The 286,287-nt window shown below is 49.4% G+C and overlaps 2 protein-coding genes and 2 long non-coding RNA genes across 23 annotated transcripts in view; 1 reads left to right on the forward strand and 3 right to left on the reverse strand.

Moving 5' to 3' along the window:
- Window positions 1-16,459: 16,459 nt before the first annotated feature.
- TTC7A (tetratricopeptide repeat domain 7A) lies at window positions 16,460-176,108 on the reverse strand. 11 transcript variants are annotated; one of them, XM_054547586.2, is made up of 20 exons: window positions 175,921-176,108; window positions 142,071-142,234; window positions 135,605-135,773; window positions 117,309-117,439; window positions 113,496-113,611; window positions 98,928-99,006; window positions 97,942-98,099; window positions 97,265-97,328; window positions 86,388-86,525; window positions 85,725-85,808; window positions 81,019-81,123; window positions 70,468-70,585; window positions 68,979-69,036; window positions 68,107-68,179; window positions 63,071-63,231; window positions 46,014-46,130; window positions 42,416-42,513; window positions 40,589-40,723; window positions 31,610-31,812; window positions 16,460-18,897 (listed from the first exon to the last, which is right to left on the reverse strand). In XM_054547586.2, exons 2-20 carry the CDS (start codon window positions 142,122-142,124, stop codon window positions 18,676-18,678), a joined length of 2,283 nt encoding a protein of 760 aa, XP_054403561.1. In that variant the 5' UTR covers window positions 142,125-142,234; window positions 175,921-176,108; the 3' UTR covers window positions 16,460-18,675. The 11 variants fall into 11 exon arrangements, with proteins under 11 accessions (XP_054403561.1, XP_063569753.1, XP_024098465.1 ...); XM_063713683.1 differs by lacking the exon at window positions 175,921-176,108 and adding an exon at window positions 175,220-175,301; XM_024242697.3 differs by lacking the exon at window positions 175,921-176,108 and adding an exon at window positions 150,816-151,311.
- A 498-nt stretch (window positions 176,109-176,606) lies between these two features.
- MCFD2 (multiple coagulation factor deficiency 2, ER cargo receptor complex subunit) lies at window positions 176,607-190,653 on the forward strand. Of its 7 annotated transcripts, none has more exons than XR_008519838.2 (5): window positions 176,607-176,755; window positions 183,361-183,515; window positions 184,572-184,731; window positions 186,926-189,818; window positions 189,851-190,653. XR_008519838.2 is itself a non-coding variant. In NM_001133812.1 (5 exon segments), coding segments are annotated over 3 exon segments (441 nt in total). In that variant the 5' UTR covers window positions 176,698-176,755; window positions 179,808-179,923; window positions 183,361-183,366; the 3' UTR covers window positions 187,058-190,653.
- A 43,149-nt stretch (window positions 190,654-233,802) lies between these two features.
- On the reverse strand, window positions 233,803-266,734 carry LOC100940129 (uncharacterized). Of its 4 annotated transcripts, none has more exons than XR_654216.3 (4): window positions 266,554-266,734; window positions 247,593-247,959; window positions 238,682-238,749; window positions 233,803-234,645 (listed from the first exon to the last, which is right to left on the reverse strand). It is a non-coding gene; the product is annotated as an uncharacterized LOC100940129 (long non-coding RNA). The 4 variants fall into 4 exon arrangements; XR_010136299.1 differs by having other exon boundaries at window positions 233,803-234,735; XR_010136301.1 differs by lacking the exons at window positions 247,593-247,959; window positions 266,554-266,734 and adding an exon at window positions 240,415-240,508.
- A 5,263-nt stretch (window positions 266,735-271,997) lies between these two features.
- LOC100436713 (uncharacterized) overlaps window positions 271,998-286,287 on the reverse strand; it is a 20,776-nt gene continuing 6,486 nt past the window's right edge. Inside the window, exons 2-6 of the long non-coding RNA XR_008522147.1 lie at window positions 282,818-282,918; window positions 277,503-277,893; window positions 276,982-277,167; window positions 276,182-276,233; window positions 271,998-272,554 (exon numbers count right to left, since the gene is read on the reverse strand). This is a non-coding gene — a long non-coding RNA (uncharacterized LOC100436713). The remainder of the gene's footprint in view (window positions 272,555-276,181; window positions 276,234-276,981; window positions 277,168-277,502; window positions 277,894-282,817; window positions 282,919-286,287) is intronic.

Genomic DNA, 286,287 nt, shown 5'->3' on the forward strand with positions numbered 1-286,287 from the left:
GCATCACAGCATCCCAAAAACTGGTTCTTTCTCTCTTTGAACCCCCTGAAAAGAACAATATTGATTCAATCTGATGAATATTTGTGTTTTCCAGTCAACAACATTTTGAGTATCTGCTATGTGCAAGGTGCCGAGCTGGGGTTGGAGAGTGGAGTCTTGAAACAAAGATGAATGAGGCATGTGACTGAGTTTGGGGAGGGTTGTGCCGGAAATGGAGTGTGGGGTAGTGCCGGTTGGGGGAAGCCATACAAGCTGTGCCAAGACTCTCCCGCCAGTTGCCCTGTGTTTGAAGCTCAGGGGCTGCCCTCACGTGGATGGCAGTTCCAACAGGAAGACGAGCTGTAGTTTCAGGAAGCTGCCAATTCATTGCACCAGGTGCACAGAGGAGCCATTGTGACAAGGAAGGCCGCAGGCATTCAGAGGAAGGAGAAGGCAGTGTGGCCTGAGCCTGGGAGGTAAGGGGTGGCCCGCACGGAGGAGGGTAGATTGGCCGGCACCCCAGGGATCAGGAGGCTGTGATCAGTAGAGGAAAGAGTCAGGGGTGAGGAAGCCTATCTGGGCAAAGGCCCAGGGCAGGAATAAACATTTGCTGGAGGGGAACAGAGGCAGTCTGGACCAATGACAGTGGAGGGTGCAGGTGAGGGTGTGGGAGGGGATGAGGGTCCTCAGAAGGCTGGGACCACATGCTTTCTGCCCAAGGGGCTCTAGCTAGGCGGATCCTATGCATGACAGTGGTGTCTCAGCAAAGGCTAGGGAGATTCCAGAGTGGTTCATAAATCATTGCAAAGGGTCTTTTTAAAAAGCTAATAAAATGAAGAGCTAATAAAATGCTTACATTTTGTTATATTTTAGTAAATAGCCCAGCCCCTCCCCATTAACTGCTATGATGCTGGCTCCTCTAGGTCCCTGCTTTGGTTCCCCCGAGAATCCCTCTGTTCCTCCCACACACACATTACCCTCCTTCCGCAACTGCCCTCTGAATTGGGCTCCAACCAAACGGAATGTCTCTTCTTGGCTGCAACAAAGCTGTAGACTTACAGGCCCTTGTAAAATGGTTGTTGAGGGGCGAAAGGGAAGGCTATCATCTCCTGGAATGTATTCACATTTGTGGAATAAACGCCCTACATTACATTCCTTTGGAGCAGAAAACAGACACTTGGAAGATCAGACTGATGTCTCAGGATAGTGTCTCCTGTCCCACTTTGATGAGAAGATGGCTGCAGGGAAGATAGTTTCCATTTTTATTCTCCAAGTGGGCTAAAGTCCCCTGCATGATCGAAAGTAATGGCTGGAGGTTCTGATGGAGGGTGTTTTCTCTAGGAAGCAGCATCTCAGGCAGCACCTGGCACTCAGATGTTGTTCTAGAATGAGATAGAGGCGGGAGATGGCCATGTGTGTCTTAGCCAAAGCTCACTGATGGAAAGGTTAGAGAAATCCCTCAAACTAGCAAGGGGAAGAAGGGGGTCAGATTGTAAGGATTTAGAGGCATCTCATCGACAAAAGTGTAAACCAGGGGCTGGCAAGAACCATCTCTCTCTCTCTCTCTCTCTCTCTCTCTCACTGTGTGTGTGTGTCTTGCTCTCACTCTCAGGCTTCATGGTCTCTCCTCCGCCTCTCTCAGGTCTCTCTCTGTGTGTGTGTGTGTGTGTGTGTGTGCGCGCGCGTGTGTGTGTGCACGCGTGTGTGTGTGTGTGTGCTTGCTCTCACTCTCACCCTCTCAGGCCTCATTGTCTACCCTCCTCTCTCTCAGGCCTCGTGGTCTCCCCTCCACGCCTCTCTCAGGCCTCGTGGTCTCCCCTCCACGCCTCTCTCAGGCCTCGTGGTCTCCCCTCTGCCACTCTCAGGCCTGCTTTTTTCTCCCTCTGGAGGCTGGCTTTCACTGCCTCTTTATGTAGGATCTTTCACTGCCTCTTTATAGAGGATCAAATGTGGCAACCTCAGCCTCTCCTCATCACTTTCTGAGTAAACATTCTAAAAGAATAGAACCGGCACCTCCTTGGTTCAAGTCTCCAATTCCTAGAAGAGAGAATCCAGTTGGCCAGCTTGGGTCAGGGGTCTGCGCCTGGGCCACAAGCTGTGGTCAGAAGGGCCCAGACCTTTGCTGCGGGAGCCCGTGTGAGGTGCGTGTAATTGGGGTGGAGGGCAGCTCTCTGACGTCCCGGGAGAGAATGAGGACCCTGTCGGAATCATAAGGGGAGAGCGTTTACACCAGCTTGCAGGAAGAGGGTGGGGGCCTGCAGAGACTTCCCCTGGAGGTGGAACCCATGGAGAAGATTCTGCAGGGCCATCCGGGCTGCCTCCGTTTCCCCCAGCAGATGTTTCTTCCTGCTCTGGGCTTTTGCCCAGATAGGGTTCCTTGCCCCTGGCCCTCCTCCTTCTCCTCTGCTGATCTCAGCTTCCTGATCCCTGGCGTGCCGGCCAACTGCACTCCTACATGATTTTCTGGGGAAAGCTAGTGCCTGACCATGACCAGGCAACAGTTGTTCTGGGGAGAAGCACAAGCAAGGGCCTGAACCCATGCGCTTTTGCTGGCCTGATTCTTGGCTGGGGTCCCTACAGACCCCTTGGTTTTGGCCAAGGGCAGGGCTGCAGGCGCGTAGAACCTGCCAGGCTCTAGGGAAGGGGTTGGGCTCTGGATTCAGGGCCTCATGGCCTGCCCGTCCCACCCTCTTCTTAGCAGGGCTGGGTGGGCTTGCCAGTGTCCAAGCCCCAGACCCTGGCTGGGCTTATTTGCAGCCTCCTCAGAGAAAAGGCAACTCTGGAGAGCAGGAGGGGCCAAGGCTGGAACAATGGGAGGCTGGGAGGTGGTGCGGGCATGAGTAAGGAAGGAGCAGGAGATGGGTGATGGGAAGAGGGAGGACGGAGTGGCAAGAGAAGGGGCTCCTGGGGATGCACTTGTAGGGGAAGGCCTCCCAGTACATACCCCTCATTGTCTTGTTAACGACAGCCTTGCCCATATTTGAGCCCAGAAAAAGGTGCCATCCTTCTAGACAGTTGTAGGGGCTACAAGGGGTCTAACTAGCATGGGAGCAAGGTAGCAGCGTGACTGCTTTGGTGGAAGTGTACTTTAGTTCCTGAAAACTGTAGGCAGACAGGGTGACTGCAGGAAGGTAGCTCAGGCTATGACACTGTATCTTTGGTCACCTGAGTGGGCTGGGTGGGGGCAGAGGCAGGTGCTGACAAGCATTCTATTCACCTCACCCCATTGCAGCCTAGCAGCCTGGGAGGAGGCCGTGGGGGACAGCAAGGCAATGTGCTGGGAGCTGTGCTGGTCATAGGTGGAGTGCAGGGCTTGATGAAGGCTGGCCGCTGCCCCCTCATCCCTGCTCTGAAGTTCCAGGGCTCCAAGGCCCTCCAAGGTCACTGAGGCCAGCAAGGAGGAGGGAAGTTGCTGGAGCTTTCCCGATTGAACAGCATCAGAGTGGACACTTGGAAATATACCAGGCAGGATCACACCTATTCAGGCTTCTAATCCTCAGCCCCTCCTGGGCTGGGCACGGGAGCTGGACTGCAGAATACCCCAAAGTGCAGGTTCACAAAGGCCTCCCTGAGCCCTTGTGCCCATCTGTGCTGGGGTAGCTCATTCACTCAACCCTCTGTATGAATTTCTTGTGGCTGCTGTAACAAATGACCACAGACTTTGTTGCTCAAAACAACACAATTTTATTACCTTACAGGTCTAGAGGTCAGAAATCCAAAATCATTCTTATTTGGCCAAAGCGAGGATTTTGACAGGGCTGGTTCCTTCTGGAAGCTCTGAGAGTTGGCTTCCTTGTCTTCTGCTCCTAGAGACCACTTGCATTTCTTTCCTCGCAGCCCTTCCTCCGATCACTCCACTCTCGTTTCCATCATCACATCTCCCCCTGTTGACTCTGACCCTCCTGCCTGCCTTATATAAGGACTGTTGTAGTTATATTGGGCCCACTGGATAATCCAGGATAACGTCCTCATCTCAAGATTCTTTATTTATTTATTTATTTATTTTTGAGATGGAGTCTCGCTCTTGTCACCCAGGCTGGAGTGCAGTGGCGCGATTTCAGCTCACTGCAACCTCTCCCTCCCAGGTTCAAGTGATTCTCCTGCCTCAGCCTCCCAGGTAGCTGGGATTACAGGTGGGCACCACCTCGCCCGGCTGATTTTTTGTATTTTTACTAGAGATAGGTTTTCACCATGTTGGCCAGGCTGGTCTCAATTCCTGACCTCAAGTGATCCGCCCGCCTCAGCCTTCCAAAGTGCTGGGATTACAGGCATGAGCCACCTCGCCTGGCCTCATCTCAAGATTCTTAATCACATTTTCTTTTTTTTTTTTCTTTCTTTCCTTTTTTTTTATTATTATTATACTTTAAGTTTTAGGGTACATGTGCACAATGTGCAGGTTAGTTACATATGTATACATGTGCCATGCTGGTGTGCTGCACCCATTAACTTGCCATTTAGCATTAGGTATATCTCCTAATGCTATCCCTCCCCCCTCCCCCCACCCCACAACAGTCCCCGGAGTGTGATGTTCCCCCTCCTGTGTCCATGTGTTCTCACTGTTCAATTCCCACCTATGAGTGAGAACATGCGGTGTTTGGTTTTTTGTCCTTGTGATAATTTGCTGAGAATGATGATTTCCAATTTCATCCATGTCCCTACAAAGGACGTGAACTCATCATTTTTTATGGCTGCATAGTATTCCATGGTGCATATATGCCACATTTTCTTAATCCAGTCTATCATTGTTGGACATTTGGGTTGGTTCCAAATCTTTGCTATTGTGAATAGTGCCGCAATAAACATATGTGTGCATGTGTCTTTATAGCAACCTGATTTACAGTCCTTTGGGTATATACCTGGTAATGGGATGGCTGGGTCAAATGGTATTTCTAGTTCTAGATCCCTGAGGAATCGCCACACTGACTTCCACAATGGTTGAACTAGTTTACAGTCCCACCAACAGTGTAAAAGTGTTCCTATTTCTCCACATCTCTCCAGCACCTGTTGTTTCCTGACTTTTTACTGATTGCCATTCTAACTGGTGTGAGATGGTATCTCATTGTGGTTTTGATTTGCATTTCTCTGATGGCCAGTGATGATGAGCATTTTTTCATGTGTCTTTTGGCTGCATAAATGTCTTCTTTTGAGAAGTGTCTGTTCATATCCTTTGCCCACTTTTTGATGGAGTTGTTTGTTTTTTTCTTGTAAATTTGTTTGAGTTCATTGTAGATTCTGGATGTTAGCCCTTTGTCAGATGAGCAGGTTGCGAAAATGTTCTCCCATTTTGTAGGTTGCCTGTTCACTCTGATGGTAGTTTCTTTTGCTGTGCAGAAGCTCTTTAGTTTAATTAGATCCCATTTGTCAATTTTGGCTTTTGTTGCCATTGCTTTTGGTGTTTTAGACATGAAGTCCTTGCCCATGCCTATGTCCTGAATGGTAATGCCTAGGTTTTCTTCTAGGGTTTTTATGGTTTTAGGTCTAACGTTTAAGTCTTTAATCCATCTTGAATTAATTTTTGTATAAGGTGTAAGGAAGGGATCCAGTTTCAGCTTTCCACATATGGCTAGCCAGTTTTCCCAGCACCATTTATTAAATAGGGAATCCTTTCCCCATTTCTTGTTTTTCTCAGGTTTGTCAAAGATCAGATGGTTGTAGATGTGTGGTATTATTTCTGAGGGCTCTGTTCTGTTCCATTGATCTATATCTCTGTTTTGGTACCAGTACCATGCTGTTTTGGTTACTGTAGCCTTGTAGTATGGTTTGAAGTCAGGTAGCGTGATGCCTCCAGCTTTGTTCTTTTGACTTAGGATTGACTTGGCGATGCAGGCTCTTTTTTGGTTCCATATGAACTTTAAAGTAGTTTTTTCCAATTCTGTGAAGAAAGTCATTGGTAGCTTGATGGGGATGGCATTGAATCTATAAATTACCTTGGGCAGTATGGCCATTTTCATGATATTGATTCTTCCTACCCATGAGCATGGGATGTTCTTCCATTTGTTTGTATCCTCTTTTATTTCATTGAGCAGTGGTTTATAGTTCTCCTTGAAGAGGTCCTTCACATCCCTTGTAAGTTGGATTCCTAAGTATTTTATTCTCTTTGAAGCAATTGTGAATGGGAGTTCACTCATGATTTGGCTCTCTGTTTGTCTGTTATTGGTGTATAAGAATGCTTGTGATTTTTGTACATTGATTTTGTATCCTGAGACTTTGCTGAAGTTGCTTATCAGCTTAAGGAGATTTTGGGCTAAGACAATGGGGTTTTCTAGATATACAATCATGTCATCTGCAAACAGGGACAATTTGACTTCCTCTTTTCCTAATTGAATACCCTTTATTTCCTTCTCCTGCCTAATTGCCCTGGCCAGAACTTCCAACACTATGTTGAATAGGAGTGTTGAGAGAGGGCATCCCTGTCTTGTGCCAGTTTTCAAAGGGAATGCTTCCAGTTTTTGCCCATTCAGTATGATATTGGCTGTGGGTTTGTCATAGATAGCTCTTATTATTTTGAGATACATCCCATCAATACCTAATTTATTGAGAGTTTTTAGCATGAAGGGTTGTTGAATTTTGTCAAAGGCCTTTTCTGCATCTATTGAGATAATCATGTGGTTTTTGTCTTTGGTTCTGTTTATATGCTGGATTACATTTATTGATTTGTGTATATTGAACCAGCCTTGCATCCCAGGGATGAAGCCCACTTGATCATGGTGGATAAGCTTTTTGATGTGCTGCTGGATTCGGTTTGCCAGTATTTTATTGAGGATTTTTGCATCAATGTTCATCAAGGATATTGGTCTAAAATTCTCTTTTTTGGTTGTGTCTCTGCCCAGCTTTGGTATCAGGATGATGCTGGCCTCATAAAATGAGTTAGGGAGGATTCCCTCTTTTTCTATTGATTGGGATAGTTTCAGAAGGAATGGTACCAGTTCCTCCTTGTACCTCTGGTAGAATTCGGCTGTGAACCCATCTGGTCCTGGACTTTTTTGGTTGGTAAGCTATTGATTATTGCCACAATTTCAGCTCCTGTTATTGGTCTATTCAGAGATTCAACTTCTTCCTGGTTTAGTCTTGGGAGGGTGTATGTGTTAAGGAATTTATCCATTTCTTCTAGATTTTCTAGTTTATTTGCGTAGAGGTGTTTGTAATATTCTCTGATGGTAGTTTGTATTTCTGTGGGATCAGTGGTGATATCCCCTTTATCATTTTTTATTGCATCTATTTGATTCTTCTCTCTTTTTTTCTTTATTAATCTTGCTAGCGGTCTATCAATTTTGTTGATCCTTTCAAAAAACCAGCTCCTGGATTCATTGATTTTTTGAAGGGTTTTTTGTGTCTCTATTTCCTTCAGTTCTGCTCTGATTTTAGTTATTTCTTGCCTTCTGCTAGCTTTTGAATGTGTTTGCTCTTGCTTTTCTAGTTCTTTTAATTGTGATGTTAGGGTGTCAATTTTGGATCTTTCCTGCTTTCTCTTGTGGGCATTTAGTGCTATAAATTTCCCTCTACACACTGCTTTGAACGTGTCCCAGAGATTCTGGTACGTTGTGTCTTTGTTCTTGTTGGTTTCAAAGAACATCTTTACTTCTGCCTTCATTTCGTTATGTACCCAGTAGTCATTCAGGAGCAGGTTGTTCAGTTTCCATGTAGTTGAGCGGTTTTGAGTGAGTTTCTTAATCCTGAGTTCTAGTTTGATTGCACTGTGGTCTGAGAGACAGTTTGTTATAATTTCTGTTCTTTTACATTTGCTGAGGAGAGCTTTCCTTCCAACTATGTGGTCAATTTTGGAATAGGTGTGGTGTGGTGCTGAAAAAAATGTATATTCTGTTGATTTGGGGTGGAGAGTTCTGTAGATGTCTATTAGGTCCGCTTGGTGCAGAGCTGAGTTCAATTCCTGGGTATCCTTGTTAACTTTCTGTCTCGTTGATCTGTCTAATGTTGACAGTGGGGTGTTAAAGTCTCCCATTATTATTGTGTGGGAGTCTAAGTCTCTTTGTAGGTCACTCAGGACTTGCTTTATGAATCTGGGTGCTCCTGTATTGGGTGCATATATATTTAGGATAGTTAGCTCTTCTTGTTGAATTGATCCCTTTACCATTATGTAATGGCCTTCTTTGTCTCTTTTGATCTTTGTTGGTTTAAAGCCTGTTTTATCAGAGACTAGGATTGCAACCCCTGCCTTTTTTTGTTTTCCATTTGCTTGGTAGGTCTTCCTCCATCCTTTTATTTTGAGCCTATGTGTGTCTCTGCACGTGAGATGGGTTTCCTGAATACAGCATACTGATGGGTCTTGACTCTTTATCCAGTTTGCCAGTCTGTGTCTTTTAATTGGAGCATTTAGTCAATTTACATTTAAAGTTAATATTGTTATGTGTGAATGTGATCCTGTCATTATGATGTTAGCTGGTTATTTTGCTCATTAGTTGATGCAGTTTCTTCCCAGTCTCGATCGTCTTTACATTTTGGCATGATTTTGCAGCGGCTGGTACCAGTTGTGCCTTTCCATGTTTAGTGCTTCCTTCAGGAGCTCTTTTAGGGCAGGCCTGGTGGTGACAAAATCTCTCAGCATTTGCTTGTCTGTAAAGTATTTTATTTCTCCTTCACTTATGAAGCTTAGTTTGGCTGGATATGAAATTCTGGGTTGAAAATTCTTTTCTTTAAGAATGTTGAATATCAGCCCCCACTCTCTTCTGGCTTGTAGAGTTTCTGCTGAGAGATCCGCTGTTAGTCTGATGGGCTTCCCTTTGTGGCTAACCCGACCTTTCTCTCTGGCCGCCCTTAACATTTTTTCCTTCATTTCAACTTTGGTGAATCTGACAATTATGTGTCTTGGGGTTGCTCTTCTCTAGGAGTATCTTTGTGGTGTTCTCTGTATTTCCTGAATCTGAATGTTGGCCTGCCTTGCTAGATTGGGGAAGTTCTCCTGGATAATATCCTGCAGAGTGTTTTCCAACTTGGTTCCATTCTCCCCGTCACTTTCAGGTACACCAATCAGACGCAGATTTGGTCTTTTCACATAGTCACATATTTCTTGGAGGCTTTGTTCGTTTCTTTTTATTCTTTTTTCTCTAAACTTCCCTTCTCGCTTCATTTCATTCATTTCATCTTCCATCACTGATACCCTTTCTTCCAGTTGGTCACATTGGCTCCTGAGGCTTCTGCATTCTTCACATAGTTCTCGAGCCTTGGTTTTCAGCTCCATCAGCTCCTTTAAGCACTTCTCTGTATTGGTTATTCTAGTTATACATTCGTCCAAAGTTTTTTCAAAGTTTTCAACTTCTTTACCTTTGGTTTGAATTTCCTCCTGTAGCTCGGAGTAGTTTGATCATCTGAAGCCTTCTTCTCTCAACTCGTCAAAGTCATTCTCTGTCAAGCTTTGTTCCGTTGCTGGTGAGGAACTGCATTCCTTTGGAGGAGGAGAGGTGCTCTGTTTTTTAGAGTTTCCAGTTTTTCTGCTCTGTTTTTTCCCCCATCTTTGTGATTTTATCTACTTTTGGTCTTTGATGATGGTGTTGTACAGATGGGTTTTTGGTGTGGATGTCCTTTCTGTTTGTTAGTTTTCCTTCTAACAGACAGGACCCTCAGCTGCAGGTCTGCTGGAGTTTGCTAGAGGTCCACTCCAGACCCTGTTTGCCTGGGTATCAGCAGTGGTGTCTGCACAACCATGGATTTTCGTGATCTGCGAATGCTGCTGTCTGATCGTTCCTCTGGAAGTTTTGTCTCAGAGGAGTACCCGGCCGTGTGAGTTGTCAGTCTGCCCCTACTGGGGGGTGCCTCCCAGTTAGGCTGCTCGGGAGTCAGGAGTCAGGGACCCACTTGAGGAGGCAGTCTGCCCATTCTCAGATCTCCAGCTGCGTGCTGGGAGAACCACTGCTCTCCTTAAAGCTGTCAGACAGGGACATTTAAGTCTGCAGAGGTTACTGCTATCTTTTTGTTTGTCTGTGCCCTGCCCCCAGATGTGGAGCCTACAGAGGCAGGCAGGCCTCCTTGAGCTGTGGTGGGCTCCACCCAGTTCGAGCTTCCCGGCTGCTTTGTTTACCTAAGCAAGCCTGGGCAATGGCGGGCGCCCCTCCCCCAGCCTCGCTGTCGCCTTGCAGTTTGATCTCAGACTGCTGTGCTAGCAATCAGCGAGACTCTGTGGGCGTAGGACCCTCCGAGCCACGTGCGGGCTATAATCTCCTGGTGCGCCGTTTCCTAAGCCTGTCGGAAAAGCACAGTATTCGGGTGGGAGTGGCCCGATTTTCCAGGTGCCGTCTGTCACCCCTTTCCTTGACCAGGAAAGGGAACTCCCTGACCCCTTGTGCTTCCCGAGTGAGGCAATGCCTCGCCCCTGCTTCGGCTGGCACACAGTGCGCTGCACCCACTGTCCTGTGCCCACTGTCTGGCACTCCCTAGTGAGATGAACCCGGTACCTCAGCTGGAAATGCAGAAATCACCCGTCTTCTGTGTCGCTCAAGCTGGGAGCTGTAGACCGGAGCTGTTCCTATTCGGCCATCTTGGCTCCTCCCCCAATCACATTTTCAAATCCCTTTTACCCCATAAGGTAACATATTCACAGGTTCTGGGGGTTAGAACATGGACACTTTTGGGGGGACATTTCAGCCTACCACACTACCTTTCTAACCTTTCTCTTTCTAACCTTTCTCTGGATCCCTCACAATGATCTGTCAGGAAATAGAAGCCTTGTAGAAAGTCACCTTGAAGTGTGGGGAGGCTCCTTGGATTATTTTGAGTCACAAAATACTATTTAGGGAAGATCTCTTGGCCTGAATAACCTCAGTCATTGCTGGTGTTGGATGCTGATGGAAATCATCTGATGAAATAATTAAAAAAAAAAAAAAAGTAGTAAAGAAATTTAGAACTGATTTAGAAATCATCCCCGGAGGTTTGATTTTATGGTTGCTCGTGTTAGATGTTATCAACAAGCTCTTTGTAGATCACTTAAAAAGCAATCTAGTTAAAAGTTGCATTATGGAGAATGGGGTCAGGGATGGGAAGAACTCTCCTAATGTTTTACAAATGGTACTTATGGCTCTAGATAAAATCTCTGGTGGCCACATTATTCAAGCCTTTTTAAAGTGCTTTATCTGAAATATCTTCATAGACATGAATATGAAGGTTCTGAAAATTGTGTTCAATGGCCCGTGTGTCCCAGAAGATCCTAATGTAAACATGCATATTTCTAAAGTAATTTATAGAATAGGATTAAACATATGTATAACTTTATTAAGAAAATATAATGGCTTTGGGACGAATTACAGGCCCTTGAGCAGCCACAATAGGCTCAGGAGGGCTGTGCCTCTGTGTAAAGTCCCCTCCCAGACACCACCAGGGTACAGAGCTGGGATAGTGCATGGCTTGGGCAAGTCCATCTGGGCAGAGAGAGAAGGCCAAGGTCAGCCTGTGGGTGGGGACATGGCGGCCTCACTCCACATTTGTACCACAAGCCTCCCAGCCACAGGGGTGCCTCCCGGGACCCAGCTTGGTGTTCCATTCATGGGGGCACCCACAGGTGCGGCTGAGCCCGGGTATGTGGAATGTGGGGGTCCAACCCAAGAAGCAGAACCCACAGGGCTGTGCTTGCCTCTGGGTGTTCTGCCAAAGCATAAGGGCCCTGTAAGGTGGGAGGCAGTTGGCAGAGGACTTCTAGAAGGCATGGGAAGGATCTTAAAGGACAAGGCACAAGCAAAGAGCGGGCATTCTGGAAAGGCGTCTTGCAGGGTGTGGGGTGGGCATGGGAGGCATGGCTCTTTGAGGCCACAGGAGGCCTGATGGACTGGAAAAGAAAAGAGGAAGGGCCGGGTGCGGTGGCTCACGCCTGTAATCCCAGGACTTTGGGAGGCCGAGGCGGGCGGATCACTTGAGGTCGGGAGTTCGAGACTAACCTGGCCAACATAGTGAAATCCTGTCTCTATTAAAAATACAAAAAATTAGCCAGGCATGGTGGAGGGTGGCTCCCAGCTACTCGGGAGGCAGAGGCAGGAGAATCACTTGAACCTGGGAGGCAGAGGTTGCAATGAGCCGAGATCACGCCATTGCACTCCAGTCTGGGAGACAGGGCGAGACTCTGTCTCCAAAAAAAAAAGAAGAAAGAAAGAAAGAGAGGGAGAGAGAAGAAAGGAAAGGAAAGGAAAAAGGAAAGGAAAGAGAGAGAAAGAAGTGAAGGAAGGAGAAAGAAAGAGAGAAGAAAGAAGACAAGCACCTAGAAGGGTGGGGCTCCCAGCTCAGAAAGTTCTCTGCATTGGGGAGAGCACCCAGCCCTTCTCCTACCTCCCCCAGGACAGGGGCCTCTGTGGGCTCAGCCCAGCTTGCACCAGGCCCTGTACCCTTGGCGTGGGTGTTCTCAGGGGTGAAGTGTGTGTGCTGGGCAGGATGCCACCACTACAGCCACTGAGCCCTGGGCCTTGCGTGGGGGCTGGGGAGTGAGCTGTGTGCTCCTGAGATGGCTCAGGCCTGGCACAGACAGGAGAGAGGAAGTTTGCAATGGCCTCTTCCTTCTGGGTCCAGGCTGAAACGACAGATCACAGTCAGGGTGGCAGGAGACTGCCCAGCTGTGTGCACCCTTGGGGAGACCGTCTGTGCTCCTGACCTTCATGTGGGGATGGGCCCCACCTCAGGGGTCAGAGCTGCTGCTCTTCAGGAAGTCTCCCTTGCCTGCCCCATTCCCAGCTTGGCACATGTGCTCTCTGAGTGGGCGTGGGTGCCACAGACAAAAGCAATTGGTGAAGTTCTGGAACATGTCCCGCTTCTGCTTGTCTGATGGTGCAGGGAAGCAGACTGAGCCTCTCTCTGGGGATGTGCAGGGCTGCCAGGAACAGACACACTCACACTCAGGGTCCCTCAAGTCTTCATGGGGGCCACCGTATAAGGAGAGGAGGCAGATGAGACTCTTGCCCACAGTTAGGCCGCAGGAGTTGGAAAGCTCATTTAGGACAGAATGGAGCTCCATTGCTTCCATCATCTCTATGCACCTTGCAAGTAGGTGGCCATTTCTTTTGTTTCCAGAGCTCTGCCTGCAGAGATTCACCTGCCCTTCAGTTTTGCTTTTATCTTCCAGCTCCTACCAATCAATGGTTCTCCATTCTCAGTCCCTTGGCTTCGGCTGCTGTCTAGCCTCTGCTCCCCCTGGCCCCCCCTGCCGCCCCCCCTCCCCGCCCCCGCCGCCCCCCCTCCCCGCCCCCACCGCCCCTGCTTCCCTCTGCCTACCTCACTGTCACACTGCAGAGGCCAGGCCGCTGCAGCCTTCGGGAATGTCAGAATCACAAAAGACAAAGGGAGAGGAGGAGCTCTTCCAGATGAGAGGAGCAGAAGGAGCTAGCTGTAAAGTGGAGGGTGTGATCCTGGGCTGGAGAAGAATACTCTAAGGAAAACTAGTGCCTAACCTGAAATAGGGGTGGTGGAGTAGATAAGAGCACAGCAGCAGTGTTGAATGTCCTATTTGTTAACTCTGCTGTGGTTAGATACAGGGATGACCTTTGTTCTTGGTAAACACATACTGAGATATTAAGGGGAACAGGGCACCATTTATGCAACCTGTTCTCAAACGGTTCAAGAAACAATGATACGTGTTTTTAAAGAAGTCCACAAGGACTTCTTGCCAAATTCCAGAGACAGTTAAGAGAGTGAGAGACTGAGGGTGAGCAGGAACAAGAACAAGAGAACAATGACAGCCCCCACCTGTGTTGGGGGCCCCTATGTGGGGGTGTCAGCATCTCTGAGGCTGTGGGCCAGCCCATGGGGGACACACTGGTTCTGGAACCCAGCCACGATGCTGTCAGCGAGTGGTTAGGATCATGGGGTCCCACGACCCAACACAGTTCCCATGGCTGCCCATGCTTTCGGGCGTCTTCTGAACACCCTATTTGGGGCAATGTCCAGTCTCTTGTGTGACCACTGCTTAAGGGGCCTCTCCTCCCGCTGCAGAGGACCTGGGGTGGTAGGCACCGCAGAGCACTGTCATTCCTCTGCAGCCAGTGGGGCAAAGCTGGTGGTGGGGCGGGGCTGGCAAGTGGGGGTTCCGGGCACCCAAGAGGCCCCTGGACCCACGTTATCTTCCTCCCCTGGGCACTCCTGTAGAGGACTCCTGGTGATGCGAATTTCCATGGATCCCAGAGGGGTCCTTCTGCTGCGGCGATTCGGGGGAGGCTCCTGCCTCTGCCCAGAATGGGTGAGGTGGCACTACGCAGTGTCTTCCAAGGGCAAGGCCCTGCGCTCCCAGGCCCTGCCCTGTACCAAGTCACTGAGAGTGGAGGCCCCGTGATCTCTTCACCTTTCTTAGGGACAAAACCCACCTCCCAAGGTTGTTGATTGGAGAGGTTCCCAATCAAAGGAGTGGCTGGAAGAGAGTTCACTGATGAGTGCAAGCATCACATTAGCAGTACAGTGCAGGAGGCATGTTAGTCTTCCCATTGTCATCTTCATTCCAAGACCAGAGCCAGGACAGGAGCCCCTCCGTGGATGGACGCTAAGGTGATGATGATGCGAAGGAGAAAGGAGGGTGTTTAAGGGGCTGTGTTCTGTTGTCTGCCCTCTCTAGAGGGACCTGCATTGTACCCATTGCCCAGAAAGGACATGGCATGGCGTGATGGGCTGACACAGGCAGGGGACCAGAAGGGCCTAGGGCATTGCCCACTTCGTACTCCAGCTGCAAAAGCAGCTGTATGTGTCCTGAGGCCCATGGCTCCTGGTCACAGCTGATTGGATCAAGAGAAGGCACCTATCCAAGGAAAATCAGTCTACGGGCTGCCTAGTGACCCATGGAAAAATGAGTGGGACCAATGAGATCCTCTCGTTCAAGATTTAGCCATTAGGAGGGGAGTGGCCAAAGCGCTATAGGTGGTAGGACAGTCAGGGGTGGGGCTGGAGGGCAGTGTTGAATATGGTTCTAGGGGAGCAGCACCTCTCCGTGAACAGTCAGTAGCAGGGAGAGGAGGGTGGAGCCGGCAAAGGCAGAGAAGATAATTGCTCACATGGATCGAGCGATAATTGCTGACGTGTATTGAGCAATTACTATGGGCCAGGCACCGTTCTAGGATCACTTAATCGTAATCCACAGAGCAGGCACTATTCCACCATTCTTATTGTACAGATGAAGAAACGGCTAAAGAGAGATTAAGAAACTTGCTCAAGGCCACACAGCTTGTAGCGGTAGAGCTGTACCTTCAAGCTCAGACTGGTGACTGCAGTGTCACCCTGCTGTCTCCTTCACGGTGTGTGACTGCTTTGGCCCCAGGCCTGAGCACTGCATTTCCTGCCCTAGGGCTCCAGCGAGCCTCCCTCTTATCTCTTGAGTTACCTTCAGGGTGTCTCTGTTCTTTGCAACTGAAAGAGCTTGATGAAAATTCTAACAAGTTTCTGGCAGGGGACGGGTGGTGGGGGTATCGAGTCAGGACCTCCCTGACCTCTCAGGATCCTTTGGATCAATACCTCATGGGTCGGTTTCACAGGCCACTTAGGCATGAGGCTCCCTGCCCATGGGTCGTCATCAAAGTCTAGGCGGATGGGGAGGTTTGGTTAGTCAGAGGCTTCCCAAGCCCAAGAAATATTTGCACAGTGATGACATCCGAGTGCTGGGTGGGGGATAGGAGTGCAACAATGAGCACTTTGGTACCAGAAAGGAGTCTGGGTGGTGGCGGCTGAAATGCCATTCATATTTGTGCCTGCAGGAAACACTATTAATACATAAGTGCACAAGTGGGAGCTGTGTCCTGGAAAGTGGCACGTGGGTGGAAGTCTGAGGGGGTGACAGGCAGTCTAAGGTCTGTCCCCAGCCTCTAACCCTGGTCCCAGCATGGTGGGTTTAGACACAGGAGCCAGGTGCCTCACTCTCCAGTGAGGGTTTCTGTGTGAGCACAGGGCCTGCAGATGGGCAACTGGGGTAAGGCAGTGCCTGGGGCCCTCAGCAGGTCTTCACCGCTGTGTGACTCTCCAACATTCGACCACCTTAAGGTCAGCTTGGGAAACCCTGTTCCTGTCAGAAGAGGAAGGCAGAGCCTTCCCTCCTTTCACGTTCCCTCCATTCCCCTCCCTGCAGGATGAGTTTCTAAGCCTCTCCCCGAGGCTGGCAGACACCCCCTGCCACCTAAGGTGGCCTGTACTTCTCGCCCAAGGAGGCCATGAGCTGGGAGTTAGGGTACGTGACAAGAAATTTGATACCAAGTGTTCAATCACTCAAGCTTGTAAATGTGTTACCTTAAAATAAGGCCACAGCAAGAGAAGCTGGGCACCCAAAGGCTGCAAGCAAAGCTCCTCCTTACGGGGACAGCAATGTCTGGCTGAGTGTGGCGCAGAGGGTGGGCACTGCGGGAGGCCAGGCTGCCGGGAGGCGTGGCAAGAGGGAAGAGTCCAGATGGCCAAGAACAGCCCTGGGTTTGAGGGGAAGCCTCAGGACAACTGTCTTCAAAATGAGGTGGCTGCAGCCTTGGGGGTGCCATGGTGATCCCCTGGGGTACGTGAAGAAACAGAGCTTCTGTGTAAATGAGCAGCGTTCTTTAGAGTTGTTTTAATGCAGGTTATAATATCCACAGTACGTTGGTATGTGGCATAACTTATTAGGAGTGTACTGGTGTGGACTTCTCAGCAGAGGTGGCCAATCTGAACAAGGCCCAGGTCCCTCCCATGCCTCTTCTCCTAGGCTTCTTCCCTGCAGCTGAAGGTGGCCCATCAGCAATGCCCGAGGGGATCTGTTCAGACGTGAGTCCTGCCTTGGCCTCTCCCAGCAATGCCCAGAGGCAGCAGGGGCTTCAGGGGTCCCCCTGGACAGGTCAGAGGCCAGGATCAGCCCTGCCTGGACCCCTCTTGCCTCCTCCTACCCCCTCCAGGCTTTAGCCTAGCCTTAGCAACACTCTCACCAGCTCAAATCCACATTTTCCCAGAGGGTCCTCCCTCCCATCTTTCCTTCCCCACATCCCTCCCCAGCTGGGCCCAGGTCTTGGCTTCGATGACTTCTCTGGCCTCCCTCCTCCTGCAATAGCCCCTCCTGTCCAGGGCCTGGCTGAAGGCTGGTGTGGGAGCTACATGCCCAATGAATATACATGCTGCTTCAGACAAGCCTGCTTCCCCTCCGAGGGTCTCTTTATTCAACCTGCAAAGTCACTGTCAGCAACTTGGCCTGGCCCTCTGCTGCTTCCAACAAGGAAATGCTTAAAAGTCAGGAAATGCATTGGGTGCCTTTCCTAGTACCAAAAATTGACTATAACCTCTTTGGGCACCCTGAGATAAACCAACAGCATTTGCGTTTTCTTTACTTTTCTAACAGAATTCCAGAAAAAAAATAGATTTTTTTTTATATATATAGATAAAAAACTATATTTATATACACACATACATAGAGATCCTTCAACCTAGAAGAGGCAAAGGATCCAGTGTCCTCTGGGGTGCCCCTTGGCCTGGAGCAGGAAAGCCAGGAGGCACCAGCTGTCTTGGGAATCACCTCGGGACATGCAGTGCTGAGCTAGTGTGCCATGGATGGGGGAGGGTCTCCAACAGCCCACTCCTTCCGAGGAAGGTGGAGCTATGACGAACCAGGGCAGCCCTCACCCGAGCTTTCCACACATCCTGAAATGCAAGCTGTACCTGATGGAACTTTGAAACTAAAACCCAAAGTACAGATACAAAAGGATTCCCTGATAGGCCTGGGGGACTGACTCCTTGGGGAAGAGTTCCAAGAGCATCATGCAGCAGGGGCCGGGGGAGCCAGTAGGGAGGACAGACACCCACAGCCCCCAGGCCTGGAAAACAGGTGTCATGGACACAGAGGTCTGCTCAGCCACAGGAGAGGGGCTGGGCTCTGTCCCCTCCTCAGGTCTCTCTCAGGCAGGGGAACCCAAAAGGCCAGGGTGAGGCTCGAATCGAGGCAAAAAAAGGGCTGTGGGTGGTGAGATGTACTGGGGACAGTCCTAGAAACTGCCTACCTCCATGTTGTTGGTGGCCCTCAAGGGACCTGCATTGTAGCCTAGGACCTGAAGGAGTAATGTGTTGACTCAGGGTATTAGAAAGGACTGGATCTAGCAACCACAGGATCTAAAGCCTACGGAGGCTGCTTGGGCTGGAGCACATTTCCAGGGAGATGGGGTGGGTGGAAATGGAAGCGTTAGGGCTAGTGCTCAGTACCCCTGGTCAGACCCCAGAGGCCCCAAAGGCACTTGGTAGCAGGGGGAAAGAGCAAGGTGGGGCCCAGCTGGTCTCAGGGGGCAAGGAGGGGCAAGGAGGGGCAATGCAGCATCATCTACTAACTCCAAGTCTGAGAAGGGAACCCAGAAATCTTACAGTCTTCCCACTTGCCCACAGTTTCTTCACATTGTGACTGCCCTGGGCAAGACCTGAGAGAGATCCAGAAGTCTGTGCTGTGCTGAGAGTGGGGAGTGAGACCCCTCCAGACCCCAAGCCAGAGGCATGGGTGAGGGTGAAGGACAGCTGTGAGGCTCCCCGCTGCCCAGCTCTTGGGGAGCAAGTCTGGTCACCACAAAACTCTGCAAAGGCACTTAGGGTTCAAGTCAGACTGTTTCCCAAGGCACCAACAAAGAAATCCAGAAGACCCTCTTGGCCCAGCCAGGAGAACGAGGGCTGCAGCTGCGGAGGCGTTCACTAAAGATGTATTTCCCTGAGGCCCCGCACCTGATGCCACTGTTGCCCCACCCTGACCCACGCTCCCTGCTGCCTCTCCCTCTGGCCGGCCCCTCCCTCCCTGCGGCTGCAGCATCGTCAGAGCTCTCTGGGGATGATGGAGAAGGGCAGCACAGGGCTGCTGGCCTCCAGCTCAAGGGCGGTGAGGAAGCAGTCAACGGCAGCCTCGTTCTGGCCCTGGGCCTGCAGCACCTCTCCCAGGCCCTGCCATGCCTCGTGGCACGTACTCTGCCTCTCCACGGCATCACGAAGCACCTTCTGGGCCAAGCTCTTGTGGCCCAGCCGACTCAGCATCAGACCCTGTGGACCAAGCACAGGGCAAGGTGAGTAGGGGTGTCCCATGGCACAGGCATCTTGGCAACTGGGCCAAGTACAGGTGCACGGGTGGCAGCAGCCATCAGCTCAAGAGGATCCCCGCGTCTCTGGCTTGGGCACTGTCAAGTGACTCTGCCTTTCCCCATGCAAAGCCTACCTGGCCCTGCCCAAGCCCTGCTTTAACCCCAGCCTCCTGGGAAACCCACTGCAGGAGCTCTGTTCCTGCCGGTCCCGAGGAATTGGCTTTCAAGTCAACAGACCTGGCTGTGTCACACCGTTTGGGGGATCCTGGGCAAATCCCAGCTCTCTGGCCCTCAGTTTCCTCATCTGTAAATGGGAAAATCACAGCACCTCTCTCGAGAGCGCGGTGAGGTTGAAAGGAGTCAGGAGGTGTAAAGCTCTGAGAAGTGTCTGGCAGGAGTGTGTTCTCACTCAGTGGGGCCATGCTTCTCAGTCCTTCCTGCTGCCCAGAACTGCCCTTCACCCCAGGGACGCAGAGAGACTGAGGCGGACGCATCACGGGGCTTCGCCACTGCCGCCAGGGAGGAAAAGCTCAAGCATGTGTGCGTGTGCAGTGGCTCCTCAGGGGAGAGTCAGATGGCAGGGGATGGAGTGCTGGGTGAATGGGGCGCTGGGTGAACGGGGGGTCTGGGTCAGGCGCAGGGAAGCTTGGCCCTGCTGTTTGGCTCAAACAACCCTGTTACCAAAGAGATAGAGGAACTAACAGGAATTGTCATAAGAGGAGGCTGGGAAGTGAAACTGGCACCTTGTCCCCTCTACATCCTCTTCTACCCACGCTGGGAAGTGGGTAGGGTGGACAGGGTAGTGAGCGGAGGGAGAGGGGCAGGGCCCCCTTTCAGCCTCAGGTCCCACAAAGGTTGCTTCATGCCGTCCCACTGATCCCTGTTTCAGCCCTGAGGGTGGCATGAGATGACAGCACGGGGGGCCCTTCTCTTGTTCCAAGACGGGAGGTAAAGCCCGCCACCGACTTCCTGGACAGGCGGGGGCCGCAGTGGGGGTGGGGAGCTGCCTTCTATGTGCCTGGAGCCCCCTCTCCAGTGCCCGCCCACTGACGGCCATGTACATTTTTAGCTGGAACATTTTCCTCCTCAGCGAGCTCCCCAGAGTTAGGCCCTCTGTTGCTATGGGGACGCACTGGGGAAGATGCGCATGCCTGGTTTCATCAAGTCCTCGGAGAGCTTGGAACACTACCAATTCGGCGGGAGGGAAAGATGGCGCTCAGGAAGCCCTAGGAAAAGCCTCTCCGTCGTCTCCAGAGGCGCTGGCTGGAGATCTTGCGGCCAGGGGGCGGGGGAGGAAGAGGCTGTCCTCACAGCGCCTCTGTCAGCCCCGGGCAAAGCCGTAGCGAGGAACCACACACACGGATGAGGCGTGCAGAGGCCAGGGGACGACAGGGTGGCTGCGGGCGGGGTGGAGCCTCAGGCAGGGTCTACTGCTCTCGCCAGATGGGAGCGGTGCTGACTCAGGGCTGCCTAGCACCAAGGGTAGTGGCCAGGCTGGCCAGCACGGCACCAGGCCTAGCTGTTCCGCCCACATCAGACCCAAGGGCCAGACCCCAGCAGCTCACAATGGAACACGGCCCACAGGGAGGAGGGAAGGCAGGCCAGCCGACGGGCCGCCAGACACAAAATTAAGCACCAAAAATGGAGGGTTTGAGCCCTGTGAGTTCTGCCCAGGAGGGAGCAACACAGGACAGAAGGGAAAGGCCGGCCAGGCCTCCCAGAGAAGGGCAGGGCCGGAGTGGCTTCCACACGTTAAGTTTTCTATATTGAGCTTCCACATGGGATTTTGTTTGAAAAAAGGGCTCAACTGTTAAAAACAAGTTTGAAAACCCCTGATATCAAGAAGTATGTGGGTGTTTGGGAAGGGGCCAGATGTGTCTGCAGGCTGGTTTGTGTGTGTGTGTGTATTTTATTCTCAGTTTGGGAGGTTTGCAGTAACTTCCTCTGTGTGTCTGTAGAGGAGAAAAAGCCCAGGGCTTGGTGGCCGGAAGCCCTGGCCAGGTTGGAATCCCAGCTCTGCCACTGACAAGTGCTGTGACTATGGACAAATGGCCAGCTTTCTCTGAGCTGTGGTTTCCTCATCTGTAAACCAAAGCAATGAAACGGTCCTTCCTCGCGGGGCTCTTGTGAGGATTCCGCAATGCTCAACTTGAAAAATCACCGCGGGGGCAGAAAGCAAACAGCAGCGCCTTCAAGATGAGCAGAGGGTCCTTCCAGGTGGGGAGCGGGTGGAGTGGCTGATCTCTCTAGAAGCCGGGAGAGGGCATGGCTCTCTGTGGGGGAGGACTGTAGGCTAGGGTGGGTTGGCTCATGTCCCCCCACCCTGGGGTGTTGACCTTAGCACCTGAAAGGAGACACCGGGCTGGGGTCAGGCTGGGGCCCAGAGGCCCAGGGCCTGTAACAGGATCTTCTGCCACCTGCCCCTGACACCAGCCGAGTTCATGTTTGGTAGCAACTCAGCGCTGTTTGCTGCCTGACAACTGGGCAAGACACAGCCCCAGGAAGATGCGAGGTCTCACCTACTCTGGCCTGAGCCCAGCGCTGCACCTAGGACCTGCAGACAATCCTCCTGGCACCCTGACCCTCCCAGAGAACAGGCCTCCTGGGAGATGGTGGGAACAAGAACTGACATCTCAATTTCATCCAAATGTCCCAAGTGAATCCCCCATCCCTCATCCTGGTGAGGGCGTGCCCCACGCTCAGAGAGGAGACCAGATCTGAGAGGCTCCCAGTTTTTGACCATCCCTTGGGAGATGCTACGGCTGTGCTGCCAGCCCACAGGGATTCAAAAGTGATGTCCAAGTTGTTTATGGTGATCAGACATCGTACCTCCAAGGGGGCGCTTTGGGCTGGTTATAGCCACAGACATGGTTCCAGGGAGGTGCAGGGCTCTGGGGGAAGTCCCCAGAAATTCCCACCTCAGGACCCGCCTCCTTCTCTCCCTTCCTGGATGTCAGGGAGTGGGGATGTGTGGCCACATCTCAAGTGCGCGAGATTCTGCTCTCCCAAGAAGTCTTCCCTGAGGACGGAGCTCCTCCTGACCACACAACCGCCTCAAGGTCACGCTTAGTTACTGTGGGGCTCATGGATGTGATCCCTGTCCTGCCCCTCCCCAGGCTGAGAGGGACAGAGCCCCAGCCTCCTGCCTGCTTTGTTATTCCCCAAAGGACAGCAGCTCAACAGGGCTCAGAGCTCAGGATGTAGCCCAAACGCAGAGCCAGGGAACCCAGAGGCACCCACACACTTACAGATGTGGACCTCTGACCAGGGATGCTGCCCACGTGGAGCTTGGCAAGCCCTGCCTCTTACGGCCACGCAGGCGCAGAACCTAATGGGACTAGGGTCTTGCTGGGGTCTGGGCTCACACTCAGTGGGGAGCCTCCCTGTGGGACCCAGGTCATCTGCAGAGGCACAGTGTGTGGCCAGGGGCTGTGGCCTGGGAGGGGATGAGGGGAAAAGAGCCTTACCTTTTCAGAATTCCACTGCACACCATCCCAGCCCATAAGTTCAGTGCCTGATGATGCCCTCCAAGGGCAGAGCGGCACAAAGGTCTAGGGGTGCGCATGCCTCTTCTTCCTTTGAGGGGGGGGCCTGCCCTGGGAAGCAGCCTTGGCACTACGCCAGCTGTGGGCCAGGCTGAGCCCTCCCTCCCCACCCCTGCCCTCAAGTATTTATAGAAGTTATTTTGGGAATTTTCTTTCTGAGCTCAAGGCACATTCCTGGGATTCTGTAACAGCCTTTCCAGCTGGGAAGCCAGGAATCAGCTGGAAGCTGCAGGAGCCTTCTGGTCCCTGGAGCCTGCGTTTGGGGACACCAGGGCTGCTGGGAGGAGCCTGCTCTACAGAAGGGGCCCTCCCTAACGCCACCCTGGAACATGGACACACCCTTCCAGGGAGGCCGGCATTCCAGGCCAGCTCCAGGCTCTCTGGCATTCCGGATTCTCTCAGGTGTGTCAGCCTCAACCTGTCCAACCAGACCTGGAATGGGAGGGAGGGAGGCGCCTCTCCAGGCTGAGAACCTCCCACTCCCATCACCACAGCCCTCCTGGAGCCAGGGCGGCTCCAAAGCCACAGGGTCCCACTTCCCTGATGTGGGGAGGGAAGCAAACCCTTCCAGCCCCACCCAGTGCTGGGGTGGGATGTGTTCACCCCAGAGCCCCCTGGGCCTCAAAAGAGGAGGCTCCTGCTGAGAAGAGCCCAGACTCTCATAGAGCCCAACCTAGGTGGGGGTCTCCTGGGGTAGTGGGTACCTGTCCCTTTCTCTTCTGGGGTCCTTTACAAGTGAGATGTTGAAGAACACCAGTAGGCCTCTTCAGCTGGGGCTAAGGGTTGTCTGTTTTCAGAGGGGCAGGGACCAGCGGCCAGGGGCCAGATGGGTCACATCCTGGGGGACTCTGCAGCCTGACGAGCCACCAAGAAATGGACTTCCTTGCCAGCCGTCTCCTGTGGCCAGCGGCTGGGCCTTTTCTCCTCCACTTCCTGGGCTGGTATCGGGTTCTAGGTCTGTAGGGGCCTCTACCCATCCTGGAGCACTGCCTGGCCCAGCCCTCCAGGTCAGTCAAGAGGCTGTGGCTAGGCCTCTGGATCCCAGGTTCTAGAAGTGAGTCCCCGTGATGGGGAGTGAGAAGGGGGCCCAGTCACAGAAGCTCCCCTCTCTGGGTAGGAGGTACAGCCAAAGGCACAGTGAAGGCCAGCTTGGGGAGGGGGCTGCTGGACAGGGAGAAAGGGCCGCATTACCTTCTGTCTCCATGTAGGGTGAGTCTAACTCTTTTTTTTTTTTTTTTGAGAAAATTGATTCTGGAGCTTAATTAAGCCAGCAGTGCTCAAGTATCATTCTGATCTGAATCTATGACAGGCTTCCTCATCAGGGTTGGTGATGGACTTCAGGAGCCTACATCAACTTAAGGTTTTCCCAGAGTCCTGAGCCAGGGCTCAGCATGTGTGCGTGTGTGGGGTTGTGCCAGCCCAGGGATAAGGTGGGTATGGAGGGGCCTCTGATCCCCATTGAGCAGGTGCTGGGGGACACACCTTCATACCCCCCACACCATGGGCCTGCAGAACCCTCTACTTTCGTCTCCTCTACTTTCCCATCAGGGAGTGTGACCTCAGGCAGCACTGGCGAGGGTGAAGAGAAAGCTCGCAATAAAATCATCTCATCAGAGGCCACACAGCCAAGACGCTCCTATTGAACTTTCCTGCCAAGCAGAAGCAAGATTCCATGTCCTCTCATGGCCTAGACCGCTCTAAGCCACCTGCCACAGCTCCGGAAATGAACATAGAGAAAGAAGCCCAGAGCTGGTGGTGCGTCCTGGACCCTGAGACGTGGGGCATAAGCAGCAGAGGCGACTGGCCCCAGGAACCCGGGACTCTGCTGTTTGTGCAATGAGCCCCGCCCAGTGTCAGGGCACCTCCAAAATGCCAGGCACTGAGTGTCATTCCTCAGCTGCTTGGGACATCCTTCCTCCTTCAAGTCAGAAAACAGATGCTGAACCAGATGCTAAACTGGCATGACGGTAGGCCAGGGCCTCCCCGGAGCCTGCCACCACAGAGCCTCTGCCCCAACGGGCGCATATTACCCAAGGTATCTCCCTCATCTCATTCTCCCCCGCAAAGCAGGCTGCCCTCCCTGTAGCTAAGGTCAGGCTGGGCCTTGCACTGTGTGCACTCTTGTCCTGTCCACAAGGCAGCTAGGGTCTGTGGCCTTGGCCAGATTCCCCTGTGGACTCAGTGAGGACGGAGTGGCTTTACTGCAATGAGTCTCCAGGGCTTGGCACCAGGTTTCCACTCCCCCCCGAGAACCAAGAGCATCTGAACATGGCCCGGCAGCTATGCTTCAAAGTGAAAAACATAAAAATAATCCCAATGACTGGGCCATTAACTTATGGAATTATTTAACCTAATTCTAACAACAGCCCTAGGTGCTTGGTATAGCAAGCCTCATTTTACAGATGAGAACACTGAAGTTCTGAGAGGTTACAGAACTTGGTCAGTGAGTGAAGGCAAAGTGGGACTCAGGTCCAGGTCAGATGAACTTGAAGGTCCTGCTCCAACCTGCAGATGCCTCCTCCAGAGCCAGCTCTGATACTCATTTTGAAAACCATCCCAGCCAACCAACCATAGGAGAACCTCGAAGGCAGCCTGGAGGTCCCTGTCTCTGCCAGGCCCTCCCCCTCCCTGTCTTCTCAGCACCCTGCTGGCATCACAAGGAAATCTGGGCCAAAGACCCTCAATCTCACACTAAGAATGGTCCAACAGAAACCAGCCTGGTCCCAGGTGGGGCTCAGGCTCGGGCCACATGCCACCAAGTCATCTATGTGAATATAGTGATAAAAATGCCCAATGTTGACTTATCTTTTCACAGCTTTCAGTTCACCTGAGCCCTAAAACTGCTCCTTGAAGTCACAAGAGAGTCTAAATTATCATCCCAATTTGATAGGAGAAAACACTGAGCCAGTGCTATGGTTTGAATGTGTCCCCCAAAATTCATGTGTTAGAAACTTAAGCCTCAATCAGCAGAACTGAAGTGTGAGACCTTTAAGAGGTGATGAGGTCAGGCGGGCTTTGCCCTCCTGAATGGATTGATGCTGTTATCTTGGGAGTGGGTTCCTGATAAAAGGATGAGTTCGGCTTCCCCTTCTCTCACACTCTCTTGCCCCTCCACCTTCCCGCCATGGGATAAGGCAGCAAGAAGGCCCTCGCCAGATGTGGCCCCTCGATCTTTGACTTAGCCTCCAGAACTGTGAGCCAAATAAGTTTCTGCTTATTGTAAATGACTATAAAAAATATATTTTTTAAAAAGGCCACGCATGGTGGCTCATGCCTGTAATCCCAGCACTTTTGGAGGCTGAGGCGGAAGGATTCCTTGAGCCCAGGAGTTCAAGACTAACCTGGGCAACATAGTGAGAACTTGTCTCTATAAAAAATAAAAACAAAATAAAATAATAATAAATTACCCAGTCTCAGATATTCTGTTACAGCAACACAAAATGGACTGAGACACCCAGTGAGGAAAGTAACCCTCAAGTGCCCCCTTATATAACGCAGGGCTGGTAGTCTTAGGTTTGTCACCTCTCATATCTGGTCCAACCCTCCATGATGGGGGAGAGGGCCAGCCAGCAGGGGGAGGGGGTGACAGGTGAAGCTCTGTGTGGCCAGAGTTCACCCTTTTGGCCTTAGAGACCAGAGCCTTCTTGTTGGAGTCCCAGAGCACCTAAAAAGGCCCAGCCCAGAGCCTCAGGGCTTGGATGGGCAGAGCTCTGGCCCTCAGTGACTCAGGTCCCGCCTTGGGAGGTACCAGGGGTGGTGGTAGGGAGGTTCTGGGGTCTTAAGATGTGCCCCCTCATGCCGCAGCCTGGGGTGAGGGATGAGAGGCTCTGAGGCCATACCCACGCTCTTGATCCTGCAAACCCACTTAAAGAATGAGGCGGCCTGCTCCACACTGGAAGCAAGAGGGAACCAATAAAGGGAAATCAATCATCGTCACTCTGTCATCAAGAGGAATGCAGATAACAATGCTGTCTTCCTGTCTTTCCAGGGGCATTTGCAGAGAGAAGAAGCTGGATCACATGCCAGGAATGCTTCAGTAACTGCATCCCAGATATTACCAAATTAGCCAAAGCTCATGCAGAGCCATCTCCCCACTACTGCTGGGGTGCCTAACAGGGAGAGGTTCTGGAGAGCCTGGAGCTCCCTCACCAAGAAGAAAGCATGAGGAGGGGAGGGGCTGGGGCAGGGGAGGGACCAGGAAACCCCTCCTCTCCAGAGTCTGCCCCTGGGAGAAGAGGGCAGAGTGCCACCCAGACACCTCGCTTACCCACTCATGCTTGAGGGTGTCGAGTTGTCTCTTGTAGTGCAGACAAGCTGCTCCAAAGTGTCCACACTCTCAGCCAAGCTGAGGGCAGGGAGAGTGGGTGGCTCTGTGGCCAGGGCTAGGACCTTCTTCAGGGGCTGCTGAAGGATAGCAGAACATGCCACCCCAAAATATGTCACTTGGGCATAAGGATTGTTTTGAGCTGAAGGCAACTGAGAAGAAGCAGAGACAAGAAAAGCTCTCTGCCCTCCCCCTATTTGCCTAAAAGCAGGATATAAATTTATAAGGGTGTCCCTCCTCCCCTCTCAATCAGGAAGGACAAAGGTTGATCACAGAAGACAACGTTGGAACCTTATCAGCCTGGAGATGGCACAAAGGAATCTACATAACAAGCGTTGCTAACTGGCCTTTGTCTACCATTAGTTTCCCATTGATTTGTCTTCCCACAATTTGCCATCCCCAGAGACTCCAAGTCCTTTTTCTTTGTCTCATTGCTTCTTTTAAATTGTATGCTCTTGGTTGAAAATGCTATGTAAGCCAGAGTTCTAAGCTACCTCTTTTTTTTTTTTTTTGAGACAGAGTCTCGCTCTGTCACCCAGGCTGGAGTGCAGTGGCGCGATCTTGGCTCACTGCAAGCTCCGCCTCCCAGGTTCACGCCATTCTCCTGCCTCAGCTTCCCGAGTAGCTGGGACTACAGGCGCCCACCACCACGCCCGGCTAATTTTTTGTATTTTTAGTAGAGACCGGGTTTCACCATGTTAGCCAGGATGGTCGTGATCCGCCCCCCTTGGCCTCCCAAAGTGCTGGGATTACAGGCGTGAGCCACTGGGCTGGGCCTCTAAGCTACTTCTTTAAGCTTTTCTCATTTTCCCTGAGTATCTCCCATGAATACATTTTATACATGTTAATAAAGTTCTGTTTGTTTTTCCTTGTTAATCTGTCTCCTGTTACCAAGATCCCAGCTAAGAACTCAGACAGGTAGAGGGGAAATTGTTTTTCCCTTCCTTACACTGGGAAACCAAGTCAAGCCAGTCATTCCCTGAGGTGCTCTAATCTCAGCTTCATGACCAACCAATGACCCTCCCACCATGAAGGTCAGGTGACCTCAAAGGAACCCCCCTCCTGGGAGGGCTCTCAATGACCCAACCATTGCACCAGTCACTGTTGGGGCTCCCTGGTTTCCTCAGGTGCCCTTGGAAGTGCCTGGTGCAGAGGGGATCCAGGGAGGTGGCAGGGCAGAGATAAGCTCCAAGAGGAGTGCAAGCTGCCGGGGGTCCCTTCCTGGCCAAGCCTTGAAGCCCTCTCTGAAGAGCAGTGTCAACCAGCGACTCCTGCGCGTTCTGGGAGGGCCTCTGCCTTCCTTCTCACGTTTCCCCATTGGCAGGCAGGCAAAATTCAGCCTTCTCCTTCTTGGCTAGAATTTTCTGCCAGTGAATTCGGTTCTGAATACCCCAGCCGAGTGGGATTTCCAGCTACTGGAGAGAAGTCTGGGACCACACTAGCAGACTGTCAGGACCTGCTCCTATGATTTCATTTCCACTGCAGAGAGCACACTTCTTTTTCTTTCTACACTTGCCAGTTTCCCGGAGGCCCCTGGCCATCCTTGAGCCTGGCACAGACGGCAGCCAGCAGGACCAGAGCCTGATGGACAAACTTGGGACAAATTCCGCTGGTTCTCTTGCCCAGCAGGGAACTGCCAAGGTGACATCTCCTTCCTGCCTAGTCTGGGTAGAAAACCCTAAGCTGAACCCAGAGCAGGGCTAGAACCACAGAAACATCCCTTATTGCATCTAGGGCACCGACAGGGGGACAGGGAAAGTAGAGAATCCGCTCTTGGCCAAAGCTTATATCCTTAGAAACATGGGGTCCCCAGCCCCTAAGAGCAAAGTCTTCAACTCCCAGTGGGCTTTCTTCAGCCTCTTGGCACTTGCCAATCCCACTCCAAGGACTAGAGGGCCAAACCCAGCACCCACACAGCACACTAAGAATATCTCCACCGACCACTTTCCAGACCTCAGGGAGTGGGACTCACCCACGACCTCAGAGGGCTTGCTCCAGCCCAGGCTTGTGGGTGGCTGTGCCCTCAGGGGAGGGGAGGCTCTCCTTCCCCTTGTACTGATCAGAGGCCAACGTCCTCATAAAGTCACAGTGCCACGGTAAGGCCAGAGTGTCCTCCCTGGGAGCCTGCCCTGACTCCACAGCAAGGATACCTTCCACATTCCTCTCTTGGTAATTATCTAAGGCTGTACCAACCTCCAGAGTTCACAAAGGCTCAGATGACTGATGGACATCTTTCCTCTACTATTTTTACAATGAATCCCTTACATAAATGTGAAACTGACCTAGAATGACAGCTAGTAGTTCCTATCATGTTGTTTCATGTTGAAGAAGATTCCAAGATCACATCTTTGCTCAGTGGGAAAAAGGTGCTGTGATTGCTTAGCAATGTCTGACACTGGTGAGGGACTGAAGGGGGGTGGGATCCTCCGCGCTGTGCTTTGCCGTCTCTGGGATTGCACTGAAGATATTTACACTTTCACATGCACCACCTCATTTGATTAGAACAACACTATGGCCCAGGAACAACGAGGATTATTATGTACAAAAGGGGACACCAGGAGCATGCAAGTTAAGTGTGTCTTTTCCTAAGTCCCCCAGGTGGATCAGGGCCAGAGCCAGGATTAGATCCCAGATGTCCTGAGTCTCAGGCCAGCACAGGGAAGACACTTAGATCTGGGAACACTTGAGATCGACTCACTAAAGTGTTCAAATGTCTTTAGAAAACGAGTGCTTAGCAAATCTTCCCCAGGCTGAACATTTGCTATTCTTTATGCATATGTGTGGGATGCTGGCAGGAACAGAGCCTGTAGATGGGATGGGCTGCCCACGCAGAAGCCGACTGCCCCTCTGGTTGCTTGTAACTTTAAAAGAGGGCAGGCCTGGCTCTGACTTGCTCTAATTTCATCAAATCAGCAAGGCACCCCAGGAAGGAAAAAGGGACCATTTCAGAAACATCTGCAGGGAGCCACTCTGGACGGCTATTCAGTTACCATGGAAACCTACCCTTGGAAACTGCTTCAATTTCAGGAAAATAGCTACAAACAATAATAAGCATAAATGAAAAATGGTACACTGTTACTTCAAAATTGTACTTGTTATTGGATTCTGTTGGGTTTTCAGGGCTGAGCCTGCAGGCTCATATCCGTGAACACAGTGGAAGGCAGACACCTCTGCCTGGCTGCAGGCCCAATGATATAGCCCACACCCTCTCTCCCACTGCCCTAATCAAGTTTCTGGATGTGACCTCTGGCGAGGCATTTATCAGAGAAGCTAATGTCTAAATTAAGGGAGGAAGGAGGAAGCCTCTTGTAGAAAGCAAACATTTGCTGAGCTGACTGGAAGGCAATGCAGCCACGTGGGAAGGGACATGGATAAGGGTGTATGGTGGCTGCACGGGCTTTCTTCATCTGAGGCTGAACATTCACACAGACCTAAGTTAGAAATCTATAGAAATCAGGCAGAGGGAATAATAGCTGAGCTGGGAATTTCTGTTGTATTTCCTTTTCAAGGACTGTCAGGTTGGAAAGGACCTTATGAAGATGACCTGGTCTGGCTCCTCCCCCAAGACGTTGCATTCTCTTGGCAACACTCTCACCAGATGATTACTGAGTATGTGCCTAGACTATGCTAAGAGTTATAACGTTTTCCCTGACATGGCTGAAATCTAACTCCCTGTAGCTTCTCCTCACAGACAAATCAGCCCCCTTTTGGCAATGCCAACTCTTCAGCCATCTGGAGCCATTCTCCTGATGCCTCTGTGCTCTCAACGTGCTAGAAGATGTCAGGGATACCCTAATGGCTGTTCTCCTTAACACGCTCTCACAGGGGGACATCCAAGGTGGAACCCAGACCCTAAGAGGGAAAGATTGTTGCCAACTGTGGGCTCCTAGATTATCCTTCAAAAATCAGTTGTGCAGATGCAGGCTTGCAAGCTTCCAGATCACTATATGTATCCGGATACCTGTTCTCTGGAAGCAGCAAAGGAAAGCAGGAAAAAATGATAATCTATAGGGTCTAGTATATCACCTGTCAGAGCTGGTGCTCAATAAATGTTGCCTGGACTAGAGGATACCCACCAGACAGATAATTAAAACTAAGGTTCAGAGAAGGTGGCTGATTTACCCATGATCACCAGGTAGAGGTAAGGCCAGGACAAGAGTATCAGCATCCTGCTCCCCAGCCTCTGAGCTTCCCACAGGGAGGCCACTATGCCCTGGACACCCAAGTCCTGAGCCCATGAATGAGGACCAGGGGCTACTGGATCCTCTTAGCACCCCAGGGACCATTCTCAGTGTGTGCTTGAGTCAGGTCTGACATGACAGCCCACCCCAGAAAACCCCCTGAATCCCACCAAAGAGATATGGAACTCCTCGGAAATGGAGGAGGCAGGGAGGGTCTGGGGACTCCCAGAAAGAAAAGCATTTTGGTAACCGCCTAGAGTCTGGATTAGCCTTCAGGGCAAGGGTCTGATGGGTAACAGTGAGAGCCTTTTGGGGATAGATCCCTTTGCAGAAACTTACAACAAATGTAAGTCACAAAGAGTATCAACCAAACCTTCTAGATTTTGTCATCAACACAGACCCTGATTGAAGGGAAATGCCCTGTGTCTACAAGAGAAGGCTAAGTATCCCAAGAACTGTCTCTTCCAACAGAGCAGGAGGGAAGCCCCCTCCCCCAGACACCAGGGAACAGCAGTAGCAAGGCACAGGCAGGCAGTGGAGTATGGGGACAAGGAGGGACAAAGGGGGATAAGGGCCCTGAGGCTGTGGGAGGAGGTGGTGGGAGTGCGGGGGGCTCTGACTCACCAGGCTATGCATGATGCGCACGCCATCTGGGTTCACCGTCAGCGCCTCCTTGTACAGCTGCTTGGCCTCCTCCAGGCTGCCCTTCACCTCAGCCAGCCGGCCCCGCATATAGAGTACTGAGTGAGAAGTGGGGAAGAGTCCCGCTGCCTCCTGGATGCAGAAACCTGCTTCCTTGAGGTGCTGCTGCTCCATGAACAGCTCAGCTGCAAAACCAGAAGGGCAGTGGGAGGTGTGAGTGGTGGGGAGTCAGAGGCATCCTGACCCCCTCCCTGCATCCTCAGAGCCGGGGAACCAGTCTTAGGTGACAAACTCTATCCCACCGAATCACAGCATGGGACACACTGACTATGGGATGTAGTGGGAACACTAGGTAACGGTTTCTGAGTGCTTCCTCTGTGTCAGGCACCTTGCTAAGTGCCAGTCAATGGCACCAAGATCGTCCCAGTTAATGCTCACAAAAACCCTGTAGAACAAGCGTTTTTTTTTTTTTTTTTTTTGAGACAGGGTCTCCTTTGTCACCCAGGCTGGAGTGCACTGGTATGACCACAGCTTACTGTAGCCTTTTTTTTTTTTTTTTTTAATTAATTTATTTAGAAACAGAGTTTCCCTCTGTTGTCCAGGCTGCAGTGCAGTGGCACGATCTCAGCTCACTGTAACCTCTGCCCCCTGGGTTCAAGTGATTTTCCTGTCTCAGCCTCCTGAGTAACTGGGGTTACAGGCATGCACCACCATGCCTGGCTAGTTTTCGTATTTTTGGTAGAGGGGCTCAGGCTGGTCTCGAACTCCTGGCCTCAAGTGATCTGCCCACCTTAGCCTCCCAAAGTGCTAGGATTACAAGCGTGAGCCACCGTGCCTGGCCTCACTGCAGCCTTGACCTCTTGGGCTCAAGCAATCCTCCTACCTCAGTCTCCCGAGTAGCTGGGACTACAGACATGTGCCAACATGCCCAGCTAATTTTTGTATTTTTTTTGTAGAGATGGGGTTTTGCCATGTTGCCCAGGCTGGTCTTGAACTCCTGGGCTCAAGAGATCCTCCCACCTCAGTCTCCCAAAGTGCTGGGATTATAGGCATGAGCCACCGCACCCCGCACAAGTACTTTTATTACCCCACTTTAGAGGAGCAAAAACTGGGCACAGAGGGGTCAAGGCATGGGACTAAGGCCACAGTGGGAGTAAGTCGTGAAGCCAGGGTTTGCACTGGGCTGTCTGACTTCAAAACCTCACGTGGGGACATGGCGTCCCCTGAGCTAAGAGCTTGCTCGGGTGACTCCAGACTCTTTTTCAGTATTCCTTCACTTTGTTCATTGCATGTCCAGGGAGAAGGGGATGGAAGCAGACCAGGGAGCTCTCTTTGGGCCCCTTGGTCTCCCAGGCAGGGGCTGACTGAAGATGGGCGTGTGCTCAGAGCCAGGGAGAACCAAATGACCCCGCCAAGGATGGGGTGGAAGGATGAGGGAGAAGAAGGTCAGGGGCAAAAGAGGGCACAAACCAGGCAGTGTCGGTAACAGCTACAGAAACCACCCCTGCGCTGATGGATAGCTGATGGGCCAAGCCCCGGGTTTGGGAAACATTTTCTCATTAATCCTGACAGCAAGTCTTGGAAGCAGGCAGGTGCTATCATAATCCATACTTAAAAAATGCAGGTAGCTGGGCACCGTGGCTCACGCCTGTAGTCCCAACACTTTGGGAGGCCAAGGCGGGTAGATCACGAGGTGAGGAGTTCAAGACCAGCCTGGCCAGGATGGTGAAACTCCGTCTCTAGTAAAAATACAAAAAAATTAGCTGGGCATGGTGGCGGGTGCCTGTGGTCCCAGGTACTCGGGAGGCTGAGGCAGAGAGTTGATTGAATCTGGGAGGCGGAGGTTGTGGTGAGCTGAGATCGCGCCACTGTGCACCAGCCTGGGCGACAGAGCGAGACTCCATCTCAATAAAAAAAAAAAAGCAGGCTTAGGAGGTGAGGACCCCACCCCATTCCCTCACTGAGAAAGGGCAAAGCCAGGGCTAGACTCCCCAGCAGTTCTGTGGCCTCCCTCCAAAGCAGACACACACCCCTTTGGGCCAGCAGGCAGGGGAGGATCTGTCCCACAACCAGAGGAGTAGGAAATGGGGCAGTTTCTCCAACCCAGGCAGCCCACACAAACACACATTTCAGACCCACATGGCACAGGCACACCCCACAGCAGGCACTTTAGAAGACGCGGCTCTTCGGCCTCACTGGGCACTCAGGCTTTGTCCAAAGCAGCCCCCGGGCTTGGCTGCCCACTCCTGGGGCTGAGCCTATGCTGACGGCACAGAAGGATCAAGACACAGATGGGGAATGCAGAAGGGCCAGCAGAGTCTGACTTGTGGTTTTGCCAAGAACTCTGCCTAGCAAAAGCTGACAGCTGAGGTTACCCTAGTTCAGATTATGTCTGGGGTGGGATAGAGAACAGATATGCCCAAGGGAAGCTCCCAGAAAGAGCTGGAGAAACCAAGCCCAGACATTCCCTCTTCCTGTCCCAATAGGCAGCAGGAGAGTCCTAACTAAAACCTTGACTGCAACACAGGCACTGGGGTACTTGGCACAAGCATTACCTAAGGTTCATTGTGCAACCCGAGTAGGTTGCCACATCCTAAAATACAATACTTTCTGAGTGAGAGGACTCTTTTTCTCTAGTGGAGATGAGAACTTGGGAGGATCACAGAATTAAACACAGAGAAGCCAGGCTTCCTGGATATGGGAGAGAAATGTGGGCTCTAGTCCCTGGGGACAGCCTGAAATGGAGATTCCCAAGGCAGAGAGCAGAGGAAATGGGGGCTTTGAACCCAGGGGCAGATGGCTGGTGGGGGGAAGGGGTCAAAGATTTGGTTCTCTCAGCCTCAGCTCTCCCTCTCTGCTTTGCTGTTGAGCTGCTGCTGGGGCATCTGAACAGGCTGCCCTCATAACTGAGTGCTTAACATACAACTATTGAGTACTGACTACGTGCCTGGTCTCCCCACAAGGAGGAGAAAGAGTGGGGACAGGGGTGGGAGCAGCTGAGCCACTAAACCACTTCAGAGACCGGGACAGTAGAATGACAAGTGCCACATCTGAGTGTTATGGGCACTCAAGAGGGGCCAGGTCGGTGCTGTTGGCGTGGTCAGGGAAGTCTTCCTGAGGGAGGTGGCATTGGAGCTGGAGCCTGAAGGCTGCAGCGGCCTTTGGACTAAGAGGACAAGGAAGGTGGGCTGGGCTCCACTGTGGCAGAATCCCCCAGGGTCACGAGAGAGGAGAAGCGGAAGGAAGTGTGTGGGTGTGACTTTTGCAGGGTGGCCGCTTCCTCCATCGCCAGAAGCTCAGTTTAGCTGAGGGCCCAGGAGTCAAGCTCCCCACTCCCCTGGTCTACTTGGCCCTGGCACAGCTCATTAAGCTGTTTACAACTTGCTGCCCTGTCTCCAGAGGCTGCCCCTGGTCCTTCCCTTGGGGACCCCTCATAGTGTATTCACGTCAACAGATTTTAATTAGAGGGTACCCCACATAATCCCAATCCCTCTTGCCTTGGGGCCCTGGGTCTTCCAGAGGCCAGGCCTTGCTGGGCTGGCCATACACCAGAGAGCATGTCCTGAAGAACCGTTAGGGCTGCTCCACTGATGGGCTCCATCCCCAGTTAGACAGGAAACCAGAAGACACAGACCAGAGCCCGAGCAGGGAGGCCTCCTGAGGGCTTCTGGCAGCCTGGCAGACAGTGCCCAGCAGGGCCAGCCTCCAGGGTAGGCCTCTGACCTGCACACAGGCCCAAAGGTCTGGGGTGACAATGCACCGCGCCTTGCTAGTCTGTGTCCCTGAGCAGATGCCTTCGGCTCCTGCTCGACGCTTTGCCAGCCGTGGTCAGATAGCTGCAGTAGCCCTGGGGCGCCGCATCCACCCACGGCCCTGATCCTTCCCAGCCTGGCCCTGGCTGCCAGGACCCAGTGGTGCCCACACCCATCCCAGCATCCCCTGGCCAGGGCACCACATTTTCCTTGAATTTTCATTGTCGAGGTCATCATCCAGCACGCGGGGCCTTGCTGCACCCTCAGCGTCAAGGGGTCCCTCCATTCCTTCACGCTGTCTTCCCCTTTCTGATTTTCCCTCTGCTCTCATCGTCGTCCTGCCTACCCCCTGACCTCTTATCTTGCTTGTCTGTCTCCGATTTTCCTCCTCTTCCCTCCATCTCTCTCCACCCCCCTCTCCTCTGTGCTTTCTCTCGGCAGGCTACAAATGGAAAACATCTGTTCCCTGGAGCTTTGCAAGAGGCCCTTTCATTATTTTTTTGAGGCATCCTAGTCTAACCCTGCACCCAGAGCTGGTTCCAGTCTTCCTGCCAAAGCCGAGGCTCTCCTACCCCGGGCAGGGGGATGGGCCCACTTTCCACGGGCTATTTCCACACCCCCCTTGCAGGGAGGGCCTTGCCCGCAGGCTGGCCCTGTGCTGATGAGCAGGGTACAGAGAGCCTGGGCCCACCCCTAAGGCCTCTTAGGGCCTCTCCAGGTGAGTGTGCTTCCTACAGAGACCCTCCCCCAGACTTCAGATAGGTGAGCCCCAGGGCGGGAGAGAAATAGGTTAGGCCCCCCAAAAGAATTCACCATGGCTAGCCTTGACCCTCAGTGGGGGCCGTTTGGGTGACCCAAAGGAAATAAGCATCAGACGCTCAGAGCATATGAATGCCCAGAAAAAGAAGGAAGGTGGAGAGAGGGCAACGGAGGAAGGACAGTGAAGGCCAAGGGGGCTCGAATGGAGATCGCCCAGGCCAACACAGGGAATCCAAAGGTCTCCAGGGAGTTCTCAGGTTGGTCTGAGACCCTCCATCCCTGGGACCCAGAGGGCACAAGGCAGTCAGGGGCTGCATGGGCCTGTCCTGAGAGTGGCCTCGCTGACTCAGGAAGCTGGGAGGAGGGAAGAAAAAGCTGGAGCCAGGGAAGAGGAGGACGTGGGAAGAAGGCACTGAATGAAGACAGGAAGGGGCAGGAAGGATGACAAAGAGTAGAGGAGCATGTAGGACCAAGGGTGAGCGCCAGCTTCTCCCTGGACTATGGCTTCATCATAAACACCTGCTTCAGCCACAGCGCTGGCAACCCCACCCCAGCTCCCCAAGTCTGCCCAGGAGACACCTGGGGTGGCCTCCAACTGCGGGCCAGGGCACCGGCACCAGACCACAGGAGTCTGGCATCAGGGAGCTGAGACTCAGGCCAGCTTCCCCTAAACCTAGAGAAAGCCCAGAGCTGCCCATGAGCCCTTGGACCTCCAGGGCAGGGGCACTCTCCCTACATGCGTCTCCTGCTCTGGCCCACTGTCAGCCCCCAGAGCCGTGACCTGGGATCATGGGGGTCATGGGGGATGAAGGGGTGGTTCTTGCTTTTAGGGAAAGCACCTCTCTCAACACTCAGATCCTGGAGCATCTATGGGACTCTGTGCCTCTCACACTCTCACACAGACCCACTGCCCAAGAGGCATTGCCCTGCAGCCCGTCTCTCAAGTGGGTACCATTCATCAGCTTCTCACACTGGACTCGAATTGGAAGGAGGCTTGAAGAAGGGAGGAGAGGAGGGCAAGAGTTGAGAGAGGAAGGCTATGACAGTCCCTTTGAATTCAACCAAAGAGTGAATTCACGATGGAACTTACTGCCAAACAGATTGGGATGCAATTTATCTTGAGCCAAACCAGGGGGATTAGCTCCTTCCAAAATGATCAAGGCATCTTTTTCCCTTCCTGCAAGTTTGCTGCAGCTGGTGGAGTCATTAGGCGGGGTTTGGCGGGGGGATGCTGATCGTATTCTTAGCCTGGGTCAGGTGGGGGAGGCGGTTTAGGGAGATCATTGCCCTGGTGATCTCGTCCTGGCAGCCCTCCATTCAACAGGTGCTTGGTAGATGCTTGCTAGTGATGATGGCAGCCAGGGGAGGGGAGAGGGCTCAGGGGGTGCAAATTACCCTGGAATTCTCTCATGCTCAGAATGAAAGAGCTAGGACACCTTCTCATGTTCCTTTCCTGGCTGTGGCAGTTGTGCACCAGTCACCAGTGTATTCTCCCCTTCTTCTAGCAGGATAGATCCCCTGACTTTTTTTTTTTTTTAGACAGGGTCTCACTCCCATTGCCCAGGCTGGCATGCAGTGGCACAGTCTCAGTTCACTGCAGCCTCGACTTCCTAGGCTCAAGTGATCCTCCCACCTCAGCCTCCAGAGTAGCTGGGACTACAGGCATGCACCACCATGCCCAGATAATTTTTTTGTATTTTTAGTAGAGATGGGGTTTTACCATGTTGCCTGGGTTGGTCTTAAACTCCTGGGCTCAAGTCATCTGCCTGCCTTGGCCTCCCAAAGTGCTCGGATTACGGGCATGAGCCACCGCGCCCGGCCTGATCCCCTGACTTTTAATGGGACACCCGGAATAATGACATCTGCCAGAGCCCTCTGCAGTTAGGGGCAGTCAAATAACTAAGCTCTGGCCAATGGATCATGAGGGGAGGTGATGTGTGCCAATTCCAGGACATGTCCTTATAGGGAAGGGGGTGCCTTTCTTCCTTGTAAATCATTTGCCTTGGAATGTGAATGTGGCAGAGAGTCATCCTGGACCACATGGACGACAGTGATACCCTAGGGACAGAAGAGTCGCTGTCCCAGTCAAGGCTGTCATCTGTAAACTGTTACATGAGAAAGAAATAAGCACCCACCTTGTGCAAGACACTGCTATTTTGGATCTGCTACATGCACCCAAACTGGTCTCCTAATACTACACTGCCTGACTCTGATGCAGAGCCACATTCAAAGCATTCAGATGCTGTTCTCGGAGTTCTCTTCTGTGGAGTGAATATCTAAGATAATGATCAAAGAAGAAAGGCTCATGTGCGAATGACTGAAGGGCATGTGTTTCTCTTGACATTCCCAAGTCTAATTACTGGCTTCAGGAGGGCCTTTAACCTTACTTGGAGTTATCAGCACATGTTAACATCCCTAGTATAAAGCAATATACAACCTGAGAACTGCAAGCAAGCTTGTGATGATGGTAGTAAACAAACAAGACAAATCAGGCCGGGCGCAGTGGCTCACGCCTGTAATCCCAGCACTTTGGTGGGCCACAGTAGGCAGATCACCTGAGGTGAGGAGTTCGAAACCAGTGTGGCCAACATGGTGAAACCCTGTCTGTACTAAAAATACAAAAAAAATTAGCCGGGCACAGTGGCACACACCTGTAGTCCCAGCTACTCAGGAGACTGAGGTGGGAGAATCACTTGAACCTGGGAGGTGGAGGTTGCAGTGAGCTAGATTGCACCACTGCACTCCAGCCTGGGCCACAGAGTGAGACTCTGCCTCAAAAAACCAACCAACCGACCAAACAAACAAAAAAACCCCACCAAAAACCCGCCCACCAAAACCAAGGCAAATCATTCAAACAAAGGCCTGGGAGCTCTGGTACAGGCAACCCACAACTGCAGAATCTGATCACTGTGTTATGCTGCACTCCTTAAAGCTGGTGAAGCCCCCATCATGGGTGTGAATCTGTGGGGGCTGGGGCTCCATGCGGCCCCTTGGAAGTTGGAAGTCATTATTTTAGAAGTCATTAGAATCTTAGAAGACGAAGGGAACCTTTGCCTAAGGCGAGGCCTTGTTTATTATTCCTCTGGATTTTTCAACATCCCTCTTCCTACTTAAGACCCAACAAGCTGACTGTGGAGCAAGTGCAGCCTCCGCCCACCCCCAGCACCCGAAGGGACCCTGAGATGCTAACTGGGACAGTTTCTGCATTGTTTAACTGCTCCCATGTCTAGCCTTCCTGTGAATCCTATCCAGTGTTTTTTGCAGATTCAGAACCTACAGTGGGGAGAGTGGGGGCATACTGCATACTAATGTGTCCGTATGTGAGGAACATGCAGTGGGAAACCTTAGATTCTCAGCTAACAAGCATATTCTGACTCTGACTTACCAAATCCCCACGTCCCAGTAACAGATCATCAACTTTCGGTTTCTTCTCCAACTCCCCCTGGGGACAACAGCACACCCCCATGATGGGGAAGGAGCAGAGAGGAGGGTAATCAGAGAAAATGCAAGAGGTGCTCCTGGGCCCAGAACTTCACGTGGGCAGCTCTAGGCCAAGAGGGTGTGTTGGCCTGGGGTACTTTAGGGGTCCATTTAGCCTATCCTCCTCCTCTGTCTTCTGCTGCCATTTTATTTCATTCAGGCACTTGTCATCTTTGGCTTTGGCTCTCTCTCTTTCCACTCTGATCTACCTCTCACACCACTGTCAGGGTAAATTTTCAAAACTCTTGGCAGCGAGTCCCTCCCGGGCATTCATAAGCCGGTGTTAGGACACTCGCTGTCTGTGGGGCCATGCTGCCTCTTCCTCCACCATGACTGCCATGGACGAGACGGAAGCCAAACACCTTTTGCTGAGTACTTGTAATGGCCACCCTGACTGTGTCACACATTGGCTCATTTCAGATCAGGGCTAGCCAGCTGTGGGCCGCTTTCAGAACCCAGGTCTGTGGAACTCTGGAGCCAGGCTTCCTACAGCCTGCCTCCCCAACGCTGGCTGGCCTTCAGACTCCTGGTGGCAATGGTATCACTTAGTTACCAAGAGGGACCGTCACCTGAATGGCAACCTCAAAGTTCCCAGTCTTTTCTCCACCTTCAATGAATTCTACCCCCAGCCCTCTCTTTCTTGGGGCCTCCACACCTCCCCTGTCTGAGCTCTCCAGGGTTTGAAGCCTGTTTTTGAGATTGAGACAACAGTCCATCTGTGTGGCCTTTCAGGACCTCCAATCCTCTCACGTTTGGGCTTGCTGCCAGGGAAGCACTCCCAGGCAGGAAGGCAGACACCATCTCCACTGGGCAGAGAAGGAGACCCACAGCCAGAGGCGAGGACTCTGTAACCTGTGTGGGCCTAGCAAGGAGTCCCCACCTCCCCACACTCCCTTCTCCAGGACATGGCTCTGAGAGCATGGGTGGCCTGCAGACGGGCTGTGTGTGTCACTGGTACCAGGGCACTCACCAGCCTGCAGCCAGATCTGTTCCAGCGTGGTCCACAGCTGCACGGGGCCCTGCTTCAGGACCGAAGAGGGCATAGTCAGCTCTGACATGGCCTCCTCCAGCCGGGAGGCTGCGATGGACGAAGCCCGCCGGGAGCCTGCAGAGCAAGAGGGCACGAGCTGAGCAGTGGTCAGAGGTCCACACGTTGCAGGCCCCAGGAGCAGTCATTGCCCAGCACCATGGGGAGACAGGGCACCCTGAATCAGGGTAGGGTGATGTGGCTGGGCAGCCAGAAAGCAGCTCACAGACCCACTAGGGAGGGCCCACTATGTCCTTTCACCCACAGCTGGGGAGGGGAGCTCTTTGGGGGAAAATGAGGCAGAGATCCCACTAGGAATCTATTCCTAGGAAAACAATAATGTCAGCAAAGATGCTCTTTACATGAACACAACAGAAATGACCTCAGTGTCCAACAATAGGGATTGATTAAAAATAAGTGGGGGTATAATCATCTCAGACTCTGCGGTCATTAAAATAACAAAATACAAATACAGATATCAATGTAGAAAGATGTTCACACTATATAGTTAGGTGAAAACAAGCAAGTTACAAAAGAATAGGACCACATTTTTATAAAAAAGAAATATGGGGATTGAAAAAAGTCTGAAAGGCCATTTATTAAGGTCTAGTGGTGAAATTAGGAATGATTTTTCTTTTCTTCCCTTGGCTATTTTCACTCTCTGTTTTCACAAGTGCATATTCTCATTTGTTTGTAGAAAGGTCCCCATTCAAGGCTGTGCTGCGAAGGACTGGATAGCAGCTCAAGTCAGAACACTGCCCTCTGGAAAACCTCTCCCAGTGGCAGTTCTGGGTGACATGGGCTGCGGTTCAGGATATATAAGCTGTTGACATTTATAATTCCCATGCAGGTGAAATGTGAGCACTTTCTCTCTCTCTGTCACAGACGCAATAAAGGCTCCAATAAACTCAGGAGACCTCAGGGCAAACCACGGATGACTTCAGTTTATGAGACAAGTGTACGTGGAGTCCTAATAACTTTGTTCATGATTCTTCCCTCTTTAATTGCAAGGGAGCTACCATTCCCCCCTCCCTTAACCATTCCCTCCTGGGAGACAGAAGCTCTGCATACAGCTATACACCCCCGAGATGTGCCTCTAAAGTTGGGTGCTAGGTTTGGCTTCTGAAATCAACTCTGTCACTTGACAACAAAGGTGCAAGGCTTTGTCCACAGAAAGGCTCACGTCCACAGAAGTGAAAAAACTGAGCAATTCCACTAAATACAACTCCACTCACACTTTCTTTCCCATGACTAATTCTTGTGTTTTTGATGAAGGTGTTTTGCTTTAAGCAGGTCCTCAGTTAAAAAATGTAAGTCTGCAGTTCCTGAACTCATTTGAATTTCACAAGCCATGGGTTTCAGGATGAGTTTTTCCAGGAAAGAGTCTGCTTTCAGCTTAGAATTGTAAAGAGCTCGGTCCATTCCTTTCTATTTGACTTGATCTGCCAAGGACATTAGGTGGACTGTGGCCTCTGGCTTGAGCCTAAGGGGAAACGGTTTCTGTGCTCCACAGCCACCTTTCCAGCCAGGCTCCTCTTTCTTCACCCCCATGCAGGAGGCAGGGTTCCTTCCCTGCTCACTGCCCACTGTGGGACCAGCAGCCAGCCCCTACCCAGAGCCAAGATCAGCCCTAGAAGTTGCCCGAGCTGGCAAGGAGCCAGTGGTGGGCTTGGCCCGGCCGGGAGGTGCCCCTCTCCGTGTTGGTGCTCTCAAGCTGGGAGCGTGAGCTGTGGGTCCATGCACACAGCTGCCCAAGGAGCTCGTTCTTACCAGAGTCTGCATCATGGGCATCAGGCAAAGTCAGGTGCATGCCACTCTGCTTCTTCACGGTGAGGCCCTCACCGAAGCTGCCATCCTTTTCCAGGCCTCTGGAAGGCAAAAGAGGGCCAGGGTCCGGTTAAGGTAGAGGGCTAGCGTCACAGGGCCCGGTGAGGTAGAGGGCTAGCGTCACAGGGACTAGCAGGGAGAATGGGACAGCCTCACTCCAGGCAGGCTCTGGGGCTGTGGGTTCAGGCCCAAAGACAGAGCTGATGTCACCAACATCACTAGAGAGGCAGGAGGGATCAACATGAGTCGCATGCCACACAGGCTGAGACCTGGAAACTCTCCCACACTCCCTACTATCTTCTCTGAAGTCGGTAAGGCCAGAAGCTCCTCAGGCCAGGGGGAGCAACATCCAGCAGAGTGCCAGGTAGAGAGTGGGGACTGTGGACTGACTGCCAAGGAAAGCCTGGTCTTCACAGGGCACTAGAAGTGCTCCAACCCCCAAACCCCTGTGGAAAAAGGGCCCGGATGTCACCCCCTGCCTCAGGCTTCCATTCCTTGGGCTGCCAGCGGGTCCCCAGAGGAGCCAGCAGAGGCCCCTGGGGTGGCAGATTAAACAGTCATGGAGATCCCATCTTGTCCCCCAACCCTTGTCCCCAATTTCCCAGATCCCTGCTGCTATACTGCTGGCGGGGGAGGGGTTCCTCTTTTCACAGAGTGGGGGATGGGGGGAGCCAGGAAATAGCCTCCAGCTTAAGCCCGCCATGGCCATCCTGGGGCACAAACAGCCCCAGCCAGTGCATTCCCACTGCCGAGGAAGCCCACAACCTTTGACTCTGTCGACTGGGGAAACTTACAGAATAGAAGCAGAAGGCACAGAAGAGGAGGCAGGCCAAGCCTGGGCAAGAAGGTTTCTTTCCTTCAGAGAAGCACCAAGATGATGATCCCACAATGAATACCAGGGGTGTCCTTGCCATCCTAACTTAGGCTCACCCTGGCTTTAACTTAGGCCTGGGAATTTTAGTGGGCATCAGAGGAAACCATCTATAAAACCACAATGGCTCAGGGCTGGCTCCCTTCCTCTCCCACCCCTTCCCATTCCCAGGAGGCACAAAGTGTGGTGCAAAAAAGCCAGAGACAGGCCAGGCATGGAGGCTCATGCCCATAATCCCAGCACTTTGGGAGGCTGAGGCAGGAGGATCACCTGAGGCCAAGAGTTCAACAACAGCTTGGATAACACAGTGTGACCCCATCTCTACAAAAAATGCTTAAATTAACCAGACATGGTGGTAGGCGCCTGTAGTCCCGGCTATCTGGGAGGCTGAGGCAGGAGGATTGCTTAAGCCCAGGGGATAGAGGCTGCAGTGAGCTGTGATCGTGCCACTGCACTCCAGCCTGGGCAACAGGGCGAGACCCTGTCTCAAAAAAACAAAAATAATACAAAACAAAAAAGCCGGAAACACTAGGTTGGAATCATGGGCCACCTTTCTCAGCTTTGTGACCCTTGGCAATGCTACTTGACCTTTCTAAGTCTTAGGTTTCTCATCTTGAAAATGGTCGTTGAGAATGTCCATCACACAAGGTGGTCGTGGGGAGTAAATGAGACAACGTGAGCAGATCCTGGTGCAGGGCTGGGTGCAGCTTCCCATCCTACTCTTTCTCCCATCCCGTGAAGGGGCCTTTCCTAGGGCTCCACAAAGAGTCCATCTCCAGGACTATGCTTGGTTCTAGGCCAATGTACAGCATGGTCCCTACCTTGAAGAACCTTACAGCCCAGATGGGGAGAAGGGACCATTCAAGTTGAGCAGTTAGCAAAAACCCACATGAGAGGGTTGAATGAAGCATTTTAGAGGCTGGGTGGTTGGTGGCTCCATGAAGGAGGGGCATATGGACAGAGCCTGAGGGGCAATTAGAACATGAGACCAGCAGTGTGGGGCTGGCCCAGGCAGAGCAGAGGAAGCGGGTCAGGGAGTTCAGTGGAAGGTGCGGCTGATAGTGAAGATCTGCTAGGCCAGACCTGCAGGCTGTGGTCTTAACCCTTGGCTACCCCAAACTAGATTTTACCCCCAGTGTAGGACAGGGCTATCTGGACCAGAAGCCTGGATCCAATATCCTCCTGGCTTTCCCAGGAGATAGGGAGGATTCTTTTCTAAACTTGGGGCCACAGATCAGAAACCAGGGCTTGTAAAATCTAGTTTGGGGCAGCCAAGGAGAGGTGCTTAGGGGCTTCCCATTGTGACAAGCCCCAGCCCTGCAGTTCTGCTGCTCCAAGGGAGGCACAGGCCAGGTCTTCAATGCTGGGAGACGAGGCTGCAACTCAGAGGGGTCCCACCACGACTGACCACTTGGAGGAAGAGACAAGCAGCCATCCAGATAAGGATGCAGGAACAGAGTGGCCAGCTTCGGGGCAACCGCCTTGCAGGAGGGGAGCCTGGTTGTGCACCTGCTTGTGTGGCCACAGCCAGTGAGTAGGAGAACAAGGCCAATGGAATGCAGGTCCCTTCACCCAGAGTGTGGCCCTTGGCCTCATGCATCCAGCTGCCAGGTGGCTTCACATTCTCATTCTGAAAAGTCCGTCAACCCCAGAGCCTCCTTCCGGCAGCTTCCGCCTACTGGTCCTACTCTGCCCTGGTCTCCCAGGCCTGCAAAGTGAGGGCTGACTCTGCCCAAGGTGTTTTACTCCGTCTGATTACCCTCCTTTGTAAATTTCACTGTTAACAGACGTTCCTCTGGGGAGTCTGGAAGCCTTCTGGGCTCCCAGAGTCTCTGTGAAAACACAAATACACACCAGACTGGGGTCCCCTGAGGCCTCAGGGAGATGACACAGCCAGCTATCCCAAAGAAGGACAAGAGGATCAGGAAAAGGCAGGGCTCCTGACCTGTAGGAGGCCCTCTTTCCCTTTGGGCCGCATAGGCTAAGCCTAGGCATCCCGTTGGGTTTGAGCAAAGACTTTCTGCAGATTCAGCCTGGACAAGAGTGCCCCGCTCTGGCGCATGAAAGACTCAGATCCCAGGCCAGGGTCTCCAGCAGGAGACAGGAGGCATGAAGACCGTGGGTGACTAGGGAAGAAGGGGTGGGGCCCTTCAGGACTCCACCTCCTCCTCCTCTTCTAGACTCCAAATAGAATGAGGAAAGAAGTGACAGGCTCCATAGGCTGGAACTCAGGAGACCCAGGTTCAAGTCCCAGCACTACCACTTACCAGGCAAGTGATTCTGGAAAGCTATATATAAAGTCTCTGTGTCTGAGTTTCCTCACTGGGCTGGGAATAAAATCTGATAATGCATAAGCTATAAGCAGCTGAGGTATAAGATAAAGGAACAAGCCCAGCACCCCAGCTCCAGTGCTCGAGAATGATTTCTCTTCCTTCTTACCACTCTGAACCTCAATGTCCTATGTAGGGTCTCTATGTACTTCATAGAGGACTGTCAGGAGGTTCAAATTGGACTACAGATGTGAAAAGCTCTGTGGGCAGGAAGTTCCACGCTCTCATTCAAAAGACTCACTCTCCTCCCCATCTTGACAGGCATGGTGGCCACCCAGCTGTGGACTGTTGCCCTGGCAACCACCCTCTGGTAACCCAAGAGACAATGACGGCCACTCACCCCAGCTGGGAGAAGCTGTACAGGGTCTGCCACAGCCGCAGCATTTGTCTGCAGGTCACGAGGGCTTCCTCTGGGCCTTTCAGCACCTGCTCCAGCTTCACCTTGGTGAACATCAAGCTGTGGGGAGGGAGAGCGGCCATCAGCACACCCCAGCAAGGGCCCACTTTCACCTGGGGATCCTGCCCCACCAGGGCAGCCCCACATGCCCACCTCCCCAGCTCGCAGAAGGCAGAGTGTCATGAGGGCAGCAGCCTCTGCCATGCCCCTGGACCGCTTGCTTTCTCTCTGTGCCTCAGTTTCTCCCCATCTTGGCTGCCAAAGCATGAAGCACTCCATGAAGCATTGTCAGTGCCCACACTGCTGATGCCCCGTGTCCCCTGACCATGTGCCATCCTGCCCATCTCTGAAGCACTGTCCTGTGAGTCCTGGTCTTGCTCGGTTTGCTCTTCCTACCCACATCCTCCGCTAAGCAACACCCTGTGCCTACTGAACGTGGGACCAGGCTTACACTCACATTCCCCACAGGGCCCAGCATGGGACCTTGGATAAGAGACCCGTCCAGACAGTGACTTAGAATCCGTGAGTGAAGGTAAAGCAAGGAACTGGCAAGGAGGTCTCCTAAGGACAGAGCTTCGCTTCCCACCTTGCCAGCCACAATAGTATAGGTGCCCAAGCAACACCTCCTAAGTGGAACTGCAAAGTTTGCTTCCTGACCCTGGAGATATTCAAAGAAGGCGGTGTTATGCTTTATCAAAGGATTCTTCCTTGGATTTCCCAAAATAGCCAGCTCCCCTTATATAATCCATAGGATTAAAGTGACGTGAAATCCTTTTCAATCACCATTTAGGGACAGTTACTGTGCAATGAGAGCAAGCAACTTCAGAATTTCTTTCGACCTGAAAACCTGAAGTCCTCTGAGGTAAGACCAGTGTGGGGAGTGGCCCTTAGAATGGCTGAGAAGAAGAGCTGGTCCCACCTGGAGGCAGGACCTCAGAGGGGGTGGCTGGCTCCCTCCCTCTGCCCTGGACATAGCAGGCACAGCCAGAATGCTTCTCACAGGCCAGTCATGACACTTGCTTACCATGAGCTGGGGTGGAGCCCTGGAGGCCCTGCTGTGACTGGTGTTGGCCCTTCAGATGGTGGGGAGGTCTGGGGGTTCTGGAGGGGTCCAGGCAGTGGCTATACAGCAACCAGTATGGAAGTCCAGCCATATTTTCACCCTGGTACTGCCAGCAGTACCAGCACACACCAGCTGCCTGGGCAGCCTGCGGAGAGTTTGAACCACCGAGCGCCAGACAGCAGCACCTCCCGCTTCTCACCAGTGGTGAGTAGTGAGGCCCTTTCTTCTCAATATCACTGATGAGCAAGACCACGGTACTGTCAGGCCCTGCACTTGATCACTGCCCGGTGGTTCTACCAGCCCACCTGAGGGTAGCACACAGGCCTGCTCCATCGGAGGGTCCCCACTCAGACTGCGAAGGCTGCAGGCGCCACCTGGCAAGGCCAGGCCTGCCCCTGGCAGCTGCCCCTCTGATCTTCTCTCTCAGTTGGGCCTCTGCCCTAAGACCTGGGCTCCCAGCTTCATGAAGCCCTCTGATGTCCTTACTCTCTGCCCATCTTTCCATACTTTGTCTCTTAGATTGCAACTTGGTAGAGAATGAAGAGGGTGGAATTTGCCCCAGGATTTTCAGAAGAGGGGATTTCTGGACAAGTATTTTTCTTCCTCATTGCATCCCCAAAATGCCTTTCCTGATCCTGCACACGGGTTGCCCCCCAGATACCACCTCTCTTCTTCATTTTCATCCATCCCAAGCCTGGCTTTAAATCCCACCTCTCCCAATTCTTAGGATGCCCTGCACCCATCTTGGAACATAACTAATGACCACCTGGCTTGCCTATCAGGTCCCAAGGGCAGAAACGGGGATCCCCCAGCATGGACTGCACGGACCTGAGTGCACAGCTGGCAGGACACAGCCCTGAGTAGGAATGACCCCAGTGGGCAACTGCTGGGGACAACTGGTCTTGCCACTGTACTCTCCTTCCCCAGGTTTGCAAAGGATCCAACACTCCATAAGTATCAGGGGCCTCTGCTTTCAGGAATATGAAGAAGAAAACACGATGGCTGCCTTCAAGACAATAAATAGAGCGCTATAAATGACACATTGCCCAGAGAATCAAGGGCTGTACTTTTGGATCAGACTCAGTGCAGGGGAAGAAACAGGAAAGGGGTCTTGCTGGAGCTGGTGTTTGGTGAAAAGCAGGGTGGAGTGGGATTTGGTTGGGAGTCAGGGAGAGAGAAGAGGCTCCAGTGTGGAGGGTGGGGCAGCTGGTTGAAGCAGCAGGTGTCAGTGAAGTGGGAAAGCCCCTCCCTCAGGCAGCCAAGTCCCCTGCGCTGGGCTGGTTCCTGGGGACAGCTCCCTGGGCAGGCCAGCCCTGCTGCATTCCCCGGGCCCTCTGCAGGCATCGCCTCTTCAGCACACTTCTCTCTGCCAGAGCCCCCTTCTCATTTTCTTCATCTTTGAGGGCCGGAATGGGTCTAGGGCAGACCCGACCACACCATGTGCCTGGCAAAGAAATGGCTGAAAACTGAGCTGGCATCACAGTAAGTTCTACCAAAGGCAGGCTGTACCTTTGCAGCTGCTGACATTCCATTAGCATGAGTGGCCCAGAATGGATTTTCTCAACCCGACCACATCCTTTCTGGGCTGGGGCAAGTGCTCCACCAGTCACTCTGGTCTGATCTTTCACTCCAGGATCCTGGGAGGATACAGATTTGCTCCTGAGATTTCCTCGGGCTCGCAGGTGAGCGCCGCCAGAGGGATTTTCTTCCGCAAAGAACCCTGCCCCGTGGTCCTCGCCTTCTGTGCCTCTGTATGGCCTTCACAGCCTTCCCACTCTGGCTCCACCCTCCCTTCCTGCCATCCTCCCCATGACCTTGGGCGCTGGTACACTGATCACATGGGTATTAGCAGCTCCCTGAGCCTCGGAACAGGCTCCCGGACTCATCCGTGCTGTGCTTTTGCTGTAGCCTCTGCTGAGATCACCCTTTCCCCTCTGACATTCAGCCAGCTCCTAACCAGATGTCGCCCTCTGGCTTTCTGTGTCCCCATGGGGGCTGTGCACACCCCCCTCTAAGACAGCCTTCCTGATGTCAGGATGTGGTTATCTGTGCCTCTGCTGGCTTGCCTCTAGTTCACTGCAGAACTTTCTCCCACTCCCAACAGGGATCAGCAAACAACTCCACTCCCTCAGAAGGAGCAACTCAGCTGCTCTTCTGACTAAGGAGCACAGGCCCCCTCTCCATCCTGTCCACTGCAACGGGTAGCTGCTGCCTGCTCACCCACCTATCAATGCTTAGCCCATTTCTTCAGGAAGCCTGGCGGAGCCCTGGCATGCTGTCAGGACTGGTGGGTGACATTCTGGGGCCCTCACAGCCAGGGGGTATCGAAGCTGTGGCCACAGCCTCATCAGAACGCTGTGACTCCTGGGGGAAGCTGGGGGGAGGCTGCTGGCAGTCGAGGCTGGGGATAGAGTAGGCAAGCCTGGGCTCCCCTTCCCTTTGCTTACCTGTCTTATAAACCAACTGAGCCTAAAACACCACTTGAATAAAGGATTCTGAGACGAAAAAAACGATTTCAATCCCACGGCTCCAGTCCTCCTCCAAGATGTCCCTATGTGACCACGCTGTCCTTCTCTGAATGTCTGGCACTGTGTTCCATTAGTACTTAATTACATTGTACATATATATATATATATATACACACACACACATATACTTGGGGCTCAGGACACACCACCCTAAAATATGACTGTTTGAGACCAGAATATGCCACCCCAAAATATACTTTGGCATATTTTGAGTTGGTTATTCCGAGAAACTGCAGACACAGAAGTAGCTCTGAAAAGCTGCCCTTTTATAAAAGAAATTTCCTTTTTTTTTTTTAAAGAGACAGGGTCTGGCTCTGCTGCCCAGGCAGAGCGCAGTGACGTGATCATAGCTCGTTGCAGCCTCGATCTCCTGGGCTCAAGCAATCTTCCTGCCTCAGCCACCTGAGTAGTTAGGACTAACAGGCATGGGCCACCACACCCAGCTAATTTTTTAATTCTTTGTTAGACGGGGTCTCACTATGTTGCCTAGGCTAGTCTCAAACTCCTGGGCTCAAATGATCCTCCTGCCTCAACCTCCCAAAGCATTGGGATTACAGGATGAGCCACACTGCCTGGCCTAGAAACTTCCATCTCTCAGGGAATTCTACATTAGTAAAAGTATCTATAAAGAAGAGGGCTGCTCTTGACAACTTTTATCACCTGAGAGATTTTTATCTGCATAACAAGAGGACCTTTATTCATCATCTCCTCTCTGTCACCCTCCTATAACTTGTCTCTACCACCCGCAGGAACCCCAATCCCCTTTTCCTTTCTATAGCTCCAGATGCTATTAAGCTTCAATCATCCCGTCTTTCTTCGAATCTCATACTTGGGACTTCCGTGCATATGTATGTAATTAAATACGTTTTTTTTCCCGTTAATCTGTCATTTCAATTTAATTTGTAGCCCAGTCAAAGCCCTCCTCCCTAGAAGGGTGGAGGGAAGCCATTTTCCCTTCCCCTACTATGTATATAATCTTTTTTTGCCACCTAGGCTTAAGAGTTTAATAATAAACTCATATCAAGCTTTTTTTTTTTGAGATGGAGTTTTGCTCTTGTTGCCCAGGCTGGAGTGCAATGGCACAATCTTGGCTCACTGCAACCTCTGCCTCCTGGGTTCAAGCAATTCTCCTGCCTCAGCCTCCTGAGCAGCTGAGGTTACAGGCATACGCCACCAGGCCTGGCTAATTTTTTGTATTTTAGTAGAGACGGAGTTTCTGCATGTTGGTCAGGCTGTTCTTGAACTCCTGACCTCAGGTGATCCACCCACCTTGGCTTCCCAAAGTGCTGGGATTACAGGCTTGAGCCACCGCGACTGGCATATCAAGCATTTTTAATGTCAGACATTCTAGAATCAGTGTGCAGCCAGCCCGGCCTACAGATGGTGAAACCACCGTTTATCTTGTCCTGTGCCTCATCGTGCGTCCCCACCTGGTCTGCAAGTGCCTGCAGGCAGGGCCCCGCTGCCCTCCCCCAGCGCCTGGCGCAGTGCTGAGCACAGAGTATCTGCCTAGTCCTGGAGCCTGTTACTTGATTCCCCATAGCTGCAGTGTGGGCCGGACTCCCACAGCTGACAAGCAGAGCACTGGCCAATTCCATTCCAAACTGTCCAGAAGCAAAGTTTTCCTCCCTGTGAAAGCAGGACCTGGGGAGGAACAGTGGGCTCCAGATGTGTAAGCTTCTGGCTCCTCCTGACTGGGGTGGGGGTGGAGGGCCTCCATCCCAGGGGACAGTCACTGGGCAAGGCCAAAAAGTATCACTGAGGAGAGTCTCTGTGATCGAAATGCCAGAATACCGAAATCCAGCAGCTTTCAACATTTATGCCCTCCGACAAGAGCCACTCCAGAAGAGCAATGCTCACAGTACTGTCCTCGAGCCCCACACTGTGTCGTTACTCAAAGTGAATACACACTGGCCCAGGAATCAGAAACCCAAGCCAAAGTCCAAACTCTGTGGTCACTGGGCATGTCACAGGTCCCACACCTGTACAACAGGAGTAAAGTCACCTGTCCCATGAACTTCCACCAGGCTGAACTGTGATGACCTCTAAGCAGCAGCTGCATTCAGCTCTCCAACACACAGGGAAGGGACTCCTGCTTTGAAGCCACAGGCCGGCCAGATCCCAAGAAGCAAGTTTCTAGGCCAGGTGCCTCTGAAGGCTCCCAGAAAGCCCCGAGCTTCTTGGTCTGTTCAACTAGGCCCTTCACTCCTAGGACCTAAGACATGCTTATGACAGGAAGATGATGGAAGGAGATGCATAAAGCTACAGGAACTGGGCTCTGGGCAAAGCATGCTCACTGTGACCCCTCTTGCAAGCATTTTCCTGTTTAAGCTGTGGAAGCTCATGTGAAGTAAACACTGAGGTCTTTTAAGGCCGAACGCCCTTGCCACACCATCGGCATCGAAGGATGATGTGAAAGTGAGTGTTCTCTCTGGGAAAGGGGAAGGAGCGTGGGTCAGTGTAAACACCCCATGCGCTTGGTCACACTGCTGGGGCTAGGGAAGGACGGCTGGGTCCTGAGATGTGCCCCATCCTTGGTACTCTCTGCAGCCCCATCCAGGCCATGTGGCACACAGGCCCTGGTCTGGGCGGGGAGCCCAGTGCAGACAGAAGCTCCCTCTTTATGTGCTTATGCCCTCGTCAGGATGCTGCCAGAGCCTTCAGTAGACCACACTGGCCACCCCACACCCAGGCTCGGTGCTCCCTCACCCACCATCCTAACCACCGGGACCTGCCGACTCCCATGTCATCTGCAAGCATGATGCAGCACCCAGGGGCACAGAAAGGCACTCAGGTGACCTGACAGAGTCAGCCCCTGCTGAACCAGGGGATATCTCAGCCCACAGGGTCTGTATGTCTAGGGCAGCCCTGATTCTGTGGAGGAAGTCAGAGACCAGTGAGGTTGGTGTCTCTGTTTCCTGTTAGAAAATGGCTATGCCACAGGCCACCAGCTTTGCCAATCTCCCCAATCGCTCCAGCTCGGGCTGATGATGGAGGCTCCCAGGAGAATGGTGGCATCTGCTTCCTCTTCCTCCTTTTCTTCCTAGCCATGCCTCACCTGCACTCCTAGGGCAGGATCACACTGCTAATGATTTGTCAAAAGGATTAAGACTTGGACCTGTTCCCATGTGAGGCAAAGATAAACAATTTCTTCCCACTGCTCTAAAGAGATCTTAGGGTGAGACTCTTCAGAACTGAGTAAATATGGCTTTTCCAAAAACTTAAAAAAAAAAAAGTTATCTTGTAGATAGGGGATATTTTTGTGGTGTCTCTGGCTAAGCCAAGCACAGTCCTGGGGTCAGAGGTCATCTCCATCCCCTTACCTGGGGGCACCAATCCTCACCTTTCCTGTGTGCCCTCCCTGGCTGCTCACCCCAGCACACCACTCTTGCTGGTGGGGGAAGTTGGCAGAGCAGAGCTGGCTGCAGGGAAACACACAGGCTGTGTGGGCAGCAAGCACGTCGGGTCCACATTTTTACTTTCATGTTCCTGAAAGCAACTCCCTGTAGCTACGCAGCACCTGCAATGAACACTTGAACACAGTAACCACCATGTACATAAGGAAGCCACTTCCCTGTTGAGACATGGCCTTCAGCATCAGAAGATGTGGGTATACTTCCAGGCTCTGCTGCTTCCTAGAAGTGCCTTCACCTCTGATGGTGCCTATTCATTTGCAAGGCAGGACAGTCATGGTACTGCCCAGGAGGGTTGCTGGGAGGACTAAGCGAAAGAGAGCCTGTGCCTGGCGCATGTCACCCCTCAAGAGAGGTTAGCTGTCATTCTCAGTCATCTTTGCTGTTGTCAGACCTGTCTTCCTGTGAGATCCTTCCTTCATCTGGGGGGGAACTAGGTCTTTCTTATCTTTGTATCCTTGGTGCCTGCTCTCATATCACTCAACAAATTGCTGAAGAATGGAAGAGGAAAGTTGAGTCACAAGGGCTCACCAAGGCCTGGAACACTGTGGGTGTTCCCAGGATCCAAGCAGCTCCAAGGAAGTGAAACTGAAGGGCATTCCTGAAACTCTCCATTCTTCCGGGTCCTACTGGTCCCATGTGTGCTCACTGGGCCCTGGGCAGCTCTTCTGGATCCCTCTGGCTCCTGGCCATTCTGGGAACCCTCTGTGTGTTGGGGGTTGGCGGGGTGGAAGGGTAGGAATTGGCAGCAGGTGTGGTGAATGCATAGAAAGGGGCATTATCTCTTAAAAGGACAGTAATTAGTAATTGCAGCTGATGGCTGTGCTAAGCTGTTTTAATGAAGAGTTCTATTTTTATAGAAAACATATAATTGAGTGAAAAAGCAGGCTATTCTCTGAGTCAGGCGGCCACGCCTCTGGAAAGTCTAATTCCTTGGCCAGGAGGCCAGAGCCTGCATAGTAAATGGTCCCCAGCCTGGGATGCACCAAGTCGGACTCAGTGGTGAAAAGCAGGGTCCAAGTCTGATGACCAAAGTGTCCCTCCTTGTAGCCATGTGACCTTGGGCAAGTCACAGAGCCTCAGCTTTTTTCTTTCTTTTTTTTTTTTTGAGATGGAGTCTCGCTCTGACGCCCAAGCTGGAGTGCAGTGGCGTGATCTCCGCTCACTGCAACCTCCGCCTCCCAGGTTCAAGCGATTCTCCTGCCTCAGCCTCCTGAGTAGCTGAGACAACACGCATGTGCCACCACGCCCGGCTAATTTTTTTAAAATTTATTTTTAGTAGAGATGGGGTTTCACTATGTTGGTCAGGTTGGTCCCAAACTCCTGATCTCAAATGATCCACCCGCCTCGGCATCCCAAAGTGCTGGGATTACAGGCATGAGTGACCGTGCCCAGCCCAGAGTTTCAGTTTCTTATCTGTAAAATGAGAATGACAGCATCTATTTACCCTGAGGATTGCTGCAGGACATCGTGCACATAAAAGGCCCAGCAGGGGCTGGCACTTCAGAAAGGGTTCAATACATGTTTGCCCAAACTTTCATTCTCAGTCCCCAGCCCCCATTACGCGCAGGTGCTTACTTAGGTCCTCCGTGCCTCTGTCCCCTCATCTGTAAAATGGGAATCATGACAGTTTCTATCCCTCCTAGGGTGCTGAGAGGATTACAGAGCTAATGCAGCAAGGTGTCCACAGCAGTGTCCGGCTGGAGCCAGCACTGGGTGCATCATTGTTACTGTTATTGAAGCTCTTGGAGTTCAAGTATACAAGGGTGGTCCTGCCAATCAGCCAGCATGGGTTCTCGCCTCTGCTCCACCACTCATCAGCTATGTGATCTTGAGCTATCATCTAACTTTCACATTAGTTTCTTCATCTTCAAAACAGGGGTGCTGTAAAGACCACAAAATAGAGCAACCAAACCAAAACAACCAAACTGGGTGAGGGGTGTGACAGCACTCTGGCTGTGAGATCCCCAAATCCCCACATGGTTCTCTTCCTTCCAGAAAACAAAACAGCTCCCTCCCATTGTCTAGCAGCTGGAGGGTTCACTGGAGTGTGTTTTGTGCTTAGTGGGGGTTTCCCTACCATGGGGGTAAGCAGGCAGAGGAGAGGCCAGTCTCTGCTCCAAAGGTACTTCCAAACTCAAACAAGACATCCAACGCATTGGGAAACACAACAAGAACAGAATCTGGTACTCAATTGAGTGGTTCAGCTTTGAAGAACAGGGGCTCCGGGGACAAAGTGGACCTGAGGGGGTCCTCTGAAGATGGGCAGGAAGGGCAGACAAAGGTCTGTAGGGGAGAGAGGGGCCAGCCTGACAAGGTATGGATACCCTACCTGCACAGTAGGATGGGGCAGGGAGGGCCCTCTGAGCAGGAGCCAGCCTGCCCCTCACCCCCATTCAGGTGTGATCACTCAGACCCTGGCCAGGATGCAGGGGATGTGCTGAGGGATCTAGGTCTCCCAAACACATGGTCTCTCACCCATGTTAAATCCAACACATGCTCAGGACTTTTTTAAAGAGACAGTTCTGTCACCCAAGCTGGAGTGTAGTGGTGTGATCACAGCTCACTGCAGCCTGAACTTCCTAGGCTCAACCAATCCTCTCACCCCAGCCTCCCAAGTAGTTGGGACTACAGGTGTGTGCCACCACGCCTGGCTAATTTTTAAAATTTTTTGTACAGACGAGGTCTTGCTATGTCACCAGGGCTGTTTTCAAACTCCTAGCCTCAAGTGATCTTCCTGCCTTGGCCTCCCAAAGCCATTGTGCCCAGCCTAGAGGGTATGATTTTTAAAAGGACTCTAACAGGCCTTACCCTCCCTGAAAGGGGGAGGGCCACAGTCAGCCCCAGTTTTATTACCTTCCCAGAGACTAATCCCTAACAGAGAAGGGACATTTTTTAGCAGCTCTTCTTAACCCTAAAACTAATTATTTTTCCTTCAGTCTGGAGGATTAGACTGACCCATGTCCTTTAATCTTATAAGGCTCATGATGATCCTCCACCTCTTAATGAATTCATTTAACGTGATCTCACTTTGAAGCTTTAAAAATCAACAGCCTGAAAGCTTTGGTTTCCTGAAGTTAGCGCCTCCTTACTTCAAAGACTGTCCCTGACCTGGTGAAGGGCCCCAGGGCTGCTCTGAGAGCAGCCTGCCCCTACCCTGCAGCTGGCTACAGGGTTACATGGCATTCTTATCTGTTTCTGGGCTGACACAACTGGCCTCCGGGTCTCGGCTTCCCTCCCTGCAGCTACCTCCAGTAACCTTGAGAGGACTTCCCAAACACAAATTCCTGATCTTGAAAGACTTAAATGTAAACCACACAGTGCCTTTTCATGGCCATTCAGGGGTGGAAGAACTTCCCAAAAGAAGACCCTTAGGTCTTCTTACCTCAGGAGCAAAGGCAAGTTCCCAGCCAGGGCTGAGACACAAAGAAGCAATTGCCTTGGTCTCTCTGCCCTGTGTCAGACCCCCAGGGACCTGAAGATCTCCCACTGCAGAGGAGAGGTCAGCTCTGCTTTGTGGACACGGGCCTTCTCCCAGGGGCAAAAAGGCTTTCTCTTGGGGCTGGGCCTCCCCTGCTACAGAGAACCATGTGCCCTGGGCCAGAATTCCTGCCTCCAGCCCCTGCTGCAAGCAGAGAAAGCAACAAGTACCAGAAGGAAAGGGTTACCACCACCTTTGAAAACAAAACCTGAAAATATCTACGTTCCTTCCTCTTTCCTTTCTTTCCTCTCTTCCCCAGACAAACAAAACAACCTGTGTCACCTACCCTAGAAGTCTGAATGTAGGCAGACCACTAACTGGAGAATGACGACCATCAACTTTCACCTGCACATGTCACACAGAGCGAGGCCACAGAGGTTCTCACGGGACAACCCACAAAGGGAAATGCTGAATGTCAACTCAGCTTAGCTAATGAGGAACTGACCTTTGGGGAAGGATCCGGCGCTGCCAGTGCTTATGACTGGCTTAACACTTCCCTCTGCCACGTGGCTTGCAAGGTTCCCCCATGGCTGGTGTCCTCCTCAGGGGCTGTGGCAGCCAAACGTGTTTAATGAACCCAGCAAAGTGATAAACTATGTTTGTGTTAATACCTTTGATTCCATCCCCTCACTGGAGTGTTGGTATGCTAAGCATTCTTTTGATGTACTACAAGTCCTTAATAAGAACAATCAAATAAACACACTGGGTTTAAGTCAGAAAAGTTAACAGAAGCCCCGGGACTCATCCCCCCTGCTCATTGGAATGTACCACGAGAAATATATAACAAGCGCCACCTGAAAAAAAGGTGAGGCACGCCAGGTAGATCCCAGGGGCGCCCTTGAGCTCCAACGTTAGCCTTAGCTGAAGTCAGCCAAGGTATGGCTCCAGCTAATGCCTGGTTATCAGCTCAAACATTTTCCAAAACAGTCTAGGTTTCCTGGGGCAGAAGGCTGTGTGGTTCCATTTGTTTACAGGCACGTGCTCTGGCTTGTCGGGAGGCCCATATTATTCCTGTACTGGGGAGGGTCTCCAGGGCTCTGAAAGCTTCCCCCAGGACTTTCCAAGTCCCCTGGGACCAGTACTGGGCCAGCAGAAACTCCCAAGAGGGCCTACCCCGACCGACGGAGGTTCCGGGGGGTGGGAGGAGGTGGCCTTGTCCACTGTGGAGAGGGGAAGGGGAAATTGTTTGTTCTTCCCTTGACCTATGTATGGCCTGGGCTTTCAAAACCAGCCTGGCAGACTGCCAGGCCTGGGACGGGAGCCGTGACAGGCTGGTTATTGGAAAGCTCCCATCATGAGCTGAGGAACTTTGTTTGGTTACTATGGTGACCTTCACTACAAGCAGCCTGACTAAAGCCCAAGGAATTTGTTACCTAAAACCATCGCCCCACGGAGCCCATGGCTTCAGGAAGGACGCTTATCAGTGGCCCGTTCCCCTTTACCTTATATTCCTGCCCCTCCCTGGTCGGGCCTCCCAGCTGCCTCTCATACCCAAAACGAGAAGAAAGGACTCACACAGGCATCTCCAAGCGCGCACGGGACCTTTCACATTCCGCGGCTTGGCCTGGAACCCAGGCCTGGATAGGGAGCTGCTGCCCCCTGAGGCCCCCTGCGGGCCTGGCCTCTTGGCCAGGGACAGCCCGGCTGGCACATGTGTCCAGGGCTTAGTCAGAAGCCCACAGGATTTCAGGAAGCTGCTCGGGGTGTCTGGTTCCCACCGTTCGAGGTTTATGCTGTCCCTGTGGGGCTGTCTGTCTCTGCCTCATCACGTTTTTTGCCTTTTCAAACCCAAGCTCCACTAACTAAAGGTCATCCCACAGCACAGAAATCAAGATCCTCTTTGCTTTGCTTTCTAACCCCTGAATTCAGAAGGCTTTTCAAAAGTTCGACTCCACAAAAGCTGGGTTTTCTCCGGGAGCCTAGAGGCTGCCGGTATGGGAGTGGCGACTTCTTGTGCAGCCAAGGAGCTCACTCACCTTTCCCCAGAGCTTCCTTGCCTGCCTCTGTCAGGGCCCAGCCTCGGCTGCCGGCACCTCCTGGCCTACCTGGCCTTCCCCAGGCACTGCCGCCCTGGGGACCCAGGATACAGCCTCACGCTTGTTGGTGGGCAGCCTCCTCTCCCCTCCATACTGCCACCTTTCAAACACGGCTGTCCATCGACTGTGTGCCCTGAGTCTCACAATAAACCTCGCAAGCCAAGAGAGACAGAGCAGGTGTCTGTCTTTTGGCAGATGAGCAAACAGAGGCAAGGGGAAGAAGAGTGAGTTGCTGCAGGTGGCACAGGTCAGTGACAGACATGACTCAAGGGCTGAGACCTCACTGTGGCTCTCACACAAGGACCAGCTCACATGGACAGGGGTCCATTCCCCCACCAGTTTCCTCCCCTGTGGCAGGCCTCCCTGAAAGTGGTGAAACAGACAAAGCGCACGCCCAGCACCAGCCAGCTTCTGCCATCCCCGAGGCAGGCTCTGGGATCCCATGCACAGATGGCCTCTAACACTGATGGCTGAAAGGAGACGCCTCTAATAGGCCTCAGGCACTGGGATAGCCCTCTGTAAGGTGACTTTAAGTGTCCTGTGGATACAGATCTTGCTGGGGACGATGAGGTCAGGACAAAGGGAGTTTGGTTTTTGTTGTTTTGCTGCAGTGATATTTACCGGACTGGTTGTTTAATTAACTGCCTTGGCAACAGCTGGAGCCACACAGGGCTTCTCCTCAAATGCAGAGCAGCTGAGGAAGCAGGGAGCAGTGTCAATCGAAGAGCAATGACATTTTTCAGTGATCCCTGACCTGTAATGGACTCAGTGACATTTCCTGCTAATCCATGGGTTTCTATGCTCTGAGGTTTCATCTGTGGGGAATAGTATTGACTTATTTACAAAGAGATAATGGTCATACCCTATGGTCACTCACCATAGTTAGACGGTACATGGACTTCTCAGCCCCACCCCAGCCATATACATAGTATTATATCTCTATAAATGGTATATAGAGATACAATTTTTTTTTTTTTTTTTTTTTTTTTTTTTTGCTTAAAACAACAGATTTATTCTCTTACAATTCTGGAGACCAAAAGTCCCCGTATTTTTTTTTTCCCGATTAGTTTTGCAGCCTTTTAGGGCCAGCTGGATCAAAACAGAGCTCCTCGGGATCCTGGAGGTGAGGAGCTCATGGTGGCTCAAGATGAAGAACCTACTGCTGCTTCCCCCCAGACCCACAGCCCTGGACAAGCAGACTGAGGAAAGTGAGGCACTACTGGGGGCGGGGCCTGCAGACCCCCAAATGCTTTGCAGCACACTCTACAGTGAGTGACAGGTTGCAGAATAACCTCCAGAATCCCTCAGGGCATGGAACTCGAATGCTTTCCTCTGACCTCAGAGCTGACTCCCCTAGGCCCCACCCTCCACAGCTCCTGAAGCCCTTGCAGTCGCTCTGCGACGTCTGCATGGGTGAGTTGTTCCCACGGCAGAGGTTCCTGCCTGCAGACACTGGCTCTCCAGGAAGATCCTTGCAAGCCTTGGGGAAGCACCCGAGACAGGGGCACAGTTACCCTGCACATTGACAAACAGCACAGTCGGCACCAGGGCTCCTCAACCTTTTTTGAGGTCGGGCTCCCTTTGAGAATCTGCTGAGAGCCATTTCCATGGACTCAGGCTTACATGCACAAAATGTCATAGTTCAGGTCCAGGGATTCTTGGAGACCCAGATGTCCACCCTTGGGCCTCCTGGGGGCAATCACCAACCTCAAGGCAGCCCCTGACCAACGGCACTGTCAGTGAGTGGAGCACTTCCTGGGGAAGGAGTCAGCACCTGAGTAAGCATGGGGGGAAGGGAAGGGTGGAAAGTGCACGTGTCGAGGCAGGGCAGCAGCGGGGGCACACACTGACCACAGGGAGAGGGACAGCTTCCTAGCCCAGTCCAAGAGCCTGGGAAGATGAACGCAGGAGGCACCCCTAGGGTGAGAGTCAAGGAAGCTGATGGGGAACTATGAGTGGGTCCCCCACACTGGGCAGACCCCATTTTCTGCCACACCTCACACACCCTGGGCTGCAGCCAGATTTCCAAAAAAGGGAGTTAGCCTCCCCACAGCAGGCCAGGGGAGCTGCTTTAGCCTGGCAGAAAGCAATCAGCTCAGAAGTCAGCAAGAGATGCTGAGTGGTGAGATGTCAGGTGCTGGGATGGAGGGGCCCCCTCAGCTGGAACTGGGCAGGTACAAATCACCTTCCTTGGCTCCATCAGAGCAGCGGTGCTCCCACCTGCATCATCGTCTCAGTTTCCAAGGAAGATTTCATTAGGAAATTCTGATGCCGAGCTGAGGCAGGCCTCTTGCTTCTCCTGTGCTCCACAGACCCAGGGTGGACAAAGAGCCCTTTCCTTTCCCCAGCCTAAGATTCTAAATCTTTCTGCTTGGCCATTTCAGTTTCCGATGAAGCCTAACTGAAGTGTAAACACACACAGGCACTCAGGCCAGCGGTAGTGGGTCAGACCGTGCCAGAGAGGTGCGAGGATGGAGCTGGGATCAAAGCAAGGTTACTGGCACTAGGAGTGGGGAACCTACATCTTTTGTGCATTTTCATTAAAAATAAAATGTTCTTACCTTGTATTACTGTACTGTACTTGGGATTAACAAGACAAGGCAACTAATCCCTTGTCCACACAGTTTTCTCTGTGTTAGGATTTCCTAAGCTACTCACCTTTGGGGGTGAAGTGACTGGAATTTTAGCAGTCTCTCTGTCTTTTTCTTTTGAGACCGAGACTCTCTCTGTCGCCCAGGCTGGAGTGCAGTGGCGCAATCTCGGCTCACTGCAACCCCTGCCTCCCAGATTCAAGTGATTCTCCTGCCTCAGCCTCCCGAGTAGCTGGGATTACAGGCACCTGCCATCACACCGAGCTAATTTTTCTATCTTTATTAGAGACAGGGTTTCACCATGTTGGCCAGGCTGGTCTTGAACTCCTAACCTCAGGTGATCCACTCGCCTCAGCCTCCCAAAGTTCTGGGATTATAGGCGTGAGCCACTGCGCCTGGCCTTTGGTAGTCTGTTGAATGCTGCTGGGGCAAGGCTCAGAATCAGGGCCAGCCATGAACACAAAAGACAGGCTGTGTCAAGTTGGCCACACACTCTGCTTACACCTGGCTGTGAGCAGTGGGGACCTGCCTAGGCCAGGATGGAGGGGGAACACGCGGGGCAGGGGTTAGTGTGGACTAGGGCAAGCAGGGCAAGGTTCAAGGGTCTTGGGGCTGCAGACCAGGCTGACCAGCAGGATGAACACCCATTGTTGGCCTTGGTCACTGGGGCTCCCCTCTTCAGGGAGGCACATTATGGGGTTTATATTTAGGAAACATTGCCACTCCCAAAGCACCTTTCTTTAGCTTTGGGGAGGAGGAAGCCATCAACAGCAGTGCTCGGCACGCTGGCAAAGGCCACAAGCAGAACTATCTGCTGTCGTTTGAAGGAGGCCAAGGGTGAAGGAAAACCTGAACCCACCCCTGTGGTCAGCCCTGCCTCTGATGGGCTGGGGATGGACAGAGGTGAAAGCCCAGTGACGGGAACCTCCCTAGGCTGGGACCACTGAAGCTTCCCTTCATCACCCAGCAATTTTTTCCTAATCCTTTGTGAACTTATTTACATGGCGTGAGTCACCTATCAGGGCAGCCAGGACTGTAGCTTCTTCCTTGCTGTCTGCAGGGGGACAGCCTTGGGCTGGTTCTAAATTGCCTTCCTTCAGGCCCTAAGGTGGAACAGCGGGAAGTGGGTTACTTAGGGGTCCCTAATCTGGGATCACAGGATTCTGGGAAACAAAGCTTGTTACACTCAGTGTCACCTGCCCTTAGGGGCAGAAGGCAGAAATCAAAAGATGACTCCCCCTAGCTCCCCTGACAGAGCAACACATCCTCTCGCCTCAGTTGGCCCAGCACGGCCTTGTTCCCAGTGTCCTGGCTGGGTGGCAGCAGGTCCTCTGTGTCCTACTACCACTTAGGCCAAGTGCAACTTAAACCCTGCTCCAAGAAGTGGGACATCTGGCTGACGCAGTAAATGAGGAAGGTGGGGAGGTATGAAGGAGCAGGACCACCTTGGAGGGCCATAACCCCTGTCTCCAGCTGCCAGCCCAGCTCATGTTAGAATCCCATCCTTGGCTGACTGTGTCAGGGCTATGATTAACTTAAAGAAGTTATTGTCATCCTGAGGCTCATGCAGAGCCCAGGGCAGGCAGAAGCAGCCCAAACACATGCATTCAAGCAGTCTCCCTTGTGGCCCATGCAGACCCCACCTCATGGGGGCTGAGGAGCAGCATGTGTACCCCATTACCCACCAGGCACCTCCTGGTGCAGAGCACCACAGCTGTCTGCTGACCCCACCCGTCCTCACTCCCGTCTCTCCACCAGGGATTGTGCATGCAGCGGGTGCTTACTTCATGTGTGTTGGCTGACACCATGGCAGGGCAGGTGTGCATGGGCACTTGCTGCAGAGGCCAGCCAGCTCCCCCCACTGCCAGAGTGTTCCCAGGGCACTCACTTGAAGTTCTCAGGGTGCTCGGTGATGGCCATGTTGACAACATCCAGGGCATGCTGGTGGTGCTTCTGGGCAGAGAAGAGCAGTGCCAGCAGGTGGAGGGCGTGGGCATCATCCTTGCATACCTTCAGGGCCTCCTGCAGCTGCTCCATGGCACTGGAGATCTGTTGAAGGAACCCACCAGCTTAGCCTTCCCCAGGCACATGGTGCCCTGGGACTCAGGAGCCAGATGCCAGTCAACAAGGGCACTCACACTCAACTCAAGGGAGCCCCAGGCACTGGGGGCACGGATGCTGCTGTGAGAAGACACCTGCCCCAGATGGCCTGGCGAGGAGGAGTCTGCTGCCACACTCAGGAATGAAGAGAGGCAGGTTTGTGGTGTGGCACAAAGGACCATGGCAGCCACCAGGAAGCACTTCTGAAATGGGGGGAGTGGGAGCCACAGGGTGAGGCAGCCACGTGTGGAAACGTCACCCTGGAGTTCTGCTGATGTATCAGGAGACCCTGACTTCCAGGAGGAGATGATGAACATGGGGTGCTCCAGGTAGGGGGTGCAGCTTGACCACAGGAAGGGAAGTGTGCAGAGGCAAGTGCCTAGATGATAGGGAGACTGGCCTCTAATGTGGGCACAGTGGGAATCTGGGACTAGAATCCAGATTCTAGTCTTGTGTTTTGTTTTCAATTCAACAAATATTTATTAAGCCTGGTTCTGGACAGGTGGGATGAGGCCAGATTATGCAGGGTCAGGAAAGCCACACTCGAAGGGTCTGGATTTGGACGTGGCCTCAGGAAAGCCTTTCCTTCCATGTGGTGGGGAGACCAGAGGTCACCACGGGTCCCAATTTTCACTGGCTTTAGTTTGCTGCCTCCCTTCTCGGAGCACTGCATGAAAGAGGGCAGGCCCCAGCTGCTCCAGTAGCCCAGTCAGTGAGCCCAGGAGGGGCTGGTGTGGCATGGAAGGGCACCTTCTACTGCTCCCGCCAACCCTGCAGGCAGGACTCCAACGTTCTACTGGATCTGGCTGCAGAGGGCACGGGTGATTTGCAGCTGTGGCCAGGGCCCCACCTGCAAGTGGTAACAAGGTTATGGGGTCAGTCGGTGCCCCAGCACATCCTATGGGGACTATTTCAGGGCTGAGACCACACACTTGCTTGGCTGCCTGCCACCTTGCCAGGTTGGGTCTCTGCCCATAGCTGGACTTATGGGAGGATATGGAAGGTTCAAGGAGCCCTTTCCTGAAGAGACCATTCTCGGCACAACACAACACCCCCAGGATGGGTCCCAAGAGTCCCCTGGATGCAAAAGACACCCGAGGCCCCTCTCCTTGCCTCCGATTCTACCTCCCCAGACCCATCTACATTCAGCTGTGGAGGTTACTACCCTCAGAGAAAAAGCTCCCCGCCCCATGGGCCCTGGCCTGCACACTCCTGACAGGGTCTGGGGAATGTTTCCACAAGCATTAAGGAGAAAAAAGAATTCTGGCAGTTACCAACATAAACTCTCTTCTTCAAAAGAGGCTGGCCAGTCCTGTGACTACAGCAGCCCCTTACGCAGTCCCACGTGACCTGTGAGGTGGCCCGCTGTACCCCTTACATCATCTCCTCATTCTCTACAAAACACCCCAGAGTCCCTGGCCCCTGCACCCTGCTGGGCACCCCTGCACCATGCCCTGCCTGAGGCAGCCCCCACCTGCTGCCTGTCATCTGAGCTGATTGATCCTGCTCGTTTTGGCCAGTGGAGGGGTCCTATATTTGTGAATACACAAGAGCTGGGTTCTAGAGTTGGCGCTGCCGCTCACTCGCCTTTGTCCCGCATTCTCTCTGAATTCAGTTCCCTTATCTGCAAATTAGGCATATGCTTTTCCACAGAAGGGTTCCAAGAGCTAATGTACATGCAAAAACGCTATCTTCTATCCCTTCCATTCTTTTCACACAGCAGAGCAAGTTAGCAGCAGAGCAAGTTAGCAGCAGAGCAGGCGCTCCCAGGTGGGGGTCCTGACTCCAGGCCAAGTGCTCTTGTGTGAGCTATGCAGGCTGCTAAGCCTGAGTCTGGTGAGTGATGGGCCTGGCCTCAAAGCTGTCGCAGGTCAAGGCCAGCCCTCCTTGTGCTGTGGGTCCAGGGGCACGGCAGGGCCCAGCTGGCCATCTCCTCCTCATCCCTGATTCCTAGCACCTCCAACCTGGCCTGATTCCCCAGGATGCAGGGAATCCTCTCCCCCACACACTGCTGCTTCAGTGAGCAGTGCCCTTAGCTTGAGGTTCTGCACCCTGTAGAAAGGCTGTGACCAGGTCTGGAAAGAGAGGGTTGGGAGAGAAACTTGCGGCAGGCTGGAGGGTGGAGGGCCAGGAAGACCTGGCCCTAGGATAAAGAATCTGCCAGCTACATACCCAGGGCTGACGAGGCCCTCCCCTCTGAACATGTTCACGCGGTGATGTGGAAAGAATCTGATGTGTGGCTGACAGATAAACACCCTCTCCTGCTCAGAGGCTCTGGGGTGAGGTTGGGGTGTGGCTCCCGGCTCTGCCACTTCCCAGCTGGCACCTTAGGGAAAGAGGACTCACCTCTCTGAGCTGCAGTTTCTCTGCTACAAAATGAGGATAATGGTTAAACCTATTTCAGTGTCCATGAAGATGAGACACTATGAAAAATGCCTTGCAAAGTACTGGCGGAAAAAACACCTTTGAAGTGTGAGTTTCCCTCTTCAAGCCCCAAAGCCAGAAAACTAAGGAAGAGGACAGAACCTTCCTTCCAGCCTGAAGGCACGTGCTCTCAGGCCTGGGAGCTGCGTTAGCTCCTGTGACTCTCTCCACGTCAGGGTTCCATCCCTGCAGGAACCCCATGAGTCTCTTTTTAAGAGTCCTGCTCCTTGCCAAACCTCAGACCCAGCCTTCCATCCTTCTCGTGGGGCCTTGGGTCCCCAGTCTGCCTGGCTTCTGTGTTGGTCTCCAGCCTGGCCTCTGTGCAGGCTGTGGGCACCAGTGCCAGGCCTGGAGTTCTACCCTGGGCACCTTACTTTGTGGATAGGTCAAGGAGCATACGAGGACATTAAGATCCGCGGGGCCACTGGCTCAGCTTGTCGGTGGCCCTAAGGCTGCTCCTGTGCTGGTGACTCTGCTAGAACAGACCTGATTATCCTGGGCTACGTATCCAAATCCACAGCCATCACCGTGCCAGCCAGCCAGATGAACTCTTGGCAGGATGGGCTGGCTGGGGGCCTCAGAGACCCAGGCAGGCTAGGACTCTAGCTTACAGTCCATTCAGGGAGTTCTCGAGTTCTCTCCCTGAGGCTGCCAAAATGAGGTCTCCAAGGAAACTGGGCACTAGGCTCCACTGGCTCCACTGGCCTGGCCCGCCATCTCTCTAGGAGGATGGATGCTATTCATCAGAGTGGGATGAATAACTGAACAGGTTAAAAAATGCATCACCAAAGGTTTATCGTTCACTTGATTAGCAAGAAAAGCACTGGTTCTTTTACAGGGTACTAAAAATAAAGTTGGTGTTCCTGGGAGGGGAGGGATGCTCCTGGAGGGGCACAGAGGTGCCCCGTGCCTGTCCAAGACCTGGGGTCAGGAGTGAGGAGTGGGGACAGGGTGGGGGCGCAGCCTAGAGGTGGAGGAGGATGGAGGGAGTCACAGGGGGAGGGGCAGTGCAAGAGGAAGGGAGTGAAGCCACCAACGACAGTGGAAACAACAACCGGAATGACATCAGGGCCGTTGGGGAGAAAATGGTTGAGACAGAAGGACCTGGAGAGGGAGACAGAATGCCTCAGAAACAGAGTGACAATTCAGGTCAGGTCAGGACAGACACAGACACCCGGACAAGGGTCTAGGCATGGGGTAAGCGGGAAGGGGTCCCAGCACTCAGAGTAACTGTGACGAGAGGAGGAGCCAGGCTGACGCAGGGCAGAGCCTGGCTTGCCCCAGAGGTAGAAGAAATGCAGCTCGCCGAAGTGACCATAAGACCAAGCCCCGGCCGGTGAGCATGCTCTCAGGGCCCCATCCCCAAAAGGGTCAGGGGAGCGGGGTACCTAAACCCCGTGGGCTGTGGATCAGAGAGGCCTGGGTTCTATGCTGGCTCGGCCTCAGTGGTGTCCTCCGGTAAAAAAATGGGACTGCTGTGGCCCGCTCCTCAGAAGGTAGGGCTTCCCCAGGCTGGTATAGGGGACACAGCACCATCCCCAGCAGGCAGGGCTGCCCTACACCTGACAGCAAATACATGGGCTTCTGCGGGCTTCCCTCCATCAGCCTGGATCTCAGCCCATTTCCTGGGTGGTGCAGGCGAGGAGAGCCGCACTGTGGGAGCCAAAGGCTTGTCTGCAATCCCCGGGCAGTTAGGCGGGGGCATCGGCAGGCATCAGGGTCAAGCCACCCGAGAGGTCCTGTTTCGGAGGCTATGTGTGTGCCCAGAGCACCAGCCTGCAGGCTGAGGTGCCACAGGAAAGTAAAGGAGGCTCTGAAGGACCTGAGGTGGGGAGTCCTGGACACACCAGCATTCTCTCAGCACCCCTGGGGAAAAGGTGGGTCTGCCTGCAGAGTCATGGTGGAGGTGGTCCTGGGGCTAAGTAGTCAGCAGACAGGAGGTCCCTATGGGGCCCCAGAGGCCAGGGCCTAATGGTGGTGTCCACACAGTGAAGGAGTAGCTTGGGGGTCACAGAGAAAGCCCAACATGCAACAGCTCCATGAGCCTGCCCATTACTCTATCCCCAAGACCCTTGGGGAAAAGCCAGTGGAAGGCGAGGACACAAATAAATAAGTGACAGGTGGTCACTCATCAACATCTCAGTCCACTGAAATGTTGTAGGGGGAGTGAGGGCGGAGAACACGCCCTTCCTGTGTACCCGCCACAGCTTTACCCACATTACCTGACCTCATCCTTACTGACCCCTCTGATGAGGGCTCAAAGGGCTTACATGACAGATAAGGAAACAAACTCAGGGAGGCGAAGTCACTTGCAGAGGGTCACACAGCTGGTAAGCTGGGTTTCCAGGAGAAGATCAGCAGCCCCCGGGGATCTGGGGGTTAGGAACAGGGACAACCCACCTGTCGGACGAGGGCCAGCTGCAGCGAGACATAGAGGATGACCTGGGGGTCACTGGGCGCCAGCTGCTGAGCCCTGTATGGGGAGAGGGAGTGACAAGTCAGGCACCAGGAGTTGAGTGACTAACGTGTGACTCGGGCCTCCAGCATGCCAGCCCTGTGCTGGGCGCTATGAGGCAATACCCTGGGGGATTCTGCCAGGCTCTGCCTCAGAGGGGCATCCAGCTGGCAGATGAAGACCAAGGAAGGTGGCCCACAGGCAGCCCAAGGCAGGGACGGTGGGCCTGAGGGGGCTGGCACCTGCTGAGGTAGGGGCCATCTGGGAGGGCAGCCCTGGGGTGACAGACCCCAAAGAAGACAGACGATGGGATGAATACACATCCCACGGGCAGAGAGGGAGTGACAAGTCAGGCACTAGGGCAGAGAAGCTAGCCTCGCTGCTCTGAGCATCTGCCAGGAAATCCCTGTAGGGGCTGGGGATGGTGGGAGGGGTGGCTTGGGAGGAGCTAGAAGGAGGTGAATGTCATTTTTGAGCCCCTATTACACATAGGATACTGTGCAAGGTGCTTTTTCTGCTTTATCTTCTGTAATTACTACAACAGCAATGGGTTACTATATCCATTTTAGACCCCTGAGCCCTGGGAGAGCAGGAACCGAGCCTCGTGGCTGCTGGAGCACCCCAGAGCTGCAGGCAGGGCTCAGCTGCCTGCCCAACCCCAAACGCCTATCCCTGCTTGCTGTGTGCAGTTTCCTCATCTGTCAAATGGAGATAGAAATGTTTGTTCTGCCCACATCAGAGGGTCTGATGAGGTAAAGCTTGTGAATCTGCCACCAAAGGCAAGAGGGGTCTCTGCTGCAGGTGGGAGCCTCCTCACCTCTCCAGCGTCTGCAGTGCCTTCCGGTGCAATTCATCTTGCTTGGACTTCAGGGTGGCTGCAGGGGACAGGACAGAAACCGAGCCATCAGGGGTCACTGAAGGGCGCCGGCCCAGCCCTGCACCATCCTCAAAGCACACAGCTCTGCAGATAAAGGCCCCACCAGGGTCCCATCTGGCAAACTTCAAACTCCAGCAGCCTGGGCCAATGCCCTGGCTTCTAGCATATTCCTTGGCATGCCAGTTGCTTCTACTGCATTGCATTCTCCACCGCCTGAACCACCTTAACCCTTTCAAAGGCCGATGCCTACAAGCATTTCACGACATGGGCATCCCACCCAGGAGGCCCAAGCCTTGAGAGAGGGGCCACCACCTCTGCCTGGCCACACACCTTCCTAGGCTTCCTGACCCACTAGGAAGTTTGAACCCAAACCAGGCACCTTTCTGGTAAACTGCATCCCATTTAAAATGCAGCAGGGCAGGTGTTCTTAGCCTTGGCTGCACACTTAACTAACTACCCAGGAAGCTTTAACATGATTGCATTCAGGCCCCTCCCAAACCAGATCAGAATCCCACTGGCGAGGACCAAGCATTGACAGTTGTCAGAGCTCCCCAGATTCGAAAGCTTAGAAAGCAACCGCTATTTGGAGAGTTAAAGGGACAAGGAGGGTGTCTTGCTCAAAGTAGACTTTGACAAAGAGGCTGATGACTCCCTCACTTGACCAGCATGTGCAGACCCAGGTGTTCCTTATGCAGGGCTCATTTATACCCGATGTCACCGTGACTGCCGCTCCCAGCAACTGGCATTTGGGGGAGGTGGGCATGGGCTGATTACTATTCCAGGTTTGGTCTGGGTGGCGGCCCGTCACTCCCCATCCCTCAAGCTACAAGGAGATGAAGGTAGATGGTTGCCTGATAGACGGGGTAAGACACAAGGCTGAGCTGGCAGGGTTGGCAAGAGAAGGCCAGGTGTGGGGCAGGAAGGAGCAGAATCCATTAGCCGAGCACAAGTAGTTACTAAGCACCTGCTGTGTACCCAGCCCTATGCCATGTATCGAGGGGGATTTAAAAGGCTCCAGAAGATCATAGCAGTGCTGAGGTTAAAGGCAGGCCTATGAGAACCAGAATGGAGACATTGTGGGGTGGAGGGCTGATGGCGCATCACAGACAGGAAGCAGGAGTTCCACAGAGAAGATCAGCATGGGCTTTGCTGGAGCTGCGGCTGGGCCTCGAGGCCCATGAAGAGGGGAGAGGAAGGCATGTTTGAGGGTGGCGACAGTCTGGGCGAAACAGTGGAAATGGGTCTGAGGGGTGTGTGTGTGTATGCACGTGTGTATGTGTGCACACATGGGCATCTCTCCCAGAGGAGTGCATGGTGTCTCTGGAGGCATGGCCTGAGGGGAGGGGCACTGGTAGGACAAGATGCCTCTGAGGCAGTTAGGAAGCCTGAGCCATCCCCAAGCAGAGGCCTCCTGGGGCCTGGCACTCACCGTCGGTGGCCTGCAGGCTATAGGTGAGACCCAGAGCCAGGTAGCCCTTGGGGAGGAACTCCCCGGCTTCCTCTCCAAGGCTGATCACCATCATGGCAAAGCGCTCTGCTTCCTCTAGCTGCAAAGAGGAGAGATAGAGGTCATGGGGGTGGGGCTGGAGTTTCCTCTACCAGTGAATGACTCCCTGGACCTGTTTCCGAAACAGAAGCCTTGTGCTCAAGGTCACAGGGCCTTACTCTCACAGGGAGAAGCTTCCCTTGCCCCAGAGATCCCAGCTCCCCAAAGCTTGTTCTGCTGAGAGCATGAACCCAAGACCGGGCCAGTTTGGGCCAGCTCCTTTCCTCCCATGGCCTCTGGAGGGGCCTGTGTCTGTGCCTGTCCTGCTCGGCACATACAGGGAAGCCAGGGCCGGGGCAGGCAGGGGTCTGTGGCTGTGCCTCAGGAACATGTGCCTTGCTGGATGTCCTCAGCCCCATGGAGCAGGCAGGCAGCCACTCTGGCCCCATCCATGAGCTCGCTCCCTCTCTGAAACAAGGAGCTCAAACTTTCAGGGGAAAAAGGCCTGGGGCTGTTTTTGTCCTGGAAGCAGGAAGGACTGTTCCAGTTGGAAATGGACCAACCGGTATGGGTCACATGTGCACACATCATCACACAACATGGGACACAAAGAGAGAGGCACGCACAAGGTGGGCCTGGGGACACTCTGGGCCCTCATAGGAGTCAGGCCGGTTTAGGGGGCAGGGGACAGCCAGGGGCCTTTGTCATGCCCACTCATGGCACACATGCCTCCAAGAAAGGCCTCCTTCCTCCCATCCAACCCAGGAAATGGCATGCCTGATGTGGTAGTGTGCCCAAGGTCATGTCACCGAAAACGCCAGTTTCCAGAGAGGGCAGGGATGCTTCCTCTGTCACTAAGACTGGCGCTGACCCACAGCAAGAGACTGAATGCCATGTGCAAACCCTTCAGTGCCACCCAGACATCAAAGCCCCCAGCCATGGGCATCTCTCCTGGTCAGAGGCTCACAGAGTCAGGAGACCAGGGAATGAGATTCAAACCCAAGTTGGCTTCTGGCCCCAAAGCCAGCGCTGCCCCTGCCTGGCCCCCATCCCTGCTCAGGCCCATCCCGCTAGCAGGAGATGGGCAGCTCTGGGTATCTTGGGGCCTGACCACAGGACACAGCTAGGAAGAGGGGCAGTGGATTCTCTTTCCCTGGAGTTAGGAAGTGAGATCATGAGACAGAGGCTACTAGCCAGGGTGAGCTATGTGCAAACTGAAAGAGCAGAGAGGAGAAAACAACACCAAGGCACAGAGAAGCCGAGGAAGCTGCATGATGACCTGGAGGGAGATGGCGGGAGAGGCTGTCTGCCCACCATGCCCGACTCAGCTGACCAGAGCAGCCCTCCAGCCACCTCATGGGCGAGCTCAAGCTGCCAGCCTGGGCAGTGGGCTGCTTCCTGATTGCTGGGCTGGCCACTAGAAGGATGAAGGTGTCTGGGGAGCTGGGTTTCTGTCTTTGGCACCAATAGGCCCGAGAACCCAGGGTTCATGGGAGGCCATAGTTGGGGAAACTCCACAGCTGTCTACAGCTCAGCCTCAGCCAGCCAGGTGGACCCAAGGCTATAGATGCTAAGATCTGTCTCCTAGGCCACGTGGCAGCAGGACTCAGGAGGGCTGCTGGGGCCTGAAGCCAGAGCCACATGGTGAGAAGAGCACTGGAAGACAAGCCCCAGACAGGCTCCAGTCCTGGCTCAGCACCTGACAGCTGTGGGGCTTGAAGAACACACTCAGTTTCTGTGTCCCAAGGTCCTCATATGCAAAATGGCAGGTTGGACCCCCGCTCCTCCCCTCTCCCCACAGCCCTCCACTGATGTTTTTGTAGCACCAGGCCCTGTGCTAGGCCTGGCTGAGGAGCTGACACAGGAGGCACACACCTGGCAGGACCAGGTGGCCCCTAGTTAAGGCCCCACTGTGTGGTGCTGACATAGGGCTATTGGAACTCCAAGAGCTTATCAGGTGGCTGTGGTTACCCCAGGAGGTGGCAGAGGTGGAAAAGGAGGCAACAAGGGAGGGGAAAGTAAGCAAATAGCACCCTCTTTTCTTCCTAATATACCCCTGGCTAATGAGGCTCATCTCACACACTATCTCAGGCATTATGAGGCTCCATTCAAACAGAAAAAGCTTTCTTATAAACACCAAGCACAAGTTATAAAAAGAATCCAGACACCCGCTGCACTGCATGAATACATGGCCATGTCCTTCTGCTCAGCAAATGCCAGCTTCAGCTCCTGCAACCCAAGCAGAGAGGGTGCCAGGAACACGGCTCAGCAAATACTGACAAAGTATCTGTCCTCCAGTTCATATACATCATATTCTAGATTAAAAGAGCTCATCATCCTTTAGCTTTATAAAGTGAAGACACACATCCTTAATGTGTCCAACTTGTGATCCACTCTGACCCCGAGATTAGTAGCATTCCTTGTCCAGTACTTGCCAGCATTGTCCACGTAGTTTAAAACCGTCTCTAAGCCTGGTGTCAGCATTTGCCTCAAATCAAAATCCCAAGGCTTAATGTACCATCTCCCTATATGGCCAACATAATTTAATTTCTTTTTTTTTTTTTTTTTAAATAGAAAATGGTGTCTCACTATGTTGCCCAGGCTGGTCTCGAACTCCTGGGCTCAAGCAATCCTCCTGCCTCGGCCTCCCAAAGTGCTGGGATTACAGGTGTGACCCGCCACATCCAGCCATAATTTTGATTTCTATTACCATACTACGAGGCAGGCTTTTTGCATGCAGAGTCATAGCAGTGATTAGGAAGGAAAAAAAGTATGATCAATTCTATTAAGTATGATAACATACAATACAATAGCACACAGTATTAATATACATGGGTACTGTAGCTGGCAAAAGGGGAGAATAACGTCACAAGAGTGGAAATCCTAAAGCCCTTGAGAATTTGACTTTGTCACCTCTGTTCTGAGGTACTATAATCCCACCCAACTCCAGAATCAGCCCCACATCCATGAGTAGGCACTTCATGCAAAGAGGCAGGGCAGTCTAGCAGCTAAGAACACAAGCTCTGGGGCCAAACACCCTGGTCCAAATCCTGGGCTGGTCACTTGCTAACCTTGGGCAAGTCACTTTGTTTTGTTGTGCTTCCTTCTCTCTTCTGTAAAACGGGGATAACAACAGTGTCTCTCCCTGGATGAGGTGCTGGGAGGACAGGATGAGATAAGATGGGGCAATGCTCACAGCAGTGCTTAAAAAAAATTAACTATTATTAATTGTTGTAATTTATATATCTATATATTTACATATGTAGATATATAACTATATTTCATATATGATATCTACTTTCTTATATGTATATAAGCTTTAATATAATAATATAAGCTTTTTTTTTTTTTTGAGATGCAGTCTCACTCTGTATCCCAAGCTGGCGTGCAGTGGCACAATTTCAGCTCACTGCAACCTTCACCTCTGGGATTCAAGTGGTTCTCCTGCCTCAGCCTCCCAAGTAGCTGGAACTAGAGGCACACACCACCACAATGGTTAATTTTTTTGTATTTTTAGTAGAGACAGGGTTTCACCATGTTGCCCTGGGTGGTCTTGAACTCCTGAGCTCAGGTGATCCACCTGCATTGGCCTCCAAAAGCGCTGGGATTACAGGTGTGAGCCACTGTGCCTGGCCAGCTTTTTTTTTTTTTTTTTTTTTTTTTTGAGACAGACTCTCACTCTGTCACCCAGTAGGCTGGAGTACAGTGGTGCGATCTTGGCTCACTGCAACCTCTGCCTCCTAGGTTCAAGTGATTCTTGTGTGCCTCCTGAGTAGCTGGGATTACCAGTGTGTGCCACCATGCCCGGCTAATTTTTGTATTGTTTGTAGAGATGGGGTTTCGCCATGTTGGCCAGGCTGGTCTCAAACTCCTGACCTCAAGTGATCCACCCGCCTTGGCCTCCCAAAGTGCTGGGATTACAGGCGTGAGCCACTGCACCTAGCCAGGCTCATATATATATATCAATTACAACTACTCATATGTACTAATATATATATACATATTTTGTATATATATTATACAATTAATCTTCCATAGTTTTAAAAATATCTCAGCCTAAATCTCTGATGGCAAGTGTCATCTGAGTATAGTCCTGGTTCCTCATAGCTACATGACAACTTGGGAAGTGGCATCAAAGACCCTCTGGAATCCAGAGAGTAGACATTACTGCCTGCCTTTTGTCTCTCAGCCAGATCCTTAGCCACAGAGAAGGAGTGACTCTACATAAGCATAAGCTGGCACCTCTGCAGCCCCGCACAGTCCACTATGCTGAGCTGGTCGAGCTTTCCATCCCCTATCCAGGGTCCACTCACCCCACTGTGGGTAATACACTGGAGTATTTCCTATCTTATTCTCTGATAATCTATAGTCTATTTCAAGGTTTTGATTATTTTATTTTTGAGATGGGGTCTCGCTCTGTAGCCCAGGCTGGAGTGCGGTGGCATGATTATGGCTCACTGCAGCCTTGACCTCCTGAGCTCAAGCGATCCTCCCACCTCAGCCTCCCAAGTAGCTGGGACCACAGGCATGCACCATTGCACCAGGCTGACTTTTTACCTTTTTATTTTTATTTTTTGTAGAGATGAGGCAGGGTGGGTCTCACCATGTGGTCCAGGCTGGTCTGGAACTCCTGGGCTCAAGCGACCCTTCCCACTTAGCCTCCCAAAATGTTGAGATGATAGGCATGAGCTACCACCCCAGTCTCAAATTTTTTTTTTTTTTTTGAGACAGAGTGTCGCTCTTGTTGCCCAGGCTGGAGTGCAGTGGCATGATCTTGACTCACTGCAACCTCTGACTACTGGGTTGAAGCGATTCTCCTGCCTCAGCCTTCCAAGTCACTGGGATTACAGGTGCCCGCCACCATGCCTGGCTAATTTTTGTTATTTTTAGTAGAGATGGGGTTTCACCATGTTAGCCAGTCTGGTCTCGAACTCCTGACCTCAGGTGATCCACCTATCTCGGCCTCCCAAAGTGCTGGGATTACAGGTGTGAGCCACCTTGCCCGGCCTCAAATTTTTTTTTTAAGAGTTCTATTTCACAGCCCACTAATGGGCTCCACCTGCGATCCGGAAACATTGCTCTAATCAGATGGCTGCGGACTGGCCCAGCACCTGCCCTTCTGCTCTACTCCAGACGTCTTCCTCCCTGCCTAGCACCTCATGTGCCCTTTCCCGTCTCCAGACACTTCCTCCTTGTGGCCTCCAAGTTAACAGCTGGTGGCTCTGTAGTCCAGGCTGCTGCTTCTGCAGCAAGCTCAGGTTACAGCACCGGGCCCTCCTTGCTCATCAAAATACTTCTAGGGTGAGTTTCCAGAGTTCTTTTCAACCTTCCTTCTCCCAATGATACACTGCTCTTGAATGCCTTCTTTATCTAGGGCAGCCATGGAACCTTGCCACTAAAACCCAGGTGAAGATCTTTCCCCGCCTCGTCCTCTGCAATTCTAGAGTGACTAAGGGCTCCCCTGGCATTTTCACAGCACCACAGCTACCTGATGGCATCGGTGTTTCACAGCAGAAGGCGCTGAGGCACAGGGAGCTGAGCTGAAGCGACCTATCCAAGGTCACCTGTCTAGGAAGTAGCAGAACTGTGTTTCCAACCCCAGTCTCCTGATGCTGATTCACAGCCACCCTCTGTAGGGTTTCATTTTTCTCCTCTCTGACCCTTTGGAAAAGGATGCATTGAAGGACATAATGTTTTGATCCTTTGTTTTTGTGTTACATAAGTAAGGAAAAATTTCCTGTGACTTTACAAGTTCCTCTATCTCTCCAGTGTCTCGAATTTGGTCCCTACACAGACTGGCTTCTTGCTCACACACTCTGCTAATGCCCAGGACTGCCTTCCATTTCAAGGGTTTCCTCACCTTGCAGTGAGCCAAAGAGGTTTACCCTCGGAATCTTCACCCTCGTTCCTCTCTTTCTGGGAACTACAGAAAGTTCATTTTTGAGCCTGCAGAGTTTTTAACAGCACCTCCAGTTTCTCCTTAGTTCCTTCCCACGAGCCCGGAACCTGCTGTTAGCTGCTCTACTGAAAAATCCCCTTTTTTTCCTCCCTGGGAGGAGTAGGCACTCTTTCTAATTTCTACAAGCTGGTGGCAGGAGGGCTGGCATTCTTTCTCCCCTGCCTCATCAACACTTAATCCATCTTCCTGGCTCTGCCCACCCCTGAATTTGAAAAATGAAGTCAAAAACATCAAGGCGCATCATTTTTGTGTGCCTGCCATTTTCAAGGGGCTGTAACAGTGATAGCTACCATTCAGGTACCCACAGCGTGCTAAGCAGGGGCACTCTTCATGTCATCTCTGATATTCACAGCTACCCTATAACGGCGGACATGACTGTTTCCAGGCTACAGATGAGGAAACTGAGGCACAGACAAGGTAAATTACTCCCTCACAGTCACACAGCTAGTAAGTGGGAGTACATGGGTAGGCAGAGATTTGAACTCTACTATCTCTGCCTCCAAAGCCTATGCACTTTTCCACTACCCCCTGCTGCCCTCCTCAGGAAGGAGGTGAGAGATGGCGTCAGAGACCTTTCCAAAGATGAGCATGCCCTGTTTCCATTTTGCAACTCCTCTGCTGTCAGTGTGACACCACACATGCATAGTCTTTCCTCTTTGCCTCCTGTAAAGGTTTCAACTTTTTAAGTTAAATGAATTTTAAATAATTGGAGGGATACAAAAAAATATTTACATCTCTCTTTCCTTCTGCTGCAAAAATAGGGACCCTGGCAGGAGGCTGGGCATGCCAAGGCAGGAGGCTGCCATGCAGGCCTCTCTGATTTCAGTGCTGGCGTCACTGAGTCAGAGCCTGGGAAGCCCTCCCTCACCAAAGGGAGCTTCAGGCTAAGCCCCAGGGTCAGTGCTCTCCCATTCCAAACCCAACCCTGCTCAGCTACTCCCATCCTGGTGCAAACCCCCGAATCAGCCAGCCAGCACGTGACCATACACGTCCCTCTGCCTGCCACAATCCCCAAGAGACAACCTTGCTCTCAGACCCAGACCCGGTGTGGGGTGTCCAACAGTGGCTCCTGGGCATGAGGACAGGACATGGGAAGAGCAGGTGCTCCGCCTCTGGGCACATGGCCACCCAGTCCAGCTTCACCCAGCACAACTCGTTTTTCAAATGTCCTAGTTTCAGCCTCCCTTTCTGCAACCCAGGCCAAATTGTCCACCCCCAGATTTCTGTCCCCTGCTCATGGGGCTTGGTTGGGCCTGCTGGGGGCTGACGTGAGCCAGAATAACTGCGAAGGCAGGAGACGAAGAGGGTGTGAGCCGCCTTTTGGGATCCGTGCCCTGTCTCATGCACGAACACCCTCTGCCTGCCAGGCAGACCCATTCTTTTCACTGTGGGCCTCGGGAACAGAGAGTACAGGACTGACCCACTCTGGGCCTCCCTATAAAACTAGGGATGGTGAGGCAGGAAACCAGCAGAAGGATGGGGCCAGTTTCCAGTCCTTGAGAAGAAGGGGCTCAAACACGAAATTTGTGGGGAGCTTGTTGCCTCCCTTCTCAGAACCCTTGGATATCCCACAGCCTGCTCTTTACAGTGCCACCTAGGGAGCAAGAATTAGCTGCAGAGTGCTGGGAGAACCCCCAAACCAAATACAGATCCCTCATCTGGTCTCTTCCTGGCAGGTTGGGATGTGTGTCGCTTGGTCAGTTACTAGTATAGCACCTACTATATGTAGGCTTCCTGTGGGGGAGAGGGGGTCAGAGTGCAAGACACGGCAAGTGAGCAAGTTCCCCATCTAGTTAGGAAGTCATGCACCACATAAGACAGAATTCATTGCCAAGTGAATGTGTCCATCAGCAAGAAGGAGCCATCCAGCAAGCACCAGGCACTGAACCCTGGGCTGGGGTTTCAAAGAAGAGACAGATAATTCCCGCACTCAAGAAACACAGATGATCACATTGTGATGTGATCTGTATCCAAGACAGGTAGGAGGTGCAGGGGGTGAAGCTTCCAGATCAGGGAAGGTTGCCAGGAGCCCACCCCCGGGCCACCCATGGGACATCACTCTGGCCTGTGCCTGATTTAAAACCTGGCTCAAACTAGCCCCTGAACCCAAATATGCTGCTCAGCTGAAGTTAAACAGCTCACCCTTCTCCTCGATTCTGATGACAAGTCTGCATGTTTAAGTTTCCTTTTGGGCTTTTCTATTTATGTTGTCATTGATTACTTTGCTCCTAACTCATCTGATTTCAATTTGGACTGATTTGATCCTAATTTTATTACCATGTAATCTGAATGCACATAATTACTGTAATTATGCTGCTGAGGGAAACAGCTCCTGCATGGTGGGAAGACCTAAATTTAGGGCTTCCTGGCAAGGGCGGCCGTTGGCTGGGTGGACCCACAGCTACCTCAGAGCTGGCAGCCTTGAGGGGCACAGATGCCCTCCCCCGCTACACCCCCTCAGAGATGGGTATTTTGGGTTTCATCTCAGAGATGAGCTTGAGGCCCCTCTCAGAAGCCCTAGGAGCAAGCAGCGGCCTGAGTTGGGGTCGGGGAGCCCACCTGCTCTGCACACTCTGGCTCATATCTCCACCCTCTGCTGCACGTGCTCAGCACCCATGGGCCACCTGCATCTAAAGTGCTTGCTCACAAGGTCGCCCTACCTCTGGGTGCCAATTGTCTTCCCCAAAAGACCTGGGAACCAAGGGTTCCCTGATATTCATGAGGCGGGGGAAAGCAAGCTGTGATGGAAGGGCCTGGCTTTGGCCCTCCTGTATCCTCCCTTGCCCTCTGAGTCTAGTCTGAGGCCGCCTCCTCCATGATGCCTCCCTGACCTGTCCAGCCCTCTCCCTACTTGGTCATTTATGTCCCACCCGAGGAGGAGACTTACTGTTTCCATTTTACAGATGAGAAAACTGAGGCACAGTGAGGTTAGGTGCCTTACTCTAGGGTACCCAGTGGGTGGGCAGTGAAACTCTTAACTACCTCATTACACTGCTCCTTCCAAAGCCCAGAGCCCATTACAGGATTGATCTCACGTAATTCTCCCCAGCCTAAATGACAGCATAAAGAACACGAGCCAGATGCCACCCTTTCCCTTCCTCCTAATCAGCCACAGAGGGGATGGGGCACTTCAGACACAGGGATCTGAGAACCAGGTGGAAAAGGGGAAAGGTGCTCTTTTCACCCAGCCTCTGTGCTTGGGAGGACTGACTCCCTGGAGCAGAGAGAAGGCGAGCCCTGCTGCAATGACGAGGTGGGGACCCAGCAGAGGGATGGGGCCAGTTTCCAATCCTAGGGAAGAAAGGTTGGAACATGGAATTTGTGGAAAGCACATTGCCTCCCTCCCCAGAATCCATGATTTGTTTGTGTACAGGAGGAAAGGTGGCAAGAAGAGTTGTAAAGGCTGCTAATTATGAAGCTCCTGCTGTATGCACCCAGAGCCTGGCCCCCACTGCCTTAGAACAAGCTGGGCACACAATGGTGAGGGGTGGCCGAAGGTGTCAGGCCAACTGGAAGACAGGGAGGCCATCTCTAGGGGAAGGGCCCACTGTAGGAGACCCTGGGCCCGGAGAGCAGATGAAGGAACTGGGGAGATGTGGGTGGGGAGGGGCCTGATATCCATCATGTAGGAGGGAGGATGCACTTGCTCTGTGTTGCTTTAGAGGGTAGAAATAGGAGGCTGACATCAGCAAGCTGATTGGGACTGAAGAAAAGCAAAGATAATCCAGAAGTGGGCTCCCAGTTGAAGAGATACCTGTGCAGAGGCCCCATTGCTGGGGCCCAGTGCCGTGGCCCAAGAGCCCTCATAGGCCTGGAGCAGCATCCGAGCAGACCCAGGGCAGGAGGACTACAGCAAGGCGGGGGACCTGGGCTCCTGGCACTGTTCTCCTTCACTACTCCAAGCTGCTGATCTCATGGGGGTCTTCAGGAGCCTGCAACCCCCAACCGGGGGGTTAAAGGCCTCCAACTGGGGAGAGGGCACACCTGGAGCCATAGCCTCCTAACAGTTCAGCTGCCTCTGCAGAGAGCAGTAAGCAGGCAGCGGAGCACAGGGCAGGGCCCTGGAGGGCTGGAGCCAAGAGGAAGGAGAGGGGCTGACAGAAAAGACCAACTTCCCATTCCGCCAAGAGCAGCTCTGCCCCCAGAATTGCGCCTTGCAGGCCCTTGCAGATTGGATGCTAAGGTCATCTGAAGCCTCAGAAATGATGAGGCTGGTCCAGGTAACTCAAGGTCTTACCTACTACTCTGCTGCTGGGCAGGTGGGGGGCACCTCTACTTCCTTATGTTTCACTCTCTGGAGGCCACAGTTCAAGGCTGAACCGCCAAAACAGAAACCATCCTGAGTCAGGGGACCCTGCCATTGGAGGCTGGCAGCTCCTCAGAGACTTTCTCCCTGCCCAGGCCCATCTGCCTGGTAGCTCCCATCCTTTCCACCTTCCGCATGCACCCTCACATACACGTCAAGACGTGCACAGCCAGCTGTTGCCGCCCTCCCCACAGGAGGCCTCTGGGCCCTGCCCTCACAGCTCACTCACCCAGTGAAGGGACCCGATGCAGACCTTTGCGGCCATCAGGGGCACGGTGGGGTCCGAGGGCCGCAACTTCACACACTCCCGCAGCAGGGACACACCGTAGGCTGACTGCAGAAAAAAGAGCAGGAAACACTGTCACTCACAGCCCTGGATCTCAAGGGCCCACAGTGGGGCGAGCTCCCCAAACAACCAAGCCTTACTCTGTATCCCTTTGCTCTCAGGAGCCAGGAAGAGGGCCAGGGCAGAGAAGCCTAGGCAGTGTCGGCAGGCAAATCCCTCCCTGGGCCTCAGTTTCCTCATCTGAAGATTAGAGGCTGTGACCCTTGCTCTTTAGGTAACATGATGACAGCTAACATGACAACGAATGGAAGGTCTCCAAAAGGAATTCAAATTTCAAGCACAGAAATTTTAGAGGTAGACAGGGGCTCTCTAAATGAGGGCTGGGCATGGTGGCTCATGCCTGCAATCCCAGCACTTTGGGAGACTGAGGCAGGCGGATCACTTGAGCTCAGGAGTTCGAGACCAGCCTGGCCAACATGGTGAAACCCCGTCTCTACTAAAAATACAAAAATTAGCCAGGTGTGGAGGCGTGTGTCCATAGTCCCAACGACTCAGGAGGCTGAGACACGAGAATCGCTTGAACCCAAGAGATGGAAGTTGCAGCAAGCCGAGATTGTGCCACTGCACTCCAGCCTGGGTGACACAGTGAGACTGTGTCTGAAACAAACAAACAAATAAATAAATAAGGACTCTGGAGGCATGGTCAATGGCAGGGGTTGGGTGTCGTATAAAGGCTGGGAGAAAGGAAGGAGAGATGTTCTAAACTGGCAGAGCCGGAGAGAACCTCCAGACAGTAATCTGAGGATCCCCCCAGGCTTCAGGGACTCAGACTGGACCTGCTGAGGATGGCCAAGTGTGAAGGAGGGCTGGGGTTGGGGGCAGCCACAGCCAGACACGAATGTTACCAATAACAGTAATGAGAAGAACAGCAGCAGCAAACACTTATCCAGATCTTGGGATGTGCAGGTATTGTCCTAAGTCTGGGGTTGGCAAAACACAGTTCACAGGCCAAATCTGGCCCTCTGCCTATTTTTGTAAATAAAGTTTTACTGGAACACAGCCATGTGCATTCATTTACATACTGTATATGGCTGTTTTCCTGATACAGTAGCAGAGTGGAATAGTTGCAAAAAACTGTTGGGCCTGCAGAGTCAACAACGTCTACTATCTGACCCTTTACAGAAAAGAGTCTGGAGACTCCTGTTCTAAGTGCATTTTAAATACCAAGTGATCTAATTTTTACAGCAATCTTATGATGTAGATACTCTGACTCTACTTTACAGATGGGAAAACTGAAATGCGGAGAAGTTAGGTAACTTGTTCAAAGCCACACAGCCTATGAATGGCTGAGCTGAGGTTTGAACGTAGCCTGGCTCTAACCACTACCCTACACTGCCTCTATGATGACCACCTTGGCCAGAAAGGAGGCCTGTTTCCCTGCACGCCCCCTCCACCATCCCCCCCCAAACCCCCCCCTCCCCCCCCCCCCACACACACTCTTTCTGGGCTGGAACCTTTTCTAGGAAACTCAGCAGTAATCCTCCCAGTGTGTACACCCCTGTACCTGTGTGACCTCCAGGTTTGCAGGTACCTGTGTGTAACTATGACAATTCCCATGTACTGGGCCCTACTGTGGGCCAAGCAACCCCCCATTAATTAGCTCTCATATCCCCCCAGCAACTCTGGAGGTACAGAAGGAAACGGATGCTCTGGAAAGCTTGCCTGTCTACAGCAGGGTATGAGCAACTGGAAGGTGCACAGCTAGGATCCGAATGGTCTATGTCCAGCTTGGACACCCCGCCTCCCTCCAGCTGGCCTCCCCTTTTCCCCGCCATCTAAGGAAGAGCTTTTCTCAACCCAGACGTGATAGATTTCCCTGGGCTTTGGCTCAGACTTATTAGGTTAATTGCGGGTGTCTTTGCCGAGGGTGTGCTCTGGACCCAGCACTGGGCTAGGGGTTGTGCGGTCACTCAGGAAAGGGGATGAAGCCATGGCTCTTTCCTCAAAAGACCCCACAGAAAGGGTGGGAGAGACAAAAAAGGCCACCACCCCCATGGCTCTCTCTGGAAACAAGAGGGGAGGAGGCCAAGCACAAGAGGGTGTTAGCAGGTGACCAGCTCCTGCAGGCTGGGAGACTCCACAGGGTGCCCAGTGTGGGCAGGTGCCAGGGTGCCTGAGGGGCTTGAAGGCACTGTCAGGCTATCTACCTCCTCCTGAGGCCCTGCCCTGGGAACACCACTCCAAGTCCCTCCCCAAGGCCCCTCCATCCACACCCCAGCAAGCCTCAGGCTTCTCCTCGGCCTCCTTCTCATGGCTGCTGAACTCTGGATCCTTGCCATACAGGGTTCTCTAACCCTGACCCTCTGCATTCCACCCCCTTCCACCCCACCCCCATGTACACCAAAAAACGCTGCTATTTAAGGAGCCATCTGAGGACTCAGCAGCAGGAGCAGCAGCTTTTTTTTTTTTTTGTCATGCTGGTTACCTAGCAACACAGCCAATGCAATTGCCGCGCAGAGAGCAAGAGAAGGAACGACCTAAATCATGTCACGGAACTCATCCATTATTCCTGCAGATTCAACTACCCAGACTCACCTTCTGGAAGGCCTTTCGGGCACAATCACAGATACAGGCCCTTGATTCCACCTTAGGCTTTCAGCAAAGGCAAGGTCTGGCCACTCTTGAGGGCTGCCTGGGACAATCAGCCAGACTGATTTGGTGGGCAGGGTTCCCAAGGGGGGTGGAGAATGCTTTCCAGAACAATCTCCTGCTGCACCAAACACACAGTGTCTCCAGCCCATGGAGCCTCATGCATGAGCAACTGGCCAATCTTAACTCCCTGATGCAAGCCCACTCCCCGGGCCACCTTGCTGGTCTGTGAAGGAGCCAAGTCACGAAACCAGCTCCCTGGATGCTGGGATGGTGCCAGGCTGTGTCTGATCTCTCTGAGTCCAGCTAGTCAGAGGCAGAAGACTCCTTACCTCCCAGGCTATCACGACACCTTTGACTGAGCCTGGAGAGCTTCTAGGAGCCTCTCTTGGATTTAAAGCTAACTTGTATGTGCAGTGAATTTTTCTGAGCAGGAGTCCTCAGCTTGCCTTACCTCCTGAAAGGAGTCCATGGCCCACAGAAGGGTGCGAACCACTGCTCTGGCCCTAGGCCTCTCCCACCTGTACTCACTGTCCCAAGATTAGACGGGTTTTCTGTGTTTCCCGGAGGTAGGGAGAACCTGCCCATGACACTGTGAGATGTCTGCCCAGGCTCCATGGAAGCTCCAGCCTCACCTCCTCCCAGCCCTGTCCCTACTACCCCAGGCTGACCGGTGCCTTCAACACCTTCCTGTCCCCATCCCCATGGCTGGCTCGTCTTTTCCAGCCCCTTCACCGTTGCCCACATTATCTCCTTTGCCTGCAGTTCTGCAGGAGGGTTTCTCTCACTCCTTAACCCTTGGAGGGCCAGGGCCTTGCCCTGTGTTCTGAATTCTCCCTGAGCCTTGACAAGACCCTGCTGAGCACAGAGCCAAGGAGATCATGCTGTGACTTCAACATGCTCTGCGAGGTGTCCGATGTGATGGGGGAGAGGACAGAGGTTTGGAAAGACACACGCCCAGCAGATGGGGGCAGGGAAGGCTCCCCAGCAAGCCTCTCCCCACACTCAGGCTGCAGCACCTGCTCCTCTTCCCCCTCCCTGCCAGGGCCTGGCCTGCCTTGGCTGCCGAGGCCCCGAGCTGGCTGGCACGCCCTTGATGCGTGGAGGAGGCACTGGCAAGCCAGAAGGGCCCTCCTCAGAGACGGCTGTGGGGCCAGAAATGGAACGTGGCACAGATGGGCCAGGGGGGCGAGGAATTCCCTCAGCCCCATGAAAGGGCTCTGGATATTTACAGCTCCTGGAACAATCTGCAAGCTCATGCCACCTTATTTCCTGCATTCATAGCATCCTCAGCCCCAACACCCTCAGAACTCAGCTCCAGAAAGGTTTTCCTTTCGTGTCACTGCTTAAAATAGAGGCTTATGTAAGTATAATTCTGATCGGAGCAAAAAGCAGGGGTGACAGCACTGGAGCTGGGTGGATAGAGAGTGAACTCATGCCCAGTGCTCCTTGCTCCGGGCAGCGTCCCGCCAGGCCCTGTCCCCATGCAGGTGCTCCCAGCCCCATGCATCATGCAGTACTCCCTCCGAACTCCCTTGTGGGTGCTGCTGCTCTGCTCCACCCTTTAAGCTTCCCCTCCAAGGCAAGTCTCCAGTCCATAAGCAGGCCATTTCCTGATGCTATGCTCAGTGGACAGGATGAGAGCTACAGGCCACGTGGAACAATGTTCACTCACCTGGACGCACCTCATATCCACCACATGCAGTCACATTATTAGCTCTTCAGCACAGAAGATACAATGCTCCCGTGCATGTACGCACGCTCAGAGAAGAGCATCCACAGACTCACACCTGCACACCGGCACACTCATAGCTCGCACGTGGACAGGAATTCACACAAGGGGTCTGTGTGGCCCACCCCACGCCCCTCACTCTCCCGGAGGTTCAAACCAGCTGCACGATAATCCCCACCCTCTCCCCTGGCCAGAAAAGCCCCTCTGTCCATCTCAGCAGAGCCCCCTGAGGGTGAGTGTGCAACCCCTAGCGCCCCCTGGGCCTTACCTTCCCACAAGCCACCATGGAGAGGGCCACCTGGTACCAAAGGTGAAATTCTCCAAATGCAAACTTCATGGCTCGCTCCAGGCACTGGGGAGGGGAGATAGTCAGCACTTACCCACCAGGGGTCCTCCCACCCCAGCCATCCGCACCCTTCCAGGGTAGTTACTGCCCAAGTCACTGCTTTTGGGAGGCTGCAGGAGGCCCGCACTTGGCTCCTGGGAGACACCCTGCCGAAACCCAGTTCCTGCCCCTGGCATGCTGTGTGACCCTACTCAAGTCTCTCACCTTCTCAGGCCCTCAGTTCACCTCCTTAACATGTGAATGATCTCACAGGATGATGGCAAAGAGCAAATGGAATAAGATTTGTGAAAGTGCTTTCAAAACGTAGACATGTAATAAAAATAGCAGCGAACATTTATTATTACTGTGCATGGCACTGTTCTCAGCCTTTCACACGCACTCTCCCCAACAACCTTGTCAGGTGAGTTCTCTAACTACCCATATTTCACCAGTGAGGAAACTGAGACTTGTACAACTTGCCGAGGTCAAAGCGGCAAAGCAGCCTGGCAGGGGAGTGACAGGTGGAGAAGGGACAAATGGCTGTCTGATTTCCTTTACAGACCACCTGACTCCGGAGAGTGGGGTGGGCTGCATGGCCGGCCATACCTCCGAGAGCATGACGTACTGTCCCCTTCTGCCCAACGTGATGCTCAGGAGGTCATAGATGGCTGCGGCATTCTGCAAGCTCACTGTCCGGTCCTCCTCCTGCTCCGGCACCCGGCTCAGCACCACATCTCGAGTTGCCTGTGTGTGGGACATTGTTTGGGAAAGAGTGAGGAGAGCAGATAAGCAGGTGTCTGTCTTCACAGGGCCCCCACCTTGCTGGCCCAGCCGCTATCACCTTTTTGCCATTGCCCCAAGCCAGAAAGATGGCCACACTCCCAGAAATGGCCTTTTCCCATCTCCACAAAGGCCCTCTCCAAGACAGAAAATCCTCCACCCTTAGCCCAGTTTAGGTGAGGAAGCAGTTCTGAGGGGTCAAGCTTCTGGTATTCAATTTGTTATTCTACAAAATTTCAAGCCTACAGAAAAGTTGCAAGAATAGTCTCATAACCGAAAACCCTTCCTCAATGTTCCTTTCTCTATATAACTATTATTGTCCAGGATCCAGTCGAGGATCATACCTTGTATTCAGGTGCCATGTCTCTTTAATCTCCTTGCATCTTGAAGAGGCCCTCCACCTTTCTCTCTCATGACACTGGCATTTTTGAGGAGCACAGGCCAGTTGTTTTATGGAACAGTTCCTGGTGTGTTTGCAATTCTCACAATTACAGCAAGAGTTTTGGCTAAGATGTGAAAGTGCCTGGATCGGGTAGGTGGCTCTGCTGCTTGACTCTCGGTGGGGAGGTTGGGCTGTGGCCCCCAGTGCCCTCTTCTCTTCCTCTTCAGCCTCTCAAGTAGCTTTGACAAGGACATTCCCAAAGCCCCCCTTCCCTTCCTCTCTGTGTCCAGCCCGGACCCTCTCCTGGCTCCTTCCAACCATGGAAACTCTCCTTCGTCCCTCCCCAGGGAGAGCTTCCCCACACTCAAGAACTCCGCTCTTGGCGTCCAGCGCCGAGGATTTCAGTAGCTCACAGAGTTGCCAGATGGCTGCTGGGGGTGGGGGTAGGAGAGGGAAATGTGCTGTATGAGCGGGAAATTCTGTCTAATTCCAAGAGGAGAGCTCCTCATCACCAAGCCAGAAGCTCCCCATCAAGGATGTGGGACTCTTGTGTTCTTTGGTATGTGCAGGCAGTCCCACCCCACTGCCCACCTCTATATCCTGGGGGCAACACGCAGGCTGGGGGTAAAAGAGACAGGGTGGAAAGGGAGAAGCTCCTCAGCTGCAGGAGTCATGGGGGCCTCCAAGCAGCCACAGGACAGGGACTTAGGCAGAGGACACTCTGGGGCCAGAAATGGTAACATCTCCACCCCCACTCCAAGGGCTGTGCGGGAGCTGGGCAGAGCTGTGTTCTGGGCAGATGCCGCTGGGGGCCGCCCCCAGCATCCTTCCTTCTCCTGCCCATTCCCCTCTGCCAAATGGAGCTCTCTGCTGCATCTCCCTCCCTCTGTCTGAGCCTCCTTCTGTACAATAGTACTTGCCCTCCTCTGCTTCCATACCCAGGACCTCAAGACCAAGGACTCAGCCTTCCTAACAGAATAAAAAGGAGCTGCCAGCCCTAAAAACCCAGATCTCCCTCATCAGAGCTACCCTTTCCCTCCTATGCAGCAAGTGGGCCTCACAGCTTCCTTTGGGCAGGACTGCTCTCCCCTCCTCCAGGTGAGGCACTGGAGGCAGAAGCCCAAGCCCCTGAGGCCTCCAGACCACAGGCTCTGGGTGTGTCCTGCGGTACAGGGCTGGAGGGTGTCCTCCCAGAAGCCTCCGGAAGCCAAAACACCTCCAAGACCCAAGGAAGTGACTCACCCTGGGGGACAGCTCGGTCACTGAGAGACTGGTGGCCAGGGGTTCTGATGGCTGCCCCGTTGCCACAGTTGGTGAGTGCTGCCCATGCCCCCATGGACTTAGATGGCCCAGGAGAAGGTGCCGGGATGCCCGGAAATCCCGGCAAGGCTGAGCTCTGGAGTCAGCCTGTGGAACAGGAGCCGCTCAGGAGCTCCAAAGGGTTGAAGGAGAGGAGTGGAGAAAGAAGGTGCCAAGAAATCCCCCTCCTTCCCAGTGAAGTCCACCCACACAGCCACCAACAGGAAGAGAGAAGAAATCCTAGGGAGAGGGTTGGCAGGAGCTAGTCCCCTGAGCCAACTAGGAATACAGCCCTCGTTCTGTCCTCGGCGATGTACCACTCCACTCCGCCACCTCCAGTAGCTCCCCAGCTCTGGCCACCCAGGGTGGGGACCCACAGGGGCAGCCTCCACCAGGCAAGAGTGGCTCGGGAGTGAGAGGACGGGGGCACAGAGGCCCTGCCCATGGGGAGAACAGGAAGGAGCAGCAATATAGGATGCACATCCCCAAGTGGAGGCTGACCTGGAATTCTGGTGGGAGCAAGAGGTTATGATGGGAGCAGGTGGAGCCAGGCAGTCTGCAGGGGTGGGAAGAAGCTTGGCTGGGCACATCCAGGGTCTGGGGACCCTCCTGCCTGTCCGTGCAGACCAATCTTGTTCAGGGGATAGTGGGCCGCAAGCCATCACTATGGCCATCGGGATAAAGTCTAAACTCCTTTCTGGGGCAGCCTAACTGGCGGGCTTCTCTCCAGTGACATGGAACCCCTTGCTGGTCCCTACAGTCACCATGGCCCATCTTCGGTCATGCTGCAGTTCCCTCTATCAACCTGGACACCTTCTACCTCCTCAAAACTCCATTCAGGACCACCTTCTTACAGCACCATCCGTGACTCATCTCACCAGGAGAGGTCAAGCCTCACCTGTCCTCCCCCAACCCAGCCCATGCCTCAGCCCGCACGCCCCCGTCTGGTTTACCAGTTCTTGTTCATGGCTAGACTCCTGGCCCCAGGCACAGCCTCACACACAGAACTTGACTCAACCTGCCTTCACAGGGTGTGACACTCAGGAGAGAAAGATTCTGGGCCTGGAGTGGAAACCTCCCCCTGTCCACCCTAGACCTTGACCTTTAAGAGAACAGTGTCTGAATTTGTGTCTGGCAGACGGAGGAGTGGATTTGCAGAACTGGGCGTTAATTGGGTCAGAAGAATAGGAACAGAAGAGAGGAGCATACTAGCAGCAGCGGCAGCAGCAGCAGCACAAATCCTCAGGCTGGTGATAGGCCCTCAATAGGCAGACAGCCAGGAAGGCTCCTCGGGGGTCCTAGGGACTGATGTGAACTGGGGCCTGTGCAAGAGAGGGCTGTGATTCCCCAGCCAGAAGCAGAAGTGGGCTGAGTGGTTACTATGGCTTTGGGGCAGGGCCGAAGTGAAATATTCCTGGTGGTTGCTGGGCAGTGCCTGTGTGTGTAACCACGGCAACAGGGCGGGGTAGGGGGAAATGGGACAGAGAAAGGCAGGCGTGGGGGCTGGTGGGTAAGCCACAGCAGAATAGAATTCATGTGCAGCTCAGGGGCCGGGGCCAGCCTCTGAGGCCAGGGCCTCAGACACTATGGGAGCACCAGTTCCCTCCCAGCACCCCCAGCTGTCCTGCTCCCTCCTCCCTGGCTCACTGCCCTCAGGCCACATGGTGCACCCCCATGCTCTGGGAGTAGCTCTGACCTAGTCCCAGCCACATTCTTTCCCTTCCGCCATTGAAGTGGCCTCAGAATCCTGCTTTCATTAGAAAATCCTCTAGATCAAATGCAGTAACAGATGTGAATGCACTTGTGACCCTTAAAGTAATACATGAACACTAAATCTTCTCACCGTCTCTTCCTCACTGTTTTTAGAATAATGGCAGAATGTTCTCCTCTGGTTTCTCCCTGCCTAGTGTGCACTGCCATAACCCCCACACCCACCCCAAGGCTGCCCAGCGCTGGGGATGCACTGCTCTGTTTAATCCATGCATTTAATCCCAGGATTTAAACCTAGGGCTTGTGTAGTTGTCCTGCTCCTAGCCTTTGTCCTTTCGGCTGTTCTCCTAGAGTAGCCCCTCCTCGATTAAAGAACATTCACTGCAAGCCTTCTGGCAGGTCAGAAGAGGAGAAGCCAAAGAAACAACGCTAGTCCCCATACACTCATCACCCAACAGCTCAGCACTGCTAGCATAACACATTTCTGGTCTTTGACCAAGTATCCATGAAGCAAACATGGGACCTTAGGGAAAGGCCTCAGGCAGGCTGGCCCATGAGAAACCTAAGGCAGGGACTACTCTTGGTCAAATAGCCAGCCCTATGCGTGTGACATGCATTACTCTTTTTTTTTTTTTTGAGACAGAGTCTCGCTCTTGTTGCCCAGGTTGGAGTGCAGTGCTGTGGTCTCGGCTCACTACAACCTCCACCTCCTGGGTTCAAGCAATTTTCCTGCCTCAGCCTCCCAAGAAGTTGAGATTACAGGCACCCACCACCATGCCTGGCAAATTTTTTTGTATTTCTAGTAGAGACAGGGCTTCACCATGTTGGCCAGGTTGGTCTTGAACCCCTGACCTCAAGTGATCCGCCTGCCTCGGCCTCCCAAAGTGCTGGGATTACAGGCATGAGCCACCGCTCCCGGCCCGCATTACTCCTTTAGAAGCTGAATTGTCACATCCACCGTCTCATCTGGCCTCACGGTAACCCTGGGCAGGGATGAAACCACTGACAACCCCCCACCCTCTGCAGATGAGGACACTGAGCCCCAGAAGATGAACTACTTTGTGTAAGGTCCCAGGGAGCTGAGGCTGAACCACCCCCCATTCCCTCAGTCGGCCAGTCTGGGACCGCTGCTGCTTGCCTGAGCTCTAGCTGCCTGGGGGCTCCTCTGCCAGCTTTTTCCAACCTAGTAAGATACAAGACTAGTCCTGATCGTTTGGGGCTGCAGGGCCACAGGCAGCACTCCCCTCCTTCTGCCCAGCCCTGTTTCTCCTCTCTAACCCTGGACAGAAACAGGGCTCCAGTCTAAGAGAAGGAAAGGAAACTACCATGTGGAGCACCTTCTGTACGGCATCTCAAAACGCTCACAATAATCTTCTGTGTACTTTCAGCCTATTTTACAGATGAGAAGACTAAGGGAGGCCAGGTAAGCTTTCCAATGCATACAAGACAAGGGGTTGGGACCTAAATTAGAGCCTAGAAATTCTGACTTCACTCCTGGCTCCTTCTCTGCCTCCAGGTACCTCCGAGGAAGTGTCCAATAGCCTCATCCATGCCATAAGAGACCCTGGGCTGGCTCTGCTTATAAAAGAACTGAAGCAAAACACAAGGCCAGGATTCTCCCATCAGGCCCTGGGTGCTGCTCCTCTGCAAAGAACATGCTCCCTGGCCAACAAGTCCAAGGCCCTGATCAACCCCATTCTCAAAAACAGGCTCTCCATTGGCCAAGGAACAAGGCTCAGGGCCTGTTGCTGCCACCCTCAGCCCCTGCAAAATCACCCCGGAAACAAGTCTCCTGGCAGCATCTGTACCCAGCACCTGCCCCCTCTCTGGAGGACACTGTCATGCTCCCCCTGTGCTGTCGTCCCCACCAGCAGACATAATTACCACTGGCTCTCGAGCTGCCAGTCCACAGAGCCAAGAAATAACACGCTCTGTGACATGTCCCATCCACCCAGCGACCCAGGCCAGGCCCACGCCAGCCTCCGAGCTCCTGCTGCGTCAGGTTCCTGCAGCAGAAAAAACAGCTCTTTCTGCCAGTTAGAGAGAGAGGCTCTCCCACCTCCACTGAACCAAGGGCTCTAAGCTGGCAGTGTTATCAGACCCTTCACCGCTTCTGCCTTCAGCAGAGCAGGGCCTTGTGTTAGAACAAACCAGATCCCAAAAGCTGAAACAATCTGTGCTCATCTGCTGAATCCCTAATGGAATCAAGCCCAGGAAGCACTTTTTTTTTTTAACTGAATGGCATCCTTAATCCAGTTTATCTCCCAATCAGACCTGAACATTTTCAAAAATGACTAAGTCAGAATCAAGTATTTATCAGGACAAAATGAGCACATATTGAACAACCAAAATGTACCAGGCACCTTCACGTTCATTTTCTTATTTAATCCACCAAAGTCATACAAGAAAGATCTTATTAGCTCCATTTTACAGATGAGAAAACCGAGGCTCAGGGTGGTAAGAAGCTCACCCAGGCCACACAGATTGTGAAAGGTAAATTCAAGATTCAAACAGCCAGATGCCCAGCATTGGGCATGGCACAAAATCTGTTAATCTGCAGAGTCCCAGGACCCAGAGACTTACCTATCCACCCCACTCTCTCAACACCAGGGCTCTGTACCCTTTCCATTTCTAAGAGCAGCAACTTGTTCGCCAGCTGAATGAAACACGGATCCAAGGGTTCAGTTTACTTTGCACATATTTTTATGTCCCAGATCAGTATTTCAGAAATAATAAAGATTCCTGTATCTCCTAGTTCCCCATCTGTCTCAGAAAATCAGGCTGGTTTGATACATGGTTCTTTCAAAAACAACAATTTACATTTGAGGTTCAGCAGGCTGGGGTCATTCCTTCTGATTTGGGGACCAGGATTTCTTCCACATCCCTGGGTACAAACTACAGTAGATGGGAGTCCATTTGGGACAGGAACTATGGTTGAACTGTTAATCATTGTCTTTACATTGCTGAGCATGGTCCCGCATGCTGTAGTTGCTTGAATAAGATTAGATGGATGGATGGTAGGCGGATGGATAGATAAGAGAATGAATGGATGGATACATGGTGGGTGGATAGACAGATGAACGGATGAATGGGTAGGTGGATGCAGGGTTGGTAGGTGGCTGGATGGATGGAATAGGGGATGGATGGAATGGGGTGGATGGATGAATGACAGGTGAATGAATAAGTGCATAGATGAATGGTGGGTAGATGGATGGATGAAAGGGTGGATGGATGAATGGGAGGTGGATGGATAAATGGATGAATGGGTAGGGGGATGCATGGTTGGTGGGTAGTGGGTAGATGGATGAATGAATGGGTGGGTGGATGGATGGATGGTGGATGAATGGATTAATGGGTAGATGGATGGATGGTAGATGAATGGATTAATAAGTGGATGAATGAATGGTGGGTAGGAGGATGGGTGGATGCAGAAATGATGGGAGGGTAGATGGCCAGAAGGATAAATGGTAAAGTGGGTGGGTGATAGATATATGAATGAATCAATGATAAGTACGTGGATTTTTAAATGCCATTTTGGCTCCAAAGATCCAAAACTAGGTCCAAAACACAAATCATCTTCAACCAGTTATATCTTATATCCCCCTCGCATTCCTGTGAAAGCATTAGTAAGGTTTCTATTTACCTCTTGAAAGACAAGGTCTCCCTCATTCATTCTGATCGCACATAGCTTGTAATAAAAACCATATCCAAGGTAGCAGCCCCACACCACACAGCCACTCCTCTGAGTTCCAAACCACAAAACAAGGAAGCCTGCAAACACCGTTTCCTGCAGCAGCTGCTCTGGATGTCCTGGAGGTGGAAGCAACGATGATGATGCCTCCTGGGTTGGCTCTGCGGAAAAAGCTTTCACTGCAGCATAATGCATTCTGCAGGTATTAGGAGAACCTAAGTAGCAGCCAAGGCCACCAGCTGCTGTTCTAGAGGTTTCTCCCCAAGCCCATCATTTGCAGCCAAACCCAGCCAACATCAAAGCGGGATGAGGAAAACCCTGCAGGTACATGGAGCCTTGGGCTTCAGCTGAGAGGTATCAGGGCAGGAGCTTGGGAGGCTGGTAGAGTGGAACCCATACCCTAGTCCTCTCACTGATCAAGAATGAGATTGGAGGGAAGGAGAATTTAAAACAAAGGCAGGAGAAAAGGCAGGTCTGGCCACTTGGAGAAACCATTCCCAGCCACAGAGGCCAGATCCAGCAGCCGGGGGAAAGGTCACTGCAGATGAAACACTAAAGCTAAGTTCATTGCCAATACTCTCCCCCAAATCCCTCAAGTTTCTGAATGTCTAACAGGCTGGGTGTGCGTAAGGGGAAACAAACCAGCCAACCCCACAAGAGGCGCCTCCTCCCAGCCTCAGTGCAAACAGCGTTTGGGCAGTGCCTCTGTTTCCTATGCCACAGGGAATCTCCCAGGACACCACCTGGCCAGCCAACCCAGACTCACCCACCCCCTAACCCCTAGTCTCTGAGGTAGGCTGCCAGCCACACTGTCTTACAAAAGGGAAAGAGCTTCTTGGAGGAGATCGCATACTCAGGAAAACCCACCTGGCTCCAAGCATGGGCCATGTTTCTGTAAAAGGCCATTCTCCGCTTGGAGGGTTTAGGGGTGGGTGGACAGCCTTAACTGAAAGGCATCTGAACTCTGTCCTGGGGACTCAGATCAAGCAGAGGCTACAGAAAATGACTTGGGAAGACAGAGCTCAGCCTCACTCCTACCAGGAGAAAAATAATGACCATCCTCACCCTGACAGGCTTGTCCCTTTTACAAAGCCCTCTGATTCCCAAAGTCACCTCCTTGGCCTTTTACACTTAAGACCAAGGATTAGAGCACTGGGCAAGGGAAGTACCAGAATGGAAGTCCAGGAGCCCTGCGTCCTGGGGCTTGGAAACTGCTGAGGGAGAAGGACGTGTTCAAGTCATGGCTTCAAGGCTTATTAGTATACGACCTTGACCAACAGCCATACCTGTCCTGGACCTCATTTCTGTCATCTGTAAGATGGGAACATACAATATTAGACTGAACTATATGAAACTGTTGTTTTTGCAGGTCATAAACAACTGAAAATTGGCAATTTCATATGACTCAACATAACGCTCACCTCATCAGCTTGGAACCTCCCTAGCTGAGAAAGGACCTAACAGATGACCCCGTTTTCAGCCTTTCACCACCTACCTGTAAATTGCACTGGAAGCCTCAGTACACAAAGGCCACAAAATAACCGGTGTTTAGGCCAGGTGCAGTGGCTCATGCCTGTAATCCCAGCACTTTGGGAGGCTGAGGCAGGTGGATCACCTGAGGTCAAGAGTTCGAGACCGGCCTGGTCAACATGGTGAAACCCCGTCTCTACTAAAAATACAAAAATCAGCCAGGTGTGGTGGCGCGCACCTGTAATCCAAGCTACTCAGGAGGCTGAGACAGAAGAATCGCTTGAACCTGGGAGGCAGAGGTTGCAGTGAGCCAGGATCGCACCACTGCACTCTAGCCTGAACGATAGAGGGAGACTCTGTCTCAAAAAACAACAACAACAACAACAACAACAACAAAAACCCTGTGTTTCCAGACAGATGATTCCAGTGCAGTCTCACTGGAGGGTGAACGTGGTGAAATGGCGGAGAGGGGATGGGAATACTGGTCTGCATCTGGGGTTCCATATTTCAAAACTAGGATTCAGTCTGTGGTCAGAGTAAGGGCCCATTTTAAAAAGTAAAAAGCACACTGTTCTCCCATGAAAATCAGATGTGGCACATGGTCCCTCTATCTCCACAGCTGCTAACCAGCAAGATGGCCCTTCCCCTGGGCAACCACTTATCCACCTCACAGGCAAACATTTTAGGGCAACACCCTGGCCAGCTGGCACTCCCATCCAAATATCCACACCCTACACAGAAACTCTCAGATCCAACATGGACCAGCCCCAGCTGAGGCAGGATGCAATCCCTCTGCCCCACAGGCCAGCGCCTGTTCCTATTTGCTGGGAGGCCTGAGGCACCAGAGGCAATCTGATTACCAATGCTATCTAAGCAAGCCCTGGCATCGCATGGTCCCAGGCATCCAAGGGAACATTCATTTCTGGCTGTTCAGGGATCCAGCTCATGGGATCTTGGTTTCTTAACCTCCACATCCATACACTGCTCTCAGATGCAACATTTTTTAAAAAACCTATTTCTCAACCTGGTGGTTCCCAGCTCACCAGCTCTGATGGGCCCCTTGGTCGGAGGACTTGGACCTGACCACGTAGATGACTCCTGTGTGCTTGGCTTCTGCTGCTCCTGCCCCACTCTTCCTGTGCCCCCTTTGGACCAGTCCAGTCCATCATTCATCTTACCACCTCCTCAACCACACAGCCACAGTGCACTCTCCTTTGCTGAGCATCCAAAGTGCTTAGCCCTGGGCAAACATTCCTTGGTACCATGGCCACCATAAGTGTGCAAGCACGAGTGTGTGCGTGCATCCACATGCGTGTGGTTGCCTCATCTTCCTGCCCAGGACATGAGCAATGGGTCCTGTAGAAAAGTCTAAACAGCCAACTTCATGTGTGCTTTGTCTAGCATGATTTGTCTTCTCCTCTGCGTTCTTTTCCCATAGCATTCACGCGTGGACATCCTGCATATTGTAGTTTTTGATTAATTTACTGCCTGCTTCCCTTTACTAGAATGTAAGCTCCACGAAGGAAAGGACTTTTCTCCATTTTGTTTGCTGTGGCATCTCTGGTGTCTACAGCAGGGTCTGGCACAAAGTAGATGCTCAATAAATAGCTGTTGCGTGAATAAATGAACTCCTTCCATAGGCACGCTTACCTCTGTGAGTACTGTTATATTACAGGGGAGAAAACGGAGGCTCAGAGAAAATAAGTGATGTGCCCCAGCCCTCAGCTAACACGCAGAACTGGAACCTGATTCCATGCTTTCTGACTCTGAAGTACACATTCCTTCCATTCCCTACCTGCCATGTTCTCATATCTGTCACAGCACCCGGCACACAGCTATGTAACATTTTACTGTGGCCTTGTTGATGATCATCTTTTTAATCCCAAAAAAGGTGGGTGGGGCCTTAGGCATTCAGTCTCCACTTATTTGGGGGCAGAATGCAGGCCTCCAAATGAAGCCTTCTACAGCCAATTCCAAACCTAATGAGCAAGACTTGCCGTATGGGGGCCGAGGGCCAAGAAGCATCTACTTTAGGAGTATCCCTGGGAGACAGAGTTTGGCTAGGTCATGGGTGGCCTGTACCTGGGCCCCACAGCCCTTCCCCACAGGGTCAGAGGGCCAGAGGCCCCTGAAGGACATCCTGGAGCTTACCATGGATTCGCTGATGAGGAGGAGCAGGAGGGCTTCCTCGATGTTGTCCTTGGGGCAGTAGAGGCTGAAAGACACAAATGACAGGCCTGGCTAGAGCACACACCTCACCAGACAGCACCAGTGACCCACCATGCCAGCCTTCTGCCCCGGAGTCAGCACCAGCCAAGTAAGGTGACCTCTTCCTGCATAATTCATGGGCACCGGATACCATATGCCCCAGAGTTATGGATCTGAAAGGCTGCGGTGGGTGGTGGCTGCTGGGCTGGAACAGTACGGATGCTCCCAGGGAGGAAACATTCCTCCCAACACCAGCACTGCAGGGAATGGCTGGGGCAAGGAGCAGGGAGAAGCCAGAACTATGCTCTGCTGGTTGGCGACAGACCGCACCTTCGATGAACGGCACAAGTGAGAGAGAGGTGTATCAGACAAGACTACTGGGAAGACAGGTAACCTCCAAATGATTTCTTTGGTCTCCGACTACCTTATAGGATTATCTCCACAACCTGGACCCCAACACCTGCCTTCTCTAGTTGATCTGGCTCCTGCTGAGACTGAGGAGGCTGGCTGGCAGTGTGCTGAGTGGAGACTGGAGGACAGCATGGGGCGAAGAGGAAGCCACCAGTGGGGACAGAACCCTGCATGAGACGTCAAGGCGCAGCAGGGCAGGCAGCACTTACTTGTCTCCTTCATAGAGGTGAGGTTTCCGCAGGGCCTGCGTGGCGAAAGAACTCTCCTCCTTGCCCATGAACTCAGGCAGAGGGTGGGACAGGGGGCTCCAGTAGCACTCCTCACTCAGGGAGTGCAGCAAGACCCCCGCCAGGTGCTTGGCCGCCATCTGGCAGAGAGGGAAGCACTCAGACCCAGGCACAGTTGTCAGCTCTACCCCAGCATGACCTAGAACGCCCTCTGCCCATCACCCAGCTAAACCTGCCCCGCTTGCAACGTGCGGACCTTTGGGTAGACCCCCCAACCCCACTCCCAAGGAGCCCCCTTGCTCCTTCAGTCCCTCCAACACTGGGGCTCCCACCCCTCTGCTGGCCTCAGACGGCTCCTACCTCATCTTTTCTCTTCTTTCCTCTCCTAGACAAGAGGAGCATTTCCTCCCTCTCCTGACCCTTTGGAGCCCAGCCCCACTCTGAGTATTCAGCAGGCCCTTGCAGTATTGGGAAGAGCATAATGACACAGGCATGGGCAGCTCTCTCTCTCAGGTGCCTTTCTGATATTCAACGGAGAATTATAGCCTGAGAAGCAGCTGCGGCTCTCTGGTTTGGACAAACTAAGGACTAGGAGGGCAGGCCTGTGTTGGGGCAGGCAAGCAGGGTCAATGTTATTTATTAGGATCACAAACAAATCCCTAAAAGTTCGCATAGCACCTTGCTAGTGGTGGTAGCAAGTTTGTCAACCCAGTTTGCCCAGGGAAGGGCTGGCAGTAGATCTGAAATCTGATTTAACATGAGGGACTATCTGCAATGCTGCGGGAAGAAGGAGGCTGCACCTCCCTGGCTGCGTGGAAAAGGATGCTGAGATTGATTACCAACCTCTGCCACGAGCAGGCAGGAGACCTACTGCCACCCCTGCTTCACAGGCTCCCTGCAAGGACGTCTGTTGTCTCCCACCAAAGCTGACTCCTGAATAAGCCAGCACCGCCAGCACCCCACATTACCACTTTAAAGTTCTGAGTTGCTTTGGTCTCCACAGTCCGCAGCACCTCCCGGAGCTCTCTCATGCCCTTCACGATGTTCCTGGTGGGAGGACGGCAGAAGTAGAGTTGTTACCAGCCTAGCTTGCAAAGAAGGATGCTCTCAGCACACCAGCAGACCCCAGGAGGAGCTGCCTGCTGGAGTTTTATTTGAACACATTCGATAACTGGAGTGAAAAGTTAGAGTTGTAACACCAGGACTTTAGAGGCCCAGGACATCAACAAAAAGTAGGGAGGATCCCTTTTCCCCTAGTCCCTTCCCCTCTTTCCCCCCAGCAACTTGGGCTTCCAGTTTACCACCAAAGGTGTACCAAGACTGAGTATCTCAAACAAGGTGTGACCTTGGCCTAAGAGCCTTGGGCTGGTGTCAGACTTTCTGACCTCAGTCAGCCTCAAATTCTCCAGCTTCACTTGCTGTATCCGGTTAATGCTGGATTCCATCCTCCCCTCTCTGTCCCTGGTACCATGGCCCCAGGCTGGCCTGCCTCACCTTGGGCCTTGATGACCACACTCACCACTTCCAGTCAGCCTTCTGTGCCTTGAAATAGTTTTCAAGCTTTTAAAAGTGTCAGCCATAGTGACAAATACATCTCACAGGGCAACCCAGTATCCACATACACTTCCCTGACATAAAACCGAAGTTTCTCGACACAATACCTATCTCTCCTATGTGCAATCAACACTGAGGTTTTCCATTTTCCTTCTCCCTCTACCCGTTTTGTAACATGTTGGCTGCAGCCCACTAAATAGATCTTGCATTCCCACTAACAGGCTGTGGCCCGCAATGTGAAAAACTGCTCCCACTGCGCCTTGGGGGTCTAGTAGATGCAGGAAGGTCACCTGGATCCTCTCAAGTCCAGCCCTACAGTGGCCCCAGGGCTCACAGAATAAGCCCTCAGCGTAGCTTCCTGAGGCTGTGGCGCCTGCCCCTCACCTTTCTCCCACCTCAGCCCCCAGCACTCGAGCAAGTCCTTTCTGAATGACCGCAGTCCCCTATACCAAGTCTCGGCACTGGCTTCTTCCACTGCCTTACATGGCCTTTCCCCACTTCATCCTTCAAAAGCAAGTTCCAATGTCACCTCCTCCATGAAGCCTCCCCAGACCCCTCCCCATGCTGCCCTGCCTGTTAATTCCTCTTCTGAAGCAAGTAAAACCACTCAAGGTAATTTTCTACCTGCAGGTCTGACCCTCGCACACTGTGGCCACCTGAGGGCCAGGCGCATCGCTCCTGTGTTTCTAAAGCTCTGCCCAGCAGCTCCTGCCACGTAGCACATGCTCAGGAAAGTGTAAGGGCTGCCCTGCTCATCCACTCAGGGGGTTCCCCGGATCACACCACACAAGGGAAAGCAGAGGCTGCTGGGCTGGCGAATTCAGAAAAATTAAGATCACAGAGGGTAAAGAGCCAAAGCTGGCAGCCAAGAAAGTTACATAAGCCCCTTCTTCAATTTCATGCACAAAACAGGCTCCTGGGGGCTTTGGGGCCTGGGAGCCATGAAAGGACACATTTGCAGATCAAGTCCCTTGCCTTCTGGAAAGCTCTGGCCTCAGGACACGCAAGCAAGACAGACCCCGGTCTTCAGAGTTGAGAATGGAGACTCCTGGGGTAGGATCAGAGTTACGATGACCTTCCCTATCCTGCCAAGTGCTCTGAAGACCTGGGAGTGGCAAGCAGGACAGGGAACCTCAGACCCCTTAGAGACCATCAAGTCTGGGTGAGGTCTGTAAAATGAAGACTTCACTTAGCTCAGTGTCTCCCAGACTTCTGTAGACTGCATACCTCATTCATCATGTTTACCACTAGCTGCCTATCACCAGTATTATTATTTACGTCATACTTTTCCTTATATCTTCCTTCTTCTTTTAAGGTGAGTGAATAACTCACCTTCCCTTAGTAATAACAGAAGTATTTTTTAAAAGTTAGTGTGCAGATCACTTAAAATCACATTGTGTGTCACTAGAAGTACTCGTCCCACACTCTAAGAAATGATAATTTATTTTATTTATTTGCAGAGATGAGGTCTTGCTATGTTGCCCAGCCTGGTCTCGAACTCCTGGACTAAAGTGATCCTCCCACTTCAGCCTCTCAAAGTGCTGGGATTACAGGCATGAGCCACCAACACGCCTGGCCAGAAACGATAATTCAGACAAGAGGGCCTCAAAATGTGGTACTTGGACTAGCAGCATCCATATCCCAGAGACTTGTTAGAAATGCAAATTCTGAGACCCCCACCCAGACCTGCTGAATTAAGAACTCTGGGGTGGGCCAGGTGTGGTGGCTCATGCCTATAATCCCAGCACTTTGGGAGGCCGAGGCTGGCGGATCACTTGAGGTCAGTAGTTCAAGACCAGCCTGGCCAAGATGGTAAAACCCCATCTCTACTAAAACTACAAAAATTAGCTGGGCTGTGGTGGCGCCCGTGCCTGTAGTCCCAGCTATTCGGGAAGCTGAGGCAGGAGAACTGCTTGAACCTGGGAGGCTGAGGTTGCAGTGAGCTGAGATCGCACCACTGCACTCTAACCTGGGCAACAGAGCAAGACCCTATCTCAAAACAAACCAACCAACCAACCTCTGGGGTGCCCAGCAATCTGGGCTTTATCAGATCACCAGGGGGGTTCTGATGGACACTCAAGTCGAGAACCACTGGTTTAGGGGATGCCCTGGGGTCTTCTAGTTCTCCTAGTCCAAGAAGTCGGGCTTCAGAAGGGACAATCTGACACAGTAACCCCAGCTTTACAGCCCGTCCCTAAGTCTGTAATCTTGGGAAAGTGAGGCAGCCTCCCTAAGTCCTAGTCTCTTTTCATTTCCTCATAGTGCTGTCAGGAAGATGACATACATGTGGCCCCAAGCACACTCAGGCATGTGGCAGAGGTTCATTAAATATTCTCTTCCTTTCTCCTTCTAATTTGGGTCTTGAAGATCATATGACTTATGTTTTGTCTTATGTTAAAATTTGGAAGTTTGGGAGCTAATGAGTAGGGGGGAGGATACAAGTGCCTGCAGGGACCCTTCAGCTTTGTGACCACCTTCCTCCTACCAGCCCTCTGCCCCACAGAGGACAGAAGAACAGAATTCCTGGCAGATAAGCCAGACCCAAGGACAGGCCCGGGCGCCCCACAAGAAGCTCCTTTGGTTCCACTGAGGCCTCTCTCTCAGGAAATAACCCAGAGCTGGAGAGCAGGCCATAGGCCAGGCCAGCTAAGGGGACAGCCCAGCACCAGCCACCACCAGAAGACAGGAAAAAGACAGACTGCAGCAAACTGAGTAAAAGGACAGACCTCACGAGCTCCCAGAAGACAAAAGAACTGGCTGATTCTGGGACATCAGTCTAGGACAACCCTGGCAGCTGGGCCCAACAGCAGCAGGCTGAAGAGGGCTGGACCCCGGGGCTGCCTAGGGTCCTGTGGCCCAGAGGCGGCTGGCAGGTCCTGGGACCTGCTACCAAGAGGCCAAAGCCAAGAATGACTGTGGCCCCTTCTTTCCACTCCACCGCAAGGACTGTCCTCTCTCTGCATTGTCAAATGAGCTCAGCCGTTAGCCTTTACATCATGAACGCTCTTGGACCAGCAGAGTGGCATTACCTGGAAGCTTGGGAGAAATGCAGACTCCTCTCCAAAACACACACACATACATGCGCACACACACACACACACACACACACACACGCACTCAATTAAGGAATCAGCACTGCCCCTTATGCATCTTAAATTCTGTATCTAAAAGTTGTGTCTTTTTACTACTTTCAAATCTATAAGTGATTCCAGCATATAAACTCCCAGGAATTCTTTAGCAAACCAAATAATCACCCTCAGGCATGTTTTGGGTAAATCCCAATATTTATTGAATGCCCTTCAAGAAAAAAAAAAAATACAGAGGTCCCAGTGGCCAGGGCTGTACAGGGAGAGATCTGGGGTCCCAGCTAACACTGACCTGGGAATGCCCCTCTGCCTCAGCTTACTCCTCTGAGAAATGAGAAAGCACACGGGGCTTCTCCAGGGCTCTGCAGATGGCCATGAGCCTGAGCAATCCCATCCCAGCTCTGAAGCTGCCAGTGCCAGGTGGAGCTGGGGCTTTTCCGAGCCATTGCTGGCTGCCCTGCCAGAGGCCAGCTTGAAAGATCTCTTTGTTCTTGTCTCTCATGCTGACCTTTCTGAGCAAAGCTGCCCACTTTTAACAATATCCAAACAGGGCCTCAAACAAACCCTGGCCCAGAAACAGCCTGCGTGGGGAGAAGCCAGGAAGCCATTTATTCCAAGTCAAGTAAAGCCTGGTTGGCCAGGAACAGAAAGAGAGATGTGGGTGTGACGATGGGTCAAGGACACGGCTCATCTTAGGGGAGCCTCTAGGTGGGATGTGCAAGGGGCTGGCAAGCTCCCCAGTCCCCTAGGTGGCAGCAGGCAGTGCTGCACGTTTCGCAGAGCCCTTTCTTTATCTTACTCAGTCCGTGCAGCTTCTAATGAGGTTGGTGAGGGAGGCAGGCTTCATTATCCCAGTACCAGCACAATGTGTGGTGCATAGAAGGTGCTCAAGAAATGATCACTGAATAAATAAATCCCTATGTTCCAACAGGAAAAAGAGCCTGGAAGATACCTGCCTTTCCAGGCTGTCACTTACTCAAAGGGAGAGGCAGGCTTATGGCAGGCACAAAAGGGTTCAGATTTTCCTCTCTTTTCACCCTGAGACCCCTGAGAAAGACAACACCTGTCTCTTGACCCAGCATGGTTACATTTTCTTTTCCTGGCCATGTGAACTCCAGAACTCCTGGGACTCAATTTGCTAAGTCTTTACAAAGTGCCAGCTGCCTACCAAGTGCCTGGTCATCAGCTCTGTTCACAATAGAGATTAGCCAAGTATTCTGCATACAGTTAGTGTTAAAAAAATATTTGGGGAAGACTGGGTTTGAGCTGAAACAGAGAATGAGAAACTACATGGAACTGATGGCTGAATGGAACCTAAACAGATACTAGTGCATATGGCCCTGGCCAGATGTCCGCATTCCAGGGCCAGTACCGCTAACTGTCTATGAAAGGTTACCAGCCAAAGACCCAGAAGAGCATAGCCAGTTGGCAGGTCCCAACAGCTGAACGGGTGAATCAGGGGACAAGGTCAGGTGAAGTTCAAATGGTCATCAAACTGTTCACCCCTGTCGCAGACCCAAATCCTCTGTTTCAAACAGAGGATTCCTCTTCACCCCCAGCCTCAGAATAGGGCTGCGACATTTCCCTCCTGTGGCACTGAGGATGTCATCCAGGTGCCGGGCTCTTTCCTTTCTAGTGAGGCGGGGAATGGGGGTGGGGAAAGTTGAGGAGGTGGTGCTAACAGTAGACAAAGGCTGTGCATTCAGAGGCTGAAATGGGCCTCAGAGGTTAGCCTGTGCCCCAAAGCATGACACAGAGCACCGGGAGGCTCTCAGAACGAGCTTCACTGTTGGGTGACTGTGGCCCTGGAACCCCAGATTTGTGAGAACAGCCTGACTCCTGTCCTCCCCTAGCCCTGCAGATACCAGGTGGCTGCTAGAACAAGGCAAAATTACTGATGGAACCCCTCACGGGGGTCACACCAAACAGCAGGCTGGGCTTTCTAAGGTGCGTTTGCTGCCTCTCCAACTCGGCATCCAGCTGGAAAGGGGGAGCAAACACACACACACACACACACACATACACACACACACACACATACACACACACACACACGGAAAGGGACAGTGCTTTCACCGGCCTGAACAACCTGCCAAAGCCCTGGGGAACTCCCTTAGAAAACACATCCACTCCCTTCTCTGTTGTTTGATTTTGGTGCAGTGAGCACATGTTGCTTTACTAATTAAAAAAAATTAAAAGAACAAGCACAAAACCTGCAGCCCACCTGGTTCAATGTGCATGGCCCAAGCTCACTTTGGGCCCAGAGCAAAGAATAGGTGCTGCCAGGTCTAGGCAGAAGGAAGGGAAAAACCAACTCAGAGAAAAATGGGCTCTTGCCCACTCTGGGTAAAGGAGCAGAGTCGGCTCACATTCTTGTTCTTGGGAGATGCCCAGGCACTCGTCCTAGTGCGGTTAGAGCCACTGACAGGGACAACCAGCTTCCCTGGCACTGCACGGTCCTCCTCCCCTTTCAGGCCCCCGCTGCTTCACCCCTGGAGCTGTTTCATGCAAAAGAGAACCAAGCCCATTTCTGGAGCCTCCCCTATAGTCTGGACCCTGGGCCCAGCAGCCACTGCCCGCCTCCCCAAAAAACATGTCAGAAAGGTGCCCCCTTCTGGTAACCCGGTGGCCGAACTGCCTGGGGCGAGGCTCCAACCAGAGTCCATGGCTGCCCTCTAGTGGCGGTGAGGGGAAGAGACGCCCTCCACCCCCACCCACCACTGGCTCCTTTGCACTGGGGCCTCCCAATTCCTGATGGTCCTTTCAGGCCTGTGCCTTCAGTTCTAGCTCAATTAGGAACCCTGTCATCAGCCACAGAGCAAGGGGCAAGAGCCATCTGGGGGAATCAGCTGCTGAATCAATAGGGCAAGACTCCTGGAGGAAATTAACATCCCTCAGACATCCTGATGAGGAACTGGGCAGCAGTCTCAGGCTTAGCCGGAGATGGGGAGGCCCAGGCTTTCCTGAAGCTCCAAGGAAAGCGTCTGGGGTCCAGCAATCGCAACCCACTGTACACAGTGGACAACAGCACACTCTTTAAATTAGGTCAAGTCCTCAATGGGAGGGATGAGCCGGACTCTGGGGGCGGGCACTGCCTGTGGCCATCTGGCCCCACCCTGTTCTCAGCAGGGTCTCCTTAGTCTTGCTGGCAGCTGGGTCCCCCCAGGCCCATGTGGGAATGAGCTCAGGCAGGAAGCAGGCTCCACCATCCCTCCCTCTCCCTGGGACCCTGAGGAACTGCAGCACCTCTGCTCCACTCTTGGCCTCTTGGGGTGAACTGCTCCTCAGATACTTTCAGGGTCCACCCCACCCCAGGCAGCACCCCCACCTCTCTGCCTCTTTCCCCCCCAGCACAGAGCACTGCCTGACCGTCTCCACCACAGGCTCGCCTCTGGGACGGTCACTCCACGGGGAGAGGGGACATCCTCCTGGCCACAGCTCAAACCCCGCAGTGAGGGTGGGGCATCTGGCCCATAGCAGGCACTAGGAGGCAACCCAGGACAGGAACTGAGGGCCTTTTTCTGGGCTTCATCACCTAAACCTGACTCCCCTCACGGGGTAGTAAGCTCCCTGAACACCGAGAAGGGTTTCTCCCTGCTTCCCAAACAACCCAAGAGGCCAGGAGGGCAGGATGGAACGTAACCAGCAGAAAACGCTGCCTGACTCCGCAGCCCTTTAACAGACCATTCAGAGCTGCCCGAATGCAAATGAGCTGACATCAGTATCGGACAGGTATTCTGCTTCTAGCACCTTAAGCTAAGACAGTGGTTCTCAACTGGGGGCAACTGTGCCCCCACCCAGGACACGTGCCAATGTCTGGAGCCATTTCCGGGTGTCACACTTGGCCAGGGCGAGTGGGGGGATGGTGCTCCTGGCATCTAGTGGGTGGAAGCCAGAGATGCTGCTAAAACCTACAGTGTATAGGAGAGTCCCATGATGAAGTTACCTGGCTCAAAATATCAACAGTACTGAGACTGAGAAACCCTGGGCTAAGGTATCTTTATATTATTAACTTCCTAACAACAAATGCATTAAAAAAAAATACTGAAACTGACGATTCACCTACAAGGATATCACTGTGACCAAGGGACAATGTGGTATTACACAGGCTCACTGATGTAGACATGCCATGGGCAGGCTTTGTGCTGGGCGTGGTGCCATGGGCTGGACAGACCCAGCTTCAGCACCAGGCTCATGGAGTCTACACCTGTGAGCTCTGACTTTGGGCAAGTTACTTAACCTCTCCTTTCTTCAGTAAAATGGGGATTGTATTAGTTCCTGCTTCACAGGATTATACAGAAAGGCATTTGCATTCTATCTGGCATGACGTAAGTATTAAGTATTCAACAAATATTAGCCACAATTACGAGGAAAGGTGCACAGAAATTATTTACAGTCCAGCCACACAGGCCGCAACTCCAGCTCCTCTGGGCTGGATGGGCCACAGGAAACAGACAGAAGGGCTGAGTAACTGCCACGTGTCCTGGGACTGCTACTTACACGCCAAGACTTTCAAGACTTTCAAATGTTTGGGCTGTTTCCTTGAAAAGAAATGATGACTCAATTTCTACCCCTCTTCAGGGTGGTGAGGTTGGGGCAGGGTGGAGCCAGGATCCTGGCTGTAAGGACCAAAACGTGTGCCTCAGGAAGAAAGAAGAGGAAGGGAGGGGGTGGAGCTACAGGAACAGAAAGTGACTGAAAGCACTTGGGCTTTCTCGGGGGTGATGGTCAGTCAACACCTCCACCCACTGCAGCACTGCATACCCACTGACCCACAACCCTCATGCGTGGCCTCAGCACAGAGTGGAGACAGGGGGAAGCAGGCTCTAGGGAGGGTGGGACCACCTGCAAGGAGACATCCTTTGAGAATGGTGATTCAGGGTCCCAGAGGGGTGGGAGTCAGCGCCCTGTGGATCAGTTCTATGCTCCCAGCTGTCACCAGGCCCTGGCTTCTCCCACACACCCACGGGCTGCCCAGGCTGTCCTTCAACGCCCCCAAATTTGGAAATGGCATGAGTTTCCAGGCCGCTCAGGCCCGAAGCTGGAATCCCAGTGGGTGAGCTCGGGCAAGTGGCTCAACCTCTCCAAGCCTCCCTCACTAGTGAATGGGGTCACCTGGCCTTCCCAAAGCACTATACACCAAGCACATGGTCCAGCCAGGCCCCCAGCAGAAGCATGACTGCCGCTGGTCTCTCTCCCTTTCCCTCCTGGCTGTCCTTGACGTTCACACTAAAGTCATACCTGCAGAAAATTCAGTTGTGGGGAAGGGGAGCAGGCAGCCCCTAGAGGTGGCTGTGGGGGGGCTCTCAATGGAGAGGAAGTTAACAGCTGTGAAAATACTCCAGGTATTTTGCATTGCTTCCCTCTCATTGGACCCTCACACCCTCTGGGACATGGACAAACAGAAGCCCCATCTTAGAGGGGAGAAAGCCAACTAGAGGGGCAGAGGGGGAACCTGTTCAGGGCCACAGAGTGGCCTCCAACCCCAGGGCCTCACCCTTACTTCCTCCAGATGGCGAGGGCACCCACCAAAGTTTTCACACCAGAAGCTGGGACACAGCACCTGCAGGGCATGAGCATCCCCAGGGGCTCAGCTCTGTAACAGGATTCCTGCTGTGGGCAGTGTAGCCTATCAGATAAGACCACCAGCTAAGAAAGTCAGCCGGGCCCTGTGCACAGAATCCTGGCTCTACCAAGGACAAGTCACTTTTGTTCCCCGTGCCTCGATTTCCCATCTGTGAAGCAGGGATGCTAACTATGGCGCTTCCCTCAGGGAATACTGGGAGGACTAACAGACATGCAAGTGCTTGGTGTGAATTTAGCACTTCCTAAGTGCATGCATTATCCTAAGAAATATCTCTGAAATGGATGAATGAAGGAGACAGAGTATTTTGAAATTAGAACTGTCCCCTCCCCACGAAATCCACTCCAGGAAGCTTTCATAGATAAGAACAGCCCCTCTGGCCTTCATGCCTATACAGGTCCTTGCGAGGGAGGGAGTGCAGGGTTCAGCAAACTGTTTTCTCTAAAGGGCAAATAAAGACAGCAAATTTTACAGACTTTCCCATAAGGTCCCAAATGCAGCTACTCCAGTCTGTGGTGAGATTATACGTAAATGAAGGGGCATGGCTGTGTTCTAACAGAAGTTTATTTACAAAAAAACTGGCAGCAGGCCACCCCTGCCTTACAGGCACAACTGCCCCAGGTCCGCGCCGGGCTTCATAAGTCACTGAGGAGTTAGAGTGGTGACCCCTGCTCCTCTCAAATCTCTGCAGGCAGAGCTGAGGACGGCCTCTCTTCGGGTCCCCCAGACTCATCCCTGGGAGCTCACAACTGGCAGTGGAAGACAAGGGGGCTCCAAGCAGCAGCCATCTGGGAGTGGTGGTCTCCAGCTTCAACTGCCGGGCCATGAAAACAGGAACCAGACCTCCAGGCCACCGTTTCTCTGAAACCAAAGCTCAGCAACCGAAAAAGGATCAAAAAAGCAGGTGGTGGAGGTGGAGCCAGGCAGCTGTGCTTCTCAGTGCCCCTGGGCCGTCCTCAGCCCCATCTCTGGCACAGGTGGTCCAAGCAGCCCAGGAGTCCATGGCGGGCCCTACCCTTGCGGGTGAACTGCCTCGGCTCTCCCAGCCTCCACATCCACATATTCCAGAGACACCATCACCTCCCTGGCCTACCACTTGAGAAATTACAGAAAGAAAACAAAAGGTGACTCATATTTGGGCCAGCAGCCTGTCCAGCTGTGGACTACACAAAAATAATAAAACAAATAATAATACTGGCTTTGATTTTCCTTTTCCTTTATTTCTATTTTTATTTATTTATTTATTTTTTTGAGACAGGGTCTTGCTCTGTTGGCCCACACTGGAGTGCAGTGGTGGGATCATGGCTCACTGCAGCCTCGATCTCCTGGGCTCAAGCAACCTTCCTACCTCAGCCTCCCGAGCAGCTAGGACCACAGGTGCACACCATGATGTCCAGCTAATTAAAAATAATTTTTTTTTGTAGAGACGGTCTCACTATGTTGTCCAGGCTGGTCTCAAACTTGCGGTCTCCAGCAATTCTCCTGCCTTGGCCTCCCAAAGCTGTGGAATTACAGGCATGAATTCCAGGCAGCTGTCATCTATCAGGCACCCTGGTGGATGGGTGGGTGGGCCTTCACATATAATTTGATCCCCACAACAACACTATGAGAAGGCAAGCACGGTCCTTACCACCACCTTACAGATAAGGAAAGCAGAGGTTCAGAGAGCTCAAGGGACTTGCCCATGCACACACAGGCTTGTCATAAGAGCTGGGATTCACTCCCAGGTGTGCTGACTCCACAGCTGTGGTTCTTACTCTCCTGTCTGCCAGGCATGAGGAGAGAAAGGGAGGCAGCCTGTTTCCCAGTAGGGGCCCTTCCAACCTATTCTTTTTTTTTTTTCTTGACAGAGGGTCTCACTCTGCTGCTCAGGCTGTAGTGCAGTGGCACAATCACAGCTCACAGAAACCTCCGCCTGCCAGGCTCAGATGATCCTCCCACCTCAGCCTCCCAAGTAGCTGAGACTACAGGCGCATGCCACTAAGCCTGGCCAATTTTGTTTATTTTCTGTAGAGACAAAGTCTCCCTATGTTGCCCAGGCTGACCTCAAACTCCTGGACTCAAGCGATCCTCCCACCTCAGCCTCCCAAAGTGCTGGGATTACAGATGTAAGCCACTGCTCCCAGCTCCTTCCACCCTATTCTTTCCATTTGGAAGATAGGGACTCGTGCGTGCCTGTCCCCACAACCGCAAGGGCAGGGTGGAGAGAAAGAGAAGAGGGCACAGGCCTCCCCTGGGCCAAGGGTCCTGCTGGGGCAGGACTGCCTCCCCAAGGCCCAGGTCCACCTGCCTGCTGCAGTCATCACAGCCACTGCCTCCTGGAAGTGACCTCACCACAGCCTGTTCCACATTCTGGACAAACAACTCCACCTCCTTCTCTTCCAGGCAATTGAGAACTCAAGCTCAAGGTTATTGATAAGCAGCTCCATTGGGCAGGGATACCTGCTAGATGGAAAAGCTGCCTGGGCCAGAACCATGTGCTTTGGTCAGAATGCTCCCCTGGCAGTCCCAGAGCACCTGGAGACCCACTCCATACAAGGGCACCACATCGAACAGTCAGCAGCTTCACAGGCCTTTGCCGCCTCCTAGAGATTCACGGCCCACCTCAGGCTCCGGTTCTAGAGAGTCTCAGAGGTCTTCAATCCATTGTTTCCCAAACTTATTTGGCCATGGACCCTCTCCTGCAGATTCCTACTGTCCTACAATCCTCAGCCTCATCCCACCCTCTCTGCCCCTCCCAGACTCCTCCCATTTCCCCTGCCCCCACCAAGGCCCAGATCAAGCCTGACCTGCCACAGTCCACTATGTGCCCAGCCCCACATAGCTCTGAGCCCACCTGCTCCTCAACCCCCACATCGAGCAACTTTGTGGGGAAGGGAGATAAGCAGGAAGAAAAGAGGCTCACAGCTAAGCCTGGGTGGAAAGAGCAAGCTACAAGCAGTGTGTCCTCTAGGATACTATTTTGTCGTGGTTGTTAAAAAAAAAAATACATCTGTGTATCTACACATAGAAAAACACAAAAGATGTATCAAAATGTTTAAAGTAATTATTTAAAGTGGGGGGGGATCAGCAAATTTTTTCTGTCAAGGGCCAGAGAGGGGCTGAAGGTTGAGCTGATCACCAGTGGCCAATGATTTAATACATCATGCCTACATAATGGAGCAGCCATAAAAACCCAAAAGCATGGGCTTGGAGAGCTTCCAGGTTGCTGGACATGCGGCAGTGGTGCACCCAGAGGGGCCCTGGACGCTCCGCATGCCTTCCGCATACCTAGCCCTATGCGCCTCTTCCACCTGGCTAGGCTGTACCATTTTACGTGGTATTGTACACCAGTCATCTAGCAAGTAAACTGCTCTCCTGGGTTCCATGAACTGCTCTGGCAACTTATGGATCTGAGAAGAGGTCGTGGAAACCTGATTTGTAGCCAATTGAGACAGAAGTTGTTGGTAACATAGGGACCTGCTACCTGTGACTGGTATCTGCTATGGAAGGCAGTCTTTCATGGGACTGAGCCTCTGTGCCCCTCCCAGACTCCTTCCATTTCCCCTGCCCCGGCCAGGGCCCAGATCAAGCCTGACGGTTAGCATCAGAGGTGAATCTAATTGTTGGAAACCCAGCTGGTGTCAGAGAACTGGTTGTGAGTCGTGGAAAAAAAACCCACATTTGGTCACAGAAATGACCTGTGTTGTATTGAGTATAAAGTAGGGCCAGGCACAGTGGCTCACGCCTGTAATCCCAGCACTTTAGAAGGCTGAGGCGGGAGGATCACTTGAGTCCAAGAGTTTGTGACCAGCCTGGGCAACAAAGTGCAACTCCCTCTCTACAAAAAATACAAAAAATTAGCCAGGTGCGATGGTGCATGCCTGTTGTCCCAGCTACTCAGGAGGCTGAGGTGGGAGGATCACCTGAGCCCAGAAGGCGGGAGTTGCAGTGAGCCGTGATCACACCATTGCACTCCAGCCTGGATATCAGAGGAAGATCTGTCTTAAAAAAAAAAAAGAGTATAGGGTAGAAGAAAACAGTAAGTTTGCTTTATCCGACTAAACAAGTACCATATGCAACAATCACGTATTCAAAAGCATGTAATGAAAAGAATGCATAAAGTGAAATATAACAAAATAAACAAAATAAATCAAACTAAAAATGGCACACAGGCCTCAGAGAACTCCAGGCAGTCAGTGACAAGAAAGCTGTGTGAGCCTGACCTTGGTTTCCTTGTGTGTGAGGAGGTGGTCACACCTACTGGGCCTGACCCATGGCCATGGAAGGCTGAGTGAGGCAGGGTGTGACCACGCACAGGGGATGGCTGCACTTGGCACCTATGGGTCCGCTCCTCTCGTCAGTGATGTCCTCCAGCCCCAGCCCATCGTGTCTGTGAAAGGTTGTAATGATGCAGAGGAAGGGGCCCAAAGCCTCAGCTGCAGAGACAGGCAAGAAACCTCAGCTCCCGCCTGGGAGTCCCCAGACTGGTGGAGATGTTGCCAGCAGACAGGACCAGTTGCGGAATAGCCTTGAAGCGACGCTTGCTGCCAATATGCACTCCTCATCTTGAAGCTTCTCCTTCCCCTGCTACCACCCAACACACCCCATGAAACAACCACTCCTGGCCTAACAACAGCCACCCCCTGGATTATTCAACAAGGCAGGTCTTGCTTCACCCAGGAGCAAAACCCTACGGAAGGCATTCCAGGCACTACGGTTCTTAGGTCTCAGATAGGTCAGTATTCCAGGGACCCTCAAGACAACCCACAGGAAAACAAGCACTTCTACTGCCTCATCAGCAGGGACAGCCACAGCCCCAGCGTGATGCCAGAACTTTACTTCTACCATACTTTCCCTCGTCCCTCACCACTCCTTAAAAGCCGGAATGAACAGGAAACTGCCTTCCCATTGGGTTTTTGGGGAACGTGAGGCTCAGAGGAACCAAATAACTTCATTCACACTGCAGACAACAGTAGACAAAACCAGACCCACTGGCCAGCTCACTGTCCTTTGCTTTTTCAACATCACCTTCCAGATGCCCTCCACCCTCCCCTCTTGAAATGCCCACTCCTGTTTCTGTTCTTGGCAGTCTCCCCCAAGCACACACAGGCTTTATTGCTTCTGTGGCTTCCTGAAGCGTGGCCCTTCCCACTAAGAACACCTCTGCACACTCCTGTCTGACAAGATGTGACACAAGCCAGTTCCCACCGATCCTCTTGGGAGAGCACGTGTGCACAGGCCAGAGAAGAGGGAGAGCAGCCTTAAGGCCACGTCAAAAGCCCCAGCCTAGGGGAATCGTTCTCCCATTCACTTAACTACCAGTGACCTACCCCTTCTTCAGGTTTTTCACATAGGCGCTCTGGAGGGCGGCTTCCAGGAAGTAGGTGAGCTCATAGTCAACCGGGTGACAGCCTTTCAGATGCCTTGATGTGCTGTTATTTGTGGTCTGGGAAGGGGAACAGAGAGAGAGCCATTGTCTCAAAGTTCTGAGGCAGAGGGTCACTCAGCAAGAGGAGGTGGCCTCATCACCATCCCAGTCCCAGCTGTTCAGGGGCACATTGTTGCATTCTCAGACCAGGCTTAATCTAACTCGCTTTAACTCAAAATATGTCTAAAGCATTCTTTCCCCATCCAACTGTTAGACGCCCACAAACCCTGTGTCTTTTTTTTTTTTTTTTTTTTTTTTAAAGAAACAGGGTCTTACTATGTTGCCCAGGCTGATCTCAAACTCCTGGGCTTAAGCAATCCTCCCACCTCAGCCTCCCGAAGTGGTGGGATTACAGGCATGAACCACTGCACTAAGCCCCTAACATTCATTCAACAATCACAGAGCTTTAAATTCATTAGCTCATTTAGTCCTTAGAGCAGCTCTATTAGGTAGGAACTGTCATCATTTCCATTTCACAGGTGAGAACAGAGAGGGTCTCTTCCTGCCCCAAGGCCACTAACGTGGCAGGTGGTGGCGGAGCCAGGCAGTCAGGTTCCCCTCTCTACTCTTACCCTCTACTGCAGGAGGACTTCCCTGTCTGTCCAGAGCCATGCTGAGCACCCACTCTTCAACCAGACAGCACTCACTGCCTGAGCACATGGTAGAGAGACCGCTTCACGCAGCACTGCTTCCCTGTTCTGTGTATGCAAACCTCAGCTCCCACCAGACTTCACTCCCACAGGACAGGAGCTGTGTCTCCTGAGTCTCACCACTGTCCATGCCGCACCTCCAGTTAAGGAAAGAGAAAGGGAAATGAAACTCTTACAAAATCGCCACCCAAGCCCAAATCTTACTTATGCCTCACAACAGTCCTACTGGGCTGGTTTCGTTTGCATTTTACAGATGAGAAAACTGAGGCTCAGAAAATGTCTAAGGTCAAAAGTGTCAATTATAGACGTGGTGGCTCACGTGTATAATCCCAGCACTTTGGGAGGCCGAGGCAAGAGAATCGCTTGAGGCCAGGAGTTCCAGACCAGCCTGGGCAAAAGAGTGAGACTCTGTCCCAATCAATCCACCAATAATAATTTAATGCCTAAGGTCACAAAGCTGGTGTCAGTCTGGACCTCAAACTCAAGCCTAGCCAGGTATGGATTCCAGGCTATTTCTACTATATATCAGTTAATTCATTCCACAAACATCTGAGTGCCTGCTATATGCCAGGCACTGTACTGCCCCTCTCAAGCAAGCATGGAACGTCAGAACATCCAGAGAATTCAGACCCCTCTGGTTCCAGGAAAAGCTGAGGAACAATTACCTCATTAACTGAGCTGTCGCCTAAAAGCCTCAGCTCTAACAGGGTCCTCCAGCCCAACCAGACAGGCCTGCCTTCTGTATACCATTTCCTTTGTCTAATCTGAGGGGAAAAAAAATCAATGAGGCATCCAGCTCCTCTTTCAGAATTCAAAGGAGATTTAAGAGAAGGTCTTAGTTCCTCAGAGGTCGGGACTGGGTCTCAGGAGGGACACACAGTATTTCTGAGGATGCACAAGATTCTGTGGCCTGCCCTCCCTCAACTTAAGATAACAACTATAGGGTCCCGTTTGTCTGCCCACTGCTACCAGGCACTGATTCCAGCCCTGGACATCATCATCAGACCTTTGACAGGGATAGTACAGTGCCTGGCATTATAGCTCATCGCCTTAATCCCCTTTTGAAAGTCCAAAGCCTAGGCTTCCAGCTGAGCAGCAGACTTTATCTTTTCCATGAAAGTTTCCTCCCAACCACATGCAATGCAAATATGAAAAGCTCCTAAAACACTACTACTGTCTAGCAGTGACCCATTCCCCCTTGGTGGAGGTCAACTCAACCATGCTGAGTCTCTAAGTGGCCCCTGCCAAAGAACGGGCACTCAAGTCCTAAACTTGCTGAGCCCATCGGTCATTTCTCCTTTCTTCCTGAAGTCCAATCAAGCAGACATCTTCTAAAGCAGTGGCTGTCAGCAGGGGGGTGACTTTGCCCTCAGGCGACAGTTGCCAGTAACTGAAGACATTTTTGGTTGTCACAACGAGGGGGGATAGTGCTACTGGCATAGTGGGGAGAGGCTAAGGATGCTGCTAAACATCCTATAATATAGACGGCAGCCCCCCGCCCTCACCAACAACAAAGAATTCTCCAGCCCCAAATGTCAACAGCATTGAGGTTGAGAATCCTGCTCTAGGGGAAATGACCTGGCCTGGGGTGGACTCTTCCAAAATGGCCCATCACAAAAACGGGTACTGGACTGACATTTTGGCATCTGCCAAGGCAGGTGAGGTGCAAGTGTCTCCTGGGCTCTAAGTCTCTCGGCCCATGACCACCTCCTCCTTCAGGGCACCAATCCTAATCTATGCTGCTCTAGAACCTTCCATCTAACATGTTAAATTATCTATTCCACAGAACACCTGAGCATCACCCCCAATATCTTCCCCACGAGTATTCACAGCCACACTCCCTGGGTTCAAATCCTGCCAATACCACTTATTAATGAGGTAAACTCTGGGAAGCTAACTCGTCTTCAAATCTGTTTTCTTACTTGTAAAATGGGAATGACAACAGGGCCTATTTCATCCAGTCAGTGTGAGGGTTAAATTATAGAATGAATGTAAAGTGCTTGGAGTTGTGTCTGACACAAAAGCAGGCACTCAAGAAGGGCTAGCAGGATCTCTGTTGAATATAGTTGCCTGTCCCCTTGGCATTGAACCAACGGCCCCTCATGGCATAGTATTAAGATGTGGAGGGAAAAAGAATAAAATGGAGGCTGGGCATGGGCCTGTAATCCCAGCACTTTGGGAGGCTGAGGCAGGTGGATCACCTGAGGTCAGGAGTTCAAAACCAGCCTGGCCAACATGGTGAAACCCTGTCTCTACTAAAAATACAAAAATTAGAAGGGCTTGGTGGCAGGCGCCTGTAGTCCAAGCTACTTGAAAGGCTGAGGCAGAAGAATCGCTTGAACCCAGGAGGCAGAGGTTGCAGTGAGCTGAGATCGTGCCACTGAATTCCAGCCTGGGTAACAGAGCAAGACTCCATCTAAAAAATAATAATAAATAAATAAAATGCATAAGAATTAAAAATAAAAGTAAAAAAAAATACATAAAAATAAACCAGAGCCTCCCAGAAGGGGAAGGGCTGGGATACTTATCACAAACACTGCTAACACCTGTACTTGATACCCTGCAGACAGTTAACCCAGACCCACCATAGGGAGTGGGGAGGGATAGGGATCTGAAAACTGCCAGAGCCCTGCTGACCAGCTCTTTTACCAGCCTCTGAAAGGCTCGGAGAAGGAGTCCCAAGATCCTGCTTCCTCACAGGACCCAGGGAGGAGCTTCTGGGACACCGAGAGCAGGGAAGGATGTCCAACTGCAAGACTCAGGCAGACTCCACCCCTGCCAGGGAAAGAATGGTGAGCAAATGATTCAATCTCCTAAAGCTCATCTATTAAACATCCTAGCAGATGGGCATGGACTCATTTATCAAACTATTTTCCAGTAAAGAGTCTCATTCTAGTGGAATCAGTATACTATAATGGGTTTTCCAACTATGAAGTAGAGTGTCTTTGGGGGACAGAGAAGGTGACTTCTAATTAGCACACAGGTGACGTATGGGTTTAGTGGGATCCATAGACATAGGTGCTCAATAGAGAGCAGCTCCTACCACGGTGTTATTTCCAGCTCACCTTCTCCAATTCCTGCAGGAACACCTGAGCAATCCAGGAGGCCCTCTCAAAACAGGTGATCACTTCCTCCTCCCTCTCCGTCAGGCGGAAGCGGGAGGCGATGGAGTTGGGTAGGCGTTCCAGAGAGAGGCCTGCAGGAGGAAGAGGGCGCCTCAGACCTGCCCTGCTCGGACCCCCTGACTCCAGGCCCTCCCCATGGGCCCAAGGTGGGCTCATCTGAGGGGGCACACACTCTGGTGCAGCCAGGAGGAGGCGGAGGTCTGCGGAGGGGAGGGAGGAAGCTGAAGCAACGGTGGTGTTAGCAGTGGCTGGGAGTAAGCGATGGAACAGCACGTGGGGAATCACACTGCATCACCCCAGCCCAACTCCCCGGGGAAGCCACTCCTGACCCCTCCTCTGTAACGCAGTATCCCCATTTTTCTAAGCGAAAGAGAATGAGGTTTTTAAAAAATATTTATTTTTTTCTTTCCTCTTTCCTCCTTTTCCCCAGTTCCCCATTTCCTACTTAGCTCTTTAGAAATGCAATAACCTTTACCTTCCTTTCACCAGACACTCCCTACACAGCAAGCTTATCCATGTGCTGACTTAGAAGCTCCAGATCCAGAACTTACCCACCAGAAGACTGACTCTAGAGACAACAGTCAATTTACATCCTAATGTGTGACTGAGAGGGAACTCTCTCCCAACTGGAGAGTATCTTGAAGCAACGCTCACTTTACAACCTAGCTCTGCCCGCGATGGTGCCAGCTCGACCACCTGGTAGGTAAGCCACCAAGGCAAGTCATGCAGACCCTGCACTTGCTCGCTCCCTCCTCTGCATGGCATTCATGCCAAGTACCCCTTTAAAAGCCCCTGCTTTTTCCCCAGGAAGTGAAGTGGTTATCTTTAAAGGCAGGAGCCTGTACCTTTTCCCCTAAGCTAAGCTTTGGAATAAAGTCACTTCATTCCAGACCTCGCTCTTGTTAACTGGACTCTGCAAGTGGCGAGTGACTGAACTGTGTTTCAGTTACAATTTTGGTGGCCCCTATGAGGACTGCAGCACACTTTGGACAATTGAGCCTATCAGCCTGGTTTCACTACCAGGCAAGGCGGGGGCTGCCTGGGAGCACCAGCTGCTCCTGGCTACTGGACTCCAGGATAGGAATGTTAAGGGGATTTCTCAGCAGCTGCCAAAACGTTCCTGTTTTGGGGAAACCTCCCTTTCACCCCCTGGCACGACATCTGCTGCCTCCAATGCTTCACTGGTACAAAGAAAGTGACCTCTGAAGAAGCCGGCAACCTTGAAACTGGGTGAGCAAGTTGGACTGTACCCAACTTTTTTCTGTCTCTTCTGGGTGTCCTGGGACTTCATTCTGTGCAGACTTGGCCACTACTGGCACCATTTGGGCATTTTGAGCATTTACATTTGTGTCACTATAGGAACTCAGCTGCCTGTGAAGGTATCTGGAGCTGAGGCAGGGGGTTCAGAACTCCACTCAGTCCCTCGACTGGGGATTTTGTTTGGAAGCACGCCGTTTGTTTGTGTGAATGTATGACTTTGCGTACAGGCTTCTTTCTTTCTTTCCTTAGCTCCCTGCGGGTGGAAACAGTTCACCTCAACCGGCAACCTGTGGCAGTGGGAGGGATGCATCCTCCACCGCACTGGGCACTGAGGCCCTCCCTGACAGGGGATAAATGAGGGTAGCAAGGGTTTCCCTGCACCATGCGGTGGCTGGAAGGCTCTCGAGCTCCTCTTCTGCCACTGTACTTTTTCCTCTCTCTTTCCATTCTCTCTCTGATGCCACTCCTGGAAAACCTGGCTGCACTGCAAAAGCCAGCCAGATATTCCATACTCTTATCTCCTTCATAAAACATGACGACAAGTTTCTCCCCTTCCCTTCACTTTGCTGTTCCACAAGCCTTAATTTCAGGGGCTCCATTCTGCTCCTGGGCCTTGGATTTAAAGAGGGAATAGGATTGGACATGGGCAACAAGGTCTCTGTCCCCTCAAAGAGCCCCTCAGGGTGCATTTTGGTTAAATGAAAAGCATACAGTTGTGAGCCCATGACTAGGAAAAAGAGGATATTTTACCATAATACTATCTGGACCCAATACCACCTGGGCCACAATGAATTCTGGCCTGAAGACGGGGTTACTTGGTTACATTTCCAGTTGTTAGAAGAAAAACATCCACCCTCCTGGTGCTCACCACTTTCTACACTATATTTCGGTCATCTCTGGCCAGCTCTTCTCTCCCCAACTAGCTGATAGCTCCATGGGGGCAAATGTGAACCTTTTTGGACAACCACAACCCTAGCACAGCACCTCACATAGTAGGTGCTCGAGTTATGCAGCATTTTACATGCACACTTCCCATGGAACCCAACAGTTCCTCCCTGCAGAAGTTACCCATGCTCAGATCTCTGCCTGCAGGGGACATCCACTTTCCCATTTATCAGTAATAGCACCTTGCTCTCCTTTTGACCACCTCTCTTGCAATCTCAGCTGATCATGACAGCCATGGCAATCAGCTAAGTGTAGGCACATGGCCTAATCTGGGCCAATAAAAACTAGTCTCAGAATTGTCACTCTTTCCACTGGAGTTGTTAAGCTGGTACCAGACATCAGCTTAGAAATGTTAGAGAAAACCTGCCTTAAAACGAAGTCTACACAATGTGAACATAAATAACACTACTGAAGTGTACATTTAAAAATGGTTTAGATGGTAAATTTTATGTTGTAAGGGGCTTTTTCACTGCAATTTAAAAAATTTTTTAAATAAAAGCTTCAAGGCCAAAAACAAAAAGCTCAAAAAATAAACACAATCTGTAAGAAACACAGAAGGGATATAGCATTGTTAGCCTTACTAGAAATTAATGCTGTACAGAAAAACAACTCTATTTGCGTCAGGTTACTTTTTTTTTAAGACAGGAAAAATACTGAATAAACTCTTAGTCATGAAAAAAATGAAATCCATGCAGAGAAAAGGTACGACATGATGGAGAAGGGTGGATTCCTAAAGAGACTGAGTACCTAGATCCAGCTTTGCCTGAAGCTCTACCTGCTGGAACTTTCCAGTGTATGAGCGCCATTAAATAGCTCCCATGTCTCCTCCCTCCCTCCCTGCCTCCCTCCCTTCTTTTTTTTTGTCACTTGGAGCTAATATAGACCTGACTAGAGAGTGTTGTCCTTCTGAACTATTGGTTCCCAACGGGGAGAGTCAATGTCTGTCTCATCTTTGCGCCCACACAGTACTTTAGGTACTTTACATGTAGTAAGTAGAGGCTCAAGATGAACTTACTGAAGGGATGTATAATAGAAGAATCTTCAACTGTTTCCTGCCCTATAAGCCCCAACATCCACCTAATGACCAAGTCCTCAACACTTCAAACCTTCCCTTCCTCTCTTCCTACTACCTTATTTCAGGTTTTATCTCCTAAGTGGATGACTACATAGGCCTCCTAACTGGCTCCCTGCCTCCAGTCTCACTCTAATCCCCAGAGGGATCCTTCTAAAACTCTCCAGGGGTCCACACTGCTACAGTGTAAGGTCCAACCTCTGGAAGCTCCATACCAAGCCCTCCTGGTATCAATTCTCCAGCCTCATCTCTCGCCTTACCTGCCATATCCACAACCAACCTCCTGCTCCCAACTGCTAGGTTGTAGGATGCCTTCTTGACTTGCTCAAGTTGTTCCTCCTGCCTGGAATGTATCCACCCCACCAAGTCTACCCAAAATTACTGTTCACATTCTGACCCACTAAATGCCACCTCCTCTACGAAGCCCTTCCCGATATTCCCTGGTATAACCAAACATTCCTCCTTTAAGCCCCAGTCTATACACATTCCTGACTCACCATTTCTTATACTTATTTGTTCATATGTTTCCCCAGACTGTAGGCTCCTTCAAGACATCAACCTAATCGTGTTTACTTTTCTACCACCTGGCACACAGTAGGTACTGGACAAGCATTTGCTGGCTGGATGAAAAAACACAAGCCTGGGCATGTCTGACAAAGTACAAAGTGCTCTGCAAATATAAGGTAAGGAATTATTATTGTTTTTCTTAGCCACATTCCCATGCACACAGATTCAGTGACCTTGTCCCTTTGCCAGGCTGGGGTGTGACCAGATCCAAAGTTCGGGTGCCTTGGCCTGGAGGAAAGCGGGCAGAGAACATGAAGGTCCTTGCTCAACACAAAGACCCATGTGCCCAGGTCACTGGGTGTCAACGACTGCCAAATGACTCACAACCAGGAGGGGGAGGATCCTTATTCCAGAGGACTAAAGGGGGAAGAGGAACTGAGAAAGAATCAAGGAGGCAGGCCTCGTTGCTCACTGCCAGAGCTGGGTCAGCCCCTGCTCCCCAGACATGCAGCCTATCCACCCTGCAGGAAGGTGGGGCGAACCTATGAACTGTTCAGAGGCCTAGCCCAGGAGACCAACTGCAGGTGGCAGGGCACAGCCAATTCCAGGGGACATAGAGTGGATCTGTTTCAACACAGCTGCCTTGTGGTCCCCGGAGAGATGTGCTGAGGCTGGGCTCCCTCCTGCCACACCTCCGGGTCCAGCACTGGGATGGGTGATGCCAGCTACTGGCAAGTTCAAGCTGCCAGCCCCAAGCCTCCAGAGGGCTGGCCACTGCAAAGCTGTGAATTCAGGAACAATGGTCTGTGGGCCTCCACCTTCCCTGTGTGGCATTTGTTCCTTCCACTCCCAGCAGGGGCCTCCCCACCATGCTTCTCCAAGAACCCCAAATCCCATCCTTCTTGAAAGCTCAAAGCAGGCCAGGCGAAGTGGCTCACGCCTGTGATCCCAGCACACTGGGAAGCCCAGGCAGGCGACTGCTTGAGCTTGGGAGTTTGAGACCAGCTTGGGAACATGGTGAAACCCCGTCTCCCCCAAAATAGAAAAAATTAGCTGGGCTTGGTGGCGCACACTTGTGACTCTAGCTACTCAGAAGACAGAGGTGGGAGAATCGCTTGAGCCTGGGAGGTGAAGGCTGCAGTAAGCCAAGATTATGCCACCGCACTCCAGCTGGGTGACAGAACAAGACCCATCTCAATTTAAAAAAAAGCTCAAAGCAAAGCCACCTCTTCTCCGAAACCCTGCCAGGTAGAGTTAAGCCTCCCTGTGTCTAAACCAGTTGAACAGTCTGGCTACATCTCCTATGTATGTGCCCTTTTGCTGCATTGTCATCATCCTCTCTACCCATTTCCGACTGATCTTTGCACCCCAGTGATGGCCAGGGCCTAGGGTTTAGGAAGCATGCAGATGGATGCGTAGATGAATGAGCGTATTCATGTAGCCAAGTGTACAGCCCAAAGGAGTTCCTCCCTCTCTACTTAAAAAATATTTCGTGGGCCAGGCGTGGTGGCCCATGCCTGTAATCCCAGCACTTTGGGAGGCTGAGGCAGCCGGATCACGAGGTCGGATTGAGACCATCCTGGCCAGCATGGTGAAACCCTGTCTCTACTAAAAATACAAAAATTAGCTGGGCATGGGGGCACGTGCCTGTAAATCCCAGCTACTCAGGAGGCTGAGGCAGGAGAATCACTTGAACCAGGGAGTCGGAGGTTGCAGTGAGCTGAGATTGCTTCATAGCACTCCAGTGTGGGTGACAGAGCAAGATTCTGTCTCAAAAAAAAAAATTCTTGGAGAATTCATAAACAAATTGTGGTACAGTTATGTAACGGAATACTACTCAGATTTTTTTTTTTTTTTTTGACACAGTCTCGCTCTGTCGCCCAGGCTGGAGTGCAGTGGCGCGCGATCTTGGCTCACTGCAAGCTCTGCCTCCTGGGTTCACGCCATTCTCCTGCCTCAGCCTCCCGAGTAGCTGGGACTACAGGCACCCACCACTAAGCTCAGCTAATTTTGTTTTTGTATTTTTAGTAGAGATGGGGTTTCACCGTGTTAGCCAGGATGGTCTCGATCTCCTGACCTCGTGATCCACCCGCCTCGGCCTCCCAAAGTGCTGGGATTATAGGCGTAAGCCACCGTGCCCGGCCCAGATTTTTTTTTTAAAACAAACTCTTATATACACATAACACAAATGAATTACTTAAAAATTACATTGTGCAAAAGAAACCAGACATAAAAAAATGCATACTGTATGATTTCATTTATTCAAAAAAGCAAATTAATCTATATCAATAGAAAATAAGGCCAGGAGTGATGGCCCACATCTGTAATCCCAGCACTGTGGGAGCTGAGGCAGGGGATCAATTGAGCCCAGAAGTTCGAGACCAGCCTGGGCAACATAGCGAGACTTTATCTCTTAAAAAAAAAAACACACACAAAAACAAAACAGTGGTTGCCTGGGGTGGAGACCGATTAGAAAAGAGCCCAAGGGGACTTTCTGTGGTGATAGAAATGTTCTGTATCTTTATTAGGGTACTGGTCACATGGATATTTACACTGGCCCAATTCATGAAATTATACAGGTAAGATTTGTACATGTCACTATATGAAAATTTATCTAAAAATAATGGAGATAATGCCTTTTTGAAGGGAGCTGTCATGATTCAGAGAAATAAAAGTTCAAAGTAGAGGGGTACATTCACTGAGGCAGTCCTCTATAAAGCAATTTCCAATATACACAGGGCCAAAAAGTTTCTGGAGCTGGCAGTGGCTTTTCCTAAGCAAGTTTACAGCCCAGTCACCCAGTTCTGCCCATAAAAAGGGGCCGGGAACCTTGTATTTGTCCCCTGGTTGATAAGGTCTATTTTCCTGTCCACAAACATCTGATTGGAAGTCCACCCAGGTACCCCAGGCTTGGGTTTCTTTTCTTTACCCTCTGCCCCGTGAGCGCTTCTGCACAAGCGGCCAGACCACAGCGCTCAATCCAGGATGAAGGTGGGCTGCCCTGCGCCCAGTCCTTGAGAGATCGGAGGGTTGTAATGCAGCCCTGTGGGGCAGGCACTGCCTTGTGATTCCCACCAGCAAGGGCCTTTCTGTGCCAATACCCAGCTCTAGGAGAGGACCCTTGCAAGAGGAGGACTTGCTTTTTCATTAACTCAGAACTTTCGATTTGGAGCCAAGCTGATCCTGGCACAGCCTCAGGCCCAACACCAGGCTGGTCCCAGTTCCTTCAGTCTGAATGACTCATCACATCCCAGGCAGCCACCCTTCCAAGAAGCCCCACCCTTGGAACCCTGGAGCCTTGGGCCCTGGATGCAGAGGTAGAAAACAGAAAACTTCCTCAGCAACAGAACCCCTTCCCTCCCACCTACCCAGCCTGTCAAAGGGCATGGGGACAGCTGCAGCACCCATGGAAGATGAATCCCAGACTTGGGTACCCTGCAGCCAGGGGAAAAAGTGAAAAAATGCAATTCATTCAGCTCTTGGGGGCAAACTGAAAGGCCAGGTAGGAAAGAACCCTCACAGATCACTCTGTTAAAATTAGAACATTTAAAAATAGAATTACCATATGATCCAGCAATTCCACTTCCAGGTATATACCCAAAAGAATAGAAAGCAGGGTCTCAAAGAGATATTAGTACACTAGCATTTATAGCAGCATTATTCACAATAGTTAAAATGTAGAAGCAACCCAAGGGTCCATTGACAGATGAACGGATAAACAAAATGGCATATATACATACATACAATACAATATTATTCAGCCTTCAGAAGGAAGGAAATTCTGACACATGCTACAATATGGATAAGCCTTGAGGACATTTTACTAAGTGAATAAGCCAGACACAAAAAGGCAAATACTGTATGATTCCTCTTACATGAGGTACTTGCGTAATCAAATTCATAAAAACAGAAAATAGAAGAGTGGTTGCCAGGGGTTAGGGGAGGAGGGAATGGGGTGTTGCTGTTTCATGTGCATAGAATTTTGGTTTCGCAAGGTAAAAGAATCCTGGAGATTGGTTGCACAATAATGCAAATGTTAGAAGAGTTCAGGAGATTGGTTGCACAACAGTGTCTTAGTACCGAACTGTACACTTAAAAGTGGTTAAGATGGTCAATTCTATGGTATGTCTATTTAACACATTTTTTTTTCTTTTTTGAGACAGAATCTTGCTCTGTCACCCAGGCTGGAGTGCAGTGGCACAATCTCAGCTCACTGCAACCTCCACCTCCTGGGTTCAAGCAATTCTCCTGTCTCAGCCTCCTGAGTAGCTGGAATTACAGACACGCGCCACCACGCCTGGCTAATTTTTATATTTTTAGTAGAGACGGGGTTTCGCCATGTTGGCCAGGCTGGTCTTGAACTCCTGACCTCAGGTGATCCACCCGCCTCGGCCTCCCAAAGGGCTGGGATTATAGGCGTGAGCCACCGCGCCCAGCCAACACTATTTTTTTATGAAAAAAAACAAAAACAGGCAATTTGGCTTCTGTATCAAAGTCTCCAAAAAATGTATACTCTATGATTCAGTAATTCTACCTTCTAGGAATTTATCTTGGGAAAAAAAAAAAAAAAAAAATAGCTGGGGGTGGTGACTCACACCTGTAATCCTAGCACTTTGGGAGGGTGAGGTGTGAGGACTGCTTGAACCCAGGAGTTCAGAACCAGCCCTGGCAACATAGACCCCATCTCCACCAAAAAAAAAAAAAAAAAGTGATGTATGCAAAATTTAGCTTCAAGGATATCCATTTCAGTATTGTTTATAATGGCCAAAAAAAAAAAAAAAAAAAAAAGATTTAGTATACGGGTCCAATGATGGGACTTCACAAAATTAGAACGTTACAATGAAATGCTATGAACTTACTTACAGTGACATAGAGGTGTACTGAAAAATGACTCATGAAATACTAACTTTTTTAAAAAGCAGATTATAAAACATGACCATATGAACTTACATTTTAAAAGCACATATAAGCCTATAGGGAAAAAAGACTAGAAAGATACACCTCAAAATGTTCACAGAGTGCTAAGTCTGTTTCCCCAAATACAAAATGGAGTTACTAATAATGCCTAGCTCGTAGTGTAGCCATGATCATTAAATTAGATGAAATATTATAAAGAGTAGAAAGTATGCTGGCCGGGCACAGTGGCTCACACCTGTAATCCCAACACTTTGGGAGGCTGAGGTGGGAGGATCATCTGAGGTTGAGAGTTCGAGACTAGCCTGACCAACATGGAGAAACCCCATCTCTACTAAAAATACAAAATTAGCCAGGCGTGGTGGCGCATGCCTGTAATCCCAGCTACTCGGGAGGCGGAGGCAGGAGAATTGCTTGAACCCAGGAGGCGGAGGTTGTGGTGAGCCAGGATCGCGCCATTGCACTCCAGCCTGGGCAACAGAGCAAGACTCCACCTCAAGAAAAAAAAAAAAAGTATGCACTTAGAAAATATTTTCAAGTGATGCTCATAATAACCTCTTAGGTAGGGGTTTAACCCTTCTCCAGAGTTACAAATAAAAAATCTAGGCGGGACATGGTGGCTCACACCTGTAATCCCAGTACTTTTGGAGGCTGAGGCGGGCGGATCACTTGAGGTCAGGAGTTCAAGACCAGCCTGGCTAACATGGCGAAACTCCATCTCTACTGAAAATACAAAAAATTAGCTGGGCGTGGTAGTACGAGCCTGTAATTCCAGCTATTCTGGAGGCTGAGGCAGGAGAATCGTTTGAAGCCGGGAGGCAGAGTTTGCAGTGAGCCGAGATCGCATCACTGCACTCCAGCCTGGGTGACAGAGCGAGACTGTCTCAAAAAAAAAAAAAAAAAAAAAATGAATCCAGGGAAAACAGATGAATTCCAAGACCCCTCAGCTAAAAGCATCAGTGTCGACTAGCTCCAGGTCTCTGGCTGGATGAGGCCTGATCCCCTAGCAGCCTGCTCCTCCTTCTCCATCTGGAAGCCAACCTCTCACCTAGGTCCAAGACAGCAGTGCCACAAGGACTGAGCTCCTGTCCATGTGAGGCACACAGCCCACACCCCTTGGAGAGGGAAGCCAAAATCAACAGTGAATTCCTGCCATACCAAGGCTAAAAACACAAAAACCAAGTATGCTATCATATCCTGTCCTGGAAGCAGCGTAGTGTTCTTTCTTTTTAAAAAGTTTTAATCAGCCACACAATTCCAGGGGACAGCAGAATACCTTGGGGTTGCACTGATCAAAAGAGAACAGTAAAAAAAGAAGCTCATCTTCAAGGGGCAGGGAGAAGAGAATCTGCAGATCATAATCCTTCTGGCTGCTGAGGGCATTTCACCTTTTGACTCTGCACAGCAGCTTCACAACCTAGCATGTCACTGCAGTGCACAGTTCATGTGCACGAGGGTCAGGGCACCAGGACCTCCCTGGCGCTGGGTGTGAGGTAAAGGAGAACACGAGCCGGCCAGGCTGACGCTGGGGGCAGGACCCATTCTCAAGGAGCCTGTGCTCCATCCATAGAGCCACAATGAACCCTAAATTAGGCACCAATGACTAAGGTCTGCCAGGTTCAAGGTAGAATGAATGGCTGGAGAAATGGGAGTCACTCTCCATGCCATTAGCACACTGAGCTAGTGCTAGAGAAATGGAAGAGGCCCACCAGAGCTTGGAGGAGGCTGAACCGGCTAAAGCTGGAGATGTCCAAAGAGCAGGCCCCGAAACATCCTGGATGCCAATCAAAGCCAGGGAATAACCCTTAGAGCTCAGACCAACAAAAAAGTAGCAAAATTTGTTACTCTGGATCCACAAAGGCTTCATCCTAGTCTAGGGCCCAGACCCCTCAGCTCCAGACCCTAGAGAAGATTGCCCTAGACAGCGTGCTGACCCATAGGTGAGCCTGATTTGAGGGGGAACAGGCTGTGCTGAACCTCATGGTGTGGTGACCCGCAGCCAAAGTTCTAGAAACCCAGTGAAGAGAGACACCCTGAGCCTTACTGTGGGCTCTCTGCTCTGGGCCCTCACACTCATTCCCAATCCATCCCACACACACCTCCTCTTGGCTCCAAGAAGTATGATTACACTGCACCTCCAAACAAGCCACCTCCCCTTGTTTCCCCCAGGGCTTCCCTTTGGCCTTCCCTTGCTGGAAGGCACCTCTTCCCCTCAACTGTAGGTGATTCATCCTCAAGTTCAGGCTCACCACCCAGCTCACCTGTGAAGGACCCACAACTAGCTGGATCTCACCTCCCTCTGCAAGAGTGCTTCAATCGAACAAGCCCGAACGCTGGAGTCAGAAAGAGGGACGTCCACAGCCTGACCCTGCCACTACTGGTGTAACCAGAGGGTGAATCATTTCTGCCTGCGCTCTGGGGTTTGCCTCCATGCCTTTTACCTACTTTCGTAACCGTACCCTGGTTTTCTTTGAGGAACCATTCCCACATCTCAGTCCACAGGATTCAGGTGGGGGATATCCCACCCCTGGCACCAGCCCAGTATCCTAGGTGCTGGGCACCACATTGGCTCCAGGGTGGGCATGAGACCAAGCCAGGTCCATGAGACGCTTCCCCAGGCACTCTCTCCTTCTGAGGTTGTGGGTGCCATGCTGTAAGAACCACGTACTCCTGGAGCTGCTGAGGAAGACCTCAACAGACCTCAATAGCTGAGCCCCCAGATTCAGCTATGCCTGATGCCATGCTGCTCCAACAACTTTCTAGTTCAAGGGACCATAAATATCCAGTCCCTCCTCCTTTTTGTTGCGACTTTCCAACTAGTTGGAGTTGCACATTTGTCATTACAACCATAAGTCTGGTTATGCAGAAACTGATCCCCAGAGGCATGGTGACTGAGGGGAAAATTCCTGAAATACAGGATTGGCTGGGCTGAGGTCAGGTGGGGCAGTGAGGACTTTGCCATCTCCAAGCTAAGAAACTGGAATTCCAGATACACAGCAGCAGCACTACCGGCTGGAATGCAGCCTATTTTGTCTTGAGGTGAGACCTTGGGCATGTGGTAGAACACTTCAGGATACTGGCCTATGCCGGATGCTTCTTGGGGCCCAGGCTAAGCCCTATAAAAATAAGCCTTACAAGCATCACTCCTGGCAGCCCCTCTGAATAAGAAAGCTTTGTCTGTATAAAACAATGCAAGACAGCTGAGAGTGAAGTCAGATAACTGGAGTTGAAAATTCTCTGTCCTTGCTGAAGGCAGTGCCAGAGGAGACAGGGGGACCAGACTCTATTAGGAGACAAGGCTGGAAAGGCCTGAATCCCTCCCCATGCAAACCTCACATGGACCCCCTGCTGCAGCTCTCACTGCCCTGCGAGAGAGCCAGGGGTGGGCGCCTGAGAAGAGCCCTGAGGCCTGCTGCTGAGGGACAGACCCTCGAGGCCTGGATCTAGATCCATGGACTTGAAGGCAACACAATCTTTATCTCTAGGTTCTCACCCATGAAGATGATGCAATGCCAATTGCCCAAAGGCTTATTACTACAGAGTTTTAAGGAGCTGTAGAGGCAGACAGACCCCAAACCTGGCAAACAAGACCTTGCACTGTTCAACCTATCAGGTTGCGGAGCCACCGCACCCAGCCTAGATTATTTTTTATTAAGTGTTCTACTCCCATCAGGGGCTGGGCTGTCCAGAAGCAGCAGCCCAGAGGGAACTCTTCACAAATAGCCCTTTCTGGTGTCCAAAAAGTCAAGAGTCAAGGCAGAGCTTCCCATGGGACAGAACTAGAGACAGCCATATGGCCGAGACACCACGGCCAGGAAGGAAGTCTGCCATACTGCCCCAGTGAGCCATGGCAGGAGCAGCAGACCAGCCACTCTGGGGTCTTCCAAACAGCTGCTTCTCCTGGAGCTGCATCCCTCCAGGAGCATGCTTTGCTCACCCGCCTGCCACTCCCTCAAGGGAAGTGACCCTAACTTGGCATCCCCGGCAGGTAAGTTTGCTGAATCAACTGCTGACAAATTTTACTTCCTCCTGTGGGAGGTGGGCCAGGAGCCTTGGGGGATACAACTGCAAGAGGTCAGACACTCGGTGGAGGAACATACTGACCCCTAGCTGGGGAGAATGGACGTGCATACTGAGCTGAGGTCCAAGTGAGCTGGGAGGAGGGGGACGATGCTGCAGGCTGAACAACCAAGGGAAGCTCTCAGCACAGGACGCACTGAACTGTGTCGGAGGAGAATGTAAGGACACAGCTATGTGCAGAGTGAAGAAAAAAGGCAAGGACAATGTCCCAAGAAGAAGTGAAGGGAAGAACTTCACAGATTATATTGGACACCAGGAGCAGACCTCATTAGGCTGACAGGTGGGGCTTCAGGAAAGGAGAGAGGGAGATTGGTTGAGGGTACAAAAGAAATGACCACTTGTACTCAAGAGGCTTGGAATTCAGTGGAAGACAGGGCTCACAGCCATGAGCACATGGAGTCAAATGCAGAGGGTTCTGCCAAGGCAGTGGGCAGCACTGCAGACAGGCCATCCTAGAAGGGCCTTGAAACCAAAGCATTCTAGATTATTTTTGTTTTTTTGAGACGGAGTCTCGTTCTGTCATCCAAGCTGTAGTGCCGTGGTGTGATCTCGGCTTACTGCAACCTCCGCCTGCCAGGTTCAAGCGATTCTTCAGCCTCCCAAGTAGCTGGGATTACAGGCGCATGCCGCCACGACCAGCTAATTTTTTGTACTTTCTTTTTTTTTTTTTAGTAGAGACAGGGTTTCACCATGTTGGCCAGGCTGGTCTCAAACTCCTAACCTCAAGTCGTCTGCCCGCCTCGGCTTTCCAAAGTGCTGGGATTACAGGCATGAGCCACCGCACCCAGCCTAGATTATTTTTTATTATTTTTAATTAATTTATTTATTTATTTATTTATTTATTTGAGATGGAGTCTCGCTTTGTCACCCAGGCTGGAGTGCAGTGGTGCCATCTCGGCTCACTGCAAGCTCTGCCTCCTGGGTTCATGCCATTCTCCTGCCTCAGCCTCCCAAGTGGCTGCGACTACAGGCACCTGCCACCACACCCAGCTAATTTTTTGTATTTTTAGTAGAGATGGGGTTTCACCTGTATTAACCAGGATGGTCTTGATCTCCTGACCTCGTGATCCGCCCACCTCGGCCTCCCAATGTGCTAGGATTACAGGCGTGAGCCACCGCGCCCAGCCTGATTATTTTTAATACAGAGTAAATGGATGATGTTCCCTTTTTACCAAACAAACAAGAATGGTAATGGAGCTGTTTCATCTGAACATATGTCACCTGCACCTGGAATCGGCTGGGAACATTTCCTTTCCAGGGCCTTCCCCGATCTGACATGGTTGGTCAGGGGTCAGTGGGCTCACAGGGGGGCCATGGCAGGGCCTGGGGAATAGGGTAGGAGAGGAGTGGGCTTCCATTCTAGACCAAGATGACGGATGTTAGGTTGAAATATAAAAGCAAATTTTCTGAACAACTCATCCACAAATACCCAAAAACAGCCCTGGGAAAGCAAATGCCAAGAAAATGGCTGCAGGGCTTTGCCAGGGCTGTAGCCCCTACTCAAGCCAGGGCTGAAGGAGGCCCAGAGAGGAGAAAGTCCTCATCTGTTTGACCCATCTTGGAGGCAACTGTAATCTGCCTCCCAGCACCCTCTGGTGGGCTCCTCTGTTACAGGTGGGACACAAGCTTTAGAGACATCCATCTGGCCACCAATGCTACTTACAGGCTGCATGAACTTCCTCAGCTTCTTCATCCTTAAAATGGCCACCTCCCATTTACAGAATAGAGATGAAGATTAACCATCAGTCAACAAATATTTATTAAACAAGTGTTCCAGGGCAGTGTCTCACCAACTGTAATGTGCATGTACATCACCCGGGAAAGTTGTAAGGTGTAGATTCTGATTCAGTGGGTTTGGGGAGGGCCCCTGCCAGCTCCTGGGTGGTGCACATGTGATCATCCTGCTTCCCCCCATCCCCCTACATGCACATACATCAGAGACATACATCAGAGGCTCAGCTTCCAGAGGGATGGGTCTGTACCCCACGTTTCTGGGAATGCCACCAAATAACAGGTATATCAGAGGAGCTCAGGAAATTGGTACCTGGGAAATGAAGAACCAAACAGGGGATTCTGACAGGCAGGGGAGGCTCTGCCCGGGGCCACAGGTGACTTGGGAGCAGCTGACCACAGGACAGGGCATTACTGAGCAACAGGTCAACATGATGACTTCTCTGCAGCCAGGAGCAGCTGAAGGCAGGACCAGGGAAGAGGTGATTCTTCTTCCAGAGCCTCCAGCAGGGCCCAGCCCACCTCCCAGGCGCTAGCAAGAGGCCCTAAAATCCAGTCTCCTACTCCTGGCTGGACCTGGTCAGTCTGAGCACATGTGTGACTCAAATGTTAGGGGACCAGGAATGCTGGTGGCTGGGCACAGACCACCTGGACATGGAAACAATAGGTCTTCCCATGAAGTTGTCTTATTTTTCTATCTTAGTGGGGAACATGTGTTTTTTCTATTGTTTCTAAACAAATCTGACATGGACAATAACTCTTTTCCCCTCAGAGGAGGTGGAGATTATGTACTCCCCCACACCTTATATACACAAATATGCATGTGATGTCTCTGCACTCTGGCTAAGGAAAACCCAAGACTGCTGCAACTGCCCCTTCACTCAGGCTCCTGGGTTGATGTCTAAAGCCTCCCCGGGAATCAGAAAGCATCTTTGGGTGTAACACACAGAGCCACATTTCAGAGGAAGGCAGGGCCTTTGTGAGTGACGCCTCACAGGGTCACAGTGCAAGTCCCTCTGCTGTGATGGGGAAAGAGGGTGAGGGGAATATGTTTTTATGTCTTTTGAGGGTGGGGGCGAAGAGACACAGGGCCTGCTCCTGACTCCCCTAAAAAGAACAGCAGCTCCATGTTGGAACTGCTCCACACTGGGGCCCCCACAGAGCCTCCCAGCCTGACAAGCTCAGGCTCCCCTGTGACACACAGGCCCTGTCCTCCTCCTCCAGCCAGATGTGCCTGACACCCAGACTGCCCACCCCCTGAGAGTACCAAACAGAACCACAGAGCAGACTCCTGTGAAAAACGGAGTCAAGCCATGGCCTAATAGTCTGGCAAGGAGTGCTGAGTGTGGGTCAGTCAGGCTCCTGCAGGCAGCCCAGCGTCAAACGGAGCCCAAGACCGAGAGGCTGCCTAGGAAGGAGGACTCCAATTCAAATACACACTAACTGATGTCCTGGGCAAGCTGCTTCCTTTTTGTCAGCCTCAGTCTCCTCAACTGTAACATGAGGGCTTGGCCTGGATCACTTGATTCCTTTCATCCTAGGATTCTCAGCAACAGTATCATAAGCTCCAGCTGCCTAAGTTCAAATCCTGCCTCTGCCACTTCCTGTGAGACCTCGCATGAGTCACCTCACTTCTTCCAACCTTAATTCCTCATCCGTGACATAGAATGAGGGGAACACCACCTCAGAGGGTTACAGAGGGGGCTCAACGAGGGCCTACCTGGCATGGAGGGGGGCTGAATAAATATCAGCATTCTGTGAACTCTTGTGGCCCCTGCTGCCACCACCCTCATGCTCACAGACGGAGTCAGGACCAATGACCAGTGTCCTCAGCCCCCGAAGGGTGTGGCCTCTACTCTGCATGGGAAGACCCACCGGATCCCCCAAACCCAGGCAGATCAACATCATGCACACCCTGGTGGCCACGTGCATGGTCTCAAGCACACACAGGTCAGGCAAACCTCAGCATGCTGGGCAGCAGGCGTGGTCACTGCAGCAGGACAAGGAGGAGGACAGGCACAGAGGAGGCAGGCAAAGGGGAGGCCATGTGCAGTCACTGGGGAACGGGAGCTAGTACAGCCCGAGACTGAGCAGCCCGCGCCGGCCGCGCCCGGCTCCTTACCTCCCCTGCAGGACCTCTGACCACCGGGACTGTGTTCCCCCAAGAAGCTGGAGGCATGCTGGAAAGAGGAGAGAGCAGGAGACAGGGGGCAATCTGTCCTGAGCCAGGCTCAGGAGAAAGTCCCGGAAAGGAAGCCCGAGGAAGGGGGTTCCGCTCAGGGCGTCCATGGCTGAAGGGGTTTCTAAGAGACCCGAAAGACCCAAATGCCAAATGCAGATCACCCCCAAGACTGGCCTGTGCCAGAGGCGCAGAGCGGGGGATGAGAGAGCAAAGGGAGAAGACCACCCACAGACCGGGCCGTCCCAGAAAGGCACCTGCCCTCCCGCTGGCTGGCGCTGGGTCCACCCACAGTGACCATCTTGCCAGGTTTCCTGGCATTGTGTGGACCCAACAGAAAAGGGATCCAAGGATCTTGGGTGGGTGAACCCCCTCAGAAGTCCCACCAGCCAGAGTCAAGGAGGGTGTGCCCTCCACAGATGTCACTGTCACTCCTCCTGGGACCCAGGGGAGACAGGGGAAACTGAGTGTGTGTTGCAGGGCCTTGGAGGACTCATATTCCAAGGCCAGAGTCAGAGCATGGAGGTTCTCATCCTGGCTCCACCATGAATCTGGGTAACTTTGGGCAAGTTATCCTCTCTGGGCCTCAGTTTCCCCACAAGATGGAGAGAATGTCCCTGTCTATAATAGAGGGTGTCACATACTCTACAAATGCCAGGCACCAAATGCCCACTGAGCCACAGGCATCTTTTCTAGACTTTTCTCTGGGGGTTGGTTTGTGCTGCACTAGGGAGACGATCAAACATCCAAGATTCCGGAGAGCAGGCTGGGCAGAAGGGCTCCCGCAGCCAGGGATCCAGGGAAGAAGGAGCCTGAAGCACAAAGTTTGGGGTAGGATGACTTTAACATTGAACACATTTGGGGTCCAGTTAAATGGCACGATTTCCCCAGCTGGGCTGTCCACAGCCCCCTCATAAAATTCCTACATCACCGACCCGTGTCCCTAAATCCCCTCCAGAGCACCCCTTGACCCTGGAAGGCTAAGAGCTCCTCCAGGAACTGGTTCTGACCTGTTCATCACTGGGTCTCAGCCCCTGCTCCCTGGGCCACTCACAGCAGTTATTTGCCCGACAAATAACTGAGGAGTGGTAGACTCCTATAGCATCCAACACCTGCTCTCCAGCGCCAGTCAGCAAAGCCAGCCTGCCAGTGAGAGGTCATACTTTGTAAACCTTTCTCAACCTTGCTACACAACTCTGCTGATGACTCTTGGTCATGGTAACCCTGGGAGGGCAGGTATTACAACCGTATCTTCCAAACAAGTAAACTGAGGCCAAAGGAGGTGAAGAGGTGATTGCCCAAGGGTACACAAAGTAGGGTAACTGTTGTTGACAGAGCCAGGGCGAGAATCTGAGTCTCCTAACATCCCACGCACCAGGCAATGTCAACATGGCCGGTTGCCACCGGCATCCACCTTGGACACCAGTGCCACGGCATGGGCACTACCAGGGGTGAAGAATCTGGACACGAGCCCAGCAGGGTCCTGGGAGTCAGAGTGCAACGAGCCGCACACAGTGGAGGGGAGCCCAGGCTGGCGCCTACAGCTACCTTTGATGACAAAAGCCTCCGACAGCAGCCGCATCTGATACAGGGGCTTGTTCTCCATGGACATGTCATCAATCCCGGCCCGCGCGTACATGCTGATGGCATCTCGGTATGAGCCCTCCACGTAATGCAGTTTGCCCAGGATCAGCATGGCCTCACACATGTACTGTGGCTGAAATGACAAGGACATGTTACCAGCGCCTGCCCCAAAGGTACCTTAGGGTGAACACCCCCCACTGAACCTGGACCCTGTTTGCCTCAGACCTTGCTCAGAACTCCCCTCCTCCTCCAGAAAGCCTTCTTTGATGCTCAAGCACATGCCGACAGCTCCCCGCTCTCACCCATGGTCTGCAGCCTACATTGTGGCTCTCAATGAAATTCTCCTATGAGTCCCTAATTGTTTCATGTGTGTGCGTTTTATGCCCCCAGCAAGACTCCAGAGACCTTGCAGACTAGGCCCTGTCTTCCCTCTCCCGAAGCCCCCCAAAGACTGCAGCCCGGGGGCCACTCAGAAGCTCAGGCATTTATTCTAAACACAAGTGGGAAGTCAGAGATGGAGCTAAGTTTTGTGGAGCCCCAGGCTTCTCATTTTGGGAGTCCTCTTGTGTACATGTATATGCAAATCATAATTAGGTGAAAGGCCTTTGAAACAGCCTGTGGGGACCCTGAAGCTCATGCCTCCCTCCACAGTGGCGAAGGGACAGATTGAGGAGGAGAGGGCCTGCTGCGTCACCATCCTCTTCCTATCAGAAATGGGTCAAAGTGCAGAATCACGGAGGCCAAGAGTGGCTGAATTTAAACCTGTTTTCTTTTCCTTCCTTTTGCAAAAGCTGCTTACATCTCAATCTCCACCCCACAGAGGAACTCTCAGGGCCTCCCTTAGGGCCTGCAGTGGTCTGGTCAGCCCTGATCACCCCTACTGTGGCTTGGGCTCCTGTGCTGCTGCCTGAGGGAGGCTGTGCTGGCCCTGGGCTGTGCCACCCTAGCGCGTGAGTTCTGACCTTGAACATGGCCCCAGTTCTTCTTGTGACCTCCCGCCTCTTCAGGCCATTTGCTCTGGCCCCTGCCTCTGATCTTGTCCTCAGCTGGCTCACAATGCCTATGGGCCAGGCCCTGGGCACTGCTCCTGCCACACAGGCACCAATCTGTCCATAAAGCTCCCCAAAGATGCAGCTTTGGTCCCACCCCTGGCATTAGTCACTGGCAGGAAGGTGCTACCCCTGTCTCCCTGCAGGGAGGTAAGAGTCTGGGGTCCCTGTGACCCCAGGGCAAGCCTCCAGCACTCCTTACCATCTACTGCCCTCTCAGAGGCCAAGAGAAATGAAGCATGGCACAGACAGACTCCGGGGAAGCCAAATTCACCTTCCCAACTGGTCCTTCTGGCTTTTGTAAATCCACATTCCTCTTTTGCCTGTGCTTCCTCAGGTCCCCTTCTCCCTGGCCTAACCAGATCCTCTTCTATCCTTTGGGGCCTTGCTCAGGCCCACCTTCTCCTGAAAGCCTCCTTGACTACCAGGGAGCTCCCTTCAGCTGAACTCCTCCAATGCCTCTACCAATGGGCCCATTCAGCCTCTGCATGCCTGACCTGCTCTCTCTATTAATTAACTCTCCAAAGCTGAATCTTTTGAGGGGATTTGCTAGTCTCCCCAGATAGGCCACCCACTCCCTGGGCCAGGGCCCCAGATGACACATCCCAGAGGTATGCAGCCCATAGTCCTTCCAAGCTGGGCAGTGACTCTGCATTCCCTGCACTGGTCTCAAGCCACAGGCTCATTTCCTCCCTGCTTGGGCTGCATCTTCCTCGTGGGTGAGGGAGAGATAATAACACCTACTCCTCACCGCCTATCACAGCAATGCTGAGGGCATTAATAGGGCAAAGTCCAGAAAAGAGCTTTGAACTTTTCTTTGGAAAAGAGCAAGATAAATACAGGGTATGCGTAATTATCATTATCCTGCACATGGAGACAAGGGCAGCAAGGCAGAGAAGGACATTTCAGGCATGCTGATGGGGTGTGGCTAGTGGCGGTTCCTGGAGGACCAGTGGCAGTTTACAACAGAGCTTCCACCAAGCTGGGGAAAAATTAGACAATGCAGGGCATGTTTTATAAAGCCACATTTACACTATTTAAAAAAATGCTCGGCCGGGTGCGGTGGCTCACGCCTGTAATTCCAGCACTTTGGGAGGTCCAGGCAGGCGGATCATCTAAGGTCAGGAGTTTGAGACCAGCCTGGACAACATGGTGAAAACCCGTCTCTACTAAAAATACAAAAATTAGCCGGGCATGGTGGTGGGTGCCTGTAATCCTAGCTACTCGGGAGGCTGAGGCAGAAGAATTGCTTGAACCCGGGAGGCGGAGGTTGCAGTGAGCCGAGATCGCGCCACTGTACTCCAACCTGGGTGACAGAGCGAGACTCCATTGTCTCCAAAAAAAAAAAAAAAAAAAGGCTCTTAGTTCTGAAAGGATATCTATCTTGCCCTTCAATGCTAAACGGTTTTTCTGTTATAGCACAGTAAGAGCAGAAGATGGTATCATTTTGCTGCTATTTTTTGCTTCTTAATGTCCTTACTTGGCAGCATTAAAAGTCCACTGCACTCTGTGACTTTTGAATGCATTTGAATGTGAAATATTCTTGGTCTATTAGTCCAACAGTCAGGGAACGGAACCCCTTGCCCAGTAGGAGGGTGCCACGGGGGAGGTCGCTTTACCAGGGGAACAGTCCCCTCTACTGTGTGGATCAGCGCATCGCCTACTCCTTTTGTGCCTCACTGTCTCTGTCAATAAAAGGGGAAAAAGGACTTCATGGAGATACCCAGGTATGAGGAAAGAAGGGATGAGGAAATACTTCACAGACTAACGTGGGAACTATTAAAGTGGGGGTGTGATCACCATCTTTCACATGAATCCAACTTTCCCAGTCATTATTTTATTTCCACCCCAGTATTCTGGGAGGCAGCACCAAGAAATGAGAGACAGCATTAGAGCATGGGCTGTAGACACCAAAGGCCTGGGTTGTGATCACCTTTCTTGGTTCTCAAGAGATGGGGCTTGGCAGGGCACAGTGGCTCATGCCTGTAATCCCAGCACTTTGGGAGGCCAAGGCAAGAGGATCGCTTGAAACCCGGAATCTGAGACCAGCCTGAGCAACATAGTGAGAACCCTGTCTCTACAAAAAATTGAAAAAAAAAAAAAAAGAAAAAGAAATGGGGCTAATAGTAAATACCGTTGCAGAAGGTTCCTTGGAGGCCTGCATGGGATGGTGCAAAGCCTCAACCAAGTGGAGAAGAGAGCTTAGGACAAGTGGCTTGTTTTCACTGATCTCCACACAACTCAGCTGGACAGGGTTTTAGACATCACCAAGATGAAAGAGTTTCAAGCTTTCCGAAGGAGGGGCCTCAGGGCCCACCTCTCCCAGCTCTCCTTCTCATCCAGCAGAGCTACTTGGATGCACAGGAATCCACCTGAGACTGCATCAACTGCCAAGAAAGGTCACCCCAACTACAACCTGATCTTTGAGGGTGAGATAGAGAATACTACAAATGATGGCTGGGCACGGTGGCTCATGCCTGTCATCCTAGCACTTTGGGAGGCAGAGGCAAGAGGAATGCTTGATCCCAGGAGTTTAAGACCAGCCTGAGCAATATGACAAGACTTTGTCTCTACAAAAAAATTTAAAAATTAGCTGGGTGTGGTGGTGCATGCCTATAGTCCCAGCTACTCAGGAGGTTGAAGCAGGATGATCACTTGAGCCCAGGAGGTTCAGTCTGCAGTGAGCCATGTTCACACCACTGCACTCCAGCCTGGATGACAGAGTGAGACCCTGTCTCAAAAAAAAATCCCACAAATGACATTTAATATGTTATTTTACAGATCAACATTAAGTTTTTGGCTCTGGCCTGGATAACAGTAAATTTCTCCACGTTATTGGTGCCTATGTATGTCTTTGTTTAACAAAATATGGTACAATTTGTATTTAATAAAACCATTGTCACAATACATGTGGTTACTATTCAGCCAGTACAAAGAATGAGACCATACTGGCATGGAGAAAGCTCTAAATAAAACTTCTTAGTGAAAAATATGTATCTTACAACTCTATGAAAAGAAAAATCTGTGGGTATATATGTTTGTAAATGCAAAAAGAAAGGCATAGGAGATGCACATCAAATACTGACCAGTGCTCAACTCTGAGGATAGGTGTGGGTATGAGGGTGAGGTTGGAAAACAAGAACTTTTTTTGTGTGTGTGTGAGACAGGATCTTGCTCTGTCACCCAGGCTGGAGTGCAGTGGCATGAACACAACTCACTGCAGCCTCAACCTCCTAGGCTCAAGTGACCCTCCAGCCTCAGCTTCTTGGGTAGCTGGGACCACAGGTGCAAGCCACCATGCCTAGCTAATTAAAAAAATTTTTTGTAGAGATGGGGTCTCACCATGTTGCCCAGTCTGATCTCAAACTTCTGGCTCAAGCAATCCTCCTGCCTTAGCCTCCCAAAGTGCTAAGACTACAGGCGTGAGCCATAGGCCAGCTGGGACTTTTATTTATCACTCAAATTACTTATTTGTTGACTGGAATTTTTACAATAAGCCTGAATCATGTTTATTTTTAAAACAATTTTTAAATATTTAATTTAATATTCAATTATTAATTTAATATTTTTAAAATGAAAAGAGGTCTTGGTGGGAAAAGCTTGAACCCCACCAATCTGGTCCAACCCTTTTGACCAGTAGATGAGAAACTGGAAGGTCTGTGGGGTCAAGCATGCTCAGGGTCAGGCAGCTATTTTAACCCAATACAGACCTCCCAGTGCTACAATACCTGTCAAGGAGCCTAAAAGCAGTAACCTTAAACTTCTAGTACACACTCCCCTCTCCCCTGGCCCTTTCCTCCCTTACAGAAAAAGCCCTGCACATCCCGGCCTGGTGTTCCAGTCTGCCCTTACTAGCCCCAAAGTACCTTTACAACCTTGTCTAGATCCAGCCCCAGAAGGATCCAATTCTAGTACTGCCATTACTCGGAGTCTGCTCTCGCTTATCCCCAAAGAGCATCCCCCTCAGACTTGCTTCCTCATGGATACCACTCCTATCACAGTCCACCTTGGAGGAAGGCTATTTACTTGCTGATAGGACTTATCTTCCCAAGAGAACTGCAACCTCCTTGAGGGCAGGCGTCCACACTGGATTCGTCTTGATTGCCCTCAGAGTGCACAACACAATGCCCTGCACACAGTACATTGGAATAAAAGGTTTAAGGAAGTGAATATATTACTTTGGAATAGCTCTTTAAAAATCAGCTGGGCGCAGTGCCTCACTCCTGTAATCCCAACGCTTTGGGAGGCTGAAGTAGGAGGATTGCTTGAGCCCAGGAGTTGGAGACCAGCCTGAGTAACACAGCGAGACCCTGAAGAAAATAAAGACAGACAGAAAGACGAAAGAAAGAGAGACAGAGAGGGGAAGGAAGCAAGGAAGGAAGGGAGGGGGGGAGGGATCACTTCCTCTTTGAGTTTTTTTTTTTATCCCCTCCCCCTCGAGTTTCTAATGACATACCCATGTCATTATTATAGCTCAGGATACATTGTAATCTAACACAGCCACAGCCTCAAACTTGGATGCACATATGAATCACCCAGGAGAGCTTGTTAAAACGCAGATTCTAATTCTTAATTGCATTTCCTTTTTTTTTTTTCCGCTTAATTGCATTTCTAACCGGCTCCCTAATGATGCCTACACTGCTGGTGGGTGGACCACATTTTGAGCAGCAAAGTCCAGAGAAAGTTGTGACTATACTCCTTCTGGGAGGGAGAGGTGGGTCCTCTACCTCCCTCAGTGTCTTGTACTCAGTAGGTGCTTGATAAATGCACGTGGACTTAAATGGGCTTGCCCTGTTATGGAGCTCTTCTGTCCCTAGCCAACTCTGCATGTTTGCCTGTTTCTAACTAGGTCACAGGTTCACTGAGGTTTTATTTCCCTGAGAGCCCCCTGACCCAAAGAGCCCAAAGGACCAGGCATATATTAAGTCAACCAAGCACTGTCCAACAGAAATATAATGTAAGCCACAAATGTGAACCACATGTGTAATTTAAAAATTTCTAGTAAGATTTTTTTAGTCACACTGAAAAAGGTAAAAGGTGAAATTAATTTAATAACATGTTTTATTTAACCCAATATATCCAAAATATACCATTTGAACATGTAATCAACATAAAAAGTTACTGCTCTTTTATATTCTTTGTTTTGTACTAAGTCTTTGAAACCTTGTGTATGCTTTATACTTACAGCACATCTCAATGTGGACTAGCCATACTCCAAGTGCTCAAGGGGCCACGTGTAGCCAGTGGCTACTGTAAGTGCAAGGGCAGCTTGTAAGAGAGACTTGTTGCTCAGGTGACCAAATGACTCAGGGAGGACTGGACAGATGGGAGGTAAGACAGATGAGGAGAGGAGGTCTCAGGCTTGAAGGCTGATGACTTACCGAGAGCCTCCCATGGTTAAGGATACTGCTCAGATAATTTTTGGCTTCGCTCATCTTCGGCTCATTCTTCTCCAGCAAAGGGATGGAGTCTTTTATTTTGGTGTGGTTCTCCTTCAAACACTGCTCCAAGAGGGCCTCAGCCAGCAGCAATTTCCCAAAGTCATCTGAAAAGCAAAGTAGGGGTCAGAGCAGCAAACCCTGAACAAGGTGGATAATGGAGGGAGTTGCACACTCCTGGACCCACCTAACCACCTATACCTAGTACATGAATGGCTCAGGTCTGAGAAAATAAAGGCACATTTTCCATAAATTTCAACAGCCTTTAAAGAAAAGACACAGGTATTCTACTATGGTCACAATACAAACTGCCCCTTTGGATTTATTTTCTGCTGTAGTTTAATGGTTGGAAAGACAGAGTTCCCAGGACTTGGGGACAAATTCCCAGAATTTCAGAATTTAAAATAAGGGACAAAGTCATACATACGCTGTGCTGTGGATAATAAGTTCTTAAACCAAGAAGAATTCTCCCCAAATGACTGAAGAGAAAAAGTACATGAAGTGGCTTAATAATGTACTTTCACATGCTCCTAATTTCTATATAACCATAATTGGTTTTCTCCATTTTTTAGTGTTTTTGTTTGTTTGTTTGTTTTAAACAGAGTCTCACTCTGCCACCCAAGCTGGAGTGCATTGGCATGATCATGGCACACCCAGGCTCAAGTGACCCTCCTGACTCAGCCTCCCAAAGTGCTGGGATTACAGGCGTCAGCCACCGTACCATCCAGTTTTTAAGGTAATTTGACATGACTCAGGATAACTTAGCAGCCATGGTAGAGTTAGGTGGGAAGCAGATCTACTTGTTGCCAAGGCAAATCCTCAAACATGTTGAATACCAGCATTTTCTGGAGTTCTCTCACATATTGGGTATACCCGCAAATGAGGGTAGCTCATTTGCATCCCTCACCACCTGGTAGGTGGTTTTATACTGCTTGGTTTAGTGAGCGCAGTGGCTCACACCTGTAATCCCAGCACTTTGGGAGCCCAAGGCAGGCAGATCACTTGAGGTCAGGAGTTTGAGACCAGCCTGGCCAACATGGCAAAACCCTGTCTCCACTAAAAACGCAAAAATTAGCCAGGCATGATGATGGGCACCTGTAATCCCAGCTACTCGGGAGGCTGAGGCAGAACTGCTTGAATTCGGGAGACGGAGGTTGCAGTGAGCCGAGATCGCACCACTGCACTCCAGCCTGGGCAACAAAGTGAGACTCTGTCTCAAAAAATAAAAATAATATACTGCTTGGTTTATTTGCTGCCTCCCTTTACCACACTGAAAACTCGTCTTGTGACCACTAGATTCCTGCTACCTACAGCAGAGGTGGCTCAAGCATGGGAGCTGGGTGTTCAGTGTGCAGGGTCTGAGGTCAAGATGGTTTCACCATGGCTCTTGGGTGGCTGTGCTCATTGCCCCGCCCAGCAACTGGGGTGAGGAGCAGGCCCACCATTCAATATAAGCACCGAGTAAATACCTGTTGAGTGAATCGGATCCTCTCAACTACCCCACAGGGAAGCCATCAGGATCAGGATCGAGAGTTAAGTGCCAATCCAAAAACATCCCTAGGAATGCCTGCTTGGTGCCATCTTTTTCAAAGTGCTCTTTTTGCTACCAGTACAGTGTTCTCAGATCTACAGGGCTGCCATTCCCTCCTCACTCTCAGGATACCACAGTTTGCTAACATCTCATAGCCACTGGTCCAAAACTGTATGCCTTAGCTGGGCACAGTGGTGCAAGCCTGTAGTCCCAGCTTCTTGGGAAGCTGAGGTGGGAGAATTGCTTGAGCCCAGGAGTTCAAGACCAGCCTGGGCAACATGGGGAGACCCTGTCTTTAAAAAACACAAAAAACTTCATGCCTCTGAAGAAGAATCTCTCACCATAAGGGAGATTTCCCACAGAGAACGGTTCTAAAGCCCAGAATCCCAAGAACACCATCGCAGGGGAGTTTCGTTCTGAAGGCACCTGTTACGGGATCCTTTGCTACATACCTCATGACTTTTAAAATTAACATTTTAAGGAAATGGTCAAAAAAGTACCTGGTTCAAACTATCATTCATTGCTGGCAGACTATAAGTTGGTAGAACCTCTAGGGTAATTTGGCAACATACATCAAAATTATTTTTGCACATCCCCATAGACCCAGTTAGTCAGAGCCACATTCCAGAGCTGTGGGCCTTGGGGAAAGTTGCTGCCTGCTTCTAACCTGCTTTGCCTCTGTAAAGCCAGGGGTGGGGTTTGAAGTCAGAGCCTAAAGAGGGAAACGCACCCCTCAGGACATTGGCCCCGCCCCCCCAGCTGGTCCCCACCTCGTTGCCCCCTTTCCTCTGTGCACTGGCAGGACTCGCGCCCTTGGGCCACCGTGCCACCAGACACAGCACCATCAGTGGCCATCCTGTGCACTCTGCCATCCACCTGCCCGGACCAGAGCTCCTCGCTTGGTTGAGCTGTTTGGTTGGATACTTTCATGCCAAGAGAAACCAGCTTCCTCCCCAGAGCATGCCCCTTTGGACCCAGGCAGCTCCAAGTGCAGCCGGCCATGGCCTGGTGCGGGTCTCTCAACGCTTGTGATCCAATACCAAGGAGATGAGTGCAGAAACTTAAGAGTACACCTTTAGAAATTTGACAGAGTAATTTTAAATCTGTTGAAATCTAACACTAAAAAATTGGGAGGTAGTACTTTGTGTATTTTTCTAGTAATTGATTTTTATTGTACTTTATGAAAGTATCAGAGATAACAGATTGGGAATTTATTTTGAGACAGGGTCTCTGTCACCCAGGCTGAAGTGCAGTGGCACGATCTCGGCTCACTGCAACCTCCACCTCCTGGGTTTAAAGGATTCTCCTGCCTCAGCCTACTGAGTAGCTGGGACTACAGGCACGCGCCACCACACCCAGCTAATTTTTTGTATTTTTGATAGAGACGGGGTTTTACCATGTTGGCCAGGCTGGTCTCGAACTCCTGGGATCAAGTGATCTGCCCACCTTGGCCTCCCAAAATGCTGGGATTACAGATGTGAACCACTGTGCCTGGCCAGATTGGGAATTTAAAGAAAACAAAATTGATCCTTCACCACATATCTCTAAACCATAAGAGTGACTGGCTACGAAAGAGGCACTAATATTTGTTGAAGGCTTAGTATGGGCCAGATGCTTTTTTATATAGCATCATTTCATCTCTACAGCCCTGAAAGGTAGGTATTATCACCATTTTATAGATGATAATAAAGATAGGAAACATTGTTAGGGTCACAGCCAGTAACAATAATAAAACATAACAGAGCTAAAAAATACCGTCTCTCCTGCATCCCATGCACAGCAGAGCTGCTGGTAATTTCAAAATAAACAACAGTCTTAACAACTTAAAAGAGTACGTTAAAAGCTAGTTGTAAATACAAGGACAGGGATAAGAACTCTCCTTACCTTCATATACCTGTGACTTTCAGACTATTTTGTTGATTGACACTTCAGGTCCTTCTCAGAAGGCTTTCTGCCTGCCCCTTTCAGCCCCCAACTCAATCTACTTGTTGTTTGTTTACCAGACACTCAGTAGGCAGCAGACATTCACTTTCTTTTCCTCCTTTGCTCAACTCTCCTCTCCCTGCCCTACCTCTCTCTTGCCTTCCTCTTTTCTTTCCAACTATTCTCAACTGTCCAGTCTATGGAACTGAAGGATGTTTCGGAATTAGAAGTTCTAGACTTTTAGTTGTTGAATAGGAATTCAAGCCTGGTGTGGTGGCTTATGCTTATAATCCCAGCACTTTGGGAGGCCGAGGTGGTAGGATTGATTGAGACCAGGAGTTAGAGACCAGCCTGGTCAACATAGTGAGACTCTGTCGCTACACACAAAAAAAGTTAGCTGAGGTTAGAGGTACATGCCTAGAGTCCCAGCTGCTTGGAAGGCTGAGGTGGGAGGATGGCTTGAGCCCAAGAGTTCAATGCTGTAGGGAGCCATGACTGTGCCACTGCACTCCAGCCTAGGCAATAGGGCAATACCTCATCTCTAGAAAATTAAAAAAAAAAAAAAAAAAAGAATTCAGGTGGATAAAGGCTTCTCTGTCCTTCCAAAGGGAAAACAAGTTGCTTTTTATCATCCTGTTGTTCGAAACCTACTCCCTATCCCAGTTCTAGTGAGGTGCTGCAGCTTCTCTCTACCCAGGGGCATTTAAGAAGACCTTCCCATCAGACCGATAGTGAATCTGACTCTGGGTGCTGATTATGCAGCCCTGCTCAGCACCTTGCCCTCAACAAAGCCCCAAAGCCCCACTTACTGGCCACCCAGTCTCCCAACCCCATCGTGTGTGGAAGGCCTCGGTGCCCACCTTCCTTACAGCCCCTTCAGCTCACATCCCCTCCAGGCCTCTCCAAGAGTGCCAGGTCACAGGGATACCCTTCAAGACCCCATGTCTGGATGACAGTGATCCCCTCTCCACAACCCACCCATTCACAGTCAGGAAACGTTGGTCTAGCCAGCCAGGCCAGGGTTCAGACCAGGCCCTTCCCCGCGGGGCAAACAGGCACAGTGGTTTCTGCAGCTGCTCACCTCCCCGGACTATAGAGGGCTGGGACCTGCCAACCACAGCCAGGAGGAAAAGGCTGAAACCAGCAAAAGACCATCTGCCTCAAAGAAACCCCTTCTAACTGAAACTGAAGAAATGTTCAAAACAATCTCCAGTCTTAAAAAGAAGAAGAAAAAAAGCAGGGCGGCAGGGAGGGTGACTACAGATTAAGAGAAACTCAAAGACTGAGCACGGTGGCTCACACTTATAATTCCAGCACTTTGGGAGATCAAGGCATGAAGATTGCTTCAGTCTAGGAGTTCAAAATCAGCCTGGACCACATAGTGAAATCCTATCTCTACAAAAAATAAAAAAATTAACTGGGCAGCTGGCCACGGTGGCTCACGCCTGTAATCCCAGGACTTTGGGAGGCCGAGGCGGGTGGATCATGAGGTCAACAGATAGAGACCATCCTGGCCAACATGGTGAAACCTCGTCTCTACCAAAAATACAAAAATTAGCTGGGTGTGGTGGCGCACACCTGTAGTCCCAGCTACTTGGGAGGCTGAGGCAGGAGAATCACTTGAACCCAGGAGGCAGAGGTTGCAATGAGCCGAGATCGCACCACTGCACTCCAGCCTGGCGACAGTGAGACTCCATCTAAAAAAAAAAATTAACTGGGTGTAGTGGCATACACACCCGTGATCCCAGCCATTTGGGAGGCTGAGGCAGGAGGATCACTTGAGCCCAGACTGAAATGAGCTATGAGAGTAAGACCTTGTCTCTAAGAATAAAAAAAAATTAAAAACAAAGTCTCAAGATGAGTAGAAAACAGGTATGTAATAAAGCAAGCACAGTAAAAGGTTAATAGGTACACAGGTGTTCACTGCAAATTTTTTCGACTTTTACTGTATGTTTGAAATTTTCATAACAAAATGTTGGGTGGGGTACAGAGACCTAACCTAACAATCAAGTGCAGTATGTGGCCTAATTTGGATACTGACTCTAATAAACTAATTGTAAAATGTAATTGTTAGATTTTTGTAAGGTGTAATAATGGTACAGTGGCTATATTTTTAAAGAGTTCTTATTGCTGGGTGTGGTGGCTCATGCCTGAAATCTCAACACTTTGGGAGGCCAAGGTAGGAGAATAGCTTAAGCCCAGGAGTTCGAGACCAACCTAGGCAACATAGCAAGACTCCATCTCTACAAAAAAATTTGAAAATTAGCTGGGTTTGCTGACGTGTGCCTGAGGTATGTTGCCTGGGCTGGTCTCGAACTCCTGTCCTCAAGTGATCCTCCCGTCTTGGCCTCCCAAACAGCTGGGACTACAGGTGTGTGTCACCATGCCTAGCTAATATTTTTTGGGGTGGGGTGGGGGGTAGAGATGGGATCTCACTTTGTTGCCCAGTCTGCCCTTCCTTCTAGTCAGGAGGCTGAGGTGGAAGGTTCCCTTGAGCTCAGGAGTTTGAGTGTGTAGTAAGCTATAATTATACCACTGAATTCCAGTCTGGGTGAAAGAGCAAGCTCTTGTCTCACAGAAAAAAAAAAAAAAAAAAAAAAACCCCAAAAACCAGAGTTCTTATTTAATAAATACATACTGAAAAATTGAAATGTGGAGGAGAAATGGGTTGAGTATAGCTCAGACAAGACTTCGTGAGTTCGTATCACTGAAGTTGGTTGATGGATACAAGGGACTCATTCTTTCATGTTCTTTAATGCTTTGAAAATTCTTCGTAATAAAGTTGTTTTTTAACCACTTGGATGGGCTCTTTGTTTTTATATGAACAAACCCCAGCACAGCAAGCAGGACTCTGGGGTTCCCCTGCTCCATCCTGACCAAATCTAGACCGGATGTGAGTGAGAAGACAGTAGCAAGCACCTTACCCCTGGTTGGGTGGCGAGGAGCAACCTTAGACAGGAAAAGGGTACAGGGGCCTATTCTGCTGAAGCATCTCCTGATCTTTCATCCCCCCAGATCAGAAAGAGTCCCCACAGCTCATCTTCCCCTTCTGCCCCTCTGAATCTACCTCTGGGAGCTACTTTTCGTTTCTGTAGGAAATATCAGACACCGCTGGAACTCAAGGCCTCAGTAAAATGGGTTGCAACCCCCTGCCTCAGAACCTCTCCCAATTCTGTAACTGTGGAAGCTTCAGATCACTGACTTGTAAGAGTCAAACAGGCCAGGTGGGATGTTAAGAATCTCCCTTCAGGGCTGCAGGCGAGTCTGTATCAAACCCCAAAAAAGAACAAGCTCTCAATCCCTTGAGTGATCAAGGAACCCTGTAGAGAAAGGACCAAAACAGCAGTCAATCCAAACAATGCTCTACGCATGGGCTTTGGGAGGCACTTGTTTTTATTCCTCGTGTTTCTGTGCGTGCATATGCATGTATGACTATGTGTCCCAGTGTGAGTGCATGCTCTGTGATAGAGTATCTGGATTTAACTGGGAGAAAAACCATTCACAGACCCCAAAACTGGCAGGAGAGACACTGCTGACCCTCCACCTCCTTCCTTATACTGGCCAGTTCCCACAGTGAAGCCAGCCCAGGCTCCGTGTCCCCAACTCTGACACTAGGAGACTTGGTGGCAGAGACTCAGGCTTGAGTACAGGCTTTAACCACATACACATTATATGACCTCTCTTGGCCTTGGTGTCCCTATGTCTAAAATGGGGACAATAACTCCTGCCCTCCTAATAGGGTTGTTTACAAAAATTTAAAAAATAGAGAAAGCGGCCAGACGCAGTGGCTCATGCCTGTAATTCCAGCACTTTGGGAGGCCCAGGTGGGCGGAATGCTTCAGCCCAGTTCGAGATCAGCCTGGGCAACATGGCGAAACCCCGTCTCTACTAAAACTGCAAAAATTAGCCGGGCATGGTAGCCAGCACCTGTAGTCCCAGCTACTTGGGAGGCTGAGGTGGAAGGATCGCTTGAGCCCAGGAAGTTGAGGCTGCAGTGAGCTGAGATCGCACTACTACACTCCAGCCTGGGTAACAGGGAGAGACCCTGTCTCAAAAAAAACAAAAACAAAAACAAAAACAAAAAAACAACCAAAAAACCCCCACAAACAATTGCCCTCCGATCACTTTCTTGCCTCCCCATTCACTGTGGGAGCTCTTCAAGGGCAAGGATTTTGTGCTGTACATCTTTGAGAGGTAATAGTGCAAGTGATTTAAAGGATGTACTCAGAAACCTGGGCACAAATCCTGGTTCCACAACTTATTGGCTAGCTGATCAAGTTATTTAGTTGCTCTGTGCCTCAGTTTCCTTATCTGTAAAGTGGGACAAACAAGAGTACCTGCTTCACGGGGTTGATTAAAGTGCTCAGGACAGTGTCTGGCACACAGGAAGCACGAAATAAGTGTTAACTATTACTATTACTATCACGATCTGTCCCTCTCAGAGCCTTCCACAGGCTGGGCAGTCTTTAATAATTCTTTATATCTGTATTCATTTATTCCTTGCCTCCTTCCACAAAGCCTCCTAAGTGATTGTGCCCACAGAGAGGACTCAGCGAGAGTAAGCTGAAGGCCCCAGGAACAGGATTTGAGGTTAGAGACCGGGGCGGGGTGTTCCCCGCTGCCACATCAGGGTGCTTTCCCGCCCCAGCACAAGAGCCCGGCCCAGCCAAACCAGCCCTACTGCTAAAGCCACCGACTGCCAGAGCTGGATGTGTCCCGAGATCGCCACAGATGAGGAAACTGAGGCTGGCCAAGCCTCTTTCCCGTTTCTCCACCACCCCACCCTGGAGCTCGTCAAACCCTCGCCCGTCTGCTGCGGACGGAGCTCCGTTTTCAACTTTACTTGCGAGAACTATGGACAAAGACGAGACAGACACACTTCACCTGATGGAGTTTAGGGACACCCCACCCTCGGACCGCGGTGGGGGGCAGAGTCCAGCCAATGCACTGATCTCATGATGTGCAGATACCATTTCACGGTAGACGGAGTTAGCCACATTATCCTAAAGGACAGAGAGCAAAAGCCGTTCCTCTTCCCTCCAAGCCCCCAAACTACATGTGATTTTTCTCTCGCGGCAGAAGGACCTTCCTAACTACCCTGGCTGCTTTTAAGACCAGCACAGTGGGCTGGTAGGCGCCCGTTGCCGGCCGAGGACGATCTGGGCGCGCTTCCTGGAGGAGGCGGTGCGTTTCGCGCGCTCGCTGCGGGCGAGCCAGCCTCTTCCCTTACTCACCGGTGTCCGGAAAGGTGAACGCTGCGCTCGGGGTGCCTCGCCTGCTACCTCCGCCGCCGGGCATGCTCAGCGTCTGCAGCTGCCGGACCAGCTCCGGCATGCGGTCCCAGTGACCCTCGGCGCGGCAGCGCTCTAGCTCGCTCTCCACCTTCAGGTGGGAGCCGTGCGCGCCCTTCGCAGCCATCTTCTCGCGGGCGCTGTCATGGAAGGTGCGGCCAAGAAGTGGAGACCCGGCCGGGGGCGGCGTCCCGGCTGGGGCGCACTCGCGGGCGGGGTCGACGGGGGCGCAGACGGCAGCCAGGGCCCGGGCGGCAGCGGGGGCCCGGGCGGCGGAGGGCGGGCAGCAGCAGCAGCAGCACCCAGCGCACCGCCCGGCACCTCCGGGCTGCGGCTCCGGCTGAGCGGCCCGGACGCGTACAGGAGCAACCTCCGCCTCTGCTGTAGCAGCTCCTGGCGCTGCCGCCGCCGCCGCCGCTGCAGCTGCTGCCACAGCCTCCGCCCCGGGCCCCGGCGCCGCCAGCTGCGGACCCGCCCCTGGCCGCGGCTCCACCTCCGCGGGGGCGTGGCGAGGCCTCGGCGAGCCCGGTTCGCTGGCTGCCAGCGCGGCCACAGCAGCCAGGCGCGCGACGGGCGCTCGCGGCCGCCCGGGTACCCGCCCCCCGCCGCTGCTACCGCCGCCGCCGCGGAGTCCGAGCTCACTTTAATCCCGCGCGGAGCCCGGGCGCCCAGGGGCGCCTCGCTTCCCGCCCCCTCCCCATCCCATCGGGGCTCTTGGCCTGGGAGACCACCGCCCGACGACCTGGCTTTGTGTGGTGGCCCCGTCACCGCTGCTGCCCCTGACACGTCACAAAAATGAGGAGAGGCCGGCCGACGGGCCCCAACCACGACGACGAGCCTCCCGGGAGCTGGCCTGCCGCTGTCCGCCCGGCCCTGTTGCGATGGGGGCCAGGCATGCTCGCGAGGACCACAGGCCCGTTCCCAGGCCCGCGACTCTCTGGATGCCCCTCCGCTGGGAGCATTTGTATTTTCTTATTTTAGCGGAGTTCCTCTTTCCAACTTGACTTCCCTAACCCGTTGACCTGTCCTCTGTGGAATCTCTGTTGCCCTGGATTTCTTAAAGGCTTTAGGCTGTTTCACCAACTTGGTATTTATTTATTTCTTCATCCTGGTCTAAGACTGTGATCAAAGCTCTATGGAGCGCTTAGCAGGGTTTAGCCCAGGGCTGTGGGGTGCCCAGAAGTTCACAGGACTACGGGGCGTGGCCTAGCGGGGGCAGCCGAGGTCCACCCTTGGGGGAGACCTGTTACAGGGGCCCGGCCCTCCACTGCCTCCGCAGCTGCCTCCGCAGCTCACAGACCGGTGCTGGAGAAGCCACAGCAAGACCCGAAACCAAAAACCACCTGCATTTAAGTGACATATTGTATGGTCCAGACTGAAGACCCAAAACACAGCAGGGTCAGGGCAAACTTTTGAGCAGACTCCTAAGAGTTAGAAGGTGCTCGACGTCCTCCCTCTGGAGTCTTCACCACTGCCCTGTTTTTGGACAACTGTAACTGAGGGAAGGTTTTTACGTCAAGCAGAACCCAGGCTCCTAGTGCATAGTCCCGTGTGGCCTTTCACATGAAGCCACACAGCGTGATTAGTTGAAGACAGTCTTCCTGTTCCCACCGACCCCCGACTCCCATGTGGAGGCCCTCCTCTCCGGGTTCTAAATGCAGCTCCAGTCCTTGTTTGGTGGGCAGGATTTCCTAACGGTGGGTGCTGCTCTGAGCACCTGGGCTGTTCTGAACCCCCAGAGGCCAGGAGGTAGATGAAGGGAAGCTGAGGCTGCTCTGGCAGTTGGAATTTAGAGACAGTTTACTCAAGCAGCCCGTAAACTCCTGGCTTACTCCAGTCAACTCCTCAAGCTGGCTTTTTGTTACCCTTTGGCTGCCTTTGATGGTCACCAGAACCGGATTTTACTTGGAGAGAGAGGTTGGATTAGGGTGACCCGAGAACACACTGTGATTTGCCCCACGCCTGGCATTCCTGGGAGTCAGCCCTGGGGCAGGGAGTGAACAGCAGGGTTGATAAGAGGGAGGCGACCTTGGCAGAAATAAGACCTCCTTTCCTGCCTCTTTTTCCTAGTCCTTTGCCAGCCCTGCCTCCAGGTTGTAGAGCACCTAGTGAACTAACTGTAGAGGGAATCACTGCTTGTTGCTGTGAGGGGGTCACCAATACTCATATATATGTGGGCATAAAGGAATGTGGGGAGGAACAGTCTTCATGGCTCACATGTGTAATGAGCTCTTCCTCAACACACGCCTGACCCCTTCACAGCTATTTTCCCGTAGGGACAAAACCCCAGCCCTCTGATGACCAACATTTCTCAGCGGTGTAAAAAAACTAGGAACAAGAACCCACTTCGGCCTCCCAAAGTGCTAGGATTACAGGCTTGAGCCACCGTGCCAGGCCAGTTTTATTCCTTCCTTAGTACCTTGTTTTAGAGGCTATTGTACAATTTTGGGTAGAAGTTTAGATGGGTCAGTCTGAACCTTGATGGGTTTAGCTCCTGTAGAATATCAGTCAAATTTTTCCTTTATTTTACTATTATTTTTAATTTATTATTTTGTTTGTAGAAACGGGATCTTGCTGTGTTGCCCAGGCTGGTCTTAAACTCCCAGCCTCAAGCGGTCCTCCCACCCTGGCCTCCCAAAGTGCTTTTTTTTTTTTTTTTTTTTTGAGACAGAGTCTCGCTCTGTTGCCCAGGCTGGAATGCAGTGGCACGATCTCGGCTCACCACAACCTCCGCCTCCCAGGTTCAAGCAATTCTCCTGCCTTAGCCTCCCGAGTAGCTGGGACTACAGGCGTGCACCACCATGCTCAGCTAATTTTTGTATTTTTAGTAGAGACAGGGTTTCACTATGTTGGCCAGGCTGGTCTCAAATTCCTGACCTCATGATCTGCCTGCCTTGGCCTCCCAAAGTGCTGGGATTACAGGCGTGAGCCACCCCGCCCAGCCTCCAAAGTGCTTTGATTGCAGGTATGAACCACCCACCACACAGGGCCCATAGAATTTTTTGACTGTAAGAGAACTTCAACTTAATGCTTGATTTACACACTAAAGGACTAATAAATCAATATCCAAATTAGCTATGACCTTATTATGGACAGGAAGGGCCTCAGGGACTAGAAGGAAAAAACCCTCAGGAGAGCATGTCGTGTGGCAACTGCATTCACGCAATGAATCCCTCGATATTAAGTTATTAAAGTATAGTGTCACAAAGTAGAAGAGAATGCCCCCTCGGTTGAAGGTCTGAGGCACGGGTTTAGGCTGTGGCATAGGGAAGTTGTGTTGAGGATTATTAGATAGGCGTATGACCCAAGAAGTTTACTGATATTAAGGAAAAAAAGGTATAATAGTGATCAAGTTTAAGATTGATATTTTGTTCCTATATCCATCAAGTTTGTAAGGCTGTCCTTTACGTTTTAGAGAAATGTTTCCTTGTGGGTTTAAAGGCTGAATGAGAAATTGAACACCTTCATTGGTGACTTGATTTTTTCTTTTTATTTAGTTTCTTAATTCTAGGGCTCTTTCAAAATGTTCAAGGAGGTTTTGGAGATCTGGCCATGGGGCTGTTTCCCATTCTAGTTTTTGTTTGCATAATAAATCCATTTCTGGTTTAAGGCCCTTCACAAAAAGAGAAAAGAGTCCCATCACATCTGCTTCAAGATCTACTCTAGAATTCTGCCACTAGATAGTAAAGGACCTAGCCCTGAAGTCTCCATCAGACTTTTCTCTTTTACATATATATACATAGTATTTTTCTTCAGTCCATGACCTGCTGAACAGACTTCTCTCTTGACAAAGAACTAATTACAGCACATTTTGCTTTCACAGGGAAGACTGCCAATAGCCTCCAAAAGACCTTGACTAACATTCACAGCTTCCCCAAACCACTTCAGCTTCCTATGCAATCCATGGTCTTTGAAATCACCGCTGGGCCAGGCATGGCGGCTCGTGCCTATAATCCTAACAGTTTGGGAGAAGGAGGCGGGAGACTCACTTGAGTCCAGGAGTTCAAGACCAGCCTGGACAATCTAGTGAGACCCTGTCTCTACAAAATAAATAAAAAATAATCATTGGGGGGTTTTCCATTCTGACTTTTTCATCCAATGTTTTGCATCTGAGGCCCCTACTGGCATATAAATGAATTGCTATAAATCTGGCTACTCTGGATGATATATTCCTAAAACAATTCGAAGTCCCATTTAGGCCTTGCAGAGTGTTTTACGACGGCTTTCAGCTAAAAATGAAAACAGGGCTTAAAATCCACCATATATATTTTTTTTCTATTCTGAAGTTAAGTGAGCTTTGGGGTATCTAGCCAGCCAGGAGGAAAGGGGAGTGGACCCGAGGAAGAGAAAAGGGCAGAGGGAGATGGAGGGGCGTAAGGGTAGGGGAAAAGAAATAGGTTTCAGCTGTGATATTGGGGCAGGGGAGGTCTAAAAGATAGTTTTAAGTAGTTCAGCTTTTTATTTTGCTTTGGCCAAGAAATCTGTTAAGGAAGTAATTTTGGGGGCTGGGCGTGGTGGCTCACTCCTATAATTCCAGCACTTTGGGAGGCCAAGGTGGGCAGATCACTTGAGCTCAGGAGTTCAAGACCAGCCTGGGCAATATGGCAAAACCCCATCTCTACAAAAAATACAAAAATTAGCCTGGCATGGTGCGCTGGTGCCTGTGGTCCCAGCTACTTGAGGGGCTGAGGTGGGATGATCGCTTGAGCCCAGGAGGCAGAGGTTGCAGTGAGCTGAGATTGTGCCACTGCCCTCCAGCCTGGGTGACAGAGAGCCTATCTCAGAAAAAAAAAAAAAAAAGAATTTTGGAATCCTGTTTCTTTTGTATGCTTGCTCATGCTAATGAAAAAAACGAAGACCGCTGGATGTTTGGAATTGTGTTCACTCTGCATTCTAAAGTGAATACTTTTGTTCATATCAGAAATTCCTCATAGTGGCTACCGTAATTCTAAATTATCTTTGGGTAAATGATGATGCTATCTAGAAAAGTAAGTTACACATTTGGGTGACAGCATAAATACATGCAAGAAGCAGAAGTCTGGCCTGAGGAAGCCATAGACAGGTTGATATTAAGACAGACCCATAAGAGTCTGCAAATGGTGAGCTGACAGTTGCTTGTGTATCCTGTGGCTCAGGACCCCCCAGCCTCATAGCTAGACCTTGTCCAACTGTAACCCTGATGAATTTACAGTTCCCAGCAGACAGAGGGTCCAGAGAGATTGTCCTGAATCAACTCTTAAAGACAAAATAAGACACGTGTGAGAAAAGTTCTCATAAAGTTTTGATCAGAGACAAAATTTGTCCCTGGGCCAGCTAAGGGACAGACTGAGACCTACACCTGTCCTCTTCACTAAAAACTTTCCTCTTACAGATGCACAACAAAAAAAATGACAAGGATGAACATAGACAAATAGTAGCGTTGCTAGTAATAAGGCAGATATCCACCAAGGAGAAAAGATTTTCAAATACGGTCAGATAATCAAAGGGTTCTTTATTGGTAGAAGAGAAAATAGGCTCAGTATTTGGGAAGCTAAATACGCAAATATATTTATTTCTTATTATTTTTTATGTTTTTAGAGACAGGGTCTTGCTCTGTCACCTGGGCTGGAGTGCTGTGGTGCAATCATAGCTCACTGCAGCCTTGAACTCCTGGGCTCAAGCCATCCTCCAGTCTCAGCCTCCCGAGTAGCTGGGACTACAGGCACACGCCACCACCCCTAGCTATGTTTTCTAATTTTTTAAGAGACTGAATCTTGCTATGTTGCCCAGGCTGGTCTCAAAACTCCTGGCCACTAGCAATCCTACCACCTCAGCCTCCCTAGACTCTAGGATTATAGGTGTGAGCCATCACACCTAAAAGAAAAATTAAAAAAAGAAACTGGAGCTTGGGTCCAATACAAGACTTGCATCTCTCATTGTTTCAGTCTGAAAGAACTCCAAGCAGGAAGCTTAAGAGCCTCAGAGGATCACCCTATTTCCGAGTCAGGGGTCTTGGACTGCAGTGTTGAGGAGGTCTCAGTTGGATCACTGCGGTCCTCAATAATTGAATGCTATCTAGAAAAGTAAGTGTACACATTTGGGTGACAGCAAATACCATCAAGACAATTTTTGTGATAATGCAAAGCTTAGCTTGTTCTCATGGCAGGAAGGGAGAACACTACCCTGACAGAGTCATAGCAGTATTTGGAATAGGGAAGGCAAAGTTGGAATAGTTACGAAGTGTTGGGGTCTGTTTTTTTTTTTATTTTTTTGGCTTAAGCTCAGTGGCAAGAAAGGAGTTTATTTTAAAGCAGCTCTTCCAATGACGGGAGTTGATGAGGACTGGGCAAGGATCATGATATGATAGTATCATAGCTCACTGCAGCCTTGAACTCCTGGGCTCAGGATGAAGGAGTGTGGGGAGGAACAGTTGTCATGGCTCACATTTGTAATGAGCTGTTCCTCAACACACGCCTGACCCCTTCACAGCTCTTTTCCAGCAGGGACAAGATTTCAGCCTTCTAGTGACCAACGCTTCTCGGGGGTGTTGGTCTAGTAATCAAAGGCCTTAAAGACCAGTAGTCTTAGGGCTGGGCGTGGTGGCTCACGCCTGTAATCGCCACACTTTTGGAGGCCGAGGTGGGCGGATCATGAGGTCAAGAGATCGAGACCATCCTGGCCAACATGGTGAAACCCTGTCTCTACTAAAAATACAAAAATTAGCTGGACGTGGTGGTGCACACCTGTAGTTCCAGCTATTCAGGAGGCTGAGGCAAGAGAATCGCGTGAACCCAGGAGGTGAAGGTTGCAGTGAGCCGAGATCGTGCCACTGCACTCCAGCCTGGCAACAGAGTGAGACTCAGTCTCAAAAAAAAAAGAAAAGAGCGGTAGTCTTCATACTTTATTCCAGGATTGGGATTGTTGGGACAGGGCAAAGTGATGGTTTTGAAGTGCGGGTTTTTTTTGTTTGTTTGTTTTTGTTTTTGAGACGGAGTCTCCCTCTGTCATCCAGGCTCACTGCAACCTATGAGGGGAGGGTTTTTAAAGCGTTTTAGGGAATAAAAAGCAGTTTGAGTCTATCTATTGAAAAGTCACAGGCCGGGTAGGGTGGCTCACACCTTGTAATCCCAGCAATTTGAGAGGTTGAGGTGGGTGGATCACTTGAGGTCAGGAGTTGGAGACCAGCCAGTTCAAGACCAGCCTGGCCAACATGGCAAAACCCCGTCTGTACTAAAAATACAAAAATTAGCTGGACCTGGTGGCATGCATCTATAATACCAGCAATTCAGGTGGCTGATGCACAAGAATTGCTTGAACCCGGAAGGCAGAGGTTGCAGTGAGCTGAGATTGTGCCACTGCACTCCAGCCTGAGCAACAGAGCAAAACTGTCTGAAAAACAAAAGTCATTGAGTTCATTTAAATGGTTTCTTCTGAAAACTTCTGCAAAAAACGATGAAGTTATTTACAACTTTTTCATCCGGGGTAAGAGTTTCCTGCAATAGTAAAGCTATGTCAATGTCAACAGTACCTTAGGTGTAGATGGTCTCTGTTCTTCCTGTGTACTGACTCAAAAATTTATTATGGATGATTATTATGACATTCTCCTCACCTTCATCAAATCATTCTTATACTAGTTGTCACAGTGGCTGTGAGTAGTTGGGCTGCAGGTCACCAAGTGCTCCCAGCCATCAGAAGTAGAGCAGCAAGCCTAATGAGATGCCCTCCCCACCTCCACTCTGGCCTCTTCTTTCACACTTACCATGTGGGGTCCCCTAGAGCCCTGTGTTCCCAGCACATGCTAGATTTCTGACCAGTGCTCTGCCTTTTTTATGACACTTCACCTTGCTGTCACCCCAGAAATCCTAAATTTAAATATGAATTAAACATTTGCTTCATGATCAACAGTCATTTCAGCCACTCAGATCATCAGTATATGTGATGTAGAGCACAAGGACAACTGCCTTCCCAATTTTATGTAGTCATGTGCATGGCTCAGGATCTTTACATTCGGAAATCAACTTTTACTCATTACCATGATCATTGGCTGAGAGTATATCTTGCTCATGGTAGCTTATGTCTTACTTAATTTCAATACTGAACCAGCTCTCCCAGAATGTTGACATTAAAACTCTGCCAGGAGCTGGCTATATGGTCTTTTCCTTTGACAGCTGCCAGAAAAACTACATGTAATCATTACGCTAAGAGATGAAGTCCTACAAAGGCAAGCTTCAAAATCATGAGTTCTTTGTGCTTGCACATAGTAGACACTCAGTAATTATTTGTTATATTAATTTTAGAATCTCAGAATGTTGAAGATTTTCCCACACTTGGGAGATGAGAGCTTTAGGGTGTTTTTTATCCCCAGCCACTCACTTCATGATTGAGATACCAATATCTCTCCAGGCACTACCCTCCCTCCCACCATCCCAGTCCCTTCTGTTCCTCGGGGTCCCAAGTGACTCCTAATTCTTGTTAGTGGCTTCTGTGTCATTTTGCAAGACTGCTACAATGGGCCCCTCTCCAGAGCAGGAGCCCATGATTTCTCCATCTTGCCCAGTGCTGGTTCTCTGCCCAGCTACTGCCATCCTGAGGGAGAGAAGCCATCCCAACCCACAAGGGCTCAGAGCCTTTTCAGTGCAGCTTAGCTGGTCTGGTTTTAAGTCCCACCACTCCTAGGGCTAGCCTTGAGTGGCCACTCAGAGATTACAGCAGTTTTGAGCCTTAAAATTTATCTTTGCTCCATCTGTTTTTTTTGTTTTTTGTTTTTTTTTTTGAGATGGAGTCTCACTCTGTTGCCCAGGCTGGAGTGCAGTGGTGCGATCTGCGCTCGCTGCAACCTCTGCCTCCTGGGTTCAAGCGATCCTCCTGCTTCAGCTGCTTGAGTAGCTGGGACTACAAGCATGCACCACCACGCTTGGCTAATTTTCGTATTTTTAGCAGAGATGGGGTTTCACCTTGTTGGCCAAACTGGTCTCGAACTCCTAACCTCAGGTGATCCACCTGTCTTGGCCTCCCAAAATGCTGGGATTACAGGCCTGAGCCACTGCACCTGGCCTCCACCTGCTTCTATATTAATCTTTCTTTCTCTTTCTTTTTTTCCTCTTTTTCTTCTCTTTCTTTTAAAAACATTTTTTGTTGTGAAAAATAACACAAAAGAAAGTGCATAGATGTAATTATTATACAGCAAACTCTTATTAACCATCAACTAGGGTCAATAAATAAGGTTTCAGGCTGGGCACAATGGCTCACGCCTGTAATCCCAGCACTTTGGGACGCCAAGGTGCGAGGATCATATGAGGTCAAGAGTTTGAGACCAGCCTGGTCAACATGGTGAAACCTCATCTCTACTAAAAATACAAAAATTAGCCAAGTATGGTGGGGGCACCTGTAATCCCAGCCACTTGGGAGGCTGAGGCACAGGAATTGCTTGAACCAAGGAGGAAGAGGTTGCAGTGAGCCAAGACCCCGCCACTGCACTCGAGCCTGGGTGACAGAGCAAGACTCTGTCTCAAAAAAAAAGAATCCCAGAAGCCCTACATTGCTTTCTGATATCTTTTCTCAGATTTAGGAAGTTTTTTCTATTCCTAGTTTGTTAAAGGTTTTTTAAAAACATTATGATTGAAATGGAATTTTACGAATACTTCTTTGCACTTACTGAGATTGTCATATGATTTTTCTCCGTTAGATCTATTAATATGGTGAAATACTTTGATTTTCAAAGGTTAAACCATCCTGACATTTCTGGAATCAACTTAGTTGTATTAATTTCCTATTGCTTCTTAACAAATTAGCACACATTTAAATGGCTTTAAACAACATGTATTCATTATCTTAAAATTCCTGAGGTCAGAAGTCCAAAGTGGGTCTTACGAACTAAATCAAGGTGTTGGCAGAGCTGCATTTCTTCTCAAATCTACTACTGATAATTTGTCAGGGATTTATCAATTTTATTTATTTATTTATTTATGTCTGTCTGTTTTTGTTTTTTCCCCCAAAGAACCAGTTGGCCTCTAGAAACATGAAAAGGGAAGATCAGTTCTAGAGGCCAGCTGCATTCCTTGCCTGGTGGCCCCTTTCTACATCTTCAGAGCTCATCACTCCAACCTCTGCTTCCATGGGCACCTCTACTCTCTGACTCTGACCCTCCTGTTTCCCTCTTAGAAAGACTCTTGTGATTATATTGGGCTCATGGAGATCATCCAAGATAATCTCCCCATCTCAAGGTCCTCAATTTAATTACCTCTGCAAAGTCCTTTTTGCCATGTAAAATAACATTCAGTCTGAGCATGGTGGCTCATGGCTGTAAGCCCAGCACTTTCAGAAGCTGAGGCGAGAGGATTGCTTGAGGTCAGGAGTTCGAGACTAGCCTGGGCAATATAGCCAGACCCTGTCTCTATTTAAAAGACATTTTTTTTTAATTAGCTAGGCATGATGGTATATGCCTATAATCCCAGCTGCAGCTGAAAACTGCAGTGAGCCATGATTGCACCACTGCACTCCTAAATAAATAACATTCATAGATTTCAGGGATTAGGACATAAACATCTTTGGGGGCCATTATTCTGTCTACCACATTGATCAATATGTATTTTCCTTTTTATATATTGTTTGACTTGAATTGCTAATAAAATATTTTGTTTAGAATTCTGGTATTCATGTTCATGAGATACGGCTAAATTTTCTCATCTGGAACTGTCTTCATTGGCTTTTGGTCATCAAAATTATGATAGCTTTGTAAATTAATCGGAGGGTATATATATATTTTTCTTTTCTCCAAAGAGTTTGTATAAGGCATTATTTTTCCATTCAGCTATTTATGGGAAGGTTAAAAAATACTGATTGGATTTCTTTAAAAATTATAGGACTTCAGGCCGGGCGCGGTGGCTCACGCCTGTAATCCCAGCACTTTGGGAGGCTGAGGCGGGCGGATCACCTGAGGTCAGGAGTTCGAGACCAGCCTGGCCAACAGGCTGAAACCGTGTCTCTACTAGAAATACAAAAATTAGCTGTACGTGGTTGCAGGCGCCTGTAATCCCAGCTACTCAGGAGGCTGAGGCAGGAGAATCACTTGAACCTGGGAGGCAGAGGTTGCAGTGAGCCGAGATTGCGCCACTGCACTCCAGCCTGGGGTACAAGAATGAGACTTCGTCTCAAAAAAAAAAAAAAAATTATAGGACTTCAAATTTCCATTTCTTCTTTGGTCAATTTTTGGTAAGTTTTTTTTTTTTCCCCCTAGGAATACGTTTCATCTAGCTTTTTACATTTTAGGCATGAAGTTAATTATAAAATCTGCTTATCTTTTAAGTGTTCATAGAATTTATAGTGCTATTTGAATTTTCATTACTGGTGTTCGTATTCATTATTTGTGCATTATCTCTTTTTAAAATTTTTCTTGATAATTTTCCAGGGATTTATAAATTTTATTACTTTTTAAAAAAGAACCAGTTTTTGTTTATAACGATCCTCTCTATTACATGTTGCTTTCCACTGCATTAATTTTGTTATCTTTATTATTTCATTTATCTTATTGTATTCAAGTTTCTTCTGTACTTACATAACAGTAGGGAAAGGTTAGGTTATGATACACAGTAAAAAACTCCCCCCGAAAATCTCAGGGTTTTCACCAACTTAAGTTTATTTCTCACTCCTGCCACCTATTCCACCTAGCTTGGCTGAGTTTTTCTCCACATTTCTTCACTCTGGGGCTCAAGCTAGCAAAGCAGCTACTGTCTAAAACATTGACAATTATCATGGCAGAAGGAAAAGAGATGATATGGTGAACCATATGTTGATTCTTAAAACTTCTGTCTAGGTGTGACACATAACACTTCTGTACATATTCTACTGACCAAAGGAAGAAATATGACTCAGCCTAATACCAATGCCCAGAGATGGGCAGTGAATCTTTGTGAATAATCATATAGCATCCCATATCTTATTTTTCTGGCTTTTTGCAATTCAATCTCAGCTCATTAATTTTCAATCTTTCTTATTTTTAAGATACATGCATTTAAGGATATATATTTCTGTGTTAGCTGTACCCCATAAGCACTGATACACAGAAATTTTGTTAACATTCAGTTCAAAAACTTTTTTACATTTCCTTTATGATATCTTATTTGACCTACATGTTATTTAGAAGTGCTATTTATTTATTTATTTATTAATGTATTTTGAGACAGGGTCTTGCTCTGTTGCCCAGGCTGGAGTACAGTTGTGCTATCATAGCTCACTGCAGCCCCAAACTTCTGGGCTCAAGCAATCCTGCCTCAGCCTCCCAAGTAGCTAGGACTACAGGTGTGTACCACCACATCCAGGTAGTTTTTAAATTTTTCCTACTGAGATGGGATCTGGCTATGTTGACCAGGCTGGTCTCAGAACTCTGGGCCTCAAGCAGTCTTCCTACCTTAGCTTCCCAAAGCGCTAGGATTACATGCATGAGCCACTGCACCCAGCCTAGAAGTGTTTTGTTTTTGTTTTCGTTTTTTCTTTTTTGGGGACAGAGTCCCACTCTGTTGCCCCAGGCTGGGGTGCAGTGGTGCAATCTTGTCTCACTCCAAACTCCACCTTCCAGGTTCAAGTGATTCTCCCACCTCAGCCTACCAAATAGCTGAGATTATAGGCACCCACCACCACGCCCGGCTAATTTTTGTATTTTTAGTAGAGACAGAGTTTTGCCATGTTGGCCAGGCTGGTCTCAAAATCCTGACCTCAGGTGAACCACCCACCTCAACCTCCCAAAGTGCTGGGATTGCAGGCATGACTAGAAGTGTTTTTAAATTTCAAAATAAATGTGGGTTTTAAAGCTTCCCCCCTACCCCCCGGGTGTAACTGCATTATACCAGTGAATAAACTTTATATGATTTCAAACCTTGGACTTTTTTTTTTTTTTCTTTTGAAACAGTCTCACGTTACCCATGCTGGAGTGCACTGGTGCAATCACAGCTCACTGCAGCTTCAACCTCCTGTGTTCAAGCCATCCTCCAACCTCAGTCTCCCAAACAGCTGGGACCACATGTGTGTGTCACCACATCTGGCCAATTTTTATATTTTTTGTAAAGACAGGGTTTTGCCGTGTTGCCCAGGTTGGTCTCAAACTCCTGAGTTCCAGCAATCCACCTGTCTCAGCTTCCCACAGTGCTGGATAGAAGTGTGAGCCACCACACATGCCCCAAGTTTTTGTTTTTTTTTTAAATTTCCCTTTCCACCACCTGAGCTTGAAAGAGGGCTTTGAGCCTCACATGAGATTCTAGCCTCAGTTAACACCCTGACTTCAGTCTTGTGATACTGTATGGAGGACATAGTTGATCCCGGCCTGGAGTTCTTTTTCTTTTTTTTGTAATGTTTCTTCACAACCTGCCTGGATTTCTGATCTACAGAACTGTGAGATGATAAATGGGTGTTATTTTAAGCTGCAAAACTGGTAGTAATTTGTTATGCAGAAAGAGAAAACTGATACAAGTCTGGGTGCAGTGACTCACGCCTATAATCCTGGCGCTTTGGGAGGCTAAGGTGGGCAGATCACTTGAGCCGAGGAGTTAGAGACCAGCCTGGGCAACATGGCAAAAACCCATCTCTACAAAAAATGCAAAAACTAGCTGGGCGTGGTGGTGTACACCTGTGATCAGCTACTTAGGAGGCAGAGATGGGAGGATCACTTGAGCCCAGGAAGTCGAGGCTGCAGTGAGCCATGATCGTGCCACTATACTCCAGCCTGGGTGACAGAGTGAGACCCTGTCTCAAAAAAAAAACAAAAAACAAAAAACAACAAAAAAACAATATTAGTGTTTCTGCTGGTGGATAAATCACTCAGTTTTTTTCTAAAAATGTCTTCTCACGTTTACTCTTGAAGGATATTTTAGCTGGCTGTAGTATTTTAGGTGAGCAGTTTTCTTTTGCACTTTGAAGATATACTGTTTTCTGGCTTCCACTGTTCCTGTTGTGAGAAGTCAGCCATCTGTTGCTCCTTTAATAATAATATTTTTTTTGCCGGGCACAGTAGCTCATGCCTGTAATCCCAGCACTTTGGGAGGCCAAGGCGAGCGGATCACGAGGTCAGGAGATTGAGCCCATCCTGGCTAACACGGTGAAACCTTGTCTCTACTAAAAATACAAAAACAAAATTAGCCGGGTGTGGTGGCGGATGCCTGTAGTCCCAGCTACGCTGGAGGCTGAGGTGGGATAATGGTGTGAACCCGGGAGGCAGAGCTTGCAGTGAGCCGCGATCACGCCACTGCACTCCAGCCTGGCCAACAGAACGAGACTCTGTCTCAAAAAAAAAAAAATATTTTTTTCTCCTCTATCTTTAATATTATTTTTCTTTGGTTTTCTACAGACTTATTTTAATGTGCTTAGCTTAGATTTCTTTTCATTAACTATGCTTAGGATTTGTCACTCTTTTTGATCCTGAACTTGTAATCTTTCATTGGTTCTGGAAAATTTTTAGATATTATCTCTTCAAATACTGTCTTTGCTCATTCTCTCCTCTCCTCCTGTGACTCCAACTACATACAAGTAAGACCTCACTGAATTCTCTGTGACTCTTATCCTTTTGTATTTTCTATCTTTTTGTCTCTCTTCATTCTAGATACAATAGTTTCCTCTGGCATATTTTCCAATTTACTGATTCTCTCTTTTTGTGTGTCTAAACTGTAGTTCAATTTATCCCTTATATTTTTCTGTCCACAAATTTCTATTTAGTTCTTTTTTCTAATGTTATGTTACTTTTTGTAGCTTTTAGCTCCCATGTCAAAACTTTTAAATTTGGCTTTTATTTCTTTGAAGATAGTAAGCAGTGTTTAACAACCTCTGTCTGAGAATTCCAGTGTCTCAAGCTGTGTAGGTCCGCTGATTGCTCTTTCTTCTAGTTTGTGTTCATGCTGTCTTGTTTCCTCATGTCTAGTTGTCTTTAATTGTGTAGAACATTGCATTTGAAAAATTATTGTAGGAATCATTTGACGCTTAGGATAATTTTATATTCTTCTGAAAGGACGTCCAGTTGCTTTTTCTAGGCACCTGGGGGGCTGGCTCTACCAATCTGAAATCACCTTATTCAAAAAATCTGGGCTTGAGAGTTTCTCAACTCAGACCAATTGACATTCGGCTGTGGTCCATGAGAAGGCTCATCTATTCACTCCTCTATTTTATCATAGAGGGAAGTCTTCCTTGACTCTCCCTATCCTCACCATAGGCTTAAGTGCCTCCACTGTGTGCTCCCATGGCAACCTGGGCTCTAACAAGCATTTACCATTTACCATATTATTTTACATTCTCTCCCCATCTAGACTGTATCTTGAGGATAGGGAGCATCACTTACTCCGATCTCCACTGTTTAGCACAGTACCTGGGCAATGGCATATACTCAGTGTGTGGAACTAAATCAAAGTTAACTAAAGATGTCTCCCTGACCATCTAGCACTGCTCCACTCTGAGGAGATGGTAAGGCTTCAGTAAAGTCTTCACGACTCACAACTGCTCTGTGTGGGAGGAGATTCTTCTGTGGAGGGAATGCTAAGAAATGCTGATTTCTGCATCCTCACTGATGAGGGGGCAGGGTGGGAAGCAAAACAGACACAGAAATAAGAGACTAAGGGCACCTCAAGTGAGTAAGTCTCTGAGAATGAGCAGATATTACCGGACGAACCCAACTTTCCAGGTTAAGTCTGATCCCATTATACCCGACCTCCAAAAAATAAGATCTTAGCTGACACCTGGGTGGCACTGTTGTAGTGTATCTAAGAACTCAAGGCAGAATGGTTTTTAAGAAAGGAATCTTGTGGAACTGGTATGCTGAACACATAGGAAGTATGGGTTGTATCCACAAAAGCCACTTTATTTTTATCGTCCATTGACTTTTAATCCCTTTCAACGGGGGTTAACATGGTCTTTCCCTAGCCAGAATCAATTATTAATGTTGTTTAGGGAAAAATGAAAAATAAACATGGGTTTTTTGGGGGGAGGTGGCGGGGAGAAGTCAGCTTAGGAACTGGTTTGTGAATTGCCTTTTCACATCAAATGAGTCAGCTGATACAGTCAGGTTAATTTATTCTGACCAGGCATGTGTCAACATATTATTTATTTATTTATTTATTGAGACAGAGTCTCACTTTGTCGCCCAGGCTGGAGTGCAGTGGTGTGATCTCGGCTCACTGCAACCTCTGCCTCCCAGGTTCAATAGATTCTCCTGCCTCAGCCTCCCAAGTAGCTGGGATTACAAGCGCCTGCCACCACACCCGGCTAATTTTTGTATTTTTAGTAGAGATAGGGTTTCACCATGTTGGCCAGGCTAGTCTCGAACTCCTGACCTCAAGTGATCTGCCCACCTTAGCCTCCCAAAGTGCTGGGATTATAGGCATGAGCCACTGCACCCAGCTCAACATACTGTTAAAAAAACAAGTGGGTGTGGTGGTGCATGCCGGTAGTCCCAGCTACTCAGGATGCTGAGGTGGGAAGATCGCTTAAACCCAAATCTAGCCTGGGGAACATAGCGAGACAACCTCTATCACTGAAATAAATAAATAAATAATTGAAAAACAAGTGCAGTGCAACGAACAGATCTGTATTATAGAAAAATACTGAAAGCTGAATGGCAGCAGCCCATATTCCTAAAGGCCAATTTGTTGAAGGATTAGTTAGTTCAATATCCAAGCTACCCCATTTGCCAAATGTATGATTTACCAAAAACTAAGAGTACTCTTGAAAATATCCAATGAAGGCTGTGGCAGGGTGGGTCACGCTCATAATCCTAGGACTTTGGGAGACCAAGGCAGGCAGACTGCTTGAGCCCAGAGCTCGAGTCCAGCCTGGCCAACATGGTGAAACCTTGTCTCTACAAAAAATACAAAAATTAGCCAGGTGTGGCGGCAGTGTGCCTGTAGTCCCAGCTATTCCAGGGCCTGAGGCAGGAGGATGGCTTGAGCCCAGGAGGTTGAGGCTGCAGTGTGCTGAGATCACACCACTGCGCTCCAGCCAGGGTGACAGAGTGAGACCCTATCTCCAGGGAAAAAAAAAAAAAAGAAAATATCCAATGAATAGTAAGGTACTCTTATGAATATCACATGGAATATTTTTATTCAAGATTTTCTTCAAGTTTTCTTCTCATATTCTATTCAAAACACTCATACTCAATATATTTTATAATTTTTCTTTAGAATATTATTATACTCAAATACAAAATATAAATTCTTCACAAATATGATTATATTCCATAAATGTAAAACCCAAGCTTTCAGTTAATTGGAGAGCTAAGCTCACAAGAAAGCAGGGAAAATTCTCAATATTCAAAAAATTAAGAAGGAGCTAACTTAGTGGAGAGAAGGGAAGAATGTTGATAAGCTGATACTAAGGCTTCCCTGGGGGGTTTACAGTTTTACCGGTTTACAGGGACTTTGAGATTTTTTTTTTTTTTTTAGTTCCTTTAGTTGGGTTTTTTTTTTTTTTTTTTAAAGAGACAGGATCTCATTCTGTCACCCAGGCTGGAGTGCAGTGGCAGGATCATAGCTCACTGCAGCCTTGACTTCCTGGGCCCAGGCGATCCTCTCACCTCTGCCTCCTGGGTAGCTGGGACTACAGGCTCACACCACCATGCCTGGCTATTTTTAAAAATATTTTCTATAGGCCGGGCATGGTGGCTCACGCCTGTAATCCCAGCACTTTGGGAGGCCAAGGCGGGTGGATCACCTGAGGTCAGGAGTTCAAGACCAGCCTGGCCAACATGGTGAAACTCCATCTCTGCTAAAAACACAAAAAAAAATTAGCTGGGTGTGGTGGCAGGCGCCTGTAATCCCAGCTACTCTGGAGGCTGAGGCAAGAGATTTGCTTGAACCTGGGAGGCGGAGGTTGCAGTGAGCTGAGATCATACCATTGCGCTCCAGCCTGGGGGACAAGAGTGAGATTTTGTCTCAAAAAAAAAAGTTTTTCTATGGAGACAGGGTCTTCCTATGTTGTGCAGGCTGGTCTCAAACTCCTGGACTTGAGCGATTCTCCTGTCTCGGCCTCCCAAGGTGTTAGGATTACAGGCATGAACCACCACACCTGGCCAATTCTGAGTTTTAATGGAGACTGCAACAAGGGAAGAAATTTTGTGTTAAAAAGAGTAAAGAGACAGATCTGATACTTTCACATATGGCTAGGACTCTCCAAGGCCTATACCTTCTGTGATACTGTGAAATAAATATTTGGTCTTTGACCCTGTTTTCTAGCACACAACTCCTACAATCCTTAAAGACGCCACAGTGATGTCTTCTTTTAAGCTAATGGTTGACTGATGGCTGGCAGCCCCCAGGTAACTTCAGAATGACAGCTCTTTACTGGAAAGACCAAGGTGTGATTAGAAGGTTTGGACTCTCAGCCCCACTTCCAACCTCCAGGGAGGAGAGAGGGGCTGAAGGTTAAGTTGATCACCAATGACTAATGGTTTGGTCAATTGTGCCTATGTAATAAAGCCTCCATAAAAACCCAAAAGAACAGGGTTTGGAGAGCTTCCAGAGAGCTGAACACATGGAGGCTGACAGGAAGATGAATCAGAAGACATCCACGGGCCAGGAGGGTGGTGCACTCCAACTCCATGGGGACAGAAGCACCTGTGCTCAGGACCCTTCCAGACCTCACCCTTTATATCTCTTCATCTGGCTGTTTATTCATATACTTTAAAATAGCCTTTGTAATAAACTGTAATAAAGAGGGGTCTTGCGAAACCCATCTAGAAGCTGTTCGGTCAGATGTTTTAGGGGCCTTGGACTTGTGACTGGTGGGAAAGAGAGGGCTGTTTTGTAAAACTGAACCCTCAACCTGCGGTTTCTGAGGTTATCTCTAGGTAGATGGCATCAGAACTGAATTGAATTGGAGGCCCCCCAGCTGGTGTCTGCTGCAGAACTGATGTGCTTGCTCCAGTGTGGGAAGAGCCCCCTGCCCCTCCCCACATTTTGGTAGAGATGTCTTCCGTGCTTTTGTTGTTGAGTGAGAGAATGGAAGAAACTCTGGGTGGTTTCTACCTCTCACACCTTCAGGGATTGAAGTACATATGAATCAGAAACAAGATTTGCAGAGATGCACAGACAAACACAGTAAAGCTGTATATCTTGGCCTTGCCCCTTGACTGGGGAAAAAAAAAATTTCCCTGAGCATTTATAATTACACTCTGCCCGCGCTCAGGTCTGCAGTTTAGTCTAATACTACCTATATAAACCAGGAACCCACAAGTTAAAAAAATAACCAAAAATGTATAGCAGGCAAATAGAAGCAAACATCAAAGCTCTTTGAGGAAACACAGCCTCAGCCCAGGCCACATAGGACTCCCATAGACAAAGCCCCACTAAAAATGAACTCGTCATCAAAAATTATAAAAATGCTCAAGGAAATAATCCACCATGAGTAAGAGCTGAGAAATTCTGAGGAGGAAATGGTATAAGCCTAATGCAACATTATAGTATCAGCCTGGCACAAATACTCCACGGTTAAAATCTCCAGGTCATCAGAATCTATAAGTAACTAAAGTTGTTGTTTGATGACCCTAGCCAGTCTGCTCAAGGGCACACTTCACAGACTAGACTCTTTGCTGGATGCCAGCTAATCAGCTTTCCTCCACTCAAATATAAAACCAAAAAAATCCAAAAACTTATCGTTCCCAGAATGTCTTTAGTTTTTTATTGTTATCTCTCTTATTTCTTACAGGGGCCCTCACCCCCCAACTAGTGTGGGTCAGCTGCACAGCAGGAGGTGAGCACTGGGTGGCCAAGTGAGCATTACTGCCTGAGCTGTGCCTCCTGTCAGTGTCAGATCAGCGTTGGCAGCATGAGATTCTCACAGGAACGCGAACCCTACTGTGAGCTGCGCATGTGAGGGATCTATGTTGCACACTCCTTATGAGAATCTAACTAATGCCTGATGATCTGAGGTGGAAGAGTTTCATCTTGAAACCATTGTCCCTCCCCCCACCACTTCCATGGAAAAATTGTCTTCCATGAAACTGGTCCCTGGTGCCAAAAAGTTGGGGATTTCTGCCTTATAAATCCTTTTTTTGTTGATAGAGTTTAATGACTATTTTCTTTAAAGTGAGCATATCATTTGCATGAAGATAACTATTGTCTTTAAATTATGCTTTGACAAGAGACAAAAGAGTAGACACTATTGCAGGACTACAGCACAAGAACTTCAGAGAACAGAATGACTAGACTATTAAGACAAAGTATGCTTCAAATAACTGAATTAGACTTGCCCCTGAGTATTTCATGTTCTGGGATGCTATTATAATGGTATTTTAAGCATTTCCATTTCTACTTGCTTATTGCCCATATATAGACACACCATTAATTGTATATTATATCCTATGGCATTGCTAAATCAATAGCTCTAGTAGCTTTTTTCTACATTATTTAGATTTTCCATGTGCATGATCATATTATCTGTGAATAAAGATAGTTTTACTTTTTCTTCCCAGTCTGTATGCCTTTTATATCTTGTTCTCTAATGGCTTAAAGCTCTAGTATAATGAATATACTAAAGCACTTTCAATAGTGTTGAAGATGGACATCCTTGCTTTGTTCCTGATATTAAGGGAAAAGCATTCAGCCTTTCACTCTAAGAATATTAACTGTGGGTTTTTAACAGATGCCCTGTCAGGTTGAGAGAGTATCCCTCTATTTCCAGTTTGCTGAAAGTTTTTTTTTTTTTTTTTTATCATGAATAGGGATTAAATTTTGTCAGATGCCTTTTTAAAATTATCATATAGTTTTTCTTATGATCATATATTTATTTCTTTAAGTACCAAAGGAAAAGAATTCTGAAGTTTTGTAGACAGCCACATTTTCATTTTAATGTGAGAGTAATACAAATATCCTGAGGCAGGGGAGACCTCAGAAGTTTGCCACACAAAATTCATAATGAAAATGCCTTTGAAGGAAGTGTTCAAGTAGACAGGCAAGTTCAGGAGAAATTTCAAGAGATATGGGATATCAGGGTGATCAAAATTTTTGATAAATTTATCTTTTTTTTTTTTTTAAAGGCTAAGACTAAGGCCAGGCATGGTAGTTCATGCCTATAATCTCAGCACTTTGGGAGGCTGAGGCAGGCAGATCACGTGAGTTCAGGAGTTTGAGACCAGCCTGGCCAACATGGCAAAACCCCATCTCTACTAAAAATACAAAAAATTAGCTGGGCATGGTGGTTGTCGCCTGTAATTCCAGCAACTTGGGAGGCTGAGGCAGGAGAACTGCTTGAACCCGGGAGGCAAAGATTGCAGTGAGCCAAGATCACGCCACTGTACTCCAGCCTAGGTGACTGAGCAAGACTCTGTCTCAAAAAAAAGGCTAAGATTGAAGAAGAGAATGTTTATCTAGAATAACTAATGTCAAAAACTCCAAAGAACAACAACATGATGAGAGAGGAGAGGGAGACAAAAGGGATACTAAGGAATGCTAATTTATGTGACTTAATACATACATTATGTATTAATGTATACATAATTAATATATATACCTTCCCCCAACATGAATTTGAAGAAATCAACAGTCAGACTTTTCATTAGGAGTGATGTGTGCTTTGATAAACTCAGGGACGGAAGAAACAAGGTCATCAAATGCAGATGGCCATCATTTTCACCACCCCAGTTTATAGTATATCTGAACTCAGAACAACACAACACATGCCAAAATTCCAAGCTTTTAACACCACAGTTCACTCTTATCAGAAATATGAAGAAGGGAGAGAGAAATACAAAGCCCCATCCCAGCTGACAGGGGAGCCTAGAACATGCAACCCATTGAGGTCACCCTCATGCAATGCAAGGGTGACAGAGCAAGACCTTTTCTCTAAACAAAAGAAACTGCAGTTTCTTTGGTGACAGTGTATTAAGTTCTCAGTTGGAGAATCTGGAAGCCGCATCCTTGTTTTTTCCTCTACTTGTGCAGAACGCACACCTTTTACATCCTACTCCCTGTTGGAAGGAATTCCAGGATTCAGAGATGACCACAGGGCTGAACAGCAACAGACTGTTGTTAACCAGGCTTGAGATTTTAGGGACACAGGATTACCTCAATCATTTGTTAGACTTCTGATCAATTTCACGTATAGTAATCACAAATAACTTACCGAAAGTCTTATTTATTTATTTAGAGACACAGTTTAGCTCTTGCTGCCCAGGCTGAAGAGCAATGGTGCGATCTTGGCTCACCTCAACCTCTGCTGCCCGGGTTCAAGCAATTCTCCTGCTTCAGCCTCCCAAGTATCTGGGATTACAAGCATGTGTCACCACACCCAGCCAATTTTGTATTTTTAGTAGAGACGGGGTTTCACCATGTTGGCCAGGCTGGTCTTGAACTCCTGACCTCAGGTGATTTGCCGCCTCGGCCTCCCAAAGTGCTGGGATTACAGGCGTGAGCCACCACACCCAGCCTATCTAGTCTTTAAATTGTTTTTATTTAACATTTTTCTATTTATTTTTCCAAATAAGTAATATATAGTTTACAACATCAAAGCAATACTAAAAGGTGTAAATTGAAATCTTATTTTCACACCTATTCTCATCCACTCTGGAATCCCCTACATAGGTAAAACATTGTCTTGAGACAATTCAAAATAGCTGAGGAAAGAGATGCCACCTAGAGGCCATTCTGGTATCTTGGGATGGCCGTCCTATCTCCTGATAAAGCCACCTCTTTGTCTCTACTTGTACTAGTTTCAACCTGAGTACACAAAGTAAATGGGGTATTTCAGCAAGGTTCCAAGTTATGAGACTCTTGATTGCAGGTAAAGAGATCCTCTCTTACCTAGTCGTTACTTTCTTTAATCTGCTTTCAAATCAGTTATTTCTAATGTAGAGTTGCCCTTCTCTTGAAAGAGTTTGCTGAAAGCTACCAAAAAAGGCAACACTCACTAATGTTCCATATTGCTCATGAGGTTTCTCCAAAAATATAGCTTTGGTTGGCATGTGGCCTGTATCCAAGGTCCAGTAAGTGACAGTTTCACTACTGCTTATAAGGGTCACCAACTTTCCAGTTTGAAATACAGTCTTTTAACACTGGCTACCTTAACCTCCGGTTAGCCAATTCCATATTTTAGTGTCTTGTTTTTAGCATCCTGCTTCTGGTACCAAATTATTTGCCTGTTAGGAATGGGTTCAGCTACAAGTTACAGAACACCCACCTATAAAATGGCTTAATCAAAGGTGGCTTCTCACTCATGGACTACAGTGGGGCAAGAATGGAAGCAGGACGGTCAGTTAGGAAGCTCTCTCTCAAGTAGTCCAGCAGCATCATCTACTACTGGACTCGAATGGTTTAGTGGAGGTGGAAAGAAGTCAAAGACTCAGGATATATTTTGATAGCATCAACAGGCTTTGCTGAAGGATTTAAAGGTAAAGGGATGAGATAAATCAAGAACAGCTCGTAGAATTTTAGCTTGAACAACAGAATAAGTAGCAGTGACATTTACTAAAATGGACAAGACTGAGAGAGGTGCAGGTTTGGGGGTGAAAATCAAGATTTTGGGGGGACACATTAAGTTTGAGATGCCAGTCTGACATTCATATGGAGACGTCAAGTAGACAGTTATTTACAGGAGTCCGGAATTACACAGAGAGGTCATTGTCAGAGAGACATATTTTGGAGTCATCTATTTATAAATGGTATCTAAAGCACAGGACTAGGTAAACTCACATAGGGAGAGTGGGTAGAGAAGGTGACTCAGAACAGAACCCTGGACACTTTGATAATTATAGATTGAGAAGCCAATTAAGAAGCCCAGGAAAGGATAACCAGTGAGGTAGCAGAAGGACCCAGAGTGTGTGGTGTCAGAAAACAAGAGAAGAAAGTGTTTCTAAGTGGGAGTGGTTGGCTTTGATAAAACAGTGTTGAGAGGGCAAGTAAAATAAAAACAAGAGATCAAAGAGACCACTAGATTTGCATGGAGATTGCAGTTTCAGTGGTATGGTGGAGGAGAAAATACAGCAAGTTTATATGTTGATGGGAATTATCTGGTAGAGAGGGAGTGACTGTCGATTCAAGAGAGACATAACAGAGGATATAACATCCACAGGAAAAAAATGAAAGCACTGGCTAGAATGAGGACACTTTATCCATCTACCAGACACCAGCTTCTTGACACTTCATTTGTCTTATTTGTATCTCTAGTAGCTCCTAGTAGAGTGCCTAGTACATAGAAGATATTCAAGAAATGTTATTGAATTAATGAATAAATGAACAAAGGGAGGGGTGGATGAATGCATGAAGAGATGGATGAATGGCAGATGCAGGGTAGAAGCAGGAACTAGATCAAACTAATCCAAAGTTCAGAGTAAGGAAAGAAGAATGGGTCTTGAATTAATAGGGTATCCTCAAAACTTAGGGATTCTTTGTCCCGGTGCGGTGGCTCACCCCTGTAATCCCAGCACTTTGGGAGGCGGAGGTGGTGGGAGGATTGCTTGAACCCAGGAGTTCGAGACGAGCTGGGCAACATGGAGACTCTTTTCTTTAAAAAAAAGGAAAAAAAAATTAGTGATTATGGGATTTTTCTCTGGGATAGGGGTGGCAGATTTCAATCTCAGATGAAGGTGGGAAAAGGAATGAGACCGTCAATGGCAGTGGCGTTAGCCAACTTTCAAGGCATCTAACTACTCAGTCACTTTCTTTGTCTTTCCTGTCCGGACCCAGGCTCATTCGAAACACGATTATGTACCTTTATGGACAGAAATGGGAGAAGGGCTTTAAAAAAAACGACCGTCCTGCCGGGCGTGGTGGCTCACGCCTGTAATTCCAGCACTTTGGGAGGCTGAGGCGGGAGGATCAAGAGGTCAGCGGTTCGAGACCAGCCTGGCCAACATGGTGAAACCCCGTCTCTACTAAAAATACAAAAATTAGCCGGGCATAGTGGCACGCGCCTGTAATCCCAGCTACTCGGGAGGCTGAGGTAGGAGAAGAGCTCGAACCTGGGAGGCGGAGGTTGCAGTGAGCCGAGATCCCGCCACTGCACTCCAGCCTGGGACAGAGCGAGCCTCTGTCTCAAAACAAAACAAAACAAAACAAAAATAAAACGACCGTCCTACACTCATTTATCCATCAGGTCAACAGATACTCACTGAATGTTAATCTTGTATAGGAGCACAGGTGTAAGGGCAGGATTATACAGGGATGATGTATTCGTTTCCCTATTTGTTCATGAGTCTGTTTTTAAGTAATCTGTCCTCTCTTGAATGGCAAAAGCTGCTGATTTCACGAACGGTACATGGAAGATGGTATTTGAACTGGGTCGCACAGTCTTGCTGGGACTCCCGTGGAAGCGAACGCGTACAGCGGCTGCCACAGCTTGTGCAGTGGAGCGGACAGACGCTGGAAGCAGGCCAATCTTGAAACGTAGGGTCCAAGGCCGGCTCCAGCGTGTTGTCGTCGTTTCATCAGGAAAGAATTAGCATTCCTATTATCTTTCTTCCCAACTTGCAGCAGGACGAACCAAGAGACCTGAACCAAGAGCCCTGTATAGGAGAGGGGGAGCGGAGTTGGGAGCCAGCTTTGGGGTCCGCCCCATCCGGATCCGCCACTCTACGTCGCACGTGGAACTGCGTTCCTGAGGGCTTCCGGGGTTGCCTAGCAACCTGCCGGGCCCCTAGGGCGTCCAGCGGCCCAACTGGAGTAGAGCCGAGTGTCGCCCTCGGGAAAGCAGGTAGAAGAACTGCGTCAGTCCTTCCAGTGCTGGGCGCGGGCCTATTACACGTGGACTCACGCGAGCCGTTCTCACAGCCCCCCGCCGCCGCCAGCGGGAGGGGCCCGGCGGCGCCAATGGGCGGGCGGCAGGGAGCGCGCGTGCGCAAGGCAGGTCGTGGGGGGGCGGGGCGAAGCCGAGGAAGAGCGTTCTGGGGACGGGGGCTGGTGAGGCTCACGTTGGAGGGCTTCGCGTCTGCTTCGGAGACCGTAAGGGTGAGTGAACTAGCGCACCCTCCGCAGCGGGCGGGATCCAGGCGCCTCTCTTGTGGGCTGGAGGCTTGGGCTCAAGATGAAAGGCAGGAGCAGTCTGGGGGCGGGGGCTGGGCCCCCAGGCTGTCTCGGGACGCTTAACCGGCTAGGAGCACGGCCTGTCTCCCGGGGCGGAAGCCTGTGCCCCACTGGGGGCTCTGGAGCCAGACGGGGCCGGCTGGGCAGATCTCCGCCCGCTTCCCTGGTCCCTGGGGGCCCGAGGATCGGCCTGTGGGACCAGCTGTGTCGGGTGGACACTGCTCTTGGCCCGGCCCAAAAGCAGCGGGCCGGAGGCCTTACTCTCCCTCTGCTCCTTGTTCCCCCTCTCAGGGAGACCACAGGTCCTGTCGGGCCCGGCGGGGGAAGCTGATCTGTTGTATTCCCTCTCTGGGCATGGCCATCCACCCGGGTGCCCAAGCCAGAATTGGGTATCATTCTCAGTTGCTGCACTCCTTTACCCACCCACATCTAATCCCTCGCAAAGCTGTCTTGGATACGTTCATTCTCCAGTCCCATCCCACTGCCCTACCTAGTTCAGGCCACCTTTTCTTCTCTGGACTACCTCGGTGTCTTCCTGATGATCCCTGCATCTCTTCTTCATCCTCTGTAGTTTGTTCTATACAGAGAGGCTAGAGCCATGGTCTTAAAACAAAAATCTGATCATGTCACCAGAAGCGTCCCCCCATTCCCTTACCACCCTTTGTTGGATTCTCATTGCTCTTCCAAGCTCTTGAACGGGGCTTGCAAAGCCGTTCATGACCTATCTTCTTTTAACTTTAGATTCATTTGTCTCGACTGTACTGTGTCTTTAACCATACTGAATCTTTTTTGGTTCTTAGATCAGAACAAGTTCCTTCTGGGCTTACATGTTCCTTCAATATGTTCGTTATGTCTGAGGCACTGTCCTTTGGTTGAAATAATCCTTCTTATCCTTCATGTGTTATTTCAGGTGTGAGTTGGGGATTTCGTGGTACCCCATGGGTGTCTGCCTGCTGGTCTCTCTTTTCTACCAGGTTGTAATCTGTGTGAGAGGAGTTTGTCGAGGTCATAGTACTATCTTCAGTACCTTGTGCTGTTAGTACGGTCATTAAATGTATAAATGAAGCATGGGTGCTCCTTGGGCTCCCTAGATGAACAAATAGATCAAGTTATTAATATTAAATGCCTGCTTTTTCAGAACCAATTCTCAACCCTCATTCCGTGTAGAGGTTTCTTTAGCTTAGGAAGGTGGTTATTTTCTTGCCTTCATTCCAGGACCATGACGGGGGTAAGTGAGAAAGTACTGGTCAGTTTTTCTTTGGCATTGGCTGTGGGTACAGGATGTCTGGATGTTGGTGAGTGTGGCTGCTTTGGGTTTGAATTCTTAACCAAGGGCCCCTTGAGGGAGAAGCTGCTACTAGCTGCTGGCAGGAAGGCTGGCCCCAAACTCTTAGTGCTGATAGGACTGATGACACACCAGGAGGAAAGGGTTGGGCCAGGTCAAACCACTGGAAGGCTCCAAAGGAAGTTCCAGCTAAAGCTAGATCCGCTGTGGGATAGTGAACAATACACCTAGGTGCCAAGACTCACTTCCCTGATTCAGCGATGAGCCAGGTCAGCTCAGCAGAGATCAGTAAGGTAAATGAGAGCCAGAGGAGAGAGGGTCCTGACTCTCAGAGAGGGAGGAAAATAGAAAAATGGAAAAGGAGAACAACCTGTGATCGTATGTTCAGGTCAAATGAGTGTGAGAGGCTGCAGACTGAGGTCAGATGAGAGAGCAATTGGTCTTGGCTGGAAGAATCCTGAGGTGACATTTGAACCTGTCCTGGAAGGAAGTTGGAGATGGACAGATGGAACCAGTAGGAGTGGAGGCTGTGGTACAAGAGGAGGCTAGCAGAGCAGGAGGGGAGCATTGTGACAGCCAAGGCACTGGGAGGCGCACTGCTGCTGATGGTCCAGCACTGCCCTCCCAGGACTGAGGCTGCACCTTGTGAGGGCTGTCTCAAGGTATGGGTTGTGCCCTGAAGTCCCTTTGCAGAAATTTCTCCTCTGTTGGGTTTTTCTTCAGCCTGGCCTTTATAATTTCCTAAAGAAGGCCAGTGAGCTGGGGCTTATCTTCAGGCTGTTTGCCCATGGCCTTGAGCTAAGTAGTTAGAGCATGGATGATGCAACCTGTTATTTGGGTAGAGGGAGTTGCTTATGCTTTCTCTTGACTGTCAGCAGTTTAATTTGTTAGGTGGCAGTTAGATTCCCTGTTTTCTATCTTTCCCTCCCTCGCCTGCCTTCCTTCCTTTCTTCCTCTCTCTTTTTAATTAGAGAGGGAGTCTCGCCATGTTGTCCAGGCTGGTCTTGAACTCCTGGGCTCAAGTGATTCACTTGCCTTAGCCTCTCAAAGTATTGAGATTACAGGCATAAGCCACCATGCCCAGCCCGATTCCCTGTTTTCATTGTACCACTTGGAGGATTTTTTTTTCTTTATGTTTATTGATTTGGCTTTTGTTGCATTCCAATGATTAGAAACCTGCAACAGCAAACCAAAATGAGACAAGTTCAAAATCAGTGGTTCTTGGCCTTTATCCCACCTCCCTTAAAGAAGGGATATTTTGGACTCATAGTTACTACATGATTAATCACTTGGTCGCTTTTTGGTGTTATCTAAATAGAATTTCCCCCACCCCCAACACACACACACCAAATTGATATACTAAGCATCCAATCACATAGTGGAGGAAATGGTGCCATGAGTTCCATGATAGATATCTCCAAAAGGAAAGTTTCATCTTCAGTTACAGTGACATTAAAAATTGGCGGCATATCTGCAAAGGTGGTAATCACCCCAGCTCCCCAAGGACCATGGCACACAGGCTAAGAACCAGCAGCTTCTGTTCCAGGCACTGTGCCTGATACTGGGAATGTGGATTCAGTCCAAGTCCTCTCGAAGCCCATCCAGCAAAGGGCACTGATAAGTAATCAGGCAGGTTTTCAAGAATTCATTCACACACAAGAAAACAAAAGAAAAAAAAGAATTAATTTGCAGCTGTCATCAGCTGTGGACAGGAGCCTTCTGAAGGGAAGCACTTGGGAGCCTGCAGGAAGAATACCTACGCCAGACTTGGAATTGAAAAGTCCTCACTGGAGAAAGAAACATTTGATGTAAGTGAGTCTGAAAGGCTTGGGAGGAGCTTGATTCCCTTCTCTGATCCTTCCTGTCCCAGAACTCCAAGATGTGTGGTCAGAACAAGTTGTTCTGTTATGGCCGAGGCAGTCACTGCTAGGAGTAACCTGAAACCTTGTTTTGTGGTACCAGGTACAGTGGCAGTGGCCTTGTCAGGGTCTGGACACTTTAAAAAATTTTTTTTGAGACAGTCTCACTCTCTTGCCCAGGCTGGAGTGCAGTGGTATGATCTTGGCTCACTGCAACCGCTGCCTCCTCTGCCTCCCGGGTTCAAGCAATTCTTGTGCCTTAGCCTCCCAAATAGCTGGGATTACAGGTGCACACCACCATGCCCAACAAGTTTTTTTTGTATTTTTAGTAGAGACGGGTTTCGCTGTGTTGGCCAGGCTGGTCTCAAACTCCTGACCTCAAGTGATCCGCCTGCCTCGGCCTCCCAAAGTGCTGGGATCATAGACGTGAGCCACTGTCCCTGGCCAAGGTCTGGGTACTTTTATTTGGTAAAATTGGAAGTGTAGTTTCTGACTGTTTCTGAATTATTTTGTGGAGATAAGAATTAACCAGAAACTCCTTTTGTATCCGATCCATATAGTATTGGGACAAAATTATGGGATAGATTACACTGAATACATATTCATAAAAAAATAGCAGATCTCGGCTCACTGCAGGCTCTGCCTCCAGGTTCATGCCATTCTCCTGCCTCAGCCCCCCAAGTAGCTGGGACTACAGGTGCCCGCCACCACGCCTGGCTAATTTTTATTTTTGTATTTTTAGTAGAAACGGGATTTCACCATGTTAGCCAGGATGGTCTTGATCTCCTGACCTCGTGATCCACCCGCCTCGGCCTCCCAAAGTGCTGGGATTACAGGCGGGAGCCACTGCGCCCGGCCGAAAATCACAATTCTAATCTCATGTCTCAAGATAATCTTTGTTATCTTGAGATAGTTTGTGTAGGAAATACACATTTTTATTTTACAAAAGTGTATTATTCTTTATCGCTTTTTTGTAGCCTGTTCTTTTTCATTCAATATATATTGAGCATTCTTTCCTATTACGTATGACAGATTGCTTTTTTTTTTTTTAACTATGGATATAAAAGGTCTGAGGTGGCCAGACACGGTTGCTTTTTTTTTTTTTAAACTATGGATATAAAAGGTCTGAGGTGGCCGGGCACGGTGGCTCATGCCTGTAACCCCAGCACTTTGGGAGGCCGAGGCGGGTGGATCACCTGAGGGCTGGAGTTCGAGATCAGCCTGGCCAAGATGGTGAAACCCTGTCTCTACTAAAAATACAAAAATTAGCTGGTCGTGGTGACACGCACCTGTAATCCCAGCTACTCAGGAGGCTGAGGCAGGAGAATTGCTTGAACCTGGGAAGCGGAGGTTGCAGTGAGCCAAGATTGCGCCACTGCACTCCAGCCTGGCGAAAGAGCAAGACTATGTCTCAAAAAAATAAAAATTAAAAAATAAAAGGTCTGAGACAGATTGCATTTTGATGTCACTGTTTAGAAGTAGACTAGATTCTAGGTGCTTTTTAGCACCCTGAAAGTTTCTTCCTTTTTTTGGTGGTGGAGGACAGGGTCTCACTCTGTTACCCAGGCTGGAGTGTACTGCAGCCTTGAACTCCTGGGCTCGAGCAATCTTCCCATCTCAGCCTCCTGAGTGGCTGGGACTATAGGGGTGCACTGCTACGCTCAGCTAATTTTTTATTTTTTGTAGAGATGGGGTCTCGCTGTGTTGTCTAGGCTGATCTCAAACTCCTGGCCTCAAGTGATCCTCCTGCCTCAGCCTCCCAAAGTGCTGGGATTACAGGTACGAGCCACCATGCCTGGCCTATCCTGGAAGTTAGACATCCCAGTGACTATTGTCCCCTTTAAGGAGGGGGCCATGGGAAGCAATACTGGTAATGGGAAAAATGGATTTGGGAAATTTTTCTAAGTGTTGTAGGGTGGCACACTCACACTTTCAGGGTTCTGCCCTGAGAGCCTTTTAGGATGGGTAAGAGGGACTATAACACCTCTACCTCTCAGCCCCAGGCACAGAGACAGCTGCAGCTTCTGAGCTGAGCCCTGTGTGTAGCATGTAAAGGGGATGACCAGTGCCTTATGGTTTGTCTTTACCACTGCTGGTTTGGGGCTGTGGACTACAATTGGCCTGTTAGAAATCTCTGGCCTTGTTATCTAGCAGAATCTGTTTTGCCTTTTGGGAAGTGAGTGTTCGGTCAGGTCTTTTGTTTTTGTATGTAGGTCACCTGGCTGTCCTTCACCTTCCTTTTTGAGGTCAGTCTGTCAGCCCTAGGACAGACCAAGACTTTCCGTTGAATCAACAATTAAAGGCCTGCCTGACCCTTGGCGGGTAATACTGGTGGGATTAAAGTTCTCCCTGCCCTCCGAGAGCTTGCTCTATAGCTGACTGTGTCGTCTTGTTGACCACAATTCCAAGTGTGGCCAAACCCTGTGAGTCCCTGATGGAATCCTGATTTCTCTGTAACCTTCCTTTCCAGTGCCCGCTCACCATGGTTAAGTTACTTGCCACTGTCACCACCCAGGAGGTACAGAACCTTGTCCACTGCCACAGACCTTGATCTGACCCGCCTTACCACTTCCCTTGGCTACCATGCTCCCGCCTCTAGTCTTGCTTTTGCCACTTCATGCCTTCCCCACTGTGCCGCCACATGAGTCATTGTGAAACCAAGCTCTGATTTCACCTCCCATTCATGAACTGTAAGTGACTCTCCTCTCTTTCTCTGCAGGAGATGTCAAGCCCTGGCCTAGTGTGCAAAGCCATGTCCAGTGCAGCCTGTCTAGCCCTTGGAGCCACCTCTGTCCTGTCTGCTTCCTACCCTCTAGGCTGCAGCCCAGCTGAACTACTTGTAGTTTCTTTCCCACTTGTGGGCACCTGCCACTCTGCTCCCACGATTCCTGTGGTCCTTCAGTCCCTGCATATCTGTCCAGGCCCAGCGGAAGTGTCACCAGCTCAATCAGCCTTCTCTGATTTTCCTTCACTCAGAGGGGATTTCTTCCCCTGAACTCCTAGAGGGTTTTCTCTTTCTCTGATAATCTGACATAACTCGCTGGCTGCCTTTCCTGGTGCTCTTGGTAGAAAATATTTCTTTCAGTGGACCGTAGCTTCTGGGAGGCAGGAATAATCTTCCAGTCCCTTCAAGCTTTCACGTGTTGCTTGGCACTCTGCAGGCACTTCAGGAAACCTCATGAGCCTTCTCCTGCCATTTGAGTGACTTGGAGTGCCCAGGGTCATCCCGCAGTCTCAAAGCAGAGCTGGCATTGGGCCCTGTTTGACAAGCTCTCTTCTTAACCTCACTGCTTCATCAGGTTTCCCAGGATCATACCATGTCAAGCCCTGAACGAAACCTTTGCTCTGATGCTCTGCCTTCCTCTTCTGTGTTTCCCATCTCACAGATATTGATGACCATGAGATCCCTGCTCAGAACCCCCTTCCTGTGTGGCCTGCTCTGGGCCTTTTGTGCCCCAGGCGCCAGGGCTGAGGAGCCTGCAGCCAGTTTCTCCCAACCCGGCAGCATGGGCCTGGATAAGAACACAGTGCACGACCAAGAGTACGTATTCAGCCCGGGCTGTGGTCCAGGGGCCTCCCTATCATCTGCAGCTGAGCCAGCGGCAAGGGCACGCTCAGTCCTCCTTTCCTTCTTCCTGTTTCTGTGGCCCCTTGACATTCTTCAAGGGTGATTCTTATTCTTTATTGCCACCTATAAGTCAGGTATTCTTTTTTCACCATCGTATCACAGGTGGAAGATCTTTAGGCCCAAATGGGGCACATTACTTGCCTGAATCCAGTCTCTCCGTTTTTTCACCACAGATAGTTACACACATACAAATAGACACACAGGTACACATACACAGTCGTAGTAGCGGAATCCAGAAAATAGCTAAGGTTTCTTGACTATAACAAGACCTTTTTTAAACCAACACATTCAAACATTGAATCATTTGTTGCAGCTTTTGTCTTGGGCCAGTTAGCCTCACGCATTATACTCGGTTATCCTTTGTTTTTAAGGCTGGGTGCAGTGGCTCACACCTGTAATCCCAGTGCTTTGGGAGGCTGAGGCAGGTGGATTGCTTGAGCCCAGGAATTCGAGACCAGCCTAGGCAATATAGGGAAAACTTGCCTCTACTGAAAAATTGCAAAAAAATTAGCTGGATGTGGCAGTACATGCCTATGGTCCCAGCTACTTTGGGGGCTGAAGTGGGAGAATAAACTGAGCTTGGGAAGTTGAGGCTACAATGAGCCGAGATCACGCTCCTGTACTCCAGCCTGGGTGGCAGAGTGAGACCCTGTCTCAAAAAAAAAAAAAAATTGTTTTAAAAGACATATTTTTAAATTGATGGCCTGAAAATCTTATAACAAAATTCTAATAATAAAGAGGAAAGAATACCCTAATCCTGCCAGCATAACAGATGGGTCTGTTTGACTTTTCCTGCTCCTCTCAAGGCCCTGTCTATCTCTATGTAATCCTCGAGTGTGGTCTGCCACTGCTGGTGTTTGTTTTTCTGAGCTGGAGGAAGTTTAAGATCTTGAACTTTTCAGAGTCCTTAAGATTTCAGCATGATCCCAGTATCTGTCAATTGGCCTGAACCTGACTGTTGATTTTTAGGCATATCATGGAGCATCTAGAAGGTGTCATCAACAAACCAGAGGCGGAGATGTCACCACAAGAATTGCAGCTCCATTACTTCAAAATGCATGATTATGATGGCAATAATTTGCTTGATGGCTTAGAACTCTCCACAGCCATCACTCATGTCCATAAGGAGGTAGGTCTGGTGGTGGCTTGGGGGACTGTATCACAGAAAGGTTTCCCTTTGTTAATTTGGTCCCCAGTCTTGTTGACTTGTGTTGTCCTTATGTGCCAAGAGTGCTGCTTCTCCACTGGGCATGGTGGCTCACATCTGTAATCCCAGCACTTTGGGAGGCCAAAGTGGAAGGATCACTTGAGCCAGGAGTTCAAGACCAGCCTTGACAATATAGTGAGACCCTGTCTCTACAAAACAAACAAAACAAAAATAAAAAAATTAGCCAGGCCTGGTAGTGCATGCCTGTAGTTCTAGGTACTCAGGAGGCTAAGGTGGGAGGATTGCTTGAGTCCAGGATGTCGAGGCTATAGTGAGCCATAATCATGCCACCGCACTTCAGCCTGGGCAACAGAGTGAGGCCTTGTCTCAAAAAAAGAAAAGAAAAAAAAGGTGCTGCTGCTTCTTTCTCTTCTGTGTTCTGCCTCTTTCTGTCCAACGATCCTTCCCGCAAAGGATAACTTGCTGAGGCAGAAGTCCCAGGGCTGGGCATTTGTATCTTTAAGTGCTACAGGCATTTCTGTTACACACCAGAGTATGAGAGTCAGTGCCTAAAAGACAGACCGTATTCAAACTGCAGAGCAAGGGAGAAGTTGTTTGGGAAGAATGGTGAATTGAGACCAAGGGATTCAGGGACGTGGCAGTAATTGAGGTCTTGTGTGATACTGTACGGTGCTCCAAAGTTTCTGAAGCCCTTTCAAGTAGGTTAGAGATCTCGTTGGATCTTTGCAACATCTTGAGTAGGCAGTGGCAGGCATTGTTAATACTTCCATTTTCAGTGGTGCGTGCCCGTAGTCCCAACTACTCATGATGCTGAAGTAGAAGGATCACTTGAACCTGAGAGGTTGAGGCTGTGGCAAGCTGCGATCTTGCCACTGAACTCCAGCCTGGGCAATAGAGCGAGACCCTGTCTCAGAAAACAAAAAACAAACAAAACCCTCCCATTTTCTAGGTGAAGAAACTGAAATCAAGATCTTGTGCCAGGCTAAGCACAGTGGCTCATGCCTGTTATCCCAGCACTTTGGGAGGTTGAGGCAGGAGGATCGCTTGAGCCCAGGAGTTCAAGACCAACCTGGGCAGCATGGTGATATCCCGTCTCTACAAAAATTAGCTGGACATAGTGATGCTTGCCTGTAGTCGCAGCTGCTGGGGTGACAGGGGGTGGGAGGGTAGTGGGGAGGAACACGTGAGCCTGGGAGGTCAAGGCTGCAGTGAGCTGTGATCGTGCTATTGGACTCCAGCCTGGGTGACAGAGTCAGACCCTGTCTCAAAAAAAAAAAAAAATCCTTGTGCCTCCACATTGAATGTCATTCCCCTTCTGCCACACTGCCCTCTATAGAGAGGAAGCAAGGCAGAGTTAGCCAGGTGAGTGGGGTTACATTGGCTGTAGGACTGCAGGTGGGGTTTGAAGGCAGCAGGGAGCATGAATGATTTTGCACAGGAGAATGGCATTGTTTAGGGAAGATCCTTGGCTGTGGGAGACAGACTGAAGGACATGAGGAGAGACTAGTGTTAGGCAGAGGAATTAGGGCTCAGCAGTCCTGGCAGATGAGGATGGTGGTGGTGATAGGAGAGGGAAGGGTGAATGTGGGAGATGTGGCAAAGGAAGAACCAGCCAAGGATGTGAACAGCCTCAGCCCACTACCCCTGCTCTTGGAGCATGGGAAATACTTTCTCCTCAAAGATCATAACAGGTTCTGCTGATCGGCAGTGCCTTCTTCCCCTTGTTTTGATGCCAACTTGTTGTCCAATTCGTCACTGTTTCTATTTTATCAGGCAAATTTGTGCACAGAGCTGACCCTCAGGAGGACTGGCACTTTTCCAATTAAAGAAGAATGAGCTGTAATGAAACAAATAAGCAAAAGCCTATTTTGAAGGGCCATCTTTTAACTGGCAAATACAATTTCTAAACTGGATTATGATAAATTGACTCAATAATACATATTCTCTCTATATATATCTTGATTCCTAGAAGTAGCCCCATACTCCATTGAAAGTTTTTGGACACATATGAGCATGGACATTTTGTTGTTTTGTTTTTCCTTTTTTTTTTTTTTAATAAACAGTGCCATGAAAGAACGTGGATATTTTGGACGTTAGCTAAGCACTTCTTCCGGTAAAATGTGCAACTCATCATTGTCTAATTTGTATTTTGTAGGAAGGGAGTGAACAGGCACCACTAATGAGCGAAGATGAACTGATTAACATAATAGATGGTGTTTTGAGAGATGATGACAAGAACAATGATGGATACATTGACTATGCTGAATTTGCAAAATCACTGCAGTAGATGTTATTTGGCCATCTCCTGGTTATATACAAATGTGACCCGTGATAATGTGATTGAACACTTTAGTAATGCAAAATAACTCATTTCCAACTACTGCTGCAGCATTTTGATAAAAACCTGTAGCGATTCGTTACACTGGGGTGAGAAGAGATAAGAGAAATGAAAGAGAAGAGAAATGGGACATCTAATAGTCCCTAAGTGCTATTAAATACCTTATTGGACAAGGGCTTGCTTAAAGCATCTGTATTAGTCTGTTTTGATGCTGCTGATAAAGACATACCCGAGACTGGGAAGAAAAAGAGGTTTACTTGGACTTACAGTTCCACGTGGCTGGGGAGGCCTCAGAATCATGGCGGGAGGTGAAAGCCACTTCTTACATGGCAGCAAGAGAAAATGAGGAAGAAGCAAAAGCAGAAACCCCTGATAAACCATCAGATCTTGTGAAACTTATTCACTATCACGAGAATAGCATGGGAAAGACTGGCCCCCATGATTCAGTTACCTCCCCTTGGGTCCCTCCCACAACACGTGGGAATTCTGGTAGATACAATTTCAAGTTGAGATTTGGGTGGAGACACAGCCAAACCATATCATTCTACCCCTGGCCCCTACAAATCTTATGTCCTCACATTTCAAAACCAATCATGCCTTCCTAACAGTCCCCCAAAGTCTTAACTCTTTTCAGCATTTACCCAAAAATCCACAGTCCAAAGTCTCATCTGAGACAAGGCAAGTCCCTTCCACCTATGAGCCTGTAAAATCAAAAGCAAGCTAGTTACTTCCTAGATACAACAGGGATACAGGTATTGAGTAAAGACAGCTGTTCCAAATGGGAGAAATTGGCCAAAATAAAGGGGTTAGAGGGCCCATGCAAGTCCGAAATCCAGCAGGGCAGTCAAATTTTAAAGTTCCAGAATAATCTCCTTTGACTCCAAGTCTCATATCCAGGTCATACTGATGCAAGAAGTGGGTTCCCATGGTCTTGGGCAGCTCTGCCCCTGTGGCTTTGCAGGGTACAGCCTCCCTCCTGGCTGCTTTCACGGCTGGTGTTGAGTGCCTGCGGCTTTTCCAGGTGCACGGTGCAAGCTGTTGGTGGATCTACCATTCTGGGGTCTGGAGGACGGTGGCCCTCTTCTCACAGCTCCACTAGGCAGTGCCCCAGTAGGGACTCTGTGTGGGGGCTCCCACACCACATTTCCCTTCTGCACTGCCCTAGCAGAGGTTCTCTCCCTTGCCGCTGAGAGGGCCCCTCCCCTGCAGCAAACTTTTGCCTGGGCATTGAGGCATTTCCATACATCTTCTGAAAACTAGGCGGAGGTTTCCAAATCTCAATTCTTGACTTCTGTGCACCTGCAGGCTTAACAGCACATGGAAGCTGCCAAGGCTTGGGGCTTCCACTCTCTGAAGCCACAGCCCGAGCTGTATGTTGGCCCCTTTCAGCCATGGCTGGAGTGGCTGGGACACACAACACCAAGTCCCTAGGCTGCACACACATGTCAGGGGCTGCCCTGACATGGCCTGGAGACATTTTCCCCATGGTGTTGGGGATTAACATTAGGCTCCTTGCTACTTATGCAAATTTATGCAGCTGGCTTAAATTTCTCCCCAGAAAATGGGTTTTTCTTTTTTATTGCATAGTCAGGCTGCAAATTTCCAAACTTTTATGCTTTGCTTCCCTTATAAAACTGAATGCCTTTAAAAGCACCCAAGTCACCTATTGAACACTTTGCTGCTTAGAAATTTCTTCCACCAGATAACCTAAATCATCTCTCTCAAGTTCAGAGTTCCACAAATCCCTATGGAACTGGCAAAATGCTGCCAGTCTCTTTGCTAAAACATAGTAAGAGTCACCTTTACTCCAGTTCCCAACAAGTTCCTCATCTTCATCTGAGACCACCTCAGCCTGGACTTTATTGTCCATATAGCTATCAGCATTTGGGGCAAAGCCATTCAACAAGTCTGTAGGAAGTTCCAAACTTTCCCACATTTTCGTGTTTTCTTCTGAGCCCTCCAAACTGTTCCAGCCTCTGCCTATTACCCAGTTCCAAAGTCACTTCCACATTTTGGGTATTTTTTCAGCAATGCCCCACTCTACTGGTACCAGTTTACTGTATTAGTCTGTTTTCACACTGCTCATAAAGACATACCCAAGACTGGGAAGAAAAAGTGGTTTAATTAGACTTACAGTTCCACATGGCTGGGGAGGCCTCAGAATCATGGTGGGAGGCGAAAGACACTTCTTACATGGTGGCAAGAAAAAATGAGGAAGAAGCAAAAGCAGAAACCCCTGAAAAACCATCAGATCTCATGAGACTTATTCACTGTCACGAGAATAGCACGGGAAAGACTGGCCCCCATGATTCAATTACCTCCCCCTGGGTCCCTCCTACAACACGTGGGAATTCTGGGAGATACAATTCAAGTTGAGATTTGTGGGGGGACACAACCAAACCATATCAGCATCCTTTCAAGAATATTAGATAATTGGAGCTGAGTACTCAGGAACTTGACTGTAGTAGAATACTGCTAGTTTCTTAATTTTAATTCACGTTACCTGAAAAGTAAAACAACAGGCTTTGCCAAGTGGATGCTTTTCAGTAACAGTGAAGGAATGGAGTGAATGGCAAATGTTTGCCCTGGTGGTTCCTATCTCTTCAGGTAAACATGGTCAGTATTCTGCAAAGTTCCCCTGGCCTAAATGATTACTTGCTCTGGGCAAGTGGATATTTATTAGGCTATTTCAAAGCCGCAGCATAAGAATGTCAGCCTAGCCACAGAGTCTGAGATTCTGAGTTCAGCCTAGCCACAGAGTCTAAGATTCTGTATCCTCTGACATTTTGGAAATGATACACTACTGGCTTAAGTGATGACTCTTTTTCAGATTTTCAGTATTTTATACAACTACTGCCACATCCTTATACTTTATTGCTTTTCTGTCTTCAACCTGGGAGAGACCTTGAATTTAAGTGTGTTCTCTAATCAATAGTGTTTTAGCTTTCTTAATATTTCTATTTCACTCTTGTTTCTAAGGTTTTTTTATTTGCAGTTTAGGAACTTTTAAGAATGTCAGGACTTTATCAGCAGGGGTAAAACTACTACCTGGCCTAGGCTAAGTAGGAAGTGAAAAGATAATTCACCAACGATTAATCAGATAGAAGTTCTAGTCAGGAGGGATATTGTTGAAGTTACCTCTTTTAGCCTAGATACATGAATTCTTTTCAAATCAGGAAAGATTAGAAAAGGAACCCAAAAAACCCTTTAACAGTGTGAATCTTAATAGTATTTGAAAATGAGAAGAAGCAGCAGATTGTAAATTGGTTTATTAGATGTGATGGACATTCTGTAATAGAAAACCTGAAACGATGATTGAATGGGAAAAAGAGACTACATAAAATTTGCCGTAAGATGTATACAGACTTATTTTCTTTATTAAAGTATTATAAGAAAACATATGTATTTGTAAAAATGGTTTCCTGTGTCAAGTATTTGTGCAGTCAAAGCTGACTTGTAAACTATTCTTGTAATAGCTCATTATTTTGAAAGATTTATATATGACGAATTCTGGATATATGACCAATAAAACTGATGAAACAAAACCTCGAGCAGTTGATTTTGTTCACATCAGCTTCTTCTCCTGCCACATGCAGGGTGTGTTTAATACAAATGTTCACATGTGCCTGCTCTTACCATAGTTCCTGTGACTATCCTCAGCTATACCCTGCTCCTTTTGCAGGAGTAAATTCTCAGAATTCAAAGTTACTTTCCCCTTTTAGGCATTTTTTCTTCTGAATGAAATCACTTTTGGATCTTCATTCTCTGGCCAAATTTAGATTATGACACCATTCTCTAGGAGAATGCATAGCGTTTTCCCCTGGTCTGGCGACTATTTTTTAATTTGATAGCATTATTGAAAACATACCAGACCCAAGCAAAAAAACAGTCTCCCCTGGCATTTTGAGAAGACACACTTCTTTCTGCCTTTTAAAAGGAAATTATCATTGCCTCCCTCCCTACCCTCTGAGACCCTGGGACCTTGCACTGACCCTTCTTCATCCAGAACTGCCCCTCTGGGTGGATCTAGTGAATGGGCTCACAGTTGTTGGCAGCCGGGAGAGGGAGGGAAGCAGATCCTCAGATAGTGGAATCACCCCATCAAACAGACAAGGCTGGAACACCTTCCTTCTCCACAGCTGGCTGCTGTTAGTAACTATTCCATGCTGGCCTTTGTGGTCCTTGCCTGCCCTTCCTTATAAAAAAATTCTCCTGATGGGAGAGGTTCCTGGGACATCAGGGACACAGCATGATGGGCCCTTCCCTGCATATGCCCTGTATCTCCCACACGTGAGGCCTTGGCTTCTTGTAGCCTGCCTCAAGAATTCTTCAGAATGCATAAGGAACATCTCTGCACCCCAGTTTCCTTTTCTCTAAAATGGAGGTAAGTATATCCAGCAGAGGCAGCCTTACATGAGGAAAGAGCACAAGCTCTGGACTCAGGCATTCCTGAGTTGAAATCCTAGGCCTGTTGCTTAGCATTGAAGTTTCTATACTTCAGTTTCTCATCTATAATATAACTATAATAAAAGTTACCTGCAGAGGATTAACAGGATTAGCAAAATGAGAGAAAGTAGATAAAGCACCTAGTGCTGTGCCTGGCACAGAGTAGGTGCTAAATAAACAGTCATCGGTTCCCTAGCCTGGCTGAAGAGCCTAAGCCCCTTCCTCATTGAAAACTAGGGGCTGGAGGGGCTTTGAAGAAATTGATGACTCTTTAGGGGCAAGGTTCAAAGGGTCTTCTCAGCTTCTTACATTCCTCCATATAAATGCTGAGTGAATGAATGGATGAATTAATGAGTGACTTCTCTCAAGGAGGAACTAAGGGTCATGGCAAGTACAATGAACAACACAAAAGTATTGACATAGGAGCCAGACCAAAGGAGTTTGTGGTTTACCTGGTCTGACAGGTGACTTCTCTGTCTCTTCAGAATACTGAAGAAATTGAGCCAGAGAAACTCTCAACTTGGAAATACCAAGCAAAAGAGAGTGGGAATGAGAGACCATGGTGAAAACAGAACAGCAATGAACTGCATGTGATCACAGCAGCCAGGTTCGCATGCCCTGGGAATGAGGTCAAAGGTTCTTTTTCTGGAGAAACTGAACTGCCCCCAGGGAAAGGACCTTCAAGTCATGACATTTAGGAGTTCCTATGAAAAATCTGGCTGGCCTCCTCCCCCAGCAGAGAAGCCGCCAGACTGAGCCCTTCCATGCCCCGATAGCATCAGATCAGCTTTCTAGTGTCTCACACTTAAATCTAAATGGATTCTTTAGAATCGTAAGACAGCTGAAGGAAAGCATTTTTTGTTTGTTTGTTTTTAGACAGAGTCTAACTCTGTCGCCCAGGCTGGAGTGCAATGGCACGATCTTGGCTCACTGCAACCTCCGTCTCCCGGGTTCAAGCGATTCTCCTGCCTCAGTCTCCCGAGTAGCTGGGATTACAGGCGCCCGCCACCATGCCCAGCTAATTTTTGTATTTTTAGTAGAGACAGGTTTTCACTGTGTTGGCCAGGCTGGTCTCAAACTCCTGACCTCATGATCCGCTCACCTCGGCCTCCCAAAGTGCTGGGATTACAAGCGTGAGCTACCGCACCCAGCCTGAAGGAAAGCTTTAACGTGAAACAGAAATCAAAACAAACAGAAAGGAAACATCAAGGAGATAATGCAGGGACTAGAAGATAACTTTTAAAAATTATAATCAGTATCCTCAGAGAAGTAGGACTTCATCACATCCATGAACAACATTCAGATGCCAATAAAAAAAGGAACAACTGGAAAAGAGAATCTAGAAATAAAAATGATGATACCCCTCCCCCATGCTTTTTCTTAAAAGGGTTAAAGCATAAGCTCAGGGAAATCTCCCAGAAAGCAGAACAAAAAGACAAATAGATAAGTGATAACAGAGAATGGATGAGAAAATAAGAGGATCTATCGTGGACATTTAATATCCAATCAATAGGAGTTATCAGGAAGAAAAGACAAAATGCGATAGGGGGAGGAGAGTAACCAAAACCCACTCAGCCTGGAATGAGAAACAAACGGGTCCAGGAGGTGGGAACGTGAGAATTTTTTTGCCTAATTATGAACTGGCTTCAGACCAGACCAAGTCTAGAGCTCACCCTGCCACCAGGCTCTGCTCTCCTCCCCATCTTCAGATCTGCATTCTCCGGCTCCGCGTAGGGGCAAGATGGCGGCGCCCGCTCCAGAGCATGCCCCTCAGCTTCAGAAAAAAAGCCCATCACGGCACACCTATGCAACACACCTGTGCCACGGCTGACCTAGAAGGCTCTATGGCATAGTGCTAAGAGAATGAACTCTGGCGTCAGACTATCTTGGTATCAGTCCTGGTTTTGCCACTTATTAGCTGTGTCGCTTGGGCATGCTACTTTGTGCCATTGTGCCTCAGTTTCCTCATATGACAATAGGGATAATAATGATGGTATCACCTCATCTGGCCACTGTGAGGGTTAATTGAGTTAACATAGTAAAATCCTAACAACGAAGCCAGGATAGAGGAAGCACTTTTTCAGCGACAGCCAGCATTATTATTCTCAGTCCACCCCTGGACAAATCACTGAGGCCAGGGCCATGCCACATGGGCCAGTTGGCTCAGGCCTTGGTTATGTGCTGCGTCCTGGATGAGGGGCTGGAGCCCCACTCGTAATAAAATGATTGACAGTGGGGAGGAGGCGTTTCAGAGAAGGAAATCCAGGTAGAATTACCGGAAGAGGCGGGTGGGGAGCTGCTGCATGGGATGCCATAGGATGATTGGCAATGGACTATTCGCTTCTTTCAGAGAAATCTCCTTCCTCCCCGCTATCTGGTATTCTGGCATCATGGCTCTGCTGAGGCCATTATCATACCGTATTGGAAGGCTCAGGCCTTCAGCAGAGCAGTCCAGAGGGCCGTGGGCACCGTATTCTCTCCTGTGCGCCCACCATCAGCAAGAGGGGAAGCTGTGTTCCCTATTCTTTCTGTCAGCACATCATCATCCAGTTTTGCCCCCTGCCTGCCGAGAATCACTCGAACTTACCTCCCAGGAACAAACAGTAGTTTTTAGACACGATCTCGTCTAAAACCATTTTAGGAAAACAAAAATTCTTCAGCTATGCAAGGGCCATTTGAGCCAATCTACACCTCTCAACATCTTAACCCAAAGCATCTGCACTGGGGTTGCTTCCCCTCACCCCAGGCATTCCTTAATAGGGAGGAGTGCCTGCTTTGCAGGCGGCAGACTGACAGATCCTTTCAGGGAGATGCTTCCTGAGCAAGTGGGAAGGTCTGCCTACAAAAATTAAGTCACCCACCCAAGTCCTACAGCCAGGAAGAGAGAATGGAAATATGCCAAGAAGGCGCATGAGAGATGAGATGGGAGGCAAACGGGAAGGTCAGCAATGTTCTGGTCTGTGTCCAGGATTCGATGGCACCAGGGTGCTGAATTGCAGATGGGGACAGGACCGGGAAAGTCTACAGGATATTGTGTGAGGATGAACATTTAGCAGGAGAACTCAAGGGAGGGGAGTTTGTATGTCAAATGTAATTGATTTTTACAGTAATGCTCTTTAAAATGTAAAAATGTGACATCTTTTCCCACACGATGCTTGACTACACAGCTGTAATTCACTCTGTCACTCTTGGTGCTACAGGAATAAAATGCTGGTGTTTTATTATTAAAAAACACACTTTCATTAAAGATCATTTGAAAATACAGAATACAGGAGGGATGAAAATACAATCTAATTGTCCAATATAGCCACTGTATTATGGTCTGTCTCCTTTTGATGTTTTTTTCTGTTTCTATTTTGTTTGTTTCTTACATAGTTGTAATCGTGATATTTATACAATTGTATGTTTGTTTGTTTTATCAAAGGCATGCTCATGCATAAAACCTTTTCTATTTTTACCATTATTTCTTGAGGAAATTGAGTTACTGAGGTTTGGGCAATTTTAAACCTTGGTCAATATTGCTAAATTGCTGTCCCAAAGAGTTACTCTAATTAAAACTTCATTCACATAGTATGTAAAGAGGCTATTTCCTTTAGCTAGACTCATAGCATATCCCAACAAGCATTTCGCTAAACATAGAGCAATGAGATATTAGTGCTTTTAAATTTCTGGTCACATTAGTGCTGTATACACCAGCACTATATATATCTACCATTTTATTCAGTTGTGTGTTTATTTGTTGATTCATTCATTGGATATTTATTGTGTGTTTGCCATGTAACTTCTTTGGTCTAGGCTCTGGAGTTAAATACCTTCTGAAGAAGAGAACAAGAAAAAAGACTTTTTGTTTCTAATGTTTATTTTTTGTAGAGACTGGGTCTCATTGTGTTGCCCAGGCTGGTCTCAACTTCTAGGCTCAAGCGACCCTTCCACCTCAGCCTCCCAAAGTGCTTGAATTACACGTGTGAGCCACCATGCCCAGCTTAAAGTCTTCCCCTGAGAGTATTTTCATCAGAGGACACAGATGTATTTTTGCATAGCATCCTCAATAAAAAGAGCTAAGTCACATTTCTACCTCAAGAGAGAATTCATTATATTAAGAACTCTATCTATCTATCATCTATCTATCTATCTATCAATCATCTATCTATCATCTATCTATCAATCTATCATCTATCAATCAATCTATCATCTATCAATCTATCTATCCATCATCTATCAATCTATCTATCATCTGTCAATCTATCATCTGTCTATCATCTATCTATTATCTATCTATCTATCATCCATCTGTCTATCTATCATCTATCTATCTATCTATCTATCTATCATCATTTCAACCATGGAATTAATAGCAGAAACCATGAACATTATATCTGAACTTTTTGGATCTTTAAAAACCAAAAGCAAAGTCCTAGAAGGACTTCTGCTTCTAGGAAGATGGAGTAGAGGCACTTCCCCCTAATTTTTCTTGCAAATTACAACAAAAACCCTGGACATTATAAAAACAACAACAAGAAGATTCTGAAAAGTGGAGAAAATAAAGCAGACTGTCCAGCAACCTTGCGACCTGAGCAACAACATGGCAGTGAGTTCCCCGGTTTTTCCTTTTGCCTCATATATGTAGACTTGGAGCTAAGGAAGCAGGAGCTCAGAAACACCAAAGGATGTAGAAAGGCCCCAACAAAAACTTGCTCTCTCTACGCAAAGGATGAAGAAAACGACAAGCAAGACAGAAAGCTTCTAGATAATAACCACTTTGCTCCAGCCAAACACAACAGGAAGGCTGCGGCCCCACCTGCATCCACGGCAGCAGAGTGGGGAGCCTAGACTTCCACCCTCACCAGGCCTCGCCAAGGCACCCCTCCTTCTTTCTGCTATGGTAGCATCAGAGGAGGCCAAGGAAGGAGCTGGGATTATCCCTGGGTGGTAACGAGCCCCCCTTCTGCCCACGGGGTTAGTGGAGAACATACAAGAAGCCTGGACCCCTAACTGTCAATAGGGAGGCTCCCCTCCCCTTCCTGCTGGATGTTGTCAGAAGAGGCCTACAGGAGAGTCAGGACTTTCAGCACTGCCCAGTGATAACAAGGTGATGTTCACCACAGTGTCAGGAGAGACCGCTTGGGAGCCCAAACTCCCACCCCTGCCTAGCAGTAATGAGGAATCCTTTCCTTGAGTGTCACTGGAGGCAGAGCTGGGAGCCTGGACACCTGTCAGTGATACAGTGGCACACCTCCTTTCCCCTGCCAGAGGGGTGTCCTAGAATACCAGCTAAAGCAGAAGGTTTACATAAGATCCAGTCTTATAACATATTACAAAAATATTCAGGTTTCAGTAAAAAAAAAAAAAAAAAAAAATCACTCTTCATACCAAGAACCAGGAAGATCATGAATAAAGGAAAAAAGATGTCAACACTGAGAAAACAGATATCAGAATGATCTGATGAAGATTTTAAAGCGTCCATAGTTAAAAGTGCTTCAATGAACAATTATCAACATATATAAAACAAATGAAAACAACACATCTCAGCAAATAAATATAAAGAAGATATAAAGAAAAGTCAAATAAAAATTTTAGAACTGAGACATACAATAATCGAAACAAAAACTCGGTGGGGCCGGGTGCGGCGGCTCGTGCCTGTAATGTGGGCACATTGGGAGGCCGAGGTGGGTGGATCATGAGGTCAGGCATTCGAGACCAGCCTGGCCAACAAAGTGAAATCCCATCTCTACTAAAAATACAAAAAATGAGCCAGGTGTGGTGGCAGGTGCCTGTAATCCCAGCTACTTGGGAGGCTGAGGCAGGAGAATTGCTTGAACCTGGAAGGTGGAGGTTGCAGTGAGCCGAGATCATGCCACTGTACTCCAGCCTGGGCAACAGTGCAAGACTCCGTCTCAAAAAAAACAAAAACAAAAACAAACAAACAAACAAAAACAGTGGATAGGCTCAATGGCAGAATGGAGGGGACAGAGGACAGAATTAATGACCTGGGCGACAACAATAGGTGTTCTGACCAACAGAGAGAAAACAGACTGAAAAATGCATGCCCAGAGCCTTAGGGACCTGTGGCCTATAACAAAAAACCTAACATTCCTGTCATCAGAGTTCCAGAAGAAGGGGAAAAAGAGAGTGACTGAAAAAAAAAATACTCAAAGAAACGGATGAAAACTTCATAGATTTGACAAAAGACATGAAGCTATAGACTTAAGAAGCTGAGCAAAACCTGAAGAGAGTAAACTTAAGTAAAGCTACTCCAAGACACATCATAGTCAAACTTCTGAAGACTAAGGACAAAGGAAAAAAATCTTAAAAGCAGTGCAAGAGAAACAACAGCTCACATATAAAGGAAAAACAATGGAATGACAGCAGCTATCTCAACAGAAACCATGGAGGCCAGAAGGAAGTGGCACAACATTTTTCAAGGCCTAAAAGAACTGTCAATCCAGAATCCTATGTCCATTCCAAATATCCTTTAGGAATGAAGGGGAAATCAAGATATTCTCAATTAAAGGAAAACTAAGAGAATTTGTCCCTAGCAGATGTACCCTAAAAGAATGGCAGAAGGAAATTCTTTTATTTTTATTTTTTTATTTTTTGAGACAGAGTCTCACTCTGTTGCCCAGGCTGGAGTGCAGTGGGACAACCTCGGCTCACTGCAACCTCTGCCTCCTAGGTTCAAGCAACTCTCTGCCTCAGCCTCCCCAGTAGCTGGGATTATAGGTGCCCGCCACCACGCCTGGCTAATTTTTGTGTTTTTAGTAGAGATGGGGTTTCACCATCTTGGCCAGGCTGGTCTTGAACTCCTGACCTAGTGATCCACCCACCTCGGCCTCCCAAAGTACTAGGATTACAGGCATGAGCCACTGTGCCCAGCCAGAAATTCTATTTTTGTTGTTGTTCTGTTTTGGTTTTGTTGTTGTTGTTGTTGTTGTTTTCTTAGCATCTACATTAAAGGTGCAAACTGAAGGAAATTCTTTAAGCAGAAAAACAATACATAAGAGAGACTTAGAATATCAGGAACATGGTAAGCAACAATATAGATAAACACAACAGACTTTCTTTCTCCTCTTGCATTTTCTAAATTATGGTTAGTGATTGAAGCAAAAATTGTAACATAGTCTAATGTTATAAATGTATGTAGAGATATTTAAATGGGGGGAGGGTAAAAGAATGTAAAGAAAAGTAAGTTTTCTACATGTCACTTTAAGTAGTAAAATGACAAATGTAAAATGGTAGAGTCACCCTGGAAAACAATTGGCAGTTTCTTAAAAAACTAAACACACAACTACCATATGACTCAGCAATTGCATTTATGTTCACACAAAAGCCTGCACATGAGTGTTTATATCAGTTTTATTTGTGATAGCCAAACCTGGAGACAGTGAATGGTTGAACAAACTGTGGCACCTCTGTTCCATGGAACGCTACTCAGCAATAAAAAGGAGCAAACAGTAGAAAGGAAACAAACACGTTACAGCCTGGATGAATCTCCAGAAAATTATACTGAGTGAAAAAAGCCAATCCCAAAAGGTTACATACTGTATGATTCCATTTATACTGGATTCCTCAAATGACAAAATTATCGAAATGGAGAACGTATTTGTGGTTGTCAAGAATTAAGGAAGGGGTGGGAACAGGAGGGTATGGGCGTAGCCATCAAAGACCAACAGGAGAGATCCTGTAGTGATGGGGATGTTCTGTTCCTTGACTGCACCTGGGTCAACATCCTGGTTGGGATATTGTATTATAGTTTTGGAAGATGCTACCATTGGGGAAAACAAGGTCAAGTGTACGCAGGATCTCTCTCCATTATTTTTTACAACCGCCTGATAATCTACAATAATCAAAATAAAAAGTGTAATTTTTAAAAAAGTGTTAAGGCCGGGTGCCGTGGCTCTATAATCCCAACACTTTGGGAGGCCAAGGTAGAGGGATTGTTTGAGCCCAGGAGTTCAAGACCGTCCTGGGCAACATAGTGAGACTCTGTTTCTATTTATATTTTTAAAAATTAAAAAAAATTAAAAAGAAGTGTTGAAGGCAACATAATCTTTTCAACACCACAATGGCAGTTTGAAACTTCAGCCCTCTGGGACAGTATCTCACTAGGCCCATTACTTGGTGTTTGGCCCCAGGGACTGTATCGGTAGTGCCCTTGATAAAAGCCTGTTTCAGAGGTTTTCAGAGAATTGGCTTTGCTCTGACAAAATCGAAAGGAAACCTCATCATTGGGCATTTTCTGTCCATGGATTTCCAATTCCCCCCTGGGTGGCTAGGGAAGGACTGCAGGTCATGCCTGTCCAGAGTGATGAGCCCTGCTGCCCAGGGAGGGGAGGGAGAGTTTGAGGGGGTGATGTAGGGCTGGCCTCAGTGGCTCAAGTCCCACAGGACTGAAGCAGGCTGCGGGTCCCCTGCCCCCAGCTGAGGGTACAGCCCAAGAGGAGTGGATGGGGCATGGCCATTGACGGCAAGCCTGAAACCAGAGATCCAACAGGCATGCAAATCAAGGAGATCTTGGGGAGAGATCCTGAGTCTCTTGCATGCTAGGGAATCAGAGTGCAGGAGGTAGTAAGGGCTTAGCCATGAGGGGGTCTCAGGTGTCTGTAGTTAAATTCCTGGGCTCTGGCCGGTGTGAGAAGGGAACAAGGTAACCGTCTCTAAAGGGACAAAGATGTGGTGGATGCTAAGCCAGGTGCCCCTGGTCTTTTCCTAAAGGGTTTTGGAAGTGCCTGTTCTTGTAGCCTGTGGGTTAATGGGAGCCCAGGAACCCATCCATGACAACCTTGTCAACAGCCCAGCCTTGGGGTCCTGGAGCAGGTCACGGGATGGGAAGAAGGTGGAGCAGAGGCCAATGGTAACTGCACGGAGTCCAGCAGGGGAAGTCTAGGGCCACAGTTGACCACCTCCCCTGCCTCAAGGTGGGGCCTCCAGGCTACAGCTCGGGCACTTGTGTGCCTCCCTCTCTGCTCTTCTCACAATTCATCCCCTCCAAGAAAGCAGACCTGCCCAGCCTCACTGACCAGAGCTTCAGAACTAGGCCTGGATGCCTACCCAAGCTGGGCCAACACATACTCTCCCCTGGGATTTGACAGGGCCTGAGGAGCACAGCGGCAGGCAGGAGGCGTGGGAAGGCACAGGAGTGGTAGAGCTCCGTGCCCTTGCTACTCAATGTGTGGGCCACATACCAGCAGTGTCACCCAGTGGTTTATGAATGTGGAACATCAGGATCCACCCAGGTCAGCTGCGTCAGAATCTGCTTTTTTTCCTCCAGATCCCACAGGACTAAAGAATCTACCTTTCAACAGATCCCCAGTGACTTGCATGCTCATTTAAATTTGAGAAGCTCTGCTCTGGAGAGGTTCCACAACACTTATCACCAAGAGGCCTGAGCTGCCCAGTTCCTGCTGCTCTGAGAAGGGGGATTCCACGCTCCCTTGGATTCCAGTGACCGCCTGTTGAATTGCCTTTTTCTAACTCTGGCTAGCTTGGTTTCTGTATTTCTTTCTTTTTTTTTTTGAGACGGAGTCTTGTTCTGTCCCCCAGGCTGGAGTGCAGTGGCGCAATCTCAGCTCACTGCAAGCTCCGCCTCCCAGGTTCACGCCATTCTCCTGCCTCAGCCACCCGAGTAGCTGGGACTACAGGCACCCGCCAACACGCCCGGCTAATTTTTTTGTATTTTTAGTAGAGACAAGGTTTCACCGTGTTAGCTAGGATGGTCTTGATCTCCTGATCTCGTGATCAGCCCGTCTCGGCCTCCCAAAGTGCTGGGATTACAGGCGTGAGCCACCGCACCCGGCCTCTGTGTTTCTTTCAACCAAGAAAACCTTATCAATGCATATGGGCAGGTCTGGCGGGGACAGTATGATTCAAGGAGAGGCTGACCTTGCCCAGAGCATCAGGCAGTTTGCCATACAACCAAACGCCACCCACAGAGGGCTAGTCCTTTGTGTTCATGAATGTTTTGAGTCAGAGGAAAAAACAAATAGGCCAGGTGTGGTGGCTCATGCCTGTAATTCGAGCACTTTGGGAGGTCAAGGCAGATGGATTGCTTGAGCTCAAGAGTTTGAGACCAGTCTGAGCAACATAGTGAGATCTTGTCTCTACAAAAAATAAAAAATTAGCCAGGCATGGTGGTATATGCCTGTGGTCCCAGCTATTTAGGAGGCTGAGGCAGAAGGATCACTTGAGCCTGGGAAGTTGAGGCTGCCGTGAACTGTGATCACACCACTGCACTCCAGCCTGGAGGACAGAGCAAGACCTAGTCTGAATAACAAATAAAATAAAATAATAAATAAATAAATAAATGCTCTGAGTCTTGTTAAATGAAAATCCTCCTGAAAGTTTCTAGTCTTTCATCCTTTAGTATGAAGTACCTTCTCAGATTCTTGCCAAAGAGACCACTTTCTAGGTTGGATGTAGGAGAAGTCACAGAAACCTTTCTATTTTTACACTTTGGTTAAAGGCCTGGCCCTGCTTCCTCAGAGAAGGCCTGTATTGAAATTGCTCTGGGGCTCTCTTTTTTTATTTTTTATTTTTTGAGACAGGGTCTTGCTCTGTCGCCCAGGCTGAAGTGCAATGGCGCAGTCTCTGCTTACTGCAAGCTTGCAACCTCCACCTCCTAAGTTCAAGGCAGTTCTCCTGCCTCAGCCTCCTGAGTAGCTGGGATTACAGGTGCCCACCACCACACCCAGCTAATTTTTTTTTCCCTTGAGATGGAGGCTTACCCTGTCGCCCAGGCTGAAGTGCAGTGGTGCAATCTCGGCTCAATGCAACCTCTGCCTCCCAGGTTCAAGTGATTCTCATGCCTCAGCCTCCTGAGTCGCTGGGATTACAGACGCCTACCACCACGCCTGGCTATTTTTTTGTTGTTGTTGTATTTTTAGTAGAGACGGAGTTTCACCATGTTGGCCAGGCTGGTCTTGAACTCCTGACCTCAGGTGATGCACCTGCCTCGGCCTGCCAAAGTGCTAGGATTACAGGCGTGAGCCACCGCTCTGTTTATTAAAAGAGAGCTCCTGGGGCTCTCTTTTAATAAAGTGCAAAGTTCTGTGTCTTTTCTCCTCTGGGAAGCCCTCTCTGCCTAGTCCAGCCATGGTCACCTGTCCCTTCTCTGAAGCTCCAGAGCAGTGATCCTTTACCTTTTGTGTGTGTGGACCCCCTTACAGAACAATGTTTTCAAATGCATAAAATAAAAAACAAAGGATTTTGAAGAAATTAATCATATTAAAATGTAGGCATCAAAATATTTAAAAATGAGTGATTTAGTAACATATGTGCTTATTATTTTTCTTTTTATAAGCCTTGGTCAGAATATATGTGCTTCCTAATTAGCATAGTAAGATCTAGTAGCAGGTCTACCAATCTCTTGTCATTTCTTTTTTTCTTTTTTTTTTTCGAGACAGAGTCTTACTCTGTCCCCCAGGCTGGAGTGCAGTGAGGGATCTCGGCTCATAGCAACCTATGCCTCCTGGGTTCAAGCCATTCTCATGCCTCAGCTTCCCAAATAGCTGGGATTACAGGTGTGCGCCACCACACCTGGCTAATTTTTGTATTTTTAGTAGAGATGGGGTTTCACCATGTTGGCCACGCTGGTCTCAAACTCCTGGCCTCAAGTGATCCACTTGTTTCAGCCTCCCAAAGTGCTGGGATTACAGGCCTGAGCCACGGTGTTGGGCTCAATCTCTGTAATTTCAAAATAGTGATGGCTCTGTCGCCCAGGCTGGAGTGCAGTGGCGCAATCTCGGCTCACTGCAAGCTCCGCCTCCCGGGTTCACACCATTCTCCTGCCTCAGCCTCCCGAGTAGCTGGGACTACAGGCCCCCGCCACCATGCCCGTCTGATTTTTTTGTATTTTTAGTAGAGACGGGGTTTCACTGTGCCGAAGTTTTTATCATCAATCCTGACAATCATTGAACCCCTTAGTTCTCTTAATACAACATTTGTCATTTGCAGGTGAACCACTAGATGGCAGCAGTGTCCCACAGAATGTCCTTTTCCAGGCCTTAGTATCCCATCCAGGGTTTTTACGTGTCACTTCTATTTCATTCCTGCAAAATCCAGGAATGACTCCTCTTCACCTCTCCCTGTATCAAACGGCCACCAGAAAAACTCCACAACACACACACACACACACACACACACACCAAAATCACTCGAAAATGAATAAGAATGTGAAAAGAATCAAAACGCTCAGACTGATCTGCCTTGGAGAAAGGAATTATCAGCCTTTCCCCAAACAGAAATGATGGCCAGAAAAGGGAGAGGTGACGGTGCTGCTGTGGACCCCATAAACCCTAAGCTGTCCGAAGCAGTTTGCACCTAGACCTCAGAGAGGGAATCCACGCCCTGTCAGCTCCCGTGACACTGTGCTTTCTTGCACCAATACAAATACCTCCTGAAAAATTCCAAACTGGTAGCAGCTGAGCAAATGGGAAAAGGCATTTTCTCCTCCCTTTCATGAGGATGGTTACCCAGGGGAGACGGCCACCCCAGGGGCGGCAGTGAGTGTGGATGAGCAGATGAGTGACATGGGATTCAATGGCACACAATCTGAATTTGGACAACTGGGTAGATTGAAAGGGCCAGACCTCGAGGGAGAGGGAGGGCGCTGACTGCTTTGCTCCCTGGGGCTTCCATGGGAACATGAATCCTTTTTTTTTTTTTTTTTTTTCTTTTTTCTTTTATTATTATTATTATTATTATTATTATTATACTTTAGGTTTTATGGTACATGTGCGCAATGTGCAGGTAAGTTACATATGTATACATGTGCCATGCTGGTGCGCTGCACCCACCAACTCGTCATCTAGCATTAGGTATATCTCCCAATGCTATCCCTCCCCCCTCCCCCCACCCCACAACAGTCCCCAGAGTGTGATGTTCCCCTTCCTGTGTCCATGTGTTCTCATTGTTCAATTCCCACCTATGAGTGAGAATATGCGGTGTTTGGTTTTTTGTTCTTGCGATAGTTTACTGAGAATGATGATTTCCAATTTCATCCATGTCCCTACAAAGGACATGAACTCATCATTTTTTATGGCTGCATAGTATTCCATGGTGTATATGTGCCACATTTTCTTAATCCAGTCTATCATTGTTGGACATTTGGGTTGGTTCCAAGTCTTTGCTATTGTGAATAATGCCGCAATAAACATACGTGTGCATGTGTCTTTATAGCACATGAAAAAATGCTCACCATCACTGGCCATCAGAGAAATGCAAATCAAAACCACAATGAGATACCATCTCACACCAGTTAGAATGGCAATCATTAAAAAGTCAGGAAACAACAGGTACTGGAGAGGATGTGGAGAAATAGGAACACTTTTACACTGTTGGTGGGACTGTAAACTAGTTCAACCATTGTGGAAGTCAGTGTGGCGATTCCTCAGGGATCTAGAACTAGAAATTCCATTCGACCCAGCCATCCCATTACTGGGTATATACCCAAAGGACTATAAATCATGAATCCTTAAGTTTTAATTTCAGCAAGTCCTCCAGAAGTTACCAAAGCTGAGAAAACTCTCCTGCTACCATTCCTCTTCAAAAAGTCTGAGAAAGCTAAAAGCCCAACGGAGGTGAGAAAATAAGGAAACTCTGCTTTTTAAAATGTTATCCATCCTCTTGCAACACAAGCACCAAAGAGAAGTCAGACAGGTTTATTTATTGTCAAGCCTTGAGAAACAGACGAAGATAGTAGTGCTGTACAATTCTATTTTGTGAACTATTTTTTTTTTTTTTTTTTGAGACAGGGTCTCACTCTGTCACCCAAGCTGGAGTGCAGCGGTCTCAGGTCACTGCAGCCTCGACCTCCTGGGCTCAGGTGATCCTTCCCCCTCAGCCTCTCAAGTAGCTGGGACTACAGGCGCATGCTTCCATGCCTGGCTAAATTTTGTATTTTTTCTAGAGACGGGGTTTCACTGTGTTGCCCAGGCTGGTCTCAAACTCCTAGGCTCAAGCGATATGCCTGTCTTGGCCTCCCAAAGTGCCAAAATTACAGGCAGGAGCCACTGCACCCGGCCTGGTGAAAACATTTTAATATCTCCAAGGATCTCTCCATATTGTGAATGGTATCAGGAGCTTCAGACTTGGGATTCAAGTCCCAGGCAGGGTTCTTACTAGTTACATGGCCTCTCCAAGCCCCAGTTACCTTTTCTGTAAAGTGGAGAAAGTCTGGCACCTACTTCATTGGGTTGTTTTGGAAATTAAATAGAAAGTGCATGGTGCAAAACCTGGGGCATTTATTGATGACTAACTAATAAGTTGTCTATTTTGGTATGTTGCTAGGTGTGTATTCATTCAACCAAGCCTGCTGGATCTCTGAGGACATAAATTAAGATGAGTAAGACCCAACCTCAGGCTTCAAAGAATAGAATATTTACTGTGCTATTGTAAAACTGGGAGATAAAGGAGTGTATATACACCCACTGATATCATATTTCATGATTCTTAGGTGTAATTTTTCATAGTTTAACATCTTTGACAACAGTTTTTATTTCTTGGTGGTAAAAAAAATAATGATGTGACTTACAATCAGTAGAATCTTAGATTTGGTGAAAAGCAACATAAGCATAAAGAGAGTTTAATGATAGGGACAGAGCGATCAGCTTACCACCATGATTCAGCCCATAGGCACCCAGTCAGAATTCCAGTACAGGGGACAGCTACAGAATGCTGTCTTCTGTCTCCTGAGACATGTCTGCTCTTCCCTGCAGTGCTTTTGGGAGACAGGAGTGGGAGAGGCCTTTGATCTCGCTGCTGAGGGCTGGGTGGTACCTAAATTACAGTGCATGTATAGGTCTTTGTCTAGAATGCAGATCCTCAGCCCCTGCCTCGGAGGATCTGGTTAGGTTGGTCTGAGGGTGGAGGCCTAAGTGATCCAACCAGCTCTGGGTCCTTCCTGGTGTGAAGGCATTCTTTGCTTGGGGAGGAGTGTCACTGCCCTGGGCTCAGGAAATGACCTTTATGCGAAATCAGGAAACCTGAGCTTGCATTCAAATGCAGCTCCTCCAGTAGTGTGCGGAGGCTAGCTCATACCGGTGGGCACGAAATCAGCCACAGTGGGAGCATTTACACCACGGTAATGGGCAAGCTTTTTTTTTTTCTGTCTCTTTCTTCAGAATCAGTTTACCAGCACAGAACTGCGACTTTTCTTCAGTTGGGTAACCTTGAAGATATCACTGAAAATCACTCCGAGCCTGTTTCTTTCCATCTGAAAGGGGATTATTATATTTCTCACCTCACAGAGCTGTGGAATAAATGAGTCTTTAAGTATGAGAAAGCATCTAGCCCAGTGCTAGGCTCTAGTGATTAGTAGTTTATTCTTTCGCTCTAGAAGTTTCCTATAATGCTTTCTCCTTGGGAACTTACCAGGGAGAGAATGAAATGAAATGAACACACTTCATGATGAAATTCAAATGTCAGTGTGGATGATTAGCATTTAGCAGGAAGGATAATAGTAACTTTATGTAATCTTTTACAGTTTAACGAGCTGTATTTCATGTGGCATAACCTTACACCACAAACATTTTCCAGATAAGGAAACCAAGGCTCATAGAAGTTGACTTGCTCAGAGTCATGTGGTGTTTAAATGAGGCAGGAACAAAAACTTTTGATGTACTGCTGTCCCTCAGTATCCATAGCAGATTGGTTCCAGGACCCACCCCCCAAGGACATTGTGGATACCAAAATCCATGGATGCTCAAGTCCCTGATAAAAAATGTTGTATTATTTGCATATAATCAATACACATCCTCCCATGTACTTTAAATCATGTCTAGATTACTTATAATACCCAATATAATGTAAATACTATGTAAATAGTTGCTAAGTTGTGTTGTTTACAGAACAATGTTGACAAAAAAAGTCTGTGCATGTTCAGCACAGACACGATCCATTTTTCCCCTGAATATTTTTGATCTGTGGTTAGCTGAAATCCACGGATGTAGAAAACACAGATACAGAGGGCCAACTGTGCTCCCCCCATCCCATCCCATGACAGTAGAGCCTGTGTACAGAGACCTGGGTGGGTAGGTGGTGTTAAAACAAACCTAATACCCAAACCGACAAAATTCCTAACCAAAGCTTAAAGTTTAGTTGGAAAGCTTAAATACCCACATGGGAATCTCCTGAGGATGATGACCAAGTCAAGCCCTGGAGGTCGCCGTTGGCAGATGGGCTAGTAAATTCCCTTGCACAGACACATCGAGGGCCATGTAGGATAGTCTCACATCCTTCACACTAACCACCTGCACAGCCACCATCTTCCTTGACTGGATTCCTTGCCTGCATTATGGTTCTCCGATCGTCACCCCCATCTTTGTAGAGAAAAGCAGCACTCAGGCTGAAGCAGCATTTCTTTCTCATTCCCTTGGCTGTACTTAGCCTCTCAGTTTTTTCCAAGACAAACATAAAATTCTTGCGAGCTGAGACTGTCCACCCTGGGTGTGAATGCAAATAGTGATTTAGTTTTTGGTTTCTCAAAGTCTGAACTTTACTGCCCAAGCTGCTTATAGACTTATGAGCTGATTAAAATAAAGGAAAAGAAAACCTTTCCCAGCTGAAAATATGCCCCGGACCTTTCCAAAGTTTAAGTGAAGTTGAAATTCAGCAGCAGTCAGGCTGCAGTTGAGAAAAGGGGCTTTGAGCCAGATCCAGCCTTCCTAGTAAGAAGGTGGTAAAGGGTCCAGCCTTGTAGCTCCAGGAAAGACAGTATCTTCCCTTTAAAAGAGAAAAAGTTAGCTTTCAAAGTGGATTCTCTTAACCTTGGGCTTTGTGGAAAAGGTAGAAGCAGCTACCTTCCCTTTCTTTCTTCTTCTTGTTTTTTTTTTTAGAGTCGGAGTCTTGCTCTGTTGCCCAGGCTGGAGTGCAGTGGCACGATCTAGGCTCGCTGCAACCTCCGCCTTCTGGGTTTAAGCAATTCTCCTGCCTCAGCCTCCCAAGTAGCTGGGACTACAGGTGCCCACCACCACACCCGGCTAATTTTTGTAGTTTAGTAGAGACAGGGTTTCACTGTATTGCCCAGGCTGGTCTCAAACTCCTGAGCTCAGGCAATCCACCCGCCTCAGCCTCCCAAAGTGCTGGGATTACAGGTGGGCCCACCGTGCCTGGCTCCTTCCCTTTCTTAAAGGAGTATGCCACTACAATTCAGAGTTCCCACCATTTCCCAATTATTACTGCCACTCCACTCACCTGTAGAATAGACATCCATTAAAAACTCTTTCAGCCTTAAAGTTTCCGTGATTAAGATAGTGATGATTCATCCACATTTTGAAATACAAAAAAATCATTTTGTTCAAAAATGCTTGCTGATGTGGGAAAATGCTCACAATATAATGCTCTATACAGTGCTGGTACTGGGAAATCATGTACTAAAATGTGAACCATGGTCATCTCTGGGCTTTGAGATCACTAGTGACTCGTGTTTTTTTCACTTTCTGCATTGCATGTCATTATAATTTATTAGTTTCTCTCTGACACTCGACACTCGGGGGGAACTGTAAGCTGAGTACAGGGTGTTTGACTGCTGTATTTCTTGATGTATCCACATCCCTAAGAACCAGAAGGCACTTGATACATATTTATTGGATGAATGACTGAATGAAAGCCTTCTTGAATTCAAAAAATCACTGCACAATGAGCATACATAACTGTTGAAGGGCAAGGGAAGCAGTAGATGTAAATATTAATTTTAAAAAAAGTGTGTTCTGATGAAAATTCATACCCTTAAATACTTTTGATAGAAAACAACATCAGAAACAAAAACCCACAGAAGTTTGAATATTGTGTAATTAACGAAATGTTAAACAGGGCTTATCCTGTCACATCAGTTTCTAGGAGAAGATGTCAAGTCCAGGAAACTGTAGGCTGGCATCTCCAGCCATGGGGAGTCTCCCAAGAACACACCGAATCTTCCCAAGAGAGTCAGTGCTGAACACACCTGAGAATCCAGAGCACATGCAGTTTAGGAGCCAACTGAGGCCTGATTGGGCTGGGAGTCGGCAGGGGCGATGTTTAAATTGGGTGAGAGTTTGGACCTTTGATATGCAATTGAACTAGACTTTTTTATTATTGAAAATGGAGGCTGGGGGCAGTGGCACACGCCTGTAATCTTAGCACTATGGGAGGCTGAGGCAGGAGAATCACTTGAGGCCAGGGTTTAAGACCAGCCTGAGCAACACGGCGAGACTCTGTCTCTACAAAAGCAACATATATATTTACATATGTATATATAAATTTTAGTATATACATATGTAAATATATATGTGTTTATATATGTATATATGAAATACATATATATATAGCTGGGCATGGTGGCACGCCTGTAGTCCCAGCTACTAGGGAGGCTGAGTTGAGAGGATTGCTTGAGCTCAGGAGGTCCAGGCTGCAGTGAGATGTGAGGATGCCACTGCACTCTGCCCTGGTTGACAAAGGGAGACCCTGCCTCTTCCTGCATCCTCCTGTTCATCAAATGAATGGATTCACCTCATTATGTGATGAGAGTCACTGTTGCCTTGAGGGCACAGGCACAGCCGCCTTTACCTCTGTGTCACTAGCTCATATGGGCAGCACACTGCCCAGCACCATCCTGGTGCTCCTCACATGCCTGAGGTGGTCTGCAAATGTTTGTAAATGGAATGAATGGGGATTCTCAGGCAGGTGGGTCTGCTGCCTTTGGATATTTGATGAACGGCAGAGGAAAAAGAGAGCAGGACCAAGAGGACGTGTGCACGTGTGATGATGGCATTGAGGGGCAACAGTTGTGTGCAATGGTGGGAGCCCCCAATCAGATTCAAGTTCTATGAAGAAAAATAGAATTGGCGAATGAGGCCCAGCAAGGAACTAAGCGAATGAGAAATGTATGCATGTGAAAGAGGCAAGGACAGACGCTGGTTTGCTGGGCCAACAGGTATTGCCTCAACTTCCAAAGCTGACAGTGGTGAGCAGAAAACTAGTGCGATCCCCACGTGGCTCCCAAGTGCCCTCTGGGTCTCTGGGCTTGGATCGGATACAGCTTCTGCTCCCTAAGATGCTACACCTTGCACCCTGGCCTCCTCCCAGGGTCTCTGTTGCCCACGGGGGCTGGGAGTCAGCAATCTGGCTTCATGTACACAAGCCACATGGTCAGCTTCTCCTGGGCAGGAACTCTGTCCTATTTCTGATTCCCTCCCCAGTTTGCTCTTGCTAATAGCTTGCTGCTTGGTTGATTGGCCAGGAAGGGTGAGGTCCATTTAGCTTTCAACCTCAGCTGTACATGAGAATCACTTGGGCAGGTTTTAAAGTCTAGGGCTCACGCTCCACCCAGATCAATGACATCAGACTTTCTGGGGTTGGCGCCCAAGCAACAGTATGTTTGAAAGCCCCTCTGCCGTCCTTTCCTCCAGAGTTGCTGCCAATGAGCAGCTGAGGTTGAGAGCTAGGGGTTTACCTAAACTTGGCTCTTTATGCTGCCTGCCCTGGCCTAATCCTGCTCTGGCCAACCCCGGGTGCTCCCTCCAAAGGCTTTCCCAGCAGGTGGGAGCTGAGGTGACCCCCGCTGGCTGTCCAGGGCAGGCTGCCTCTGGCTGTAGAAGAGGTAACCATGGTCACCAGCCTGCGTGCACTGATTTCTCACAAGTGCAATTTATGAGGCAAAAATTTCTCTCTCTAGAAAAGTCCCACGCTTCGGTCATGAAGGGTAATTGAGGCTTTTAGCTTCTGCGTCACAGTCGTTATCCATTTCCTCATGAGCCTAGTGGCTATTGCCCACAGGGATTTAAGTCATATTCTCGGTCAATGAGTAACAGAGAGGATATGAAATGGACATCCAGGCCAGGTGACTCAGCCGGGATCCCAGAGGCCCTGGCGAGCATCTCTTCCCAGACCCAATCCCTTGGTTGAAGTTTAGAATGGGCCTCTGCATCCTTGTCTGTAAAAGGGGGTGAGCATGTTCACTTTTTGAGGTTGTGATGAGGGTTAAGTGAAGTAATAAATGGGTAAGTCTGGTGCATAGTGAGAGATGGCTCATTTCAGCCACCTGACCACTGTTTTCCATTCCATTGCCTCCCCCATACTCCATGGGGCCCAAACACCTGCACCAGCACACAGTTCATTCGCAGCAACGGCAGAGTAAATGCTTGGGAACCGAATTCCAAACAGCTGTGAGTTAGGGTTGGCATTGCAGGATTTCCAGCCCATGCCCTGGACCTGCCAAGGCTCCCTGTCCACCCGTCAGCATCAGCACACAGTCCAGACAAGGCCTGCCCCTCCTCCCACCTGAGGCTGAATGGCCCATAACTCCCAGCCTGCCTCCTCACCTCATCTGCAACCTTGTGTGGGGTTGGACCTGGGAATAAAATGTTTATTATTCTTCGTACTGACAGATAAGGAAACATGCATCAGAGGAAGTAAGCTATTTGGCCAGGTCACAGAGTCAGTTTCTCTTTTCCAAGTGTTTTTCCAGGGCCATCTGCATTCAGGAGCAGGGTGTCCCCTGGAGGATCCTCCCCCCTTTCCCTGGGGCAATGGAGCCTGGCAAGGAGAGAGCTGGTGCTGGGGTCAGGGTAGCAGTTGGAGATGGGGCAGCAGGGCACCTGCGGATACAGCATCGTGCACCTATGAGCATCTGGAGTTGGTCCAGGCCAGGTCTACTGCTCCAATGCAGCACAGACACCTACTGACCCAGAAAAAAATGGCCAATTGCTGACAAACGAGTGAGTTTTGTTCCCTGGAAAGAGCCCTGGAGTGGAACCAGAGACACCTGCATTGTGATTTCAGGGCTGCTCCTGGCGATCTCAGGACACTGAAACAGTCATGTTTGGGAGAGAGCATGGGACGGGTATGGCAGGGGTGAGAGGTTGGACTAGGCACAGGTGGGAAGGGTTCCTAAGCCTGGCTCTACCAGTTACCGGCTGAGCGATCTTGGGCAGAGTTAGCTAACTCGCTGTGCCTCAGTGTTCCCATCTGGAAAGTGACTATCTCTGGAAAGTGACAAATTTCCATCTGGAAATTATGTTTGTCAATGAGTTGTTATGAGGATTAACTGAGTTAATACATGAAAAGCACTTGCAAAGTCCCTGGCCCAGAGCAAAGCTCTGTGTTTGCTATCATTCTAACATCCATGAAGGTGCTGGCACATGGAAGGTACTTGTTGCTCAGTGAATCTGAATTCACTGGCTCTTTTCCAGGGAGCAGGAGACAGCAAAGCCCTCTGTCTCCAGATGCCCGTCCCACGGCCCCATGGTCCATGTCCACAACCCAGTTCTGCCTGGTCAAGGTGGGCAGCAAGGTTCAGGCAGCCCAACCTGGTTTCAGATTTCAAGCATGGAGGACATTCTCTGTGCGCTTTTTGTTTGTTTGTTTTGTGTTGTCTGGGTGAAATGTTGTGTTATTTTTGTTGTAATTTGCATTCTCCTGAATACCAGTTCTACCCTTCCCCCACCCCACCACTTTATTTATTGGGTTGCCTTCTAATTTCAACCCAGAGACATATGTAATTTTGCATAGCATGTGACTTGAGCTTTACAGTTTACAAAGCACCCTCATACATAAGAGCTAACCCAGTCCTCACAACCAGGAGATGGAGGTTTTCTTATTGTCCGCATTTCACAGAGATGTGGAAAGTAAGGCTAAGACATTACAATGACGTGTCTGAGATGCAAGTGGCCTTAATACAGATCTTCTAATATCCAAGCCTGTAGTGTCCCCTGTTCACCAAAATACCTGTCCCCTGGTTTTCTGCATAGCTCTACACACTTATACATTTTAAACGCTTTTCTTACCTAATATTATTTTCAGAAATGTGGTTACCTTTTTCTATACTACTACTCTAGTCATCATCTGAATAGCTGCACAATTTAAATTTTAACTTAATTTACTCAGCAGCTCAGGTCATGGCTCAGGCCACTCTGATTTTGCTGTATTAGAAGCAGTGCTACTGCAAACTTTTGGGGCCAGAACAATTTTCTTCTTCTGAATAATTTAAAAATGACATTAAGGATTCAACAAGTATGAATTTATGCCTCTTGATTCACCTTAGTGTTACTAAATAAAAACCCTTGGCCTATTTACTCATTACCCATAAATGCATGCATTGCTTCGTTTAGCCATCCGTCCATCCATCCATCCACCTACCAACCCATATATCCATCCACCCACTCACCTACTCATCCATCCATCCATCCATCCATCCACCCACCCACCATCCATCCATTCACCTACTCACCCATCCATCCATCCATCAATCCATCCATCCACCTACCTACTCACCCATCCATATATCCATCCACCCATCGATATATCCATCCATCCATCCATCCATCCATCCATCCATCCATCCATCCATGCATCCATCTACCTACCCACCCATTCATATATCCATCCATCCATCCATCCACCCACCCATCTATTCATCCATCCATCCGTCCACCCATCCACCCACCCACCCACCTACTCACCCATCTATCCATCCATCTATATATCCACCCAATATATGCCTAATTTCCTCTAAGCCTTAAATATATTGCAGAAGTTCCAAAAAAGTGTACATTCTGACATATGTGTGTGGATGTGGGAATAGTGGAGGAGTTCCCTACCCTCCATCCTATTCCCTAGTGTCTACCCTTTGGCTGAGGGACTTTTCTTACAGTAGTCCCTGTCGCTGCCCTGGCCACCCCTGCCAGCAACATGTTCCCAGGCTCTGCCCCCACCTCACTGCCCTCAGCCGACTCCCTCGTTGATGCTGGCAGTCCTGGTTCCCTGGACTTTCCTTTGCTTATTTTGGAAGGCCTGGTCATTTAGCGGCAGGCACTGCAGTCATTTGGTTCCAGCTGTTTCCCTCGGGCCTGGCTGGTGGATGGTCTGTGCTGGAGACAGCTGGCCTGAGTCGGGGGAAGTCAGGGCCCTGCGGGACAGAGACCAGCAGTAGCTCTGGGACATGCTCAAAGGCCAGTGGCCTATTATGGGAGAATTGACTGGGGCAGGCTTGGCTCCAGCTACCCCTTGTGGCCTTTGAAGGTCACAAGATATTTCTGAGGCGCTCTGCTTTCTCCTGCCTACAGCCTGTAGCCCACCCAGCCCAGGCGGACACTGTGTGTGTGTGTGTGTGTGTGGTGTGGTGTGTGTGTATGTATGTTTGTATGTGTGCGGTGTGTATGTATATGTGTGTGTATGTATGTGAATGTGTGTATGTGTGGTGTGTGTATCTGTGTGGTGTGTATGTGTGGTGTGTGTGGTGTGTATGTGTGTGTGGTGTGTGTGAGTGGTTTGTATATGTGTATGTGTGTTGTGTGTATATGTGTGTGGTGTGTGTATGTGTGTGATGTGTGTGCATGTGTGTGTCGTGTGTGTGTATGTGTGAGTGTGTCTATGTCTGTATGTGTGGTGTATATGTGTATGGTGTGTGGTGTATGTGTGGTATGTATGTGTGTGGTGTGTATGTATGGTGTGTGGTGTATATGGCATGTGGTATGTGTGTGGTGTGTATGTACGGTGTGTGTGTGGGTGGGTGTGGTGTTGGCGCCAGCATGTGAATGTATGTGTGGTGTGTCTGTGTATATGTGTGTGTGAGTGTGTGTATGTGTATGTGGTATGTGTGTGCTGTGTGTGTATGGTGTATAGTGTGTGGTGTGTATGGCATGTATGTGTGTGTGTATGTGGTGTTGGCAGAGGCGTGTGAATGTATGTGTGGTGTGTCTGTGTATGTGTGTCTGTGTGTGTGTGGCATGTGTATGTGTGTGGTGTGTATGTGTGTGTGGTGTGTATGTGTGTGGTGTGTGTGGTGTGTGTGGACTGTGTGTGTGGTGTGTATGTGTGTATGTGTGTGGTGTGTGTATATGTGTGTGATGTGTATGTGTGTGTATGTATGTATGTGGTGTGTCTCTGTATGCGTGTGTGCATCTATGTGTGTATGTGTGTGGTGTATATGTGGTATGTGTGTGGTGTGTGTGGTATATGCGTATGTGTGTGTGGTGTCTGGTAGGTGTGTGGTGTGTATGCGTGTATGCGTGTGGTGTATGTGTGGTGTCTGTGTGGTGTGTGTGTAGTGTATGTGGTGTGTGCATGTGTGTGTGGTGTGTGTGTACGGGTATGTGGTATGTGTGGTGTGTATGTGTGTGAGTGGGTGTGTGTGGAGTGTGTGTGAGTGGGTGTGTGTGGAGTGGGTGTGTGTGAGTGGGTGTGTGTGGTGTGTGTCTGTGAGTGGGTGTGTGTGGTGTGTATGTGTGTGAGTGTGTGTGCACGCGTGTCTGGGGGACATCAGGAAACTCTCCAGGAGACTCTTTTCTCCAAGAGAATCTTGGCAATGGGTTTTTTTAAAATTTAAAAAACCCTCCATTTGTTTATTAAATAGGTAAAATATTGCCAAGGTAGAAAATACTGATAAGGAATCTTAAAATCTCTCTGATTCCACCATCTAGCAGTGCCTGGGCTAACACAGGGCACACTCTCCTCTAAGGCACTAGTGTGGCTACTGCGCAGGGACATGGCTGGGTGGAGGAAGGAGTGAGGCTGGAAGACGGGGGTTGGGGCCAGATGGTTCTGTGTCATAGATGGAGAGACAGAAGCCACGTGAAGAAAGAGCATGAACCTTGTCCTCAGACGAGGTCAGAGCCTAACTCTGGCCACTCCTTAGCTCTGTGACCTTGGACAAATTACTCAGCTTCTCTAAGCGTTCACTTGCTCATCTGAATGAGAACAATCATGTCCACCTTGCAGGACTGAATGAGAGCAGACCTATCTTGTGCCTGACATGTGGTAGAATCTATTCGATAGATGTCAGTCCCTCCCCAGGGAGTTTGGATTTTCTCCTGCGAAGCTATATTTTGAGCAGCAGAGGGCAATGTTTATTTCTTATGACGGATGAATTGACTCCTTTAAAAGCATTTGCAGGATCATAGAGGCCAGTGTTGGCTCAGGTGTGAGGGAATATGCACTCTTACAGGCTGATGGAGAGGGAGGAGTTTCACTGGTACAATCTTTTCTTGGTGGTTAGGTATTGTCAAATACATTTAGAAGAGCCCATTGGTTAGGACTGAGCTCCTGTGTTAGGATTGGACAGACCAGACCAAAATGGAGTCACTTGTGCTGAAGCTCCACCCCAGAAAGCCGAAAATAAGTTGTTTATCTGAGCTTCCCAGAAATCAGGAGAGTGAAAGATAGTAGCCAGATTGCCAAACAAGCCTCTGTTTTAACCCTATAAGGAGAGTAACTTTAAAATGACCGAGATCCACTTTTTGTTCACTGTGTCTCCTTTCCTCAGCCCTTTTCTGTCTATAAAGCCAGTGTCCTCTGTTCGGCTGTTTTGAACACTCATTCCAAAAGAGGTGTTGTCCGATTCATGAATTGCAAATAAAAAACAATGAAGCTCTTTAAACTAGATTTGGTGTAATTTTAATCTTTTTTTTTTTTTTTTTTTTGAGACAGTCTCACACTGTCACCCAGGCTGGAGTGCAGTAGCATGTTCTAGGCTCACTGCAACCTCTGCCTCCCTGGTTCAAGTGATTCTTGTGCTTCAGCCTCCTGAGTAGCTACGATTACAGGCTCACACCACAATGCCTGGCTAATTTTTAGTGGAGATGGGGTTTCACCATGTTGTCCAAGCTTGTCTCGAACTCCTGGCCTCAAGCAATCTGCCCGCCTTGGCCTCCCAAAGGGCTGGGATTACAGGCATGAGCCTCTGCACCCGGCCTAATTTTGTCTTTTGACAGTGTTATGCATCAAAAAACTTTTTAAAAAAAAGTCTACCCTTTAGTCCAGCAATGCTACTGTAAATAACTTATCCAGTAGAGATGATCAGTCCAGAGGCATTTACAACACTATTCATTCATAGCGTTGTTTCAACGCAAAAATGACAAATAAGTATCCAACAACAGGGCACATGCATCCACCTCTGACACAACCTTACCATGGAAACACAACTGGTCATAAATGTCAATGTACCAGTAACTAGTATGTACCAGTAATGTACAGCCAGGTTTATTCACATGAAAAATGTAAAATGTTATTGAATGAAAATAGGTCACAAAAGAAAGGATGCACAGTATGATTTCATATTTGTAAAAAGTTGTATGTACCCGCATTGTATAAAAATTTTTTGGAAGGTTTCCAAGGCCCTCATCCCTGGTTTAAGAGACACCCTCGATTCCTTAAACTAAAGAATGCCAGCCATAGAGGACTTTAGTCACTGGTAGTCAAACATGTCACAAGCAATTCAGAAACTAGCCCCTCTGCCTGCAGCATTCGAGTTCCCCAGAAGGCACCCCCGGCCGCCACATCATTGGAGTAGAAAGCAGATGCCTTCCTGCCTCAGTTTCTCCAGGATAGGGTCCGGAAAGCATGTGAAGGAGACCAGCTATTCTTTACCTCATAAACTGAGGGGAATTCAGGCTTCCACAGAGACAGGAGAGACCAAGATTAAGCCTGGCTCTTTCCTCCTAAAAAGAACAGAAAGAGACAAGGTCAAAACTGGCCGTAGGACACAGCTGTTTGGATTCATCAGTCCCCAGGCATTTATGAGCACCATTACGTGCGATGCATTTTGCTAAGTGTAGAAAGGTCGCAGAGCCAGAGTTCTTGTCCTTAGGGAGTTCATTCTAGGAGGAAACAAAAATAACCTTGATGTGACTGGTAAGAAAAGAGGGAGGTGACCTAGAGGGGGAAGAGGTGCCGTCCGTGGGGAAATAGAGAAAGGCCTCACTGAGGAGGTAACCCCTGAGCTGATCTTGAAAGATGCAGACAGGATGGGGGATAGATGTTAAAATGGGACAAATGGCATGGACAGAGGAAGAGGCTCCCCGCTCAGTTTCTCTGGGTGTCTGGGCATCTAGACATTCATTCTCTCTAACAGCAGCACCTTTCTGCTTCCAGCTCACAGAGTGGGGAAAACAGCCACCCAGAGCCCTCAATTTACATGGCTTCCAGCCAGCGCAGTTGGGCCAAGGCTGGAATTGTAGTCCCAATTCCAATTTTCCATGTCTAATGCCCACTCCTAGCCTTGTAAATTGTGTCCAGGTGAGGGAGACACTGTATGGACAAGATCCAGAAATCTCTGTGGCTCTAACCAAGAGGACTGGTGGGTGGAGGGCATTTCCCAGGGAAAAAGAGTGGGGTGGGGTGCTGAGTGGACAGCCCCTAAATCTCCATGCAACCTTAAAGGGATGATTCCAACCAGAAACTGATGTCCATATAGCCCATGTGCCCTGTTATCTTTGACACACAAGCTTCTGATTGAAGGACAGTAATTGTTACCCCAAATGTGTTAGGAAATAGTAATCTCCCAGATATAGGCTGTCCCATGTGCACTTTGGGCTGCGGGCCCAAGCACATGGGTGTATGTACACACACATATACACACGTATACACACACATACGTGCATACACATGTGCACGCACCAGTCCACACACCCAGAGCAAGAGGAGGAACTCAACTCCTCCTGCAGTCTGTCTGCATCTGTGAAGGATCACCAGCACAAACAATGCAGGGTGACTCATCGCCTGTGACTAACAGGCCTGCGGGTCCTAAGGTCCTCAAGGCAAATGTCTCATTATTGTCCTTTTAAACCTTCAATGATGGGGGTCTCTCTAACCTGGCCTCCACCTCCAATCCAGAGCAGCCTGGAGGGAGAGAGCTCATTCAGTTAGGAGGGGAGGGGAGAGCCTAGAGGAATTCACCAGATCTGTGCAATGGGGTGGTGGCGGGGGTGTTACTTTGTGAGATGATTTACTGAAGATGTGCTTCAACACAGCACTCTGCACTGGAAATTCAGAACAAGGGATAATTTCCCCACAGTCTATTTCCTGGCATCTTTTCAGAAATCCATGGATGGTGCAAAGTAAGATTGGAGTGTTGAGGGGGAGGAATGTCTCAGGGGGAGCAGAAATTGCCAGTTTAAAAGCCATCATCTCCTGGGTGCAGTGGCTCATGCCTGTAATCCTGGCACTTTGTAATCCCAAAACCATTGCCCTGCCAGTGGTTTTGGTGAGCACATCCACCAGCAGATGGGCCTGTCCAGGGTCCCAGTTGTGGAGTTGGGAAAGCATCTATTTATTCAACAAAGGAGGAACAGGAAGACCAATGTAACTGAGGATGAGGAGGAATGGGAGACAGATTCAAATGATCCATGTAAGCCATCCTAGAGGCCTGCTGTAGTTGGGATGTGATTTGTGCTCACCAAATCTTATGTTGAAATTTGATCCCCAATGTGGTGTTGGGAGGTAGGGCCTAGTGGGAGATGTTTGGGTCTTGAGGATAGAGCTCTCAAGAATGGCTTGGTGCTGTTCCCAAGGCAATAAGTGAGTTCTCACTCTGGTAAGAGTAGATTAGTTCTTGCAAGAGTGTGCTGTTATAAAACCAGGATCCCTTCAGGCTTTGCCTTTTCAGATATGTCCATCTCCGTTTTGACTTTCCACCATGTTGTGATGCAGCACAAAATCCCTCACAAGGAGCTGAGCAAATGCTAGATGCTAGCGCAATGCTTATTGAACTTCCCAGCCTGCAGAACCAAGAGCCAAATAAACCTCTTTTCCTTGTAAATTATCCAGCTTCAGGTATTCCTTTATAGTAACACTAAACAGTCTGGGAATGCTTAGGAGTGAGAACTCCAGGAGAAAGACTATTTCCTACTAGTCTTAGCAGGTTAGGATCAAAAGCTTTTCTAATTTGAATGAAAATTAGGAGAAAATGTGAACTTCTTCTGAACTTCAAGCTTATCAAGGGAGATCCTGGTTGCTCACATAATGCATCACATAGGATAGGCCAGGTTATGCTAAGTCACAAACAGCTTTAGAAAATCTTACTGATTCAAAACAACAAAGGTTTCTTTTTTGCTTACAATGACATGCTCATCACAGATCTTCAGGTGCTCAGCCTGTCCTAGTCAGCCAGAGGGCCAAGCAGCTATTATTTGGCACTTGGACAATTGTCACGGAAAAGAGTATGCTGACTTTAAAAGTTTCCACCTGGAAGCAACACTCATTCTTTCCGCTCATGTGGCAAGTCACATGGCGCCACCTAACTTCAAGTGGGCAGGGAGTAACCCCTTTCAAGAGTCCAGAGGTGGGAGGGCTGGAGTACTTGTGAACAGCCCTAATAACTTGCGTGCTTAACCAGAGCACATGGCATGCAGCAGGTTCCTGGTACAGACTCTATTGACCTCAGGAATTCCGAGAAGGGAGACAGCATCATGGCTAGATTCAGGGAAATCTTCCTGGAGGAGGTGAAGTCTGAGGTTAACTTTGAAGGACAGTGCAGCTTTAGACCTATTAGATAAGGAGGATGGGCCAGAGGGAACAGCCTGAGACAGTAGATTTAGAAGGAGATCAGGTCTGGAGGCCATAGTAGTTCCGTACTTACATCTTCTCCCAACCCTGGTCTCTTTCAGGCTCCAGGACTCTTGCTGGGAGGGCAGAAGGAAAAGACTGGGCTGAGGCCAAGCAGAGATGAAAGTTGTTTTCAAGTATTAACCTGATCAGGAAAGGAGAGTTGGTGGAGACCCCTCAACATCCTTGGCCACAGGCCCATCACACTCATACTCATCTCCAGTGGAGTTCCAGTTCAGAGAGGGGGTCTAGCCAGACTGGCAGCTGTGCTGTCTGTCCCTCACTGACTTTTTCCTCCAGCAGATGGGCCCCAGGGCCCCACTGTCAGGCCATCCCCAGAACGAAATAAAAGCATTTTTATGAGAGAAAGAGACAGAGGGGGAAATGAGTCCTAGGTTTCTCTGCTAGTCACTCACCCAGAAGAAGCACCAACTGGGGGTCTTAATATAGTCCTATGGACTGAGTACCAAAGATAGAAGGAAAGACGAGGCCTTGCTTGGTGATGTCCTGGCGTGGAGGAGATGTGGTCCTTCCGTTTGAGTTATCCTCAGGCAATGCCTTCAGGGTGTTCCTGGTCTTAAAGGGAAGACAGAACTTCTCTGCATCCTGTTTCTCATCCTTCATAGCAATTAATTGAAATTGGCAACAGGAACCCAAGATGGTCTGGGAGCAGGTGTTAGGAGGACTTCACACTCCTCCCAAATGGGGCCACTCACAAGAGAAGCCTTAGACTTCGCCTATCTAACTGCTGGGTTATTGCAAGAAATAAATGAACCCTTTGATAAGAGAGTGCTAAACAACAAAAACAACATTAGTAATAGATCATTCAAAAGCCAGGGCCTGCAGATTGGATGGCTTGATGTCAAGGCCGTGAGGGTGGTTAAGGACTGGACTCCTCACTTTCCCTACAAGTGGCCGCCCAATACTGCCCTGGTGATGGGTAGTCTTCCATGGGGCCAGCTCCTGGGGGATAAAAGAGGAGCCACAGGGCAGAGGTGAGGAATAAAAGAATAGAGTGGGATGGCTGAGGTGGGCAGGATGGGGATGGGTAGGAAGCACAGGAACTGGAAGAGAATAGGGCAAAGCCCCTCCTGGGGTTGAGAATGGGAGGGGGCCCAACAGTTGGTTCTAGGGTGGGTAGGAGATGAATCACAGTTCTGGGATGAGGGGGTAGAAGTCTGGTATATTGACCAGGGGGAGGACTTGTGGCAGGAGATGGAAATTGCGGTGAGCTGTGTGCGTTTCAGATACACAGGGACAGCCAAAGGCAAGAGTGAAGATGGTCACAGCCTGGAGCAGAAGGCTGGCCTTCCCCAGGCTCAGATTCTGATGCCCCCACCCCTCTGCCTCCGAGTCAGGCTCACAAGCCCCGTGGGAAGCTGTGGATGCTTCTGAGGCACCAGAGGGGCTGGGTACTGCTGAGGAGGGGAAGGTGGGGCTGGGGAGCAGGCAGGGGATTAGAGAAGGAACAGAGATGGGCTCCAGGGACTGGGCAGTGAGCTCCGTGGTCTCTCTGTGGACCAATATCAGGGCCAGGTTTTCACCCTCCGTAGAGCTATGTGTCCAGGAGCAAAGAGCTGCTTGGATCTTCCTCAGAGCGGTGCATGTGCTAAGAGGAGGAATAGAATGGCTTCTGCCATCAAAACTGTCCCCCTTCCTTCTCTCATCCAGTCAGCACTGGATGCACCTTGAGCGGAGGAGTTCAGGGATGCTCACCTGGGATCTAGCCAGGAGAGGGCGTGGTCTTCACCCCTGCAGGGACCCTTAGGCGGCCAAAGATCAGGACTCTAGTGCTCAGACTTCAAAAGTGAGCACAAAGGCATATAATAATAATAATAATAATAATAATAATAATAGCCACACATTCTTATCTTGTGCTTGGCACTGCTCAAAGGACTTTGCAGCTGGAATCCCACCACAGCCCTGCTATTGCCACCCATGTTTTACAGATGGGGTACTGGGCACAGAGAGGTGAAGGAATTTGCCCCAGGTCCCAGGGAAGGAAGGGGAGCAGCTGGATTCCAACCCAGACAGCCCAGCTTGTGGGCCTGTGCTCCAACTGGACATGGACTGATCTGCTGGAGGGTTTCTGCTACAGCCAGCAAGTCCTTCACTCAGAAGATGCTGCCAAACTCGGGGCTGGGCACTGCTGGGGCTCTGGGATCAGTGCCCTGGAGTCCTGGGCTTAGGAGTTTGGGGAGGCCAGCCAGGCAAAAGGGCCCTGGGGGTCTGAGGTAGGCAGGTCAGCTGAGCAGGGCTTCAGGGTGCAGAGGGAGGGGCAAGACATGGTCACAGGCAGGGAGTAGGGGCAAGGAAAGAGTAGGAGGGAAGAAGGGAGGGGGACTCTCCCGACAGCAGATGAGTGAGTTGGGAGAGCTGGGGGTGAGGGTTAAAATGACAGCAAGTGCAGGCCTCATCTGGTCTATAAACAAATAAAATTGGAGCCGCAGTGGGGTACAAACAATGTCCTGGAGACAGAACAAGTTGCCACAAGCCCTGAGTGAGGCTGGACAAGGGTGGGCTTGGGAGCTGCTCCTAGCAGATGCCTTACTGGGCCACAGTGTCAGAGACTCAGAACATGTGGTAAGTTCCAAAGAAGAAGCAAATCCTCTAGCCCGTGGGCTGCCTGGAGTTGGGGACGCTGGAAGTGGGAGAGAAGGACCTCCTCAAACTCGGGCAGGCTCTGACCTTTAGTGAGGACTCAGGAGTCTGCGGGGACACTGTCCAGGAGGCAGACAGGGAGCTTGGCCTAGGAGGCCAGAAATGGGGGGCTCAGGTCTGGCCCTGCTCCGGCCTGTGAGGGACCTTTTGTAGTTCGCAGCCTCTCTAATCCTCACTGGTGACATGGGCACATGGACTATAACTATTGCTATTATCAGAATTATTCTCATCAGTAGAGAGCCTTCCAGGGAGCCCTGCTCAGGCATCTGGGCTCCTCCTGGCCTCTGTGGGCAGGACCACCCTGACACCCCTGTGTACAGCAGGGCTTCTCAACCTTGGCACTGGTGACATTTTGGACTGGAGGCTTCTTTGTTTTGGGGGCTGTCCTGTGCATTTCAGGAAGCAGAATCCCCAGCTTCTACCCATGAGATGCCAGTAGCACCCCATCATGAAAACCAAAATCCTCTCAAGACTTTGCCAAAGGTGCCCCCTGTTGAGAGCCATGGGTCTAAAGGGAAGACAGGTGAAGATGAGCCAAGGGGCTGCACTGGCAGATCCTGGGGTGGGTCCCTTCATCTCTCCCAGGTCCTCAGTTTCCTGCTTCTTATTATGGGAAACAGAACTCTGGGCCTCCAAGACAGAAGGAGAGCTGCTGTTTGAAACCTGGAAGCTGTTTTAAGTCGGGTTGGGTGGGCTGGGGTACCAGTAACTATCACATCAGGAGAGCGCTAGGAAGGAGGCGTGTGGTCAGGGACACCTGCGTGCTTTGCTCCCACATGCTGCTCCGCCTCATCCCTGGTGCTCCTCTCATCTTCATTTCAGTTCAGACCCTTGCAGTTTTCCTCTGTACTATGCTATTTCATAACGACGTGCCTTTGCACATTCTATTTCCTCTGCCTAGAGAAGTTTACGTGCCTTGTCAATCTGTCGAACTCTTATTCATTCTTCAAAATCCAACCTAGGAACCATCTCCTCTGTGAAATCATCCCTGACCTCCCTGATGGAGTGAATTGTTCCCTTCATGGACCTTGTCTCTTGCCCTTCTCTCTCGAACTCCTGGCCTCAAGCAATCCTCCCGCCTCAGCGTCTCAAAGTGCTGGGATTACAGGCATGAGCCATCATGCCCAGCCCTGCGCTTCTCTCAGTAAGATTTTATTGCCTGTCTATTCTACTAGACTCAGAATTCCTGGAGGGAAGTTCCTTGAGTTCAATGACACTCAGCACAGAGCCAGGCATGCCGATCAGCCCAGTCAATATTTGTCGAGTTGAACATAATTCAGAGGCAGACAGAGATTCAGCCCATTAGGAAGGCCGACGCCTCTGCCAAGGTAGGCTCTGACTCGCTGCGGGAGGAAGACTGCCCTTTCTCACCACAGGGACTTGTAGGACACCCCAATATAAACTAACGTAGGAATCACAACAAACGGTTCATGGGGCACCAGCTGGTCCCAAAAGTGGAATTCTAGAACCTAAAATTGCAAAGGGGCTCTGAGAGCCAACCTTCTTGACAGGCAAGGAATCTGAGTCCCAAAGAAGTGACAGGCCCTGCCGTAGCACACCCAGGTAGTTAGTGACTCAACCGGAACAAGAATGTAGGTCCCTGCAATCCCAGCTTGGGGCTTAGGCTGCCTCAGAAAACAAGCTGGGCCAGGAGCAGTGGCTCACGCGTGTAATCCCAGCACTTCGGGAGGCCGAGGCAGGTGGGTCACCTGAGGTCAGGAATTCGAGACCAGCCTGGCCAACATGGCGAAACCCCATCTCTACTAAAAATACAAAAATTAGCTGGGCATGGTGGTGGGCACCTGTAATTCCAGCTACTTGGGAGGCTGAGGCAGGAGAATCTCTGGAACCCAGGAGGCAGAGGTTGCAGTGAGCCAAGATCGCTCCATCGCACTCCAGCCTGGGCAACAAGAGCGAAACTCCGTCTCAAAAAAAAAAAAAAAAAAAAAAAAGCTGACCCCCTCCAAGGTGTAGCCCTGACTCTGAGGAGCTACGAGGTGGGAATCAGCCTCACACATCTGCACAGTGGGAACAGCAGCACCTGCTTCCGAAGGAGTCGGTAAATGTCACGAGGCAAAATGACAGCACACAGTAGGTCTTCACTAAGGTGAGGTCCCCCCGCCACCCCCACTTCCTGCTCCTCCCTAGAAGGTGCCAGCACTGAGGGCCATTGTACAGTTCAGAATCAGGAAGTTTGTCACAGGCGAGGAGCCAGGGTTTACAACAGGAACTGCTGTTTCCTGAGAACGCGGTGTTCCCAGAGGCCAGCCCTCCCCACCTCTCTCTGCTCAGAGCCCATCCACCCCCACTCCATCCCCACACAGAGTCACCCATTACTGTATGTTCAATGTGTGCTTTCAAATTTGCAGCCCCAGCCACAACCTCCCTCCCAAGGACCCAGCCCACATTCCCCCCGGCCAGCTGGACTTTGGCCTTGGCTATCACATCCTCACCCTAAAGACCGAAGGCCTGAAACCAGGCTCTGGTCTGCTATGGGACACATGGGCAGTTTGTCAGGAGCTGCTTCCAGCCCTTCCCTGCTACCCTGGGATCACTAGACTTGTCTACAGAACATGAAAGGATTGGATCTGAGTCCAGGTGCTTTGCTAGCTCCATGGGGCACAAGAAATAGCTGTCTCTCCTGCTCTGTGCTCCTCCTCCCCATAATCTGCCTTCCAACCTCCAGCTTCTTATCTTTCTTGGACTTGTCACCCTTACAAAATTCAATGCTTTTAGGGTCAGTGGCCACATGCCAGGGAAGTGGGTCTTTCAACTGCAAACTCCCAAGGGCCAAAGACACAACCTTTTTATCTCCAAAGGCTCAAGGACACCACTCACCCTCCTGTTTCTTTCTTTCTTTTCTTTTAAAATTTCTTTTCTTTTTTCAGTAGCTGCCACTGTCCACTCCAGGTGTCATGGTGATATGGAGATGGCTTTAGATGCATATTCCATCAGAGGACCCAGAAGTACTCAAATCTTTCCTAACCCCTCAATCCATCACAAAAAAAGCAAAGCAAAGTAATAGGATACCTTGTTGCCAGCTGGGGCTTTGACCCCCCTGCGCCAACCTAGGAAGCAACGCTGTGGCCACCTTTCTCCTCAGCTTGTCAGGCCCCATAGCCTTGCACCAAAGAAGCTCTTTCTCCTACGGCCACACCTGAGTCTCAGGTGAGCAAAGGCCAGCACCCAGAAGCAGCAGGTGCCTCGATGTGTGGGCCTTCGTGGCCCAGGTGGCCTGCCAGGGAACAGACTCAGGTTCACGCTGTGTGAATGGGAGTTGGCTTGCAGCAGGGGAAGAAGAAGGTGCGAGAAAGAGATGTCTCGGGCTACTTGGAAACAGGTGGGGGAGGAACATCGAAAGAGAAGCACCTGCTGTAAGGGAGAGCAGCCCCTGGGCTTTTCCTCCCTGTACTCTGCAAAGTGGATGAGGTCTGGGGAGCCAGCCCCAGGCTCAGTACTGCCCTGGTGGAGCCGGAAAGGGGCCATGCCCATGTGCACTGGGGTTTTTAAACAGGCACGGTGACCCCACCCACTAGTGCAGTGACCCAGTGGACATCTGAGTTGGTCCAGGAAGACAGTGAGAAGGTACAGAGAGACATTTTTTTCCTGCAGAAGGCCATAGCAGCACTCCCTGCCCTACTGGGCCTGGCTTGCTTCTATGCGGTGACTTTGAAGGCTATTCTCCTTTAACAGGTCCCCCCAAATCTCGATGGAGAATCAGGTAGCAGACAACATACGTCACAGATGCAGGAGGTTGGGAGGGTTCTGCAGACCCCAGCTTCTTTCCTTAGAGAAGGCCCAGGATGCCTGGTGACCTCTGGAATCCCGGCATTGTGTCCTACTTGGTGATGTCCCCTTCCCACACCTCAGAGTATTCCTGATTCCCACAAATTCCTCAAAAAAATGACTCACATAAAATGAATTTGCAAGCAGTTGGCATAGTGAAAAAGGGTGGGCTCTCGACTCAGATCTGGGTTGCAATTTCCACTTTACTGATACCTAGCAGTGAGACCCTGGACAGGTTCCTAGCTCCCGCAGCCTGCGTTTGCTCATCCCAGGGGATGGGGATGTTATCTCCTGGTGGTTGTGAGGATCACTGTGGAGACAACCTGTAGAGTGTCCAGTTGCTCTGTGAGATGCTCCAGAAGTGGTAATGAGCAGTTACTCCAGATTTAAAAAGGAACTCAGATAGTAGTAATAAAAACCAACATAGGGAGAGTACACATTTTATGCCAGACACTAAACTAAGGACTTAAATTGAATCTTATTTAACACTCAAAATAGCTCTACGGGGTAGATACTATCTATTATAAACTGAGTGTTTCTGTTTCTGAAAATTCATGTTGAAACCCTAACCCCCAATGTGATGGTGTTGGGAGGTGGGGCCTTTGGGAGGTGATTGGGTCATGAAGGTGGAGCCCTTGTGAATGGGATTAGTGCCCTTATAAAAGGAGGCCAGAGATCTAGCTAGTTCTTTTTCCACTGTGTGAGGACACAGAGAAGTTGGCAGTCTGCAACCTGGAAGAGGCCCTCATCAGAACCTGCCCATGCATGAAACACCTCGATCTTGAACTTCTACCCTCCAGAACTGTGAGAAATAAATGCTTGTTGTGTAAACCACCCAGTCGATGGTACTCTGTGATAGCAGCCTGAAATACTATTTCCATTTTACAAAAGGAATTTGGGACACAGAGAGGTAAAGAACTGGTTCAAGAGCAGAGCGAAGACTTGAACCCAGAAATACTGACTCCAGAGTGGCCATTTTAGGAAGAGGTAGCAAGAAGGGGCAGAAATGAAGTTGGAGAACTAATCAAACATGGCCCAGAAGTTTGTCTGTTCTTAAGGATGGGATCCCCACTGACACATATGGTAAAGATCTCATTTGGGAGGAAGCTCCGGGAAGGTAGCCCACCCCATCCCCTGTGTTTGCAGACCTTGCTCTCTGAGCCATCCCAGGTGGGTTTTGGGTGGAGGGAGTAGTCTCTCCTGTCTTTTGGGGTCTCTGTTGAAATAGATCATTAACCTCTCACCCAACTCTGATATATCCCAGGCAGCTCAGACCCAGCTAGTGTGGGAGGGGGTGGGGGCAGAGCCTGGCATCCCTCAGAATGTGGAGGGAAAGGTCTTCAGTAGCATACATGCTGGGAGTTTGAGCCAGCAGCTGTGATGGCAGCACTGCTGACTTGCAAAAGACATCTGTTGGCATGCAGGCATTGTGAAGGAAAGCTTGTAATTGCAGCTATAAATCAAATGCGGACAGAGGAAAAACTGTCAACCTCCTTGGAGTTATTTTGTAGAGAAGAGCAGAAAAATGCAGCTGTGATGTGATAGCTGGTCTGGCGGGATGTTGGCAGAGGAGGGATTCCTGGGGCCATGGTGGAGGAGGGGGTCCCCTACCTCAGAAAGCATTGCTGTGCCCTTCACTTTCAGGATGACAAAACAGCCGGACTCCCAGAGGAAGAGGCCCCTCCACCATGGGGGCTGTCATGGGAGCAGCTGTGAACTAAGCCCAGTTTATCTTTAGCATCCTTGTTCTCTGTCTGCATTTGAGTTCTGGCTCTGCCACTTATAGCTCTGTGCCCTTTGGCAAGTCACTTAAAGAAAATAACTCTATGTATTGAGTTCCCGCTATCTGTTAGCTCCTGGGGTTGGTCTTCTCAGCTGGAGTTTACCTTCTTCCTCACTAACAGAGACTGATTTTATTCGGGCTTCCGCCTTCTCCCAGCCAGCCCTGGGCTTTAGCCCAGCTGCCGCCATCTCTAGCCCCTGAAGGTGGATCCCGATTGGTTCAAGCCAATGAGAGCCATTCCACTTCTCTTACCTGTGATTGGCTTAGGCATGGGCTTGTGACCCAATCCTGGCCAGTGAGATTCAAGAGGAAGTCTATAAGGGGTACTTTGGGAAGGTTTCTCATTTCATTCTCCCGAGACGCTCTGGATATTGTGCATGGAACCACTATAGGCATCCAGCTGCCAGCCTGAAGCTGACAGCAGCACTGAGGATAGCATCTGGGTCCTTGATGATGCCATTGAGCTGCTAAATTAACCTTTTCTGGAGCTAGCCTACCTTGCGGTTTCTTATTATAGGAGATAATAAATTTCTTATTGGTTAAGCCCCTTTGAGTTGGGTTTTCTGTTAATGGCAGTTAAAAACATCCCTACTGCTTCTTGTCTCACTGAAAAAGGGGTAGGAAAAGTATGTTCTCTCTCCCACATTAGACGATCCCATAGCTGGGTGGCTTGGTCTCTGAGGTGTCATTGTCTTATAGCTTTCACATAGCAAGCTGTCCCTGCCACCACTCAGGGTGCAAACACATCCCTTTGATGGCAAGATGGGTGGGCTCATGTTACAGCCATTTCGCCCTCCCAACACGCAGCCTGTTTTGCTGGATAAGGCCCATTATGGCAGGTCTGTTCTCTCAGGCAGATGAAGTGATTTGAGGAAGTGTTTGTCCGATAAATGTCTCTCACTGCTTGTTTTATGAGTTATTTGGTATTATGAGATATGTTACATGCAAGCTTGTGTTGGACAACATCGATGAATTATTAAGTATCCACTATCTAGTTTTGCCTTGGAATGTCTTGTGCTCCCTGAATATAAGATGAGGACTGAAAACTCCACTGATCCCTCCTGGATATCTCTGGCTTAGTAATAATGAATGATGGGGACGCTGCCCCATCTGGGACTCTCCCAGCTCAGCTTTTGCCTGAGGGAGGAGCTGATTAATATGGGACTGATTAATGTGGGATACTTTCTGGTATCAAAAAGAGGAAGATTAAAGGGCTATACCTTCTCCCTCTCCCCCCCACCTCCAAGCCAGACAGCTGAGACCACTGAGATGCTTGTCCCATGTCCACTTCTGAGATGCTGAGCGGGAGGAGTGCAGCAGTGGTCAGAAAAAGTCCATTTCTGCCCAAGAGGACTCACAGCCCTCATCCCTTATTTGATTAACACATCCTAAACAAGTAGGCTTCTGTTAAAACCCTGGAGGTCAAAGAATTCAAGTCAAACAGCTCCCAGAGAGGATTAGGAAGACTGAAAATGGACCGTCCCCACTGCTGTCCACAATTAATTCCTTCTAGGGAGCTCTGTAAGTCCTAGGCTGAATCTGGGAGTCGCAGATGCCCTGGGGAGGTCAGGGCTGCAGGAGCTCCGAGTCCAGCTAAGCCCCAGTGGGGTAAGAAAGATCTGCTCGTTTCAGGACCAGCCTCATCAGCTTGCAGACAGAGGTGAACCTCAGCCAGGAGAAGGCAGGGAGCTCTTTTGGACTCCACACGACCGGTCCTGTCGTCCTCATGAGGGCTTCTTGTTGCTTATGAAAATAGATCTTGTTTTCCTATAGGCGGTAAGTTCTTTCCCTGCTACCTTTAGCTAGAAGGAAACTCAGACCAGCAACTCAGACAGCAGCCTTTGGAATCTGCCTAGGTTCAAATCCTGCTGCACCATGACTATCTGCGTGGCCCTGGGCTTTATGTGAGCACTCTGCAACTCGGCTTCCTGTCTGTACAATGTGGAGATCACAGCATCCCTCATGGGGTGGCCAGGAGTGTTAAAGAAGGTGGCACAGGAGCCCATTCGGATGTGGCGCATAGTTGTGAGCTACTATGTGGGTATCACAAAGCTGGGCTCTCTCCCAGGACTTGGTGACCTGGTTGCTTTGAGGTTTATCTGCCCCCACCCCATCTGTCAGACACACCTGCATGTCTTGTGCTCAGAGCCCTGTCCTGACTATCATTCCGCCCTCGTATGGGCTTTGTGAGGAGGGTGGTCCTGTGTTAATGTTTCCATTTGAGCAATTTCCAGAGGTTAAGAAGGTTTGGGGACAGCTGAGCATGTGTCCCCATAGCAACCCTGTGAAAGGGGGATGAGTATGTCTTTAGAACCCCCCCATGTGGTCCTGCCTGCGGTCCCCATGAGAACAGAGGAGAACAGGCAGCACCTCCTAGTCTGCAAAACCAAGGTGTGGAGGGCCAGGGGCTGAGCAGGGAGGGGCTGACAGGGAGGGTGGGCTGGTGGACACTCCTGGGGCACCAGAACAAGGGCTCCAGCCACCGAAAGGGAGAAGGAGAAGGGCTGGGGCAGGCAGCCCACAGCCTCACCTGTCTCATCCAGTAGAGAGGAAACTCACATGCCTGTGAACCTAAGGCAAGAATACCAGGCAACAGATGTCACAAATCATGTCTCCCCAGGACTCTGGGGAAGAAGCGAGGGGTGAGGGATACTTAGGACAGCTCCCCAAGCTTTTGTTCCTCTCAGAGTTGTGCCTTGGGTGCCTGGACTGATGTTGAGACGGAGTCCGGGGCTGGGGGAAGCACCCATCATACCCAGAAGGTCACGCTCTTGGTCTATCCTTTATCATGAGAGAACCCAGGGGCGAGGGGCACAGGAGACACGGGTATCTCTTCTCTGATAGAGCTTAAGCAATTCAAGGGTGCTGCCTGCCCCCGTCCACCACCCTTCTGCCCCAACAGCCTCCGTGCCCTCAAGCTAGATTAAGCTGCTTCACCTGAAAAGTCTGCCTCTGGACTGGCTTTTTTTAGTCTAAAACAACATAACCATATCGGAAATAAATAAATAAATAAAATAAAAGCTTGGGGAAAACAAATCAGCTGTAGTCCTACCAACCATTGTCATTGTTTCCCTTTTCTCCCAATCTTGGTCCAGATGTTGGCCTGCCTTCACCACGCTGTTCTGTGTCCTATTTGTGAACCTGGTGTTGTCAGGAGCCGAGCCTGGGTCACCCATCTGAAGATACATTACCTCGACTCCACACCCCTCCCAGGTGTGCAGACACCCCTGTCTGCTGCTCTGGGCCTACTCTCCACCTTTGTCACCCTGCTCTGGACCTGGGAGGCTGGCCTGTCTTGACTGTACCCACTCACACCCCTGCCCTCTGGCCTTGGTGGGGTTTGGCCAGTAGGGAGCCCCAGCCAGAGACAATAAGGAGGAAGGAAGGAGGTTTGGGGATTCACTGTATCTGCTCGCTAGGGCTGCCATAACAGCGTACCGCAGGCTCAGGGACTTAAACAACAGAAATGGATTCCTTTCAGTTCCGCCTTCTCCCTGTATCCTCACACAGTCTCTCCTCTCTGTGTGTGTGACCCTGGTGTCTCTTAGTATGTCTGGATTACCTCTTCTTCCAATGACACCAGTCAGATTGGATGAGGGCCTCAATTTTTAACTTAATCATTTCTGTCTAAGCTCCATTTTCAAACATGGTCACATTGTAAAGTACTGGGGTTTACGGCTTCCACATATGGGTTTTGGGGGAACAATTCGTCCCCATAACATCACCTCCCTCCTTCCTCCTTCTGGGGTCACTGAGGACCAGCTGTGTCCCATGACAGAAGGTCACAGCTTTGTCAGGCAGTGTTCCAGCTCCCTTGCCCACACCACTTTCTCTCTTTCCCCACCTGCCCCTAGCCAGGTGGAGTTAACGGTGCTGAGCTTTACCGCCTCTGAACACTGCACTGCATCTGGTTTCCCCCAAGCCCACCCATACCTTTGTAAAATGCTCCCTCCGTAACTCTGCTCACTCATCCACTCTGAGTGGTGCTGTTTCCTGCCGGCCCTGCCTGACACCCAGGTATGTCAGCCCTCCAGGCTGCTCTGAGGATTTCCATGAGGTGGGGCTGGGGGCCACCCCCAGTTCAGCTCTCCCTTGCTAGGAGATTCTGCCCTGGTCACTTACTAAAGGCATGAGGGTCAAGAGGGGCATGACTTTATGTGATAATAGAGCAAATGACTAAAACACAACGTCCCGCACCTCCAAGACTCTGGCGTGAGGAATCCTCCGTGGACACTCCTTCATAGACACTCGCTCGATACCTGCATGTCCTACTGGGCAGCTCCTGTCTCCTCCAGCTGCCAGCCCCCACTCTCTCAAATTCCTGCTATTTCTTTTAATTCAGTAGCCATCCCCCTCCTTCACATTTTAGCCCATCAGGGCCATTCCCTGGGGGCTTCACATTTCACACCAAAGAGGCCTCCTAGTACCGGGCCAAACAGATGCTGTCTACGGGAGACTCCGCACCATCTTGTAAACCAATGATTCTCCTCCTTCCGCATTATGGGCTCTTTTTACCTCATTTAATACCACGACCCTCTTTCTATGTATTCTGTAGTCTATGACATTTGGAAGAGGTAACCTGCCTTTGTTTACCTGTCCAGGCACCCTGTTGTTGGGTATCTATGGCATTTATATTTTGTTAAACACATTTTTAGATCCAATTCCTCCTTTCTTCATTTCCCAGTTCTCAGGCATTGTGTATGGTTAAAATTAGGAGATGCTCAAAGTATGATTTCACAAATCACATGGTTTGTTGCCCTACAAAGATGATATTTTTCCTAGATTCACAATGCTTAAGGAGGGGGAGAACAACATGAACAAATCTCACAGGGAATGCGCTGGGTAGACAGGGTGTATTAGTCACAGAGCGAGTGAGTTCCAAAGTTACTAAAGTCTACTTGCTCAATTAGGAGGAAGCAGGCCTCTGTGGAGAGTGAAGGCTCATTAAAATGTGGTGTGTCTCTTTTATAAGAGCAGCTCTTGGGAGAGAAGCCATCCAACACAACGGAGATTCACAAAGACACATATGGTCCCTCAACGCTAGAGGGTGGCACCGGTGTTTGCGGGCGATGCTTCCAAGTTCAAAGGCTAGCAGGGTGGGGCCCTGTCGAAGAGAGGCTGACAGAGTGTAGCTTGCCACAGCCCAAGCTCTCAAAGTGTCTGTCAAACCCTTAGGTTTTTAAGTAGTTTGAAGTTCAGTGGTTGAGGTCAGTAGCTCACACATAGGATCTGATGAGGTGTGATGTCACATTCTTGAGGGGGGAAGGATTACACTCCAAGTTCTTGTCATAGCAAAACATGTCCCTCACGTAGCAAGCTATGTTCGCATTTGGACTCATTTCCAAGCTCCATAATGTCAGGAATGCTACAGTGGTCTGTGTATGTGGTTTCGGACACCTTCCACTTAGAAAGCTTTGACTTCCCCTGAGTTATTTTGAGCAGATGGTTATAGGTGGTTCTTGCTCAGGACCATCGTTCAGACAGACTCACGCAGACTAGAGATGCTCTCTTAAGACCTTGGAGCTCATCCGAAAGGGAACACCTCATGGGTCTGCTGAATGTGAAGTCCATGCTGAAGGGACCACGAAAGGAGAAGCTGTGTCACCAAACATTCTGATAGCTGCTCCTTGCTTTTCAGCCATTTCTGTGTAACATCCTACAACTCATGTAACAAGACAGTGAGCAATGAGAACCCTTGTTGTGTTGAGCCTGACAAAGGCCGAATTCCCCAAAGTCTGGCACAAACACCAGTCACGTGGCATCCTCCCCAAAAAAAGTGTTGAGTGGTCAAGGAAGTCTGGAAAACAGTTTACCCACCATTAATGCATCTAGTGAAGTCTCAGAATCATGCATAAACATATATATATATATATATATATATATTTTTTTTTTTTTTTTGAGACAGGGTCTCACTCTGTCACCCAGGCTGGAGTACAATGGTGCAATCTCGGCTCACTGCAACCTCCGCCTCCAGTTCAACCAATTCTCCCACCTCAGTCTCCTGAGTACCTGGGATTACAGGCATGTGCCACCACACTCAGCTAATTTTTGTTTTTGAGACAGAGTCTCATTCTGTTGCTCTGGCTGGAGTGCAGTGGTGCAATCTTGGCTTACTGCAACATCTGCCTCTTGGATTCAAGAGATTCTCCTGTCTCAGCCTCCTGAGTAGCTGGGATTACAGGCATGCACTACTACGCCCAGCTAATTTTTGTATTTTTAATACAGACAGGGTTTCACTACGTTTCCCAGACTGGTCTTGAACTCCTGATCTCATGTGATTCACCTGCCTCAGCCTCCCAAAGTGCTGGGATTATAGGCGTAAGCCACTGAACCCAGCCAGTTTTTGTGTTTTTAATAGAGATGGGGTTTTGCCATGTTGGCTAAGCTGGTCTTGAACTCCTGGCCTCAAGTGATCTTCCTGTTTTGGCCTCCCAAAGTTAAATACGTTCACTTTTAAAATCCAACATTTCCCAAACTTATTAGACTTTTTAATGCATATAAAACACCAATTAACATCTCACAAAGCTCGAGAGTCATGGAATAGACTTTAGGAAACATTGCCCTAAGACCCTAGAAAGCTCTTCTGAATAAAAAGAAAAAAACACGATTAGCAAGGATGGTCCTTGCTTTATAATAATCCTTTGAAAATTGTTGACATAGATATGAGAGTTAACTAGAGTGTTGTGTTAATGAGGCCACCCTCATCCTTCAGTTGGGCTAATCAGTGGTGGTAGCCCTGCAGTATAGAGTAACACAGGAGAAAATACTAATTAGGTCAAGGAAGGCTTAAAGTCTTGAGTGACAGGTTGCATTTTTACTGCTACACAAATAAAGAAGAGGTTGGAAATATTTGGGACCTACTGTGACTCTTTTGAGAGAAAATCAACAACGAAGACTTGTAGTCTTCTCCCAGACTTTTCCTTACCACCGTTTTTGAAGCCTGGCTCCTGAACTGGGCAACAGGGGCTATGTTCTTGGATTCCCATCTAATAGGTCACCTGGCACTGTCATGCTTAGGCAGTGCAGAGGCAGCCTGGAGTGCAGGCTCACCTTTCCAATTCTATTTATTTATTTTTGAGACAGAATCTGGCTCTGTTGCCAAGGCTGGAGTGCAGTGGCGTGATCTCAGCTAACTGCAACCTCTGCCTCTTGGGTTCAACCAATTCTCCTGCCTCAGCCTCCCAAGTAGCTGGGACTACAGGCACCCACCACTATGCCCAGCTAATTTTTTGTATTTTCAGTAGAGATGTAGTTTCACCATGTTGGCCAGGCTGGTCTCGAACTCCTGACCTCAAGCGATACACCCACGTCGGCCTCCCAAAGTGCTGGGATTACAGGGTGAGCCACCGCGTCCGGCTCCAATTTTCTTCAGAATGAAGGTATGTGAAGCAGATTGTTCCAACTCTATGCCATTTTAGTGCCTGCATTGCCTGAGATGATTTTCCCAGGTGCCAAACAGGACACAGCAGGGTCACAAGCACTGCAACCTACCTCCTTCCCTACCCTCCTCCTCCCACCCTCACCCCTAGTCCCAGCCTTTCCCCGAGGTCAGGACCCTACGGAGAGAGGCTGGTGAGGGTATTCAAGCTGTAGCTCCTGGAGGCAGAGGCTCAGGAACCACTAACTTCCCATCAACCCTGGAGCTGCAGCAGGGAGGTATTGACTGCTCACTAACAAGGGACCCACCTTAGAAAGATGGAGAGAAAAGGGAGGGGAGTAGGTAAGATACGAGGTCTGAAATGAAAAGGTCAAGAACTGGGGGTGCGTGGCTGGTCTGGGCACCCACTCCATGCATTTCCAGGGGAGATTGACCTGAGGCGGGCACAGAACTTTCCCCAGCTTCCCACTGCAGCAATCCCTCAGTCATGGGTGAAAAGGCTGCCTGGCAGTGGGTGCTCGAGGAAGGCTTTTGAGTCACCTAGTGGGGCTCCCCGCCCATGGGGCTGACCTTGTGCACACAGGGTTCCTTGAGAAGCTGCTCGTTTAGCTGCAGGGAGTTGCAGGGATGTGCAGGTGTCTCCAGTTCACAGCTGCAGAGTGAGAGGCAGGGGACAGCAGCAGTCCCAAAGAGGAGGGTTGCAAAGAAATCAGAGGAGGAGAGAAGGTGCTCACAGCCAACAGGGGCTACGCAGAGAGACAATGCGGCTTTTGGAGAAGGGCAGGGAGAGGGCACAATACTCTCAAGCCCGGTGGCATTATTCAAAGGACCTCATAAGAGTAACAATAAAAACAGTAATAAGAACCATGACAATGATAATGAGAACACTAACCAAATAATCATAATAGCTTCTGCCTCATTCATTTATTCAAGTAATATTTGTGGAGGCCCTACTGGGTGCCAGACACATGCTGGGCACCTAGCTTACAGGGAGGCAAGGTCCCTGCCCTCCTGGCACTTAACAGTCCAGTGTGGAATCCAGTGAGCTTGCAAGGATTATACAAAACCATGCACCATGATGGTGGCGATGTTTATGAGAAAGCCTCCCTGAAAGGACTGTACTCTTCACCTGCACTGCCTCTCTGAATCCCCACAACAAATCTCTGCGGCTAGTGCTTTTACAATTCTGTTTTATAGTGGAAGAAGTGGAGGCTCAGGGAGATGAAACCCTCTTCCTTCAGACATAAAGTCAGTATGTGACAGTGTGGACAGATATGGCCCAGAGTTACCAGCCCCCTTTCGGCAGCTCTCGGAGGGGAGGCTAAGTTCTCACACAAAGGTGAGGAGGGCAGAACGTGCCTGTGGAGGTCAGCAGGTTAGAGGACAGGTAGTGCCAGGCATCAAGCGGCCACACACAGAAGCCAGGCCCAGGCTCCAGGAGTCTGGGAGTGAGGCTGAGGCCGTGGGGATGAATTGTGTCCAAGATGCTTTCAGCCTCCTTCTCTCACCTCCTCTTGGGGCCTAGGACCTGTTCTCTGCATCTCCACCCAATCTCCAGTAGATCCCCCTGAGCTATGGGCTGACACGAGGGTTTTCTTGCCAGGGGGATTTGCATTCTGCAGGAGATGCCTGAAGACCTTTGTATATAGTTAAATCAGAGAATGTTGGATGTGACTGAAGTCTGGAAGTAGGAACCTGCTGGGCATTTGGAGCAGGGACGGGGGCAGCCTGGTGGGGCAGGGTCCATGTGCATTGGGGAGAGAGAGAGGAAGGTTGAAGGAAGATTGGGTATAACCTTAAGTGCCAGCATGAAGCCCTTGACTTTATCCTGATGCCAGCGGAGCCATGAATGGCATAGGCTGGACTGCCCTGACAGTGGATCACTGGCACAATCCAGCTGGAGGCCTTGGGCTTCTAGGCCGGGCATGGTGTGGGAGAGCTGGGTTGGTGTCAGAGAACTCTGGGCTTCCTGTAGATGAATCCAAGGGCTTTCTTCTCGGAGGGGCCCACTGGCTCCCAAAGCCTGGCCCACCTTCCCCAAGCTGCCCGCTTGTCAGCTCTGTGTAGACACCAGGCTTCCCTGCAGGGATTTGCTCTTCGCCAATAACAGAAAAGGGAGAAAAAAATCTCAAGCTCCCTGGAGAGGGATAACTGGTTGTATCTGAAACTCAACGGATTGGCTAATAGTCCTCTAAGGATCAGGGTGACATCAACACCTTGAATTACTCACCTGGTATAAAACGGCCCCAGTCCCTCCAGCCCAGCAGCTGCTCATCATTGGCTGTACATTGGAATCACCTGAGGAATCAATATATATATAGATAGATAGATAGATAGATAGATGCCTGGGCCCCATCTCCAGAGATCCTGATTGATTGGTCTGGGGTGCGGCTGGGATTGGGGTTTTAATCTGTGCAAAGGGCTGAGGACCATGGCCTCACAGACTTCCGCAGCGTGGTAGTTGGAGATGCCACTGAGGTTGGTCACAGCTCTTTCAAATCAAGGTACTTCCTGGAGACCTCAGGGGCTGATTCTTGCTATATGAAGTGATTGTATTATTACAGTTCCTGAAATGCCCTGAGGTCCTAGGAGGAGAGTTCTGGATTCTCACCAGAACATTCTGAGACCTGACCTGAAAGGGCCCTGTCCTCAGCCTCCTGCCCCCTGCTCTTCATCATGATTATTCTTTCCTGCCCTGACGTGGGATTCTCACTCCATTCTGCCTCCCAAACCATTTATTTTGGACAATCATTAAAGATAAATGTTTAAAAAATCATCTAAGAAAACATGTGTATCCCACTGGAAATTTCAAGGCAATGAGTCATCACACTCCTGGTCCCCCTCAAATTCCCGTCTCTTATGTAAGGCTGAGTCATTTTTTTGTGAGGTCCGTGCATTGCAGAAAAAAATTGGAAGGCTCTCAAGATGAGTGAGTGTGTGTGTGTGTGTGTGTGTGTGAGAGACAGGGATTGATTCATGTTATTTGCAGCTTCAGGGGACTGGTGGTACCCCTGAGTTAACATCAGAGATTCCTCATCCCCTATACTCATTCTTTTTCTCTCTACTTCAATTTCCATCCGGTGATGTTTTTGCTCCAGAGTGCAAATGTGAGCCTTTGTCATCCTGCTGTCCCAGCTCAGGACCACTGTCTGTCGTGGGGCCTGAGGACAGGCCAGCCCAGGAGAGGGTGCTCCACTCCCCAGCATGCACATCCTGAGTAGGCCCCAGAGCCCGAGAGGTGGATAAACTATGTCTGGGGTCTAGCTTCCAGGTCTGGGTTCTGGTTATTTCTGATTTTTCTCAGAAAAATACAGAGGCTGTAGAGCAGGGTTCAGGAGAATAAAGAATCGCAGGTATTTCAAGGGAGCAAACTGAGGGAGCCCGTTCCCTAGAGGAATGAGGTTGCTCTTTGGGAGTTTGACCATAAAATTGACACATAGAAATCAAAGCAGACAGAGGCCCAGCCATGCTAAAAAGAGACAGAATAGGGCCCAGGCCAGTGAGACCCGCATATCTAAAGGAAAAGATGCCAGTCAGAAGGGGTCAGGTCTGCAGCAGAGAAGTAGAAAAGAGCCAGTCCTAGGCACATGGCCACACCCATCCCACACTGCCTGGTGAAAGGGATTCCAGTGTCCCCACTGGCAATGGCATGTCTCTGTTGGGGAGTTGCATGCCTCCCACTTTTGTAGCCTGAGATTTTCAATCATTTGCACTCAGTAAGGAAAGGCCCTGATTCTGAGCCCAGAAGCCCAGGCCTGGCTCCTTAAGCATTGTGCCTACAGGAAAGGGAGGGACTGCATGTAGGGATGAGAGAGCATCCAGCTGCTCGCCACTCTTCTTGTGAATGAACAAAGCTACTGTATTAGTCCGTTTTCACTAATACATACGGGTATGATAAAGACATACCTGAGAATGGGTATTCACAAAGGAAATTCACAAAGGAAAGAGGTTTAATGGACTTACAGTTCCACGTGGCTGGGGAAGCCTCACAATCATGGTGGAAGGCAAGGAGGAGCAAGTCACATCTTATGTGGATGGCAGCAGGCAAAGAGAGCTTGTGCAGGGAAACTCCCATTTTTAAAACCATCAGATCTTGTGAGATTCATTCACTATCATGAGAACAGTGCAGGAAAGAACCGCCCCCATAATTCAATCACCTCCTACCAGATTCCTCCCACGACACATGGGAATTGTGGAAGTTACAATTAAAGATGAGATTTGGGTGGGGACACAGCCAAACCATATCATCCTTCTGGTTTGATACAGTGTGAGCTGATGTTGCATGAATTCCTCCCTTCGTCACCATGAGACCACCTCTCACGGATGAAATATAATCAGGAGAGAACCTGGAAGGGGTGAGGCCATCAGGTGAATACCATTCCTTGGGATCCACCAGCCTCCCCAGAGGTGTCCTTGGCTTCGTCAGAAGCCTCACCCCTTTCTTTTAACTTCCTGAGCTGTGCTGTCCAATATGGTGGCTACTGGCCCCATGTGGTTGTCAAGCACTTGAAATGTGGTCAGTCTAAATTGGCATGTGGTGTACAGGTCAAATACATATAAAATTCTGAAGACTTGGTATGAAAAAAATGAAGAATATCTCATTAATAATTCTCTATACTGATTGCACATTGAAATAATATTGTGGATATATTGGGTCAAATAAACAGTATTATTAAAATTAATCTCACCTGCTTCCTTTTACCTTTGATCCCATCCCCAAGGCCTGCCAGAATGAAAATAAAGAACAAAGACAACAAAAAAAACAGCTGACAGGAACAGGATCTTGGGAGCCAAATATCAGGTGGGTGAGTGGTCACTGCCCCCAACATTGTACTGGGCGAATAGTGTCCTTCTAAAACTCTTGTCCACCTGGCACCTCAGCATGTGACTTTATTTGGAAATAGGGTCTTTGCCGATGTAATTAGATAAGATTTTACTGGGTTTGGCTGGTTATAAATCCAATGACTGTTCTCCAAGGCCATATAAAGACACAGAGACACACGTGGGAGGAGGAAGGCCATGTGATGATGAAGGCAGAGGTGGGAATGATGCAGCTACAAGCCAAGGAAAGCCAGGGATTGCCAGCACCAACCCAAGCTGGGAGGAGGCATGGAGGGGTGCTTCCTGTAAACCAAAAAGTATCTGAGTCAGGTATCAATCAATGTAGAGGTTTATCTTGCCAAGGTTAAGGACACATGCCCAGGAGACAGGTCTGTGCCTTTCTCCAAGGATGATTCTGAGGGCCTCAATATTTAAAGGAGAAAAGCAGGCTCAAGGGAAAAGAGGTCACATAACTGAATCTATATGTTGCAAGAGAAAAGGAGTAGGTAGGGGAATGGTCAGTTATGTATTCCTCTCAAGCTTACCGTAAGATAAGGTGAACATAGCGTAGCTACTGTGGAGATATTTTACTTTTTATCTGTAGCTATCTGCTCAGGAAAAAAAAAAAAAAAAAGGCAGCTTCTTCTATGACTCAGCTTTCAGCTTAATATGTTTTTCTTTTAGCAGGGTGAATTGGGGTCCCAAGTTTTTCTTTTCTTTGGCAGAGTGAATTGGGGTACCAAGTTTGTTCGTTCTTTCTTGCTTGCTTGCTTTCCTGCTTTTTTTTTTTTTTTTCAGGGTCTCACTCTGTCACCCTGGCTAGAGTGCAGTGGTGCAATCTCAGCTCACTGCAGTGTCAATCTTCTGGGCTCAAGTGATCTTCAGACCTCAGCCTCCTGAGTAACTGGGACCACAGGTGCATACTACCACACCTGGCTAATTTTTGTATTTTTCATAGAGACGGGGTTTTGCTATGTTCCCTAGGCTGGTCTTGAACTCCTGAACTCAAGCAATCCCCCTGCCTTGGCCTCCCAGAGTGTTGGGATTACAGGCGTGAGACACCGTGCCCGGCCTGGGCTCCCAGGTTTTTACTTTGCTTTCACATTCCCTGGAGTCCTCAGAGGGAGCATGACTCTGTTGATACCGTGATTTCTGACTTTTGGCCTCCAGAACTGCGGGACAATACATGTCTGTTGCTTAAAGCCACCCCGTTTGTGATAATTACAGCAGCCCTAGAAAGCAATATACTTAGTGTGGAAAAACAATGTGAAATTTCTCATTAGTAATTTTTTATGTGAATTAAATGATTGATTTGATAATATTCATTTGGGTTAATATAAATATATTGGATTAAATATAGTATTAAAGTGAATCTCACTTTTTTTTTTTACTTCTTACAAAATATGATGATTAGAAAACACTGGGTTGCATGGGTGACTCATTTATGGCTTGCTGTATATTTCTATTAGACAACGCTGCTCTAGAGTGTACAAAACAAGGGACTCTGGGGTCCCTGTGTGTGAGACCCTGCACCTCTTCCTCTGGAGAAGAGAGAGTGAAGCTTTTAAAACAGAAGCCCCAGCCAGGCACGGTGGCTCACTCCTGTAATCCCAGCACCCAGGCCAAGGTGGGTGGATCACTTGAGGTCAGGAGTTCAAGATCAGCCTGGCCAACATGGTGAAACCCCATCTCTACTATAAATATAAAAATTAGCTGGGCGTGGTGGCAGGTACCTGTAATCCAAGCTACTCGGGAGGCTGAAACAGGAGAATCACTTGAACCCAAAGGCGGAGGCTGCAGTGAGCTGAGATCACGCCACTGCACTCCAGCCTGAGTGACAGAGTGAGACTCTGTTTCAAAATAAATAAATACATAAATACATAAACAAACAAAACAGAAGCCACACAAAGGCAGGAAAGGTTTTTCCACAAAGTCCAGCAGCACTGTCCCCAAACACGAGGAAATATCAACATTTCAGCCTGAGTTGAGACCTGCAGGAGAACGGAAGCCCCTGGATAGGCTGGGAAGAGGAGTCAGGAAAAGTCTTCCATTACAAGTGGGATAAGAATTTTGTGCCACTCCTGGCCAAGGTGGGCTCTGCCTTTGAGAACAATCACAGAGCCCCAAAAGGGAACCCTGTGCAGTGAAGGCCAGGGTAGGTGGAAGGCCGGACGGATGCAGGGAATGCTCCTGTCTCCTTTGAGGAGGGCTGGAGCTAGAGTCCCACACCTGCTATACTTTCAAAGGCAGCAACCCAAAGCCGGACCAAGGTTCTAGAATCCTGCCGGCATGCCTTTGCTGGCCGTAGGCTGTGTGGGAGTGGGGTCTTGGGGTTACCCAAACAGCTCATTGGCTGTGGAGTTGGGGGTGTGGGGATGGAAGGTGGAGAGAGGGAAGCCACCTGGCTTAGCCAGACCTGACTCATGTTTTCCTTGGCTAGAGCTGGGATTCCTTTCAAGGTTTCTGTCCCAAGATAGCATGGCTGACTGAGCTGGGCAGCAGCTGGATGCTGTATTTCACTGCTTGTCCAGGCTGAGAGGAGAACCAAAGATTGTCCCAGAATGTGCATGGTATGAAGGTCTCCCTTGGAGCTTGAGATCCCAGCGGGAGCTATTAGATTGCCTTTGGAGGTGGGAGTTCAAGGGGGTAGGAGTTGGATGAGGATCTGACCCAGGACCCCCAAACAGCCCTCACTTTTCTGGGGGCCCTGGGATGCAGAGAAGCAGGCCAGGCTGGTCTGGTTCTTTTTCAGGGATCCAAGGAAGCCTGGAAGTGACCTTGAGACCACTCTCAGGAGGCCCTGTCAGAAGAGCCCCTCCCTCTCTGCATAAAGGTAGCGCTGGTTTTATTGTTGTTGTTACTGTTATATGGCTTCCCCGAAAACACCCAGACAGGTTTAAGAGTGCAGCTCACTCAAATTCCCCCATGCAAGCCATCTGTTCCTAACCAAGCCTCTCTGTGTTTGCTTTGAGGGATACCTGGTTGCTTTTTCTGAAATCCCTTCTCCAGGAAACTGGTCCCAGCTCAAATGCCAGTTCATTCCAGGAAGACTAATACAGCAAGTTATTTTTTCTATAGATGTTTACCGAGTGCTGCAAAGCCACGTGTCAGACCTCATCTAGGGACCAGGGCATAGCAGTGAACAGCACTTCATGAAATTCCATCCCATTCTCCCTTTCTGGGTATAAATGAAGGAGTCCTCAGAGAGTGGGGTGGTGCCTGCAAGGAGGCTGCTCAGGGAGCACGTGTTCTGACCAGTGAACAACTGGCTGGACCAAGGGGTCAGGCTCTAGTGGTGGCGTTGGACCCTGACTCAGCACTGTGTCAAAGCAATGGCGAGAGGTCCCTGCCTGCGTGTTGATCGGCGGCAGGGTCTGGATGCCTCCGCCTGCTCTCAGCAAGGAGCCCACTTTCCTCTCTGGGCTCAGCTCCAGTTCTCGGGCTTTCTCCCTCCCCGTCTGCTTCTTATCTCTGTCTCCAGTGTTTAGAAAATGTCATCTTGAGCAGTCAGGGCTGTGAACAGCCGTGGGAGCAAGGAGACGCTTGCAGCAAGGGAACAGGGGTCCTACCAGGGCCTGGCTTAGAGCACAAAGCTGGTCAGAGCTGGAGGGACCCTTGGAGACCAGCCACTCCTGCCAGACACCTGCCTGTTCCCTTCCTCACCCCCACCTCACCTTAGGGAATTGGAGATTTGTAGTTTTGACAGGTGGGGGAGAGAATGAGACTCTTTCTCCATCCCCAAACTTCCTCCCACCAGCAGTAACTCAAGGGATATCCACTCTGTTTTGCTTGATCAGAACAAGAAGACCAATTGGATCTGCTTAGGAAGACAAACCTCCCAGGGGCACGCTATTCAGTCCACTCCTGCTGGGGACAGAAGACCTTTGGGCAGCCCTGGCTCTGAGACTTGCCCTTTCTTGGGGCAGCACAGGTTTTAAAGACTAGGTGCCCTGGGGTGAGAGACAGAGACCCCCAACCTGCTTTCCCTAACATCCCAGGAGGACCCAAATCACTGGCTCTTCCAGTCTCTTGGCCACTTTCCAGTTCCCATGAGGATTAAAAGGAAGAAGTGGACTTTAACTCCAGCGATGGGACTGTGGATGGATCGAGGAGGGTGGGAGTGCCCTGAGACCCATGGAGTCCGCCAGCCGGTTAGTCATAGAAAAACACCTCCCCCTTGGCTTAGGTGTGTACCTAGTGGAGGCAGAGCTGAGAGATAGATGTTTTCTCCAAATCGTTCCAGCCTTATGACTCTTATAATTAGACCTGGAAAAACATCTTTTCCTTTCTTCCTTTTTTTTTAAAAGACCAGATTGTCTTAAACACAAAGTGATCATTTGGGCCTCTGAAAAGCAGAAAAAAGAGAGAGATGACCGTTTGGAAATAATGCTTTATTTCCACATTCTGCTCCCCTACCCGCTGCCTTCATGCCCTTCTCCCACTCTCCCCCACTCCCCCCGAAAATGCCCTGCTGCTGTGGCTCTGACTCAAAGAGGAGATGGAAGATGACACCCCTGGGTTTCAAAGGCATTTCCAACAAGGGCTCAGCTTCTTGCAAAGCCTCTGAGAAAACCTTGGCCAACCCCCTGGCTCCCCGCTGCTAGCCTCGAAACTGAGGCTGCTCTGCCTGTCAGGAAGCCTATAAATCCCCAAGTCGGCAAGAAGCTGCACTCTAGAGCTCTCTCCATTGCTCAGATACCTGGCTGCAGGCCCTGGGCCGACCTCAGCCAGTCTAGAAGCTGGTGTAAATAAGCACATTTATCTCAGACAGAACTCATTTTCTGAGGAAGTGGATTCCCTTGGGGATACTAGCAATCAAAAAGTCCGTTGTTCCCTATGGGGCCACAGCTCTTCCCCACTTGACAGCTGATATTTAATTTATGGCTGCTTTCCTCCATAAGAATATCACATGGTGTTCTTAGAGTTCCAGCAAAATGATAACTCCTTTGTCCCCAAGGCAGAGGAGCAGTGGCTGTCCTCATACCCATCTAACCTGGGGGAAATACATATTAGGGTAACTGCCCATATATCATTGATCAAAAATTCCAATATGCTGCTGCCCTTCTTGAAACTAGAACCAAGCACAGTTTGCAGATAGGAGTTCCTGGGAGTTGAGCAATCTGGGAGAGTTGTATTACTCAGAAATGTTTCAAGTCTGGGAGAAAAAAAGGAATCTTAGTCTTACAGAGAAAGATCTGGAAAAACATCAGGCTGGAAGCATCAAAGATGTGAGATGTCAGCATTAGAAGGGCACAAGTCAGCAGCCAGGATGGAATTCAGAGCCTCACCAAGGCCATGCAGCAACGTGTGGGGCAGACAGAGCCAGGTAGCTCCTTGGATGCTGAGCAGAGTGGCAGGCAGAAGGGAGCAGGAACATCCTAGGAAGGCCCAGGCTGCTCTGGGGAGCTCTGATGGAGAGGGGCTGTCTGACAGCCTGGCTGCCCAGAGGCCTATGTTTCAGCCCATTCCACTCCTCAGTGGCTATCTGACCTCAGGCGAGTCCCTTGGTCTCTGTGCCTGTTTCCTTACCCATGGCAGGAGATGGAGATGCTCAAGTAAATGACAGAAACACGAAGGTCATGAACAATACACAAGGCAGGAGCCAACCAAGGAGGGCTGGGACCACCAGCCAAGTCTCACCAGCTGAGTTCCATCTCGGGCCTTGGAGGCAGCAGCATTTACAACCACAAAGCAGCCTAAATTTGGCCAGCCAGAGGCCTTCTGCCCCTGGGGTGGGTCTCCGGAGCTCTTGCTGGACTGATGTTGCCCTAAGAGATCCTGGCTGGGCCTCTCCCCCTCACCCCACTCCTTCCTGCTCGTGTGTTTGGGATTAACATTCATCCCTTGAACTTTTTCATTTTTCTACTGAGATGGAAACTTGGCCAGTCACCAGGCCTGGTTGTGCTTGCAGTACGGCTGGGCTCAGGCCAAACTCACGGTAATTGTAATCATAAGCGAGGTGCCGGCTCACTGGGCGCCAGGGCTGGGGGAGGTGCAGGGCTGCCAGGCAGTGAGAAGGTGAGGGAAGGGCGCTGGGCTGGGCGCCAGGCCCTGAGGCAGTGTGCAGACGGTATGGCCTTGGACTCCTGCCCTCACCTCTGTGAGCCTTGATTTCCTTGTTAATAAAATAAAGGGATTGGCTTATAGGAACTCTGAGGCTCCTGTCCAGGCTATTGTGGGATATGGACCAGATCTCATGTACTGCCTTTAATCTCCCCCAACTCCGGCCTGGCCTTTCCTATCCACATAGAGGGACTGTGAACAGGGTGTCATGTAGGAGGGTTCCAGGTTCCCACCCCTGCCCTCCCTCATCAACCTACCTGCTTTCTCACAGGACACAGAGTGAAGAGGGGCTCTCCAAGTCAGCAGGAACTGCAACTGTCACTGTCCCAGGAAGGCAAGCATGGGAGTAGCAGAGGGACTAGGATATCAAGGTGGGATGGGGATGCTTAAAGAAGAGTCTGGAAGTGAGAGGCCGAAGATTATCCAAGACAGCATTCATCAGCTACCCTGGGGCCCAAGGGCAAACCTGATTTCCATTCCCCCTGAGCCCAGGGCTGGGGCTGCCCCTCTGCTTGAGTTCATCCACTCTCCAGGGGAACACTGCTCTGCATTGCTGGGGCAGCCCAGAGAATTCTTCACTCCGTGGGTTGTTGTGTCTTCTGTTCACACCGCAGTCTCAAAATCCTGAGAATAAAGAACAGGCAAATGGCTGTGAACAGTGGTTACTTGGCTAATTGCTATTGCCCAAGTGCAAGGGTAACCTTGTAAAGCACCATCTGAGTAGAGGTTATGAGAAGTTTCTCCAACTTTGCAGAACTCTTGGGGTTTCTCTCTCTCCCTTTCTACTTCAAATGAGTCTCTCCTTGCCTCTTCCTTTGTCCATCTCTGTCATGTCCTCCCCTGCTGCTTTTCTCTTTCCCTCTTATGCCTGCTTCTCCCTATCTATCAAGAGAAGCAGAGTAGAATGATCTAGTAGAAAGAGAATGGCTTGGGAGTCAGGCAACCTTGACCTCTTTAGCCTCAGGCTTCTAATCTATGAAACTGGGAAAATGACAGCCTAACCTCAGCACTGCCGGGAAGATTGAACAGGATGTTTCCCCGTACATCATTTTACATAGCTTCTTTATCTGTGCCAGTGTGTCAGTCAGGGTTTGGTTATAATACTGGAAGCTTCTTTAGATATTCCAAATACACAGGGTTTTAATACAAGGGATTTAGAGGCATTCATAATGGACGGAAGGGCTGGATTAGGGAAGATCAGGGAAGTCCCTGTCAGACCCCACAGAATCAGGAAGTGCCAGGATTGCAGAGAAGGCATGGAGATGATCTCAATTGCCTGCAGCACCAAAGCAGAAAGCAGACAGCGTGCAGGAGCTTGTTTGAAAGCCGCCGTCTACCACGCATCTGCCCAGGCCAATTCAGAGAAGGGCTTTCTCTCGCCTTCAGCTTCTGATGCTTGTGCAAGTGCATCTTACTGCCAAAATCTAACTTAGAACCATGATGGAAAGGAATGCTGGGGAATAAAGATCCCAGGATTTCCCTACCCCGGGAGACAGAGGAACAGGCAGAGGGGAAGTGGAGGCCTGCCAAGCCTGGCAGCATCCCCATCGTCAGGGTATAGTCTCCTGGTCCGCTCAACCCAAAGGCCCTTCTCACTTCCTTGGCTGCATTTGGCAGGAACAAAGGGTTCATATGCCATTGTGTCCTGGGAAGATGGGTAAGGGCATAGGAACAGAGAAGAAATAGAAGAGCTATTTTACAACTTGTGGAGACATGAAAAAAGGCAGTTAAAAAATAGTTGTCTTTCCAGAGGGCACACTATGAAGTCCTAGACATATGGGATGTCAGGAACAAGCAGCTGGCTGCGGAAATACCCTGGGCAGGTCCTCTTCTGTGCCTGCTCTCTCTCTATGTGCAAAATGAAGGAGCTAAACTCTAAGGTCCCTTTCAGGGCTGAGCTCCTATGACTCCAATTAGTAAGACAGAAAGAAGATGTGCTTGGCATCCAGATGTGATGTTTCATGTCCCCTCTCCCTCTCCCCTGGGTCCTTCTCTCAGCCTCTACAAATACTCAGGTCTTCGCATCCTTTCAAGACAAACAATCAAACAAAGCAACACCTCCGTGTAAGACAGAGGGGATCTTATAACCCTCACTTCAACTACTGCTCCATCCCACTCCTGTTTTTTACTTCCAAACCTCTTGAAAGAGTTATGCATGTGTACACTGAAGAGGAGACTGGTGTTCGAGCCCTGTTGGCTTGCAGGACTCAGGTCTTGGAAGGGAAGAGCTGAAGAATTCATCCACTGGCAGGTGAATAAAGTTGGTGCTGATGTCACCTGTATGGCTACTCAGCCTTCTGGAAGAAATTGCCTGACCATGGGGTCCTGCTGCCCAGGAGGCTGGATTTTGAGGAACGTATTAGTTTTCTAGGGCTGGTGTCACAAATTACCACAAACTTGTTGGCTTAAAGCAACAGACGTTAACAACCAAGAAAACAAACAACCTAATTCAAAAATGGGCAAAGGAACTTGAATAGGCATTTCTCCAAGGAAGATATACAAATGGCCAATAAGCGCACGAAAATAGGCTCAATATCATCAGTCATCAGGGAAATGAAAATCAGAGGCACAATGAGATACCACCTTCTACCTCCTAGCATGGCCATAAAAACAAAAACAATGCAAAACAAAAAATTGAGAAATAACAGGTGTCGGCAAGAATGTGCAGAAACTGGATCCCTCACACATTGCTGGTGGGAATGCAAAATGGTGCTGCTGCTTGGAAAACAGTTTGGCAGTTCCTCAAAATGTTAAACATACAATTACCATAAGGTCCAGCAATTCCACTCCTAGGTATAGAAGCAAAAGAACTGAGAGTTGGTACTCAAACAGATATCTGTAAACCAATGTTTATAGCAGCATGATTCACAGTAGCCAAAAGGTAGAAACAATCCAAGTGCTCATCACCAGATGAATGGATAACCCAAATGTGGTATATACATACAGTGGAATTCTATTGACCAATTAAAAAGAATGGAATTTTGATATATGCCACAACATGGATGGATCTTGAAAACATTATGCTTAGTGAAATAAACCAGACACAGAAGAACAAATATTGTATGATTCCACTTACATGAGGTAGCTAGAGTAGTCAAATTCATAGAGACACAGAACAGAATAAAGTTTACCAGGAGACAGGGAGAAGACAGAAGGGAGAGTATTGTTTAATGGCTAGAATTTATGTAGGGGATGATAAAAAAAAATAATGGTGGCCAGGCACGGTGGCTCACATCTGTAATCCCCGCAATTTGGGAGGAGGCTGAGGCGGGTAAATCAGTTGAAGCCAGGAGTTTGAGACCATCTTGGCCAACATAGCAAAACCCTGTCTCTACTAAAAATACAAAAATTAGCCAGGCATGGTGGCACATGCCTGTAATCCCAGCCACTCGGGAAGCTGAGACATGACAATCTTGAACCCGGGAGGCAGAGGTTGCAGTGAGCCGAGACTGTGCCACTGTACTCCAGCCTGAGTGACAGAGCAAGACTCTGTCTCAAAATAATAATAATAATGTAATAAAAATAAAAAGAATAAAGAAAAAGATAGTGGTGATGGGTACATAGCCTTGTTAATGTAATTAATGTTACTGAATTTTGCACTTACAAATGGCTAACATTATGTTACGTATTTTTCACCACAAAAAATGTTAAAGCAAAACAAAACAAACATAAATGTTTCCTGTCACAGTTCCGGAAGCCAGAAGTCTGAAATGGCAGCGTTGGCTGGGCAGTGCTCCTCTGAAGGCTGTGGGGGAGTATCCTTCCTCGCCTCCTCCGGCCTCCCGTGGCTCCAGGCATTCTTTGGCTTGCAGCTGCATCATTCCAACCTCTGCCTCTGACGACATGGGCTTCTTCTGTGTCTGTCTTCTCCTCTGTGTGTCTCTCATAAGGACACTTGCTATTAGAATTAGGGTCCACCCTAATAATCCAGGATGATGCTGTTTCAAGATTCTTAATTATATCTGCAAAGACCTTTTTCCCCAAAAAGTCCACATTCACAGGTTTTGAGGATTCGTATGTTGACATATCTTTTGGGAGGGTCATTATTCAACCTACTGCAGTTCTCTTCCACACACACGCCTCCCCGGGTGACTGGATGGGATGTGAGCCTCTAAGCTCAGGGTGGCTCAACCATAGCCTGGCCAGCCTTCTGTGATGTGGTGTAGACTGAGCGTAGGAGCTGGGTTGATCAGGGTCATCCTTTCTGAAACAGGAGCTGGGAAATGTGGTGAGCCTGAGCCAGTTTGCACCAAGGCCAGAAGGTGAAAGGTGCTTTCTGTGTGTGTCCAGTGGAAGCAGAAATTGTGAGGGAGCAGGTACTGGATGTAAATAGAAGAAACCAATGAGCAAAGAGGAGAGTGAGGAGACACACAGCAAGGAAAGAGATGGCGCAAGGGAGATCTTGAAGCCCACCAGAGAGACAGGCTGCCCCCAGGGATGGCTTTGGTTGCTGGCAGCCCTTCAGGTACATGGGAGGGCCACGTGAACCTTCAAAAGTTCCCTGAGACACTTGGGAAGTCTTTTTGTTGGGGCCACTAGATCCTGACCAGAACAAGGGCAGATGGACATGCCTCGTCCTATATAAAGTTGCCTCAGCCTGAGGTTACCGTGGAAGACCCTTTGGCCTCAATAATTCCTCCTGTATAATGTGCCCCTTTGCAATGTGACTTTGCTGCTGTTCCCATCTAACAGTGAAGTTATTTGTCCTGTCCTTGAATACGAACTTGGCAAGGTGACTTATTTTGGCCGAGGGAACATTAGCAAAGGTGATGCAAATAGGTTTGAAAGTACTTGTGCATGGGGTTCACCCTCTCCTTGGCTGTGGTTAGAATGTAGAACCCATGATGTGAATGAGCCTGAGCTAGCCTGTTGGAGAGACCACATGGAGAACTGAGGGCTTAAGCTGGTCAACTGCCAGACATGTGAGGACATCTTTGACCAGGCAGCCCTAGTCAAACCACCAGATAACTATAGCTGCATGAATGACCCCAGGCAAGGCCAGCAGGAGACCCACCAGCTGAGCCCAGCCAAATTGCAGACCTACAAAACTGCGAGCCAGTAAAATTGTTGCTTCAATCCACTAAATTTTGGGATGGTTTGCTGTAGGGTGGTAGATGTGTTCTATAGTTCTCACCTAGCCAAGCCCCCAGCACGCCTAAGTACAAAGCCAGGCCCTAGAGGCAGCTAGCAGGGTTGTGTGGTAGAAGTTATAGTCTACCATGAGCCATCTCTCCTTTGTCTTTTTAGTAATAGCACAAGTCCACCCAAATACAGACTACATTTTCTAGCCTTCCTTCAGCTAAGTGTGACTATATTTTTACCAATGGAATAGAATGAAAGTGATATGTGCAACGTCTGTGCTGCTTATTTATTTATTTATTTATTTATTTATTTATTTATTTAGACAGAGTCTCGCTCCGGTCTGTATTGCCTCTTTAAAAGGAACTTGCTTGCCCTAAACTTCCTCTTCCTGCAGGCTGGAATGCAGAGCTGGTGCCAGCAAGGGTGGAGCTCTATGACAACCTCTATGATAGGGCTACTCAAAGTCTGGTCCATGGACTGGCTACTTGATATATTCAATGAGAAGGTGAGTACAGAAATCAAGAAGTGTTCACAAACTTTCATAACAAATTGACAAACTAATTTTAGGTCTATTGACTATAACAGTAGAAAAAAAATGGGATTTTAATACTGTGTTTGAGCCAGGTGTGGTGGCTCACACCTGTAATCCCAGCACTTCAGGAGGCCAAGGCGGGTGGATTGCTTGAGCTTGGGAGTTTGAGACTAACCTGGGCAACATGGTGAAACACCATTTCTACAAAAAAAACAAAAACAAAAAAATTAGCCTGTCATGGTGGTACATGCCTGTAGTCCCAGCTACTCTAGAGGCTGAGGTGGGAGGATCGCTTGAGCCCAGGAGGTTGAGGCTGCAATGAGCCGTGATGGTGCCACTGCACTCCAGCCTGGGTGACAGAGTGAGGCCCTGTCTCAAAAAATAAACAAATAATTAAATAAATAAAACTGTGTTTGGGTTTTTTTTTTTAAGTTTTTAAGTGTATTCCACAGAAGTACTATTACTTTATAACAAATTGGGCAAAAAGATCTGGCTTTTCCTCCAGATAGCCTGAAAAGCACTGCTCTAGGGGATGATGAAGTAACAAGTCACCCTGGAACTTAGAAGTGACTTGAGCCTTGTCAGGATCCTGTCTTTTGGCCTGTCATTTTCAGTATATCACCTTTCTGTATACCACCTTTTTCCACAAGGCAGGATGTCTAGCAGCATGGAGGTCTACAGTCTGTCCTTTCAGCCTTACACCCGAAAAGGAAAGAGGCCTTCTCTCCTTAGCTCTATTTAGAACAATTTCTGGGAAGATTGTGACTAGTCTGGGTCAGGTCAGATTGCCAACCTCACAACCCATCACTGGGACAGAAAGGAAGGATCATGAAAGATGGAGTCTCCCAGGAGTTCAAGACCAGCCTGGGCAACATAGTGAGAACCTGTCTCCATTTAAAAAAAAAGATGGAGGCGCCCACTGGACCACACATCTGTGTGTAGGAGCAGCTCCACAGGAGGGTGGTGACTGATCCCAGAAGGAAAGTGCAGGGCAGATGAGAGATAAGTGTCCACCACAGGGAGTTCCCTGCTTTCTCCCAACTTCTTTCTCTTGTTCTCCAGCCTCCTAAAAAACCTTTCTACCAGGAACAGCCCTCCAGCCCCAAAACCAGGGAGTGGGGAAAAGAGAGGGCAGCAGAGGCGACAGCACATGCAAAGGGCCAAAGGGGAGATGGGTCACACTACTTTCGTGAATTGAAAGCAGCTCAGGATGGCTGGTGTGTTCCAAATCTGGGAGCAGGAAGATGTGGGGCTAAATACCAGATTCTGAAGCGGGGTGGCAGGGAGTCCCCAGCTGGCTATAACTTAAACAGAGGACCCTGCCTACTGTGTGGAGGACTGAAGGGGGGCCAGGCTGGAGGCGAAAGGCCAGTTAGGAGGCTGTTGGAGCCATCCAAGTGACAGATGATGGTGGCTGAAGAGTAAGTGCTGTGGAGGAACAAGACGAGTACATTCAAGAAACATCTGGAAGGAATAATCAGCAGGATTTGGAGATGAGCTTGCAGTGGGGGATATGGGAGAGGGAAGAGTCCTGGGTGACTCTTGGGGATGCCCATGCTGCTCACTAGGACAGGGGAAACAGGCAGACAGGTAGGGATGGGGAAAAATGAGGCCGGCTTCCAACGTGGACAAGCTGGGTTGGAGGTGCCAACGGGGCATTCAGATTATCTTTGTTTTTTTGCATACACAATTCCAGGAACCTCTTACCTGGTTGTGCTCCATTTATTTTTTTCTTTTTAAGTTACATTGATCTGACCTTCAGTGGTTTTCTGCTTTCTATACACTGCCATCCAAGATCTTTATCCTGGCACTTGAGGCTCTCTAAGATCTGATCCCCACCTCATTCTTCTACCACACGGACCACTGCTTCTCTTGCCGGGCCTGTGTTCTGGCTACATGGAACCACTGACTTTTCCCCATTTATAGTTTGCTCCTCCACACCTTTGGTCATATAGTTTTCCCAGCTTGGAGTGCCCTCCTCTCACGGATACACACACAAAATTCCACTCCTCCTTGAAAGTCCAGTTCATAAGCTACTTCCTCCATGAGGCAGTCCCTGACGCTTCATATGGGAAAACCCCCATGTTTCTAAATTATCACAGCATTTTATCTAAACCTTTGCCATCTCTCTCATGTCCTATCTGCATTATATATGTAAGCTTAGACGGTGATTGATGGGCCTGGTACTGAAGGGTGTGGGGACATGGGTTATTTTCCTTGTTTAAGTGGCAGCTCTTCTGCTTCTGGTAATAGCACCTCAGTTTTCCTTTGGGGAGTTACCCTTTCCCCTGTGCTGAGCTCCTGTTCTTTAGACAGGGCTGACCCCACCGGCTCCTGGGGCAGCAAATCAGCACATTTCACTCCCTGGCTGCAGTTATCAGTTCAAGGCTGGGCTCAGGACTCTTCAATCCAAGAGGAGCCTGGGCAGGACTTTGGAGGAAAAGGGCAGACGGAGGCTGTCAGCGGGGCTGTGCTAGGCAGGGATCCTTCCTTCCTCTTCCTAGCTTCTGTTGGCTGCTGGCAATCCTTGGCCTTCCCTGGCCTGTCCCCACATCACTCCGTCTCTGCCTCTGTCATCACATGGCCTTCTCTCTTATATCTTTCTGTCCGTTTGTCTCTATGTCTTCAAGTCTCTCTCTCCATATAAGGACACTAGTCATTGGATACTGGGCCACCCTAATCCAATATGACTTCATCTGAACTCGATTATCTCTGCAAAGACCCTGTTTCCAAATAAGGTCCCATTCACAGGTACCGGGAATTAGGACTTGAACATCTTTTCAGGGACACAATTCAACCCACAACAGACCCTCTCTACCCTGGGGCTCTCATCGGTCCCATGGGACACCTCCATGCATCCTCTCTCTCAGAAGACTCAAGAGCTTTCGGCTAAACTCAGCACAGCTGCCTCCCCTTCAGCTCATCCCCTGAGCAACTGGTCGGCCACGCCATCACCAGCCCTTTAGATTTCTCGGGTGGAGGCCAGGTGCAGTGGCTCACACCTGTAATCCCAGCACTTTGGGAGGCCGAGGCAGGTGGATCACCTGAGGTCAGGAGTTCGAGACCAGCCTGACCAATATGGATTTCTCTGTAAAAATTCCCCCTGGTTGAAGAAAGAAGAGGATCTCAAAGCCTAAGTTTCTCAAACTCAGTAGTTTCTCTTCCCTGGTCTCCACTAAAAATACAAAACCCCATCTCCACTAAAAACACAAAAATCAGCCAGGCCATGGTGGCGCGCGCCTGTAGTCCCAGCTAAATTTCTCGGGCGGAAGTCAGGCACCAGTCCACTGGGGTCCCATAGTACGGGGATCCTGGCTCCTCTTTCAGAGAAGTTCTGATGAAGCTCCCCTCATAGACTTACTGTGAGTGGGTGGTGCCTTCCACTGTCTTTCCTGCAAGAAGAGGAACATGGCATTCAATAAGCAATTCCTTTCCCCCTTAATCTCCAACAACCTGATCCTCAGCCATAAGCAGGGCTGTAAGAGTTGTAAAAACCTAGTTTTAAAATATTTCCTTATAAAATTTGCATTTTGCTCCAGTGACTCTGGGAGCTGATACCTAGCATCTTAACATCTCAGCGGAAACTTCCGTTTTAACAAGATGTTACACCCTCTCCTAAGGCCTGAGGAACTGGAGACCAAGCAGCCTTCACAGATGGCCTCCCCAGCTGGTCAGACCAGATCTTCCCTGAAGAGAGAGGCCCCTGGAGCTCCCCCTAAGCCCAGCTCTGCCTGCTCTGCGGACTCCCCTATAGCAGTAGAATGCTGTGTGGTAGGAACGGAACCTCAATGGACCCAGCGGATTGCCGCTTCCTCATTCTGTGACCTTATACAAACCGTTTATTTGGTTGAGCTTCATTTTCCTCAGCATAAAATGGACATTAAAAAAAAATAGTCCCAATCTCCCAGAGCCATTTTCAGAATTAAATGTGTACTTGTGACTCAAGTGGATGCAACGAATATATTCGGCTCCCTGATAACAAGTCTTAGTCTTAGTTGAAGCCTCCTGGCCAGCCTAGGGCCAGGGAAGGTATGGGGGTCTAGTCCTTAGAGAGCTCACATCGAGTTGGGTGGATGACCTGCGCAAGACTGAAAACAGAAATAACAACCGACATTGTTTAACAGCCACCGGGGAGATTCATAGGCTGGCCCAGGAGCCCTAGGTACATTGGTGGCCCAATCTGACCTCTGTAGGGATTTGGAAGACAGGAATAATTCTGGTTTGGAATGGAGGTGGGCCTTAGGCAGGGTCCTGAGGAGAGTAAGATAAGCCTGGCAGAGGAGAGAGAAGGGCACTATCTCTTCCTGTGGCTTCCCTGTGAAGAAGGCCTGGACAAGTGTGAGTGGCGAACGGAATTACACATTTGCTCCATTTTAGATTCGTAAGTCAGCTGGCAAAATGATCCAGGGGCTGGTAGCACTTGGCCTCGGCTGCTCATTAGAATCACCTGGGGAGCTTCAAGAACCACTGATGCCCAGGTCCTGACCCAGAGACTCCTGTGTAATTGGCTTGGGGTTTGGAAGAGCACCCCAGTGGATTCTAAGGTGCAGCCAGGGTTGAGAACCGTTGTTACCCCTCACACCTCAGCAGTATGGCTTCTGTTAAGAAGAAAAAAGTGCTAAGAGAGAAAGCAACTTTAATTTTAAATGTTAAATTGGCAGGGTGGGTTGGTGATGTCAGATTTCCCTACCACCTTTGCCTGCCTCTAGCCGCTGCCCCCACATTTTCCCAGCTGCTCTGAAAAAGCCAAGCTCCTGCTCAAAACACTTTTTTCCCTTCCCTGAAAAGTCCTATTCTCAGGAAATTCCCTCCTGACCCCCTCATGCCTCCTTTGGGAACATCTTGTTCTTAATGCTTTGTACTGCTTCTCAGAAGTGCTCTGATCCTCCAACATCATGCAGTTTTGCTCAAATGTCATCAGGTTGCGGGGAATTTCCTAGAAGGATCAGAGGGAGCCTTCTAAAGAGGCCACTGCAGCAGTGGAGGCCAAGTGGGAAGTATGCCGGACTGGGAGCCAGGATCCCCCAGCCCAAGTGCTGACACCGCCACTAATGGGCTCTCCACTGTGTGCCTTAACTTCTACACCTGTGAAATGGGGTGGCCCAGTGACCTCTGAGGTTCCTCCTCACCCTCCCTCTCTGAGACTTCAGAAGCTATTCCAAGCTGAACACAGCTGGGCCTGAGGTACGGTTCACCTCCGAGACTCTGCTTCCTGGGGCCTCAGCCAAGCCACGGGCTTCCTGCCTGGTGAGCCACGGGGACAAGGGGCCTTCACAGTCTCTGCAGGGCTCTCCTGGGGAGCTGGGGGTGGAGAGGCAAAAAGCCTCTCAGAGCTAACACAGAGGCTTCGTCTGTGTCCAGAGCTGCGGGAGGAGTACACTGAGCAGCCCATAGGGACTCTACCTTGCCTCTCGATTTTTCCATGGGTTTTTCAGAACCTTTCATTTGCTCAAGTAACCCCTCAGCAGTAGAGACCAATAAGGGCCATTAGCTCAATTTGACATATGAGGAGGCTGAGGTGCCGTGAGGAAAGCGATGCTGGAGGAGGCAGCATGTCAGCGCAGGTAAGAGCATCTGCTGCTCTACCACTTAGCCTTTCCCAGCCTCAGTTTCCTCATCTAAAGGTGCCGATACTCTGGACTGCTCTGGCAGGCCTGCCCATGCTCCTTGGAGAGTAGAAGGAGGTGCAGGAACACCTTTGATCTTGAGATGGGACCCAGGAACCAAGTCAGTGCACAGGCAGGGCTCCGAGAGATCCATGATGGGTCAGGTACTTTTCTAGAACATTCCATACATCATCTTGTATTATGTTCACAGCAGCCCTGTCAGTCAGGCATCCTTTACCCCATTCTGCAGAGGGACAACTGGAGCCTGAGCGTTCACACACAGCCAGGGTCCAAACTCGGGTTCCAAGTCATGTTCTTCCCACCACTCTGGGCCATCCTCCTTGGACGTGGGTCCAGCGCTGGAGAGTTGAGGCAAGCTCTGATTCTGTGTTATCTCCTCCTTGTAGACAGATGGACAGCAGGTCTCAAACTCTTGCCCTCAAGTGACCCTCCCACCTTGGCCTCTCAAAATTCTGGGATTTCAGGCTCAGGGCCCAGTCCGATGCAGGCAAGGAAACCAGGGAAGAGAAACTACTGAGTTTGAGAAACTTATGCTTTGAGATCCTCTTTTTTCTTCAACCAGAGGGAATTTTTACAGAGAAATTTTACATGGATTAAAGTTATTAATACATACTTTTTAAAAACCAAGGCAAACTAAAAGAGAGACTTGAACAGTTACCAAATCTCTGGAGGGAGAATGTCTTTTATTAAACTTAGAAATGATTGAAGAAATCACAAAGAAAAGATTAGCAGGTTTGACTACAGAGAAATGTAAATTTTCTGTATTAAAAAAAGACTGAACAGGGGAAGTGGGAAAAATATTTGCAGCATTTAAGGTAGATAAGTTTAAAAATCATCTGCTTTTATTTATATTCTATCTCTTTCCTAAAATGTTTTGAGGAGGATATATTACATAAAGAGTCCATACAAACTGATAGTTACAAACATAAAAAGCTTTATATGTATACAAATAAGCAAGGAGCATAATGAAGCAAATTACATAAAATGAGTTATAACTAGTAAATAGATTTACAGAAAAATGTGCAGCCTTGCTAATCACCAAAGAAATGCAAAGTTAAGTGGAAAGCTTAACTTGACACCCAGAACTCATGAAGATGTGATAAAATAGCTAGCCAACCTATTTACTCATTGCTGACCTGAGTAAATTGTTACAATTCTCAAGGAAAATAATATGGTGAAAGATATCAAGAACTATAAACATATTTTTATATTCAACAGAGTAATTTTACAACTGGGAATTTATGCCAAAAATTCAAAAATGTGAAAAGAGTTATGTGTACAAAAATCCTCATTGCAGTGACTTTTTTTTTTTTTTTTTGAGATGGGGTCTCCCTCTGTCACCCAGGCTGGAGTGCAGAGGTGCCAACTGGGCTCACTGCAACCTCTGTCTCCCAGGTTCAAACAATCCTCCTACCTCAGCCCCCTTGCCTCCCAAGTAGCTGGAACTACAGGCGCATGCCACCATGCCTGGTTAATTTTTTGTATTTTTAGTAGAGATGGGGTTTTGCCATGTTGGCCAGGCTGGTCTCAAACTCCAGAGCTCATGAGATCTGCCCACCTTGGCCTTCCAAAGTGCTGGGATTATAAGCATGAGCCACCGTGCCCAGCCTTCATTGCAGCATTTTTTTTTTTTTTTAAGGCAAAAATTTAAAATGACCTAAATGTCCTAAAGTAGGGAAATGATTAACTGAAGTTTGCCCCATCCATTCAGTGGAATACAATACAGCCTTTAAAAAAGTTTATAAAAATGTACAGCAAATAAAAATGCCTGTGACAAAATGTTAACTTTAAAAAGCAGAATATATAACTGCAGTATTCAGAATATATAATTCATAGTATGAATATAATTATGTGAAAAATACACGCATACAAACATGTGAAAGGCAGGCCTTCCTCAATGTGTGCAAGGCCTGGGGTGGGGTACAAATGGAGACCACATGCCAAATGCCTAAATATTAAAAAGTAATAATTCAAGCTAACAAACTGTCAAATCAAATATTTCACCTTCCTACCTTGTGATACATTAAGATGCATATTGTAATCCCTAGGGTAACCATTAAGAAAATAACTCAATTATATGTAAAAATGAACAATTAAATTAAAATGGTTTGCTAGAAGAATATATGTTTAACATAAAAGAAAGAGATAAAGTAGCAACATAGAAACAAAACAGACATGAGACATGTAAAAAATAAAGAGAAAAATGGTAGATATAAATCCAATAATATCAATAATTACTGTTATTGAGTGAATGTTTGTGTCCCCTACTGTAAATGTATATGTTAAAGCCCTAATTCACAATATGATGGTATTTGGTGGTAGGGTGTTTGGAAGGTAATTAGGCTTAAATAAGGTCACGGTGGTAGAGATGTGATGGGATTAGTATCCTTATAAGAACTGGAAAAGAGACCAGAGGTCTACCATTTGAAGACACAGCAAGAAGGCAGCCTTCTGCAAGCCAGGACCAGAGCCCTCACTGGGAACTGAAATTTCTAGCACCTTGATCTTGGACTTCCCAGCCTCCAGAACTGTGAGAAATAAACGTCTGTTGTTTAAGCCACCCAGTCTACGGTATTTTGTTATTGCAGCCCAAGCTAACTAAGACAATTACATTAAATTATAACATTATTTATAATTACCCCAAACTGGAAATAACCTAAACGTCTGTCAAATAGTGAATGGATAAACAATGGAATACTAGCTGGCAATTAAAAAGGAACAAACTACTGATAGATACTTCCATGTGAACAAACTTCAAAAACATTATGCTGAGTGAAGGAAGCCAGATGCAAAAGATGACATGTTATGTGATTCCACTGACATGACATGTCCAAAACAGACAAATCTACAGTGACTGGTGGGGCTGGCAGTGTAACAGGGATTGACTGCAAATGGCCACAAGGGGTTATTGGGAGGTGATGGAAATGTTCGTTCTAAAATTGGATTATGGTGATTGTTATGGTGATGAACAACCCTGTAAATTTACTAAAAATTACTGCACATTTAAAATGGATGAAATGTATGGTACATGAATTACACCTCAATAAAGCTGTTTTTAAATGCTAAAATTAAAAAATATTGTGTGCTTATGATAACAATCAAGAGATGAAAAGACAACTCATTAACTCTTTAAACTACATGTGTGTTTTGTCTGTGATATATGGTTCAGCTGGGTGCATTTTCTGCCTTCCCATAACACAGGGCTTCACAAACTTTTTCTTAAAAGTCCAGATAATAAATACCTTCAACTTTGCAGAAGTATCTGTTGCAATGACTCAACTCTCCTGTTGTTGTTCAATGAATGAGTGTTGCTGTGTTCCAATAAATCTTTATTTAAAAAACAGACCACTGGCCAGAGAGCTGTAGTTTACCAATCCCTGACAGTGTTTTTTTTCACTAACAAAATCACACAAGAGCAAATGCAAAATCTGCATTATGCTTATATTGTTCCCTGATATGCCAATCATGTTGGAATAGGTTCTCATTTCCAAAACAAGCATTATAGCAGAACAGACTGAACTTGATAGGCTGCTATGAGAGGTAAATGACCTAGTGCCTATAAAGCCCTAAGTCACTGAGAGATTGGTGGTCCATGGATGTTAGTGATCATTATTAGCTATGTTTTATGGTTGCTGTTGGCATTACATTTGACTATTTATGTGGTTCACTTAGAACAGTGCTTGTTGCTGGGTGTGGTGGCTCACGCCTGTAATCTCAGCACTTTGGGATGCAAACAACAACAACAACGCAAAGGACGGTGCTTGCAATTTAGTTATTTTTAAAACTCTTTTTGGGAGTAGTTTTAGGTTCACAGCAAAATTGCGAGGGAGGTGCAGAGCTTTCCCATATACCCGCTGCCCTCACACATGCACAGCCTCCCCCACTACAGACAATTTGGCAGCAGTTAGTACATCCACAGTGTGTTGTGCAGCCATCACCGCTGTATAGTTCCAGAACATTTTCATTATCCCCAAAGGAAACCCCATTCTTATCAAGTAGTCATTCCCTATTCCTCCCTCTCCTAGCCTCTGGAAGATACTTAAAAAAAAAAAAATCACTTCTTCAAACATTTGAGATTGCACAGTGCTTACAATAAAAAACGTCTTTTTTTTTTTTCAGGGCAAGGTCTCACTCTGTCGCCCAGGCTGGAGTGCAGTGGCACACTCACGGCTCATTACAGCTTCAACTTCCTAGGCTCAAGTGATCCTCCCACGTCAACCTCCCTGGTAGCTGAGACCATAGGCATGTACCACCACATGTATTTTTCATACAGATGGGGTTTCTGCATGTTGCCCAGGCTGGTCTCAGGCGATCCGCCCACCTTAGCCTCCCAAAGTGTTGGGCTTACAGTATGAGCCACCACACCCAGCCCCAAAAAATCTTATAATCATTGTTTATCATGTGGCATTCCCACATAGTTGTCATTGCCTGAATAAGCATAAATTTGGTCTTTGCTCTATAGAGCTATGAGTTCTAAATGAATGTGTAGTTTTGTCATTCCTAGATATTTTATGTGTTGAGTTTAACTGCCTCTAAACTGCCTTCAAGAATGCTATGGCTCAACAAAGAAATGAAAATTTGTTGAATGTGAAGAAGAACGTGAAACCAAGTGGCAGGGCATAAACTCGATATTAATGAGGCAAATATTCACCAACAGAGGCACTGCCATAGTCTGTGCCTCTTCCAGAATCACAATCAGGTACTTTATGGGACAGGAAAGGAAGATATAAACAGATGAAGTTGTGCTATGTTTTGATACTGAGATATGTCTGAAAAGATGGTCTGTCACATATCAAGCAAGGCAACCAAGGGCCAGAGAAATGGTGAAATCCCTTGGAATAGCTAATAAACGATTTCAAAGTAAACAGAGGTTGGTGTGTCTGGTTCATGTGTCACGTGAGACTATCGTTAAGGTATTATGATTCAGTTTAATGGCAGTATATTTTTTCTTGATAGTACATAAAATAACAGTGCATGCTACAATTGATAGCACCTTAAAATCATAATATATTATTATTATCATCATTTCCACTTACTTGTCTGTTTCTCCCACTGGACTGTGAATGTTTTGAAGAAAAGGAATTTCTCTTATTTGCTACTGTACCCTCAATGCCTTGACAAATGTCTGGTATGTAGCAGGAGCCAACAAATGAGCAAACAAAATTCATTTGGGAGATGAAGCTCAAAAATTTAATTAGTCTTAACACCTGGTTTTAAGGTTGCTGTGCAAATTAAATGAAAAACAGCTTTTAAAACCTTTCCTATTACAGTGCTTGGCACAAAGTAACTGCTCAATAAAGACTCATTAGTTCGTTGTTGTTTTTGTACCAGTTAGGATAGTATTTGGCTAAAGTGACAGAAGACCCAAAATATAATGGTGTAAACAAGAGAGAAGTTGATTATCCCTTCAGATAAGCAAAGCATAGAAGTAAACAGCCCAGGTATAGGAAGCTCCATGACCATCAGCATCTCAAGTTCCTTAGTTGTATTAGCATCTGAAGTTCCTTAGTTGTATTACTCTGCCATTCTCATACATGGCATCCACCTTATGGCCCAAAATGGCTGCTTGAGCTCCAGCCATCATGTTCACATTTCAGCTGGAAGGAAGTAGAAAAGGACGGCAGAAGAATGGTACCTCACCATTTATCAATACTTTCTCAGAGTCATAGTGAAACTCTGTTTACCTCCCATTGATCAGAACTTGACTACATCTAACATATGGCGTCTAGAAAATTCAGGCTTTTGTCTAGGCAGCCATGTGCCTAGCTAAAATTCAGGAAGGGGAAAGTAGCTGTGCAGGGACAAGTCGGCTCTGCTACAATTGTTAAACTTCATGGTGCTGATTACAAGCACAATATGGGCTTTAAGAAAGCTTGTTCCATAAAGGCAATGGAAGACTTTCAAGTGGAGATGGGGCATGAGCTGGGCTTTGAAAGATGAGTAAAAAAGCAGAAAGTATAGGTAAAGACATTTCAGGCAGGGGAATGGCCAAAGGCCCCAGGGCAGGGAGGCACAGGTGTGCCTGACAGTTAATAGGGTTGTAGTGGCCATGCAGAGGCTTTGTGTTGGGAGGAAAGGGATGCTTAGATGGTAATTAGCTGGGTCTCAGCCCTGGAAGGCGGGGGGTCAATCCTGTGCTGCATAATCAGCATGGAGTCACTTAGCCCTCTGAGCTTTGCTTTCGTCCTCTGTGAAATGTGCATGGTAATAATCCTGTTGTTAGCATTCAACGAAATGAGCAAGAGAAGCCCTTTTGTAAACCACAAGTTCCTACATACTTTAGATGTTCAAAAAACAAGCAACTGTTACCACGACAGAGGCCAAAGGGTAACAGTTTGGAAGGGGAGGGCTTGGAGTTTGCACTTCCTCACGCCTGCTCCAGGTGGCTCATCACTTGTGGATCCCCTTGGGTGGGCATGGGATGAGGGTGGTGATTGAAAGATTTGCAGGCAGAGAGATAGGAGCCTTTGGTGGGGCAGAGACAAGGCACACAGATACTCCTAGGATGTGAGACAGTGACGGGAAAAACTGGGGGAGGGCAGACCTGGATTGTCCCAGTGTCGGTTCTCCTCCCACCCCCACCAGGAAGCACCATGTGTCAGTGACCTGTGCTAGCCAGGAGCCACTCTTGGGACCTCAGAGCCTACTATAGTCAAGTCAGCAGGTTGCTAGGCTGACTCTGGAACAGGTCCAGCCCTCTGGGGCATATGCCTTCATCACATTGCTGTGGGAGTCTCTGTGGCAGAAGCCAGAGGGCACAATAGGTGAGGGTGTAGAGGGGTGCAGAGTGCAGGGCAGGGTTGACCTTGGTCCAGATCAGGCCTGGAGTCTCACCAGGCTGCTGCCTCTCCTATAGAGGGGTCAACCAGGTTGCAATACCATCTTAGTCATCTTGGGCTGCCATAACAAAATATGGTAGACCAGGTGGCTTTAAACGATAGGGGTTTATTCCTCACAGGGTTCTGGAGACTGCGAAGTCCAAGATCATGGTGCTGGCCGATTCAGTTTCTGGTGAGGGCTCTCTGTCTGGCTTGCAGTTGGCTGCCTTCTTGTGTCCTCACATGGCAAGGCAAAGAGCACTCTGGCTTCTCTTCCTCTTCTCATAAGGGCACTAATCCCATCATGGGGGCCCTACCCTCATGACCTCATCTAAACCTAATTACCTCCCAAAGGCCCCACCTTCAAATACCATCACCTTGGGGGTTAGGGCTTCACCTAATCTCCAACCTGCATTCCATAGCAGACGTCTAATTCCATCTGGACACGTGCTTTGGCCCTGGGCTCCTGCTTTGTCCCTATACTTGGCTGTCCCTTCAAGACATGCCCTGTGGCTGGTGGGCTTCTGCTCTAGAAGTGTCAGGCAGGGAAGCTGCACCAGGCTGGTGCCTCTGCTGAATGCACAGAGACTGCCCTGGAGGAGGAGGGGGTGGCAGCTGCGAGGGTGGGCAGACCCTGCAGCCGCATGTCAAGCCCACCAGGTTTTATTGTGATGATAAAACCACAATAGTGCCTTCTCTTTCCTTTTTTTCATGAGATTGCTACAAAGTGCGTTGTCAAGAGGAGGACTCTGGAGGGGAAGGAGAGTCCGAGAACTGATCAGAGAGAGACACGACAGAGAGGCACAGAGTGAGAGGGAGGCAGAGAGTGGCATGAGGACCCAGAGAGAGTGGGGGACACAGGCATAGACACAGAGAAAGAAGGAGCCAGAGATAGAAAACAGAGGGACAAAGTGGCAGAGATCCAGAGACATGTGGAGAGGTGAGGTCTGCAAGGCAATGTGGAGAGCACTTGAGGCAAGTGAGGCAGGACGAGGAGGATGGGGAGGATGGGGCATCGAGGGAGGGGAGGCAAAGGGCATGGAGGCCTCCTCCATCTCAGAGGCCCCTTCCTCAACCCAACCCATCCCAAGAGAGGCAGAAACAGCAGCACCCAGGGCAGATCTGCCCACTGGGCATCCGTGTCTCCCCACACTCTTACCTGGCTGCCTGTCTCCTGCAGCTCAGCACCTCACCTCCGAGTTAGGGGACCAGGGCTTGAGTGAGGAGGACTGTAGGACCCCGAGGTACCAACTGACAGGGTGGCTGATCTCATGGGTCCAGTATGGCCAGGCCTACAGGCTGGGGATGAGGACCTGTGAAGCCCCTCGTAGCCCCCAGGCTGCCTGGACTGCAGTGAGGAGTCACTCACACTTACATGCTATTGGTGAGGAGATGAGATGAAAGATAAGGGCTGACGGGGTGGTGAAGAGAGTGCTCAGATCACCCTCAGATATCAGCTATGAGTCGCCTTCCCTTGGGAGAATGTGGGCTTCCTGACCAGGTGGCTGTGAAACATGCCTACCGTGAAGCGGATCAGTGGCCAGGCCGTTCCCTGACAGCAGTCCCTACAGGGCCCAGGGTCCAGGCCTGGTGGGGGCAGGGAGGTGGCTTTCCTAGGACAGAAGTTCTTCTGGGGAGCCCCAGACTGCAGGAGCTTGGTTCTGGACCCAGGACTGGACTTGACCAGAAGCGAACAGGCAGGGCAGGGGACTAGTGCGTGTGCATGCGTGTGTGTGTGTGTGTGTGCGCATGTATGTATGTTTGCATGTGTGAGTGTATGACTGTGTATGTGTTTGTGTGTCAGAGTATGTGTGTTTTTGCATGTGAAAGAGTGTGCGTGAGCGTGTGTGTGTGCGTGTGTGAGTCAGTCTAGCACCAGCACTGTGCACACATACACTGTGTGTGTTTGTGTGTGTGTGGTGTGTGTAGGGGTGCTGGCTGTCAGGGGATCACAGCAAATAGGACAGGAAAACCCACCAGAAGCCAGAGGGTGAGGACGGAGGAGAAGCAAGTCCCCCTGCAGGAGTGGGTGGGGCCACCTCCTCCCTCTGCCTACTTCCCCACGTGTCCTCAGGTGAGTGTCGGAGCGAGGCCCTTGGCACTGGCTCTGAGCCATCATAGGGAGTGACCGGAGCTGCTCCGGCACCTCCTCAGGAAGCTTCCCTGGAGCAGGGAAAGATAACAGTGTTGTTCTTCATAAACAAAGATGGTGGTGAGGGAGGCTGGGGCTGACAGGTCCTCTGAGATCGGCTGGTCTGACCCTTGCAGTGTACAGAGAGGGGCAGGCACTTGCCCAGGTCCATCCCTTGATGCCCTGTTGGCTACCCTTCCACTGCCTCACAGTGTCTCTCGTCTGACTTGCCCATGTCTTTCCTGTCCTTTCTGAATGGCTCTCACAACAGCCCTGAGATGTGGGTAGGTTTGTTCCCATTTTACCAGTAGGAAAACTGAGGCCCAGTAGGAGACCTGCACAAACTCGGGCCATCTGAGGCAGAGCTGGGCTAGCACTGACAGGGGTCTGGGCTCCCAGCTCAGCGCTCTCTCCACCTCAGCTGTGATGAGGCGGCTCTTCTTCCACAGCAGGTGACCCTCACTAAGCTCACATCCCCAGGCTTCCTTCCCCACCCCTTAGCCCTGGGCAGACCCTCCCTGTTGTGGCAGAGAAGGTGGTCAACTCTGAGTGGAGCCCCCACTCTCTCTCTGACTGGACCAGTTCGTCCTCATCTGAGAGACTCATTCCTTTGGCAGAAGTCTTCTTTTCCATGAGCCACTCTTAAATCTGCCCCCACTTCCTCACCGTCTGCCCCAAGCCACCCTCACTTCCTGACACCTCAGTGTGGGTGAGTGTGTCAGCCACTAGCCTTCCATGGCAGGAGGCTTTGGGGAAGCCACAGCACGGTGACACACGAGCTAATGTGCAATGAGAATATTTTAGATCTGAGTTATCCTTCCAAGACTGGAACATGTGGCTGCCAGAGGCCAGAGGGCACTGGTTCCTGAAGAGGGGAAAGGAAAGAGAGAAGAGTATTGAAAGGGCAGAGAAGATGGCAGGGTGAGGGCAAGGACAACCTAGCAGAACTCGAGACATCCTAAGGGCTGGCCTCAGCAGGCCACTGCCCTCTGATGCGCAGGGTCAGTCCCTCCCAGGCTCTGGAAGCCCACTCTTACCTCTCAGGACCCCCGCTCCCAGGACGTTTCTGCAGCACCAGTAACACGTTTCTATTTACCCCCAATCCCCCTGTGTGGCCTGTTCCACCCCACCAAAGTGGGCCTGCGTACTAGATGCACCCCTTGCTCCGCTAGGAGATGTGTGGGAGGCAGGGGCAGTCCCATTACCTCATCCCCTAGACCCCAGGCCACGGGATCCTGGAAACAGGACGGCAGGGCCCTGAATTCATCAACCACCTGCAAACCTGCCCGTCTGGGTTGGGTGCCCAAATCTTGTTTGGGGCCAGCTAGGCCAGGGCCCTCACACGGAGAACCCTCGAGAAGGAAGGGTGGCTGGTGAGCAGCCAGAGGGTGACACCGTGGGTGGCTGCTCTCCCCTGCGAGGCAGCCTTTTTAGTTTGTCAAGAAGAGTCAGATGGGTGGGGGCGTCGGGGCTCAGCTCTGAGGCCTGGAGAGGCTGAAGGGGCTCTGCCTCCAGGGCTTTTGCAGAAGCGCATCCTTCCCAGAGCAACCAGATGAAACTCAGCGGCCCTTAGGACAGCCGCTTCCCCCAGTGAGCCTCCTCCCAAGAAGCTAGCTGTTGGGCCAGTTAGCCACCACCCCAGACAGAGTCCCTGCATGGGGCAGAGTTTCTGAGCAAGCCATTGAGGAGAAGGCCGGCCCCCTCCTGCCCACTGTCTGGTTGCCTTCCCATTCCCGGTCTAATCCTTGGAGCAGGTCGTGGAGGTGGTTTTGTGAATCACATGGCACCAGCCATAACAGCTTTATGCAGAAAGAACTACCTGGACCCTTTCCTCCAAGGAGCTCTGAGAGAGGCAGGTACCAGAGCTCCTTGGGATGACACCTGCCTCTCTCAGAGCTCCTTTGGTATCTTGGATCTCAAGGCAGGATTTCTTCATTCATTCAGTAAACATTTATTGAGTGCCTGCTGTGTACCAGGCTTTGATAATGCACCGGATATAGAGTCCCAACCCTTGGGGAGCCTTAGAAGTAACCCAAGATTGCAATCAAATCAGGGAGAACAGGGTGTTCGGGGAGCTCTTGGGGGTCCTGACTCAGTACTGGGGGTCAGGGAAGATCGCCTTAGAACATGGACACCTAAGACAATGGCCAAAGGATATTAGTTAAGCAAGAGAGGTGCAGGGAAGAGCCTTCCAGGTAGAGAGGATGGCCTTGCAAAAGTGGTGATGGCGCTTTCCAGAAACGGCTCCCAGAACAGGTGCTGGAGAGAGAGGGACGCGGAGATACCCAAGAGCCACTCACAGAGGGCCTTGCAAGCCCGGCGTGTTTATACCTGTCTCCAGTCTTCAGCCAGAATTTTCCTGGGCCTCCAACTCCAGCAGGAAATCCAGCGGGAAAGAGTTATTTCCTGCCCTCAGAGGGAAGAAAACAAAAACCCGGGCAATTTCTGCCTAACTCCAGAATGTGAAAGTTGACTCCTGCTGGCTGGGATGACAGAGGATGACAGATTTTTCTCTTCCAAAAACAGCGCTTACGCTTTTCTACTTAGAAATGTAACACACGCCCTAGGGAGAAAAGTGTACAGAGGAAGGTAAAATCACATAGAATCTTCATGCGGAGATAACCAATAAAATATTGTTTTTCCTTCCAGTCTTTTTTTTTTTTTAAAAAAAAAAAACATGCACTTTTGCATTTGTTATATAGCTGTGGCAAAACTATATATGCAATTTATTACCTGTCTTGTTCCCTTAACGTCTGTTCTAATGTTATCACAAATTCTTTTTTTTTTTTTTTTGAGACGGAGTCTTGCTCTGTCACCTAGGCTGGAGTGCAGTGGCGCAATCTCGGCTCACTGCAACCTCTGCCTCCCGGGTTCAAGCTATTTTCCGGCCTCAGCCTCCTGAGTATCTGGGACTACCGGTGCGTGCCACCACGCCTGGCTAATTTTTGCATTTTTAGTAGAGATGGGATTTCACCATGTCAGTCAGGCTGGTCTTGAACTCCTGACCTCAGGTGATCCACCTGCCTTGACCTCCCAAAGTGTTGGGATTACAGCCATGAGCCACTGTGCCCAGCCAAATTCTTCATTTTTAAGGGCTGTATAGTATGCTGCCATGTGGCTGTATCATAGTTTACTGAAGTTCCCTCACAGGCACCCTTCCCATTGTGGCTTTTCCTGGACTTTTCCTAGGGTTCCCCCTCAGCCCACAAGACCCCAGCCCTCAGCAGCCCCAGAACCGCAGTACCAGAGCCAGCCAGGCTTTGGAGTCACCTGGGGGGCCTGGGGAAGGCTCACAGGCTTCGAATAAGAATCGAGGATGTGGGGCTGGGCGTCTGCATTTTTTAAAAAGCTCCTCAGGATGTTGTGAAGCTGCTCCCAGACCAGCATTTGGAAGATGCCGTTTTAAAGCCTTCTAGGCTGCAAAACACTTGCATAGCCGCATGGAGTTGATATAGCTCATTTTAAATTAGACAAATCATACCTATTTTGCAAAATTGCTGGGAAAAATAGAGATCCTGCTTGTGAAGCTCAGGGTCTGGCATATCTTAGGTGCTCAAAAAAAATTGTAACTGCACTTGTTATAATTCCAGGCAGAAGCCTTTGCACTGTGTCCCACTCAGAAGGACACTCTTGGTTCCCATACCCATCCCAGGAAGGGCTTGCCTGCCTTGGGACCCAGTTCTCCTCGTTCTCTTTTGCATCAAATACAGAATCTATGCACACGTTTTCATGAACACATCTACTGTAGGGCAGTCAATAGAAAAAAAAATCAAGCTGGGTGCAGTGCCTCATGCCTGCGTGAATGGGTGGCTCATCCCAGCACTTTGGGAGGCTGAGGTGGGAGGATTGCTTGAGGTCAGGAGTTCAAGACCCGCCTGGGCAACATAGTGAGACCTCATCTCCACAAACAACAAAAGTAAAAAAAAATTAGCTATTGTGGTGGCTCACACCTGTAGTCCTAGCCACGAGGGAGGTTGAGGCCGGAGGATCGCTTGAGCCCAGGAGCTGGAGGCTGCAGTGTGAGCTATGATCACGTCATTGCACTCCAGCCTGAGTGACAGAGACTCTGTCTCAAAAATAAAAAACAAAAAATAAAAAAAAAGACCCAAATCAGAACACATTGCCCATGAGACAGAATATGTATAATCAGGACTGTTCCCTATGGCATATGGTGTTAGATGACCAGGAAGGACCTGCAATGAGGGGAGAGGTTCTAAACAGATGGTGAGGGGCTGTCGGAATCCCTCCTCCTATCTAATCAAGGAGGAGGTCAAACTTCAGGAAGGAAAAGAGGGAAATTAACCTTTATGAAAGTGTCAGCTCCAAGTGTAGTGTGGTTGTCATGGTACAAACCAGTGGTACAAACTGTTACTGGTTGCTGATAAGCTGAGCACAGACATTGAGAGTAAGCACTTAGAACAATTTTACAGCAATTTTACATTGACATTACCATGGTACCCAAGTGTGTGATCATTTTTTTGGAAATTAACTTTTATTGCATTTTACAAAAGCATTGATCTGTGACTGATTATATATTTTAAAAATCGATTCTTCACCACAGAGAGCTTGAGAGGCACTGGCTTAGAGACTGATATTATAAGATCTCACACCACCTCTGCAGGGTCTTGATTTAGGGGGCTCCATCACTTCTCCTATTGTACCTCTCAGGAAGACAGCACCCATCCCACGCTTGCTTGCCAGGCTTTGGCCAGAGGAAGGCAGCCCTGTTCCCGGGTCCCCCATCCCACATCAACCGCAAGGCAGGGGTCAAGACTCCCCAGGAAGAACCCAGGCAGAGTTTGGAGGATCTAGATTTCCCTAGGAGGACAGGGGCATGAGACCCCCCAGGACAGACTGATGTGGGGGACTGGCATGTTCCTGACGCTTCACGGGAAGGAAATTCCAGATAACTTCCGCCCTTCGTTTTACAATCACCCCTCCTCATCAGGGAGCTTTCTCTTGTGTCCGATCTCAGTCCTCGCTGCTGGAGCTGAAGTCCTGCTCCATGCTGAGGCTGGTGCTAGCTGCTCTGGGGGCACATGCAATGGAGATATTTTTGTTAAGCACTTACTCTGATTAACTCATTTACTTTTCCCTATGATCTCATGAGATAGGTCCTATTTTTGTCTTCATTGCACAGGAGAATCTCAAGGAGGTTAAGGGACTGGCTTAAAATCACACAGCTAATAAGTAGGTCAGCCTCCAGCATGCCCTACTCCAGGACCTGAGCCCTGAACCACAGTCTGACACCATGGACCTGCTTTCAAGAAGCTTACAGTCTAGTTGGGTCTGTGAGACCCTTGAAGAATCCCAGCAGAGGCAGGTAGTCCACAGTGTGTGGCCCAGGAACCTACAGGAAGGAGGGACACTGGGGAGGAGGCAGCCAGCCCCAGGCCTTGCTCCTGGCTCCACATGCTCTCCTGGGAGGATGCTCATATCCTGTATTTCTGCCTCCTCTCTCCCCAGATATGATCTCACTACTCCTCTCCTTGGAGGCCCCAGAAAAGTGGCTATTGTTTCCTCCCACACAGAGAGCTTGGGGACCCATGAGACCCCTCTCACTCTGTCAGGGGCAGCTCAGGTTCCTGGCAGTGATAGGGTTGAGTGGTGCACCTCAGCCTCCCAACTGCATCTTTTGTATGTGTTTTTCCTTCCAGAAGGGTCTGCACTAGGAATCTAGAGGAAGGACCCCTGCTGGAGATCAACAAAATTGATAGACTGCTAGCAAGACTAATAAAGAAGAAAAGAGAGAAGAATCAAATACACGCAATAAAAAATGATAAAGGAGATATCACTGATCCCACAGAAATACAAACTACCATCAGAGAATACTATAAACACTTCTATGCAAATAAACTGAAAATCTAGAAGAAATGTATAAATTCCTCAACACATACACCCTCCCAGGACTAAACAAGGAAGTTGAATCCCTGAATAGACCAATAACAGGCTCTGAAATTGAGGCAATAATTAATAGCTTACCAACCAAAAGAAGTCCAGGACCAGATGGATTCACAGCTGAATTCTACCAGAGGTACAAGGAGGAGCTGGTACCATTCCTTCTGAAACTATTCCAATCAATACAAAAGGAAGGTATCCTCCCTAACTCATTTTATGAGGCCAGAATCATCCTGATACCAAAGCCTGGCAGAGACACAACAAAACAAGAGAATTTTAGACCAATATCCCTGATGAACATTGATGGAAAAATCCTCAATAAAATTCTGGCAAACTGAATCCAGCAGCACATCAAAAAGCTTATCCACCATGATCAAGTGGGCTTCATCCCTGGGATGCAAGGCTGGTTCAACATATGCAAATCAATAAACGTAATCCAGCATATAAACAGAACCAAATACAAAAAACACATGATTATCTCAGTAGATGCAGAGAAGGCCTTCAACAAAATTCAACAGCCTTTCATGCTAAAAACTCTCAATAAATTAGATATTGATGGGATGTATCTCAAAATAATAAGAGCTATTTATGAAAAATGCACAGCCAGTATCATACTGAATGGGCAAAAACTGGAAGCATTCCCTTTGAAAACTGGCACAAGACAGGGATGCCCTCTCTCACCACTCCTATTCAACATAGTGTTGGAAGTTCTGGCCAGGGCAATCAGGCAGGAGAAAGAAATAAACGGTATTCAATTAGGAAAAGAGGAAGTCAAATTGTCCCTGTTTGCAGATGACATGATTGTATATCTAGAAAACCCCATCATCTCAGCCCAAAATCTCCTTAAGCTGATAAGCAACTTCAGCAAAGTCTCAGGATACAAAATCAATGTGCAAAAATCACAAGCACTCTTATACACCAATAACAGACAAACAGAGAGCCAAATCATGAGTGAACTCCCATTCACAATTGCTTCAAAGAGAATAAAATACCTAGGAATCCAACTTACAAGGGATATGAAGGACCTCTTCAAGGAGAACTATAAACCACTGCTCAACGAAGTAAAAGGGGATACAAACAAATGGAAGAACATTCCATGCTCATGGATAGGAGGTAATTTATAGATTCAGTGCTATCCCTATCAAGCTACCAATGACTTTCTTCACAGAATTGGAAAAAACTACTTTAAAGTTCATATGGAACCAAAAGAGCCCGCATTGCCAAGTCAATCCTAAGCCAAAAGAACAAAGCTGGAGGCATCACGCTACCTGACTTCAAACTATACTACAAGGCTACAGTAACCAAAACAGCATGGTACTGGTACCAAAACAGAGATATAGACCAATAGAACAGAACAGAGCCCTCAGAAATAATACCACACATCTACAACTATCTGATCTTTGAAACTCTCAATGTGCTCAAAAAGGGGTGTTTGAGGATCCAGTAGGAAATGGCTGTGGAAGCTCTGCTAGCTCTAAGTGGCTCTGCCTGGTTTGGCTTCCCTCATTCTAGGCTTACTCAATTCTTTTTTTTTTGGACGGAGTTTTGCTCTTTTACCCAGGCTGGAGTGAAGTGGCACGATCTTGGCTCACTGCAACTTCCACCCCCGCTGGGTTCAAGTGATTCACTTGCCTCAGCCTCCTGAGTAGCTGGGATTATAGGTGCCCACCACCATGCCCAGCTAAATTTTTTTTTTTTTGTATTTTTAGTAAAGATGGGGTTTCACCATGTTGGCCAGGCTAGTCTCAAACTGCTGACCTCAGGTGATCCACTCGCCTCGGCCTCCCAAAGTGCTAGGATTATAGGTATGAGCCACCGCGCCCGGCTGACTTACTCAATTCTTGCAGCCTCCAAAGCTCGGCTCAAGTCCACTGCCTCCAGGAAGATGTCTCTGACTACACAAGTCTGGACCCAGTTCTCAGCCTGGAGGGGTTACTGTCCACACTTAGTGATATGAGGCTGTTTTCCATCACCCCTAGAGAGCCATGGGGACACCAGACAACCCTATAATGACCACAGGCTGGAATCTGCCATGCTGCCCCACAGCACCAGGCCCCATACAAGCTTAGGCCTGCTCTGCTCAGAACTTCTATGCTTTAGGACTTGGTGGTTTTCCATGTGCTTTACCTGGGATCACCAGATATGGGGGAATCTCTTAACTCCCAGGGAGATGGTGTGGGAAGAGATCTTTGTTATTCTCACCACACTGGTGAGGAAACTAAGGAAGGACCTGGGCAAGGTCACAGAACTGGTTTATGGATTGCAGAGTCAGGACTCGACCTGGGTTCTGATGCTCCCAATACACCCCAGGCCACCACATTTGCTCAGGGCCTGAAGAAAGCCACACACAACATAAGTGTGTGCACCTGGGGCTCATTAGACCTCTCAGTGGGCTTTTGCCTTTTCTTTGCTTCACCAATTCCTCCTCCTGGCATTCCCAACCTCTCCCAGAACCCTCCCACAGCCCTACAGGGAGCCGGGCAGAGACAGTGATGGCTGGAACAGACTCTGCACACTACCTACATGGGGATTCAGGCCACAGCGGGTGGGGCTTTGCTCTTGGCAGTACAAACAGTCCTGGTTCCGAAAGGCCCCAGAGGCCAGGACAGAGTTTTAAATAGCCAGTGTCAGGCCGATTGTGAGGCTCGGTTTAAATTAGTTGTCAGGGCTCCATTGAATCAGGTTTAATTGTTGATTGGTGCTGAAATGATGAATGAGATGTGGCTTTAAATAGGAAGCATAAGTGTTTCAACCTCACCCTGGGCTGGAACTGCAGGCATGATCTGGTGTCCTCTTATTCAAAGAGTTCCCTGGAGGAAGAGAGGCAAGAGGAAGAGCAGACTGAGCAGCCCAGGCTGGCCTGGGCCGCTGCACCTGTTTCTGGGTGGTCTAGTGTTCCAGGACAGATAATAAGGATCACCTGATGGAGGCTCAGGGAAATAAAGTCTCGATAATTCAATCAAGCAATCCTTCTTCAACCCATCTGCCCACCATTTTCCTTATCATCCTTTGACCAAGGGTGCTTATTCCCATCTGTGCCTTTGCAGGGGTCCCCAGACCAATCTTCCTAGAGTTGACAAAGGAAGTGGGGGGACAAGGCAGAGAGGAAAAGCCCACCATTCTTGGGAGGTCCTGCATTTAGACCTCACTCTGTCCCTCATCAACTGCATGGCTTTGAGAAGTCATATGAGCTCTCTGAGCCTCAGTTTCCACATCTCTAAACTAAGACGAAGCGTGCCCTACCTCCCTCCTGCAAGGAGCTGTTGAGGGATCAAGAGGGCTAAGGCAGGGAAGGAGCTCTGAAAACTGTGATCATGGCATTACTGATGATTGATCAGTGCCTCCCCTGCCTGGCCCTGGGCCAAGCTGGGGTGAATGGAGGGTGAAGTGTGAATGGGAAGAGGGAGCCCCCAATGTGCCTTTGGCAGCCCATGGGCTCCCCTCACCGATCCCCAATAGGTCACTGCCTACTCAGTGGTGGTTTGTTACCTTCCCCAGGGTTGCTGGACAGTTCCAGTTCTCTGGGCCAGGGCTGGGTTCCCCACCCACCCTTCTCACCTGGGACCTGCCTGGTGGGTTCCCCCGGCTGCATCTTCCATCTCCAGCTTCCTCTCACCCTCACCTGGATCCAAGTGGGGCAGTCAGAAGACATGGCAAGAGAAGCCCCACAGAGCCAGGGTTGTAACTGCCAGTCTTCTTGGTAGAGGAAGCTGGAGGGCTGATTTCTGGGTTTGCCTCTCAAAGCTGGAAGAATGGCAGCAGGTGGGAACCAAGGACCAGCCCCTGGTGAGGGAAAGCTGGGTAGCTCCGAGAAGGCACTGAAAGCCTCCACAATGGTGTTCCTGGGGCTCAGGGCTGCAGTGGCTGCTGCTAGTAACACCCTCCCGAGAGGGTCAGGGAGTAGCCCTCATACCCATGTCGGCTGGCTCCTGCCACCCCTGGCTACACCAGACTCAGCAGAGTCCTCTTCATTAAGAAGGCAACTGTCCTGAAATGCCACGTTCCTCATGATGTCACTCCCAGAGTTGGTCAGCAGCTCCCCATGGCCTGTGGGGTGGCACCCAAGCCCCTGAGCTCACCTGTGACAGTCCTCACGGTCAGCTCCACCTGTGGGTTTCCCCTCTCCACTTGTATTTTCAGCGGCAGAAAGGTGCGCTGAGCGGACACGGGATTCCACACTGGAGTCCAAGCTCACATGTCTTGTTTTTGTTTTTTGAGACAGGGTCTCACTCTGTCACAGGCTCGCCCGTCTTGTCTCTGCTCCCTCACTAGCTGTCATCTGGCCCCAGCCTCCTCACCTGCTGGCGTGAGGAATATTTATCTGCTCCAGAGCAGGGCCATGAGGGGTTGGGAGGAGTTGGGAGATGGCCCCAGGACAGCAGCACGAGGTGCACCTGAGGAGCTCAGCAGGGGCGCGTTCAATTTCCTTCCTCACCTTGCAGGCTTGGTGGGATTGTTCCAGGAAAGAATCTACAGGGGGAAATGTGCTTCTGAAAACTTTAAGGAACTACACAAATTCTAGCCTCAGGAGCCCCCTTCTCCTGGATTTCAAGCAAAGGAGCCTGTGCAGTCCAATAGGGCCTCCCGGCTGAGGTGTGGGCCATCTTCCTCCCACTCCCAACATCCTCCGATTCCTACCCATTTCTCTCCCACTCTCCAGGTCAGTGGCCTTGGGTTCCCTGTGGACACTAGCATTCCTTTCTGCACCTGCACACCTTCTCTGCTTTCTGTCCTTGAGATGCGTGCCATTTCACCTTCTACGCTTAACTGTCTTTTGAGTTTTACCACCTCCAGGATGGGGGATTTGAATCACCCTTGTTATATTGTAAAGGGTGGGAAGACTCCAGCTGACCCCAGGGCGCATGCAGAGGCAAAAAAGAGACAAAACACTTTTCTTTTGTTTTTTGCTTTTGTTTTGGTTTTGGTTTTTGGAGACGGAGTCTCACTCTTTCGCCCAGGCTGGAGTGCAGTGGCGTGATCTCAGCTCACTGCAACCTCCACCTCCCAGGTTCAAGCAATTCTCCCACCTCAGCCTCCCAAGTAGCTGGGATTACAGGCATCCACCACCACACTCGGCTACTTTTTTTGTATTTTTAGTAGAGACAGGGTTTCACCACGTTGGCCAGGCTGGTCTCAAACTCCTGACCTCAAGAGATCCACCTGCCTCAGCCTCCCAAAGTGCTGGGATTACAGGTGTGAGCCACTGCACCTGGCCAACTAAACACTTGTCTATTTTTATGGTTTCTTTTTTCTCTTTAGCTTAAGAAAGTTTGTTGGGGTTGGGGAGTGGGCTACAGAGGAGATGCTTTTGAAGAGAAAAACATCACAACCCTGAAAATTCTGGTGAAGGACAGAAGGCTCAGGAAACAGGCTCCCCGAAAAGGTAGCCAGGGTGCCAGAGCACATGACCTGCTTTTCACAGTTTCTGAGCCCTCTCTGCCTGCATCATTGTGCGTTCCTCCCAGACATGTGAAGTTGGTATTATAGGAATGCCTACTTGCGTTGATGGGGGAAACGAAAGTAGGTATTGTAATTCCCACTCCATAGAAAAGGAGCCAAGGTTTGGAGAGGTTAAATACTATTGATGATAAAATGACAATAGCTGCCATTGGCTGAGAGCTAATTGTGTGCAGGCTCTGGGGGAAGTGCATTTGAGACATCCTCTCATTGAGTCCCTCAGCCATCTGGCAACGTAGACACAATCGCCCCCATCTGATGGCAACTCAGAGATGTTAAGAAATGAGTCCACATTTAGGAAGTGGCAGGGCTGGTTCTAGGACAGGGATGGGGCAGCCAGCGGTCATCTGGGGCCATCTTCTCATCTCTGAAGAACAGACATGGCCAAGGGCAGAGCTCTGGCTTTCTTCCCTTTGCCTGGAGTTAGATTTAGGACTTATAGGACCCATAGATGAAAGTGACAGAGAGGTAGGTTTTAGTTCAACCCCTAAAAACATTTTAGATGAGACTTTCCTTAGAAATAAGGAACACCCAAGGAATTCAAAGTCTGGATGAACCTTCTACCTGGAGTGTTGTAGAAGAGACTCCTCCTGTGCCTGGGACAGACTGGGCTTGGTCTCAGAGCTGGAAGACCATATCCTAGCGCTACCACTGACCTACTCATGTCATGACCTTGAGCCAACCTCTTGACCTCTCTGAGCCACAGTTTCCACATTTGTAAAAATGGGAAAGTAAGGCCTTTCCAAAAAGAACATTGTGTGGATTCTGAAATATGAAATAACAGATGCAAAAGCACTCCTGGCTTGGCCCAGGGTTGGTATCTGATAAATACTGGCTGAATCTGAATCTAAGCCAGGTGGGGGCTGGGATCAGAGGACAGTGACAGTCCCTTGCCACTCTGAGTGTCTATGACTTCCATCACCACACTGGCCATGGGCCCTGCTTATTGTATCTGCCACAGGTAGCCAAATACCCAGGTGAGGATGTGCCCACAGGATTGAGAAGAGATCTGCTAAGAGTATTCAGTTTAACTGAAGCACCATGTCCTTGGTTCAACTTCTTTTTTGGGGGGGGAGCGTGGAGAGAGGGGGGGAAATCTTATGATCAGTCTGAAGTGGAAAGAAAGCTCTTATCTCATTTCCTTCTCAGAGCTACATGTGATGGCTGTGACTCGGCCGTGGACGTGCTGGGGAGAGTAACGGGAACTGACAGCGGCCTGGGCCACATTCTCTAGTCCTCTTCCCACAGAGGCGTCCAGAGAAGGGGAATCGGGCCCTCTTTGCCGTGCCAAAATAAACTCGCATTGTTTCCAGCTCCATGAGAGGCCTTGAGTGAAGCAGCCTTTGCCAAACCCTAAAAGGAAGGAAGGCTGAGCGGGGGGAGGGAGGGGGCCCTGGATCGGGGGATGCACCCACCACCTCGCTTTCTCCTGACTTTCCAAAAACTCCATGTGGGCAAGCTCTAAAGCAAATCTCAGAGGGCACTGTGAAAATCTGTGCATTTAGGGGAGAAAGAAAGGACTCGAACTCCCATTTGTTAGGGGTCTGCTATGCGGTAGGTACTTTGTTCATTAAGACTCATATTGGTGGGCTGGAGGGGCATGCAGACCAGGGTTCAAATTCTGACCCTGACTCCATTTGCTAACCATGCGACCTGGGCAGCAAAGAACTCTGAGCTTCCATTTCTTGCAGGTAAAATGGGGCTGTTATGTAACAGCAATACTTCAGAGAGGTGTTGTGAAGGTTAAGTCAGGTAATGTGGTAATGTATGTAAAGTTCTCAGCATAGTACAGGGCATATAAATGCACTCAGTATACATGAGTTATTATTACTGTTATACAGCTGCTACTCATAATAATATCATCTTAAAACTTTCATGAAAATGCTGAGAGGTAGGTATTGTTAAATAAATAGGACAGGTATGGAAAGTGGAGGCTCAAGAGAGGTTGAGGCACTTTTTCAGAGTCTAACAGTTAATGAGCGGTAGGCTCAGGATTCAAACTCAGGTCTGCCCAGCTTGAGGGCCATATGTGTTGCACCTGCATCTGAGATGAGGGCTGACTGGGTTTTCTGATACAGATGCCAAGTTGCTCGGAGGCTGGAAAGCTGGAAAACAGCAAAAACAGAGACTGCCGCGCATCACTTTCATGGCCCAACTGCTTCCCAGACTTCATAGGCTCAGCCACCCTCCAGCCGGCCCTGGCTGACCACCAAAGCCTACGGTTCTCCTTGCCAGGCCCCAGGGCTCCTCTGTCTTTCAGCATCCATCTGGAGTGAGCGTCTGCAGCGTGGGTCCCGTCTGCACCACTGGTCCCCAGGCCCTGCACAGTTGGCCTCCTGCTCCTGCATGGACAGCTTGTTGGAGCTGAGCCAAAGCAGCCTGCGATTGAAATCCTAGCTCTGTCCCTCACTAGCTGAGTGACTCTGGGCATGTTACTTGCTCTCTCTGAGCCTCAGTTTTCTCACCTGTAACTCTGGAGCAATAGTACCTAGTGAGAATTACGGGAGACAATGAAAATGACAGTAAGTGCTCCGAAGGTGTTAGCTCTCCCTCCTCCCGTTCCCTGCCTCTGGAAGTGGGTGCTCCTGGCTCTCCTGCTCACTCAAGATCATGAGGCTGTGGAGCCCCAGGCCAGGACCTATTTTTCATCCCGATATGTACTCTCTGCATGTCATCCTTAATGAAAAACGAATAACTCATGTGTTCATTTCATTAAATGCTGCCCCCACAAAAGTGTGGGCTTGTGCAATTCTCCAAAGACTGTCAGCTGGAAGATATCTCAGAATTCCTCGTAAATCAAAAGGTTTCATTTTGCTGCCAAGATAGTCAACTCTCTTTGCCTGAATAAGGCGGTGGGCGGTGCTGGGCTGGGATGGAGTCGGAGACTTGCCTGCTTGTCCGGGCTTTGCCAATTACCCACACAGGAAGGGGGCAGACTGCTTGTGACTCTGGCAGAGAAATGGGTGGGGTGGGGTGCTGGATCCTACAGGGTCCTTCCTTCTCCTCCTCCGGTTCTAAAATTCTGGACTTCGAGCTTTCCTTCTCCCTCTGCCTCTCCCAGCCCCCTCCCACTATGCTCCTCCCCCTCTGCTCCACAATCCCTGCCTCTCCAGTCAATCAGGTCAAATCAGCTCAGGGCAGAGTCTGCAGAGAAAAGGCATCTATGCATTCCTGGCAGAGGATGATCTTCTAATGCCCCTTAGCGCAAAAGCAGCCCTCCTTAGGGGTGAAAAGAAGGGCAGCCAAAGTCTGTGTTTCTATTGTGGGGTCCAGAAAGAGCGGGGCATTTGCTCATGGAGCTAAGGATGGATAAATTTAGAAGTAAAAAGAGGGTTCCTCTCCTGCCTCCAGCTTTGGAAAGGACTCCCAAGCCAGCCCAAAGGGGCTTTGTGGTCACCTAGTGGAGCAGATTCCAGGCCACCCAAAGGGGTCTGCACATTGTGGGTGGCAATGGGGTGGGGAGTGCACAGGGTGAAGGTCCCAGAGGAAATTGGGCCTCTTAAAAACCACAGTCAGAGCTGGTCTCTTGGGGAGGGGGGATGAGGGTTGCAGAATTAAGTTGCAATGTCTTTACTGCTGGGCCACCCGACTGAGAGTAGGAGATAGACATAGAGGACCCAAAAGATCGCTTCTGAGTGCAGGGGTTGGGAAGGAGAAGGAGACAAAAGAAGGACGAGGATAGGACAAGGACAGGAACAGAGAGAGGCTGAGGGGACCAAGAGAGAAGTGAGGGGGCAAGGGGAAGAAAGGGAAAAGGGGGCAAGAGGAAGAGAGAAAGGAGAAGAAGGAGGAAAAAGGGAGGGAGAAAAGCAGGCAAGAAGAAATGAAAACAGAAGGAAAAATAGTGAGGAAGGAAAACGTTTCCCAAAACATGTCATCTGAGCGCTGCCCTGCTTGACAAGGGTGGGAGGTGCGTCGAGCCAGCCTGCACGCTCACCTCACGTCCTGGGTCCATGGCTGTGCCTGTCGCTCCAGAGCCTCCCCAGCAAAGGTGGGCTCAGAACTCGCCCACTGCACAACTCCAGGAACACTGTTTACCTAAAACACAAAGAGAACAGGTGCCCTGGAGCTGTGCAAGGAGGTGGCACACCCTGTGTGGCTGACAAATCCCAGCAGCATAGTAGGACAGGGACATAACGGAGCACTCAAAACATAGAATGTGTTGTCCCATTCACTAAATCATTAAATATGCTGTAGTCTCTGTTTATACCACACTAGCACTTTTATGTTTATAAAACCACTGTATTCCCCACGGGAGACTTAAAAAATCCCTTCGCTAGTTCTGAAAATAAAATCCCCTATTTAACAAAGACCTGCAACCATTAAGATGTCTATTCATCCATCTACCTGTCCATCCAGTCATCTGGAGTCCATCCTTTCAGTGACCTTTTAATTGAGGATCTACAGTGTCAGGCACTCTGCTTTAGTACAAGCATGAAAACGTCCCATTTCTTGCCCCCAGGGGGCTCATCCTCTGCTGGGGAAACACACTTAAGTAGTTTACTATATATCATTATAAGTGAAGTCAAGGATAAATAAATTTACCATATTCAGCATTCTGAGTGGAATAATAATTGTATTAACAATTGTTATCTGGGAAAAACAAGACAAAGCAAGACAAATCACATGTGTGGAGTGACCATTACAGGTCATCTGCGATGTGAGTCCCCTATCCTTCAGCAGCAGGTGGCCTGCTCTCTCTACCTCTCAACTGTGCCTTGATCTCTTGCTTGGCTGGTGTGCCCTGAGTTCAGAACTGGCATCTAAAATTTTATTTCCTCTTTTTATTTAAAAAATAAAATCATTTACAATGCATAAAACATATGCATAGTTTAAAGCAGAACTACAAAGCAAATATTAGCTGCACATGGGGGCTCACACCTGTAATCCTAGTACTTTGGGAGGCCAAGGCAGCAGGATCACTTGAGCCCAGTGGTTCACGACCAGCCTGGGCAACACAGCAAGATCTCATCTCTACAAAACATAAAAAAATTAGTCTGGCATGGTGGCACATGCCAATGGTACCAGCTACTTGGGAGGTTGAGGCTGGAGGATCACCTGAGCCCAGGAGTTGGATGCTGCAGTGAACCATGATCATGCCACTGCACTCCAGCCTAGGCAACAGGGTGAGACCCTGTCTCTAAAATAAATAAATAAATAAAGCAAATATTTTTGTAACCACCCATGAGATAAATAAATAGACTAGAACATCACTAGTACCTGTGAAGTTCCCCACCAGCAACACCCCGGGTCCTTCCTCAGTCAAATCTCCCTTCCTTCTCCTAGAGGTAACTCTATCCTGACTTTTCTATTAATCAGAAAAAGTCTGATTGAACCTTGCTTTCCTTTACGGTTTTACCATTTATGTATGCACCCTAAACAGTATTACAGTGAATGATAAATGCCATTTGTAAGAGAAAAATGCTGAATATCTGCAAATTCATACAGCTTCATATAGTTTAACCTACTCGTCTATTTTTAAGCTCGGAAATAAATATACTGTATGCATTCTTTGATGATTTGCTTCATTTGGTCGACATAGCTATAGTTTCATTGTAAATATTTTCACTGCTGAGATTTCATATAGCATACAAGCTCACAGTTAATGCATTTTATGGTTGATGGACATTTGAGTTGTTCTAAGTGTTTGGTCCTTACTGACATTGTTGTTGTAAAGCTTTCTTGTCTCCTGGTGCGCACATGCATGGGTTGCCCTAAGATATTTATCTAGGAATAAAATTGCTGGATGACATGGTCTTCAACACGACTAGATCAAGTCCAGTTGCTTTCCACATTGGCTGTACCAATTTATACTCCCAGAGGCATCTGCATCCTTGTCATCTCTTGGTATTACAGACTTAATTTTTCCAATCTGGGGGGTACAAAATGGTATCTTATTATGGTTTACATTTTTATCTCCCAGATTATTAATGAAGTTGAGCTTTTTGTTTGTTTGTTTCTTCACCATTTGGATTTCCACTTTTCAGACTTGTCTGTTCAAGTCTGTTATCTTTTAAAAATTGTTTTTTTTCCCCTTGATTTTTAGTTCTTTCTATGTTCTGGATATTAGTCCTTCATTGCTTATATGTGTAGTTCCAGTTTGTGGTTTGTTTTCATCTCTTTATAGTCCCTATTTGATCTCTCTCTCTCTCTCTCAAAAATAATTTATGATAAAATTCCAAACATATACAAAAGTAGATAGAATAATATGATGAATCTCCTTGTACCTATCACTCAGCTTCAACAATTATAATTTCATGGACAATCTCGTTTCACTTATACCTTTTCAACTTCTGCTCCTCTAGCTTTATTCAGGTGATCCACTCACCTCAGCCTCCCAAAGTGCTGAGATTACAGGCGTGAGCCACCACACCTAGCTATTTCTTTACTTTTATATCTCATTCAAGAACTCTTGCTCTGAGAGCACAAACGTATTTGCTTCTCTCTCTTTTTTTAAAAGGTTCATAGTTTTACTTTTCACATTTAGCTCTTTATTCCAAATTAAAGAGATTTTAGTATGTGGTGTGAAATAGAGATTCAATTTTTTTCCCCCATAGCTCTTTTTTCCCCCCCGGTATAATTTCTTAAAAAGTCTTTTCCCCACTCCCCTGTAATCTGCAGTCAGTCATATATCAAGTATCCATATGTGTGTGGGTCTGTTCATGGCTCTCTCTTCTGTTTTATTGATCTATTTCTCTATGTGTGTGCTAATGTCACACTGTCTTAATTACTATGGCTTTATAATAAGTCATGATATCTGGCAGGGCAATTCTATCACCTTGTTTTTCTTATAATTATTGCATTTTCATGTGAGTTTTATAATAAGCTTACCAAATTCTACATGCAAAAATGTGTTGGGATTTTGATTGTGATGCATTGAATCTACATATAAATTTGGGGAAAATGGCATATTTACAATATAGACTCATTCATCCATAAATATAGTAAGTCTCTGCATTTATTAATGCATTCTTTAATGTCTCTCAATAAAATTTAATATTTTTATACAAAATTAGCATACATTTTGTTAGACTTATTCATAAATACTTCATTTGTGTTGCAAGTGTAAATGATCACTTTAAAATTTTTTATTTTCTCAATGTTTACTGTTCATATATTGAAATAAACTCAAGTTTATTTGCATGTTAACTTTATACCCAGCAATTGTGCTAAACTCTTTTACTTGGTCTAATAACTTGGATTTTCTATTTACACAATAATGTTGTCCCTAGATATTTAACATTTTGTCTCTTTTTCCCCAAACTTAAGTCTTAACTTTCTTGCTTGCTTGCTTGCTTGCTTGCTTTCTCGCTTTCTTTCTCCCTCCCTCCCTCCCCCCTTCCTTCCTTCCTTCCTCCCTTCTTCTTCTTTCTCCTCCTCCTCCTTCTCCCAATAATATTGTCTATA

Source organism: Pongo abelii, chromosome 12 (assembly GCF_028885655.2).
Source record: "Pongo abelii isolate AG06213 chromosome 12, NHGRI_mPonAbe1-v2.0_pri, whole genome shotgun sequence".
NCBI classification, from domain to species: Eukaryota; Metazoa; Chordata; class Mammalia; order Primates; family Hominidae; genus Pongo; species Pongo abelii.

Coding starts and splice junctions, on each gene's coding strand:
- TTC7A (XM_024242697.3), bottom strand. CDS start 150,999: ATGGCTGCGAAGGGCGCGCACGGCTCCCACCTGAAGGTGGAGAGCGAG. Junction 86,526..97,264: donor TCCTCATCAGCGAATCCATG/GTAAGCTCCAGG, acceptor TCCCACACACAG/GCAACTCGAGATGTGGTGCT. Junction 85,809..86,387: donor AGTACGTCATGCTCTCGGAG/GTATGGCCGGCC, acceptor TCCCCTCCCCAG/TGCCTGGAGCGAGCCATGAA.
- MCFD2 (XM_009237338.4), top strand. CDS start 176,618: ATGGGCGGGCGGCAGGGAGCGCGCGTGCGCAAGGCAGGTCGTGGGGGG. Junction 183,516..184,571: donor AACACAGTGCACGACCAAGA/GTACGTATTCAG, acceptor GTTGATTTTTAG/GCATATCATGGAGCATCTAG. Junction 184,732..186,925: donor TCACTCATGTCCATAAGGAG/GTAGGTCTGGTG, acceptor TGTATTTTGTAG/GAAGGGAGTGAACAGGCACC.